The sequence below is a fragment of the Nycticebus coucang genome, chromosome 13, assembly GCF_027406575.1.
Source record: "Nycticebus coucang isolate mNycCou1 chromosome 13, mNycCou1.pri, whole genome shotgun sequence".
Classification (NCBI taxonomy): Eukaryota; Metazoa; Chordata; class Mammalia; order Primates; family Lorisidae; genus Nycticebus; species Nycticebus coucang.
The window spans coordinates 102395434-102662274 of NC_069792.1; the positions used below are offsets into that span (position 1 = coordinate 102395434).

At 53.7% G+C, this 266841-nt stretch overlaps 17 protein-coding genes, 1 long non-coding RNA gene, 1 other non-coding gene and 2 pseudogenes across 64 annotated transcripts; 13 read left to right on the plus strand and 8 right to left on the minus strand.

The window, feature by feature from the left end:
* Positions 1-9907: 9907 nt before the first annotated feature.
* LOC128563179 (cyclin-dependent kinase 2-associated protein 1-like) lies at positions 9908-11701 on the minus strand. The gene has a single exon (XM_053558358.1). The coding sequence runs from the start codon at positions 11209-11211 to the stop codon at positions 10894-10896; it is 318 nt and encodes a 105-aa protein (XP_053414333.1). The 5' UTR covers positions 11212-11701; the 3' UTR covers positions 9908-10893.
* A 4803-nt stretch (positions 11702-16504) lies between these two features.
* Positions 16505-18424, plus strand: EXOSC4 (exosome component 4). The gene is made up of 3 exons (XM_053558356.1): positions 16505-16769; positions 17710-17916; positions 18015-18424. Exons 1-3 carry the CDS (start codon positions 16599-16601, stop codon positions 18372-18374), a joined length of 738 nt encoding a protein of 245 aa, XP_053414331.1. The 5' UTR covers positions 16505-16598; the 3' UTR covers positions 18375-18424.
* On the minus strand, positions 17895-19808 carry LOC128563180 (uncharacterized). Its single transcript, XR_008373755.1, has 3 exons — positions 19483-19808; positions 18772-18841; positions 17895-17940 (listed from the first exon to the last, which is right to left on the minus strand). It is a non-coding gene; the product is annotated as an uncharacterized LOC128563180 (long non-coding RNA).
* On the plus strand, positions 19785-29086 carry GPAA1 (glycosylphosphatidylinositol anchor attachment 1). 3 transcript variants are annotated; one of them, XM_053558316.1, is made up of 13 exons: positions 19785-19962; positions 20276-20455; positions 20541-20652; positions 20880-21027; positions 21108-21209; positions 21309-21505; positions 21577-21773; positions 21885-22038; positions 22190-22282; positions 22427-22617; positions 22706-22876; positions 23027-23314; positions 28517-29086. In XM_053558316.1, exons 1-12 carry the CDS (start codon positions 19889-19891, stop codon positions 23268-23270), a joined length of 1863 nt encoding a protein of 620 aa, XP_053414291.1. In that variant the 5' UTR covers positions 19785-19888; the 3' UTR covers positions 23271-23314; positions 28517-29086. The 3 variants fall into 3 exon arrangements, with proteins under 3 accessions (XP_053414291.1, XP_053414290.1, XP_053414289.1); XM_053558315.1 differs by lacking the exon at positions 28517-29086 and adding an exon at positions 25106-25262; XM_053558314.1 differs by lacking the exon at positions 28517-29086 and having other exon boundaries at positions 23027-23365.
* A 690-nt stretch (positions 29087-29776) lies between these two features.
* Positions 29777-32212, plus strand: LOC128563174 (cytochrome c1, heme protein, mitochondrial). Of its 2 annotated transcripts, none has more exons than XM_053558349.1 (7): positions 29777-30044; positions 30650-30846; positions 30928-31054; positions 31131-31288; positions 31379-31539; positions 31725-31825; positions 31919-32212. In XM_053558349.1, the coding sequence occupies exons 1-7, from the start codon at positions 29916-29918 to the stop codon at positions 32021-32023; spliced, it is 978 nt and encodes a 325-aa protein (XP_053414324.1). In that variant the 5' UTR covers positions 29777-29915; the 3' UTR covers positions 32024-32212. The 2 variants fall into 2 exon arrangements, with proteins under 2 accessions (XP_053414324.1, XP_053414325.1); XM_053558350.1 differs by having other exon boundaries at positions 29907-30044; positions 30231-30846.
* Positions 32213-33214: 1002 nt separating this feature from the next.
* On the minus strand, positions 33215-38266 carry SHARPIN (SHANK associated RH domain interactor). 5 transcript variants are annotated; one of them, XM_053558344.1, is made up of 9 exons: positions 37691-37888; positions 36964-37138; positions 34653-34790; positions 34433-34574; positions 34249-34357; positions 34016-34169; positions 33825-33940; positions 33601-33729; positions 33353-33501 (listed from the first exon to the last, which is right to left on the minus strand). In XM_053558344.1, exons 1-8 carry the CDS (start codon positions 37886-37888, stop codon positions 33640-33642), a joined length of 1122 nt encoding a protein of 373 aa, XP_053414319.1. In that variant the 3' UTR covers positions 33353-33501; positions 33601-33639. The 5 variants fall into 5 exon arrangements, 3 of the variants coding, with proteins under 3 accessions (XP_053414320.1, XP_053414321.1, XP_053414319.1); XM_053558345.1 differs by lacking the exon at positions 33825-33940 and having other exon boundaries at positions 33215-33501; positions 34249-34350; positions 37691-38266; XM_053558346.1 differs by lacking the exon at positions 33825-33940 and having other exon boundaries at positions 33218-33501; positions 34016-34141; positions 37691-38266.
* Positions 38267-38542: 276 nt separating this feature from the next.
* MAF1 (MAF1 homolog, negative regulator of RNA polymerase III) lies at positions 38543-41617 on the plus strand. 4 transcript variants are annotated; one of them, XM_053558353.1, is made up of 8 exons: positions 38543-38893; positions 39635-39761; positions 39868-39996; positions 40066-40231; positions 40372-40493; positions 40577-40696; positions 40855-40977; positions 41100-41617. In XM_053558353.1, exons 2-8 carry the CDS (start codon positions 39679-39681, stop codon positions 41119-41121), a joined length of 765 nt encoding a protein of 254 aa, XP_053414328.1. In that variant the 5' UTR covers positions 38543-38893; positions 39635-39678; the 3' UTR covers positions 41122-41617. The 4 variants fall into 4 exon arrangements, with proteins under 4 accessions (XP_053414328.1, XP_053414329.1, XP_053414327.1 ...); XM_053558354.1 differs by lacking the exon at positions 38543-38893 and adding an exon at positions 39358-39486; XM_053558352.1 differs by lacking the exon at positions 38543-38893 and having other exon boundaries at positions 39477-39761.
* A 114-nt stretch (positions 41618-41731) lies between these two features.
* WDR97 (WD repeat domain 97) lies at positions 41732-50089 on the plus strand. The gene is given in 22 exon segments (XM_053558700.1): positions 41732-41866; positions 42060-42196; positions 42283-42908; positions 43014-43135; positions 43258-43951; positions 44030-44172; positions 44254-44490; positions 44560-44650; positions 44810-44942; positions 45034-45374; positions 45426-45627; positions 45716-45973; positions 46076-46201; positions 46298-46381; positions 47173-47589; positions 47678-47845; positions 47931-48128; positions 48204-48325; positions 48399-48564; positions 48566-49344; positions 49429-49493; positions 49589-50089. Coding segments are annotated over 22 exon segments (5436 nt in total). The 5' UTR covers positions 41732-41742; the 3' UTR covers positions 49792-50089.
* Positions 50090-50889: 800 nt separating this feature from the next.
* LOC128563447 (sororin-like) lies at positions 50890-53023 on the plus strand (annotated as a pseudogene).
* Positions 53024-67229: 14206 nt separating this feature from the next.
* HGH1 (HGH1 homolog) lies at positions 67230-73184 on the plus strand. Of its 2 annotated transcripts, XM_053558341.1 has the most exons (7): positions 67230-67920; positions 68003-68103; positions 68204-68302; positions 68435-68526; positions 68613-68735; positions 68812-68962; positions 72991-73184. In XM_053558341.1, exons 1-7 carry the CDS (start codon positions 67295-67297, stop codon positions 73074-73076), a joined length of 1278 nt encoding a protein of 425 aa, XP_053414316.1. In that variant the 5' UTR covers positions 67230-67294; the 3' UTR covers positions 73077-73184. The 2 variants fall into 2 exon arrangements, with proteins under 2 accessions (XP_053414316.1, XP_053414318.1); XM_053558343.1 differs by lacking the exon at positions 72991-73184 and having other exon boundaries at positions 67233-67920; positions 68812-69896.
* A 362-nt stretch (positions 73185-73546) lies between these two features.
* Positions 73547-146452, plus strand: MROH1 (maestro heat like repeat family member 1). 20 transcript variants are annotated; one of them, XM_053558285.1, is made up of 46 exons: positions 74045-74685; positions 81502-81630; positions 84335-84474; positions 85417-85516; positions 86271-86349; positions 88268-88413; positions 90947-91078; positions 91582-91744; positions 91891-91989; positions 102177-102328; positions 102795-102935; positions 103285-103380; positions 107888-107966; positions 108812-108925; positions 112002-112075; positions 114075-114197; positions 122079-122186; positions 122461-122605; positions 122721-122761; positions 122997-123138; positions 123448-123500; positions 123942-124049; positions 124334-124453; positions 126444-126566; positions 127310-127456; positions 127549-127575; positions 128446-128565; positions 128782-128861; positions 129027-129141; positions 129249-129344; positions 129904-130008; positions 130227-130362; positions 130464-130576; positions 131612-131764; positions 135367-135518; positions 140334-140499; positions 140894-141090; positions 143614-143751; positions 143959-144073; positions 144426-144572; positions 144666-144854; positions 145055-145210; positions 145279-145413; positions 145499-145601; positions 145688-145753; positions 146140-146452. In XM_053558285.1, exons 5-46 carry the CDS (start codon positions 86328-86330, stop codon positions 146223-146225), a joined length of 4923 nt encoding a protein of 1640 aa, XP_053414260.1. In that variant the 5' UTR covers positions 74045-74685; positions 81502-81630; positions 84335-84474; positions 85417-85516; positions 86271-86327; the 3' UTR covers positions 146226-146452. The 20 variants fall into 20 exon arrangements, with proteins under 20 accessions (XP_053414268.1, XP_053414277.1, XP_053414260.1 ...); XM_053558287.1 differs by having other exon boundaries at positions 84368-84474; XM_053558286.1 differs by lacking the exon at positions 81502-81630 and adding an exon at positions 85974-86151.
* Positions 146453-146605: 153 nt separating this feature from the next.
* BOP1 (BOP1 ribosomal biogenesis factor) lies at positions 146606-172874 on the minus strand. 3 transcript variants are annotated; one of them, XM_053558311.1, is made up of 16 exons: positions 172737-172874; positions 171125-171295; positions 159730-159810; positions 149366-149520; positions 149174-149291; positions 148996-149097; positions 148716-148928; positions 148487-148648; positions 148272-148352; positions 148132-148201; positions 147921-148053; positions 147662-147842; positions 147295-147583; positions 147128-147212; positions 146930-147037; positions 146606-146853 (listed from the first exon to the last, which is right to left on the minus strand). In XM_053558311.1, exons 1-16 carry the CDS (start codon positions 172827-172829, stop codon positions 146700-146702), a joined length of 2196 nt encoding a protein of 731 aa, XP_053414286.1. In that variant the 5' UTR covers positions 172830-172874; the 3' UTR covers positions 146606-146699. The 3 variants fall into 3 exon arrangements, with proteins under 3 accessions (XP_053414286.1, XP_053414287.1, XP_053414288.1); XM_053558312.1 differs by lacking the exon at positions 171125-171295 and having other exon boundaries at positions 172737-172871; XM_053558313.1 differs by lacking the exons at positions 171125-171295; positions 172737-172874 and adding an exon at positions 160272-160387.
* On the plus strand, positions 149754-153361 carry SCX (scleraxis bHLH transcription factor). The gene is made up of 2 exons (XM_053558357.1): positions 149754-151751; positions 152570-153361. Exons 1-2 carry the CDS (start codon positions 151188-151190, stop codon positions 152606-152608), a joined length of 603 nt encoding a protein of 200 aa, XP_053414332.1. The 5' UTR covers positions 149754-151187; the 3' UTR covers positions 152609-153361.
* On the plus strand, positions 164060-164215 carry LOC128564205 (uncharacterized; annotated as a pseudogene).
* Positions 172875-173005: 131 nt separating the features above from the next.
* HSF1 (heat shock transcription factor 1) lies at positions 173006-205946 on the plus strand. Of its 5 annotated transcripts, XM_053558327.1 has the most exons (15): positions 173164-173302; positions 190859-191010; positions 200469-200577; positions 200829-200965; positions 201170-201294; positions 202509-202584; positions 202654-202715; positions 202840-202936; positions 203032-203168; positions 203300-203587; positions 204098-204184; positions 204871-204976; positions 205060-205125; positions 205230-205299; positions 205382-205946. In XM_053558327.1, the coding sequence occupies exons 2-15, from the start codon at positions 190981-190983 to the stop codon at positions 205585-205587; spliced, it is 1596 nt and encodes a 531-aa protein (XP_053414302.1). In that variant the 5' UTR covers positions 173164-173302; positions 190859-190980; the 3' UTR covers positions 205588-205946. The 5 variants fall into 5 exon arrangements, with proteins under 5 accessions (XP_053414300.1, XP_053414299.1, XP_053414303.1 ...); XM_053558324.1 differs by lacking the exon at positions 190859-191010 and having other exon boundaries at positions 173007-173302; XM_053558325.1 differs by lacking the exons at positions 190859-191010; positions 205060-205125 and having other exon boundaries at positions 173006-173302.
* Positions 205947-207366: 1420 nt separating this feature from the next.
* DGAT1 (diacylglycerol O-acyltransferase 1) lies at positions 207367-217342 on the minus strand. Of its 5 annotated transcripts, none has more exons than XM_053558337.1 (17): positions 217225-217342; positions 212172-212259; positions 210015-210055; positions 209823-209908; positions 209687-209739; positions 209438-209543; positions 209247-209348; positions 209080-209154; positions 208899-209002; positions 208771-208809; positions 208648-208689; positions 208525-208569; positions 208332-208444; positions 208184-208249; positions 208014-208101; positions 207861-207923; positions 207367-207754 (listed from the first exon to the last, which is right to left on the minus strand). In XM_053558337.1, the coding sequence occupies exons 2-17, from the start codon at positions 212175-212177 to the stop codon at positions 207599-207601; spliced, it is 1185 nt and encodes a 394-aa protein (XP_053414312.1). In that variant the 5' UTR covers positions 212178-212259; positions 217225-217342; the 3' UTR covers positions 207367-207598. The 5 variants fall into 5 exon arrangements, with proteins under 5 accessions (XP_053414312.1, XP_053414310.1, XP_053414313.1 ...); XM_053558335.1 differs by having other exon boundaries at positions 216823-217234; XM_053558338.1 differs by lacking the exon at positions 217225-217342 and adding an exon at positions 216536-216795.
* A 3552-nt stretch (positions 217343-220894) lies between these two features.
* On the minus strand, positions 220895-227135 carry SCRT1 (scratch family transcriptional repressor 1). Of its 2 annotated transcripts, none has more exons than XM_053558347.1 (2): positions 226339-227135; positions 220895-224427 (listed from the first exon to the last, which is right to left on the minus strand). In XM_053558347.1, exons 1-2 carry the CDS (start codon positions 226451-226453, stop codon positions 223502-223504), a joined length of 1041 nt encoding a protein of 346 aa, XP_053414322.1. In that variant the 5' UTR covers positions 226454-227135; the 3' UTR covers positions 220895-223501. The 2 variants fall into 2 exon arrangements, with proteins under 2 accessions (XP_053414322.1, XP_053414323.1); XM_053558348.1 differs by lacking the exon at positions 226339-227135 and adding an exon at positions 225483-226323.
* Positions 227136-237834: 10699 nt separating this feature from the next.
* LOC128564075 (U6 spliceosomal RNA) lies at positions 237835-237941 on the plus strand. Its single transcript, XR_008373963.1, has one exon. It is a non-coding gene; the product is annotated as a U6 spliceosomal RNA (small nuclear RNA).
* Positions 237942-242269: 4328 nt separating this feature from the next.
* TMEM249 (transmembrane protein 249) lies at positions 242270-243860 on the minus strand (the record flags this gene model as incomplete). The annotated part of the gene is made up of 5 exons (XM_053558701.1): positions 242270-242581; positions 242810-242895; positions 243028-243223; positions 243367-243461; positions 243692-243860. Coding segments are annotated over 5 exons (735 nt in total), but the record flags the coding sequence as incomplete, so codon positions are not given.
* Positions 242473-247621, minus strand: FBXL6 (F-box and leucine rich repeat protein 6). 4 transcript variants are annotated; one of them, XM_053558331.1, is made up of 10 exons: positions 247092-247621; positions 246621-246779; positions 246382-246445; positions 245965-246096; positions 245784-245891; positions 245584-245697; positions 245285-245516; positions 244951-245197; positions 243916-244012; positions 243706-243842 (listed from the first exon to the last, which is right to left on the minus strand). In XM_053558331.1, the coding sequence occupies exons 1-9, from the start codon at positions 247514-247516 to the stop codon at positions 243946-243948; spliced, it is 1548 nt and encodes a 515-aa protein (XP_053414306.1). In that variant the 5' UTR covers positions 247517-247621; the 3' UTR covers positions 243706-243842; positions 243916-243945. The 4 variants fall into 4 exon arrangements, with proteins under 4 accessions (XP_053414305.1, XP_053414306.1, XP_053414304.1 ...); XM_053558330.1 differs by having other exon boundaries at positions 242473-244012; XM_053558329.1 differs by lacking the exons at positions 243706-243842; positions 243916-244012 and adding an exon at positions 244425-244670.
* SLC52A2 (solute carrier family 52 member 2) lies at positions 247562-250223 on the plus strand. 2 transcript variants are annotated; one of them, XM_053558340.1, is made up of 5 exons: positions 247562-247698; positions 248273-248496; positions 249102-249483; positions 249577-249700; positions 249789-250223. In XM_053558340.1, exons 2-5 carry the CDS (start codon positions 248367-248369, stop codon positions 249999-250001), a joined length of 849 nt encoding a protein of 282 aa, XP_053414315.1. In that variant the 5' UTR covers positions 247562-247698; positions 248273-248366; the 3' UTR covers positions 250002-250223. The 2 variants fall into 2 exon arrangements, with proteins under 2 accessions (XP_053414315.1, XP_053414314.1); XM_053558339.1 differs by having other exon boundaries at positions 247564-247698; positions 248610-249483.
* The last annotated feature ends 16618 nt before the right edge of the window (positions 250224-266841 follow it).

Genomic DNA, 266841 nt, shown 5'->3' on the forward strand with positions numbered 1-266841 from the left:
GTGGCTCAGTCGGTAAGGCGCCGCCCCGTATACCGAGGGTGGTTGGGTTCAAACCCGGCCCCAGCCAAACTGCAACCAAAAAAATAGCCGGGCGTTGTGGCAGGCACCTGTAGTCCCAGCTATTCAGGAGGCTGAGGCAAGAGAATCGCTTAAGCCCAGGAGTTGGAGGTTGCTGCGAGCTGTGTGAGGCCACGGCACTCTACCAAGGGCCATAAAGTGAGACTGTGTCTCTACAAAAAAAAAAAAAAAACTCTAAGTTTGGTCTTTTTAAAATATTAAGACAACTGAAAGTCTAAGAAAGACGTATTAAACTTACTTAATGTGTTAAAACTATATAAGAATTTTGTTTGTTTGTTTGTTTAGCAGGCCGAGGCCGGTTTAACACCCACCAGCCCCAGAGCTTGTGGCTGGTGCCCCAACCACTGAACTATGGGCACCCAGCTGAGAAATATTGTCAAATATTAAATGGTGGTTAATTTTCTGTGAATTATATTTATATATGTACATATGTTCCAATATAATGAAATATTAATATGTCTTAGTATATATTACAGTAATAATTTTACTAATTTATTTATTTATTTATTTTGAGACAGAGTCTCACTATGTCGCACTCAGTAGAGTTCTGTGGCATCACAACTCATAGCAACCTCCAACTCTTAGGTGATTCTCTTGCCTCAGCCTTATATATATAAAAACATTTATTTTTCTCTCTCCTTGATTTCTCCAGAATTTGAAAACCATTTGTAAGTATTCTTAATTCCTGATAATATAGTTATTTGCATAAGTTCAATAAGAACCTGTTTTCTTCTATAAAACACAATAAAGGACACTGGTAATTTTTCCAAGGCTTTGACTAAAATGACATATTTTCAGAGGTGTCCAGACTGCATTAAGAAATTAAGGTTGGGCGACGCCTGAAGCTCAGTGAGTAGGGCGCTGGCCCCATATGCCAAGGGTGGCGGGTTCAAACCCAGTCCTGGCCAAACTGCAACAAAAAATAGCCGGGCACTGTGGCGGGCGCCTGTAGTCCCAGCTGCTTGGGAGGCTGAGGCAAGAGAATCGCGTAAGCCCAAGAGTTAGAGGTTGCTGTGAGCCGTGTGATGCCACGGCACTCTACCCGAGGGCGGTACAGTGAGACTCTGTCTCTACAAAAAAAAAAAAAAAAAAAAAGAAATTAAGGTTGACTTTATAAAGTCAAAATAAAGCCCATTAAAAAAACTGGCCAGGGGCGGCGCCTGTGGCTCAGTGAGCAGGGCATCGGCCCCATATACCGAGGGTGGCGGGTTCAAACCCAGCCCCGGCCAAACTGCAACCAAAAAATAGCCGGGCATTGTGGCGGGTGCCTGTAGTCCCAGCTGCTCGGGAGGCTGAGGCAAGAGAATCGCGTAAGCCCAAGAGTTAGAGGTTGCTGTGAGCCGTGTGATGCCACGGCACTCTACCCGAGGGCGGTACAGTGAGACTCTGTCTCTACAAAAAAAAAAAAAAAAAAACTGGCCAGATACCTGATCAATAACATTTCTTGATCTGTGGTAAGTAAAACATGTCACTTTCTGACAGATCCAAGAACTCCAAGTTACTTTGGGACCTCAAAAAAAGAGAAATTAGATACCAATACATACAGGTATCTAATGACACAGATAAAACCTTGACTTTCAAAAGGCTTTCAAGTCTAACCTTACAAAAAGGTTATTCTTATAGGGTGGCACCTGTGGCTCAAAGAGATAGGGTGCTGGCCCCATATGCCAGAGGTGGTGGGTTCAAACCTAGCCCCGGCCAAAAAAACTGCAAAAAAAAAAAAGTTATTCTTATAAAAATTTCTAGTAAACCCACTTTTAAAAGAAAAAAAGCCTAGATGGCTAATAATTATTCTTTTTGCACTTTAGGCAAATAATCAGATGCAATATATTGAGAGTACAGTTTATTTTGGCAGATAAATTGAACCTGCTGTGATTTGTCTTTAATAAAATGGGAAAATAGGAGCAAAACATGGCTCAAAAGTAAAAAAGAAAACTATAGCCCACCTATATTAGATGCCAACTTTGTCTACAATGCCAGCTCATAACATTACACATAGCTATTTAACCAAACTGATCTGTTCACAGGACGAAAAGCCAAAAAATATACAATTATATACAGTGGTCATGTTTACTCCAATTTGTTTTTTCTTTTTACTTCTTAGCCCTCAGATAACATATCAAGTTTTATGGGAAAAAAACTAAAATTAAAAATATTTAAAATGCTTGTCCCAAACTATAGACTATGTGTCAAGGAACATAATTAAAATTTTGTCTCTAAGACTGATGAAAAAAACTACAAAAGCCTTAAGGCTCAACAAAGATCACTCAACTCACTAGCCTCGGTGACTGCTAAACGGCTTCACAGCCCTGACTTTGTCCGTATCAGCTTAGAGAAGCCGTATTAGGCCTCTGTTTACTTCTTTACCCTGGAGTACTTTTTGAAATGTTTTCCAGGTTCTACATTCTATAACAGACCTACTCAGACCAAGGAACTTATTTATGCCTGGCCTCCTCCTAATCTACACTATGTTCCAGCCAATAACCAAATCTCAAGATTTGGAGAGAAAGACCTGACAACCAACTCAAGGGAAAATTGACTGGCCTCTGAGATGTCCTGCCCAAGTTGTCTAGATTACATCATTCCCACATCTAGCCTCATCCCCCAGAGAAAAAAACAGCCAACTCAAGCCAGACTAGTGGACCACGTAACTGTTGTCCTGAGTAGAGTCCCATGGTGTTGTAGCTCACAGCAACCTCAAACTCCTGGGCTTAAGCAATTCTCTTGCCTCAACCTCCCAAGTAGCTGGGACTATAGGTACCCACCATAATGCCTGGTTATCTTTAGAGATGGGGGTCTTGCTCCTGCTCAGGCTGGTTTCGAACTCATGAGCTCAGGTGATCTACCCACCTCAGCCTCCCAGAGGGCTAGGATTTTAGAAATGAGCCACATTGCCCACCAAGAGATTAACTTTTAAATTAAAATATTATAATAGGTCACTGAGTTATACTGATCATTATTTAAATTGAGAGTTAATGTGGTCTTTACTTTAAACTTTCATGTATAAAACTGTAATTTTAGGTCAGGCTCAGGGGGAGGCTCCCAGCTACTTGGGAGGCTGAGGCAAGAGAATCGCTTGAGCCCTTAAAGTTTGAGGTTGCTATGAGCTATGATGCCCCAGCACTCTACTGAGGACAACAAAGTGAAACTCTGTCTCAAAAAAAAAAAAAGAATCTGTAATTTTAGAAATGGAAAAATAGAAAAGTCTTGGAGAGGCTACTCTCACTTTTCTCCAGAATCCTGCCCTTCTGACAAAGTTTGGTGGACCTATCCCCATCTCTACATATTGGCTGACAATGACAGGTGGCCGGACCCTCTTTGTCCAGTAACACCACCCCTGCCAGCTCCTTGCTTTCATCTCTGTCCCTCAATAACAGCATCCTAGCTGTTCAGTACATACTCCCTGGGATAATGTCTATCTCTCAGCAGGGAGCAGGCCTGCAGGACCCACCCACCTCCTGTTTCTCCCTGCATGGCCAGACACTTGCCCAAGCAATGCACTCATTCCCTTCAGGCCCCTTCCAGGGCAAGTCCCCCTCCACTGCTCTGGCCAAACCCTCTGAGCTGCCCTGGAGTCCCTCTCACACTCAATGCCAATCTAACTCAAGTTCTGTTTCTTTCACTTTCAAAATATATGTATCTCTTTATATCAAGATGTGATTTAAAAAAAAAAAAGACAAAATGGGCTCAGCGCCTGTAGCTCAGCAGCTAGGGCGCCAGCCACATACACCAGAGCTGGTGGGTTCCAATTCAGCCCAGGCCTGCCAAACAACAATGACAACTACAACCAAAAAATAGCCGGGCATTGTGGTGGGTGCCTGTTGTCCCAGCTACTTGGGAGGCTGAGGCAAGAGAATCGCTTAAGCCCAGGAATTTGAGGTTGCTGTGAGCTGTGATGTCACAGCACTCTACCCAGGGTGACATAGTTAGACTCTGTCTCAAAAAAAAAAAAAAAAAAAGACAAAATACTGCATATATCCAGAGCCCAATATTTTTCCCACCTCCACCCTGGCCAAGCTTCTGTCTCTTCTGTCCAGGATGAGCTGCCTCCCCCCCACCAGTCCAGGGAGCCCAGACAGCAGAGGGCCAGGGGACAGTCTTTCCTCAGGCTCCTTCTGACTGTGAGGCACTCCTGGCCCCCTTCTGCCCTTTGCTGCAGCAGCACTGGCCTCATCACTGTGCCTCAGGCACACCCAACTTGCCACCACCTCAGGGCTTTTGCACAGACTTCCCTTGGCCTGCAAAGCTTCACTGCAGCGGCATGGCTCCCTCACTTGGCTCCAGCTCTAGTAGATGTCATCTTTTCCCTGTTGTGCTTCCTGAGAGAGCACCATGTTGCCCCCTGCCCTCTGCTCTGCTCAGTGACCCTGGACAGCATTAGTCAGCCCCAGGCATCACCGCTCCAGGGGGCAGTGCTTCTGCCTTCCCCCACCCCCACTGATTGGCACAGGCTAAACAAATGTAGCTGTGTGGGCCGCTGAGAAGAGCTCCCAGACCCTGCCACTGCTCACCTCTTTCAGCATCCTTGAATTTGATTGTTCTTCTCCTGGCCGGCCGGGGACTAGCAGCCACCTCAGACAAGGACCCGGAGCAGTAGAGGCCCAGGCTGCTGCCCCGATTCCTGAGCACTGACTTCAGCTCTTGGTTCTCCTGGATGAGCTGCACCAGCCGCCGCAGCTCTTCGTTCTCCTGTGCCAGCCGCTGGATCTCCTGCCGCAGGCCCTCATAGCTGCTAAGGAGGGACATGGCCAGCGGCTGGCGGGCTGGCCATGGACAGCAGACCCCGCCATTATGACGTCGGTGGCTGTCCCTGCCCCCAAGCCATGGCCACATTCCGAGGCTTCAGCATCAGTGCCCAGCTGTTCTGACTAGTCGTAGTGGGGCTCGCCTAACCTCTGACCTCTGGCTCTCTAATGACCAACTGACAAGTACTGGTCTGTGACTTGTTGGGAACCGGGCCACAGAACATCACCACCCCGTCTGAGCTCTGCCTCCTGTCCCATTTATCCCAACCCCCATGTGAAGAAATTATCTTCCATGAAGCCAATCTCTCTGATGTCAAAAAGATTGGGGACCACTGGAAAAAAACTTTCTTCTTTTATCCAATTTATCTTTAATGGGATACTTCTCTGCAGTCACTTGGATTTTGTAGCCTTTTTTACACTGTGATTATTTTGCATACTTTCTTTTTGCTTGTTGATGGGTGTGGTTTCCATTTAATTTGTAGACTCTCCTTGGAGTGTCATGTTCTCTTTCCAGGCTTTAGTGGGCCGCTGTGCCCCCCTGGAGAGAGCCCTAACCTGTGTTACCAGGGGGCTGGCACCCTGAGACCAGTGCCAGAGTAGGTGGCAACTACACCGAATCTCGATGTAGTTCATGACAATTTTAATAATGCCTATATTTAGAAAATATTCCCAAGTCTAAGGATTATGGAGTAGAGGCTTTCTGACAGTTTGTTCCCCAAAAGAAGAAGAGGCGCAGTCAGTCACCTTCTTGGTCAGATGTGCTCTGGAAGCAGAGGTGAACTGTGACAGGCAGACTTCTAAGAAGGCCCCAGGATTTCCTGTCGAAAACATCCCGTATAATCCTCAGGGTTATGTGAATAGGCCAGATTTCCCCATGATTAGATTATGTTATTGTTATTTGGCACCGCTGAGGAATAAAGGGAGATGGGTTGGGCTAAACCTGAATCAGGTAGATAACAAACAGAAAAAAAACAAGAAGAAAAGAAACCTGAATCAGGTAAACCCGTCAAAGGACCAGCCTCTTCCCCTGGAAGAGATTAGAAGCTGAGAGAACGTCTATGCAAGGGGGGTGGCAAGGAATGCGGATGGCCTCCAGGGGGCTGACCCATCAAAGTCAAAACTTGGAAAGGCAAAGATAAAGAGCAGCCTTTGAAAGTAACAAGAGAAAAAAATGATTCATCACATGTAAAGGAACACAATAAGAGAACACCTGACTTCTCAGCAGAAACAGTGGAGGCAGCAGAGAGTAGGAGGGTCCACTGGAAGTCAAAAGAAGTGCCAAGCCAGGAGCCCACCTCCAATAAACTGTCTTTCGGAAATGAAGGTGAAATAACATCAGTCCAAGATGAATAGTTTTTGTTGCAAGCAGACCCATCTTATAGAAGATACTAAAGAAAAGTTCTCTGGGTCGAAAGGAAGTAACATTAGACAAAACCAGTTCCCTCAGGGCAGCCACCCTGTGCCCAGACCTCTGATCTATAGAGGTGGGTTAATAAAAGGATAATGATTTTAAGCCACTAAGCCACTATGCTTGTGGAAACTTGTTCACAGCAGCAGAGCACCCAGCGCACCTCCCTCCCTGAAGGACACTCCAGACCTCACTGTAAAGGCCATGGGGCTGCAGAGGAAGGGCCTGGAGACCTGGGGTGGGAACTTCGGGTGGAGACAATGGAATCTTGTACCCCAAGCCTCCTTGCACCCTCCTTGCTGGGAGAAGCAGCCCCTCCCACCTTGCCAGAGCAGACTGGGCAGTGGCCTCATCTGGGCATAGGTGGCTATGAGCAGTACTGCCACCCTCAGACACCCAGGCTGCCCTGGCCTCAGGGGTGATTGCAGCTGTCTTTCCTTGGAATCTGGATGGGCGCATGCGAAAGAACCTTGGGCAGTAATGGCGCGTGTGCCCCAGGCTTCCCCTTAAGAATTCTAGAGGGGCAAGACACCCAAGATAGCAGAGTAACTTTCCCAAGGGCAGACAGGAAAGGGAGAAGCACTTACTTGGGAAGGTCTTACTAAGTCTTGGCCAGAACAGCAGGAATCTGTGGTGCTCGAGCCTGACCAGCTGCCCCAGTCCCGACTCCCTGTTATGAAGGCTCCAATCCCAGCAGGCAGGGGCATTGCTCTGGACAACCAGTCCCAGGCTCACCTGAGGTCCCCAGACACCACCCAGGGTGGGAGGCAGGCAGCTGCATGGCACTGCTGAATGCACAGACTGTGCTTGGAAGTCTAGGTGGAGAAAGCCAGGCCGAGGCCTTGTGGGGCCAATGGAAATCTCCAGGGCTAGTCTCTATGGAAAAGCTGACAGCTCTGTAAAAATCAACGATGAACCCGCAGGCCAGCCAGAAGTCTAACAGAGAAAACAGGGATGAAGGCAAATACAAAGGACCCTATTAGCACCACAGCCATTGCTGGGAGTCCAGAGTTTTCACCAAGCACCAGGCTGCACCCACTTGGCCACCAGGCGTTGGGTGGCCCGGCTTTCTATTGCCCTCTTGACAAGCTACCACCAACTTGGGGTCTCAGAACTCAGGAACTTACTCTCTAATAGTTCTGGAGAACAGACATCTAAGCTGAACCTTATGGGGCTAAAATCAAAGGGATTTTTTTTTGTTGTTTTTGTATTTAGTAGGAATGGCTACTGTTGGAGTTTCCAGAAGACCCTTTCCTACCTCTTCCAGTTTCTGGCAGCCATATTTCTGGCTGTCAGCTGCATCACTCAAAAACCTTCCTCAGGGGCGGCGCCTGTGGCTCAGTGGGTAGGGCGCCAGACCCATAGACCGAGGGTGGCAGGTTAGAACCCAGACTAGCCAAACTGCAACAAAAAAATAGCTGGGTGTTGTGGTGGGGGCCTGTATTCCCAGCTACTCAGGTGGCTAAGGCAAGAGAATCGCCTAAGGCCAGGAGTTGGAGGTTGCTGTGAGCTGTAATGCCATGGAACTCTAGCCATGGAATTCTACAGAGGGTAATAAAGTGAGACTCTGTCTCTAAAAAAAAAACAAAACACCTTCCTCAGCTTCACAAGGGTGCTTGGGACTACCTCCAGGGATCACCTGAATGATATCCCCATCCCAAGACCCTTTGACTTAATCACATGACTCCTTTTTGCCAATTAAGGTACATTCATGGGCTTTAGTATTCGGCTCTAAGTGCTGTTGGAAGTCATTATTCAGCCCATCACATTGGCTGACTGCGGGTGGGCACAAACACATGCCAACCATATGCCCATCACCAGCAAAGGATGGGGCTACTTTATCCCGGGATTTACAGCTGAAGGTGCCCCCAAAACAGCAACAGAAGTGTTCCTACAAACTTTCAGAGGTGGGACTGTTTGGGGTTTTTTTTGAGGCAGAGTCTCACTTTGTTGCCCTTAGTAAAGTGCTGTGGCATCACAACTCACAGCAACCTCCAACTCCTGGGCTTAAGCGATTCTCTTGCCTCAGTCTCCCAAGTAGCTGGGACTACAGGCACCCACCACAGCGCCTGGCTATTTTGAGAGATGGAGTCTGCTCTTGCTCAGGCTGGTCTCGAACTCCTGAGCTCAGGCAATCCACCCCCCTCAGTCTCCCAGAGTGCTAGGATTACAGGGGTGAGCCACCACGCCCGGCCAAGAGGTGGGACTGTTTGAGACTCCAAAGAAAGAAGCACCAAACTCAGGCAGCTCTGTGCAAAACATACCCAGGCTGCCGTATCCTTACAATGCACAGTGAGAGAATAGGATGTTCTGCCCAGGTATGTCCATAGCCAGGGTGTAAGGGTGTGGAGTTTATATGAGGGTTTAAGGAATTTGGCTCAAGGCTGGGGCCAGTTTCTTCTGGCAAACCCAGATGCCTTTATATATAGTGTCTGGGCACGTTCAAGCCCCCAGTTTGGGTTTGAACTTGCTGGGAAAACCTGCAGCTGGCTGGGGTCACAGAGCAGACAGGCACTCAGTGGTTTTTGAACAGGACACAGAAAGAAAGTGGGGAGGGATTGAGGGAGCCTACAGGCTTGGGGGGGTGGTTAAGCACAACCCTTGACCAATTGGTGGCTGAACACTAAACTATGCTGACCCAGGTGCTACTTCTAGGAAGCCATAGTTTTTAAAAATAAGAACTAGATGGAAACTGGGCAGTGGTCAGACAGTACACACTGTAGGGCAGTGGTTCTCAACCTTCCTAATGCTGCAACCCTTTAACACAGTTCCTGTGGGTCGCAACCCACAGATTGAGAACCGTTGCTGTAGGGGAACAGACTCACGGAATGGCCCAGGCTGCTGAATGAGATATTTTGAAAACAGCAACAGCAAGAAGGCCAAGAGGGTCAACGGGTCATAACCCAGAGCTGCCATAACCAACTATCCAAAATGTCAGGGGTTCTGTTGTTTGCTTGAGACAGGGTCTCACTCTGTCACCCAGGCTAAAATACAGTGGCATCATCACTGCTCACTATAACTCCTCGACTCAAATGATCTTCTTTCCTCAGCCTCCCAAAGTGTGTGAGCCACTGTGCCCAGCCAAAAAGTCCATTTTCAACGAAAAATAATAAGACATACGAAGAAACAGGATAATGTAAATTTTTTTAAAAATTCTTTATTGAGGATGGCACCTGTGGCTCAGTGAGTAGAGCACCGGCCCCATATACCAAGGGTGGCGGGTTCAAACCCAGCCCCGGCTGAACTGCAACCAAAAAACAGCCAGGTGTTGTGGCGGGCACCTGTAGTCCCAGCTGCTCGGGAGGCTGAGGCAGGAGAATCGTGAAAACCCAAGAGCTGGAGGTTGCTGTGATTCCTGTGACGTCATGGCACTCTACCGAGGGTGGTAAAGTGAGACTCTGTCTCTACAAAAAAAAATAATAATAATTTTAAAAAATTATTTATTGATAATTTATACACATATGGGTACATATGATATTTTGTTACATGGGCAGAATGTATAATGATCAGGTCAGGGTATTCAGGTGACCTTCTTGAGCATTTATCATTTTTTTTTTTTTTTTTTGAGACAGAGCCTCAAGCTGTCGCTCTGGGTAGAGTGCTGTGGCATCATAGCTCACAGCAACCTCCAACTCCTGGGTTCAAGCGATTCTCCTGCCTCCACCTCCACAGGTGCCTGCCACAACGCCCAGCTATTTTTTGGTTGCAGCCATCATGGTTGTTTGGCGGGCCCGGGCTGGATTCGAACCTGCCAGCTCAGGTGTATGTGGCTGGCACCTTAGCTGCTTGAGCCACAGGCACAGAGCCACGTTTATCATTTTTTATGTGTTGGGAACATTTCAAGTTGGTTCCCCTAGCTATTTTTAAATATACAACACATTTGTATGCTAACTACAGTCACCCTATTCTGCTATCGACATTAGAACTTATTTTTTTTTGTTAATGAAAATAAGCTTTATTACATCAAGTAATAAATACATACAAAGATGCAAACAGTTTTAGTCATTTTCTTCCAGATGTTTTTTATCAACTTACAGTAACTGCAGAACTGAAATCTACTTACAGTCTTAGTATGAAAATTTTCGGGGGTCCTTGTTAGGTTTGGTAGGGTTGCTCTTTCTTCTGTATTTATAACTTGTGCATTTTTAAAACTGACTTCAAAGCACTAATAGTCATGCAAATGCTTAAGCAAAAAGGAAGTTACATTAAGCAGAATCTACACTGTATGGGAAACAGGGACCAGCTACTAAGGAGAGCGTGCTGTCAGTGTGCATTAAAACAATCCCTAGAGCTGCATCAGTTTATGAAAAGGAACAAAGAACAACGTGGGTAAACAGAAATATATTCAAAAGAGTAAAAGGAGACCAGGGTGACTTGGAGGCAAACTAGTTCGCTGTAAGATAACTTCACGTGCATCTTTTAAATCAATGCTTAAAAAAAAAAAAAAAATCCAAAGTGGTTCCTAACTACTTAATATGTAAATCCTAATTAACCGCAAAATATTTTCTCAATCTTTGAGACTGTTGGTTCCAAGTTAAGTGAACCATGGGAGGAAAAAACAAATGACCATTTTGAAAACAAAAGTTTCATTTGAACAGGAGAGATGAACTGCAACTTCTCATCTTGTAAAAAGATGGAAAACTGTCAAAACCAAAAAAGCGGCTAGGATCTGGTATTCCGTTCCGTTTCAGCCAAGCACTCTCGAACCAATCCTCTAACATGAATGATTCCATGCTTCAGCCGTTCCATTACACTCTTGCTCCCTGCATAGGTGGGTCTGATCTCTTTCCCCAGCTCTTCAATGATGGCCAGCAGCTCTGTGTACTTGCTTTGAGGCACCTGGCTATTCCTAGTTCCCTGGGTGTAGCCTAGGGATGGTGGCCCATAGTCACTCAGCAGCTGTCGATACTGTGAGGATGTTGCCATACTGGTAGAAGGTGAGTGGACGCTCCCAGCGCCGTTGAGGGCGGCGGCAGGCATGTGCACGGTCAAGTTCGGTTTTCAGAACTTATTCTAACTACCTGTGTATCTGTGCCTATTAACCAACCTCCCACCCTTCCCAGCTATAGTCACAATCTTCTACTCTCTAATCCATGAGATCCTCTCTTCTGGCTCCCACACACGAGTTAGGCCATGTGATATTTGTTCTCCTGTGCCTGGCTTACTTCATTTTCCATAATGACCTCCAGTTCCATCCATGTTGCTGCAAATGATGGGATTTCATTCTTTTTCAAGGCTGACTAGTACCCCACTGTGTGCATAGACTACGTTTTCTTCATCCAGTCATCTGGTGATGGACCCGTGGGCTGACTCCACATCTTTGGTACTGTGCACAGTAGTGCAGTGAACACGGGTGTCCCTATGACAATGATTTCAGGACAGGAGTGATTGCCTTGAAGGGGCTCAGATTCTGGACTTTGCAGGCAAACCTTTGCTTACACAAAGGCCTATGGACAGAGTGACCATGGTGGCCGAGATGGTGGCTTTGTGTGGCCCACTGCCATTGCTTAATGCCCAGCCTGTAATAGTAGAGACCAACAACCTCAGACCTCCTCCCCTTGGAGGGGGCGGTGATTTGTTCTTCCCAGAACCAGGATCTACTCCAGACACAACTGTGCCCTTCCTGCCTATAGTCTCTCTGCTGGCACCTGCATCCCAGCCTTCCTGAATTCCTTAGCTTCCACTGGCTAACACTGCCCACCAAGGACCCGTCCCTGGGGCCTAGGATGTATGGCAATGAGCTCATGACCTGGGACTCGCTGGTCTTCCCAAATTCCCTGTCAGCCCAATGGAAAGGTGGTGCAGTCTGTTGAAGGCCCACCTCCACTGCAGCTGGATGTCATCCTCTTCTGGGTGGGACACTCCTGGGCTGCATCTTTGTCACCCTAAGGAGTCGGGGCTCAAGGGACAGGTTTGCCATGAAGCCATGAGGATCCAGTCCACCCTCTCACCCTAGCAATAGTATTCATATATTCAGTAAAGTTTGCAAAGTTAAAATATTTTAACCACAGTTAAGACTATCTCTTCCCACTGCAACCTGCCCTCAGTCACTCCCTGCCCTACTATGGAGAGCTGGAGAGGAGATTGCGGGATCCAGCTCTGGGTAGGTAAAGTCAAGGGTACATTTAGTTTGGGTTGAGTGGGAACAGTCACATTTTGATATTTTATGCTACTGCAAGTGCTTCTGGGGTAGAAACAGCTTCCGGAAACATACTTACCTTCTCTGCCTCACATCATGGCAGCACAAGCTAACAAAAATGGCTACCAAGACTTGCGAGCTCAATGAGTAAGATTAAACAAAAGAAAACCCCAAAGACCCTAAAATTTTATAGCTTGTGTGTGAAAGAAGTTTGATAAAGGTTTCCTAAAATCTAACAACAATCCCAAAAATGTACACAGTATTACCCAAGAGAGTGGTTACCTGAAAGCAACTTATCTAAACTCTACATAATAAAAGTAATTTTGTTTTGACAAGAGAGTCTCCCCTTGTCACCCTGGATAGAGTGTCATGGCATCATAGCTCACAGCAACCTCAAACTCTTTGGCTCAAGTGATCCTTTTCCCTCAGCCTCCCAAGTAGCTGGGACTACAGGAGCTTGCCATGATGCCCAGATAGTTTTTCCTATTTTTATTACAGATGGAGTCTCGCTCTTGCTCAGGCCGGTCTCCAACTCCTGAGTTCAAGCAATCCACCCGCCTTGGCCTCCCCAAGTGCTAGGATTATAGGTGTGAGCCATTGCACTCAACCAATAAAAGTAAATTTTGATAAAACATGTTAGAGGAAAGATTGAATTATTTTCTCTCTAGCTATAGAAGATGACATCATAAAGGGTTGTAATCTAGAAAGGCCATCAGAATATGCATCCAGGCTCAGTGCTGGTGCCTCGGCACCAGCCATATGCACAAGGGCTGACAGGTTGGAACCTGGCCTGGGCCTGCCAGGCAACAATGACAACTACAAAAAAAAAAAAAAAATAGCCCAGTGTTGTGGAGGGCGCCTGTAGTCCCAGCTACTTGGGAGGCTGAGGCAAGAGAATCGCTTGAGCCCAAGAGTTTGAGGTTACTATGAGCTGTGACACCACAGCACTCTACCAGGGGTGACGTAGTGAGACTCTATCTCAAAAAAATATATATATGCATCCAAAAAATGTAGGGTAAACATGTTAGAGTTAATTATATGTCAGCCAGTTAATTAACATTATGTTGGTTTTCTGTACATTATGATGTTTGTGGTAGTTGTTAACTTTAAAAAAGTTTTTTGTTAAAGTTTTGTTATATGTTGGGATTTCTTTTCTCACTCTATTCACCTAATTTGGAATATATAATTTTTTTTTTTTGGCCGGGACCAGGTTTGAACCTGCCATCTCCAGTATATGGGGCCAGCGACCTACTCCTTTGAGCCACAGGTGCCGCCCAATTTTTTTTTTGAGACAGAGTCTCACTATGTCACCCTCAGTAGTAACCTCCAACTCTTGTGCTTAAGCGATTCTCTTGCCTCAGCCTCCCAAGTAGCTGGGACTATAGGCGCCCGCCACAACACCCGGCTATTTTTTGGTTGTACTTGTCATTGTTGTTTATCAGGCCCAGGCCAGGCTGGAACCCGCCAGCCTGAGTGTATATGGCCGGCAGCCTACTCACTGAGCTATGGATACCGAGCCTAGAATATATAATTTTATTTTCCATTTCTGTTTTTTTGGGTTTTTTGACTCTCACTATGGCACCCTGGGTAAAATGCCATAGTGTCACAGCTCACAGCAACCTCAAACTCTTGGGCTTTAGCGATTCTCTTGCCTCAGCCTCTCAAGTAGCTGGGACTACAGGCACCTGCCACAATGCCCAGCCATTTTTTGGTTGCAGCCGTCATTGTTGTTTGGCAGCCTGGGCTGGATTCAAACCCACCAACTCAGGTGTATGTGGCTGGCGCCTTAACCGCTTGAGCCACAGACCCCAAGCCTCTTCTATTTCTTAAAAAGGACCCTGGGCAAAGTAAACACAACAGGCCTAAGAAACTCCTCTTCTTCAAAAGGAAAAGAACCCCCCCAAGACTATTCATCAGAAACAAATAGAAAACATAAAAATAAAAAATAAAAAATGGCAGCTCAGCGCCTGTTGCTAAGTGGTTAGGGCACCAGCCACATACACCAGGGCTGGTGGGTTCGAACATGGCTCAGGCCTGCTAAAAACAACAATGACAACTATAACAACAAAAAAATAGCCAGGCATTGTGGTGGGTGCCTGTAGTCCCAGCTTCTTGGGAGGCTGAGGCAAGAGGTTTAAACCCGAGTTTGAGGTTGCAGTGAGCTGTTACTCCACGGCACTCTACCAAGGATGACATACTCTTTTCAGATGTTATGAAAACAGAGCCCCGGGCGGTGCCTGTCGCTCAATGAGTAGGGTATAGGCCCCATATACCGAGGTTGGTGGGTTCAAACCCAACCCCAGCCAAACTGCAACAAAAAAATAGCAGGGCATTGTGGTGGGCACCTGTAGTTCCAGCTACTGTGGGGGCTGAGGCAAGAAAATCACTTAAGCCCAAGAGCTGGAGGTTGCTGTGAGCTGTGATGCCTAAGCACTCTACCCAGGGCAACAAAATGAGACTGTTTCTGAAAAATAAAACAGAGCCCCATAGGAGTGCCTGGTCAGCAAACAAAGAGAGAGAGAGAGGCCAAATACGATCAACCTTAGCCCTTGCTGAGAATTAGATGATTTTTCTGTTACTAATATTTTTGTTATTTTAGCAAGGCCATCCTTTTGAGAGAGGATACCCAGAAAAAGTGAAGTCTAGAAGAACAAAGGATTTCTCAGAGAAGCCCAAAGACACCTCTGCAAGGTCCTCTCCATATCTGCAAGGTCCTCTCCATATCTGCAAGGTCCTCTCCATAGTAACCTAGGGTTTTGTTTGTTTCTGAGATAGAGTTTCACTTTGTCACCCTCCATGGAGTGAGCAACATAGCTCACAGTAACCTCCAACTCTTGGGCTTAGTGGATTCTCTTGTCTCAGCCTCCAGAGTAACTGGGACTACAGGCGCCCGCCACAACACCAAGCTATTTTTTAGAGACAAGGTCTCACTCTGGCTCAAGCTGTCTTAAACCTGTGAGCTCTGGGCAATCCCCCCGCCTGGCCTCCCAGAGGGCTAGGGTTACAGGCAACAGCCACCGTGCCAGGCCAGTGACCCAGCTCTTAAGAATTTGTAAAACTTAAGCTTTCTGGGTCCTTGAAACTGCTTGCTGCTTGCTTCCCCCTCTGTAAACCCTGCACGTGATTTGACACCTCCAACGAGGGGTAATACAGTAATTCCTTTTTCCATCTACTCGTGAGCCCAATAAAACTACAAGGACGGAGCTGACCAGGAGCTCCGCCATTTTGGATTCTAGTCTGCCACAGCTCCGCGGTTGAAATAAAACCTCTTCCTCTTCCATCACGGGTGTGTGGGTGACTCTTTCTCTCTGCTTTCTCACCACTGGGCCTAGATTCCTGCAACACCTTCAAAAGTTAAGACTGCTTTAAAAGAATATCATGGTGGCGCCTGTGGCTCAAGGAGTAGGGCGCCGGTCCCATATGCCAGAGGCGGCGGGTTCAAAACCAGCACCGGCCAAAAACCTAAAAAAAAAAAAAAAAAGAGAAAAGAATATCATATGTAAGTAACTATAAATCATGTCTAATCCTTTTTAGTTTTTTTTTTTTTTTTTGGTAGAGACAGAGTCTCACTGTACCGCCCTCGGGTAGAGTGCCGTGGCGTCACACGGCTCACAGCAACCCTCTAATTCTTGAGCTTACGCGATTCTCCTGCCTCGGCCTCCCGAGCAGCTGGGACCACAGGCGCCCGCCACAACGTCCGGCTATTTTTTTTTTTTTTTTTGGTTGCAGTTTGGCCGGGGCTGGGTTTGAACCCGCCACCCTCGGCATATGGGGCCGGCGCCCTACTCACTGAACCACAGGCGCCGCCCAGTTTTTAAATACTTTTAATAAATTTATTCCTATTAGATATCTTTTGTCCTGTATTTCAGACATTTTTTCAAAGGACAACTGTAAAAATGAAACGGTACGAAAACGAGAGAACAGAAAATGTGTGGCCGCTGAAGGACACAGACAAGGTCTGCACGTTCCCTCCAGCAGGACCTGCCTCGCAGCGACCCTGGGCTACACTCAGTAGACCCAAGGGGCACGAAGACCACCAGGCTTTTGGGACAAGGAATTCGACCGTGGGTACCCGGGGGCTGGAAGTGCGACGGACCTCCGGAAGTCGCGATTATTCTGCGCGCCGGAAGTGGAGACGGATCGCGGAATTCCCGATGGCTGGAAAGCCCGGGCAGCTGGTAGCTGTAGTTCTCTGTGAGGCTGGGAGCGGGGCTGACCGTAGGGCGACATGGCGGGACTGGAACTCCTGTCCGATCAGGGCTACCGAGTGGACGGGCGGCGCGCCGGGGAGCTGCGCAAGATCCAGGCGCGCATGGGAGTGTTCGCGCAGGCTGACGGCTCGGCCTACATCGAGCAGGGCAACACCAAGGCGCTGGCAGTGGTTTACGGGCCGCACGAGGCGAGTGGCCGTGCGTGAGTCTAGGGACTGGCAGGGCCGGAAGGTGGAATCGCGCAGCGGGGCTGCCGGATTGAGCTGAGGCTCGGAGGCGACGGCTCAGCGTTTACGTAGCAGCTGCTCGGTGCCACATCTCTCTCAGTGTAAACGCCACGGTCTTTACAGCGTATGGCGCTGTGGTCCCTTTTTTTATCAGTCCCTGTCCCTGCGTATGACACCTCCCCAGTCCACATTCTCTACGCAGTAAATCCTTCCTAGTATAAACACTTCCTTGCCTTTCTGTACCTGCCACTTCAAACGTCAATTTTGCTTAATCTCTTTCACCTTTGTCATCCCTATCTGCACCCCCAACATAAGCTCTCCGAGGATAAGGACTTTAAATAAAACCACCTGGTTTTACTGCTGTTTCCAGCGCCGTAACAGTGCCTGGCTGGCACAGACACTGGAAAAATGTCTGCGTAGGACATAAGCATGGGGCCCCTGTTTTTCCAAGCTGAGAGATCCAGGAAGGCGAATGCCTTAGGATCTCTCCTGAAACATGAAAGGCACTAGTAGGGAGTCAGGGAGAATTCCAAATAGGGTTTAAGATCTCTGGGGGAGGTGAGGGCTCATGTCACTGTAGATCAGGGAAAGGATCTGGGATTTTATTTCACACTTAACGGGAAGCCTTTGGAAGGTCAATAGGATGTATGTGGGCAGGTAAGAATCAGACATGAAATTTGCAAACATGGGTTGGGAGGGAATGGGCAAGAATGAGCCTAAGGAAGCCAGTTAAAATTGCATGCCATAGGTGGTCGGCAAGCGGCTCTCCCTCAGCTCTGTTTTGTAGTGTTGCTGGGACATTGGAAGTGGAGGGAGAGGAGAAATGAGTGCTGAGCCACAAAGGAGTGGGGAGTGTGAGCTGGGAGGAGTGTACCTGGCTCATGTGTCCTTCCTTCTCCAGATCCGGGGCTCCAGGGCTCGAGCCCTGCCCGACAGGGCCCTGGTGAACTGTCAGTATAGTACAGCAACCTTCAGCACGGGTGAGCGCAAGCGGCGGCCACATGGAGACCGTAAATCCTGTGAGATGGGCCTGCAGCTACGCCAGACCTTCGAGGCAGCAATCCTCACACAGTTGCACCCACGCTCCCAGATTGATATCTATGTGCAGGTGAGCCGTCTGCAGCTCTCAACCCTGGGAGGAAAGGGTATGATAGAAGGTGGGGGTGGCAGTCTGATGGACTGAAGCCCAAGTTGGGGTTCCTGCAGGTGCTGCAGGCAGATGGTGGAACCTATGCGGCTTGTGTAAATGCAGCCACGCTGGCAGTGCTGGATGCTGGGATACCCATGAGAGACTTTGTGTGCGCATGCTCAGCTGGTTTTGTGGATGGCACAGCCTTGGCAGACCTCAGCCATGTGGAAGAAGCAGCTGGCGGCCCCCAGCTAGCCCTGGCCCTGTTACCAGCCTCAGGCCAAATTGCACTGCTTGAGATGGATGCCCGGTTGCATGAGGACCACCTAGAGAGGGTGCTAGAGGCTGCTGCCCAGGCAGCCCGAGATGTGCACATCCTGTTGGACCGTGTGGTCCGGCAGCATGTGCATGAGGCCTCTATCTTGCTGGGGGACTGAGTGTCCATGCTACCATGTCCAGAATAAAGCCCTGCTTTAATGCTCATACACTTCTCAGTGTGCTTTGATCTCCCGCCAGCACTTCAAGAACAGCACAGAACCCTACAGAGACTGCTGGTGCTAACTCCTCAGGAGGACCAGGAGTCACTCCTCCCACCCCCGACATAAACAACATGCCTCTTTGTAGCCTCAGGATTCAAACTCTGAAGAGGAAGGCAGAGTAAGGGTTTGGAGTGGGGCAAGTCCCGGGCTGGAAAGAGCAGCATGTGCCAGGAAGGGCTCAAGGCCACTGAGCAGTGAGGTAGGGCCTGGCAAAAGTCAGACTGAGGAGTCTGTTATGCTCACCCCAGCACATAAAGGGGCCTGAGGGAGAACTTGGTTGGCTATTGGTACTCACCATAGAGATGTAAGCAGCCATCTTCTATAGTTTGGAGCTCCTTGGCCCTTTCTGCCACTCACCTTGGGCTCTAAAAGTATTATAGACACCTGTTTTCACTTGGAGTCTTTCCTCACCTCTGACTCTGACCCTAACCCCCTGACCCACCACTGCACCCTATTCATCCACTTCCTGCCTTCACACCTGCCTGAACCCTAACCACCATCTCCTGCAGCCCAAATCCAGGGGCTGCCTGGCTTGGACAAGGGCACTATGCTCCCCACTTTCTACTGCACACACCCCAGCTCCACTGCTGCCTGTTTTGGCCAGTATCATCAGTATCTTGCAGGAAGTCATCTTCTGGGTTTTTTTTTTTCTTTTTTGAGACAGAGTCTCACGATGTCGCCCTCGGTAGTGTCGTGGTGTCACACTCACAGCAACCTCAAACTCTTAAGCGATTCTCTTGCCTCAGCCTCCCAAGTAGCTGGGGACTACAGGTGCCCTGTTGTTTAGCTGGCTCGGGCCCTATTCCAACCCACCAGCCTCAGTGTATAAGGCCGGAGCCATAACCACCGTGCTACGGGCGCTGAGGCATCATCTTCTGATCTTGATAACCTTCATGCTAGGCTCACACAGTGACTCCACTTGGACACTCATTGTGATTTTCGGTGGATGACACCCATAATAGTGATTCTGAGCCTCTTACTTCACGGAAGGCCCTTTACTTCTCACCTGCTCATTCAGTGTCGCCTGGCATCCGCACTCCGATCACCTGCATTCACCCACATGCCCATCACCTCTGACTCTTCCAGACTCGCAGCTGGCGCTTTCTGGCTGCCCCCGAGCCTTTACTGCTCTGCTTGTCTGGCTGTGGGGTCACCTACCTACCTGCCTCCCTCTGAAACTGTACGTGGCTAGCCCGACCCCCACGGAGGTGCTCCCGGCGGACTCGTAAACCCAGTCCCCAAGCCTGTCAGGAGCTCCAGCACCGCCCACCTGCGCCACGCCCAGCCAGCGCCGCTCCGGGCGTGCGCGCCGGCGCAAGGGTCTCTGGGACCGGAAGTGCGGGCAGGCGCTGGCCCCCGGTCTGACGGGAACGTCCCGTCGCTGGCGGCGGGAGAGGGTTCCCGAGGCCGCTATGGGCCTCCTGTCGGACCCGGTGCGCCGGCGCGCGCTCGCCCGCCTGGTGCTGCGCCTCAACGCGCCGCTCTGGTGAGGCGGAGCCCGTGGGGGCGGGGCCCCGAGGGTCTCGGGCTCGAGCTGCGGCCCGGCACGCGGGTACTGCACTCGCAGGGCCGGGGCCCTCCAGCTGCCCGCGTCCGCCTGCCCCACTCCCACCGCCGGCATCGATCCAGTGCGAGCTGGGCCTGCGGCTCAGCTCCTCCATCCGGCGTCCCGCTGCTCGGACTCTGGGGTCTAAACCTGTCAGACACGCCCGGTCGACCCCTGGTGCAGGGTTGGGGCCACCGGCCGGCGACCCTCTTCCCTCTGACGCCCCGGGTGCCCTCCCTCTTTTCTCTCATAGCGTACTGAGCTACGTGGCGGGCATCGCTTGGTTCTCTGCTCTGGCTTTCCCGCCGCTGACCCAGCGCACTTACATGTCGGAGAATGCCATGGGCTCCACTATGGTGGAGGAGCAGTTTGCAGGTGGAGACCGCGCCCGAAACTTTGCTCGGGACTTCGCAGTCCACCGCAGGAAGTCGGGGTGAGCGGCGGAGCAGTGGGTATGGGGGAAGCAATAGTGGCCAAGGCCAGGGAGCTCTGCTCAGAAGCTCTCCTTGTGCCTCCAGGGCTCTGCCAGTGGCCTGGTTGGAGCGGACGATGCAGTCAGTTGGGCTGGAGGTCTACACGCAGAATTTCTCCCGGAAACTGCCTTTCCCAGATGAAACGCATGAGCGCTATGTATTGGAAGTGGGGGGTGTATTTGGGGCCAAAAAGCTCCTTGGAGGAGTGGTCTGGGTTGGAATCATGTTGGAGGGTATTGAGCCAGGAAGTTCAGTAAGGGGGATGATCTGGGGCCAGGGAACTCCCTGGTGTCGTAGTGCCAGGAAAATGGGGATGGGGGTGCGGATACCAGCCCTACATTGTAGGATTTTGCTGAGGCTCCCTCCCACCAATACTACCTGCAGATGGTGTCAGGCACCAACGTGTACGGCATCCTGCGAGCCCCCCGTGCTGCCAGCACCGAGTCCCTCGTGCTCACTGTGCCCTGTGGCTTGGACTCTGCCAACAACCAGGCTGTGGGGCTGCTGCTTGCACTGGCTGCCCACTTCCGGGGTAAGGAGGCTCAGGGGCTGCTGGCTGAGGAGGGTTTGGCCAGGATCCCAGGCCCTGCTCACTCTGCTTCTGGTCTGCAGGGCAGATTTACTGGGCCAAAGATATCATCTTCCTAGTGACAGAACATGACCTTCTGGGCACTGAGGCTTGGCTTGAAGCCTACCACGATGTCAATGTCAGTGGTAAGTGCTCATGTCCTGCCCTTGTTCCTCTCTCAGGGTCACTGTCCTCACTGTAAAGGAAGTAAAACTCCTACCATTGGTGTTTTACTTCCTTTACAGGCATGCAGTCATCTCCCCTGCAGGGCCGGGCTGGGGCTATTCAGGCTGCCATGGCCCTGGAGCTGAGCAGTGATGTGGTCACCAGCCTAGATGTGGCTGTGGAGGGTCTCAACGGGCAGTTGCCCAACCTTGACCTGCTCAACCTCTTCCAGACCTTCTGCCAAAAAGGGGGTTTGCTGTGCACGTTGCAGGGCAAGGTGGGACTGCCTGCCTGAGGGGCACGGGTCTGTATGGGTGACGTTATCTGATCCTCTCCCAACATCTAAAGCTGCAGCCCCAGGACTGGACATCGCTGGATGGGCCTCTGCAGGGCCTGCAAACACTGCTGCTCATGGTTCTGCGGCAAGCCTCTGGCCGCCCCCATGGCCCCCATGGCCTCTTCCTGCGTTACCGTGTGGAGGCTCTAACCTTGCGTGGCATAAATAGCTTCCGCCAGTACAAGTATGACCTTGTGGCCGTGGGCAAGTAAGTGGCCTCTGCTCTTCTCTTTCTATACTCATGTCAACATTCATTGCTGGGAGATTGGAATTGACCTGAGGCATCTGGTCAGCTGTGACCCCCACCCACACCCAACAGGACTTTGGAGGGCATGTTCCGGAAGCTCAACCACCTCCTGGAGCGCCTGCACCAGTCCTTCTTCCTCTACCTACTCCCTGCTCTATCCCGCTTCGTCTCCATCGGCCTCTACATGCCCGCTGCTGGCTTCTTGCTCCTGGTCCTGGGTCTGAAGATATCCTCCTTGGCTATCTACTTGTGATTAGTCTTGGGTCCCTTCTAGGTTGGGAAGAGTCCTCCATCATACTCTGAGAGTGGGGGAGTTGGGGTGATACCATCCGAGAAGATCCCATCTTACCTATTGTTGGGGTCCTTGACTGGGCCACGCTTTGGAACTGTGGATGCAACTACATGAGGCTGGAGTGGGTCTTGAGGCTGGGGGAGGGCCTGGACCTAGTGTGCCCCTCCCCCCAGGACAGGTGATAGTGGCCCTTTGTGTTGTTGGGGTGGGATTCTAGGGTCCTGAATGGTGCTTAGCCTCAGCTGGTGGGCTGGTGGTGAGGGTCCTAGAGGGGAATCCCCTGGCCCCAGGGCCTTTGTCCAAGTGTCTGTATACCCTGCAGGGTGTGGGGCTGTCTGCACTTGTGGCACCCCTGCTGGTCTCTCAGGCCATGGGACTGGCCCTCTACGTCCTGCCAGTGCTGTGCCAACACGTGGCCACCCAGCACTTCCCAGTGGCTGAGTCTGAGGCTGTGGTGCTAACACTGCTGGCAATTTACGTGGCTGGCCTGGCCCTTCCTCATAATACCCACCGGTGAGAGTCCGGGCTGGGCAAATGGGAGTAGGGATCTCCTGGACATACATGCAGCCCCTGGGTTGCCTGTGAGTCCCTTGCCTTGCAGGGTGGTGAGCACGCAGGCTCCAGACAGAGGCTGGATGGCACTGAAGCTGGTGGCCCTGATTTACCTAGCACTACAGCTGGGCTGCATCGCTCTTACCAACTTTTCACTGGGCTTCCTGCTGGCTGCCACCATGGTACCTGCTGCTGTACTCACAGAGCCTCATGGGCCCCGGTATGTGCTAGTCAGCCCCTACTTCCCCAGCACCTGTGCCCCTTACACAGAATCTGCCTCATTCGACACCCCTTCTACCTCACTTGGTGTCCATGCCTCCACCACAGAGGCTGCCCTGCTGATCCTGACTGATGTTGCTCTTCCACCCAGGCCCCTCTATGCTGCCCTGCTGGTACTGACAAGCCCAGCAGCCACACTCTTGGGCAGCCTGTTCCTGTGGCGGGAGCTGCAGGAGGTACCTGTGTCCCTGGCTGAGGGTTGGCAGCTCTTCCTGTCAGCCCTGGCCCAGGGTGTGCTGGATCATCACACCTATGGTGCCCTGCTCTTTCCACTGTTGGCCCTGGGCCTCTATCCTTGCTGGCTGCTCTTTTGGAATGTGCTCTTCTGGAAGTAAGGTCTGCCTGCTGGGGCATGCAGGTTAAAACAGTGACTCCCCAGGTACCCTATTCTGCCTCCTTCCTGGGAAATAAACAAGTAAATCTTTTCAGCTGTTGTTTGGGCTCCTGGCCCACTGTCTGTGTGGGGCCCCAGGATGTAGAGCAAGAGGCCTTTGCCTGCAGAGCTTAGCACTCTCTCATGTCTCTTCCTCGGAAGGGATTGCTCTGGTCTAATTATTGGATAGTTCCTCTGTCAGCCAGAGTATTGCTTGCTGGTAAGGGGTGGGAGCCCTGCTGCATCAGCCTGGGAGGAAAGCTTTGGGTAGACATGGAAGTGGCCCCAGACCTTGGGCTCTGTGAAGGGGCAAATGCAGACCCTACCTGGCTTTGAGCACGCATCTTAGCCCTGGAGGTGCTGCTCAAATGGCTCTGCACACTGCTGCCTGGTGCTGTGCCAGAAAGAAAAAAACACCATGGCTAGGGACTGGAGCCTGATGGGAGCTGAAGTGTTAAGAAACCACACAACACCGTCTTTACTGCTAGGGCCGAAAAGGTCAAGGGGCTAGAACCCTGAAGCCAGGTGCCGAGAGTGCAGGGCATAGAGGCCAGCCAAGGCTACAACCTTGGTGTGGGCTTGGATGGAGCAGAAAAGAGCAACTTGCCCAGCTTCCTTGAAGTTGAGCTGGTCCAGGCAAAGCGCTCGTGAGGGGCAGGGCAGAGTCTAGCTGGCAGCCATAGAAAACAAGAGCCCCGGTGGTGGTTGGTGTGGGCACCAACAGGCTGGGACAGAGAGCAGCAGGGTTTTGTGCCAAGACCCCTGAAAGAAACTGGGAAGACCTGTGTCCATTCTGGAAGAGAGAAAAAAGCAAAGGGAAGCTTTTTGGCAATAGCAGGGCCATGTGAGAGACAGTGCCACAGCTGAAGACAGGTGCCTCATTGTCAGAAAGGGAGTCAGAACTGCTCTGCCTGGATAAACCAAGGAATGTTACTAGAATCATCTCAGAGAACCTGTTCCTTTCAGTCAGTACAGTGTTCCTGAATAGTTTGTGCTCTGAGAAGTCCTGAGGAGGGTGCCCTCCCCCATGCCCCACCCCTTTGGCTTTACTGCCTCTGTAGTGGGGCTTATCTTTCAGTGGGAGCTCTGGCAGCAGGGTGGCTTGTTGACTATCCCCAGGGTTAGCACCTAGAGCAATCTGCGGGTCAACCTGTGGGTGGCAATCTGGCAATTAGAAGGTTGAGAAGCGCTGACCTAGAGGATTTCCCTCTGGGGCCTCTCTAAGGGAAGCACAACTTTGGCGGGTGGGGGTGGAATATGTTCCCTGTGGCCGGTATTGTCAGGGCTTAGTGAGAAAAGGAGGATCTGGGGACCCCACTGTGACAAACAGCCTTGTCATTAACTTGCCTGTCTTCAGCCCACTTATCCCCAGGGTTGGAACCTCTGGTCACTTTCTCTGAGGCTGGGCAGAGACCTTCAGCCCTCACTTCTTAGAGCTCCTAGGTGTCCTTCCCAAGTGGGCATTGTGCAGGGCTCTCCCTGGTGAAGTCAGGCAGGGGAGACTTGTTTGTGGCCCCTCCCAGGGCTGCTCTGCTGCTTCCAGGCCACAGCTATCTCCTTGGTGCCCCCTCAGCAGTCACAGAGCTCTGTAACGGGCTGAGTGCTAGACTCCAGAGGCTTCCCGATCCACCCAGAATAAAGTCAAACACCTTCCCTTGGTCTCCAAGGCTGGTATGGCCAACTCCTGAACATTTTTGTTGCCCCCAGAAGAAATCCTGTGCCTGTTGTCAGTGTCCTCATTCCTCTCCCTTCCCATCCCTTGTCACTATTGATCTCTTATGCTTGCTGCCTTTGTAGGTTTACCTACTTTGGACTTCCGTATGGATAGAATCAAACATGTGTTCCTTGGTGCCTGGCTGCTTCCACTTAGCATGGTGTTTTCAAGGTTCATCCATGCTGTAACCTGAGTCAGAGCTTTTTCTTTTTATGGCTGAATAATATTCCATCATGTGGATTCACTGCATTTTGTCTATCCATCAATTGAAGAACATTAGGGTTTCCTTTTTGGCTACTATGAATAATGCTGCTATAAATGTGCACAAGTTTTTTTGTTTTTGTTTTTGTTTTTTTTAGAAACAGTCTCATTCTGTCACCTCCAGTAGAGTGCTGTGATGTCACAGCTCACAGCAACCTCCAACTCCTGGGCTTAGGTGATTCTCTTGCCTCAGCCTCCAGACTAGTTGGGACTACAGGCACCCACCACAACACCCGGCTATTTTTTGTTCCAGTTTGGCCGGGGCCAGGTTCAAACCCACCACCCTCGGTATATAGGGCCAGTGCCCTACCCACTGAGCCAGAGGTGCCGCCCTGTGCACAGGTTTTTGTGTGGACGTGTTTTCATTTCTCATGTGTATACCTAGGGATGAATTACTGGGTCAGTTGGTAACTCTGTGTTTAACACTGTGAAAGCCCAGGTACAGTGGTTCACACCTATAATCTTATCACTTTGAAAGGCCAAAGCAGGAAGATCACTTGGAGTTAGGAGTTTAAGACAAAACTGGGCAACATATTGAGACCCTCATCTCTACAGAAAGTTGAAAAATTAGCCAGGTGTGGTACTACTCACCTGTAGTCCCAGCTACCTGGGAGGCTGAGCCAAGAGGATCTCTTTGCCCATGGGTTTGAGGCTGCAGTGAGCATTGATGATGCCACTGCACTCCAGCCTGGGAGACAAAGTGAAACCCTGTCTCAAAACAAAACAAAAATTCTGAAGGACTACCAAACTATTTTGCAAAGCAGCTGCACCATTTGACATTCTCACAAGGAATGCAGTGGGGTTCCAATTACTCCACATTCTCTTCAATGCTTGTTATTGTGCGTCTTGTAGATTTTAGCCACCCTAGTGGATGTACAGTCGTTATCTCAGTTTTGTTTTACAGTTTACTAATGACTAATGAACATTTTTTCATGTGATTGTTGGCAATTGGTGTATAGTTTAGAGAACTGTTATTTGGGGGCTATTTATGTCGAGTTGTAAGAGTTTTTTATTCTGGATATTAGATGCTTTTAAGACATGGTTTGCAAATACTTTACTAAGAATGTTTTGAGTTCTTTTTGCGTTTTTTTGTTTTTTTTTTTTTTGTAGAGACAGTCTCACTGTACCGCCCTCGGGTAGAGTGCTGTGGCATCACAGCTCACAGCAACCTCTAACTCTTGGGCTTACGCGATTCTCTTGCCTCAGCCTCCCGAGCAGCTGGGACTACAGGCGCCCACCACAACGCCCAGCTATTTTTTTGTTGCAGTTTGGCCGGGGCTGGGTTTGAACCCGCCACCCTCGGCATATGGGGCTGGCGCCCTATTCACTGAGCCACAGGCACCGCCCTCTTTTTGCGTTTTTGATAATGTACTTTGATGCACAAAAGTTCTTATTGTTGAGCAATTCCAGTTTTTTTGTCGTTGTTGTTGGTTTGAGACAGAGCCTCACTGTTGCCATTGGTAGAGTGCTGTGGTGTCACAGCTCACAGCAACCTCCAACTCCTGCGCTTAAGCGATTCTCTTGCCTCAGCCTCCCAAGTAGTTGGGATCACAGGCACCCGCCACAATGCCCGGCTATTTTTTGGTTGCAATTTTTCATTGTTGTTTGGTGGGCCTGGGCTGGATTCGAACCTGCCAGCTCAGGTGTATGTGGCTGGTGCCTTAGCCGCTTGAGCCACAGGCTCCGAGCCTGAAAACTGTATATTTTAAGTATAACTTTGTTTCTTTGGCTGAACTCATAGCTGGAATGATCCCAAAAGCCGTGTCAGGGAAGTTCCTTTAAGGAAGTGCCCCAAACCATCCCAAGATGTGGCCAGTTGAATGCCAAAGAAGCACTAAACACCAGAGTGCTCAGTCCAACATACTAGGGGGACTTAACATACAGAGAGCTACAGAGTAGCTTAAGATAGAGAAAAGGGGTATTCTATCTAGGATGTCATGATGTAGGAGTCAAGGGAAGGGATCTATATGAGGGTGGGTCTAACTTCTATATGCTTACAAAAAGGGTTAACTTAGTGTTTTTGAGCAACAACCTAAACAGCACAATCGGTGCCTGGGAATGTTCAAGGTCTGGCTTGGGTTCAGTCCTACAGGGGAAAGCGTGCAGCTGACTGAGACACAGAAGGGTCAGACTCTCTCAGTCAGGAAAGAAGTGGGGGAAACTGGTGTAACTGAGTCCAGACTCCTATCACTTACCACAGGACAGCCAGTAAGTTGAGACACGTGTTGGGGCAAGGAAAGCCTGCAAACAGAAGATAGTGGACTAACATCCTGAAGAAGCATCTTAAGTTAAGGTGAACTTCAGGATTCTTCTTATGTTAAGGAAAGGGGAAACAGGGAGTCATTGCAAGAGGTAACCAAGGACCACATATCTGAGCATCATTGAGGGTCTGAGGAGGATGTAAAACTTACTCTTTTATGAGGGCTAGGTCAGGTCACAGTGTTACAATAAATCTTTAACATAGCATTGTTACTAGTATACATACTTTATCTCCTCTGGAGTACTTGTGAGAAAGTGATGGTTATCACTTCTAGAGTTTAAACTAAATTTTTCTTATAATTAGCTGGTCTTCTTGCAGAGCTAAGCAGAGGCTTTTAACCTAAAGGATATTACCACAGGAAGTCAGAAGCAGTATGTTAACCCTCCTTCCACTGGTATACTGGGGGCCCTACAAACATAATGTGGAAATTCTGGAACTCAGATCCTTCTCCACTCTGCTAGTTTTGTTGTTGCTACTGCTTATGGTGGTTGCATTTGCTTAGTGATTTTTCTGAATCAATGTAGTCAAATCTGTTTTCTTTGCCACATGTGGCCACTGAAATCTCCACTGATTACCTTACTGTTCAGCTAACAAGGCCAAGAGTTCTTCAGAGTCCTGGAACCAATAAAGCTCAGTCTTTGCAAGTGGCTCTGTGCATGTGGACGTGGTGGAGCACCCTCACCCCAAAACGGGGAGTGTGCTGCTCCGCGTTAGCCTTATGAGTCCTTTTGCATTAGGGTCAGCCAGAGATGACAGCATAAGGATTTTTAAGTCTCCTGAGTATACCCACAGCCTTTTTTTTTTTTTTGAGACAGAATCTTCATCACCCTTGGTAGACATGGCATCATAACTCACAACAACCTTAAACTCGTAGGCTCAAGTGATCCTTTTGTGTCTTCCTCCCAATTAGTTGGGACTACAGGAACCAGCCACTATGCTTGGCTAATTTTTTTTTTTTTTTTTTTTTTTGTAGAAACAGAGTCTCACTTTACCGCCCTCGGTAGAGTGCCATGACGTCACACGGCTCACAGCAACCTCCAGCTCTTGGGCTTACGCGATTCTCTCGTCTCAGCCTCCCAAGCAGCTGGGACTACAAGCGCCCGCCACAATGCCCGGCTATTTTTTGGTTGCAGTTTGGCCGAGGCCGGCTTTGAACCTGCCTCCCTCGGTATATGGGGCCGGCGCCCTACTCACTGAGCCACAAGCGCCACCCAGCTAATTTATTTTTTTTTGAGACAGAGGTCTCAAACTCCTAAGCTCAGACAATTCATCCATCTGGGCCTCCCAGAGTGCTAGGATCACAGGCCTGAGCCAGCACCCCAGCCTTACCTACAACCCTTCTTATGTCTGTGATCTATATTCCCAGAATTATGTTGGGTTTTCAAAGTCCCGGTGAACATTTCATTGCCTTAATGTTCCTTTTAAGCTTTTTGTTTAGTGTATTGTTTGCCCCAACTGTTGCCTATCATCTCAGGCAGCTGTGAAGTTGTGACCCTTGCCTGCAGTTGCCTTTCTCAAACAGCCTCAAGGAAAAAGAGATTGGCAGTGGGTCAGCTCTGAGTGGGTCTTGTAGGTGAGATCTTCCAGAGATGCCAGACTAGTTATATGGAGGCGGGTATTCTGCTGCTGTCAGCGCCAGGAACCTAAGCTGTTATTTCCAAGATTCCCGCTGAGCTGGGGAGCAAAGTTGGACCAGGGAAAGTTAAAACACCACAAACGTCACTGTTCTGATATTCATCAGTTTTCTTAGACACTCCTGGGGATGCTGAGAGCCTTTGATTAATTTCTGTAGTTCCCAGAGAGTTGACTCTTGACAATTTTTGCTGGGTTGGAGGCTCACGGTTTTCAGAGGCCTCTTTTTGCTGATGACCAACAGTAGTTTCTTGAACTTTGGCTATCCCGCTCGTGGCTTCTCCACCTGTGTCTGAGCATAATCTGTGCTTAACAAGTCCTTGTTCAATAGATGACGTTGAGCGCAGGGCCCAAACCCAGCGCAGCAGGCTCCCCGCCTGCCCACATAGCCCGCCCCGCCCGGAGCCGGGCCCTGCCTGTGGCCTGGCAGCGGCCACAAGACCCCCGCGAGCTCCCCTCCGGGCTGTCCGGAGAGTCGCCCTTTCGTTCCGCAGGTCTGTAGGCCGTCGCAGTAGCTGGGAGGGAAACCGGTGGTCACGGAAACAGGGAGACGCGATGGGGCCCCGCCCAACCATCAGTTTCCGCTACTTCGGAACTCGTGCAGTGAGGCGGGGCCCGGGACCTGACTGACAGGGCCCGGCAGGCCCACTTCTCCCCGCTTTCTCTGCTTGTCGCGAGGCTTGAGTTCGCGTGGAGCCCCAGGGGCCGACGGGAGCGGCGCCGCGCCGAAGAGGGCCAAGATGGCGGCGGCAGCGGCTTCGTTCGGCAGGGCGGTGCTGGGCCCGCGGGGCTCGGGGCCCCCGGGCGCGTGTGCCCGGGGTCTGCTGTGCGGCGCGCGGCCCGGGCAGCTCCCGCTGCGGACTCCTCAGGTGAGTGCTGGCCCGGGCTACGGCCTCCGCGCAGCCCCGCGGCCCCGTGAAGGTCATGGCGGGGAGGCTCCGGGCATGGGACTGGGCAGCGGGGACGCGGTCTCGGCCACCCGGCGCTCGTCCCCGCTGCCTGCTGACCTTGGACCCTGGGGAGCTGAACCAGGGGTCCATTCCTCCGAACCGCAGGACGCCTTGTCCACTGCGTGGGAGACGGTGGGGTGGTTTTGCTGCTGTGTCGGGGCTGCGGGCTTTTCCCGGAGAACGCGCCCAGGACGGCTTTGGCCGCCGGTTGTCCAGACTGGCCCGCGTCCTGAAGTGACCCCAACCTGACCTCAGCCAGCTGCTGTGACCTTGACCTCCCGCACCTTTTGGCCAATTCGGCCTGACCCCGACGTAGAATCCAAGAACACTCCTCACTCCCTTCTCAGAGCCGAATCACGGTCTAGGGGTCTACAGCGAGAGGGCTGGGGTGGATAGTAGGGCAGCTGTGCTTTGGGCATTCTGCAGGAGATGGTTGGTGCTGGGTGGAGAGATGGGCGCTGAAAGGCAGATCCCCAGGTAGGGCTGGGTGGTATCCTGGCAGGCGCTGAGCAGAGATCTTGCAGGCAGTATCCTTGTCGTCGAGGTCTGGCCTTTCCCGCGGTCGGAAGGTGATGCTGTCAGCGCTGGGCATGCTGGCGGCAGGGGGTGCGGGGCTGGCCATGGCTCTGCATTCTGCTGTGAATGCCAGTGACTTGGAGCTGCACCCCCCCAGCTATCCCTGGTCCCACCGTGGCCTCCTGTCTTCCTTGGACCACACCAGGTATGCACTAGGTGGAGGAATTTCGGAGTGGAGTGGGTGGAGTGGCTTTTTGGATGCCCCTAACTCTTTCTCTCTCTTTAGCATCCGGAGGGGTTTCCAGGTATACAAGCAGGTGTGCTCCTCTTGCCACAGCATGGACTACGTGGCTTACCGCCACCTGGTGGGCGTGTGCTACACGGAGGAGGAAGCTAAGGCGCTGGCTGAGGAGGTGTGGGGCCTGGGGTGTGGAGGACTCAGGGTTAGGGGCTCCTGCTGCAGAGGTGTGATGAGCCTATTGGTGGCAGGTGGAGGTTCAGGACGGCCCCAATGAGGATGGAGAGATGTTCATGCGTCCAGGGAAGCTGTCTGACTACTTTCCCAAACCGTACCCCAACCCTGAGGCTGCCCGAGCTGCTAACAATGGAGCATTGCCCCCTGACCTCAGCTACATTGTTAGAGCTAGGTACATGGGCTGCCCACAGGGTGGTGCTGGAAAACAGGGAAAGGTCTGACTTGTGCCAGGGGCTGACTTCTGCCATGGATCTGGTCTTAGGCATGGTGGTGAGGACTATGTCTTCTCCCTACTTACGGGCTACTGTGAGCCACCTACCGGGGTGTCACTACGAGAAGGTCTCTATTTTAACCCCTACTTCCCTGGACAGGCCATTGGTATGGCCCCTCCCATCTACACTGATGTCTTGGAGTTTGATGATGGTGAGAGGCTCTTCTCTGGGATGCTTCCCCTTTGTTCCTGGGCCCAAGAAGCCCCACCCCCTTCTTGCCTAGGGTGTTATCTGCACTTCTGAGGTTTTGGGGCTCTTTCACAGTCCTGTTTGGGGGGTGGGTAGGGAGAAGCCTTGGCAGGGGCCAGTCTTTACTCCTACTCCTTGTTGTGCCAGGTACCCCAGCTACCATGTCCCAGGTAGCCAAAGATGTGTGCACCTTCCTGCGCTGGGCATCTGAGCCAGAACATGACCATCGCAAACGCATGGGGCTCAAGGTGAAAGGGTTGGGCAGGGGCCAAAGTGCGTGTTAAGAGAAGTGCTAGAAGGGTCCCTCCTGCCTCCCATCTCTAAGCCTGACTTATCCCCAGATGTTGATGATGATGGGCTTGCTGCTGCCCCTGGTCTACGCCATGAAGCGGCATAAGTGGTCAGTACTGAAGAGTCGGAAGCTGGCATATCGACCACCCAAGTGACCCTGTCCAATGTCTGCTTGTCATCCTGCCTGAACAGGCCCTCAAGCATCCTGGGCCAGTTCAGGCCTCAGCTGGCCACTCAGCTGAGGCCCTCTTCATCTGAGACAAGAGGGGAAGGGGCAGGAGGCCGGGCTCTAAGTCCAGATCCTCCTTCCCCACCATGGGAATAAATTAAAGTTTCTCAACATACACATGTGAAAAGAGTACGGATTTGTAGGGAACTCTAGTCCCAAGACCCTTGTCCTCAGAGCTCCCAGGATGCTCGTGCACTAACTGGTACAGGGACAGAGAGCAGAGAAGAGGATGTTAGAGGAGGAGGCAGCACTCAACAGGGTGGGGCGTCTGGGCACAGGTGAAAAGGGCCTCCCCTGGCTGGACGTGCTCCAGGGACCCTCTGGGATTAGCAGCCATGTGTTAATATTGAGCCACTCAGCCATCCTGGTAGCAGTAAGGAGCCTCAGTAGCACTTCAACAAAAGAAAGGTCTGGTCTTTGAGCAAAAGCTGTTTTGGGCTCAGAAGAGAGGGTGGCTCCCAGGCACTTTAAGGATTAGGGACACAGAGAGTACCTGGAATGTCCCCCTGGTGTGTTAGCTGGACAGCTGGAGGTGCTGTCCATTAAAGAGGGGCACGTGATGGGGGAAATGTCAGGTAGGGTATTCGTGATAGAATGGCACCTCCTTGCATTTACAGGACAGCTGGGTGGTAGGTCCAGGCTAGATAGCTGGCAGTAACTACGCTTACAGCAGGTGAGGGGAGGGTAACACTGACAGCAGGATCATGGAGACATGACCTCAGCAGTAACACTAGGCCCTATTATAGGAGTCCTAGCCCCGAACATGCCTTGTATCTAAGGGAAGGAAAATAGCGTTTCCATTGTCATCCTGGCTAGAAGAATAGAAGGAGATACGGGGCAGAGTCTAGAACTGAGAGAAAGGCAGTGGCAACAGAGCTGAAGGCAGTGGAAGGATGCGGGCCTACAGGACCAGAGTGGAGGGTAGCAGGAAATGAGGGTAGCACTGAGGGCTCAAAGGATTGGCTCAATGTATAGAATAACAGTTTCAGGAGCCAGTGGTCAACAGTCGGGGAGGCCTCTATAGGCCTCTGGGAAGAGATCCCAGTGCCATGTTCCTCTGACCAGTGGGACCCGGAGCTAAAGTCCATTCTTTTTTTTTTTCCTGAGACAGAGTCTCATTTCATCACCTTTGGTAGAGTACCATCCCGTGAGCTCAGGCCACCAGCCTCAGCCCTCAAGTCCATTCTTTAGCTTTGCCTGCTCACCCATTTCTATAGCCCTTGTTGGGCTGGGGCAGGTCTGCACAGACACGGTGAAAGGGACGCTCACTGGTTCTTGGTTCTTAAGTGTCTTTTAATGATTCCAGCTGGTGGCCCTTTTCCCCAGCCTTGGTGGCTTTGTCCTCGGTAAGCAATCAGCAGAGGTTGTCCTGAGGAAGTTCAGAAGTAGGCTTAGATCTCAGGCCTGTGAAGGAAAATCAGTGCCCTCCCTGTAATCTGTTGGTAAAGACAGAGTCATTTCTGCTTGGTCTGCCTGCCCCACCCCCTCCTCTACTTCTGGTACCTTTGCTGGCTGCTAGGTGGAAGCTGCTGGAAGGAGTTCTCAAGAGCAGGGCCTTTGGGTGCTACACATCTCACAGCCAGGGCGGCTTGGGGTGTTAATGAAGGTGCACGAAGGGCAGGGCCAGCCAGGCTGAGGAAATGAGACAGTTGCTACTTTCGTGCTGTCTCATCCCTACAGCTACCCAGACCTTGCCCACCCCCTGCCCTACTCAGTCCTTTGCCCACCTGAAGGGGGCTGGGGAGGCTGGAGGTGGCTGGTTGGGGGGCTTGGGGCAGCCCCATTGATGGGGGAAACAAATGTCCTAGTTTCCTGTCCTCCTGGGGACGCTGAGGGCTGTATCCTGTAGCAAGGGGTGGAACTCAGGGCTGTGTCAGGTTGTACCCCACCTCCCTCACCCTACCCATCAAGGACTGACCTGGGGCTTCTCGAGGGGCTGAAAGTAAGTAGAGGAAAGCATGGTCCCCATCTTGCCAGACCCCATAGGAGGCAAGGCTGCGCTCAGGCACACACAGGCACTGCCCAATGATCCAGCGCTGCACGGCTGGTGGGAAACCGAACTCAGAGAACACCTGGGACCAAAGCATTACAGCAGGCAGTTTCACCCAGGGCCCCCTAACTCCAGCAGGGCTCCCTAAGTCATGTGCTCACCTGCTCCTGGAGGGCTGCAATGGTGCAGTGGGGGTAGACTTGCAGTGCAACATGGGCAGAAGACGAGGAAGATGCAGCAGACGCAGCGTCTTCAAGTGTGACCTGTAGCCTGGGGTAAAATGTGGGTGATGGGATGGGCAGGGAACCTGGGAGGGCAAGGTGAGGAAGAAGTCCCAGGCCTCACCTGATGGGACCAGGTGGGAAGCAGGCTTCCTGGAGCTGGACACTGAGGGTTGCATGATTCTGGGCCAGGATAGCTGCAGCTTGGGCTGCCCCCTTCTCATCCCCATCTGCAATGGCCTGGGCCAGGCGCCCTGCCAACTCTTCTACAGAGAAAAGGAAGGACAGCTGTTACAGCTGGGCACTGCCCACCTCCCCTAACCTTCCAACCTGTCTGCCCTTACCTTTCTCCATCAAGTCCCCAGGGGTCTGGGGAAGATCAGCCTCAGGTTGGGGGACCTTGAGTGTGGGAGTTCCAGGGGGACTGGACAGGGAAACAGGGCATGTTTCTGGGCCCAGGGCTGGGGTTGAGCTGCCACTGCCTAGAAGGGAAGATGTGAAGTGGGCTAGCAGCCTTCACCCAGGCCTCTTAGCCTTAAGGTTCCCTCCAGGACTTTTGCCTTCTCCCTCAACTGGGTCCTCACCAAGGCCCTGCCTTAGACCATACTTCAAGCCACACCTTCCCCTCCCAGCCTCAGCCCTTGCAAACCCCTCAGAAGATCCTGCCAGACTCCAGTTGGTGCTGGAGTTGCTCTTGGCTTGTCCTTAGGACTAGAGTCCTTCTGAACCTTTCTGCTGCTTGATCCCACTTGTCTTCCTCCACAGAGGCCAGGCCACCTCTGCTAACCCTTTTTGCCAACCACAAATGCCCCCTAGGACTCACAGCAGAACCAACAGCAAGCCCTTGGGCAGGGTCCTATAGTCAGGGGACCACTTCCCATCCTAGCTCCCCCATTGCTCAAAATACAATTGGACTGCCTTCCTTGGGCATCTTTATAAAACTGGGCACATTGCTGTCTTCCTTCTTACCTCCCACTTGAGGCTCTGGCCATTGAAATGGAGAGTCCCCACATAATACTGACATAGCTCCTATGATACCCCCAGGCCCTTGGTATTCTGAACTGTCCACTAAAATAAGCAGGGCCCTCCAAGCACCCAGCACCGTGCCTGGCATTGGCTCCACCAATCTCAAAATTCCCTGCCCCTGCGCACACTTGCCTCATGGATTTTGTTTGCTGGTCCCTCGGCCACATGGTTCATGCCAGAACATTAAAATTTCACTCATGGGTCCCATTCTCCATGAGGTTCTCTGTTACCCTATTTTAAATAGCAGCCCTCCCTTCATGCTTCCATTTAACAGAAATTTACTGTACTTTGTATGTTGCCCCCTCTCTAAAAATGCAAGCTTAAAGAGAAAAGGGATTTGAGGTTTTGTTGTGCTAAGAAATGTCTAGTACAGAGCAGGTGCTGAACAGACATACTCAGGGAATGAATGAAATGAGCCCCTATTTTTTTTTTTCTGAGACAAAGAGTCTCAAGCTGTCACCCTGGGTAGAGTCCTGTGGCGTCAGCTCACAGCAACCTCCAACTCTTAGGCTCCAGCAATCCCCTTGCCTCAGTTTTTCTATTTTAGTAGGGACGAAGGCTTGCTTTTGCTCAGGCTGGTCTCAAACTTGTGAGCTCAAGCAATCCACCCGCCTCAGCCTCCCAGAGTGTTAGGATTACAGACATGAGCCACTGCGCCCAGACCCTTTTCTCTTTCTAAACACTGAGCTGCCCAGGCCTCTTCTACATCACAGTCTTCCTACCCCACTGGCAGCTCTTCCCCTATCTCAGTTTGTGAGCTGTCTTTCCTCTCCCTGCTGGACCATCTTCTTGCTTCTCTAACCTGGTGACCCTGGTTGACCTCTCCTACTTCTCCAGAGCCCCACCTCCAAATCATGTGTGTGAGAACCCAACCACCCCCATCACCTCTCAAACAAGCCCTCTGTCTGGGAGCCCTGCACTATCTGGTCTCACCATCTTTCTCAGGCTTAACTTTGAACTCTTCCATTTAAACAGCTATGAGACCCAGCCAGGTGGCTCATGCCTATAATCCTAGCACTCTGGGAGGCCAAGATGGGTGGACTGCTTGAGCTCACAGGTTGAAGACCAGCCTGAGGAAGAGCAAGACCCTTGTCTCTAAAAATAGCCCGGCATTGTGGCCGCCCCTGTAGTCCCAGCTACTCTGGAGGCTGAGGCAAGAGAATCCTTGAGCCCAAGAGTTTGAAGTTGATGTGAGCTATGACACATGGCACTCTACCAAGGGCAACAAGGTGAGACTTTATCTCCAAAAAATAAAACAGCCAAGAGACCCAGCTAACACCGTCTTCTAAGGCTCTCTGGAAACATCCTTCTCTCCAGCCCTATTGGGCACCAACCTATGTGACTGCAGAAGTCTCAGTCTTCAGCAGCAAATACTCGTGTGAGGCTGTCATTCTCCCATTGGATCTGCTCCCATTGTTCTGTAGATAATCTGCCTCCACACGGGGCCTGAGGCCTGCTCACTCTGCCTCTCCAGCTTATCTGGTGTTCCAGGTTCCACCCTCTCTACCCTTCCTCCACTTTCTGCCTCCTGAGAACCTTCTTAGGCCCACAGCAGTGGGAGGGTGGGCCCAGTTTTGCCATTGGGGTGCTAGGACTACTCCAGATGAGTCTCCACTCCAGAGCACTGACCATTCTGTCCCTCCACGGTGGCACTTCGGACTAGCGCTGCCCACCGCTGAGCTTCCTGAGGGTTGAGAAAGTGCAGACTGAAGGTTCCAGGCCCTCCTGGTGGAGGCTGCAGCTCATGCTGGTTAGGGCCCCGGATGGTGTAGGAGATGGACTCCAAGGGCCACTCCAAACTGACCTGATGGGGAGAGTGCGGGTTCGGAGCCTCCCATTACACGTGATGAACAAAGGAATACAATTAGGTAGCATATATAGGCCATGTACACGGTCCTGAGCCCTTCACAACCTACTATCAAATCCTCACAATAGTCCTGTTAAGTAGTTACCGGCAATACCCCCTTTTCTTTTCTTTTCTTTTTTTTTTTTGTAGAGACAGAGTCTCACTGTACCGCCCTCGGGTAGACTGCCGTGGCGTCACACGGCTCACAGCAACCTCTAACTCTTGGGCTTACGCGATTCTCTTGCCTCAGCCTCCCGAGCAGCTGGGACTACAGGCGCCCGCCACAACGCCCGGCTACTTTTTTGTTGCAGTTTGGCCGGGGCTGGGTTTGAACCCGCCACCCTCGGCATATGGGGCCGGCGCCCTACTCACTGAGCCACAGGCGCCGCCAATACCCCCTTTTCTACAGATAAGAAAACATAAGAAAAATGAGTGCTCAAGCGCACCCAGCCGGCAAGCAGAAGAGACTGGCCTCAGGCTCCGCGCCCCGCCTGGGCCGAGCCGACTCACCGTCCCAGGGCCGGTGCCCAACAACTCCAGCCGGAAGTGCCCCGGGTGCTGTGGGTCTGCGCTCAGCTGCAGCCTCCGTAGCTGCACCTCGACGTCCGGTCCGGCGCCCAGCGGCCTCACCGCGGCGTTCACAGCCAAGAGCACTGCGGTGGAGCCCGAGACTGACACAGCCGCCGCCCCGCCCGCGGGCGGTGCCATCTCAGGTCCGACCAGGTCCCGACCCTCCGAGCCGGCTTCCGTCGGACCGGGCCTCTGAGCGGCTCCGCCAGCCGGAAACCGCAGTTGCGAGCCTCGGGTTCCGGGCACAACCAGAGCGTTAGGGCTCAGGGCAGGACCGAGCGCCGCGCACCCGCCAAGCCTGACTCGTTCGCTTTGCCCAGGAATGGGCGAGGCCAGAGGCGGGCGACGTGTAACGGGCCCGAGCAGGGCGCCGAGGAGGTCACATGTGAGCTGGACCTCCGGAGCAAAGGATCAGGGACCGAAGCACAGGCCACAGCTGGAGGACCGGCACAGCATCATCGCCCCAAGAGATTCAAGCGGGCAGAGGCTGCAGCGGTGCAGGTAACTACCCACAGCGCCCAGCGAACTCCGCCACGCCCACACCGCGAGCAGGGCCTGCCGCGCCTCCCTGGGAACCGGGCCGATCCCCCAAGGGGGTGGAGCCCGCCAAGTTGCGACCAGTGAGCGCCGGGGGAAGGCGGGCTCGTACGAAGATAAGCGTGACAGACAGGCTTCTGAGCCAGTGAGAGTGGAAGGCAGAACTGAGCGGCGGGTACCGCACCCAATGGCTACTCGACCTCCCGATCCCCGAGGCTACAGCGGGCCATTCAGAAGCGTGGGGACGGGCCGTGCGGACGCTTGTTGTTGTCCGCCGGGGGAGGCGGAGGTTGCTCGCTCGCTGGCTCGCCGGGGCGTTCTGTGGCGGTCGGCGGCAGGTCGGTCGCGAGGGCGGGCGCTGTGCAGGGGGGCGAGGCTATGTCGCGGCGGCAGCCCGGATGGGCCGGCAGGGCCGGGAGTAACGGGACGTCGCCGCGGAGCTTCTTCCCCTTGATGCCGTGCGGCCCGAGCGGAGGCCGCGGCGCCACCCTCCGGTCCTGAAGAGCCCGCACTGCGCGGAGTCCGCCTCGCCTGAGGACCGGCACCGACGCGGAGCCACCCGGCCCTGCCCAGCCTGGTGCGGCCTGGTCAGCCCAGCCCAGGAAGGTGGGTGTACGCCTGCTGCCCCGCGCTGTCTCTGGCGGCCGGAACCGCAGACCCCAGCAGGCCTCGCGCGGCGCGCTGCCTCCTGGGACTTGTAGTTCCACCGTGGTTCGGAGGGCGCCGCTACCCCAGACGCGCGGGCGCGGCCCCGGCCTCGCAGGCGCCGCAACACCCTAGTGGGGCCGCGATCCTGCGATCCGTAGTGTCCAGATAAACTAGACGCTTTTAGAGAGTAGAGCGGAGAAGCCTATGGGCTTTCTCTCCCTCTTGCCAAAGAACAGCCAGAGCAGGGAAAAGAGCCTGTCCAGGTGACCGCAGGTCTGAGAGCCCCAGGTGTCCTTGTTCCCAACCGGGATTCGGGTTCTTACCCAGGCTGAGGATCCCAGCTTGGCCTGAGGGGGGCTGCGAGAGTCATGTCCCTTCGCGGCCTCAAGACAACCCCCACGGGGGGTGGACTTTTTTTTCTGGATGTGGATGGGGAGTGTTGAGGAAGAGACTAAGCCAGCAGGAGCCCTCATGGCCTCCCGGCCTGGTCTTAGAACTCAGTGCCTTCCAGAGGGTGTGGCTGAGCTTGAGCCTGGACTTGCCACCCTCAGGTAAGGGGATCTCGTCAGCCAGCAGACCAGGAGAGGGAGGGGAGCTGCCAGGAGCCAGACCCCGTTTGTTTACAGCGGGGAGTTAGCAGGGCTGAAGGCAGAGCCCCATGGGGCCAGATACCCATGGCCTGGTCTCCTGCATCCTCAGGCAGCTTTAGCCCCTCTGGAGCACTGAGCCCCTTCCCCGAGGACATGAAGCTATTGGAGAACTCAAGCTTTGAGGCCATCAACTCTCAGCTGACTGTGGAGACTGGAGATGCCCACATCATTGGAAGGTGAGGCCAGAGGTTCTGGGGGCTGGCATTTCAGAGCTTTATTCTGCTCTAGCCCCTGAATCAAACCTGGGAGGCAATGTTCTGTGGTCCTACCTGCATCCCATAGAATTGAGAGCTATTCGTGTAAGATGGCAGGAGACGACAAACACATGTTCAAGCAGTTCTGCCAGGAGGGCCAGCCTCACGTGCTGGAGGCACTTTCTCCACCCCAGACCTCAGGCCTCAGCCCCAGCAGGTGAGCTGAGGTGGGGCCTGCCCCTGGGAAATGTAGGATGGTGGGCTGGGCTGACAATTCTCTCTACAGACTGAGCAAGAGCCAAGGTGGTGAAGATGAGGGCCCCCTCAGTGACAAGTGCAGCCGTAAGACCCTCTTCTACTTGATTGCCACACTCAATGAGTCCTTCAGGCCTGACTATGACTTCAGCACAGCCCGCAGCCATGAGTTCAGCCGGGAGCCCAGCCTCAGCTGGGTGAGGGTCAGGTGGCGGGAAGGGAGCTGCAGCCCCACAGCCATCCCACTGTCCTTCCCCAGTTTTGGTTGTCCCAGGCTCCACCCAGTTCACACCTGCTGCCCTGGGCCTTTTGTCAGCCTGACTATGACCTGTCTTAGGTGGTGAATGCAGTCAACTGCAGTCTGTTCTCAGCTGTTCGGGAGGACTTCAAGGCCCTGAAGCCACAGCTGTGGAATGCGGTGGACGAAGAGATCTGCCTGGCAGAATGTGACATCTACAGGTGGGCCAGCATCCCTGTAGGTGGGACCCCAGGTGTGTGTGGCACTTGGGGCCTCATGTCAGCTCTTACCCCACACTTACCAGCTATAACCCAGACTTAGACTCAGACCCCTTTGGGGAGGATGGCAGCCTCTGGTCCTTCAACTACTTCTTCTACAACAAGCGGCTCAAGCGAATTGTTTTCTTCAGCTGCCGCTCTATCAGGTGGGCACCATCTGCCTCCTCCCAGCTCCCTGTTGGGCTCATGCAGTTTCCTCAGCGGCCCCTACCTGTTCTTGACCTTGTTCCCTCAGACATCCTCCCGGGAGCTAGTGGCAGGCCTGAGGTAGGCCATCTAAGACTGGTTTCCCCACTTCCCCCAGTGGCTCCACTTACACACCCTCAGAGGCAGGCAACGAGCTGGACATGGAACTGGGGGAGGAGGTAGAGGAAGAAGGCGGAGGCAGCGAGGGTGGGTCCGAGGACACCAGCACCACAGAGGACAGGTGTGTGATGATGGCTGTGACCTGGGACCTTGGAATCTGGAGTGGGTATGACAGGCTGGGGGCTCTCTGTCTGGTCTCAGTGGGAGCTCCTCAAGGCCTGCTATGTGCCAACCCTTGCCCAGGGTCCCAGTGATGTGTATGTGATGAGCAGAGGCCCCAGCTTCATCCAGCTTCAACCAATGCCTGGACCTGCCCACCTGAGAGGCCCACGGCCTCCCCAGCTGCTGGCCAGACCCTGGTGCTGCCACAGTCCCAGTGCTGCCCAAGGCCACACCTGCCTGGCCCTTTGGTTCCAGCCTATGGATGTCCACTCACCCCCACAGGCTGCCGCTGCTGTGCTGTGGCTGGACTAGATGGACAGCACGGGGCCTGGTGGGAAGAGCGACTGCCTGCCCAAATGAACTGTCACAGGCAGGGAGAGCTGGACACAGAGTTTATTTTTGTATTTTGTACTGGGCCTGCACACTCTACCCCAAAGGGTCTGTAGCCTGAGGCCCGGAAAGCAGGCCCCAGTGGTCCCTGGCTCTGGTCTAAGGCCAGCCCCTGGCGCCCACCTGCACCCCACCTTGCCTGTTGACCGCGTGCACTGAATGTCACTTTGCTGCAGCTCATTTGTTTCCAATAAAAGTTTCTGTGATTTTGTGTGGACCTGGATGCAGCGCGAGGGCAGGGAGTGTGGTGGGGGCGGGGCCAACGTCTGGTATCCCAGCAACAGCGCTGAGCCTGCTGGGTACAGAAGCTGTTGAATCAGGACCGGTCACCCAGATGGAGGCACAAGTGCCGGACTCCAGCAGATCCTTTTCAGGAGATAATCCGATTCTGGACCCGGACCTGTATGACACGTACAGCTTTGATGTCCCAGACCCTGGTCTGCTCGTGGAAAAGAATGGTGAGGGGGCCTGGCCTCCTCCCCTAATGCCCCTTTATGGAGCAGGACTCAGGCTAAAGTTGACGAACCCCACCCCACCCCCAGGCAGTTCCTGACCCGAAAGGGCTCTGAGAGGTGGGCTTCCGGCTGCCCACAACTTTCAAGGTTGGGGGGCCCAAGGCCATGGTGACCGTGTCCCAACTCCTGCTCGCAGAGTTGTCTTTCACCGAGCTGCCGCAGGTCCTTCCGCTCTTCACCGGCAGCCAGCAGTGGCAAGGCAAGTCCCCGAGTGCCCGCGCCCACCAACTGTGGCTGCTCCTGCGTGGACGCCTCCACGACATCGTCGAGAAGGTACAGCTCGCCCTGGGCGTCTGCTGGGGCCTCTTTAAGGGGCTGGTCCCTCTGCGACCCTCACCTGGTGCATTGTCCCACCACAGGAGAAGACAGCCGAGCTGCATGTGGCATGCCTTACGCACGGGCTGGAGCCGCTGCGCCGCCTGGAGGTGGCGGCCGGGCTGCGCTCCGTGGCACAGGACCCAGCGGGTGGACGCTTTGTGGTGCTCGATGGCGCGGGCCATCTGCACCTGCACAGAGAAGATGGCTGGGCTCAAGAGAAGCTCCCGGCGCCTGTGGCACTTACAGGGCTGGTGGCCGTGCTGGGCCCGCTGGGCGCCCTGGGTCGCTTTGTAGGCTGGGGCCCTGTGGGGCTGGCCATCCTAGGGCCCAGCTTCAACCTGCTGTGGCTGAGCCAGCTGGGTGTGGGCGGGGCGCCAGGATGCGAACCTACCTGCTGCCTGCCGGCCCCCGACTGGGGGCTGCTGGTTGTGGCCCACGTGAGCGGCAGCCTGGCGCTCTGGAAATTCCGCTCAGGTGGTCGCCGCCTGGTGCTGCGTGGGCCACCCCTGCAACCGCCAAGCCCAGCTGGCCAGCTCAAGCGTTTGGCTCTGGGACCAGCACCTCCCTATGAGGCCCGGTGCTGCTTCGCGGCCTGTGGTTCAGCTGTGCTGACCTTCAATCTGCAGGTCTGGGCTCTCGTAGATGTGCGCAGGGACCTGCACAAAACGTGAGGGGGTCCGCAAGCGAGAGCCGGTCGTGGCAGGGGCACAGGCCACTTATGTACAAAGCTGTGCTAAGATCTTCGGCCACTGCTGTCATTCCCCATCCGCAGCACCATCTCGGACCTGGCTTACTGTGAGGAGGTAGAGGCAATGGTGACAGCTTCCCGGGACAGCACAGTGAAGGTGTGGGAGGCTGACTGGCAGATCCGGATGGTGTTCGTGGGCCACACAGGTGCGCCCATTCTTTGTCCAACTCAAGCTCTGGCCAGGCCTCTCAGCGCTGGCTGCAGGCCGAGCTCACAGCTCTCCTGCCCGCTCCCTGGTGCACTCGAGTGACCCGCGCCCCTCCCACAGGTCCAGTGACGGCGCTGGCTGTGCTCCCGAACACCACCCTGGCATTATCGGCCTCACAGGACGGGACGCTACGTACATGGGACTTGCGGGCAGCAGCACAGGTGGGCGAGGTAGGGCTATGCTACTGGGGCCAGGACGCGCGGTCAGGGCGCGTGAGACACCTGTTGGCACCTGTAGGCCCTGGCTGGCCTGTGCTCTCGGTGTGTACAAACAGCGTGGAGCTGTGGCGCGTGCGTGAGCTCTACTCGCCACTGGCCCATCTGCCCGCACCAGTGCTCCATCTGCAGGTGGCGCCCACGCTTCCGGCGCCCACGCACCCGTCGCTTCCCACGCGCCTCGTGTGCGCCTGCGCCGATGGCTCGGTCTACCTGGTGTCGGCTGCGACTGGGCGCACAGTGAGCGCGCTGCTGCTGGGACCCGAAGACTGCGCAGCTGCAGTGGCCTACTGCCTTCCATGTGAGGCGCTCTGGCTGCTGACGCAGGCCGGGCACCTGGTACGAGCCAACGCGGCCCTCAACCCCATGCTTGTGCTGCACCGGGTGCAGCCGCCGCCTCCCCAGGCGCCATGGCCCTGCTGCCTGCACCTTTACAGCCACCTCACAGACCCCGGCAGCGCGTTTGCCTCCTGGGAGCTCGTGCGCCAGAACAGGGGCGAGCCCCGCCGCAGCACTGTGGCCTGGAAGAACAAGAACCGGTGGGTGCTGGAGCTGGTGAGGACCAGCCAGGAGGACTTGGCGACAGGGCCGCACCAACAGTCCCATGCCACCCACAGGTTCTTGCCGGTGGTGGGGCACACTGATGGCACTCTGTCAGTTCTTGAGTGGTTCTCGTCCGAGACTGTCTTCCACACAAAGGCTCACAGCCCGGGTCCAGTCACCGCTATTGCATCCACCTGGAACAGTGTCGTGTCTTCCGGTCGGTTCCTCCCTGCCCAAGTGGTCATCCTGGGAGCTCCTCCACTCCCCCAAAGCCCGGCACGAGTCTTACTGTCCGCAGGCGGAGACCTGACGGTGAAGATGTGGCGAGTCTTCCCCTACGCCGAGGAGAGTCTGAACTTACTGCGCACCTTCTCCTGCTGTCACCTAGTCATGACACTCTGTGCCCTTGGCAAACGTGTCACCGTAGGCTTTGAGGACCCAGACAGTGCCACCTATGGCCTGGTACAGTTTGGCCCAGGCGACAATCAGAGATTCGATCACCGGCCCCAAGATGACCCCACGGACCACATCACTGGTGAGGAGCAGGGAGAAGGGGGAGTCTTCACTGCCAGTTGCTGGGGCCTGACCTGACACCCACCCTCAGGCCTGTGCTGCTGCCCCACGCTCAAGCTGTATGCCTGCTCCAGCCTAGACTGCACTGTCCGCATCTGGACCGCCAAGAACCGCCTGCTGCGGTGGGCTGGGGCCAAGGGTGGGGCGGGCTAGGAGGCAGCTGGCTGGGCTCTCCCACCTATGCCCCTTCCCAGACCAGTTGCTGGAGAGGCCGAGAACCTTGCCCCTGCTGTTTCCTTGTGTGGAACAGGGCATGGACTCTGACTTCGGTACCCCTCCAGGCTCCTACAGCTGAACAGTGCCCCTCAGGCCCTGACCTTCTGCAGCAACAGTGGAGACCTGGTGCTGGCACTGGGCTCCCACCTATGCCTGGTATCCCATGGGCTCTACCTGCCCACATCCTACCTGGTTAAGGTGTGCTAGAGGACAGGGTGGGCAAAGTGGGGCCACTGCAGGCAGACATGGCTACCTAGGCCAGGAATTCAGGCTCCTTTCTCCTGCCCAGAAGCTGTGCTGGAAGGCTCCTGACATGGTGGATGACCCTCCACTGCCGTTGACCAGCCAGCAGTCGCTGACTTCTGCCCAGCTGCAGAGGCTTGCCAGCCTACATGGGGCAGCCAGCCTCAGGTCTAGTGGCAGGCCCCTTGGCCATCAGGGAGACCTACCCAGCCCCAGCACCCGCTTCCCTTCCAGGCCCCATCCCAGCCTCTGCCCTGACTGGCTGGTATGCCACCCTGTGTCCTACCTGTGCCTGTCCCCATCTGCAGTGCTGCCTTGTCTTTCATCCATCGCGAGATGGTCCCTCCTCAGCAACCAGTGGAGAAGGAGGTGGGTGGGTCCTCCTTAGCCCTGTCCCCTGCCAGGCTCAGACCTGGATCCCTGTGGTTGCCTGGGCAGCATGTTGCAAAGCTCAAGGAAGACTAGGTTGACCTCTGACCCCCCACCTCAGGACTTGGAAGCTCTAGTAGCCCGGGATCAAGACCTTCAGCAGCTGAGGGTGGGGCTGGTGGTCCCGGCAGACCGGCCCCCACCCTCCTGGCAGCAACGCCAGGAAGCCTTTGACAATTACCTACACCTGATATATGGCACCAGCCTGCTGGTGGGTGTTGGTCCTCCCCCAAACCAAGGCCCTGGCCCCTTCCCTCTTCTTAGGCCTCTAACACAGCATCTGGTCCTCTCCCTCCCAGGGCGTGCGGTCTGGAAAGGAGTCCTGGCAGTGGAACACTGGGAACCTCACAGTGGAGAGAGAGATCTGGAACATGTGTGCCCTGCCCAGAGCTGCCCCCTGTCTCTGGCAGGCTGTAGTCAACACTGAAGCACAGACAGTACCAACAGCCCTGCCCCCTCAGGACCTGGGGACCCTAGGCCAGCGCTATGCCCGCCCTCCCCAAGTCACCTTGCCCATCCCACCCACCCACCGGAGGGTACATAGCAGGGCCTCCCTGGTGAGCCTCCTGCCTCTCCCCCACCCAGGCCCTGATCTCAGCCACTGCCCCACCGGTGCCCTGACCTCCCGCCCCTGTCCGGTCATTCCCTCCATGCCCTAGCTTCTGGCTCGCTCCTCCCTATGCCACGACTTGGGTCTAAGCCTGGATCTGCAGCTACAGTGGGAACAGCTCCAAGGGTGGACAACCATGGTCCAGACCCCACCATCTTCCCACCTGAGGCACAGGGTGAGGGAGCCAGGCAGGTGGGGTGCCACCTACCCAAGGGCAGAGCTGCAGGGGTTCTGGGGGCTGCTCTGCTCTGAGACCGTGTCTGCTTCCCAGGTCCCCCTGCTGCTGAAGAGACGGCCCAAGGAGCCTCTCTCTAACGTTGGGGGCTTCTTTCCTGCCACTGCGCAATCACACAAGGTTAGGCCCCCCCATCCCCTCAGGGGCAACCCACTTCAGGAGGTCACTATTCTTGTATACCCCATCTTCCCTTTGCTTACAAAGCTCTGTCCAAATCTGACCAGCGGCCATGCCCAGCTACAGCCCAGAGGGCCAGGCCACAGCCTTCCTCCACCCACCCTTGGCCCCACCAGACCCAGTTCAGGTGAGGCTGTATTTGTGGACACTGGCTCTGTACTCCTGAGCCAGGCCTAAACCAGGGCTCCCAGAGCTGCTACTGGCTGTTTGTGCCTACATAGCCCTCTCCCTGGTGGAGGTGCTGGGTGGGGTGTGTGGGTCCATGAGCTTCTCCTGGAAAACCAGAGCCCCTGTCCTTTTGGGGAACTGGCCCCTACCAGGTGCCCAGGCAGGCCTCTGCCCCTCCCCCAGCACATGCCCAACACTGTCCCTTCCCAAGTGGGCTGCTGGCCTTTCTGGTGGGCAGCACCGTCAAGCTCTCCATTGCCCTCTTCTTCTGCGATCCTTCTTACCCATCCCCTTTCTTGCTACATGTGGACACCCCACTCCAGGGCTGGGGACTGAGTCCTGTGGGGAGCACGTGGGCATGCTCAGGCTCCTGGGCCAGCTGCTTCTCACTGACCACCCTGCCATCTGGGTATGGACAGCAGAGGCTGCTGCTTAGTCTGGCGCTGGAGGCCTGGAAGAGCTGGCTGGGGGCAGGAAGGCTCTGCAAGGTCATGAGGAGACCCAGGGAAGTATCTGGGCAGGGGTAGTCTAGGTTTTCAGCACCTGCTGTGCTCCCCCTCCCCTAGTACCCGCTGCCCATCAGCTTCCCAGGCTGCGTGCCCAACTCTGTGGTGCTACAGCAAATCTGGCTGCCCAGAGAGGTCAGCTGCCCAAGCTCCCTCGCCTGGCTCACACCCCAGAAGAGACATAAGGCAAGAAGGTCAGGCTGGGTGGCAGGGCAGGGCTCAGGGAGGGCTCTGCTATCCCCAGCCCAGCAGATAACATATCTGTACTCTTCTCTGCAGCCAAGTACCAGCCAGGATGACCTATGGCTGCAACGGCACAATAGGCAGTTTCACACCCAATGGCAAAGGGAACTCACCTTGTGGTTTGGGGAGGAGGAGGGAGAGGAGGAAAATCTGGACCTGGAAGATGACTGGACCTCAGCTTTCCCGAAAGTGTCCGACCAGCAGCTGAAACCCCAACAACTGGTTCCCGGAGAGGTGTGGGTCACCCCCAGGCCATGCTGGAGGGTGGGCTGGCTCTGACATCCAGAGAGGCCATGTCTACAGCTGCTGCGGCTCCCCCTAGGGCTCTGCAGATTTAACCCTGGAGCCCTCACACTCCCCTGAAGCCGCCAGATGGAAATACTACGGGAGTGCGTCTTGGGAAGAGTACTTCGGGCATCTGCCTAGGTTCCTGCATTTTTTCGTCTGCCAGGACTGGTTCAAAAGGCTGTTCCCCAACTTCAGCCTGGAGGTTCGGGGTGTGGGAAGCACAGGGTAGGGCAGGGGCACACCAGGTGTGGAGTGGGGGTCAGGGCTGCGGCACACCAACCCCGCAGGCATATCCTGAGATGGCCAGAGTGGAGGGCCTGGTTTCAGCACTCCTGGACCTGCTGAAAGAGGCCACATGGGCAGACCGAGTGTACATCCTGCATGCGCTGCTGCGGCTGCTTCCCGACGTCAGCAGCACCCTCCACGGGCAACTACAGAGCACTGTCCTGTACTTGCTCAATCTGGACCAGCCCCCCAGCTTTCAGGTGCGCTCCTCAGCCCAACCCCCACAATCCCCTAACTGTCACACTCACCAAGCATGGTCCCCTCTCTGCACTCAGGACCAGACGCAGAAGCAGTTTGTGACGCTGGCGCTGCAGCTGCTTCTGGCCTGCTCCCTGGAGTCCCGAGATGTGGTGCTGGAGCTTATGACCTACTACCTCTACTCACCAGCCCCCTGCCGGTGAGTGTTACCCCACTGGGCCCTGCTCACCAGTTGGGAAGGTCTCGGGATAAGCCACATGCATCTATCTCAGGCCAGAGATCAAGAAGCTGCTGGATGGGCTGGGCCTATGGGACCCAGAGGGCTTCCTGTTCAAGGAGCTGCTGACCTGGGTCCAGGGCTCTAACTTCGAGTCCAAGGCTGCACTGCGTAGGCGCTGCTGCCAGAAGCTGGAGGACCTGATCCAGAAGCTGCAGGTTTGGGCTGGCAGGGGTTAGGTGGGCCACCTCTGGGAAACCTCTGGCTGTCTTGGAGGCTTTCCTGCGGTCATCAGGGGAGAGCCAAGTGAGGCTAGGTGCTCCTTGCCTTGTCCAGCTCTGGGTCCAGGATCCTCACCTCAATGCATCTTTGGCCTCTCCCCTAGGCTGGGGCTTGGGCAGTGGGGCTTTCAGTGTCCACTCGGGGGCTCCAGGAACAAGGGCACTTCTTCCCCTGCAGGTGAACACCGTGCGGGCACCATCTATAGCCCAGTTGTCTACAGTGCTATCCAGGGTTTCAAATGATACCTTGGTGGCACTTTCTGCTTCCAAGGAGACTGCAGCATTGCAGGCTTTGATGTTCTCCAGGCCACTTGCAGGCACCTCATTGACACCTTCAGCCACCTCCTGGTCACCCTCCACCATCTCTGAGAGGCTCTCACATGCCTTGGAAGTACCTGTACTGGTGTTCCCACCTGCAGAGCCAGACCCAACCACCCTGCAGAGACACACCCAGCGCAAGCTCTCGGATATGCTGCAGACCTTCCCTGCAGTGCCCCAGACCCGAGCAGGCTCCTCTGTTTCCTCGGTGCTACCTGACCAGCTGCTGCCACTGGAGAAGACGGACTGGTCACGGTCACAGATGCTGGACCTAGGCCTCATTGACATGCTCAACTTATTCTGCGCGCATCAGCGGGCTCGGCAGCAGAGTTTGGCCCAGGAGACTGCACTCCCACGCCCACCAGGGCCCAACACAGTATTGCTGCCCCCTCGGGCTCATTGGTGTGTGGGGCACGGGCATCACCTGCATAGGGTGGCTGTGTGGCGAGTGGGTGGGCCCAGCTGACCCTACTTCCTTACCCCTAGGCGCCACCCCATTCTCCGGCTTCAGGAGGTCAAGAAGGTTCCAGGCTCTAGGATGAGACTGAGGGGTGAGTGGGTACAGAGTTGGAGATGGGACCCTAGCCCCACCCCTGCCTGTAGCCTCACTGCACTCCCTGCAGCCTCACTGCACTCCCTGCCACAGGCCGGATGCTGTCCCGGCTCTGTGCTGGCCGCGCCCTTGACGGCTCCATCCGGATGTTGAAGCTGCCACTACCCCGGGTGGAACTGCAGCCTTTCCCGCCTGGCTGGCCCAGGCCTGCCCGCTCTCGGCCCCCACTGCTCCTGCAGCCCGCCCTGCAGCGCTACTTCCTGTTGGACGACACGGACCCTGACAGCTACCGCTGAGCTAGCTGGTTGACCACCTGATGCCCCCACTTTCCCTTACCCCCAGCATGACAAGTAGCACCTGCTGTCGAGCCTGTCATTGGCCTTGACTAAGGCCCAATGTGGAATAAAGTCCAGGAGCTTCAGCAAGGTTGAGGCCATTTCTTTCTCTGGAGGGCCCTGGGGTGAACAAAGTCTGGCTGACCTGCAGGCAGCTAGTCATCCGTGGAAGGCAGGAGCGGAGGACATGGCTGAGTCTGTGGTGGGTGAGCATCAGGACGTGGTCAGCATATGTTGAGCGGCACTGGTGCTTGGGGGAGGCCTGATTAGATAGAGGAAGACAGTGTGGGCAGCACGTCACCACATGCATTCAGCCAAAGCCATAGGTCAGGCTCTGTGCCTGTAGCTCAGCAGTTAGGGCACCGGCCATATACACTGGGGCTGGAGGGTTCCAATCGGGCTGGGCCTGCTAAACGACAATGACAACAACAACAGAAATATAGCCAGGCATTGTGGCAGGTACCTGTAGTCCCAGCTACTTGGGAGGCTAAGGCAAGAGAATTGCTTAAGCCCAAGAGTTTGAGATTACTGTGAGCTGTGACACCACAGCACTCTACCGAGGGCGACATAGTGAGACTGTCTCAAAAAAAAAAAAAAAATGCTATAGGTCAGTTACTGTGTGTTCAAATGGGAGACTTCTCTTAGAGAAGGTTCCTGGCCAGCCTGTGGTCAGGTATGGAGGAGAGTGGGGAAGGGTGTGGCTGACCAAAGGTATATGTGCAGTGGGGCCTGTGGTATCGATCACACAAGTACAGGTGTGAACCACCGTGCCTGGCTGTCACCTTTATTCTGGAAAGGAGGACGAAGGAACCACATCTCCCTCTGAGAAGCAGCCTCTGAACCCATCCATCCACCAGTGCTGAGAGATGGACCTTGTTCCAGAGCCTGCAGAGCACTGGCTGGACCTCCTGCAGGAGCAGCTTTGCATTACTTTTGGGAAGTTCCCCCAGCTCTTTACATTCTTTTGTTGGGTTGTCTAAGGAGTGGTTTCTTTCCTGAGAGTATTTTCAGCTTTTGATTTTAGAAGTGTCTCCTCACCTGCGCACTGGGTAATTCGAACGTTTCCTGAGGAAGGCAACCCTCCGAGTTAGTTTGCGCCCACAGGAGAAGATCAAGACTGAGACTAGATATGTCTGGGAGGCAAACACGCCATCTGGGCCCAGGGCCCTGTCTCCTAAGTCTCTGCGGAGGTCTCGGTGGAAATCAGCCTCTGATCTCCCGAGCATCCTCTCTGAAATAAGGATGAAGGGGTCCCATGCGGCTCCAGTCAAAAAGCCCATCGTTTTAAAGAAGACTGTGGCCCATGCTGTCAAGGGCTCAGCTGTCAATTCGCCTTGCAGGAGCTCTAGGATTTCTTTTCTCTTGGAGAAAGAAAACAACCCTCCTAACAAGGAGCCATGTTTCACGATATGTCCTATCCTAGCCACCCCAACCACCACTCCTGTGCAAAACCTGGAGTGACTCTGACTTCGACTCTGGAGAAGGAGACCTGGATGCCAGAGATTTGGAAATGTCTAAGAAAGTCAGACGGTCCTACAGCCAGCTTGAGACCCTGGGCTCTGCCTCCACCTCCACCCTAGGTTGCCAGTCCTGCTTTGAGAGTCTGATAGGGGCAGAAGAGTTGTCGGGAGTCTCACCGGTGGTGTGTCCAAAGTTAGTCGAGCTCCCCAGGGTCCCTGCGAAGTCTTGCGCCCCCGACACAACTCTTCCTGGAATCTGACCCCCAACAGAAGCGAAAGAAGAAGGTGCCGGAGATCCTGAAATCAGAGCTGGATGAGTGGGCCGCAGCCATGAATGCTGAGTTTGAAGCTGTTCAGCAATTTGACCTCTTGGTTGAATGAGATGCAGTGGGGGTGCACCTGGCCAGACTCTCCCCACCTCTCCTTGTATATAGCCTCCTCTCTCTGTAGAGAGGACACTTGGGATCCTCTCTCCTGGCCTTGTTACCTGTATTTGCGTTAATGCCACATGTGAGGCCTGTCTTCCACTAAGAATTTATGCAGGGCAACAGCAATCTCTATTGGAGGAAGACTCAAGCGATTGTCTTGCCTCAGCCTCCCAAATAGCTGGGACAACAGGTGCCCACCACAACGCCCAGCCATATTTTGTTGCAGATGTTATTATTTTTTTTAGCAGGCCCAGGATGGGTTTGAACCCACCAGCCTTGGTATATGTGGCTGGTACCCACTGAGCTTTTACGGGCACCACTCAGTAGAGATGGGGTCTTGCTCTTGCTCAGGCTGGTCTCAAACTCCTGAACTCAAGCAGTCCACTCACCTTAGCCTCCCAGAATGCTAGGATCACAGGCATGAGCCACTGTGCCGAGCCCCATTTCCCCTTATTGATCAAGATCTTCCTCCAAAAGCATCGCTGATCTATCATCCTGTGGATAGGTTTAATGTTCCTTACTGCTGGGATGGTCCTGTCTTAGCTGCCAGGTTTGTCCCATGTTGGGAGGAGTCACTGGTGAGTAGGAACAAATGCCAAAACCCTTTTACTGGCCAGGCACGGTGGTTCACGCCTGTAATCTCAGCACTCTGGAGGACTGAGGCAAGAGCATCGCTTGAACCCAGGAGTTTGAGGTTGCTGTGAGCTAGGCTGTGCACGCTAGCCTGTGCAACATAGTAGAACTCTGTCTCAACAAAACAAAATGAAAAACAACACTTTAACCCATATTTGAGCAACAAGGGAGGTTCAAAGGGAGTGGCTCTGAAGCTAAGTCTACCTAGAGTCCATTGTCAAGTCCAGCTACATCTCTTCTATAGTTTTTGCCATCATCTCAAAGTACTAGGCCAGCATTATTCTATTGGGAGTTACATTTCTGCAATAAGTTTAACAAACACAAAGTTTAAAAAGGGAAGATAACAAATTAAAATTAATAATAATACGATGATCCAAGTTTGCATAGTGGTTCTGAGCCATGATTGGAGGCCTAAGTGCAGCCAACTGAGTTAATCAAATGAGCACGTGGACCTAGGTGGGACCCGTCATAACCATGTGGCTCGTCTCATGTTGTATGTATGGATCTCGGATTTCCTTGAGGAATCTATCCAGGCAGGTCATGTGGTTTTGTCAATAGTTCACACATTTCCTTATTTGAGCAACACATAACCACAGAGTCTTTTCAGTTCAAGTTTGTCAAGTTACCAGCAGAAGCTATTCGTGTGAAATTTCAATTACACCATTATCCTGGCAAGTGAAGAGGTAATGTTAAAAGGGTAAGAGTTTCCTTAGGACATGGATTCTTGTTCCTATGTCTCGGGACAAACTGATGGCAGAGTAGAAACATTAACTTATTTTCTTTCTTTTTTTTTTTTTGAGACAAAGCCTCACGTTGTTGCCTAGAGACATTAAATTTTGTTTTGATTTGCAGTTTGAATGTCTCTGGTTGTGGTATCAGGTGGCTTGGCCAACTTTTTATATGGCTGATTGGGGAAAAACACAAACTGTTTTTCTCTCATTTTCATGGCAAAACAGTCATCACAGAGGTTTCTGTGGCCATATTTGAGGGCTTCTCCCCTCATCAAGCAACCATCAATGCTACAGTGGACGCCAGCCAGGCACCCTCCCACCCCATCCTGACACTGGCTGCCTGAAAGCAGCATCTAATCACACAGGGTGAGGACTCAGGTCCCAACATTGCTCCCTGTTCAAGCCCCAGTCACAAGTCTGGGCCTCTGGAACTCCTGACTGCCTAGCTTCAAGTTGGGGTTCTCATGACCCCCTCTTTGGATTTGATCAATTTGCTGGAGCAGCTCACAGAACTCTGGGTATTACAAGGGACGCAGGTGGAGAGGGGCACAGGGTGAGACGTGGAGACGGCAGCAGGGCACCCTCCAGGAGCCCCCGCCTGCTCTGCCATCTGGAAGCTCTCCAATCCTGACCTATCAGGCCTTTCATGGAGCCTTCGTTGGCTCAGTGTGATTGGAGCATGGACAACCGTGTGGAAATGTCACTGGACAAAGGCTGCATCTCACAATGACTGGCTGAGCGAGGACACACAGCTCAGATGATCCTGGCCTCGTTCTGCAGCACTCTTTCCTCCAGGTCTGGAGAGGACTCACTCTGAAATGATGGTCCTATAACCTGTTTTTTCTTTTCTTTGATTTTTTTTTTGAGACAGAGTCTCAAGCTGTTCCCTGGGTAGAGTGTCATGGTGACATAGCTCACAGCAACCTCCAAGTCTTGGGCTTATGTGATCCTCTTGTCTCAGTTTTTTTTTTTTCTATTTTTAATAGAGATGGGGGTCTCACTTTTGCTCAGGCTGGTCTCAAACTTGTAAGCTCAAGCTGTCCACCCGCCTCGGCCTCCCAGAGTGCTAGGATTACAGGTGTGAGCCACTGCACCCGGCCTAGTTTTTCTTTTTTTTTTTGGGGGGGGGGGAGGGTTTGGGTTTTTTTTTTTTTAGAGATAGAGTCTCATTTTGTCGCCCTCGGTAGAGTGCCGTGGCGTCATAACTCACAGCAACCTCCAGCTCTTGGGCTTAGGCAATTCTCTTGCCTCAGCCTCCCAAGTAGCTGGGACTACAGGCGCCCGCCACAATGCCCAGACATTTTCTTGTTGCATTTTGGCCAGGGCTGGGTTTGAACCCACCACCCTTAGTATATGGGGCCAGCGCCCTACTCACTGAGCCACAGACGCTGCCCCCCCCTTTTTTTTTTCAGTTTTGGCCGGGGCTGGGCTTGAACTCACCACCCCTGGTATATGGGGCTGGTGCCCTACTCCTTGAGTCACAGGCACCGCCCCCAGCCTAGTTTTTCTATTTGTAGTAGAGTTTGGTCTTGCTCTTTGCTCAGGCTGGTCTAGAACTCCTGAGCTTAAGCGATCCACCTGCCTCAGCTTCCCAGAGTGCTGGTATCACAGGTGTGAGCCACCATGCTCAGCTTATGACCTGTTTTATCCAGCTGAACCCATGGCTGGAATCACCCCAAAAGCAGCATCAGAGGGGCTCCCACAAGGGAGTAGCCCCGACTGTCTAGGATGGGCTGGTTGTGACACCAAAAAAGCAGCAGCACCGAGCAGTAGGATGCTCAGCACAAACTGTGTCTGAAGGGGACTTCTGGAGGGGACTGTAGCATCCTCTTGACACACAGGGAGAGGGAGAGTTGCTGTTCTCCCCTGCGTAGGGTTCCCATGAGGGCTTAAGGAATTTGGCTCATGGCCGAGGCCAGTTTCTTGCAGTGTTTTGTTTTGTTTTGTTTTTTTGTAGAGACGGAGTCTCACTTTATGGCCCTCAGTAGAGTGCCATGGCCTCACACAGCTCACAGCAACCTCCAACTCCTGGGCTCAAGCGATTCTCTTGCCTCAGCCTCCCGAGCAGCTGGGACCACAGGCGCCCACCATAACGCCCGGCTATTTTTTGGTTGCAGTTTGGCCGGGGCTGGGTTTGAACCCACCACCCTCGGCATATGGGTCCGGCGCCCTACCGAGTGAGCCACAGGCGCCGCCCTCTTGCAGTGTTTTAATCGACAATGAAGACACCTTTATCAGTGCCTGAACACTCGAGCCCAGGCTTGGATTCAAGCCTGCCAGTCACAGACTGGTCAAGGGACTCTGTAGTTTTGAGTCAGGACACAGAAAGTGGAGGTCTGGGAGACCCTACATGACCTACAATTAGACAAGGTGGGTTTAGGAGCTTTATGGGCAGTGCAGGGACAGGGAGGGGAAGGATGCTGCCCTGGAGGAGAAAGGTGCAGGAGGAGGTCGGGGAGATGCTGCTTCTGAGGCTGGAGGGCCTGGCATTGCAGCCAGGGCTGCGGAGCTGTGAGCCAGGCATGGCAGACAAAGCCTGCATCAGGCATGACTTCTTCTTCTTCTTCTTCTTCTTCTTCTTTTTTTTTTTTTTTTGAGACAGAGCCTCAAACTGTCACCCTGGTAGAGTGCTGTGGCATCACAACTCACAGCAAACTCCAGCTCCTGGTCTTAAGTGATTCTCTTGCCTCAGCCTCCCAAGTAGCTGGGACTACAGGCACCTGCCACAACACCTGGCTATTTTTATGTTGCAGTTTGGCCAGGGCTGGGTTTGAACCCACCACCCTCAGTATATGGGGCCAGCATTCTACTCACTGAGCCACAGGCGCTGCCTAGAAAGCAAAACATTTAAGTAAAGAACCAATGTTTCTTTTTCTTTTCTTTTCTTTTTTTTTTTTTTTTGAGACGGAGTCTCACTATGTCGCCCTGGGTAGAGTGCCCTAACATCACAGCTCACAGCAACCTCAGACTCTTGGGCTTAGGCAATTCTCTTGCCTCAGCCTCCCAAGTAGCTGGGACTACAGGCGCCTGCCATAATGCCCAGCTATTTTTTTGTTGTGGTTGTCATTGTTGTTTAGCTGGCGTGGGCTGGGTTCAAACCTACCAGCCTCAGTGCATGTGGCTGGCACCCTACCCACTGAGCTACCGGCGCCACCTAGAAACCAATGTTTCATTCAAACAAAAGTCAAAAAAGCATCTTCATCAGGCGGCACCTGTAGCTCAGTGGGTAGGGTGCCAGCCATATATGCTGAAGCTGATGGGTTTGAACCCAGCCCTGGCCAGCTAAAACAACAACAAAAATAGCCGGGCATTGTGGCGGGTGCCTATAGTCCCAGCTACTTGGGAGGCTGAGGCAAGAGAATCACTTAAGCTCAAGAGTTTGAGGTTGCTGTGAGCTGTGATATTACAGCACTCTACAGAGGGCAACAGCTTGAGACTTTGTCTCAAAAAAAGAAAAGCATCTTCATCAGTGACCTAATCTCAGGGAATTAACTCTTATTCTGCTTGATCTTGATTAGCAGTCTCATGAACCCATCACTTTATTAGAACTCTGAAAATTTATTTAGTTCATTATCTTAAAGTTTTTAGAAACCCACATTTAAGAGTACTTGTTAAAGTCTTTTTTTTTTTTTTTTTTAAGAGACAGAGTCTTACTTTGTCGCCCTTGGTAGAGTGCCCTGGCATCACAGCTCACAGCAACCTCCAGCTCTTGAGTTTAGGCGATTCTCTTGCCTCAGCCTCCCAAGTAGCTGGGATTACAGGCACCAGCCATAACGCCTGGCTATTTTTTGTTGCAGTTTGGCTGGGGCTGGGCTTGAACCTGCCACCCTTGGTATATGGGGCCGGTGTCTTACTCACTGAGCCACGGGCGCCACCCAAAGTCTTTTTTTTTTTTTTTGCAGTTTTTGGCTGGCGCTGGCTCTAAACCCACCACCTCCGGCCTATGGGGCTGGCGCCCTACTCCTTTGAGCCACAGGCGCTGCCCCAAAGTCTTTTTTTTTTTTAACCTACTTGTTACAAAAAAGTTTGTTTTTTTTTTTTGAGACAATGTCTTACTCTGTCACCCAGGCTAGAGTGCTGTGACCTCAGACTAGCTCACAGTAACCTCAAACTCCTGAGTTCAAGTGATCCTTCTGCCTCATGCTCCCAAGTAGCAGGGACTATAGGAGTCCACCATCATGTCCCATTAATTTTTTTCTATTTTTAGTACAGACAGGGTCTCAGTCTTGTCAGGCTAGTCTCAAACTCCTGACCTCGGCAATCCTCCTACCTTTACCTTGCAGAGTTCTAGGATTATACCCACTGTGCCTGGATACTAAAGTATTTTGTATGAGTCTTCTTATGAATGTTTTTACAGAAAAAGTCAAAATAATAACTATGGCAGAGACTGAGGCAGGTAGATCCCTTAAGCTCAGGAGTTTGAGACTAGCCTGAGCAAGAGAAAGACCTCATCTCTCCTAAAAACAGAAAAACTAGCCGGGCATTGCGGTGGGCACTTGTAGTCCCAGTTACTCAGGAGGATCACTTGAGCCCAGGAGTTGGAGGCTGCAGTGGGCTATGAGTGGGACCCTGTCTCAAAAAGCAACAACAGCAGCTAAATATGCAACTACCTGTGACTCATCAATCATACTGCTAGGTGCTTAGAGAGATGAAGGTATGTGTCCACCCAAAAACCTGTATGATGATATTTATAGTAGCTTTATTTGTAATAGCTGAAAGCAGGTGAATGATTATATGTGGAATACTTCCCAGAACAGTTTATTTGTACACACCTGGATGGATCTCCAGAAAATTATTCTGGGTGAAAAAATGCAATCTTTCAGGCCACGGTGGCTCATACTTTTAATCCTAGCACTTCACAGGAGTGAGACCTCATCTCTACTAAAAATAGAAAAACTAGCTGGGTGTTGTGTCGGTTGCCTGTAGTCCCACTTACTAGGGAGGCTGAGGCAGGAGGACCTCTTGAACCCAAGAGTTTAAAGTTGTTGTGAACTATGACACCAGGGCACTCAACGTCAGAGCAACTGAGTGAGACTATCACAAAACAAACAAACAAACAAAAAAAAAAAAACAAGACAGAGAGAGGGAGGAAGGAAGGAAGGAAAAAGGCAATCTCAAAAGGTCACATACTGAGGCCAGGTGTGGTGGCTCATGCCTGTAATCCTACCACTCTGGGAGGCCGAGGCAGGTGTATTGCCTGAGTTCAAGTGTTTGAGACCAGCCTGAACAAGAGCAAGACCCCGTCTCTAAAAAATAGCCGGGCGTCTCAAAAAAAAAAAAAAAGTCACATACTGTATGGTTCCATTTATAGAGAGGAAGAACAGATTAGTGGTTGCCAAGGGACAGGGAAGGGGAGATGTAGCACATTCGAGGTCTCTGTGGTGATGGAACTGTTCTCTACTTTGTGGTGCTAGGTGCATAACGCCCCACGTGGATAAAATGGCCTAGAACTACACACATGCCATGGTTTTGGCATTAAATAACAGCTGCATATGATGTAACCACTGAAGTCCCTAGAATAGGAAAATTCATAGAGACAAAAGGTAGATTGGGGTACCACCAGGGCTTGGGGAGGAGAGATGGGAGATTGATGCTTAATGGTAACAATTTGTCCTTGGGCTGATGAAAAAGTTTTGGAAGTAGTGCCTGTGGTCACACATCATTGTGAATGCAATTAATGCTACTAATTGTATGCTTAAAATGATTAAAATGGCAATTGTTTTTGGAGACAGGGTCTCACTCTGTCACCCAGACTAGAGTGCAGTGGTGTCATTATAACTCATTGTAACCTTAAACTCCTATACTCAAGCAATCCGCCTACCTCGGCCTCCCAGAGAGCTATGACCACAGGCAAGAACCATTGTGTCCAGCCCTGAAAATTTTATTATATGTATTTTATCAGAATTTTAAAAGATTAGTAATATACTAGAATTCATTCCATTTAAATGGGTAATTTGTGTGGTAAGTGAATTATATTTTAATAAAGTTATTAAAGAAAAGGACAACAACCTTAAACTCTTGGGTCTTTTCCTTTAATAACTTCCATTGGCCAATACCTTCCATTGGCCAAATTGAGGACAGTTTTGAGAACGACATAATCAGATTAAAGTATGATATGTCTCTGAATAAAACAGAAATGCAAGAGTCCTCACTGAGGAAAATAAATACAGAAATAGATAAAGATAAAGCCTTTTCCCACAATAAATGATGAAATTAGAAAATTGCCATTTTGCAACCATGATAGTAATAATTAATTCAGAGATTAAAAACAATATATGCAAAAACTAGTGGGAGAAAGTTGGATGACAGATATACATAGTCTTAAAATATCTTCTCATAAAATATTGATTAAATACAGGCCGGGCATAGTGGCTCATGCCTATAACTGTAGCACTTTGGAAGGCCAAAGAGGAAGGATAACTTGAGGTCAAGAGCTTGAAACCAGCATGGGCAACATAGTGAAACCTTATCACCATAGGCTCAGCGCCTGTAGCTCAGCGACTAGAGTGCCAGCCACATACACGGGAGTGGGCAGGTTTGAATCCAGCCTGGGCCTGCCAAACAACAATGACAACTACAACCAAAATAGGCATTGTGGTGGGCACCTGTAGTCCCAGCTACTTGGGAGGCTGAGGCAAGAGAATCGCTTAAGCCCAGGAGTTGGAGGTTGCTGTGAACTGTGATGCCATAGCACTCTACCAAGGGTGACATAATGAGACTCTGTTAAAAAAAGAAAAAAAAAACCTTATCACCATAAAAAAAAAAAAAACCTTAGAAAATTGTTTGGGAATGGTGGCATGCATCTGTAGTCCTAGCTACTCAGGAGGCTGAGCCCAGGAGTTTGAGGCTACAGTGATTGTGCCACTATACTCCCAGCTTAGGCAGCAGAGCCCAGACCCCAGTCTCTAAACAACAACAACAACAACAAAAAACAACAGTATTATAAACCCAGTATTAAATACAAGAGGAAAAAGAGTAACGACAGTGAAGAGCCAGGCCAACTCCAACTTATTAAGTGATCAAAACACATACCCTCCATTTGGGCCAAATTGTCCTCACATGCCACCTGACAGCACAGGGTGGAAAGAATCAGCATCACCTCCGTGAGATTTCTACCCCAAATGTGTCAGCTGAAATCAACCCTGGAGCCACCGAGCTGGGATCAGGAATGCAGTGCAGAAGCTGGGCAGCCTCTACGACTCAAGAGCATGAAAGTCATAAGCTGAAGAACTATTCCCATCTGCAGGATCCTGAAGAGACTTGGTGAACCTTTTGCTAAAAGGTCATTGTTGGGATGACTGTGCAAACTGTGAACCTGACTGAGGTGTCTGGGTCAAGGACATACAGGAATCTTCTGTACAGTTCTCTTTTACACAGCTTTGAAATTACTTCCAGGAACTTTGGATCTTCCCATCTGTTTTGAGAATATTTAAGGCTCTCCAGCTGGTCTAGACTCTGGACACTTCCGGGAAACAGTTAAAGCAGCACTATCAAAATATTCCACCAGAGGGCAGCATTTGTCTGGACGCGCCACACCGCAGATTCCAGTTCAGTCTCTACAGCTACAGGCTCTGTGGCTGATAGCCAGGAGAGGTGGGCACTTCTCTGGACTCTTTACCCTCCTCCTCAATTTCCATGAGATGAGACATTCTTGCAAGGTTAAGTCAGGATTGAGACCATGAGGTGACTTCCCACAAGTCTTTTAGTCCCAGCTCTTGGAATTTACGGTGCAGGCTCTATGCACGCTGTTCTGGGCATCATGAAGTAATGATGGCCTTCGTCCTACCTCTCAGTGTGAAGTAAAAATACTATCGGTCTATTAAGGAGTTTTCTTTGTTTTTGTTTTTTGTTTATTTTCGTGATAGGGTCTTATTATGTTGCTCAAGCTGGTCTTGAAATCCTGGACTCTCAAAATGCTAGGATTATAGGTGTGAGTCACCATGCCTGGCCTGGGTTAATAACCTATGTAAAAATAAATTATTACAGATAATTCATAAGTCAATAAATAAATGAAAAATATAAAAACCCTATTAGAAGAAAGGTCTCAAACCAAAGACTTCAGCTTCTACCTTAAGAAACTAGAAGAATTCAAACTTGTGTATTTATCAAAGGGAGAGGAGAAAGACTACAGCCATTTTCCAAACTGGCTTGACAAGTAACCTCTAAAAGTTACTTAATAAAAGTGTGTGTATATCTTGGGAAAAAAAAAAAAAGAAACTAGAAGAATTAGGGCGGTGCCTGTGGCTCAAAGGAGTAGGGCGCCGGCCCCATATACTGGAGGTGGTGGGTTCAAACCCAGCCCCGGCCAAAAACTGCAAATAAAATAAAAAAAAAAAAGAAACTAGAAGAATCACAAATTAAACCCTAAGGAATCAGAAGAAAGGAAATGGTAAGGTCAAAATGGTAATCAGTGAAATAAAAAAAGAACATAATAGAAAAAAAAAAGAATCCAAAAAGCCCAATAAAATCGACAAATTGACCGAAAAAATGGCTGGGCATGGTGGCTCATGCCTGTAATCCTAGCACTCTGGGAGGCCGAAGCAGGTGAATTGTCTTAGCTCATGAGTTTGAGACAGCCTGAGCAAGAGAGAGACCCCATTTCTAAAAACAATAATAGCTGGACACTGTGGTAGGGGCCTGTAGTCCCTGCTACTCAAGAGGCTGAGGCAAGGAGATCACTTGAGCCCAAGAGTCTGAAGTTGCTATAAGCTATGACATGACGGCATTCTACCAAGGGCGACAAAGTGAGACTCTATCTCAAAAAAAAAAAAAAAGTGACAAAGAAAAGACACAAATTACCAATATCAAGAATGAGAGGTGGCGTCTGTGGTTCAGAGGAATAGGGCGCTGGCCCCACATACCAGAGGTGGCAGGTTCAAACCCAGCCCCGGCAAAAAAAAAAAAACGAACTGCAAAAAAAAAAAAAAAAGAAGAAGAAGAATGAGAGAGGGCTTGGCATCCGTAGCTCAGTGGGTAGGGCACCAGCCACATACACCGAGGCTGGCGGGTTCAAACCCGGCCCAGGCCAGCTAAAAAAATGACAACTGCAACAAAAAAATAGTTGGGCATTGCAGTGGGCACTTGTAGTCCCAGCTACCAGGGAGGCTGAGGCAAGAGAATCGCTTAAACCCAAGAGTCTGAGGTTGCTGTGACCTGTGATGCCACAACACTCTACCCAGGGTGACAGCTTGAGACTCTGTCTCAAAAAAAGAACAAGAACATGATTGCAAGAGGGACTTTACCTAACAATTGCAATCAGTGTAACTGGCTTATTGTACCCTCAATGAATCCCCAACAATAAAAAAAAAAGAAAAAAAAAAAAAGAACAAGAGAGGCATCATTATTCCAGATGCTATGAATATAAAGATAATAGGAGATAGTATGAACAACTTTCTGACAGTGAATTTGACTATTTATTTATTTATTTGACAGAGTCTCACTCTGTTACCCTGGGTAGAGTGCCATGGCATCAGAGCTCACAGCAACCTCAAAATCCTGGGCTCAAAAGATCATCCTGCCTCAGCTTCCCGAGTAGCTGAAACTACAGGCAACCGCCACAATTTTCTATTTTTAATAGAGATGGGGTGTCGCTCTTCCTCAGGCTGGTCTCCTGAGCTCAGGTGATCCAGAATGCTGGATCAGAATGCTGGGATTCTCCCAGAATGCTGGGATTACAGGCGTGAGCCACTGTGCCCGGCCACAATCTGATTTTCGAAAGTTTTCAACATTCATAGAAGTACCCATTGTCTTAGTCTGCTTAGACCGCCATAGGAAAATACCACAGAATGCATGGCTTATATTACAGAAACATATTTTCTCACAGTCTGAAAGGTTGTGAAGCCCAAACCCAGGTGCTAACTTGGGTTTTTGGCGGCTGCTGTCCTCCCAGCTTGCAGATACTGTCTTCTTACTGTGTCCCTGAGTGGTGGGAAGCCACCCAGTGGTGCTCTGGTGTCTTTTCTTATAGAAACACTGATCCTATCCTATCAGGGTCCCACCTGTTGTGGGAAAATCCATAGCCCCCCAAAGTGAGAAGGAACAGACGGACCAAAGAATGACTCTGACAAGACCAGCTTGGTGAGTTACATGAGCTTTTTGGAGGTAACTTATGGGGCACTTGCTCCTAGGCGGCACAGGAGTTTCTCTCACTGGGTCTTCTTGCCAACAAAATCTGCATGGGCTGCCGGCCCTTTATTGCCTTAGATCTATCCCAATGAGTGATGCAAAAGGTTTTTGTTTGTTTGTTAAGACAGTCTCACTCTGTTGCCCTGGGTAGGGTGCCATGGTGTCATCATAGCTCATAGCAACCTCAAACTGTTGGGCTTGAGCAACCTTCTTGCCTCAGCCTCCCAAGTAGCTGGAACTACAGGTGCTCACCACAATACCCAGCTGTTTTTTTCTATTTTTCTTACTCAGGGTGGTCTCGAGCTCCTGAGCTCAAGCAACCTACCTGCCCCAGCCTCCCAGAGTGCCAGGATTACAGGTGTAAGCCACAGTATCTAGATGAGTAATGCAAAGCTTTTTTTTTTTTAATTGTTGCAGTTTGGCTGGGGTTGGGTTTGAACCCACCACCCTCAGTACATGGGGCCAGCACCCCACTCACTGAGCCACAGGCACCACCCAATGCAAAGCTTTTATATCCTGTCTTTGCTCACAGTGAAACACATCAGGCATGCACAGTGCCACGATTGTGCCCTGTCACACAACCCATATTATGTCAATAACATTGCAATTCTCCATCAGGTGGGGGGATTTTAGTATTGCAGTTAGCAAAGGGCACTGTAGGACACCAAAGCAGCTCTAAAGCAGGTAGGGCTGACCTGAGCTGCCATCTCATGGCAGGAAAGTGCTGATGCCCCCAGAGAGCACTGCGTGATTATTCTGGCCCGATTATCTTGGTGCCTGCTTAGTCTACTTTCTTTTTTTTTTTTTTTGTAGAGACAGAGTCTCACTTTATGGCCCTCGGTAGAGTGCCGTGGCCTCACACAGCTCACAGCAACTTCCAACTCCTGGGCTTAAGCGATTCTCTTGCCTCAGCCTCCCAAGTAGCTGGGACTACAGGCGCCCACCACAACGCCCGGCTATTTTTTGGTTGCAGTTTGGCCGGGGCCGGGTTTGAACCCGCCACTCTCAGTATATGGGGCCGGCGCCTTACCGACTGAGCCACAGGCGCCGCCCCTGCCTAGTCTACTTTCTAACAGATTTGCTGAGCACTCCAGGCCAGTACAGTCTGTCCCATACACCATGGGGAACCTACATTTCCCCCTATCTTTATGACTTCATTTAACCTTAATCATCTCCTTACTTCCCCATCCCCAAATACAGTCACATTGGGGATTAGGACATCAACATACACATTTTAGAGGGACACAGTTCAATCCCTAGCACCCACTAACATACACACCTGCTCCTTCATCTCACCATTCCTTCGCCCTTCACAATCATTAGCTTACCTTCTATCTCTATGGATTTGTCTATTTTGGAAATGGGAAATGTCTTCTATTTTGAAACACAATCTTGCTCAGTTGCCCAGCTGGAGTGCAGTGGTGTCATCACGGATCAGAGAAGCCTCAAACTCCTGAGTTCAAGCAACCCTCCTGCCTCAGCCTCCGGAATAGCTGGAACTAGAGGTGAGTGCCACCATGCCAGTTTAATTTTTTTTATAGAGATGAAATCTCACTATGCTGCCCAGGCTAGTCTCAAACTCCTGGCTTCAAGCAGTCCTCCCACCTTGGCCTCTGAAAGTGCTGGGAACATAGGTTTGAACCACTGGGCTTGTCCTGGCAATGTCTTTTAAAGGGTATCATACAATATGTGGGCTTTTGAGACTTGCTTCTTTCTTTTCTTTCTTTTTTTTTGTAGAGACAGAGTTTTACTTTATTGCCCTCGGTAGAGTGCCGTGGCGTCACACAGCTCACAGCAACCTCCAACTCCTGGGCTTAGGCGATTCTCCTGCCTCAGCCTCCCGAGTAGCTGGGACTACAGGTGCCCGCCACAATGCCCAGCTTTTTTTTTGGTTGCAGTTTGGCCGGGGCTGGGTTTGAACCCGCCACCCTTGGTATATGGGGCCGGCGCCCTGCTCACTGAGCCACAGGTGCCGCCGAAGACTTTCTTTCATTTAGCTTAAGTCTTTTTGGTTCCTCTGTGCTGGCTAGCATGTGTCAGTACTTCATTTCTTTTTTTGTAGAGACAGGGTCTCACTTTATGGCCCTTGGCAGAGTGCCATGGCCTCAGACAGCTCACAGCAACCTCCAACTCCTGGGATTAAGCAATTCTCTTGCCTCAGCCCCCCGAGTAGCTGGGGCCACAGGCGCCCGCCACAACGCCCGGCTATTTTTTGGTTGCAGTTTGGCCGGGGCCAGGTTTGAACCCATCACCCTCGGTATAGGGGGCCAGTGCCTTACCGACTGAGCCACAGGCACCACCCATTCTTTTTATAGCACAATAATAGTCTTTGTATGGATTTATCAGATTTATTCATTATTAGTTGATAGATATTTGGGTATTGTGAATAGTGCTGCTCATAAATTCATGTTTCTGTGCGGATGTTTCCAGTTTTAACTTCTTTTGAGGATATACCTAGGAGTAGAATTGCAAGATTATATGGTAACTCTGCCTTTAAGGTTTGAGGAGCAGACAAAACGTTTTCCACAGTGGCTGCACCATTTTACAGTCTCACTATCAGTGCATGGAGATTCCAGTTTCTTTACAGTCTCAAAACAGCTGTTTAATGTTTTTTTTTTTTGAGACATAGTCTCACTCTGGTGCCCCGGGTAGAGTGTCATCACAGCTCAAAGCAACCTCAAGCTCTTGAACTCAAGTGATCGTCTTGCCTCAGCTTTTTAATTTTTTTAGTAGAGAAAGGGTCTTACTCTTGCTCAGGCTGGTCTCCAACTCCTGAGCTCAAGCAATCCACCTGCCTTGGCCTCCGAGAGTGCTGGGATCACAGGCACGAGCCACCGTGCCCTGCCGATGCTGTTTAATGTGTCTTTTTGATTACAGCCATTCTACTGGTTTTGGAAGCAATGATGTCTGCTACATCCCATTTTTGCAAATTCTGCAAAACCATTATGAATGCTGGGACACTATGCTAGGTTTGCTCTCACAGCAACTTTGTAAAGGACACACATGAGAAAGAAGCCTTGAAACTTAAATTTTCTTACTATCCTCTGGCACTGTAATGATGAAGGAGGTGGAGAGAAACTGGGCAGCCACACAGTAAGAAAGGTGCCCAGCAAAGATACTCTGTCGGTCTCTTGTGCAGCTGGGGAAAAAGCGTTCTAGACAGTAGAGACAGTAAGTGGGAAGACCCTAAAGCCAGGAAGGCCCTGCCCTTCTGTGTCCTGAACAAGTCTGGTAGGTGGCAGGTGCCCAAAAAGTGCTGGAATAAGTGTCTTCCTTCCAAGACCAGGTGTTCCTGGAAATTGTTGCTCCTCCCACTGTACCTGGGCCAGAGGAAGACAATGAAGAACTGAACATCGCCCTTTCCTGGGACAAACTCCAACACTGGAAGAAACTATCCTCTGTGAGGACGGTGGGGCTGGGAGGGTCAGTGCCCTTCTCTCCCAGCTGCCTGTGGCAGGTGAGAATGACATGGAAGCAGAGGGGTAGGGCAGGCAACCGAGGCCCCAGAGAGCTCCTCCATCCGGCCACACTTGAAACCACCATCTTGAAGCTTGCGAGTTACACTGACCCATGTACCACTTTCTGTCCATGCAAGTCCGTTTGAGTTGGGTTTTTGTCACTTGGGACCGAGAGAGTCCTGGCAAATGCCCCAAACCTACCTGCTCCGCGATGCCCAGGGCCACCTAAAGCTAACCCTCGGGTCTCACTCCGGGTGGCAGCCCGGACAAGAGTAGGCCTTCAAGGAGAACCCCAGGCCACACCTTCGTACGGTCAGTCACTGACCAGGGCCCGGGCTGAGAGGCCAGGGGCCAGCTCGGGGTCCTGCGGAGACAGAACCGCGCTCGACAGACGCCGGGAAGCTCTGCTAATTGGCCGGGTACCTGGGGCTCGGTCTACGCTCCCGGCCCACAATTCTCCGCGCCGACCTGACTCCGCCCCTGCGCGCCGGTCCTGCCCCACTGTGTAGAGTTTGCAGCCTCGGATTGGTCGCTGCGCCTTTTCCCTTTCCCTGGTGGGCGGGGCCACAACCTACTGGGCCCCACCGAAGGCCAGCTCGGCTGCGGTACCGGAGGTTAGGGCGGGAGGCATGGGGGAGGCCGGGGCGGGAGGCATGGGGGAAGTCGGGGTGGGCGGGTCGGGAGGCCCAGGGCCAGGCCCGGAGATGGCAGCCGAGAAACTGCTGCCCTTCCTGGCGCCGGGAACGCGCGTGGACCTGCAGACGGCGGCGGCGCGGCACGTGCTGGCGCTGACTGGCTCCAGGCCGGGCCGAGAACTGCTGGTGGGGCAGGCGGCGCTGCTGCGGGCGCTGGCTGAGCTGGCCGTGGCCCCCGCCCCCGCCCCGGCCCCGGCCCGCGACGCGACTCGCGCGCTTGTGAACTTGGCCGCCGACCCCACCCTGCACAAGCCACTGCTGGCGGCTGACCCCGGGCTACCTGCCCGTCTGCTGGGCCGCATGTTGGACCCGCAGTGGCCCTGGGCCGAGGAGGCGGCCGCCTCGCTGACCAACCTCAGCCGCGAGCCAGCGCCGTGTGCCGCGCTGATGGTGGCGTTGGAGGCGGCGGCGGAGCCGGGGGTGTCGGGCCTAGAGCGGCTGGTGCGCGCGCTGTGCACGCCCGACTACAACGCGCGTGCGCCCTTGCACTACCTGGGGCCGCTGCTGTCCAACCTCAGCCAGCGGCCTGCGGCGCGTGCCTTCCTACTGGACCCCGACAGGTGAAGCCTTGGGGTGGCGCGCGGGTGTGCGGGGAGAGCGTGGAGGTGAGCGGGGGCAGCACTGACTGATCCCTTTAAACAGGTGTGTGGTCCAGCGGCTGCTGCCCCTTACGCAACACCCAGACTCTTCCGTGCGCAGGGGTGGGGTGGTGGGGACGCTGCGGAATTGCTGCTTTGAGCACCGTGAGTGGTGGTGGGGTGGTGGTGGTGGGGCCGATGCGGGGTGGGGACGGGACTGGCCCCTCTTGAGAATCCCCCATTCTTGGCCACTCTTGCTCCCCAGAACACCACCAGTGGTTGCTTGGACCTGAGGTAGACATTCTCCCTTTCTTGCTGCTGCCACTGGCTGGGCCTGAGGATTTTTCGGAGGAAGAGATGGAACGTGAGTGACCAACGTGGAGCCTCACAGTTGGATGGACCCCAGGCCTCTTCTGAAACCTTCCAGCAGGAAGTTGCTGAGCACAAATGGGGCCTGCACAGCCCAGGGCCCCAGTGGTTATCTCACTTGCCCTAGGACTGCCTGTTGACTTACAGTACCTGCCTTCAGACAAGCAGCGAGAACCCAATGCTGACATCCGCAAGATGCTCATTGAAGCTATCATGCTGGTGAGCAGGAGTCCTGCTACATTAATGCCACTACCTGACACATCCACATGTACACAATATCTGGTTGACCTCTTCCATCTCCCCAGCTGACAGCCACAGCACCAGGTCGGCAGCAGGTACGAGACCAGGGAGCCTACCTGATCCTCAGAGAGCTACACAGCTGGGAGCCAGAGCCTGATGTGCGAGCAGCTTGTGAGAAGCTCATCCAGGTGGGTGTAGGGTTGGAGAGGCTGGGAAGAGGTGCCTGTAGCCTGTAGGTCGCTCACCTGCTTCCCTTGCCAGCAGGTGCTTATTGGGGATGAGCCTGAGCGTGGCATGGAAAACTTGCTGGAGGTGCAGGTGCCTGAGGATGTGGAGCAGCAGCTGCAGCAGCTGGACCGCCAGGAACAGGAACAGTTGGAGCAAAAACGGCAGGAGCTGGCTCCAGAGCCATGGGGTGAGAGGGCTGCACCCACCTGAGACCTCTGTAGCTCAATGCCAGCTTCAGGCTTCTCAGACCCAAGTTCCCTACAGAGCCTCAGATAGTGCCCTGTTAAGAGGCAGAGTTACACTTAGGCTCCTACTCCATGCTAAGGGTTCTAGGGCAAATGCCTGATGAACTCTGGAGGGTTGACAGCACCTCCAACCCTGTGCCATGTTGCTGTTAGCTACAGCACAGGCCATGACTCAGCTGCCTTGATGGGAGGAAAGAGCAGGTGATGGCTAGTGGGGCCTGGGAAGCCAGCTGGAGCCCCACTCCTGAGGACACTGCAGGATCTGCATGTAGGTGGGTGCCTTCGTGCAAGCAGTGCCCTCAGCTCCCCCTTCCTTAGACCTGGCCTCAGAGGGCTGACCCAGCCATACCTGGGTCCTGGGGTCTGCATAGGACTGCCTTTTGTGTCCCTGTCTTGGCTTACATTGGTTCTTTCCTCAGCCCCTCTGGGTGAACTCCCTGGGCAGCTTCCTTGAGCCTTATACGCTCTTCTGAACCTACCTACCTGTGCACAGAGCCTCTCAAATGTACCTCCAGTCTGGCCCCTGGCCAGGCTCTGCCCAGTGAAGCCCCCTGGAGTCTGTGTGCTTCCCCCATTCTACAGCTGCAAGCCCCACGGGTGGTCATCTCCACCATACCGTGTTCTCTTTCTGATCCACCCATCAGACCTCACTGCCCCCTTTTGCATTGGGGTCCTGAGTGCTGCCCTGCTCTTGCCAACAGGCCCTTCAGAACTCAGTGAAGGGACCTTGGATTATTTTCCTGCACTCCACTCTATACCCCTGCAAATTGGAGGCCTTTTTCCACCTTGTGTTCTGTTGTGGTTGGGTGCTTCATGGGGTGCCCAGCCTCTCCCCTTATACCCTCTGACCTGCCCTATTAAAGCTCTGGTTCTCAAGGTAGATGTGACATGTGGATTGGCATTTTCTCTTGACCAGGAGCCCCCATGAGGCAGTGGTAGAGCCTCAGGCTGGCAAGGCCTCTGGAGGCCACCTGCCCTCTCCTGGCACTAAGACATTACAGTCTGGGTACTGTAAAATAAGTGCTTTATTTGGTCTTGCCCCACCACCATTCTCAGTTGACCAGAGATTGCCCAGGCATATTCCTGATGGCAGACCTGGGGTGCTCTGGGGCCCCAGCCTAACAGACCCATTTCTCTACAAATGTGGGTCTACACTGTGGGGTAGAGGTGCTTTCCTAAGGGACACCACATGGGGAAAGAGATGGGGCTGGCCCCAGTGGGCCTTGTGTACTAGGGTGGGCCAAGTAGCACCCCAACCTGTGCAAAATGCCTGTTCCGATCAGCTTCCAGAACAGCCTGTCAGCCTCCTCATCCTCTAACCCTGGGCAGCAGTGGTGTCTGGCACAGTATTGATGTGTTACAGCAGATTGCCACTAGGTAAGGGCACTGGCTGCTATGGTAAGCCTCATACAGCTGCACCTGCTGGCCCAGCCTTGTCACCCTGAGTAAGGGCCAAGGGTGTGATGGGACTGCTGGGGCCTTGGGTTGGGGTTAGGCCTCAGCCTAGGGGCCAAAGGAAGGTCTCAGGCAGGTGAGGGCTGGCCTTGGGGGATGTGGAGGGTGGGGACAGGTTGTGCTGAGGCCAGAACCCTCACCATGTTTAGTTGCTTGTAAGGAGAGAGATGTCCTGGGACAGGAACTTGCAGAACTCCATAGGGGCCTTGGCTCTGGAGCCTATCTTGAAAGCCACCTGTAAGGGTGGTGGGTGCCACTGTATAGCCTCCACCCTGTCCTGAGCACTCAAGGGGTTTGGGAACAGGACGTGCAACCAGGGAAGAAGCCCACAGGGGAGGCAGCCGGCATAGCTGGAAGGTGCCTGAGTGGGCTTAGGATGGAAAGGGCCCTGCTAGGTCTGAGCAGGGGGCGCTGGAACCCACTAGGAGGGGAAGAGGAAGCAGGTTTGCCTCACCATGGTGTGCTGCTCACCCGGCAAGTCAGAAGATAGCTTTGGGCTAGGCAGCATGTGCTCACGTAGGCCAGGTAGACCTCGGAGAAGGTCCTGGAGTAGATCTTCCTGGGGGAGAACAGGTACCCCTTGTCCTTGCGCACCTGTTCCATGAAGGTTCTGTAGTCCAACTTGCACTGACTGCTGCCCTTACAGAGGGCAGGGCACCATGAAAAGGGACCTGGCAGTCCAGCTCCACTGGTTTTGGATTGGGGGGCACAGTTGAGGCCTGACCTGTATCAGAGAGCAGAGGCTAGGGCAGGAGGTGGCCACGTAGGACCTGTACCCCCCTTGAGGTAGCAGCCAAGTTTCTGAAGACTTGCTTGGGACTGAGGTAGAAGCAGGGAAACAACTAGGCCTGAAAGCTCCGGGTGGGGGCTGATAGCTCTGGACTGGTGGGGGAGGGCAGGCTCTGGGAAAGGAGAGGCAGATTCTAGAAGGAGGTTCTAGAGCTGTACCTGCATTGTGCCTTTAAAGGGGGTGTTTTGTTATCACCCAGGGCCTATCCACTTTGAAGACATCTTTTGAAACCAGCCCTGTCCTGCATGGGGCCCACTTTCTGTTAAGACCCACTTCCAGGGCAAGAGCCAGGGTGAGGCCTCTGGACCACTCTGGATGTGGCTGGAACATAAAAGGCCTTGAATGAAAGTGTTACAGGGCAGGGGTGATGGCAGGAGGGCCAGCTTTCCAGGGCATTAGGAAGGGGAAAAGGACACAGTACATATCCGCTACCATTTCAACCCCCCTCGTCCTCTGAGACAGCACCAAGGCCTCCGCCGTAGGCTGAGCTGAAGGGCAGGCAGGGACCCTCCCACGTAGAGCTCTGTGGGCCTCTTTAGAGCAAGGCTGTGATATTCCCTTGCTCACCCATAGCTCTTGTCTAGTCACACACCCTGTGGCAAGCAAGGACCCTGGGCCTGGGCCCACCTCAGATCCTACCACTCCAAGAGACAAAAGCCAACAGCCCCCCTCCTTTCTCCAGATTCCTGGAGCCCTCGGAGAACACTGGCTGTCAGGAGTAGTGGCTGACATCTACTGAACACTGGCTGTGGGCCAGGTGCTCTTCTGAGCAGCCACACTAGCTATAGCTCCCACCAGCAGCAGTCCTGCCGCTGTTCACAGAACACACCGAGGTGCACATCCACTGTAGAACAGTTCACACCCAGGGTTCTGAGTCTGAACACAACAGATGATGAAACTCCGGCCCACTGGTGGCTGAGCCCAGGCCCAAATGTGTGGTCTCTGCTGTGAGCTGAACAGCACAGTGGGGGTGGGCCTGGAGGGTAAGTTGTTTGATGGGCAGTTGTCCTGGGGATGTCCATGAGGGCTGGGGACTTTGATTCTCCTGCCCTGAAGTCATTGGTGCTGCAGTGAGGCCTTGGAAATCTGGCTTCCACAGCTCAGTGCCTGTAGCTCAGTGATAGGGTGCCATCCACATACACTGAGGCTGGTGTGTGTAAGCCCGGCCCAGGCCTGCTAAATAACAATGACAACTGCAACCAAAAAATAGCCGGGTGTTGTGGCGGGCGCCTGTAGTTCCAGCAACTTGGGAGGCTGAGGCAAGAGAATTGCTTAAGCCTGAGTTTGAGGTTGCTGTGAGCTATGACACTACGGCACTCTACCGAGGGTGACATAATGAGACTCTGTCTCAAAAAAGTAAAAAGAAGGCTAGCTTCCACTGATGAGGCAGCTTCTCACGCCTGCTGGGCTGTGGCCCTCTTGAGAGCAAGGCTGTGATATTCCCTTGCTCACCCATAGCTCTTGTCTGGCAGCTTTCTTAGAATATAGAAATAAGAACAGTTTGTGAGTTACCTGGGGGTTAGGAAGAAAACTGCTCTAGCAGAGGGGGGTTAATTCCTCAGCATTAGAAGGTCTGGAGAGGCACAAGCCACAGGTGAAGCCCTGGGAAGGTGGGTGGCTGCAGGAGCAGTGTCTCTGCAGCTGGAAGCAGGTGACCCTGGCCACAGGAGCTACTACTACCAAGCTCAGGAGCCTGCACCCCCAGCTTTGTCTTTCCCCTCCCAGATGGAAGCCAGAGTGATAGCCTGAGCAAGGACAGCGGGATGCCAGCGATCAATGACTTTGTCCACCCTCCTTCTGCAAAGCCTTGATATTTCTTTTTGTGGCTCCTAATTCATCCACAGAGCTGCTGGGCAATGCCTTGTGCAGGGCTTTGTGCTGAGCTCTTGAGAGCAAAAGAGACTCAGGCCTTTGCCTTAAGGAGTTTTTACTGCTTTGGAAGCCAGATTGGCATTAAAAATGTAATAAAAGAAAAACGAAGTTGTGACGCTTTTGGCAACTTGTATGTTGGGGAGTGGAGAGATAGTTACTGTGTCAGGAAGTCCAGCTGAGGCCAGAGAGGGGAGAGGGCAATGGCCCAGGGGAACCACCACCTGAAGCGTCCAGGTATGAGCTTGGAAGAGGCCGCCTGCCTGCTTCCCTGGCCCAGTTGGTCCCTCCCATCTAACTGGACTGGGGACAGCTTCCTGGCGGTGCTGCTGGCTTGAAAACCAGTGCCCTCCTGCCCCGCCGCGCCGCCCCTTTGCCTCGCCTTCCTGGGCGGCCCATTGCAGCTGGGTTTCTGCACCTAAACCAAACAGTTGCAGTGGACGCAGGCTGCCCACCACTTCCTGTCGAATGCCACTTTTGGCTTCCTGAACTTTACCACTACCACCCGGTTCCATGACTCGCAGCTGGACCTTCCCAGCGCCTCCTGTGAGATAAAATGTGCTCTTCACCTGCCTTTCTCCAGATTCTGAAGTCCCGGCACTGGGTGCCCGGTCTGTCGGGCGCTCGGCGTGTGCCCAGATCGGGCGCACTTGACCTGTGCCCTGGACAGGTCTGTGTGGGCCAAAGAAAAGACGCGTCGAGCTCGCGTCCTTCGGGAGTGGGGGGCGGGTGCCTGAGTACGGGATCTCCAGGGGCGCGAGCGTCCCACGCCGCCGCAGAGCCAGGAACGGCGCCTGCGCAGTGGCCCGCCGCGCTCGCGCCCAGCAGCCCAGGCCCGCGTAGAGCAGGAGGCGGAATCTGCGCACTCCTACTCACTCTGGACCGGGCCGTGGGCGGGAGGAACCAGAGAGAGGGAAGCGCCTACGACATACAAGCGCAGAGAACACTTGGGGGCGTGACGTGACGGCCGCGTGCAGGGCGGCAGTAGGCCTGCGGACGGAGGGGGCGGGCTCGGCGTGCGCGGCTCCGCCCACTCGGGGCCGCGCCGGGCGGGAGCGCTGCGCCGGATCGGCGTGGCGGCGCCTCCTCAGGTAAACGGCGAGTGCCCTGCACGGAGGCCTGAGCGGGAGGACCCAAGGGCCGCCCCCTCGGCCGCGCCGCGCGGGAAGCCGAGTCAGGGGACGCCTCTCAAGGTCGGCGGGCGGGCGTCCGGGGAGTCGTGGGCATCGCGGGGACCGAGGCCTGCCCCGCCCCCGCCGAGGCGCCCTGCGGAGCCGGCTGCGCTGCGTCACCACCCGGAAGGGAGACCCTGGAGCTCCGCGGCTTGCGTCCCTCTTCGGCGCCTGTGCGCGGTTCCCAGACCCTGGCCTGTGTCCCGCCCCGGGAGCGTCCTGGTCCCTGCGGTGTGCGACCGCCAAGCAGCCTCTCTGGGGAAGCTGAGCTCAAACCCCGAGAATCCTAAAGCCGGCGCGCGCGGGGCCGCTGCTTCTGCGCTGTCTTTGACGTTTAGGAGGCTGTCCAGAGTCACGAGGATTACTGGTCAGAGTGCAGGTGATAAAGCCGGAAGGGCCGGGAGTCCTGGGTGCCGGGCGCGCCCGCTGCTTTGGGTTCTGGGTTTCCTTCAGCGTGAGTGCAGCTGCGGTGCAGTGTGGGGGTTGGAACGCGCTGCTCGGTGGGCGCAGGGGGCAGGGCCGTTTATGGGGAACAGGCGCTGGAGCCTGGAAGGTCAGCTGGGCGCCAGTTGGGTGGCGGCAGTCGGTGGAGGAGGACTGGCTTTGAGGGGACGGTCCTGGAGGCGGGCACCACGATTGGGTTTGTGCTGGTGGGCTGCAGGGTGTGCGGAGGGAGATGTCTATTGCTGCCTCAGACAGCCTGCGCACCAGAATATGGGAAAGAGACTGGTGCGGTGGGGGCTGGTGGCAGGTCAGGGCGGGAGATGGTGAGTTGAGTTTTAGAGCTGCTGAGTTTGAGTGGTTATGACTGTCCGAATGGAGATGCTGGGAGGCCAGGGCTGGGGACACCTGGGCAACCTGGCCTGTGGGATGTGTTATCAGCGGCATGTGCCTATGACGCGGTTGCATGTACCATCTGGGTGCCCTGTGGGCCTGGCTACCTCTGTCAGCAGGATCACGTCCTCAGGTTTGGGACTGTCCTGGCCCTTGTAAGCAGGTATCTCCATCCTCTCTGTGTCATCAGAGTGGAATGACCTGAGGTTGAGCTGCCTTCCTTGGCTTCTTCAGTTCTGCGTAGCAGTGCTGTTTTCCACTCTTCCCCTGTGTGACTGCCAATTGCTGAGGGTCCCCCGAAGCTCAGAGGTGGGGCCTGGGCATTCTGTGCTTGCTCCAGTTTCTCCTGTCCCAGGAAGCCAGTGTCTGTGCTTGGTTGTTTTTCCCAGCATCCATAGAGCCCACGCAAGAAGCCAGGTGCTGCTGTCTGTGATCAGTGTCCCTGTCTCAAAACCCCCTGTCCCAGAGCTGAGCGACTTGGGTCAGAGACAGCCTATCTCCTCAGGGTGGGAGCACCTGGAAAGGCTCTCCTGGTCCTGGTGAGCTCTTGGCCAGTGCTCAGAGGGTACTGACTGCTGGACATTATGAGAAACGTGCTTTCTTCTCTGAGCTGCAGGGGCCACCTGGCTTCAGGGGTTTTCATGTACCCAGTGACACAACTCAGCATGGCTCCTATTTAGGAGTTAGGCTCAGTGGACCATGAGGAGGGTGCTGCAGAAGTGCATTTCCCTGGGCACTAGCCCAGGTTCTTTTTTGATAAAGACTCTTCACTTTGTTGTCCCCCGGAAGAGTGCCATAGCATGGCGTCATAGCTCACAGCAACCTCAGATTCCTGGGCTCAAGGGATTCTCTTGCCTCAGCCTTCTGAGTAGCTGGGATTACAGGCGCCCACCACAACACCTGGCTATTTTTCAGCCCAGGTTCTTATTGGGGACTCTGGAAGTTGATTCTGTGGCTCCTTGTGCATGGGCAGGGCATTTCATAACTTTCTAGTCTCCCCAAACAACCCTGACCCTACAGGCTGGCTCATCACCTCTGGGTTCAGCAGATGTGCTGACATACTTCCGATGCCTCCATCTAACTCCCTTCAGACTCAGTGCTGTGGCCCTGGGTGTGGCAGCTGTAATACTTTTGTGCCTCTTTTAGTGACTGAAGGGAGGCTTAAAGTAGGGACTCTGTGGGTCTAAGGTGTTTACTAAAAGTGATGGAATGAAGAGGAAGCAGTCTTCCCTCACACAAAAATGTGCACTGTGTGGGTAGAGCAAACCCCATCAGCCCTATCTGCCGTTAGGTTTTGGTTGTTAATTTAACCAGATGCCTAATTGGCATTTGTGTTTTTCTTTTTTTTTTTTTTTGGTTTTTGGCCGGGGCTAGGTTTGAACCCGCCACCTCCGGCATATGGGACCGGCGCCCTACTCCTTGAGCCACAGGCACTGCCCGGTATTTGTGTTTTTCTAACATCTACACACGTTCTGTACCCAGCACCCAAGGCAGCCCCTGGCCTTACCGTGTCTGTTTCTGAGTGGCTGTGTGTGCACTTGTGACGCTTCTGTCCCATAACCTGTGACCAGAGGCCAAGGGTAGGTTGGTGGAATGGAGCACAGGGAGTCTCCACACTTGTGATGGCTGTGCAGAAAGTGTGCGCAGGAAAAGTTGGCCTTGTGGCCCTAGCACCAGATACTGCACCACTTTCAGGTCTAGAAAGGCAGCAGAAAGCATCAGCCAATTTTTTTTTTTTTTTTTTTTTAGAGTTAGAGTCTCACTTTATCACCCTCGGTAGAGTGCTGTGGCGTCACAGCTCACAGCAACCTCCAACTCCTGGGCTTAAGCGATTTTCTTGCCTCAGCCTCTGGAGCAGCTGGGACCATAGGCGCCCACCACAACACTCGGCTATTTATTTGTTGCAGTTTGGCCGGGCTGGGCTTGAACCCACTACCCTCGGTATATGGGGCCGGCGCCCCACTCACTGAGCCACAGGTACCGCCCGGCATCTGCCAATCTTAAGGATGGTTGGCACAGTCTCCACATGGCTGTCGCCTGTCTCTTCTAAGATGCCTACGATTGTTCTTGTTTATCTTTTTTTTTGGAAGAGAGGTGAGCCTTGGTGGCATTAACTTGTAGCAGTGTATTCAAAGATGAGAAATTCACGTTTTTCTTTTGTAGATTCTGCTTTTGGTTATCAGTCTTGAGGATTTCCTTCTATGTTCATTAGTGCTTTGGTTTTTTCAAGACGCAGTTTCACTCTGTTGCCCAGGCTGGAGTGCTGTGGCTGTTCTCAGGTATACTCAGGTATACTCACAGCTCACTGCAGCCTCGACCTCCTGGGGAACCTCTCATCTCAGCCTCCCACGTGGCTGGGACCACAGGCTGGCTTGATTTTTCAGTTTTTAGTTGTTCAGGCTTGGTATGTAGAGATACAGTTGATTTTTTGTTTTATACAATTTGGCTCTGTCATAAATCTGGACACAGATTTCTCCAGCAGGAATTTGTTATTTTGGGTTTGTTGGCCATAATGGCCTTTTCCGTAACAACAAGGGTGTCTTTAAGGTGTCCAACCTATGTTCCCCAGATGCATGCAGATTATTTGAGGCCCAGTATTTGTCAGATATTGTGAAAATTTTGTGTGGACCTTTGTTTTGCTCATAAGCTTTTTTTTTTTTTTTGAGACAGTCTCACTTTGCCCTGGGTAGAGTGCTGTGACTTCATAGTTTTGCTCATAAGCTTTTTTTTTTTTTTGAGACAGAGTCTCGCTTTGCCCTGGGTAGAGTGCTGTGACTTCATAGCTCACAGCAACCTCAAACTCTTGGGCTCAAGTGATTCTCTTGCCTCAGCCTCCCAATTAGCTGGGACTACAGGTGCCCGCCACAATAGCCGGCTATTTTTAGAGATAGGATCTCACTCTGCTCAGGCTGGTCTGGAATGTATGAGCTCAGGCAGTCCACCCCCCTCAGCCTCCCAGAGTGCTGGGGATTACAGGCGTGAGCCACTGAGCCCAGCCTGCTCATCAGCTTTTGTTACTGTTTGTGTATCTACCATGTGGCCCAAGACAACTCTTCTTTTAATGTGCAGCAGAAAAAATAAGGGGTTGGACGCCCCTGGACCACCCTTCAGACTTTCATGGTGTTCTCTCCAGAGCAGCCATTCTCAACTTGTGGGTCGTGACCCCTTTGGACTGTATTAGAAGTTCGAGGTATTTGGAAGGTTGAAAGCCAGTGCTCTAGAGGATTCTCTTCCATGGTACTGACCATCCTTTCCTTAGAGTACCATGTGTGATGAGGCTTCAAGGTCCTTGGACCCCTGATGGAGAGGCTGGATTAGAGATGTTGTGTTTGGGGGCAAGTAGCTCCTTTAATGCCTTGGGTATTGAACTCTCAGGGTTCTTGGTGGCCAGAGGCATTGTCCCACATCAAAATAGCTTTAAATGGCAGTCCCTTACTGGCAGGGTACTTCCTGACTTTAGAGATAAAGCAAGAACTACAGGTGCCCACCATATCTGGCTAGTTTTGGTAGAGACTCATTTTGAACTCCTGAGCTCAAGTGATCTTCCCACCTCGGCTTCCCACCGTGCTGGGATTATGGGCGTGAGCTGCTGTGCCAGCTTGCACCACGGTTTCTTTATCCATCACCCATAGGAGGACCCTTAGATTCATTCCATATCTTGACTCTGTGAGTAGTGCCTCAGTGAACATGGGAGTGTAGACATCTTTCTGATATACTGAATTCTCCTCCTTTGGATATATGCCTAGCAGTAGGATTGCTGAGTCATCTGATAGTTCTGTTTTCAGTTTTTTGAACCCCCCATACTGTTTTCCATGGTGGTTGTACTAATTGACATTCCCACCAACAGTGACAAGGGTTCTTTCTCCACTTCCTCACCAGCGTTCATTGTTGACTGTGGTCAAGATGATGTCTCATTGCAGTTCTGAGGTGCGTTTCCCTGATGACTGGTGATGTGAGCTTTTTCTCATGTCAGCGGTTTGTATGTCTTCTCTCAAGATGTGTCTGCTCAGATCCTTTGCCGTTGTAAACTGGATTGCTCATCGTTCCCCGTCGTGCTCTTCAACCTCCTCACCTGTTTTAGTTATTAATCCCTTTTTAGACAAGCAGTGTGCAGATATTTTCTCCCATTCTGTGAGTCTTCTCTTCACTTTGGTGACTTTCCTTTGCTGTGCAGACAGGCACTTTGGCGTGATGAGATCCCATTTGTCCAATTTTGGTGTGGTTGCCTATGCTTTTGAGGCGCTAACTCACGAAGTTCTGGATCAGACTGGTTTCCTGAAGCCTTTCCCCATTGTTTTCTTTTAGTAGTTTAATAATCTCAGGTTTTAGATTTAAGTCTTCAATCTGGTTTGACTAGATCTTTTTATATGGCGAGAAAAGGGTCTAGTTTTATTCTGCATGTGGATGTCTCGTTCTCCTGTGCTGTTTATTGAGGACACTTGGCCCCTTTGTGGAAGATGAGTTCACCATCGCAGTAGACGTGTAGGCTTATTTCTGGGTTCTCCACTCTGTCCCATTGGTCTGTGTGTCTGCTGCTATGCTGGTGCCATTCTGTTTTGGTCACTGCAGCTTTGCAGTATAACTTGAAGTCAGGTAGTGTGACTCCTCTGGTTTTGTTCTTCTTGCTCAGGATGGCTTTGGCTAGTTCCATGTACGTTTTAGGGTTATTTTTTTCCTATTCTGTGAAGAATGCTATTATGGATCCATTATCTTGAAATAACAGGCAACTGCATGTGAGGCAGCTGCAGGCCTCAGTCTGTGGCATGCACCGTGCAATTCAACTTTTCCTTTTCACATCATCACTTTTCTCTGCTTCTTGAGAAGATTTCCAAACTTGGTGGCAATTCATAAGCATCCCATGGAGTTACTCAAAGTTTACAGTGGGTTGCGCTAAATGCGATGAGAGAGATACTGGACAGCCACGAGTGATCAACTTTTACTGGGCTGCAATTTTCTAGAGAGATGAACTGTGCACCTAGAGATCAACACATAGCATTTTAAGCAGATGCTTGAAACATTTGAGCTCACTGCAGCAGCAACTACAAGTGGCTACGCAATTGTTACAGTAGCACAGGACCTGCTGTGGTTAATTTTGTGCATTATGATTTAATACTACATCTTAACGTGTGTTTACATTTCTCTTGATTGCAAATGGTGCCATTTGTGATCTGTAAGTACGTGCCTAAGTTTTGATAAATTTTAACTTTTTATAGATTTGTGAATATTTTATGGTAGTAAATGGTAAAATAGACTAGTATCTACATATATTTTGTGCTTTATGAAATACCTAACATTTTCTTAATGTTTTTTATATTTCTAGACTATCAGTTTGTCTGTGATTTATTTATTATTTTTTTTTTTTTGTAGAAACTGAGTCCCTCAGTAGAGTGCCATGGTGTCACAGCAACCTTCAGCTCTTGGGCTTAGGCGATTCTCTTGCCTCAGCCTCCCGAGTAGCTGAGATTACAGGCGCCCACCACAAAACCTGGCTATTTTTTTGCTACAGTTTGGCCAGGGCCGGATTTGAACCTACCACCCTTGGTATATGGGGCCGGCGCCCTACCCACTGAGCCACAGGCACCACCCTGTCTGTGATATTTTTAAATTGTTGCAAATCTCAAAAAAAAAATCCAATATATTTAATGAAAAACACCATGTAAGTGGACCCAGATGGTTCAGCCCATGCTGTTCAGGGGCAGCTGTGAGTGCTGACTATGTTTCCACAGATGCTTCACTGTGGAGGAGGTTCCCTTCTTTTCCTATAGTTAGGATAAATTGTCTGTGTGTTTTTTCTTTTTTTTTTAAGAATAGTATGCTTGGTTGAATTTATTATTTATTTATTTTTTGAGACAGAGTCTCACTTCATTGCTCCCGGTAGAGTAATGTGGTGTCACAGCTCACAGCAACCTCAAACTCTTGGACTTAAGTGATTCTCTTGCCTCAGCCTGCCAAGTAGCTGGGACTATAGATGCCCACCACAACGCCTGGCTCTTTTTTGGTTGTAGTTGTCATTGTTGTTTGGCAGGCCTAGGCTGGATTCGAACTCACCAGCTCTGGTGTATATGGCTGGCGCCTTAGACGCTTGAGCTACAGGCACAGAGCCATTTTTTTTTTTCTAGAAAGATGTTCTTTCTCTGGCTCAGGCTTGTCTGGAACCTGTAAGCTGAGGCAAACCACCTGCCTTGGCCTCTCAGAGTACTAGGATTACAGGCATGAGCCACTGCGCCTGGCCTGTAATTTCACTTGTGATTCCTTTTTGGACTCATGCAAGATTTCAAAGCACAGTAAGTAGTTTCTAAATACTTGGAGATGTCTCAGGTATCTTTTTCTTATTTTTATTTATTTATTTTTTTTTTGGTAGAGACAGAGTCTCACTTTATTGCCCTCGGTAGAGTGCTGTGGCATCACACAGCTCACAGCAACCTCCAACTCCTGGGTTTAGGCGATTCTCTTGCCTCAGCCTCCTGAGTAGCTGGGACTACAATACCAGGTATTATCTTTTTCTTATTGATATAGTTAAATTCTGGTTTTGTTAGAAAATATATTTTGTAGGTCGCGCCTGTAGCTCAGTGGGAAGGGTGCCGGCCCCATATACTGAGGGTGGTGGGTTCAAACCTGGCCCCAGCCAAACTGCAACAAAAAAATAGCTGGGCGTTATGGTGGGTGCCTGTAGTCCCAGCTACTCGGAAGGCTGAGGCAAGAGAATCACCTAAGCCCAGGAGCTAGAGGTTTGCTGTGATCTATGACGCCATAACACTCTACCAAGGGCAATAAAGTAAGACTCTGTCTCTACCAAAAAAAAAATAAATAAATAAAATACAATAAATAAATATATAAATAATGAGGGGGAAAAAAGAAAACATATTTTGTATGCCTTGAATTCTTTTACATTTATTGAGCCTCATTTGATTGTCTGCAGTATGATCAGTATTGGTAAACATTTTGTGTGCTTTTGGAAAAATAAATATCCTGCTGCTATAAAATGCAATGTCTTGTCAATAGTATTTGGGTCAAGTGGCTGACCATGCTGTTCATGCCCTCTGTATTCTTGCTGATTTTCTGTCTACACTTGTTTTATCAATCATAGAGATGTTAAAATCTCTGCTTTAATTTGAGTTTGTCTGTTTGTCCTTGCATTTTTATTAGTTCTGAATTTATGTATTTTGAAGCAAGCTCTGTTATTAGGTACATAAATGTTGAGTATTTTTAATGTTTCTGAAATCTTTTTTTTTTTAGAGACAGAGTCTCACTTTGTCACCCTCAGTAGAGTGCTGTGGCATCACAACTCACAGCAACCTCCCCGAAATCTTCTTTGTCTGAGATAGTTTCCCCAGCTTTCTTATAACTAATGTTAGCCTTGTTTTTCTTTTTCCATCCTTTTGTTTTTAACCCCTTTGTGTCTTATCCAGTCTTTCCTGTAGTTTCTAAAACATATCAAGTAGCTGTAGTAACTGTCTAAATGGCTGGGTATACTCTCTCATGCCTGTAATCCCAGCACTTTGGGAGGTCAATGCACAGGATAGCTTGAGGCCAGGATTTTGAGACTAGTCAGGTAACATTGTGAGAATTCTATCTCTAAGAAAATTTTTAAAAATTAGCTGAGAGTTGGCGGCGCTTCTGGCTCAGTGAGTAGGGTGCCGGCCCCATATACCGAGGGTGACAGGTTCAAGCCGAGCCCCGGCCAAACTGCAACCAAAAAATAGCTGGTGTTGTGGCGGGCGCCTGTAGTCCCAGCTGCTCCAGAGGCTGAGGCAAGAGAATCGTGTAAGCTGAAGAGCTAGAGGTTGCTGTGAGTCCTGTGACATCATGGCACTCTACGGAGGGCAGTAAAGTGAGACTCTGTCTCTACAAAAAAAAAAAAATAAATAAATAAATAAAAATTAGCCGAGAATATAGAGTCCCAGCTACTCAGGAGGCTGAGATGAGAGGACCACTTGGGCCCTGGAGTCCAAGGCTGCGATGAGCTATGATCACACCACTGCACTCCAGCCTGGAGGACAGTGAGACCTTGTCTTAGGAAAAAAAAAAAAAATCAAAAATTGTTTAAATGTTCTTGTCTGCTAATTCTTTCCTTTGTGTCATTTCCAAGTCAGTTTGTACTGATTGATTCATCCTCGTCATGGGTCGTGTTTTCTTGCTTCTTTGCTTGTCTAGTATTTTTTTTTTTTGAGACTGAGTCTCACCATGTCGCCCTGATAGAGTGCTGTACCATCACGGCTCACAGCAACCTCAAACTCTTGGGCTTAAGCGATTCTCTTGCCTCAGCCTCCCAAGTAGCTGGAACTATAGGGGCCCACTACAATGCCCGGCTATTTTTTTGTTGTTGCAGTTGTCATTGTTTTAGCTGGCGCAGGCTGGGTTCGAACCTGCCAGCCTCAGTGTATGTGGCCAGGACCCTACTCACTGAGCTACAGATGCCGCCATTTTCTAGTAATTTTTGCTTGGATGTCAGACATTATTCTTTTTATCTTATTGGTGCTGGTTCTTTTTGGATTCCTATTATTACTCTTGAGCTTTGTACTGAAATGTGGCTGCGTTCCTTTGGGAACAATTTGGTCCTTTCGGTCCTCGCTTTTAGCTTATGGGAAACCAGAACATTTAGGCTAGGCCCAATTTTTGTTTCACTATTGACAAGCAGTCTCTCTGAGCAGGCTGCCTGGAGCCCCATGAGCTACAGTGCTTTCTTTTTTTCTTTCTCTTTATCTCTCTCTCTTTTTTTTTTTGTTTTTTTTTTTTTTTTGAGACAGCCTCAAGCTGTCTCCCTGGGTTGAGTGCTGTGGCCATCATAGCCCATAGCAACCTCCAACTCTAGGGCTTAAGTGATCCTCTTCCTCAGTTTTTCTTTATTTGGGGGAGGGGGGTGTAGAGACAGGGTCTCACTTTTGCTCAGGCTGATCTGAAACTCATGAGCTCAGGCAGTCCACCTGCCTTGGCCTCCCAGTGTGCTGGAATTACGGTATGAGCCACTGCGCCGGCCTGCCCTTAGCTTCTCACACGTGGTATTTGTATTAGTTTTCTAGGGCTGCTGTAGCAAATTATTGCAAACTTAGTGGCTTAAACAACATAGATTTATTATCTTAAAGTTCTTGAAGTCAGAAGTCTGACGTGCGTCTCTCTGGGCTAAAATCCAGGTATTGGTAGGGTTGCAGTCCTTGCTGGTAGCTCTGGGCAGAGTCTTTTTTCTGCTCTTTCAGATGTTGGCAGAATCCAGCTCTTTGTATCTGTAGGACCAAAGTCCCTGTCTTCTGGCCAGCTATAAGCTAAGGGCTGCAAACTGAGCCACCCACATTCCTCATCTCAAGACCTCCTTCCTCGGTCTTCAGAGGCTGCAGTGGTGAGTTGAACCTTCTCATGCCTCAGATTTCTCCTCCTCCCTTTTCCAGTCTCTTCTCCTTAGCCCAGTGGGAATGTTCTCTGCTTTTAAGGACTTACGTGATTAGGTTAGTCTCACCTGGATAATCTTGGATAATCTCCAACCTCAAGGTCTGTGCCCTTAATCTCATCTGCTAAATTCCTCTTGCCATATGAGGGAACATAGTCTTAGTTTCTGGGTATTAGGGCACAGGCATCTTTGGGGCTATTACTCTGCCACCCTGCCAACCAAGCAGTAACTCCTGAGTTTCTGGGGACCTCTGCAGTTCTCTGGAGTTTTCTCTGGGCAACTCTTTGGTGCTTCAGACGCTGGATGCCATGGTATCTCCCAGCTCTGTGTGTTCACTGAGATGCACCACCAGGCCCAGGCCTGGACGTTCTGTCCAGGAGGTGAGCAGGGCCCTTGCTTCCTGCCACTTGGAGCTGACGGTCCTTTGTTTTCTGACATCTGTTATGCTGAGAGCTGTGGTTTCTTGTGTCTTGCCCAGGTCTTTAGTTGTCTTGGTGGGAGAGTAGGTTGGTCCCTGTTGCTATCATCTGGGCTGGGCAGCCCCTTCACCCACCATGCAGGTCACTTTTGCTGCTCCCGTGTCATTCCTGTGTGTGGAGTGGGTTTCACATTGTGTTTCCCCAGAGACAGGTTACTCCTCCTGGCTCCACCTCACAAACTCAGTACACGTGTGGGACCTGGGAGTTGGTGCTCCACATCAGGCGTGCCCTTATCTGGGAGGTGTCGTGTGGCTTTTCCTAGTATCTGCCACCAGTGCATCCTTTTCCCTGCCTGACAGCCAGGCTCTGAACCCTTTTGGCTTTGAACACTTCCATGGTGTGGGGTCTTTTGCCTTCTCCTTATAGTGCCACCAAGAAAATACATGTTTTTGTCTCTTGTTTTTCTTCCTTTCAGGTGCCTTCCAGGAAGAAGGGAAATGCTGTCTGGCACCACCATCTTTAAACCAGGCCTCTCCATCAGCGTTCTGTCTTCCCAGGAGTCCTAGACATTTTTGGTCTGTTAATTTTATCTTTTCTTATTGTTTAGTTCTCTTATGGTATTTTCTGCCATTCTTTAGGGTTTTTGTGGGATGGGTGAGTGCCCCTTGCTCATGTCCAGCCCGAAACCTTCTATACTCATAGACCTGTTCTTCTGCTGCCCCGAGTGTGCAGTGGTGAGACGTCCTGCCTGCTTGCGGGGTCTTGGTGCAGCTCCTTTATCTTCCCTAAAACACCTGAGGAGGGAGTGATGGAGGGAGGCAACCAAGGGGATGCAGGGTTTGCTGGAGCCCTCAGTGAGCCAGAGGACGCAGCTCTGGGAGGGGCCGGCGCCCAGCTGAGGGTGCGCTGACACACAACAGAGGCCAACCCAACTTGCCTATTTGTGGACATGATTCTTCGAGATGAGCTATTACACATGGTGCTTTAAGACTTCATATCTGAAAGCTGTGTGTCCAACCCCTGCTCTCACAGAGGGAAGGAAGAGGGAGATGCCCAGGTGGAGGCAGCGGCCTCACTTACCCTGAAGTTGTGGTGTGAGGAATGTGGGCCCAGGCCCCTGTGGGCCGCGAGGTGCTCAGGAGGGCCGGGAGCTGGCGAGGACGGCAGTGCATCTGCCTTCCCTGTATGGCTCGAGCAGAGCGCAGCAGAGGTATTTCCCCAGAACAAACATTTAAATTATGTGTTTTCCACAAAAAAATGATAGCAGCCCATAAAAGTAGGTATTGTGGAGGTTTATGAATTAACTCTTGTGTTTTTTTGTTGTGCCAGGTTAGAGAAGAAGCTGTCCATGTTCACACTGGTCCAGAGGAAGCTGAGACCATAGAAATGACCGAGTCCTATGTGAAGAGTGAGTGCACAGCTCTTGGGGCCGAGAGCCTCTGGCAGGGACTGGGAGGCCCTGTGGTGCGTGGAGCGGCTCTTGTGAGATTGGTCTGGTGAGGTTGGTGCAGACCTCATGCCTGCTGGTTTTGAGTCTGGGGCTCGACAAGTACATGGTGCTCAGTGCATGTGGGGCAAAGGGGGGTGGCTGAAGGAGCTTGTCCTCTCCAAGATTTCCTAAGAGAGAAGGCAGTTCTTCAGTCTGCTGTAACAAAGTACCTTTGACTGGGAATTCATGAATAGCAAATACTACTCCCAGTCGTAGAGGCTGGGAGTCCAGGGTCAAGGTGCTGGCAGGTTTGGTGTGTAGTGAGGGCTCTGCTTCATGGTGACATCTCTTGCTTGGTCCTCACACTGGGAGGGGACGAAGGGACTAGGGCTCTACCTCGTGCTTTTATAAGGCACGAGTCCCAAGGGTGAGGGCAGAGGCACAAAGCCCCGCCTCTTACCACGGTATCATCACCTTGGGGCTAAGTTCCAGCTTGTGAATTTTGGAGGGATGCCAATAGTCAGACCAGAGCTACAGGGACCCAGCATGGGGGAAGCCCTGCCCCAGTTCTCTCTGCCCTCCAGAGCTCCATCTAAGGGTGAGCCACATCATGGGGCTCCCTGAGTGCTGCTCTTGGGTGCCCTGATCTTGAGGGACACAAAGAGACTGGGAATGGCATGGGGGTGCTGGTAGGTAGAGACGGGGTGACAGACAGAGTGTGGGTATAGGCTGCTGCCCAGCAAGGGCAAGGCAAAGGAACAAAGGTGTGAGGACGGGGAGGAAAGAGCACACTGTCCACAGATGGCAAGCCCTGTCTGCACACATGGGCCCAGGCGCCAAATTCGAGGCAGAAACAGGAACAGGTGTGCTTTGAAGCAGGCCAGTTTTGACTGCTGGGTTGAACTTGGTCTTAGATACAACCACATCTTGAGACCAGCTTATTTGTTTTAGTGTTGAACCTTGAAGTCCAGCTCCTGTGCAGGAGCCGAGGCCCACACCCATCTGCAGGTGCCTCCTGGCCGTCTTGTGGGTGGCACAGTCATGCTGTTACTGCAGCAGGAGTGGACATCCCAGCTCAGACTGGAGGGTCTCGGGTGGGAGGGACAGCCAGTCAGCGCAAGTGCCCGCTGCCTGGCTGCCCTGTACCGAGCGCAGGGCCAGCAGTGCTGTGTGTGGTCATCATTTCCTTGGTTCTTATCAGGTTCTGTCAGGCTGAGTGGGGGATGGGGCGGTAGCTTTGCATCTTCATTTACATTGCGCTGCTGGTGTCCCTGGCCTTCTGCTCCATGCCGACCTGTCCAGGCATTACATGCAGGTGTCAGGGTCATGGAGAACTCCAGCCTATGCTGGAGCAGAGCATAAGCGGCGCTGCTCTGCTCATGGACCTCAGGGCACCACCCTTGGAGGCCTGGCTGGTGTGAATTGATAGCTTTGAGGAAGCGCAGGCTAAAAGGTCATGGCCGAAGCACCCCACGGTACCTGCAGGGCCTGGACTGTGCCCTCAGCGTCTCCAGCCTCAGTGGGCTCAGTGGTGTATCTCAGTCAGGCAGCTTTTCAGTGGCAGCGGCAGCCTGAGCCCCCAGAGCCCTCATACCCAACCACCAGTGCATCTGACCCTTGTGACAGCTTGGGCAGGGCGGCCAGGGTAGTGGAAGGGACACACTGAGAGAGGTGTCTACAGGTCAGTGTGGCCTTGAGGGCTGCACCCGTAGCCATTGGGATGTTGGCTGTGTCTGTGGTGGGAGGTGGACAGGCCCACCAATTCTGAGGCATCAGGCCAATGGCAATGCTGAGCCTGTGGTCCTCAGTAGCTGGCCAGTGTGTGCCCAGTTTGGCAGCCAAGGCATGATGGGGGGTGCTCAGGCCTGAGCGTGCTAACCAGGCGTGATCACCACAGGGCTGTCCTGTGCCCTGTTGGGCGCCATCACTGACAAGGACCCTGAGGTGCAGGAGCAAGTGTGCAGTGCCCTATGCTCCCTCGGGGAGGCGCAGCCAGAGGAGACGCTCCAGGCCTGTGAGGAGCACCTGCGGCAGCAGAGCAAGGTACCTCCCAAGTGATGGCAATGTCGTCATGGACACCCTTGGGCTGGCAAGATGGCCCCCATTGCAGGGCTGGGTACTTAGAACAGGTGACCTGCCTTGTCTCATCACACGTGGGGTGTGGCAGTGGCCCCTGGTGAGGGACTGGGCTGTCACCCCATGAAGAAGGCTGTTTGCCTCTCATTCTGCACAAAGCAGAGATGACGACTCTGCCAGGCTTGGTGCCCCCAGAACAGACTGCGGTCCCTGCCTGAGGGAGGAGGGCAGGTTGCTTAAGAATCTGGAACCTCGGGCGGCGCCTGTGGCTCAAAGGGGTAGGGCGCCGGCCCCATATGCCGGAGGTGGCAGGTTCAAACCCAGCTCTGGCCAAAAACTGCACACACACACACAAAAAAAGTTGCTACTGTTTGGCGGCACCTGTGGCTCAAAGGGGTAGGGCGCTGGACCCTTGTGCCGGAGGTGGTGGATTCAAACCCAGCCCCGGCCAAAAACAGCAAAAAAAAAAAAAAGAATCTGGAACCTCCAGCCAGCCCTGGCACGTGGCAGCTGAGCTGGGGAGCCTCTCAGGAACTCACTTGAGCCCTTCAAGGACTTGTCACTGACCTGAGCCCCAGAGCAGAAGTGGCTCAGAGCTGGCCTTCCATCAGGGACCCCACTCTGAGCTGGCAGCCGCTCAGCAGTCCTCTGCCACTGCTGACTGCGTGGTCCCGGTTGAATCACTGTGTACATTGTTGTCTTTCTCAGTGCCTAGTTTGGGCTGTTCCTGGAAGGAGAAGAGACTTTTGTCAACTCTAAAGACCCTTTTTTTTTTTTTTTTTTTTTTTTTTTTTGAGTCAGTGTCTTACTTTGTTGCCCTCAGTAGAGTACTGTGGCATCATAGCTCACAACAACCTCAAACTCTTTGGCTCAAGCAGTTCTTTTGCCTCAGCCTCCTGGGTAGCTGGGACTACAGACACCTGCCACAACGTCCGGCTGTTTTTAGAGATGGGGTCTTGCTCTTGCTCAGGCTGGTCTCAAACCTGTGACCTCAGGAGATCCACCCATCTTGGCCTCCCAGAGTACTGGGATTACAGGCATGAGCTGCTGCGCCCAGCTAAGACTGTTATTCTTGTTGTCAATTTAATATTTTGATATGCGAGAGTATTCCTCTCTCCTCCTGTGACCACTGTCTTCTGGGGACTATCCCAGTTATGTGCAAACATCCACTCTCTGTGCTGTGATCTTGCAGTACCTCCTGGAAAATACTTCCTCCTTTTCCCCTCTTTAGCTATCTTAGCTATTTTATTTTATTTTATTTATTTTTAGAGACAAAGTCTCACTTTGTCACCCTTGGTAGAGTGCCATGGCATCACAGCTCACAGCAACCTCCAGCTCTTGAGCTTAGGTGATTCTCTTGCCTCAGCCTCCTAAGTAACTGGGACCACAGGCGCCCGCCACAACGCCTGGCAATTTTTTTTTGTTGTCGCTGTTGTTGCAGTTTGGCTGGGGCTGGGTTTGAACCCACCACCCTCGGTATATGGGGCCGGCACCCTACTCCCTGAGCCACAGGCGCCGCCCCTATTTTATTTTTAAAACTCTGGGTTTTTTTTATTTTTTTTGTAGAGACAGAGTCTCACTTTATGGCCCTCGGTAGAGTGCCATGGCATCACACAGCTCACAGCAACCTCCAACTCCTGGGCTTAAGCGATTCTCTTGCCTCAGCCTCCCGAGTAGCTGGGACTACAGGCGCCTGCCACAACGCCCGGCTATTTTTTGGTTGCATTTCAGCTGGGGCTGGGTTTGAACCCGCCACCCTTGGTATATGGGGCCGGCGCCTTACCGACTGAGCCACAGGCGCCGCCCAAAACTCCGTTTTTATTTATCTATTTTTTAGTAGTACTTTTTATCTACTCTGTCACCCAGGCTGGAGTGTAATGTGTCATCATAGCTCACTGCAGCCTCTAACTCCTGGGCTCAAGTGATGCTCCTGCCTTAGCCTCCTGAGTAGCTACAGCCACCATCCTTGGCTAATTTTCTGTTGGTTTTTTTTTTTTTTTTTGCGACATAGTCTCACTATGTTGCCCTCGGTAGAGTGCTATGACATCACAGCTCACAGCAACCTCAAACTCTTGGGCTTAAGCAATTCTCTTGCCTCAGCCTCCCAAGTAGCTGGGACTGCAGGCACCTGCCACAACACCGGGCTATTTCTAGAGGCTGGATCTCACTCTGGCTTAGGCTGGTCCTGAACTCCTGAGCTCAGGCAATCCACCTACCTCAGCCTCCCAGAGTGCTGGGATTATAGGCAATCCACTGCACCTAGCCTTTAATTTTCTATTTTTTGTAGAGATGGGGTCTCCCTATATTGTTCAGGCTGGTCTTACACTCTTGGGCTCAAGTGAGCCTCCTGCCTTGGCCTTCTAAAGTACACCCCATCTCCTGAGTATGAAGTGGAGGGAGCTTGGCCTGGTTTAGTCCCTGTTAAGGGAGCGACAGGCATGCAGAGCACCTGGGTGCTGGGCTCACCTCCCAGGATGTCCTCAGTGGCTTCTGTCTTCAGCTGGCACATCCATACCGGGCGCTGGTCCTGCGGGCCATGGAGATGGTCCTGAGCAGACACACTGGGGAGCTGGACAAGGACACGGCTAACATCATCATCCTCCTGGCCTCCAGCGAGATGACCAAGACGAAGGTAGTAGAGCAGGCCTCTTGGCCTTGAGATGCAGTCCTAGCTTGAGTAGGAAGCTTTTTTCTTTGGCCTTTCTACTCAGGAGTATTAAGAATGTGGGTTAGTGTCTGGCTGTCAGAGGGCCCCATGGTCCTGTGGACCACCTTGCGGGGCTGGGGACCATTACCTCAAAATCTTCAGAGGCAGAAACTGAAGTAGCGAGCAAAGCACCCAAACTCTCATAGCATATGTCGGGGTGCTGGTGCCATGAGGCCTGGCGAGGGCTGTGACTCTGTGTTGGGCTTGGCCTTCCTGGGGTGCTGGACACATCCGTAAGGCTCCTGGCCCCTCTGCCTGGTGCAGTTGCCTCTTCCAAGTGTGAGAGCTTCTGGCAGAGCGCTCAGGAGGGAGCTGCATGCTGTAACCGGGGACCCTGAGCGCACAGCCAGCTGCAGTGAAGGGCAGGACATCTCAACTTTGCCTATTGGAGATTTAGGGGCCTCCTTCTCTGATTCCCTGTGGTCTAGGAGCTAGTCTGCGGCTGGCAGCAGGCTGCGAGCAGCGTCTTAGTGGCCTTGGGCAGGCAGTTCATCAATAGGGTGATGGAGGAGCTGCTGAGCAAGTTCCAGCCTGGGGTCTTGCCTCACTGCTCTGTCGTGCAGACATTTGCCAACCTCGCTGTTTCCAACGGTAGGTGACAGCCTGGCCCGCACCCTGTGTTTTCAAGTGAGTCGGAGGGACTTGGAGGACTTTGCTGGCCCCAGTTCCTCCTGTCCTGCTGCAGACCTGTGGCTGCTGGCCTGGCACAGCCCGTGTGACAGCTCCTCTCTCTGCAGCGTTCGGCATGGTTCCCTTCCTGCCATCCATCCTGAGCACCATGCTGCCCATGCTGGGCATGGCCAAACAGGACGAGATGAGGGTGACCTTCTGCTTCGGTAAGGTGGCAGCCCCTCATGCTTAAGGAGTATGGTTCAGGGCACAGGCAGATCTTTAGGCTGTGGGCAGGGGCTTGGCAGTGGGAAGGGCCGCTGGTTGAGCCTCTCCCTCTTCCAATTTCTGTCTGCTCCTAGAGTGGTCCCAACATCTCCTGTGTGTCAGCAGAGGCCTGGACATGCCTGGGTGGGAATAGACTTCCTCCAATTCTCGACTTTGCATTTCTACCTGCCCTGCTCTCCAAGAGTGCCATTCCCTGGGCATCTCAGCGCCAGGGGCCAGGGGTACTCTCTCACCTCCCTCTGCCTGTCTACTACATTGCCCACTGGGCAGGGGACCGCGAGCCTATTGCCAGTGTGGGCCTTGGTGCCTTCAGCTGCAGCTGGAGCCTCCTGGGGAATGTGGCTGTTGGCGTGGAGGGTGTGCCTGATGGAAGAGGCAGAGGGTCAGCTTAGCAGAGTTCGGAAGTCCAGAGGCACAGTCCAGAGTTGGAAGTCCTGGGGGGTACCAGGCAGCCCTTGCAGTAACCCATAGCCAGGCCCTTCAGTGTCCTTGGTCCCAGTGCCTATGACAGGAAGAAGGGCTGTGGCAGCTGGTGGGGAGGATGAGATCTTGTGCCCATGGGTTCTTGTCTCTTCAGTAAGCCCCAGCCCTCTGCGCAGTGGTCTATTCAGAGCTCTTGACCTCCTCTCTGGCAGCCAGTGTGGGAGGTGCCTGGCACAGGACGGGTGAGGGCTTTGGGCCCTCGCCGCTCTGCTCATGTTGGCTTTGGGGCCGGTCCCACAGCTCTAGGAGTCCTGCCTCCTTGGGGCTCCCGTCCCATTACCCCTTCCTCATGGCCCTGTGTCCCCATATTCCCTTGCCCTGCTTCTTTTATACTTTGCCTGTGGGGAGAGTCCTCCTGGCACACTCTTTCCTGCCTGTGGTTGAAGTGATAGAAACACTGCTTGATGCAGTTTTGGCTGAAAGTGGGATTGGTGACAGGGTCAGATGCTGCACAGAGCTGAGTGTGTAGGAGCAGGCCCTGGGTGTGGACCTCGGCCATGACGTACAGACACTGCATATGGGCAGGGCCAGAGGATGGCCTTGTCTAGGCTCACATGACTGGGGCCAGGGATGGCAGCCCGTGGTGTCCTGCTGTGTGACTTCCTTGGCACCAGGAAAATACGTGGCGTGAAGCCCTGGCGCTGCTGAGGCTCTGGGCAGAAACTGACTTGCAGTCTGACTCTCGGTCACCTTCCCCATGGTAGACTTAAAGCTCCTGCAGGCTCTGCCCTGTTGACGCTTTCTCTCTTGCATAGACCTCATGGGTTAGCCAGTAGAGACTCTTGAAAGACCCTCACATGAGGTGTGCTCCTTACCACATATGGACTGTCCTATTTGCATTGGGAGCAGGCAATGGTCCTGCCAGCTGTAATAGTTCTGGTCAGGCAGGGGAAGGCTGTGTCCACTGTGCATGAGAGCCAACAGTGGCAGGTAGGGCCTGAGGCAGCCCTGTATCTACCTCGGGGAGGGAGTGGGTCCAGCCAAGAGCAGTGGCACTGTGCCGAGAACAGCAGCAGGTGTGTGTGCACCTTTGTCCCTGTCCAAATCTCAGGACAGCACTGCTGGGCAGGAGAAGAGCCCCAGGGAAGCCCAGAGAGCCAGGTGCCTGGTTAGCCTGGCCATGCTGTCCACAGGGCAGGTGGCCAGCGAATCCTGTTGTACAAGGAATGTCTCTGAGGGAAAACAGAAGCTGAGACTTCTGGGCCAGGTGCGGTGGCTCATGCCTGTAATCCTAGCACTCTGGGAGGTCAAGGCTTGTTGGATTGCTCACAGGTTCAAAACCAGCCTGAGCCAGAGCGAGACCTCTAAAAATAGCCAGGCATTGTGGTAGGCACCTGTAGTCCCAGATGCTTGCAAGGCTGAGGCAAGAGAATCGCTTGAGCCTAGGAGTTTTTTTTTTTTTTTTTGGCTGGGGCTGGGTTTGAACCCGCCACCTCCGGCATATGGGACCGGTGCCCTACCCCTTGAGCCACAGGCGCTGCCCAAGAGCCCAGGAGTTTGAGGTTGCTGTGAGGTATGACATCACGGCACTCTACTGAGGGTGGCAAAGTGAAAGTCTGTCTCAAAAAAAAAAAAAAAATAAGCTGGGCGGTGCCTGTGGCTCAAAGGGGTTGGGCGCTGGCCCCATATGCTGGAGGTGGCAGGTTCATACCCAACCCTGGCCAAAAACTGCAAAAAAAGAAGCCAAGACCTGGAGACGCAGATGGTTCAGGGAGAAGAATACCGGTAAGAAAGAAATCTGTGGTCCTGTCTTCAGGGGAATCAACTAAAGTGGCTGGGCCCTGCAGAGCCAGAACATGTCCCTTGAGGAAGGTGTGTTCAGAGATAAGACTGAGCTCTTCAGAGCTGAAGACGTAACGTAGAAATGGAAACATAATAGAAAATTGGAAGAGAAAGTTCAGGACAACCTCCAGGAAATAGAGCCAAAGTGCAGGATTACGGAAAATGGGAGAGAGAAGCCGGAACTAGGCTTGCTGCTCAGCCAGTGGCATGGCTCAGAGAACAAGTCTTACTCCGAAGGTGTTACAGACAGGAGGGTCGGCCACAGCCCCACAACAGATGCCTTTGCAGGGGATAATTGGTCTAGGAGGACAAGAGGAAACAGGCCAGCCTCGGGCTTTTCCTGAGTGCTGGCCAGCTCAGTGGACAGCCAGAGTATCCAGCCTGGGTGTCGTTTGAATGTGAGAGTAAAATAAAGGCTGTTTTAGAGAATCAGGAGCTCCAAAGGGCACTTCCTGCTGTGGCTCCCACAGTGGCTGGAGGGATATCCTGCTGAGGCCTGTGGGCTGCAGGAGGGCGTGTAACCACCTGCTATCCTGGCACCTGTGTGTGAGGGGGCATACTGGAGAACTGAGCAAACACAGCCTGCTGGCAGTGGCTGTCTCCAAGGAGGACCCTGCTGTGCAAGATAAGAGCAGCTGGGGGCACGTGGAACAGGTGGGGGGGTGGGCAGCATTTGTAAGGGGGAGGTGCAAACGGCAGCAGCCTGGGAGCCCCAGAGATGTTGTGTGCGCATTAGCTGTAGAGAGAACGGTGGTGTTACCAAAGAGGGTCCGGCTGCCTGTCGCCGTCAGCCAATATGCAGAGACGGGGATAGGTCTACCAATCTTAGGAGAAGGCCAATGGTTCTGGAGAACAGTGAGAGTAGACTGTTCTGTCCTTCCATTTTCAAAACCACAATTTAATACATAAAAGTGAAAAGCAAGAACCATACTAATCTTTATCTTAACAGTAATTGCCATGACCCATAATAATTTACATAACCCACGACCCTTATAATAACATTCCAATTCAAAAGTTAATCTTTTAAATCAGTCACCCCCTATGACTCAGATGTACACCTTCTCTAAAGCCGAATTTACACAACAAGAATGGGAGACATGAGGTGAAGGGTCACGCAGGACCTAAACCGACCAGGCTAGCTGAGCTGTGTGGCCCTGGCCCACAACTCCATCTTATTCTCACATGTGCTGTCAGTTAACTTGCAGAGAAAGGAGAATTGAGAGAATGAGAATTGCTCTTTTAACCTGTGTGTGTATAAAACTTTGATTAAAAATCAAAACCTTGGCTCAGTGCCTGAGCTTAATGGTTATGGTGCCGGCCACATACACAGGGAGTGTGGGTTCAAACCCAGCCCAAGTCTCCCAAACAACAATGACAACTGCAACAAAAAATAGCCAGGTGTTGTGGTGGGCACCTGTAGTCCCAGCTACTTGGGAGGCTGAAGCAAGAGAATCACTTAAACCCAAGAGTTTGAGGTTGCTGTGAGCTGTGATGCCACGGCACTCTACCAAGGGCAACATAGTGAGACTCTCTTTCAAACAAATAAACAAAACAACCTAATAATAAATTGGGGGTGGGCTTCTGGTTCTGGTAATGGACCGTTCTGTTCACTTCAGAATACCCAGAAGTTGGGGCAGCGCCTATGGCTGAAAGGAGTAGAGCGCCAGCCCCATATGCCACAGGCGGTGGGTTCAAACCCAGCCCTGGCCAAAAACTGCAAAAAAAAAAAAAAAAAAAAGAATACCCAGAAGTACTGATCAGTTTGACCAATCTCCTTCTGACTGGAAGGAGAAACCCTAGGCTGATGAGGGCTGAGTGAGGGGCAAGGGGTCAGAGGTCTCTAGCTGCCCTGGGGTCACAGGATGGGTGTGAGACAAGGCAGAGCCTGTCTGGACCATACCGTCCAAGGTCCATCTGTAGCCAAAGGGTGGTGATGACCTGTGTGGGCCCTGGGAGTTGGTTCTTTTAAAATTTCTCTTAAAATTCTTTCTCCTGAGAAATCACGGTCATGATATCTCCTCATGTTGATGCAGGGTGCAGGTTTCTTTCTTTCTTTTTTTTTTTTTTTAAAGACAGAGTCTCACTTTATTGTCCTCAGTAGAGTTCTGTGGCATCACAGCTCACAGCAACCTCTAACTCCTGGGCTTAGGTCATTCTCTTGCCTCAGCCTTCCGAGTAGCTGGGACTACAGGTGCCCGCCACAATGCCTGGCTATTTTTTTGTTGCAGTTTGGCTAGGGCTGGGCTTGAACCCACCACCCTCGGTATATGGGGCCAGCGCCCTACCCGCTGAACCACAGGCACCGCCAGGGTTCAGGTTTCTTTCCACTCAACTGGGAAGCCTTCAGACTGAGACATGAGCCTTGAATGGGCCCAGGGGCCCAGCTGAGGGAGGCACCGTTTCTCAGGAGCTGGAGAATGTGGCGTGAGGCTGGGCTGGGACAGCAATGTCACTATAGTCTCGGATGTGGGGACCGCCACAGACACAAGCCAAATAGAGTGGAAGATGGCACATCACACATTGTCAGCTGTGGGATGTGGAGGAGTAGGTTGGGGAGAGAGAGAAGGGACAAATCGTGAGGAAAGGGCAAGACTCTGCGGAGATGAAGCCGGTTTGAAAAAGGACCAAACCAGATTTTTAGAAACAGGACTGTAACCCTTTTCATTGAAAAGCATGTGGGTTGGAGCTGATGGCACGTGGTTTGAAGGGCACAGTGAATGCCAGTGGGGCCTGAAGACAGCTGGGAGGCAGCAGGTGGCAGGCACGCTCACTCGTGAGTGAGGAGCTTACACTTGGTTGTGTCCCCTCAAAATGAAACACATGAAGTAGCCACCTGGAGCACCGTGCCCAGAGCCACAACCCCCTGGCCGCTGACCCCTGCCCCTTCCCCTTTACCCACCACCAGGACAGCAGGCAAGAGGCCTGTCCCCCATGGGACTGGACAGAGCACCCTGGCCTAGCACAAAGATCCCAGCATGCCCATAGGTGGGGGTGGGAGTAGATAGTGCTCTGTGCCCTTTGCCCTGTGAGGGAGGGGGTCACACTGCTGCGTAGCCGTGGGGTAGCCACCATGGATGTGAAGGTGCTCTGACCCCGGTCTGATGGTGAGCCCAGCGGGTTCCTCCTGTTGGACCAGTGGCTGTGCAGACAGCACCCCAGACTGCTGACCTGAGCCTGCCATTGGCAGCAGCCACGTGACCATGGTACACGCCGCCCTCTCTGGCCTTGTGGCTTCACGGGTGTGCAGGAGTGCCAGCTGAGCCTGGTCTCGCATGTGACGGCGCCATGACCTCTGTCACTGTGTGTCTGGCCTTTGTCCCCCTAACCAGAACTGAGCAAGGCAGGAAATACGGGAGGAAATCAGTACTTCAGAAATGTGAAAATGGCCCAAACAATTATGTGTTAGATCTAGTTCTTTAAGGAAAGTGGGTGAAATAGCTAAGTCACTACCTAATCAAGAGAAATGGAAGAAAGCTTTAAAGCGAAGCAGGAAGTGGCCGAGGAGGAGTGAGTAGGTGAGCGGCAGGGGCTCCTGAGACCCAGTGCAGCGGGTAGTTTTCTCAGGGTGCAACTTGCCTGCACCAGACTGCTCCAGCAGGGAGTTCTCCCCAGAGCAAATGCACAAAGGACCATTTCCAGATTGTTCCCATGGCCTGAGTATGGCTGCAGGAGGGACGCATGGGCTGGCACCCCCACAAGCCTACCTCCCACCAGCACCCCTGTTGCAGAGTTTGGGGTCAAAGGTGGTTTTGGAGGAGGTGGCACCCCTTGGTATGTTGACTCTCAGCTCCAAACCTAGGGAACCATGCAGGTTCCTGTCACTTGGTATCCTCCAGGGTAGCTGAACCCTACTGTCTCAGACAGTGAGTGAGCACTGGCTGTGCTAACTAGCTGGGGTCACCCCAGGGATGCTCCTTGTACTTACTGGTAGTGTGTGTAAGAAGAAAAATCATAAAAACATAGTAAATATGAATAGACGAATAGTTCTTATAAAAGAATATATTTATCTCAGCCCTAAAGGTAGCATCTTGCTCAGTGGAAGCTGGAAGCATCCCTACTGGTGTTGAAAGCAAGACAGATTCCCTGACACTTTTAAAATGTAGAATTCCACAAGGTGTGAAATAAAAGAATATTACCTGGCTCAGTTTATGACCCAGGTAACCTGTGAGCCAAACCAGGTGAGGCTAGTATGAGAGGGGACGGCTATAGAGCTCTCCAGGACACTGTCAACTCACAGCGGCATGTGCCCAGAATGGAGGGTGGGCCTGCTGCCTTCTCTTTCCACTCAGGATGAGGGACACCCTGTGAGGGTGTGTGTCCCTTCAGGATCCCACAGCTGCTGTGTGCTGGGTGGGGCTATAGTACCTGACACCTAGGGGCCCTCTTTTGGGCCAGGTGGGCAGGGAGGACTGGGTGTTGCCATCTGTCTAATGACATCTGATATTGTTCTGGGGAACTTAGGCAGCACCATGGGACCACAGTAAACCAACTAGCCGAGTAAAGAATGGCAGAAATCAAGTTTTGTGGTCTTCAGTTAGTAAAAGTGTCTGTGTACAAATGGCAACATACTCCCACCAATTTTTAGAGGTGACAGGAATTAAGCAGGGTGATACTGTAAGCTCAGCATCTGCCTGTCACCTTCCACACGCTGGTGTCAGAGGTGGTGCACAGCTCCATCCATCTGTCAGCTGCCACTGGTTCATGAGTTCACTGTGGGGTCGGCCCCTGGGGCACTGCTGGAGGGTGGGCCAGGGTTGGCGTTGGGGAGAGCTGCTCAGGGACTCTGCTGCGGACTGAGCTGAGGGAGGCTTCATGGTGACCACAGGCAGCACTGGAACCAGGTGGGGCGGGTGTGGGCCCTGCCAGGTTGGGGTCTTATCAGTGGGGTTGTCATCCTATTAAGAGAAGGGTGTTGCTAAGACAACAGGGTATGAGATGGTTGACCAAGTGTGGATGAGCTAGGGGCCAGCAAGCCTGGTAGGACCCTCAGGGACACCTCACCCATTTGAGTCTTACATGCTGGATTTAAAGTGGTTTCTTTTTTTTTTTTTTTTGTAGAGACAGAGTCTCACTTTATGGCCCTAGGTAGAGTGCCGTGGCCTCACACAGCTCACAGCGATCTCCAAGTCCTGGGCTTAAGCGATTCTCTTACCTCAGCCTCCCAAATAGCTGGGACTACAGGCGCCCGCCACAACGCCCGGCTATTTTTTGGTTGCAGTTTGGCCGGGGCCAGGCTCGAACCCGCCACCCTTGGTATATGGGGCCGGCGCCTTACCGACTGAGCCACAGGCGCCGCCCTAAAGTGATTTCTTAAGGTGCAAAAAGTACAGACCACAAAGGGGAGGATTAATAGATTTGACAATTAAAAATTAAAGAACTATCAGTGTAATCTGGCTCATTGTACCGTCTATGAATCCCCAACAATAAAAAAAAAAAAAAATTAAAGAACTTTGAGGCCAGGTGCAATGGCTCATGCCTATAAATCCCAGCACTCTGGGAAACCTAGGCAGCTGGATCGTTTGAGCTCACAAGTTCAAGACCTGCCTGAACCTGAGTGAGACCTCGTCTCTAAAAATAACTGAGTGTTCTGGCGGGCACCTATAATCCCAGCTACTGGAGGCTAAGGCAAGAGAACTGCTTAAGCCCAGGAGTTGGAGGTTGCTGTGAGCCGTGACGCTACAGCACTCTACCCAGGGTGACAGCTTGAGGATATCTCAAAAAAAAAAAAAACACCTTAAAGAAAAGAAATTAACAGGCAGCGCCTGTGGCTCAAAGGAGTAGGGCACCGGCCCCGTATGCCAGAGGTGGTAGGTTCAAACCCAGCCCTGGCCAAAAACTGCAAAAAAAAAAAAATTAAAGAACTCGGTGCATTAGGAAATACTATAAAAATAAGTTTATCTCCGCCCTGTAAGAAGCAGAAAGGCTCAACCCCTGGCCCTGAGTGCAATAGTGTGCAATGGGGCTGTGGGAACTGGTGCATATCTGACTCCAGGCGGCCCTGGGTGCAGGTGCTACCTTTTTTTTTTAATTACTTTTTTGTTGTTGTTGTTATTGCAGTTAGGCCAGGGCCAGGCTCACACCCACCACCCTTGGTATATGGGGCCGGCACCCTACTCACTGAGCTACAGGCGCTGCCCTACTTTTTCTTTTTTAAAATAATATACGTTGTTGTTTTTTTAAGGATGGGGGTCTCGCTTTTGCTCAGGCTGGTCTTGAACTCCTGAGCTCAGGCAATCCACCGCACCCGGCTCAGGCACTGCCATTACAGGCCGAGTACTCGTCCCAAGTCATGTGGCTGAGGACAGAGCCAGGCTCCCAACTGGCAGTTTGCCACGCTGGGGAGCTTCCTTTCAAAGCAGATGCAGGAGGAGCACCTACGAAATGAGAAAGGGGGGGACCTGAGCTCAGGGAAAATTGAGAGAAAAGGCCATAGCCACACAGCCTGCAGATAGCAGAAAGACCACAGCCCACCAGCGACTGGGAGGATGCGGCGAGGCTGAAGAGAGATGTCTCAATTGCCTAGTTCAGCGGTTCTCAACTTGTGGGTCGCAAGCCACAGGAAACTGTATTAAACGGTTATGGCATTAGGAAGGTTGAGAACCACTGGTCAGTTGGAGAAGATTAGACTTAAGTTAATCAAGAGATACTATAAAAACAAATGTCAAGTTTGACTGTGACTTGGAGCACTCCTCAAGGCTGTCAGGAGCAGGAGCGGGGAGGCCACTTTTGGGGGTACATGAACTCATTAGTGGAGTTGAAGACATGACAGATTCTGAGCAGCCCCAGGCAGGCCTGTGTGGCCTCCCCATGTGGTGGGCACTTCATCTCAGGCTCTGCACTTGGTCCTGGAGCGCCTAGTAAGGCCCTGGGCAGGGGGGAGGGGCTGGCCATGAGGTACTGCCCTCCTGATTTTCTAGCTCCTGTGCCCAGTCCTGAGTGGGGTTATGTGACATCGTCCTGGCTGTGGCTTCACTCCCTCTGTGCCCATTGTCCAGCCTCTCCCTGGCCCTTGCTGAGCTCCTGTCAACCTGCACCTAGTTGGGCCTGTGTCCTGGCTCCAGGCCCCACAGCCAGTGTTTCCTGGAGGTTCCACCTGGATGTCCACAGCCACACAGAGTGCAGCTTGCCACTTGCAGGCCTCTGCCTGCTCCCAGTTGCATCCCTTCTGTCATTACACAGGCCACACAAGTCACCCTTCTCAGGCACGGGTCCTGCCAGGCACAGCAGCCCTCAGAAAGCGTGTGGTGCACATCTGTCTGGGGTTGAGGGGACAGGGCACCTCCACTTTTGTGGCAGACTGCAGGGTGATGGGCGTTTTGTGGCAGACTGTGGCTGATGGGCGTTTGGGGAGGTTGGTACTTAACACTGGGCCCCTAGTATGGGGTAACAATATAGCAAGTACAAATTGGGTAACAACTCTCTCTCAGGTCAGAAGTCAGAGATGAGGAGGTTGGTATGGTCGGTTCCTTGCAGGGGCAGAGGGCGAGTACCTACCAGGCCGCTCCCGCCTGGGTCCCAATATCCCTGGCTTGTGGCTGTGTTCCTCCAACCTCCCCTCCACCACCACCCAGGCTTCCTTTTCTGTTAAGAACCCCAGTCCCCTGGGGTTTGAGGCTTGCCCTAATCTGCCATGATTGTGTCTTATTAGATCTGCAAAGGCTCTGCTTCCAAATAAGTTCTTCTCCTGGAAAGAACATGAATTGGGGGGGGGGGGGTGTGCTCTGTCCACCCTAGTGTAGCCCTGGGGCCCTGCGCCTGGCCAGTGTACCAGGGAGGCATCTTGCAGGCTGTATGGGGTTTCTAGAAGGGGCAGCCATGTAAGTGGTGTTGGGAGGCCGCTCACTGCTGGGGCTCGTTGCAGCCCTGCAGAGCTTCAGTGAGAGTGCCCTGGAGTACCTGGCCAACCTGGACCAAGCCCCAGACCCCACAGTCAGGAAGGACACCTTTGCCGCTGACATCTTCAGTGCCTATGACATTCTCTTCAACCACTGGCTGCAGAGTCGGGAAGCCAAGGTGTGTCCCTATGGCACTGCCCATCCCTCTAGGATCACAGCCCCTGGCCTTACATGGCTGCCCTCTCCCACCCCAGGCCTGGCCACCACTGTGGGGCTTCTGCTATTCTTCGCTTTGGGGGTTGCCATGGGGGGTTGCTGTTCTTCGCTTTAAACCAGGTAACCAGGGTGCTCCTCCCACAGAGGTGATTAGGAGATAGGCAGCCAGTACGAGAGGCAGTAGAAATTTCTTGGGCAGAGCCTCTCTACAGGTTGCACACAGTAACAGGCACAAGTGCATCCTGCTGTCCTTGGCGTATGTGACCCCAAGGCCCAGTGCTGCCTGGGATGGTGTGGAGTGTCTTCCATACACTGCTTTGGTCTGGCTGTGTCCCACTTGCCCTATCTGCAGTTCTGACCTCTGGTAAGGGGACATCCCTCACGCTTACCTGGGCTCATAGTGAAGGCCTCTGCCTGTCTCCCCACAGCTCCGGCTCGCTGTGATTGAAGCTCTGGGGCCCATGAGCCTCCTGCTGCCCAGTGAGAGGCTGGAGGAGCAACTCCCCAAGCTCCTGCCCGGGGTCCTCGCCCTCTACAAGAAGCATGCAGAGACCTTCTACGTGTCCAAGGTGTCTGCAGGTGGACAAGTCCACTCCCAGGCCCTGGGACCTTGCCCAGGCCTGGACCCTGAGGCGGGGAGCCCCAAGTGCTCTGTGAAGAATCGTGGTGGGTGGTGCTGGGTGGGGCATTCTGCTGAGGGAGTCCTCCATGGGGATCACTCTGCCCTGGATGGGCGCCTGGGGAGCTTGGACCTCTTGGTAAGCCACACCCCTAGCCTAGGGAGCCCCTTCTTGAGCCCTCCCCCAGATTCTAGGCGGGGAGGCAAGTCTGTGCCCTACTTCCCCGGGCTTCAGCTGGCCCCACAGTCTGTCTAGGGGCTGGAGGTGGGACTGATGGCCCTCTTCTCCCTGCCCCAAGCAGAGCCTGGGCCAGATCCTTGAGGCAGCCGTGAGTGTGGGCAGCCGCACGCTGGAGGGCCAGCTTGATGCCCTCTTGGCAGCTCTACATTCTCAGGTAGGCCCTGGGGGCAGCAGAGACAGGCAGGGGTGCTATGGGCTAGACTCTTTGGCATAAAGTTGCCTGAGGAGGGGCTCAGGGAGCTGGAGTTGGGGGGCAGTGTGGGCTGAGGAGGGTGTTCGGCATTCCCTCAACACCATGTGGTGCGGTTCTGTGGCCTGTTCTTGCCCTGCCCATCAGGGGCATGTGCAGATGACAGAGGAGCCCCTGGGATGGAGGTGGCAGGGGCGGGTGGCAAGAGGGTGGAGCATGGACCCCAGGTCTAGCCTGGCTGGAATGGCATCAGGGATGCTGGGGGGCTGGGTGAGGTAAGCAGGTTGTGAAGACTCTACTGGAAGACTGTCAGCCGGCATCCCCCCACCCTGGTCAGCTGAGCTGGGTGAGGGGCAGCGGGTTGTGAAGACTCTGCTGGAAGACTATCAGCCGGTATCCCCCCACCTCAGTCAGCTGAAGGAGCTTGGGGACAGTTGATGGATGCTGTGTGTGACTTTCTGGGTGGACAGAGGATGGGAGTGAGAAAGTGGGTCTGCTGCTCTGCCCCATTGCTTCACCCTACCCTCAGCAGGCCCCACCTTCCACCGGCCAGCCTGGACACTCCTGGCTGCACTGGGGATGCCTCTTGGTCCCAGAAGAGGGAAGTGGGGAGGGCAACAGCAGATATTAAAAATAATACAGGTATTATGAACAGTTATGTGGCAAACTTTTTAAAAAGTACATGAAATTAGATTCCTAGAAAAATTTAAAATGTCAAAATTGGTACTAGAATTGGAAAACTTAAATAAGAATAAACTAATAAAGAAATGGATAATATTCCAAGACCTTCCTTCCTTAAAACAAACCCAGGACCCAAAAGGTTTTAAGATTGAGAAACATTTGAGAAATAATCAGTTCCTGTCCTGTACAAGTTGATTTGGAAATGAGAAGAAGTTTTGAGTTGCTGTTTTGGGGAATCCTGGGGTAGTATAGAGACCTCCTACCTCCTTAACTGAGAGAGCTGGGAGACGAGGAGTGGCTAGGACAATTCCTGCGTTGTGGCGAGTTAGATGAGGTTTTTGGAGGTTACTTACTACATTTACTCGTGGGCAGCTGGAGAGCTTCTTCACTGGAGGCTCTTGTAAAATCCACATTCTGCACCACCATCACCACCCAACCCCGGGAGTGCTGCAGGTCCACAGCAAACATTTGCTTATTTCACAATGAGACAGTTCAGGCAGGCACAGTAGCATCATCATAGGCTATTGTACAACTCAGGTTTTTTGTTTCTGTTTTTAATTTGTAATTAATTTTTTATTTTTTGAGACAGAGACATAGCCCACAGCAACCTCAAACTTGGGTTCAAGAGATCCTCTTGCCTCAGCCTCCTGAGTAGCTGACTATAGGTGCCCAAAACAATGCCTGGCTAATTTCTCTATTTGTAGCAGAGACAGGGTCTCACTCTTGTTCAGGCTGGCCTTGAACTCCTGAACTCAGGCGATCCACCCACCTCAGCTTTCCAGAGTGCTGGGATTATCCACCTGTCTTGACTTTCCAGAGTGCTAGGATTACATGTGGGAGCCACTGTGCTCAGCTGTTTTCGTTTTGTTTTAGACAGGGTCTTACTCTGTTTTCTAGGTGAGAGTGCAGTGGTGTCATAGCTCACTGTGACCTCCCATTCCTGGGCTCAAGTGATGCTCCTGCCTCAGCCTCCCAAGTAGCGAGGACTATAGGCACCTACCAGGCTAATTTTTCTATTTTTAGTAGAGATGGGTCATACCCTTGCTCAGGGTGGTCTCTGAGCTCCTGTGCATGCAGCTCCATGTTATGTTAATGGTAGGATGAGTCCGACCAGGTGGGACTTCCCACTGCAGGTAACTGAAGGTACTACGGGACATCAGAGCAGCTCCTGAGCAGTCAGGGCAAATCCACGCTGCACTTCAGGGCAGGGAACTGCTGGCATCTCTCTGGGGTGTAGTTACCTTGGTACCTCCCAGTCCACTTAGTGACCATTCTACTGAGTGCCCCAGGCCGGCAGTGTGCTGCCCAGTGGTGGGAGCCACGCTTACCCCTTAGCTAATTCACTCTGGGAGGCTGCCCTTGATTACAAATCTAAGTCAGAACCACACAAGAAAAATGTAGTGTATACTTCTGAATACAGATGTGAAGATCTTGTATGAAATGACAGCTAACTGAACCCAGCACTGTACTTTTCACACCATCTCATAAAGAAGGGCTTAGCTAGAGAAATAGGCTTGCAGTAATAGCCCCAAGAAAAATATTGTCTGAGTTCACTTGATGCAGAAGAAACTTCTGATATCTTTTCTATTTAAAACTCTTTGCAAGTAGGATTGGAAAGGATCCCCCCTCCCTGGGCTGATAAAGTTTGTGCACCTAAACCCTTCGCCTACATCACCAACAGGAAGTGTTGGGTGCATTCCCCTTAAGGCCAGGATAGGAAGGGCCTCTGCCCTCACAATGGGTTTGTCCTGTGCCACTGTCTTCACTTAGCACTCAAGAGGCTGAGGCAAGAGGATCACTGAGCCTAGGTGGTGGAATCTGCATAGCTTTGCTGAGGCCCCTGCATCCCAGCCTGGGTGCCAGAGAGAGACCCTGTCTAAACACATACACACAAAAAAAACTGGTGAGTTGAGCAAGGGAGCTGTTTACAAAACCAACCTATGAATATCAATAGCATTTTTTTTTTTTACATCAGTATGACAACTAGAAAGTATGAACATGTCCCGTTTACAGCAGCCCCAGAAGCCTGCTATGCAGCATCTGGGGACAAGCTGGGAATGCCCAAGACCTTCATACAGAACAGGCTAATGGTTCTGAAACCTCACAGGGGCAGGAAAATGAGAGATGTGGCCCAGCATTACCTTTATAACACAGAGCAGCACAGATGTGTGTGAACTATAGAAACAATGAGAATGACTGTCCCTGAGGGGAACAGGCATGGAGCATGGGTTTGAAGGGGAAATGTCAGTGTACAAAGACTCAAGAAGGTGAAAAGGCAGAAAAATGTGTAAGTTCTTCTTTGGCTGTCCATTGGTGCGTTTTGTGCATTTTAGAATTTTTTTTCATCTTGATCTGTAGTCGTTCTGTAGCCTTGTATTATATACCTACAAATGCTTGTTCCTACCTTGTCCTTCATGTTTTAGTTGGGTTTTTTGCCATGTAAAATTGTTTCATTTTTACATGCTCATTTACCTCTTTTGTTACGATTCCAGTTTTGTTAAGCATAGAAAAGCCTGCTAAATTCCCTGATTATATTTCAAGTACTCTCCATTTCCCCTGTAATGTTATTATTTAATCCAACTGGAATGGATTTTAGGGAAGAAATGAGTGAGAATGCAACATAACTTTTCCAGATGTGCACCCATCTGCATTAGTTAACTACTGCTATGTAACCAGCCACCACAGGACTTAACCGCCTTGGACATTGATCTGCTCTCCCAGTCCCACTGGATCTGGAATTCAGGAGCAGCTCAGCTGAGCAGCTCTGACTCTGCCCCCAGGGAGCTGCAGTCTTATAGTGGGCTGGGGCTGTGTCATCTGCAGGCTCGAGTGGGGCTAGAGGACTCAATTCCAAGGGAGCTTATTCACATGGCTGGTGATCCGTAGCCTCAGTTCCTGCCACATGGACTCTACAGGGCTGCTTGAGTGTTCTTATGACATGGCAGCTGCAGAGTGAGTTGTCTGAGGAAACAGGCAGCGTTTTTTACTATTGGATTTGGTCTTTACAATTGAAATGACAAGGAACCACATCAGAGCCCAGGGACCAGCATCTCCATCCCACGCTGCTTCCTGGCAGTTCTCAGAACCAGGAGTCCAGGATGGGGTGGAGCCCTTGGTTCTGGAGCCTTTTCTTGGTGCTTTGGAGCCCTTTTTTAGGCCACGCTGGTGTCTTTTGCTGTGATACCAAGGAGGCACATGGTACCTGGAATGTCACGTGAGGGTCTGTGGAGACCAGAGACACATCTGCTAGCAGCCTTGGTTTTTACTTTACTTTTTACCAATACAACTTAAAAAAAATTTTTTTTTTGAGTAAATGAACTCTAGATATTTTGGTTTTTAGTACTTTATGTTATATATTCTAGAGATTAGTGATGCCCAGCCTGTGACCCAGACATGCATGCCCAGGGGCCAAGAGACTGTCTCCTTTCTCATACACAAGTGTCCCTGGGGAATGTCCTCTCCCAGCTGCTGGGAGGGTGGGTGTGGAAGGCAGCTTTTCCCTGGAGACTTGAGGGCCAGTTGATGTCTCCGTCCCTCTCCTACTGCGGAGGGATTGGGCTGGTCCCTGAAGCACCTCTGATCACCTGGGGCAAGAGTAGCCTATAGCCAGGGCCTGGCTGGCCCCATGCCGGGCTGAGAATGGGCTGGACGGTGGCCTACGCCTAGACCTCTCCTCCAAGATGCTGCTTGGGACCAGCATCTTTAGCAGACACAAGTGCTTCCTTCCACCTAGCTGGGCCCCAGGGTGGCAGTGCTATCCATAACCCCTGCCCTCTGTTCCCTGGAGCAGATCTGTGTGCCTGTGGAGTCCTTGAGCCCCCTGGTGATGAGCAACCAGAAGGAGGTGCTGCGCTGCTTCACTGTGCTGGGTGAGCCACGGAGCGGGCTGCAGGGTGTGTGGGTAGGGGCTGGGCTGAGGTGTCTCTCTGCCCACCTCTGCCTGGCCCTGCCTGGGATCTAATTTCCAGGCAGGAGTGTGTCTGCCCAGTCCACACCCTGGCAGGGCCTGCTCCCCTGCCCTGTCTGCCCTGGAGTATGGCTGTGGCCCTGCTCACCCAGTCTGGTCCTGTGTGACCCTGCCAGTAGGGGCCGTGGCACCTGGACCATTGGGTCCTAGTCTACCGGAGCTGTCCTCATACCCTGCACTGGCCACAGTCGGCAGTCCCAAAGGGCATGAGCACGGAGGGAGGGGCCTGCACCCAGGACTCTCACACTGCTTGGGCCAGCAGCATTTGTACTGCTGGGAGCTGATCAGAAGGGGAACACTGGGGCCTCCCAGACCTGTGCAGTATCTGCCTTCACAGGTGTGAGCCACCGCGCATGGCCTTCTCCCCTAGCTTTAGACTAGCCTGGAGCCAAGAGGGTCAGGAGGACCTCCTGTGGTCCCTACATGCCTGAGGAGCTGGACTGAGTGCCCAGATCCAAGTGGCCAAGCATCAGTGCCTCCACCTGCCCTGTGTGATGCCCAGCCTCCTGGGTCCCTCACCTGAGGCCCCAGATAAGCCATCAGGGCCCTGCTGAGCCGTCAGGCAGCCCTGGCTTCTCACAACATACACAATGATTCTTCACTCTCCCCTGTGTGCTAGAAAGCACGTGGGCACTCCAGGTGTGAGATGGGCACGGTGGCACAACCACCTCCGGAATTGCAGGCACAGGCCTGGCGTGTGGATGGGCACCTATGCACAGAGCCTGATGGGTGTGTGTTGCTCTGCAGCCCGCAATGCGCCTAGCCGCCTCCTGGCCTTCCTGCTGCCCAGGCTGGACACCAGCAATGAGAGACTCCGCGTGGGCACCCTGCAGATTCTGAAGCACACCATCAACTCAGCTGGTGAGTGCCCCCGTGCCCGCCAGGCCAGCTGGGTCCACCTGAACCTTGTGCCTGGGAAAAGCAGTTATGGTCCATCCTTAGTAGAAAAGTAGTATCCTGGGTGGTGCCTGTGCCTCAAGGAGTAGGGCACCGGCCTCATACACCAGAGGTGGTGGGTTCAAACCCGACCTGGCCAAAAACTGCAAAAAAAAAAAAAAAAAAGTGGGCGGCGCCTGTGGCTCAAGGAGTAGGGTGCCGGTCCCATATGCTGGAGGTGGCAGGTTCAAACCTAGCCCCGGCCAAAAAAAAAAAAAAAAGTAGCATCCTGCTTTTTTTTTTTTTTTTTTTTGAGACAGAGTCTTCCTTTGTCACCCTCGGTAGAGTGCTATGCCATCACAGTTCACAGCAACCTCAAACTCTTGGGCTCAAGCACTTCTCTTGCCTCAGCCTCCCAAGTAGCTGGGACTACAGGCGCCTGCCACAACAGCCGGCTATTTTTAGAGACTGGGTCTTGCACTTGCTCAAGCTGGTCTCTAACTTGTGAGCTCAGGCAATCCACCCACCTCATCCTCCCATTGTGGCCTCCTGTAATCCTAGCACTCTGTACCCCTGTGCCCGGCCCTAGCATCCTGCTTTGAATTCTTGTAAACATTTTCTCAATTTTTTTTTTTGTAAAAATTCCAAGCTTTAAAAAAGTTTTTAATTTGTGTATATTCCTGAGGTCCAAGTATAGTTCGACTATGCCAACGGGCTGCACAGTGAGGAGTAGAGCCTCCCATGCTCCCAGACTGAGGCAGCTCACACCCCACGCCCAGCACCCTCTATGCCCCCTCTGCCACCTTCCCAGTCACCAGTGTCCATGCTGTGCTCAGTTTCCACGTGCACATTACAGACTTTATAGAAGTGAGAAGAGTAGTGCCCATTGGCTGTCACAAGAAGTTGATGGCTGTCACCTGCTTAGACAGCTGGCATGAGACAGCCCCGTGTGCCCATGAGTGCCCTCCAGGCCTGTGCTCCCCATGTGAGCACACTGCCAGGGCACTCGGAGCTGCACAGTTCTGTTGTCACAGGGTGACTGGCTGGTGGCCCCTCATGGGAGACCTTATCAGGGGTGTATTGTGGTTTAGGTTAGTTGTTTGCTAGGTTTGTTTGACCACAGAGAGTCCTTTTCTTTAAGGGATTGAAATCAGTTGTTTTGTAGAATGTCCCTTGGCTTAAAAAAAAAATAACATCTTTCCCATATGAGTTTGTGGTTTTTGGTGTCCCTGTTACGGGTCTGTTCCCAGTGGCTGTGGATGTGTGAGGCCTGCGGCCTGCGTGTGCAGCCTGTCTGCTCAGGAGGCGGCCACTCTTTCAGTGGAATCGAAGCAAACAGGCAATATGTGATAGAGACCACACGTAGCCTGCTATATAGAGGGTGCCAAAAAAAGGTATATGTGTTTTAAGAAAGGAAAAAACTTGGTTTTTTACCTGAGTATTAAAATTGTAATACTCAATATATACTGATAACAAAAGATGAACACAAGTCATGTTTGACTTCTGTAATTACAAGAGATGCTCAGAGTGGTGATAACCAGTGTCCAGACACCTCTGCGGCCAGCAGTGCTGACCAGGTGTCCACGTGCATCGCTGTGTGTGCTGCTTCAGGTTATTCCACAGGCGCCCTTGTTTTCTACACCCTGGAAGGTCCCCACAGGTAGAAGTCAAGGGGTGTTAAATCAGGAGATCGTGGAGGAAACTCAACCATTCTACCCATTGTTCTGGCAAATTGCCATCGAGGTGGCTCTCAAGTCTTGGTGCCTGTAATAATTTTGGGGTGAAAACTTCCCATTTTGGGCGGCGCCTGTGGCTCAGTGAGTAGGGCGCCGGCCCCATATGCCGAGGGTGGCGGGTTCAAACCCAGCCCCGGCCAAACTGCAACCAAAAAATAGCCGGGCGTTGTGGCGGGCGCCTGTAGTCCCAGCTGCTCGGGAGGCTGAGGCAAGAGAATCGCGTAAGCCCAAGAGTTAAGAGGTTGCTGTGAGCCGTGTGACGCCACGGCACTCTACCTGAGGGCGGTACAGTGAGACTCTGTCTCTACAAAAAAAAAAAAAAACAAAAAAAAAAAAACTTCCCATTTTGCTGTTCTGAGAATGTGCTGTGTGTTCGTCTCATGCACATTATTCGGCAAACTCACTGGTGAGCATGGGAGCCGCTCCATACCACAGAAGCAGCAGGACTAGCCTGTGCAAGGTCTCTGGGCCTCCCTGTGCATTATGCATGCCACACCAGGCATTGCACACTCAACACAGTTGCACGCAGTTGTCGGGTATTTTGGAGGCCCTGCTGCATGCTCAGACCCCCTCTGTCACTGTGCTTCCATGATGTTCTCAAATTGCAATCACTTCCAACTGTTTTTTTTTTTTTTCTTTTTTTTTTTGAGACAGAGTCTCAGTCAGTCCATCACCCTTGGTAGAGTGCCGTGGCATCACATAGCTCACAGCAACCTCCAACTCCTGGGCTTAGGAGATTCTCTTGTCTCAGCCTCCCAAGTAGCTGGAATTACAGGCGCCTGCCACAACACCCGGCTATTTTTTTGTTGCAATTTGGCCGGGGCTGGGTTTGAACCTGCCACCCTCCGTATATGGGGCCAGCGCCCTACCCACTGAGCCACAGGCACCACCCTGGTTTGTTTGTTTGTTTGTTTGTTTGTTTTTAAGAGACAAGAGTTTCACTTTGTCGCCCTCGGTAGAGTGCTGTGGTGTCACAGCTCACAGCAACCTCAGACTTCTGGGCTTAAGTGATTCTCTTGCCTCAGCCTCCCAAGTAGCTGGGACTTCAGGCAGTGCCCCCCATAACACCCAGCTAGTTTTTCTATTTTTAGTAGAGAGTGGGTCTCACTCTTGCTCAGGCTGGCTTGTTAGCTTTTCAATACAGTAAAATGATGTCATTTGGGAAAAAAGATCTTTTGTCCCTACAGGGGCATGGGTGTGTCCTGCGTGTGCCCTCCCACTTCCCAGACGGGTCTACCTGAGGCTGGGCCCAGCATGTGGCCTTGTGCTCCAGGTGCTGGGCAGCTGGCCTCAGCAGGAAGGCTGATCTCTCTCTGTTTCTGCAGCTGCTCAGATGGAAGCTCAGAAGCCTTTCATTCTCTCTTCCATGCGGCTCCCTCTCCTGGACCCCAACCCTCAGGTGAGCCAGACAGGTGCACCCTCCAGCACGAGCAGCCACGTAGTGCTGTGTACTGCTAAGTATGTGCTGCTGGCACTCTGCCCTGGCTGCTCTTGGGGTAGTTGGCCTGGTGTGCAGGTGGGGAGCGGTCCCTAAGACTCACCCAGGCCCCAGTCTCAAGTCCAGGTAGCTTCCCAGAACCGCCATTTAGAAATTCACTGAAGGACCAGTGGGGCCCATGAGAGCTGTGCACTCACAGCCGTGGCTGATTATAGGGCACAGGCGCAAAGCAAAATCAGCCCAGGTCCGCGGTGCTTGGGGTAGAGCCTCTGGGTGTTCCCCCACTGGGGCTACCAGCCCTGGTTGTGGGTATCAGCATGCACGGCGCCTGCATCTTCCCTGGGGCTCTGTCTGTGGATCTGGCCAGCCTTCCACACGGCTGAGCTGTCTCCAGCCCCTCTGGAGGTGCAGCAGAGGCCACATGGCCCAAAGCCCCCACTGAGATCACAGGGTTAGGCCACCGGGTGTGGCCCGAGGTCCCCAGGTAGACAAGGATGTTCTTATCCGGCAGAACATTCTGGGCCGTAGTGATGACCTCGCAGGTGCTGAGGGCAGAGGCTGGGCCCCTCACTGGGCAAGGGGGGTCCTTACCTCTACCGTAGGTTAGCCAGGGGCTTGCTGGCTCTTTCTGGGGCCTGTCCCAGCCTTTGTGCTGGTCCTGGGGCTTGGGGACCTTCTGTGAGAGTTTCTTGTTTATTTAGAAGCTACTGAAATGGACCCAACTTACATCTATTGCAGGGTCCTCTACACAGCCCACAAACCCCTTCTCTTATCAGGGATGTTCTCCCTGACAAGCCCAGTTGGGTCTTACAGCTCCTCCCAAGGGCCCAGCTGTGTGACAGCTGACACACCAAGCGGTTTGCCCCTCCTTCAGATCCATCTGTTCCCCCAATAGCCACTCTAGACACACATGTGTTGTTGAGAGGACATGGACAGGGTCTGGGGAGTGATGTCTGACCTGAGGTCAGCAGCAGCAGCAGTGTCACTGCAGGGGAGGAAGTTCCCAAAGAAGATGCAGCATGGGGCCAGGGGCAGGGCCAGCACCTATATGGGGGAAGGGGTGGCTGTTTTTAGTCACATTGGACTGGCCATGCTTCTTAGGGCCAGGCGGAGATACTGTGCAAGGCCATTCACATGGTACAGAGCTTCCTGGGCTGTTGGCGCAATAGGCTGTCACCTAGAGGGGCAGGCAGCCAGGGTGGCAGCACTTCCCAGGGGGGATTGGGGGCCACACAGGAGCTGGCAGGGAGTCGGGGAGAGGGAGACCGGGAGGTACAGCAGCCAGCATCAGGAGGCTGGGCACGGCGGCTTTACTGCGGGGCCTTCAGCACAGCTGCCCTCATAGAGTTGGCGTGAAGCTGGATGGAAGTGGACGAAGGAAGGGACTAGTAAATAGAGAAGGTTTCTTTCTTTCTTTTTTTTTTTTTTTAGAGACAGAATCTCACTTTATCACCCTTGGTCTCAGAGTGCCATGGCCTCACAGCTCACAGCAACCTCCAGCTCCTGGGTTTAGGCGATTCTCTTGCCTCAGCCTCCGGAGTAGCTGAGACACAGGCACCCGCCACAACACCCGGCTATTTTTTTGTTGCAGTTTGGCCGGGGCTGGGTTTGAACCTGCCAGCCTCAGTATATGGGGCTGTGGCGCCTTACTCACTGAGCCACAGGCGCTAATCGAATAGAAGAGGTTTCTAAGGGCCCAGCAGTGAGCGTTGGGGAGAGGTGGGAGGTATTAGGGTAATGGGAGGAAAATAGGCCCCTATAGACTTGAGCACACCCACAAGGTCTGTTGTCAGGAGCTAGAATAGCCCCCATGAAGCCGAGGGCCTAAGAACACAGGTGCAGATACAGGTGCAAGTGTAGGTGAAGGGTATGGGCCTAGTGGGTGGAGTTCTGCCTGCACTGGCCTGGGGTGGTGGTCTCCATCTGTGGCCTCTTTCTGACCTGTCCTTGGTTCTGGCAGGTGAAGCGGGCTGTGGTGCAGGTGATCAGTGCCATGGCGCACCACGGCTACCTGGAACAGCCCGGAGGTGAGGTGATGGTCGAGTACTTGGTGCAGCAGTGCGCACTGCCTCCTGAGCAGGAGGTAAGGGCTGCACCCCACCTGGCTCTGAGCCACATCACACTGGCTTCTGTCAGGCCCGTGTCATAGGTTCAATACGTGGGCCTACATCTGCATGTAGAGGCTGCCTGTGGCCTCTGAGAGGGTCTCTGCACCACCCCCCACAGCCACTCTGCAGCTCCCACACTTCAGCACACAGAAGCAGAGGATAGAGATTTGCCTTTCTTTGGGGATTTTTAATTTTAAAAGCTTCTAAACATATGCCAATTTCTTCTTGAAGGAGAGTGAGGTAGAACAGAGCAAGAATAAGCCACAAGGTGCTGGTGCCCCTCTGGCCCTGGGCCTGGCTTCTTCCAGTCAGTGGAGCCCACCTGTCTGCAGAGATAGCTCAGAACAGAGACATGGCTCCATGTGCTCCTGTGCTGCCCATCACTGTGCTGCCAAGTGGCATGTCTGCATTTGTCTTGCTGCAGTGGAGTGCAGAGGTCTGGGTGGGTGTGCTGTGACTCTGCCCCTCCCAAGAGTGCAGGCCCTTGGCCAGGAGGCTCTGGCTGCCCCTGTCGTATTCTCAGGAGGTCCACTTACCAGTGACATCTTCAGGGCAGCATCATGTGTCATTAAAACTGGAGAGAGCCAGGATTAGCCTGTTCTAGTCTATTGATACTAAATATTTTAGATTTAAAGATTTATTTTAATGTTAGAATTGAAAGCAGGGTCTTAAAGAGCTATTTGTACACCCATGTTAATAGCAACCCATGTCAAGCATCTCAAATGTCCAAAGAGTAATTAGTGGGTGCACAAAATGTGGTGTGTGCTATTCATCCTTGAATTGGGTAGGCATTCTGACACATGCTCCAGCATGGCAAGTGTGGAGGGCACTGTGGTGAGCAAGGTAAGCCAGTCACAAAAAGACAAATGCTGTGAGACCCCACTGTGTGAAGTCCCTAAAGTGGTGAAATTCAGAGAGAGAGAGAAGGTAGACAGGGCTGGGAGAGGAGGGAATCATGAGCTTGTGTTTAAAGGGGACAGAGTTTGTTTGGGAACATGGAAAAGTTCTGGAGACAGGCGATGGTGCCAGTTGCACGGGGTGTGAATGTGGTCAGTGCCACCATACCGCACACTTTAAAATGGCTAAAGTGGGCCAGCCACAATGGCTCAGGCCTGTAATCCCAACACTTTGGGAGGCTGAGGCAGGTGGATTGCTTGAGCTTAGGAGTTCGAGACCAGCCTGTGCAAGAGCGAGACCCTGCCTCTTAAAAATAGCCGGGCATAGGGCGGCGCCTGTGGCTCAAGGAGTAGGGCGTCGGTCCCATATGCCGGAGGTGGTGGGTTCAAACCCAGCCCTAGCCAAAAACCACAAAAAAAAAAAAAAAAAAATAGCCGGGCATTATGGCTAGCACCTGTAGTTTCAGCTACTTGGGAGGCTGAGACAGGAGAATTGCTTGAGCCCAAGAGTTTGAGGTTGCTGTGAGCTGTGATACCATGGCAATCAGCCGAGGGCAACAAAGTGAGACTCTGTCTCTTAATAAATAAATAAATAAAATGGCTAAAGTGGTAATTATATGTGTATTTTGTCACAATTAAGAAATTTAAAAAGCCAAGTCCCCAGAGGCAGGCTAGGGTTGCCCTTTCTTGCACCATCTGCCCTTTCACGTAAGGCCAGCACCACCCTGCCTGGATCACTTGTAGCTTCACAGTAAATTTTGAAATTGGGAAGTGTAAGTCCTCCAACTTTATCCTTTTCTTTTCCTTTTTTTTTTTTCTTGAGGCAGAGTCTCACTATGTCACCCTTGGTAGAGTGCTGTGGTGTCACAGCTCACAGCAACCTCAAACTCTTAGGCTTAAGCAATTCTCTTGCTTCAGCCTCCCAAGTAGCTGGGACTACAGGCGCCTGTCACATGCCTGGCTGTTTTTTCTTTTTTTTGTTCTTGTTGTTGCAGTTGTCATTGTTGTGTAGCTGGCCCAGGCCAGGTTCGAACCCACCAGCCTCGGTGCATGTGGCCTGTGCCATAACCACTCTGCTATGGGTGCCAAGCCTTCCTCCAACTTTGTTCTTTTTCAAGATTGTTTTGGCCATTCTGAGTCCCTTGAATTTCCATATGAATTTATCATAGGCTCAGTTTGTCAGTTTCTACAAAGTCAGCTGGAGTTTTGATATGAATTACATTAAATCAGCATATCCATTTGAGGAGTATTTCCATATTAATACTATTATGTCTTGCCTAATTGCCTGGCAAGAACCTCCCGTACAGTGTTGAATATTAAGGTTTTTTGCTTTTTTTTTTTTTTACAGTTTAATGTATTTTTTTAAGTTTTATTTTATTTTATTTTATTTGCAGTTTTTTGGCTGGGGTCGGGTTTGAACCCACCACCTCTGGTATATGGGTCTACGCCCTACTCCTTAAGCCCCAGGCACCTCCCGGTTTAATGTATTTTAATAGCAAACTTACAGGAACAGCACAGAAGACAGACAACATTAAAAACATATACTTGCATGTAGGACAAATCAGTTAGAAAAGTATAGTGAATGGATGGAATCTGCTGTATGATAAAAATGCTACAAACACCATTTAGTTGCTGTCAATAAGAAGTTTACTTGTTTTAAAAAAAATCCAAATGCTGGCATTGTCCAGAAAAATTTAACAGGTTTATTTATAATTGTTATAAAGTTGAACTGCTGAAACTTGTTCACTGAAACATTTTGACTTACATTAATGCTGCACATCTCTGCATTTTGTATTAAAAATTCACACACAGGGCGGCACCTGTGGCTCAAGGAGTAGGGCGCCGGTCCCATATGCCGGAGGTGGCGGGTTCAAACCCAGCCCTGGCCAAAAACCACAAAAAAAAAAAATAAAAATTCACACACAGATGAAAATGGAAAAACTGCCAATACCTGATTTCTGTCCCCTATTTTTCCAGTATCTTTTGACCCCATGGGGAAAAAAAAATCTAACGTTCAGAACTACCAATAACAGGAAGAAGAGAATTTTTTTTTTGATAATGAAATGTTTTCCCATCATAGTGGACTCTTAAGCACGTTCTCCATGTATGCGGTGCACTAGCTGGATGTCTTTTGGCATAATTGTTACATGTTTGGCATGGATAGCACACAGGTTGGTGTCTTCAAAAAGGCCAGATAGGCCTCACTTGCCTCCTGCAAATCACCAATAGCTGCACTTTGGAAACGCAGATCTGTCTTAAAGTCCTGAGCAATTTCTCACACCAGACGCTGGAAAGGAAGTTTGCGAATCAGAAGTTCAGTGGACTTCTGATAACGTCTTATTTCACGGAGTGCCACAGTACCAGGCCTGTGGCAATGAGGTTTCTTCACCCCTCCAGTAGAGGGCGCACTCTTGCGAGCGGCTTTTGTAGCCAGTTGCTTCCTGGATGCTTTACCGCCGGTGGATTTGCCGGCAGTCTGCTTTGTACCAGCCATGGTATAAAGACCTCCTTACTTACCCCTCTTCTCCTTCGGCTGGAGCTGGGCGAGCTAGAGGCGGTGCTGGCGTTAGACAGCGACGGCTGAATATTAAGGTTATTAAAGATGAAATATCTGATTTCATTAAGTACTGAGTTTGCCAGTTGATACCTCTGACATTTCACTTTGACACTTCTTGTTTTATTTTTATCATGAAGGTAACATCCAACCCACATTTTGGTTTGTGATTATCTTTCAGAATTTTTTTAGAGCAATTTTTGTGAAACCATAAAATATTTGTGTTATTTTGGAATATGAGTTCTGTTATGAAATAAATGCAGCACAGACAGCTCAAAATATCAGTGAAGTCTTTGGGAAGGATGTGGCTAATGAACACAGTGTATGTCGATGGTTTGAGAAATTTTATTCTGGTGATTTTAATCTTGAAAATCTTGACCTGAGACAAAGGTGGATAAGGATGAGCTGAAAGCTACAGTGGGAGTGAAGCCATCAACCTACGTGTGAATTAGCAGCAAGGTCTGACATTACTATCACAGCAGTATTGGACCATTTGAAACAAATAAGCAAGGTAAAGAAGCTGGATAGATGGTTTCTGCATGAATTAAATGAGTATCAGAAGAGAAAACTTGAAACTTGCCTTTCTTTGCTGTCATGACACAAAGGCAAACATTTCTGTACTATGTTGTTATGTGTGATGAAAAATGGACTATTCTTTTTTTTTCTTTTTGTTTTTTTTATTGTTAAATCATAGCTGTGTACATTAGTGCAATCGCCTGTACCCATTCTAAGATGCACCGAAAAATGCACTATTCTTAACAACTGCAGGTGTTTGGCATAATTGCTGGATAAAAATGAAGTGCCAAACACAGCATGAAATTGAACATTCATCAAAGAAAGCTCATGGTGTCTGTTTGGTGGTCCAGCTTTGCAACACCTCCCAGCAGGTTACAGTGGTGTCTGCTGCAGCAACTGGATGGCATGATGAGGACACTGGTGGTTAAGCAGCTGGGACTGGTAACAGGGATGCTGCTCCAACTGCAGAAGCTGGAAATTCTGTCTCATCCACCATCTCCACCTGTCTTGCACCAACTGACCCTTAAACTGCAGAAGTTGGAAATTTCTGTCTAATCCACTGCTTTCCCCAGACCTTGCACCAACTGACCACCACTCCTCCCAGGTTTGGGTTACTTCTTTTTTTTTTTTTTTTGCAGTTTTTGGCCGGGGCTGGATTTGAACCCCCCACCTCCCACATATAGGGCCAGCGCCCTACTTGTTTGAGCCACAGGCGCCACCCTGGGTTACTTCTTGCAGGGGAAAATATTCACCTCTTAACAAACTGTGGAAATTTGCCTTTTGCAATTTTATCACCACTCACTCTCCAGGCTTCTTGGCTGCTAACATAATAAACAAGCTACCATTAGGATGGCAAAACTGTCGATAGTTGAGGTGCAGACTTTGATTAACACTACTGCTTCTTGTTTCAGATACAATAAACTAAACTTACGATTTGAAATCGGACATTTTACATTTAATGACCTCATAAAAGTGGTGAGAACAAGCACCTTCATCTGTTCCTTTTCTAAGCGTGAGGGTAGTTAGTCTTCACTACCAAGTGTGAGGTTTGCTGTTAAGGATATTCCCTTCTGTTCCTACCTTGTTGAATATTTTTTTTTTTTTTTTGTAGAGACAGAGTCTCACTTTATGGCCCTCGGTAGAGTGCCGTGGCCTCACACAGCTCACAGCAACCTCCAACTCCTGGGCTTAAGGCGATTCTCTTGCCTCAGCCTCCCGAGTAGCTGGGACTACAGGCACCCGCCACAACGCCCAGCTATTTTTTGGTTGCAGTTTGGCCGGGGCCGGGTTTGAACCCGCCACCCTCGGTATATGGGGCCGGCGCCTTACCGACTGAGCCATAGGCGCCGCCCCCTTGTTGAATATTTTTGTCATGAAGGGGTACTAAATTTTATTTTATTTTATGTATTTATTTTATTTATTTTTTTGCAGTTTTTGGCCAGGGCTGGGTTTGAACCCGCCACCTCCGGCATATGGGGCTGGCGCCCTCCTCCATTGAGCCACAGGCGCCACCCAGGGGGGTACTAAATTTTATCATGCACTTTTTCTGTGTCTGTTAAGATGAGCACACAGTTTTTGTTATTTATTCTAGCAATAATGGTTCATTTCATGAGATGATTTTCAGATGTTAAACCAACCTTGCATTCCTGGGATAAATGGATAAGGATGGTGTATAACCATTTTTATACATTGTTGGATTCAGTCTGCTAGTAGTTTGTTGAGGATTTTCACATCCACATTATAAAATTTTAGTCCACCATCTTCCTGTCACACCTTTGGTATTCTCTGTTTTGTACATACACACGTGCATGCGTGCACATTTTTTCCCTTAACTCATCTGAGAAATCATTTGAGACATCATGTCCCTAATACTAAGTATCTTGGTGTTTATTTCCTAAGGAGGACATTATTCTGCTCAAGCATAGTCCAGTTGTCAAAATCATGAGATTTAACACTGAGGCCATGATATTGCCTGAGGTACAGTCCATATTCACATTTTACTGTCTGTCCCTACAGCTGTTTTCAGAGCCGGGTATGTGTGTGATTTTGTCTTGTACCTGCTTATCTTTGTTTGTCAACCTGGACATACCTGTGAGAGTTCAGACCAGTTATTTTACTAGATGTTTCTCATGTGGGGCTGGTGTTTCCTCATGATTTGATTCCAGTGATGCAGTTTACACTGACTCTCCTGGAAAAAGGTGTGTCACACTGCTGGTCTCCTTAGCTCTGACCACTTGTTCTGGGAGGTCTCTGCACTCACAGCTGCTGTCCTCTTGCAAATAGTAGGCAGTTTGTGGCAAGATTGGGGCTGAGCCAATATCTGCTGCTGATTTGAGTTAGTGTCAGTTGGTTTTAGCATCCGTTAATGGCTTTCTAACTCCATTAATGTTCCAATGCTTAGTTTTTTAGCTTTCTGTTGTGATAGACCTTTGCCTGACTTGTGTGCACATGCCTATTTTCAGTATGGACTCGTGGCAGCTGGTGACCAGGGTGGGGGTCTAGATGCCACCTCTGTTGTGGGTTTCAGCTCTCAGGCTGTACTGTGCTTGGCCAGGGGGCCTCTGTGAGCGGCTCTTGTGTCCCTGGGCCTTCTCCATGTGGCAGCACACCCATGCTCCCTGCTCACCCACCCCTTCCTGGCCTATGGCACTGTGGGCCCTGTTCAGATGCATCCCGTGTGCCTTTTGTCTCCTTCACTGCTTCTTGCCCTCAGTTGTCTGCTCTCTGATTCTGCTCTGCCTGTTATCTCTTGCTGGCACAGCTGCCTTTCAGGTCCTTAAGCTTTTCCTTCCTCCATTCTTTTTAAATTTCTTCATCCTTGAAGTCTTCTTCAGTCTGTTCTTCCGAATTGGTAATTTCTTCTTTAGTGATATCTGTGCATTATGAATTTCTTGAACTGAACTCTATTTCAACTATTATAATTTTTCACATCATTTTCCTGGGTTTTTTTCCTTGTTCTTGGTTCATATTATTAGTATTTTTTCCATTTTCTAGTTTGTTTTTAGGCTACCTCCTTTGCCTGTGTGTCCTACTAGTTGTGTTGCTCTGTTTGGTTTCTTTCTTTTTTTTTTTTTGGTTCCCCAGGCTACAGCATCATGCCTCACAGCAACCTCAAATTCCTGGGTTCAGGCAGTCCTCCAGCTTCAGCTTCCTTAGTAGCAGGGACTATGGGCACCCACCATGATGCCCAGCTCATTTTTCTGGTTTCCTTATAGAGATGGGATCTCCCTATTGCCAAAGATGATCTAACTCCTGACCTGAGTGATTCTTGCCCCTCGGCCTCCCAGAGTGCTGAGATTATAGGTGTGAGCCACTGCGCCTGGCCTATTTTTTATGGAGTTAAATATCTTACAGGAAATGCTAAGGGGCTTGTCGCCTGTAGCTCAGGAGATAGGGTACCCGCCACTTAACACCAGGGCTGGCAGGTTCGAGCCCAGCCCCCAGCCTGCCAAACAATAATGACAACTACAAAAAAAAAAAAAAAAAAAATGGCCGGGCGTTGTGGCGAGTACTACTACTTGGGAGGCTGAGGCAAGAGAATCACCTTAGCCCAAGAGTTTTAGGTTGCTGTGAGCTGTGATGCCACAGCACTTTACCGAGGGTAACAAAATGAGACTCTGTCTCACACACAAACACACACAAAAAGAAATGTTAGGGGTTTTGTTTATTTTTCAGATGCAACTGGGCTAGGGAGCCTGTTTTCTTGGGTAATGTTAATGCAGAGTGTCCGCTGTCTGTGGTGGGTGACAGGCATCTCCATGGGGGGCTGATGAGGCCTGCCTTGCCACCACATAGCTGTGTCTTTGTAAGCCAAGGCATGGCTGCCCAAACCTTGGTACGCAGACACAGTGCTCCGCCCATGCCTTGCCTTCTGCCCCTTTCTCTTCCAGCCTGAGAATCTGGGCCCTAACAGCGAGGACATTGTGGCTGACAGTGTGCGGGCTATGAGTATCCGCACACTGTATCTGGTTAGCACCGCCATGGATAGGATGAGCGATGTGAGTTCAGGGTACCTCTGGCCTCCCCTCCAGCCTCACCCCCATGCTCCCACTTGGCATTTTCCATGTCCCCCTCCCAACCCTGGGTCCTGGGTGATAGCTGAATTTTGCAATGGTGGCTGGGCAGTGCTCAGAGGCCGTCTTGGCCACAGGAGGGCAAAGCACAGGGTTCCCCCCAGCACTCTGAGCTCAAGTGGGGCCTGTGGCCTTTATGGCTATTGTGTGGAGCTGGGGTGCCCAGGCCCTGCTGGCACTGAGCTGCCTCTGCCTCCAGGTCCTCTGGCCATACCTGCTTGAATTCCTCGTCCCCCTGCGCTTCACCAGAGCCCTGACTCCACTCTGCAGGAGCCTCCTGCATCTGGCACAGAAGAGGCAGGAGGTGGGGGCCGACGCCTTCCTCATCCAGCAGGGTGCCCACGGTGCGCAACAGCCCCCCCACCCCCGTGACCACCAAAGCCATAGCTTTGGCCATCCCACCCCCAAGGGCAGCCAAGCTACCCTTTGAGTAACTGTTTCCTCATCTCTTGTCTCCAGTGAGGCTCCCTTCTCCCTATGCTGTAGCGACGAGACTCCTGGTGAGTGCACTGCCCCACAGGAGGTGCCTCCTGAGGTGGCAGCTGGGCCCCAGGCCCTTCAGAGGATGTAAGGAGTCTCTGTGTCCTAGAGAGGGCATAGCCTTCTCAGTGAGCACACACCAGGCCGGCACTCCTCCATCACTGCATCCCTAGCTTCGGAAGAGACAGGCACAGGTGTGGGCCTGGGCCAAGAGTTGCCTTCTCAGACCCTGCTCCCCCCTCTGTTCCCCTTCAGGTTGTGTCTTCCAGCCCCTACCTGGGGGATGGGCGTGGGGTAGCCTCGCTGCGTCTCCTGAATGCCCTGCATCGTAGCATTCACCCTTTGCTGGGTCAGCAGTGGGAGACAGCCATTCCCCTGCTGCTGGGGTACCTGGATGGTGAGGCCCTGTGGGGTTTATGGAGGGAGGACAGAACTCAGTGGGGGGCGGGGCTTACCAAATACTATTGACCACACTCTTGCCTGGGTAGCATCAGGGCTAGCCCATGTGGCCAGGGTTGGGTAAGTTGGAACAGACCATGTCCACTGTGGTCCTGAACAGCCTGGGCCTTGAAAGGCCTCTTGCTATTCCCTGAGCAGTAGTGGGGAGAGCCCCAGAAGATGAGCGTGGCCTAGCCCAGGGGAAGTATGGGCTCTGAAGACCCCTCGTGTGGCAGGGCATAGGTCCATTGGACAACTGTTGTTTCAGAATATACTGAGGAAACCCTGCCCCAAAAGGAGTGGGAAGAAAAGCTGCTGCTGGTAAGAGACATGAGAGGCTGAGGGTGTGGAGTTGGCGTCTGGGTTGGGTGGGGAGGGTGGGGTGGCAGGTGCTAGGACTGTACCCCCAAGCCTCCGATGGTTACCGCACCTGCCTCACCCTTCTGGTGTGGCTGGAGGAACAACAGGTGCGGGCAGCAGCTCTTGGGCAAGGACCTCTGCCTGTTGCAGACTGCTGGGACCAAGCGTTTAACCTCTAGCAGCCAAGGCCAAACTCCCGGCTACTGGGCCTTCTCTTCTACCCCTGCCTGGCCCAGAGCTGTTCACGCCTCAGGCCTCCCACTCAGCTGACCACACAGGCGTTGCTCTGCTGCTACTGCCCCTGGACTCCTGACAGGGGCCACCCCAAGACCTTCAGGTGGTGACAGGCCAGATCTGAGGCCCTTCTCCAGCCTGCTCCTGAGGGGTGCTCCTTCCCCACAGTTCCTGCGAGACACCCTGGCTGTTGTCTCTGACAACATGTGGGTCTGCCAGCTGAGCCTAGAGATGTGCAGGCAACTGCCCTGTTACAATGGGACGCCCCAGGAGAAGGTAGGCTGCTGGGCCATCCTGGGCCTCATGCTCCAGGTGCCTCTGCCTTCAATCTATGTCATTTGCTATCTGGGTCTGTCTTCTGTGGCTTGGTGGCAGAGGGCTGAGAGACGCGGGAGCCCACTGTCCCTGCCTCTTGCCCCCAGAAGCTGCCAGGCTCTGCCAGTGCGTGCTTGCAGGGGCTCACGCTGTAGCTCCCAACAGCCCCTCCCACATCTGGGTGGCAGTGCTGGGCGCCCCTACACAGGAGCCAGGCACAACCTCATTCTCTGGCTTCATTTCAGCACTTCCTGTACAAATGCATAGGGACCACCCTGGGCATTGCTTCCAGCAAGGACGTGGTGAGAAAACATCTTCAAGAGCTGCTGGAAACAGCCCGATACCAGGAGCAGGCAGACCGTGAGGTGTCCGTCCCTCTCCCTGTGGGCAGTTGGAGGACAGCCATCGCCTCTGTTCTTTCAGGCAGCCAGCACATGCACGAGTGTGTGTGTGGTTGTGTGTGTATGGACATGTATGTCGTGCATGGTGTGTAAACGTGCATAGGTGTATGCAAGGTGCCTCTGCATCTCTGTGTGTCTGGTGTGCACACACATGTGCAGTTGTTGGCATCTGCATGTGCAATGTGTGTACTTGTGTATAACCGTGTATGCGTGGTATACTGTTTCTGCCCACAATGTGTAGCATACATGTGGGTTCATGGTCTGCTGTCTGCATCTGTACCGTCTGCACCATGCACGGTGTGTGTGTGCCGTCTGCACTGTGCACGATGTGTGCGTGTGTGTGCCCTATGCACCATGCACGCTGTGTGTGTGCCCTCTGCACTGTGCACGGTGTGTGCATGTGTGTGCCGTCTGCACCATGCACAGTGTGTGTGTGCCGTCTGCACCTTGCACGGTGTTTGTGCCCTCTGCACTGTGCACGGTGTGTGCGTGTGTGTGCCGTCTGCACTATGCACAGTGTGTGTGTACCGTCTGCACCATGCACGGTGTGTGTGTGCCGTCTGCACTGTGCACGGTGTGTGCGTGTGTGTGCCCTCTGCACCATGCACAGTGTGTGTGTGCCCTCTGCACTGTGCACGGTGTGTGTGTGCCGTCTGCACCGTGCACGGTGTGTGTGCCGTCTGCACTGTGCGTGGTGTGTGCGTGTGTGTGCCATCTGCACCATGCACGGTGTGTGTGTGCCATCTGCACCGTGCACGCTGTGTGTGTGCCCTCTGCACTGTGCACGGTGTGTGCGTGTGTGTGCCGTCTGCACCATGCACGGTGTGTGTGTGCCCTCTGCACTGTGCACGGTGTGTGTGTGTGTGCCCTCTGCACCATGCACAGTGTGTGTGTGCCCTCTGCACTGTGCACGGTGTGTGCGTGTGTGTGCCCTCTGCACCATTCACAGTGTTTGTGTGCCGTCTGCACCGTGCATGGTGTGTGTGTGCCCTCTGCACTGTGCATGGTGTGTGCGTGTGTGTGCCGTCTGCACTGTGCACGGTGTGTGCGTGTGTGTGCCGTCTGCATTGTGCAGTGTGTGTGTGTGTGTGCCGTCTGCACCATGCACGGTGTGTGTGTGCCGCCTGCACTGTGTACAGTGTGTGCGTGTGTGTGCCGTCTGCACCGTGCACGGTGTGTAGGTACTGTCTGCACTGTGCATGGTGTGTGTGCACGCGTGTTCTGTCTGCCCTGTACATGGTGTGCGTGTGATGTCTGGACTGTGCAAGTCGTGTGCCGTCTGCACTGTGCGTGGTGTGTGTGTGAGCTGTATGCACTGTGTAGTGTGTGCGTGTGCCCTCTGCACTATGCGGCGTGTGATGTCTGCACTATGCAGCATGTGCCAGCTGTACTGTGCAGCGTGTGTGTGTGCCATCTGCACTATGCGGTGTGTGCCGTCTGCACTATGCAGTGTGTGCTGTCTGTACTGTGCAGCGTGTGCGTGTGCTGTCTGCAGTATGCAGCGTGTACCAGCTGTACTGTGCAGCGTGTGCGTGTGCCGTCTGCACTATGCAGTGTGTGCTGTCTGTACTGTGCAGGGTGTGCGTGTGCCGTCTGCACTATGCAGTGTGTGCTGTCTGTACTGTGCAGCGTGTGTGTGTGCCGTCTGCAGTATGCAGTGTGTGCCTTTTGCACTATGCAGTGTGTGCTGTCTGTACTGTGCAGCACGCGCGTGTGCCATCTGCAGTATGCAGTGTGCGTGTGTACCATCTGCACATGTGTACAGTGTGCATGTGCTGTCTGCTGTGTGTATACTGTGCATGTGTGTACATGCACTGTATGCATCTGTGCATGTGTACCTATATATGTACACACGTGGGTATTCTGTGTATGTGAGCTGTTCCCTGTACACAGCTCTAGTGTAGGGACAGATTCCTCCTTGTGCAGTGTGAGCACCCCCGTGTGTCCCCCCCAGGGCCTCGCATGTTGCTTTGGGATCTGTGCCAGCTCCCACCTGGAGGATGCCCTGGCTCAGCTGGAAGACTTTGTAAGGTCGGCTGTGTTTAGAAAACCCATCGGCATTTTCAACATTTTTAAGGTACAGAGGTCAGCCTGATGGCTAGGGTGGAGGAGGACTGTCTGGTTTTGTTTCTCAGCCCCTGCTCTATTCTTTAATGTCATGATGAGTTGGGGGGATTCTGCCCCTCTGAGGGCAGCTCTGCCTCTTCACCAGTGTGAGCTCAGGGGGTCCCCTGCGGGTGTGGTGTGGGGCACAAAGCAGACATTAGCCCTTGTATGGGCAGGGTCTGCATGTGTGGACCCCCTCCCCAGGAGAGGGGCAGAAGGCCTTCCAGAACCAAATGCAGCTGGAGCCAGTACAGGGTGACCAGAGACCTTCCTTGGTGGCCAGCGGAGGCTGCACTTTTGTCAAAGCCACTGGCAAAGCTGCCACAGCCAGGGCTGGACCCAGGAGGGGTGGCTTCCTACTGTGGCCCCACCCAGGTGTAGAATGCAGGGCTGGACTTGGCATGGGGCCTCCCAGCCTTTTCTCGTGCACATGTGGTACAGGCCTCAGCTGGGGCGCCCCGGTCTCCCTCCTGCTCACCCACCACGCTGCCCTTTTCCTTCTGCCACTCACTCCCCATAGGGTCCGGCCCTGGTCCTGGCCCTGGCCCCTCCTGCTATCCCTAACAAGGGCCCTGCTCAGGTGGGGCTGTCCGCCAGCTGGGTCACACAGCTGATGACCAGCTCTGGACCTTCCTAAAGGACTTCAGCGAGCCTGAGTTTCCCAGGCTCCGTCTAGTGCATCAGTTGTAATTGCTACTTCCTCTGGCCCCTCAGGATCGAAGTGAGAATGAGGTGGAAAAAGTGAAGAGTGGGCTGATCTTGTGCTACGGGCACGTGGCGGCACGGGCGCCCCGCGAGGGGATGCTGGCCAGGGTGGAGTCAGACATCCTGCCTGGCATGTTCCGGTGCTTCAGCACCAAGGTGGGCGCCATGGCAGTCTGTGCATACAGGGGGCCTTGGGAGCTGCTGACCAGGCTCTCCCATTTTAATTTATTTCACTTTTCATTGTTCAGGTTCTGGGAATAAAGATAGAGACCAAGGTACAGTTGTAGGAACTGAGTGTGAGCTCTCTGCTTCTCTTCTCTCGGCTCTCTGGGCTGGGTTGAGCCTCAGGGGCAGGGCCAGAGGGCAGCTTGCTAGGGCTCCCGCTCCCAGCCTGTGGGAAAATATTCTAGAGCATACCCTCCCCTGTTCCCACTTCCCTTGGAGCAGCCCCTCCTCTGAGGACTGGAACAGGGTCCAGGGCTCTTGCCCTGGCTTGGGCCCTGCCTAGAGGGTGGGCAAGAGGGGAAGTTTTGGCCATCTTTTTGGAGCCAGAGACTGGGCTGAAACCCTGGCCCATGATTGTGACTCTCTGGCTCTGCTCCCTGGCCTTGGGGGCTGCAGTTCTCTACACCCTCGTACCCGCGAGGGACTGACCCATAGCCAGTAACAGTGGCAGGAGGCTCCTCACTGGCCTGTTGAGGCCTCTCACCTCCCTGATTTGCTTCCCTTCTGGCATCTCTGGCACTAACCTGACAAGATCCTGGCTGGGGACATTGGGGCCCCTTGACACTCAGACCCTCCAGCCCTCCTGGGGTTGGATGGAGGGTGGGTCTCTTCTCAGAGATGCTTTTCCCCAGCTGTAGACATGGCAGGGCTGGCCCTGTATGTCCTCAGGACACCTCCCCTCACCACTCTCTGAGCCCACAGGGAAGGTGGCCCCCTGCCTGGAGGGTGGGCCATGTGCCTGGGACAGAGACACGGTGGGACTCTGGACATCCTCTAGGTGGACTTTGACACGTAGAAGGACTGGCCAGAGAGCTTGTCTGAGACAAAGCAGCTGTCTAGCTGTGGCAAGAGGAAAGGGGTGTGTACTGGCTGAGCCCTGGGGCAGTGTCGATGGCCTCCTGTGGCTGGTGTCCCTCCAGGACCCAGCCCTGAAGCTGTGCCTAGTCCGAAGCTCGTGCATGGTCAGCCACGCCATCTGTAGTGCCCAGGCCAGCTCCTTCCACTTCTCCAAGAAAGCAGAGCTGGTGGCACAGATGATGGTGAGTGCCAATGACATGGCTGGTTCCTAGGAGACAGAGAATGGCATCATGGGTGCTGGCAGCAGTGGGTTGGGACAGGGTAGGACCAAAGGGCGAGTGTGTGAACATGGCTTAGGGATGGGGTGTGGGGCCTGTGAGGACAGACCAGAGCTTGAGAGGCTGATGGGAGGAAAGCTGGTACCTCCCCAAGGGCTGAGCCTCCGGCTGCCTTGCCAGGAGCTCATCAGGGCAGAGCCTGCCAATACCTTGAAGACACCCATCCGGAAGGAGGCCATGCTCACCTGTGCTCATCTAGTGTATCCTTCCCAGCTTATGTGGGTACTTTGCTGTGAGGGGTTGCAGCCTTGGGCTCAGAGCCAGCTGAACATGGTGGTGGCTGTGCTGTCCACATAGGCCCAGAGGTTTCTGGGTGGCTGGGCCTGCTACAGGGTCATGGCCTTGGTCCTTAACTTCCAGCTCAGCTCTCTGGAGCCAGCACTAGGGGAGCAGGCCCAGGCGGACGTGATCCAGGGCTGTCTACACAGTGTCATGGCCCTGGTGCCAGAGCCTCAGGGAGAGCACCAGGGCTGTGAGGAGGTATTGCTACATGTCCCTGCTATGTACCCACATCTGTGGGGACAACAGGAAGGCTACTGTGGGCAGGGGGGTCACTGGTGGGGCCGATGGCCTGTCTCTCCTTCCAGGTGCTGTATCTGGACACCATGCGTGCTCTCAAGGACTTGATGATGAGCCTGCTGCAGCGGGATGTGACCCCCAAGGGCCTACAGGTCATGGTCGAGGTGTGCAAGGGAGGGGCTCTGCCCAGCTGCTGCCCTCCACCCCCCCACCCCACCCCAGGGTCTCTGGGTCACCTCACCCACAGGGGTACGCAGAATGGTTTGGTGCTCTCTGCAACTGGGGGGAACTTGGTGAGCAGGTGGGTAGTACCTTCCTGCCAGCAGAGGAAGCATGTAGACACCAGAGGCCTGGACCTGGCTGGGCCTGGAGCCCTCATGGTGAGGGTATGGGGGTCCCCACAGGTGCTCTGTGGGCTCGACTAGAGGGCATCATGGGGGCAGAAGGGCAAGGCAACAGTTGTGCTGCAACTTTTCCCCAGTTACCAGCAACCCACCCACCTTCCAGGAAGTGCCCCTCTAGGCTGGGCAGCCCCCACTCCCAGCTGTACCCCCACTCCTACCTATAACTCCACCCCTACCAGCTCTGAGCCAGACTGGAGGGCGAGTGGCAGGGCTGGGACTGCAGGGGGCCCTGAGGTGGGAGCCATCCTCTGCCTGGCACATGGGCCTGCTCTCCTGGGCTGCCCCTGTAGGCACCTGTATGAAGCCCCCTCCTCCCTAGCACCTGAGCCCATGGATCAAGTCCCCACAGGGCCATGAGCGAGTGCAAGCCCTGGGCCTGAGTGGCTGCCTACTGCAGTACTTCCGGGAGCACCTGCATGTCAGCGTGAGTGCCTAGCCACCAGCCTGCTCTGGGGGCCCTTGGTGTGTGGCCCCACATCCCAGCGTACTCGACCTACCATCCCCTCCCCCTCCTCCTGTTGGTCCTGCCACCTGCACACCCATACTTGCCCTGTGTCCGCCAGGGGGACCAGGTGGACAGAGGCCACATAGGGTCAAGGGAGGAAGCTGAACATGGGCCGCCCTCCTGGCTGCCTCCCCCAGGCCCTGACGCCCTTCCACAACCTGGGCCTCCTTGTCGGCCTCTTCTCTCCACGGTGTGCGGACCCGTGGCCTGCCGCCCGCCAGGAAGCCCTGGGCTGTGTCCATGCCCTGCTCTCCCTCCAGCTGTGCTACGAGGGTGAGCCCTGCAGAGTTTGTCAGGGGCAGAGGGAAAGCACACAGCCCCTGCAGGGAACTGAGTAGGCCTCCATCCAACTTCGCACACCTCCCACCTCTCAGGCTTCTCTCGAGACTACCGTGACGACTCAGCCGAGCAGCTCCTTGCCCTCAAGGATGGCCTCGCACACCTGGACCCGGCCATCCTCTTCCACACCTGCCACAGCGTGGCCCAGGTACTTGCATAGCATTTGTTCAGGGAGGAGGGTCCTGCACTGTCCTGGGCTAAGAGGAGCTTGAAACCAGAGCCTGGGCTCTCCCAGGCTCTGCAGGCACCACCCATACCCACCCCTGGAGGGAATGAGATGCCACTGGCCTGGCTGCCTGCCACCTGCACCCTGAGCCTGTTTGCCAAAGGTGCAGGTTCTTGGGGCCATGGTCTGCAGGGTACGCTGGGCTCTGGTTGTCTAGCTGAGGGGCTGGGGTTGGTCCTGCCTTCGGCGGGTTGAGGGACCTTGTCTACTGCGTTCTAGAGAGAGGATCTGTGTCCTCTCCTGCCATAGTCTTTCATCTCTGCGTCCCGCTTGCCTTCTGATTCTATACTGCCTGGTGTCCACTCTGAGAGGCCCAGCAGGGCTTGGAGGGGTTGAGCTGCTCCCTTCCCAGTTGCTGTTCTCTGATGTGGGGCTGCCTTCTAGAAGCTTTGTCTCCTGTAGAGGAGGGAGGGGTCCCAGGGCTCTTGCTGGGTGGGGGGCTCTGGTGTAGGAAGCAAAGACACTGCCACGGCCAGGTGAGGTGGAGCAGGGGCTGTGGTCTCAGGCAGACCCCTTGGTTCTTGCATTTCTGTGCTCCTGCATGCATATTCCTCTCCCTCTGTGTCCCTCACCCTCCTCCTGCTTGTTAGCTTTAACTTCCTGCCAGTCCCTTCATGCTGAAGAGAGAAGGGGGCCTTTGGGCTCTTGCTGAGCCAGAGGGAGACCCAGTGTCTGTGCTGCTGCAGTGGGCAGGCTGTCCCTCTGACCTGGGGTGCCCAGAGTTACTGCACTGCCTGGCTGGATCCTGCTGTGCCTCGCTGGTCAGGAGGAGCCCTGGGAGGGAGCCAGGACCTCAGGGCCCACAGCTGCACTGTGAGCTCATGGAAGGGGCAGGGGCAGGCTTGGGGCAGGGACAGCTAGAAGAAGGGCAGAGCCCCTGCAGTAAGATGCCTGGAAGGGGTGCTGTGGAGGTACCAGCCTCACCCGCTTCCATTTTCTGGCACCGTCATCCCCTAGGTTATCGCCAAGCGCCTCCCTCCAGACCAGCTCATCAGCCTCTTGCTGACCATGTTTGAGGGCCTGGGAGACCCCGACAAGAACTGCTCCCAGGCCACCTTGGCCATGGTCAACTGCTTGCTGCAGGCTCGGGGCAGCACACTCCTGGAGAAGGTGAGGGCTGGTGTGGCGGGCAGGTGTGCCGGTGGCATTGCAAACATTCTCCACTCTGTAGGTTGCCTCTTCACACTGTTGGTTATTTCTTTGAGGCACAAAAGTTTTTAAGTTGGACCTGGCCCCATTTGCCTTTCTCTCTTTCTTTTCTTCTCCTCCTTCTCTTCATTTTTCTTTTTTCTTTTTTTTTTTTTTTTTGTAGAGACAGAGTCTCACTGTACCGTCCTTGGGTAGAGTGCCGTGGTGTCACACGGCTCACAGCAACCTCTAACTCTTGGGCTTATGTGATTCTCTTGCCTCAGCCTCCCGAGCAGCTGGGACTACAGGCGCCCGCCACAACGCCCGGCTATTTTTTTTTTTGTTGCAGTTTGGTCGGGGCTGGGTTTGAACCCGCCACCCTCGGCATATGGGGCCGGCGCCTACTCACTGAGCCACAGGCGCTGCCCCATTTTTTTTTTTTTCAATATGGACTCTCACTCTGTCACCCAGGCTAGAGTGCAGTGGCCTCATCACAGCTCACTGCAGCTTCAAACTCCTGAGCTCAGGTGATCCCCCCACCTCAGCCTTCCAGGTCGCTGGGACCTGCCACTGTGCCTGACCTAATTTTCTTTGTTGCGTGTGCTTTCATGTTGTGTCCACGAAATCAGTGCTAGATCCATGTCACAAAGTTTTTGCCTTGGTGCTTTCTTCCAAGAGTTTTATGGCCCCAGGTCCCCCATTCTTGGCTTCCCTGCGCAGCCTGGTCCTCAGGGTGCTGCTTTTGCACAGTGGGCTGCTGGGCCATTCCTCCCTAGCTCAGGTCCACGTACACAACACTCCTCACAGTGTGACCAGGGAGCAGGGTTACTCAGGGCCTGGCTGGGACGCGAGGCCTGCTTGCAATAGACACGGCACACATCTCAGCCCCGCCTAGGACTCTGTGCACCAGCTTCCCGTGCCTGGTGGGGTTGTGGGAACCTCTGTTGTCTTCCCTGCCCTGAGAGATGCTGCTAGGGGGACCTCACTGAGACAGACTGATGCTGTTGGACTTTGAGTTTCTCTGACGCTGAATCAAAACGTGGTTGTAGCAAGTGACATGTGACTTCCCCCAGCATGTGATCATGATGCAGCAGAGCCCAAAGGGCCAGGCAGGAGAACAACCATGTATCCCTGACTCCCTGGGGGGGCGGGGTGAAGACAGCGCACCAAGAAGGGGAGGCTCCCTGGGAACACTCGGGTGGGGGCAGAGCAGCTGTGGAAAGACAGCCTGGAAGCGCCACAGGGCACAGAGTCCCCTGTTACCCAGCACTCCCACACCTGGGCCTCCTAATAGAGCTGAAAGCCTTATGCACAAGTATTCAGAGCATTATTCATAATATCCAGAAAGGAAGGGCAGCCAAATGCCATCAGCTTGAGAACGAATAAAGAGAATGTGGCCCACTGTACAAGGGGGTGTTACCTGCCCATAGAAAGGGGTGAAGCACCCACAGCCGCTGCAACACTGATGAAGCTTGAGAACACCGCGCCCCAAAGAAGCCAGGTTCCACCTGGCACCGTGTGACTGCATGTGTGTGATGGTCCGGAGCAGGAAAGTCCACAAAGACAAAAGGCGGCATAGAGGTCAGTGGGGCCCAGGTGTAGCCATGGAGGAGACAGTCTCTATGAGACTGTGCAGTGCTGGGACCACAGCATGCTGAAACCGAGGCTGTGTGCACATGCCCAGGTCAGCTGCCAGGTGTCTGAATTGTGACTCAGTGAAGCCAGGGTGAGTGGCAGCCCAGATCCAGCATGTCAGATGGGAAAAAAACCTCCCTGAGGGCCCCTGAGGTTGAGGGGCATGGCCTGGGAGTGAGCCTGGCACCCCAGGGGGCTGGACGCAGACTCTTATCCTGGCACTAGAAGGACCTTGCCTGCCATTGGGGGCCTTCTGAGAGCTGGGGTGTGACAGTCCTCAGAAATTCTAGCTGAGAAGTTAGTGTGGAAATGGCTTCACCTCCAGGGCCTACCAAACCCAGGAGCCCAGATGCTGTTTTCAAACTTTGTGAAAAGTGTAAACTCACATGCTCACAGGTATACCAATAGGTTCTAATTGTTGAAAAACTAAGTATGCAAAAGAGAAGATAAATAAACCCACTCAGATAATTAGAAAGATAAATTTCTGCTAAGTCGAGTCATAGGAACAGGTGCAACACAGAGAAGCAAAATACAAAGAGACACAAATGATGACAAAGCACATCTGTGAGCAGCTGAGTTCCCAGACACTTGAAAATCCTTGAAACTGACAGGTTTCTGGAAAAAATAACTGCCAACATTGACGCAGGGGAGAAGGGTGAGCCCGGAAGTACCTAGGTGGTGAGGTAAGCCTCTACTGCCAGCGTCTGCTGGCCATAACCCAGACCTGTGAGTCTTCAGGGGAGTCACTGCCCCAGTGCTGAGGAGCCATGGGGCTCACAGCTTGCTCAGAACAGGTGCAACAGGCCAGCAGTGGCTCTGAGAACAGACAGTGTCACATCACCACTGGGCTGGCCTGCGTGCCCAGGGCCTTTATGCGAAATTGCCCCCCCCCGAGGGGTTAAGGAGCTGCACTTGTGCAGAGAAATCTTTGTTAGAAGTTCACCCATCCGTAGCCGGGCGTTGTGGCGGGCGCCTGTAGTCCCAGCTACTTGGGAGGCTGAGGCAAGAGAATCGCTTAAGCCCAGGAGTTGGAGGTTGCTGTGAGCTGTGTGAGGCCACGGCACTCTACCGAGGGCCATAAAGTGAGACTCTGTCTCTACAAAAAAAAAAAAAAAAAAAAGAAGTTCACCCATCCTTGTGGTCAAAACTTTCTGGAAGCCAGGGTTGCAGAGAAGGCCATCTGACATGCAGCAGGCAGCCCCCAGACCTGGACAGCCATCTTAAGGACACCACCAGGCTGGACAAGGGATGGCTGGTGGGGGCGTCGAGATGAGTCTGCTGAGCCAGGAAGGCTCCTGGCCACTTTGGGCCTCCTGGCGTAGCTGCCTTTGGTGCTGACAGCTGCCCACAATTGGGCCCCTTTTCCAGTGGCTACCCTGGGCCCACAGCTTGTTCCTGTTTCCACCTTGGACCGTGGTGTTTTCAGCTGTGCAGCCTGGCAGTGGGACCACCAGAGTTGAGGATGAGGAGACTCTGAATTCCAGCCTAGTGTCCCCTTGTGGAGGGGCTCCCATGACTAGGGAGGGCTGTGAGTGCTGTGCTCGGCCCGCCAGGGACTGGTCAGGGGCTGCAGAGCCCACTGCTGGGCATGGGGTGGGCCAGACCCTGCTGCCTGTCACTGTGCCAGTTACCGTTTTCCAGTGCAGCAGAACACGTGCAAGCTTGCACACCCTGTAAAGAGGCGCAGCCTAACTCCATGGGGGTCCTGTCTGGTGGGCAGAGGCTGGATCTCCTGGGGCTGGACAGAGCAGCTGTGATGTGCTATGCTGTGGGGTGCAAGGGGCCTCTGCCTTCAGCACCCTCCAGCAGCATACGGCACTTTGCCATGGAGTCTGGTCCTTGTCGGCTCCTGGTCCTCTTGGCTGCTCTGTGATGAGAGCCAGCACTGCCTATCCCCTGGCCCCTGGGGCCTGTGCAGGGCCTGACCAGTATGCCTCGTCTACCTGCAGGTGCCTGAGCTGGTGAGCGTGCTGCGCTCTAAGTTGCAGGCTGCCCCAGAGCACATCCTGCCAGCCGCCCAGCAGAGTGTGTACCTCCTGGCATCTCAGCACTGTGCGGCCGTGGTGTCCAGCCTCCTGGGCAGCCCCCTGCCCTTTGACAGGTACCTGGCCCAGGACTCCCTCCTGCCTATAGCACAGCTCACTCCCTAAACCTGCACCTGCCTCTGTGGTGCTGGCCACTCGATCCAGCTGGTGGTACCCATCAGCCTAGGTCTCGGTGGGCAGTGGAGGCTACATCATATGGTGTCTCTTCTGGGTTCTCAGGGCTTGTCCACACCATGAGCTGTGGGCAGACCCCAAGGGTGCCCCATGCTGTGCCCCTCTGAGAGCCTGGGGCCCCCCTCCTCATGAACATGGTGTCCCACAGACTCCCAACAACCAGCAGGGTCTGTCCCTGTATTGCCTGTTTGCTACCCAGCACCCTCTGGGGTCACCTTACCCCTCATAAGGCCTCTGAAGTGCAGGCCTGCCTTCCCACCTTTCTTTGCTGTCCCAGGTGTGGACAGAGGCTGAACCTCCTGGAGACTCACCTGGTGGTGTCTGTCCCTTCCTCCTGTCAGCTTTTGTTTTGTTCCCCAATGGCTGTGCCAGCAAGTGCACACATGTTCAAACATGGGTTTCCTCCCAGGGAAACCTTGGTGGTTGGGGGTGCTGCTTTGCCCTGCCAGTGGCACCTCTATACTTCTAGGCATCTGCCTGCTTCCATGCTGGCCTGTGCTTCTGGACTTTCTGGTTGTTTTTTGTTTTTGAGACAGTCCCACTGTATCACCCCAGGTAAGGGCTGTAGTGTCATATCTCACAGCAACCTCAAACTCCTGGGTTCAAGTGATCCTTCTTCCTCAGCCTCCCAAGTCACTGGGATTACAGGTGCCCACCACAACGCCCGGTTAATTTTTCTACTTTTATTAGAGATGGGGTCTCACTATTACTCAGGCTGGTCTCGAACTCCTGAACTCAAGCAATCCACTCTCCTCAGCCTCCCAGAGTGCTGGGATTATAGGTGTGAACCACCGCACCTGGCCTGGCCTTTCTATTTTTGTATTTTAAACACGTTCCTTTTAAATAATAAATAGCTGTGCTTTGTGACTGATATAGTGGGATTAAATCTGCTCTTATTTTTTGCCTTGTCTTTTCGTCTCATCTCTGTGTTTAAAAACCTTTCTGATCGGGCGGCGCCTGTGGCTCAGTTGGTAAGGCGCTGGCCCCATATACCGAGGGTGGCGGGTTCAAACCCAGCCCCGGCTGAACTGCAACCAAAAAATAGCCGGGCGTTGTGGCGGGCGCCTGTAGTCCCAGCTACTCGGGAGGCTGAGGCAAGAGAATTGCTTAAGCCCAGGAGTTGGAGGTTGCTGTGAGCTGGGTGAGGCCACGGCGCTCTACCGAGGGCCATAAAGTGAGACTCTGTCTCTAAAAAAAAAAAAAAACCTTTCTGATCTTTTTTAGGCTGACAGTCTATCTCATCATTTCATTTTTCCACTTGAGTAGTTTGCAAGTGCATGTTTCTTTTCTCTGAGAGTTTCCCGTCATGAGGACCCTGGGTTCATGTGGCACTGTGTCTGGTGCTGGGCCATCGCTGCCAGTGTCACACAGTCAGCATCTGGGTCAGTCTTCCTGCACACTAGCCACTTTGCTCTTGTTCAGTCTTTGTTTCATTTTTGTGGTTACACACTCACCACATGAGGCAGAGAAGGAGTCCTGGCCCAGCCTGTCCATGCCCCTCACTGCCAGCTGCCTTCCCTAGAGGCAGGTTCCACCTGAACCTGAGTGTGTGTACGTGGGTTACGTGGAATCTTGTGGCTTCCTGGCCTGGTGTGCTGTCTTTGAGGCATGCGGGGGGACCCTCTTCAGCACCATGTAAAGTGCATGTAACTGCATGGCTCCCTTACCCAGCTCCAGGTGATGGAGGTGGGTGGTTTAGGACAGCTGAGGACAGCACTGCCTTGCCTGCCCCATGTATGTTGGGGAAAACATTGGTCTCTGTGAACATGCATAATTGATGAGGTCGAGTTGGCACCCTCAGCCGGGGCCATCCATACCCTGTGGGCTGGGGGCAGGCTCTACATTTAGGATGTTGAGAGACCAGTGAATAATACTTCATGATATGGAAATGATCAGAAATTCAAATTTCAGTGTGCTGGGGGAGTGGCACCTGTGGCTCAAAGGGGAAGGGCGCCGGCCACATATGCCGGAGGTGGCGGGTTCAAACCCAGCCCTGGCCAAAAAAAAACTGCAAAAAACAAAATTTTTTTTCAGTGTGCTAGCAAAATCTCACTACACGGCTACACCCATTCCTTTCCTGGCTGCTGTCATGTTATCACAGCCACATGGTCCGTGAAACCCCAGCTACTTAGTGCCTGGCCTGTGCTGGGCATAGGTATGAGCCTCAGCAAGGCCACCACGTCCACCCCACCCCCTGTGCTTTGTGTCTAGCCGGTGTATGCACCTGTCCACATCACCATGAGCCCTGTGCTCTCCACCCTGACCTCTCTGCCTCCCCCACTTTTCTTTTCCCTGAAATGCACTATCCAGAGTTTCCTCAGTGAGTGTGAGCTGGTGACAGATTATCTAGGTATGTTTACTGAAAATGTCCATTTGGCCATCCAGGAGTATTATTTCTGCAGTTTCTCCTTCTAGTTTGCATTTTCCTTCTCTCCCTTCCCTTATTTTATTTTTTTAAAATAAAAGTCTCTGTCCCCCTGGGTAGAGTGCTATGGTGTCACAGCTCACAGCAACCTCCAAACTAACTGGGCGCAGTGGCTCAGTTAGTTTGCTTGTAATCCCAGCACTCTGGGGGCCAAGGTGCTCCAACTCTTGGGCTTCTGCAATCCTCTTGCCTCAGCCTCCCAAGTAGCTGGGACTACAGGCGCCCACCACAACACCTGGCTATTTTTTTTTTTGTTTTTTTTTTGTTTTTTTTGTTAGAGATGGGGTCTTACTTTGCTCAGGCTGGTCTCAAACAATCCTCCCACCTTGGCCCCTCAGAGTGCTGGGATTACAGGCGTGACCACGGCGTCCATTTGTTTACATTTTCTTTTTTTTTTTGTAGAGACAGAGTCTCACTGTACCGCCCTCGGGTAGAGTGCCTTGGCGTCACACGGCTCACAGCAACCTCTAACTCTTGGGCTTACGCGATTCTCTTGCCTCAGCCTCCCGAGCAGCTGGGACTACAGGGGCCCACCACAATGCCCAGCTATTTTTGTTTGCATTTTCTTTTTTTTTTATTGTTGGGGATTCATTGAGGGTACAATAAGCTAGGTTACACTGATTGCAATTGTTAGGTAAAGTCCCTCTTGCAATCATGTCTTGCCCCCATTAACCAAGGCCCCACCCCCCTCCCTCCGTCCCTCTTTCTGCTCCCCCCCCATAACCTTAATTGTCATTAATTGTCCTCATATCAAAATTGAGTACATAGGATTCATGCTTCTCCATTCTTGAGATGCTTTACTAAGAATAATGTCTTCCACTTCCATCCAGGTTAATACAAAGGATGTAAAGTCTCCATTTTTTTTTAATGGCTGAATAGTATTCCATGGTGTACATATACCACAGCTTGTTAATCCATTCCTGGGTTGGTGGGCATTTAGGCTGTTTCCACATTTTGGCGATTGTAAATTGAGCTGCAATAAACAGTCTAGTACAAGTGTCCTTATGATAAAAGGATTTTTTCCCTTCTGGGTAGATGCCCAGTAATGGGTTTACAGGATCAAATGGGAGGTCTAGCTTGAGTGCCTTGAGGTTTCTCGATACTTCCTTCCAGAAAGGTTGTACTAGTTTGCAGTCCCACCAGCAGTGTAAGTGTTCCCTTCTCTCCACATCCACGCCAGCATCTGCAGTTTTGAGATTCTGTGATGTGGGCCATTCTCACTGGGATTAGATGATATCTCAGGGTTGTTTTGATGCATTTTCTTAAGTGCATATGAGACAAGGCATCATGGCCTCCACTGTTGCTCTTAAGAAGTTGGCACAAGGCGGCACCTGTGGCTCAAGGAGTAGGGCACCGGTCCCATATGCCGGAGGTGGTGGGTTCAAACCCAGCCCCGGCCAAAAAAAAAAAAAAAGAAGTTGGCACAAGTCACTGTCCTCTTTGTGAACTTCGAGTTGGTGTTTTGCTAATCAGAAGTGGAGAGTCCTTTTTATGTATTCTGCTAGGTAACTGCTAGGCTTCTTGAATCTGTAGTTAGTATCTTTCATCAGTTCTGAAAACTCTCAGCCTTCTCCTTTTCAGATGTTCTCTCTTTCACTACTTCTGGCCCACCACTTGAACATACAGTTAGACCTTCCTGTTCAGTCCTCCCCGTCTCTGACACAGTCTTACAGATTTCCATCTTATTCTCTGTGCTGGGTTGTGAGTAATTTCTTTGATTTATCTCCAATTCACTGTTTTTCTCTTCTGCTGTATCTGGGAGGACTCCAGATATGTCTGCTGAGTGCAAGAGTATCTCATTTCTAAAAAGGTTATTTGGTTCTCTTATAAATTTGCTCTGTTCTTAGGATTTCAGTGCCCGGCAGTTACTGTGAGAAGCTGTCATTGAGCTCTGAGAGCCACGAGCGTAGCCAGTTCTGGTCCCCCAGTAGTGTGTCCAGCCTCCTTGGGAGGCTAATGCACTTTGTGTGCTGCTTCCTCAGAGAAGTTTAGTGCTGGCTTCTGGCAACTCCCTGGGGACCTCCATCTTGCTTCAGGCCCTGTGTTGGGGCCCAGATGTATTTTGCTATCCTTTTTTGCCAGCTGCTTACAGAGTCTTGGAGTCAGGGGGTGAGTTCTGGCCCAAGGTCAGAAGGCCATTTCCCACCTCAATGCAGCTGAGTCTGTTGGACTTTTCTGAGTGTGTGGAGCCAGAGGCTACCACCCAAGGGGGTAGGCATTATGCTGTGGCCAGCAGTGTAACTGTGGTGACCCTCCTCCTGCCCTGCTCCAGCCATACCTGCCTGCTGTGGCGGGCTCTAGCCGTGGAGCCCAACCTTGCTACCCAAGTCCTGCGGCTGCTCCTGGAGAGGGTGAGCAGAGACGTCCCATTCAAGGAGAACCGCACCTTCCTGCTGGGTAGCACCCCTGACCGTGTGGCCACACTGCTGCCCCTTTCGGTGAGTGGGAGCCCTAGGGGCCACCCTGACACATCGTCCCTGCCCTCAGCTGCCCGGGTGCCAGGGTGAGCCCCCACAAGGTGGCCTTTGCACTGCCCCACGGGCACCTGGCTTCTGTGCAGGGCACGGGTGCGAGTGCTGAGCCCAACCTTGTAAAGGCCTCACAGGTGTTGGACCCCAAGGGAGATCACATTTTATCCTGTAGAAAGAATATAAACCCAGCTTGGCAATGTTGAAGCAGTAAACTGGCTGAATCCCTCCTGAAGAGCTAAGAGCACAGGGTCTGAGGCCATTCTGAAGGCTGAGCTGCCCCTGCCCCAGCCTGGCCCGAGGGCCAGGACCCCTGCAGTACTCCAATACTTGGTCCTGGAGTCCCATGGTGGCTTTTCCCTAGGCCACCTGCGCGCTGCATGAGATCATGTCTGCCCCAGCGTCAGGGCCTGCGGTGCTCGAGCTTTACCCACAGCTGTTTGTGGTGCTCCTGCTGCATGTCAGCTGCACCCTGGGCGTCCAGTTGCCACGGAACCTGGAGGCCAAGGAAAGGCGGGGTACCAGCCTGGCCACAGCCATCCGGAGCCTTGAGCCTTGCAGGTAACTGGGTCCACTCCTCCCACCTGGTGCTGGCTATAGCCGCTGGTGTGCCTGATGCAGGGGTGGAGGGCTGGTCATCAGCTGCTAGGCCTGAGGGAGAGGACATGTGAGGGCCTATGGCAGATATAGTGTGGGGAATCCAGGGGTGAGTCTGCTTCCAGGGGTTGCCCTGTGCCCCAGTGGGGGGTTGGCAGTCAGTGGTAATGCCCATGGATGTGCTGTGAGCAAAGGTCTCCCCATCTGCTGGTTCCCTGGGCTCTCTCTTCTTGCCCCTTAAGGGCAGGTGGGTGAGGTGCTAACCACAGGCAGTTTCTCCTCTTGAAGGGTGAAACTGTGGAGTTTGGTTTGGGCTGACCACATGGTGGTCTTGGCATGGGCTGCAAGCCCAGAGCAGCTGAATTGTTGAGATGCTCCAGGCCTCCCCAGCCCTTCTCTCCCCACTTTCACTGGGGTCTAAGGCAGAAATCCTGGGGTGGGCAAAGCGGAGGGTATGACCCCTGCCTGCCAGGCCTGGTTTCTGGGGCCATTCCTAAGCCAGCATGTGGACCCTTGAGCTCCACACTACACCCGGGTATGGTGCAAACTGACACCGAGACAGGCCTGATGGTGCCTTTGGCCCTGTGAACCTGAGTGACAGGAGCCCCAGAGACCACCATGCCCCATTTACATGGGCATCTGAGTCTGGCCAGAGACATATGCTGGTATTACTTCGCTTTACCCTCCCCCCCCACCTCCATTGCCACCATCACAGGGCTATTTGGAGCAGCTCAAAAGCTCCAGTAGAGGCCAGGAACCAGGGCTGCACAGCTCCTTGCAGACCGGGTGGCCACCAGGCCTAGGCCTGGCATGCTGGGGACCAGCTCCTCAGTCTGGGGGCCACGGGCCACCCCAGTTGAAGCTGGTGTTTGCAGATCCTGGCTCATGCGACATCCTTCGATGTTCTAAGGAGACAGGCAAGGGAGGTACCCTCATTTCAGTTGAACACCCCTGAGCCAACCATGCCCTTCCCCTGGATCTGCCGTGTGGCTTCAGATGCTGCAGTGCAGCCTCTGGTCCACATGGCTCCCTGCAGGCTGTGAGGCCTTGAACAGGGTGTGGTGCTGGTTGGCAGAGCTGTGCTCTGGCTTTGACCATACCAGCACCCCCAACACCCCCTCACTCAGCCCTGCACCTCCTCTTGCGGGCTGTGCTATGGCTGGTGCCCAGTAACCACAGTGGCTGGCATGTCCCTTCTTCCGTTTCTAGGGGTAGAAGTCCCCTGAGCATCCATGCCACCTGGGCTTACATACCAGAACCTCCCCTAGAACCAAAGGACACCTGGGACATCGAGAGCTACCTTGTAGCGTTTTTCCTTCTCAGGAGGAAGGGGCCGTGGATGCTGGTGGAGGCCTGTCAGGCCCAGGCATCTGCTTCTTGGGGTGCCAGGACTGCTGGGCCCCCACTCTTCTGCCCTGCCCAGCACTTTTCTCCTGAGGGACTGGCTCTGCCCAGTGTCTCATGGGCCCTCAGTCACTGGATCCCACACCAGCCTAAGCCATGCTCCTGTGCCCACCATGCGATCCCATCTGCACAAGCCACACACAGCAGACCTCAGCAGCTCCCTCCTGGGCTCTGGGCCCCACTTGTGCCCCCATGGGCCCTGCATAGTGGGGTTGCACTGTGAAGGCCTCTTATGGTCCAAAGAGCCTATCTTGGGGAGAGGGTCTGTGGAGCCTGGTGTCTGGCAGGAGGTGACCACTGGGTGCAGTGGACACACTCATCGTAGCCACAGTCGGTACCTCACAGCAGGTTGGCACATGGCTTTGGGTGTCCAGACCAGAAACAGAAACACTGTGCAGGGAGGGCAGGCTGGTGGGTGTGGGGTGGGGTGGGGCTGAGGACCATCATGGGCATCTGGGGTGGCAGAGCTGCAAGGGAGGGCTCTGCTTGGGTGGGCCACAGGTTTCTGCGTGAGGGGCTCACCTGGTGCTATGGCCAGGCTCTGGTGCAGGGGCGGGCAGTACTCTCCCCCCTAGACCTTGCCTGTTGGGTACTGCAACCCCTGTACCACTGCCTGAGCCAGGAAGGGCTTCCCAGAGTAGTGGGTGGACACCGAGTCCAGCTTGGCAAGAGACTTACTTCCTGCCAGCCACTAGGCTTGCCTCTTATGAGGGAGACCAGGGAATGAGGTGCCCAGCTGGCAGGGTTCTGGAGGGGTGGGAGTCAGCTGAGGCCAACCTGGCTGGATACCTTTCTGTGGGCACAACAGCTCTCAACAAGGACATCATCATTCGACACTCAAGAGTGGGTTGGGAGCCCAGCCTGCCTTTGGACCTGAGGGCACAGACTTCCTGAGGGAATGTTCAGTGTGTCTGAGTGGGAGCAGGCCCAGTACTCAGGAGATGCAGCCTCTAGCTCTTCAGGGCAGGCCCAGCACCCAGGGTCTTCCCCAGGCATGCATGTGCACATGGGTTTGTAGGCCACAGCCCCTGCCCACTGGCCAGCGAGGTGTGGGCCAGCCCCTGAGCCTCCTGCTTCCTGCAGCTGTGCAGTGGATGCCCTGCAGGCTGTGCTGCTCCGAGGCGGCAGTGAAGGCGTGGTGCAGGGTGTGGAGCTGGAAGGTGGCTGGGAGCTGCTCAGGACCTTATCCGGGCACGAGGAGGGGACCACCCGGCTGGCCACGTGAGTGGGCCCTACCCACTGTAGTGCCAGTGTTGGCTGGACCCCTGCTGGAGCCGGAGCCAGGGCCTATTCAAGGGATTTCCAGTATAATGTGGGAAGGAGGTGGGCCACCTTGGCTGTCCCCACAGGGTGGATGTGGAGGTGCCCTTGGGTCCAGCACCTTGGGCAGGCACTTCCAGCCCCTGCAGCCTTGGTGTCCCCCAACAGTGCCATGGCTAAGTGTGCAGGTCCCCGGCTGCCCCTGGTGACAAAGGCACTCATCTGCACCCAGAACAGTCCATATGAGATCCAGAGGGTCACCTCCACGGCCTTCCTGGCTGAGGTAGGGCCTTGGGAGTGAGGCTGGGCAAATACCTTTGTCCCGTGACTGTACAGGCAAGCAGGGCATGTAGTGGAACATCCTCCCCTGTGCTCAGTGCCTGCGTGGGGACACCCTCACCATGCCCAGTGAGGCCTCAGGCTGTCAGCCCCCCCCCACCCCCGTGCTGGCCTGAAGCCCTGCAGGGCCCTCGGTGGGAATAGGCCCACAGCCAGGACCCCAAGGCTTGTGGGTAGCAGCTGCCTTGGCCCCAGGGGTTGATGTGCTGAGAGCCCCCCGGGGTTGTGTGGCCAGAACTAGGCAGGAGTGGGGAGTGAGGCCAGTGGGAGCCATGGTCTCGTACCTCTTCCTCCAGCTGCTCAGCAGCAACGTGGTCAATGACCTCATGCTTCTGGAATCGTTGCTAGACAGCCTGGTGGCCCGGCAGAAGGACCCCTGCACCAGTGTCCGGCGCCTGGTGCTCCGAGGTCTAGCCAATCTGGCTTCAGGATCCCCTGACAAGGTGGGGCTGGCTGCCTGGCCCCTGGGACCCAGCAGACCTGGTGTGAGCAGTGCCAGTGGCTCTGGAGCCCAGGCTGAGTGCTGGTCTCCCTAGGTGCGGGCCCGTGGCCCCCAGCTCCTGACAGCCATGATTGGGGGACTAGATGATGGGGACGACCCGCACAGCCTGGTGGCCCTGGAAGCCATGGCAGGCCTTGTGCGGCTGCTGCCACTGGTGGAGCCCCAGGACCTGCGCCCTGTGCTCCTACACATCACCATCCGAGTGCGGCCCTTCTTTGACAGTGTAGGTGGGGCTGTGGGTGGGGATGTCTTCACCCTGGGTCTGCACAGTGGACTTGAGCTACTTGGCCTAGCAGCCCCCACCCCAGGGGTCCTCTCTTGCCAGCCTTTCTGTCCCTGGCCCATCCTGACATGAGCATCAGCATCTATGGCATGAGGTAGGTGTGGGGGTGGGTATAGCCTAGGTGATGCCTGCCTCCCCAGGAGAAGACAGAGGTCCGCACAGCATCCATTTGCCTTTTTGGGCACCTGAATGAGGCATGCCATGGTGACTGTGAGGATGTCTTCCTGGAGCAGGTGGTCAGTGGGCTGGTGCCCCTACTGCTGCACCTGCAGGACCCCCAAGCCCCTGTGGCCAGCGTGAGTAGCCAGTAGGGTTGGGGTTGGGGTGGCCCTGTCCGGCTGGGTCTCACCTCTATGTTCCCCAGGCCTGCAAGTTTGCCCTGTGCATGAGCAGTGCCAACCTGGAGTGTGAGGAGCTGTCAGGTATCTTTCAGAGGCATCTGCAGGAGGGGCGGGGCCTGCACTACGGAGAGTTCCTCAATGCCACCTGCAAACACCTGGTGAGGGGGGTGGGGTGGAGGGCAGGTGTGGGGGGAGAGGGCAGGTGTCGGGGCACAGGGCAGGGCTGATGCTGGCTGCCCACAGATGCTGCACTTCCCAGACCTGCTAGGGCGCCTGGTAAGGGACAGCCTGTTCTACTTCAAGAGCGGTTGGGAAGATATCCGTGCCGCAGCCCCCTTGTTCACAGGTGAGTGCTGTCCCCCACCCTTTACCCTACCGGCCTCTGCCCCTCCATCCTCCTCACTCCTTACCCCAACCCCCTCTGCCCTGCAGGGTTCCTGGTGCTGCATGCAGAGTCCAGACACTGGCCCCAGGTGGACCTGGAGCAGCTCCTTGTGGGTGAGCCTTCCCTGTCCCCCCCACCACCACCATGGGCCCCTACCCCACTGGGCCCCACTGACTCTGTGGGTACCCACAGGGACTAAGTGATTTTCCTGGATTTCAGGATTTCTTTCCCTGTCACTGGTGACCTCATCGTCTCTAGTAATTCACGGAAACTTCTTAACTGTTCCAAAAGAGCTTAAAAAACACTAAAAAAGGAAAAACTATCTTTCCGTCGGCTCCTGAGCCCTCCCAGCAGAGGCCTGTCTTAGGAGAGCATGGCCCATGCACAGCTGGGGGGTATGCAGAGAGGTCATGGCCTCCCAGGCACAATGTTCACGAAGGGTGGTGGGAGCTCGTCAGTGCCCTGGCAGCCACACCCTAACCCTAGCTCTCTGCCTCAGCTCTCCAGCTGTTGCTGAGAGACCCAGCGCCCCTGGTGCGGGTGAAGGCCGCTGAGGCCCTGGGCCGCCTGGTCAAGTTCGCTTGAAGTTCCAGCCAATACCCCGTACAAGCAATACCACTTTCCTGGGGCCTGGTCAGACGGGGCCGCCCAAGGACCTCCTGCCTGGATGTGGGCCAGGACCAGGCTTGGCACTGCCACAGATCAAACCTGAGCCTGAGCCCTCAGTAAGAAAGGTGCTGGGGGCCAAGCAGGGAAATGTTCCGTGTGACCCCACCTGTTTCCCAATAAAGCCATCTGTCCTCAGCAAGTGAGGGGGACAGTGATGTGGCCTTGGCTGCTGAAAACAGGCCAGGAGAATGCCCTTTCCTGGGTGGTTGCCCCCACCCCAGTTTTGGAAAATCAAATGAGGTGAAGGCCCAGCACTGGGGTGGGAGCAGCATAATTCAAGAGGCAGGAGCGCCAGGCATGTGAGCAAAGCCTCTATTAAGGACCCTGAGCATAAGTACCATGCTCCCCAGAACCCCCAACCGCCTGGCCATGGAGAGGCAGGGCAGGCCATTAGCTGAAGAGACGGATGGTCCCGTCGGCCCCTGAGGAGAAGACCCATGGCTGGGAGGGGTGGAAGGCGACGTCCAGCACGCCCAGGTCCCGGGTCAGCACGTGCCCCTTCAGCACCTTGACAGGCACCAGCAGTGGATTCTGCAGAAGATCGCTATGGGGAAGAGGGAAGCTCAGGACACAGCCAGACACAGCTCCCTGGGGTGGGGCCAGGCAGGGTCAGCACTCACTTGTACACCATGCCGTGGCAGACAATGACACTGCCATCGTCTGAGCCAGATGCGAAGAGTGGGTACCGGGGGTGAAAAGCCACAGCCCGTAGTGCCTTCCTGTGGTATCTGGGGAGGGTGGGGGGTGGGTCTTGGCTCGAGACAAGTCGGCCAGAGAGAGGGACCTGTAGGGTCACACCCCACCCCACCTCAGCTCACCTCAGCACCTTATACGGCTTGGTAGAGAGATCCAGATCGAACCATACCAGCTTACTGTCGTAGCTCCCACAGATGATATTGTCACCTAGGCAGCCAGAGGCAGTGAGTGGGGCACCCCCACAGGCTCACCCAAAGGTGCACAACCCACAGCCCCCCCACATGCTCACCTGCAGGGTGCACAGCCAGGCTGGACACCCACTTGCAGTTGGGCATCAGCTTCTTGGTGAGCTCCTGGCGCAGCAGGTGGTAAAGGCGGACACTGCGCTGGGAGGCTACAAGCAGGAAGGGCCGGGAGGGGTGAAAGGCCACACGCTGCACCTGCCCATGGCTGCGGCGGAAGGGTGTCTGACTGCGGCGCCGGCTCAGCTGGTGGATCAGCACCTGGGTGTGGCCAGAAGTGGCCAGCACCACTGCCAAGTAGTCCCCACGCGCATGCCAAGTCACCTGTGTTACTGGCTGCAGGGGAAAGCAGCTGGCTGGTTGGCTGATGTGGCAGCCACCGCCCCAGACCACCCAACACCCCTTGTCGTTCACCTTGCCATGGCAGATGTGCAGTCGCAGGCCCCCCTGGTGCTCCTCCTCTGAGGCCTCCAGCCAGCGGGCCGGCTGCAGGGCAGGCTCCTTGGGAGGCTCATAGACACTCAGCAGCTGGTCTGTGCTGCTCACCACCAGCCGATCCCCCAAAGTGGGGTTCAGCAGCACCACTGCATCCTCCCTGTGGGCCAGGGCCAGACACAGCCTTCAACACACACCTCTGCACCACACCCCCATCCCACGGCCTGCCTCCACTTACACAGCCACAGCCACCAGGCAGATGGTGGGGTTGGGGTTCCAGGCAACACTCCTCACCACACTGCCCAGGGGCACGATCTTCACACAGCGGGCAGTGGCCACCTCCCAGAGCCGCAGGGAGCCATCATCTGAGCCTGGACACAACAGAGAAGGCTCTGGACATCTAAGCCTCCCACTGAGACCCCACTCAGGGCTACCCACCTCAAGCCCACCTGAAGCTAGCCACTGTCCCCCTGGGGAGACGCTGAGGCAACGGACAAGGTCGCTGTGGCCCTTGTAGACCTGCAGAAAGGGTGGCAGTGAGGAGATGGACACCCAGGACATGTGCCTACCCCTGCCACGCCCTACTTACCAGGGCCTGGCATGTGGGGAAGGGCTGCAGGTCCCTTGGCCGTGGCAGTCTAGGGATGAGGTCTTTGGGGTCCACGTTCACCTGAGGCAGGAGAGCAGCAGTCAGCCTTGCCCCACCCCCAGTCCCCATATCTTGCATTCTTGGGATCCACGTTCACCTGAGGCAGGAGAGCACTGGTCAGCCCTGTCACGCCCCCTCCCCCAGCCTCCACGCACCCTCATTTTGCGCTGTCGTGGGCACAGGTATAGGTCAAGGCAGCGCTCAAAGCGCTCCTGGATGAAGTGGCTGTATGCAGGCACAGCCCGCAGGCTAGAGAACTGCCGTGGCAGGAAGCTGGGCTTCCTCTCGCCTGGCTCCTTCTGCTCCCATGCCAAGCGCTGTGGAGAGAGTGGTGAGACAGGAGCACAGGGCTGGGGCCCAGACCCCCACCCGGCACAGGCCCACCTCTTCTTCGCTGAGCAGGAATTCGGGAGGTGGATTATAGGACTCAGCGTGGCCAGGCAGGGCCAGCTTGGGGGCTGGCACGTGCATCTTGTGGCGCCCAAGCACAGCATTGGGGTCCTCCTGGGCCCACAGGTCGTAGAAGCTGGGTGTGGAGTCCCGAGGCCGGCGGGGCTGGATCCAGCCCATCTTGATGGCATGTACCATGCGGGATACCTGCGCAGATGCCCCGGTCAGGGTGGGCAGCACGAGGCTCAGGCCCTGGGGACAGGGGTGCTCCTACCTTCTCTTTCTCCACCAGGGAGGGGATGAAGCTACGCTTGTCGGCCGGGCGGTTGGTCACTGGGTGGATCATGATGTCCCCAGTGAAGAAGTCCATGGCTGGCTGGGGGGACAGGCATGGGCATGTGGGCCAGGGCCCCTCTGGAACCTCAAGACCCCTGGGACAGCACACTGCCTACCTCATATGGATTGAAGCTCTTGTCCCCAAACTGGCCCCTCTGTAGCCGCCGCACCAGAGCCACCTGCTGGTCAGTCAGCCTCAGGTCATACCCTGTCAGCCGGTCCTGCACAGTACGCCTGGGGACAGGCCAGTCAGAACCTGGCCCCAGCCCCACAGCCCCACCACTGTCGGCCTGCCCACAGGCCCTCACCAGTAGTTGGGGTCATCCATCTTGTCCAGGAACTGGTCCAGCTCGTCCCGAGTCCGCAGGGGCTTATAGATGCGCCTGCCGTCCAGGTCATAGCCCACGTGGGGGTAGTCCTCGTACCACTCCAGGGGCACATTGCCCACCGTGTTCCGGATATCCTGCAGCCACGGCCACCACATCAGCATTCAGCCCTACCATGCACATCCCTCTGGGCCACCCAAGAGGCGCAGAGGAGAGGACAGGCAGGAGAATAGGCACCAGCCTTGAGCACCCTGAGGCCAGCTGACCTCTACACATGCCCTTTCTCTGGCCCTGGGGTCTGACGTGGCACAGTGGCCAGCACTGCCCCCCCACCCCCACCCTCTGAGGCGCCCGAGCTGCACCTTCACATTTTCCACTGAAGCGGTGCCAACCCCGGGCCCCCCCCTTGTTGGATTCCTTGGCTGGGGCTCTGGGCAGCCACAGACAGCAATGACCTCATCGCCCACTGGGCTCCCTCCCCTGGCAGGGGCCTGAGGCAGAGGTGGGCAGGGGCAAGGGGAAGACCCTATCAGACCCACCCTACAGGAGGCAGAAGTCACTACTCTCTGCCACATGACTGGCCAAGGACTCCCCACCCCCAGATAGGCAGAGCAGCCACATTCCTGGACACACATTCCTGGTTGCAGCCCCTGCCAGCCACCCTCGCTCCTTCCAGCCTGGGGACTGCTGCCCAGGCACTGCTTCCTGCAACAGTAGCCACAGGGGAGGGGCAGACAGGACAAGCACAGCTGGGAGCCCCCAGTGGGACAGGACTGACCCCTTGGGCTCTGCCCCACTGCACCTGCCCACTCATGCCCCTCCCAGCAGGTCCATCCCAGGCTCCCACAGTGTCCTATCCACTGCTGAGAATATCCTTTTCTTCTCCATGGAGAAGGAAAACCTCTAGGACCCCAAGACGACATGGCCATCCCCCTACTACATGGACAGGAGTGTGTATTTCCTGAGGAATCTGGGGGCTCTAAGGAGGAACCAGGTCTTAAACATGCCTGGTCCCCAGCCAGGGTTAAGGAGGTCTACAGGATGCACACAGCAGGCAACAGGGCATGGTGGTAGGTTCTCTGAAGCAAGAGGGCAGGAATGAGTAGAGTAGGAGAGGACCTAGCAGAAGGCACGGCCTATGCCAGGCCTAGAAGGGCAGGTGCAAGACAGACGGGAGAGGCTGGCTCACACCAGCGCCGGGGCTGAGGCACCCGGCCTGGCAGACGGGCCCAAGTGCACACGGGAGGACGAGACAGGGCGCGGCCAGGCTCCTGGGCCAGGGTGACTGGGTTAGCACGCTTTTATGCCAGGGAAGCAAGCAGGGCCATGGGTCCTGCTGGAGCCCCTTCTCACCTGCTAAGGAGTGAGCCACTGCAGTCGTGGAGACCTGACTTGCCACCCAGAAGGGGCTCCCACTTGTCCTGCATTCCCCAAGAAAGAGAGAGGCTCCGAAGACCTGACCCGAACGTGGCGGTGGGAAGGCAGGGGTCTGGGGGTGTGAAGCAAGGGCTCAGGGAGGAGGAAGCCAGCGAAGGCAGAAGCTCACAGCTCTGTGGAGCCTCCGGCGAGAAGGGGCGGGGCGGGGGAGGAGCCGGACACCCTATAAAGGCGCGGCCCGCTGCCTCCCTCCAGCCCGGTCGCACATGTGCGCGCGGCGCCCAGCAGCCGCCACCGCGGGGCGCAGCCAAGACCCGGCGCCTCGCCCCGGCCCCGGGCGGCCCGCGAGGCCCACGAGGCCCGCGGCGGCCGCAGGAGGCGGCATGAGCAGCGCGCGGCGGAGCTGACGCCGCGCCCCCGCAGTTCCATGTCTTTCGCCATGCTGCGCTCGGCGCCGCCGGGCCGCTACCTGTACCCCGAGGTGAGCCCGCTGTCGGAGGACGAGGACCGTGGTAGCGAGAGCTCGGGCTCCGACGAGAAACCCTGCCGCATGCACTCTGCGCGCTGCGGCCTTCAGGGCGTCCGGCGGAGGGCCGGGGGCCGGCGGGCCGGGGCCGGCGGGCCAGGGGCGGGGGCCCGGCCGGGCCGCGAGCCCCGGCAGCGGCACACGGCGAACGCACGCGAGCGGGACCGCACAAACAGCGTGAACACGGCCTTCACCGCGCTGCGTACGCTCATCCCCACCGAGCCAGCCGACCGCAAGCTCTCCAAGATCGAGACGCTACGCCTGGCCTCCAGCTACATCTCACACCTGGGCAACGTGCTGCTCGTGGGCGAGGCCTGTGGCGACGGACAACCGTGCCACTCAGGGCCCAACTTCTTCCACGCGGCCCGCTCGGGCAGCCCCACGCCACCGCCCCCGGCCCGCGATGGCGAGAACGCTCAGCCCAAGCAGATCTGCACCTTCTGTCTCAGCAACCAGAGAAAGCTGGTGAGAACAGCGCCGTCAAGGGCGGGTGACCGAGGGCAGGACGTAGGGCAGGCAACACCTGTAACCCAAGCCTCCCCAGTAGTCCCCAGGACACAGGCTCCCCAGGTCACAGGGACCCGCAAGTGCAGGGCAGGGGCGGCAGATGGGATCTGGGGCAAGGCAGGGCAGAAGCCAACCTGGGGAAGGGAAACCTGGCACAGAGCAGCTCAGGCTTCACTTTTCAGCCAGTTGAATCCAGGAAGTGGGATGCTGGTTCACACTCACTCGCCCTACCCTCATGGGAAGGGGCCTGGGGGCACAATGAGGCAGGAAAGGAGGGATGCCTGGGTCTGTGTGCCCCTCACAGCGCACCACTGGCCTAAGACTGACTGGCACCTGCTGTGCCCCAGGCTGTGGGCACAAGGGCAGAGGCTGGCAGGAGGGGTGCGCGGTGCTGCAGGGGTGAAGGCCACGCTGCAGGAGATGCCGGCCAGCTGTGATTTACAGCCCCTGCTGTGCTTGGTGGCACCGGAAAAGCAGGGTGAGCAGGGAGAAAATACAGCACGGCTTTTCCCAATCCCCATTTCCTCTCCAGACAGCACGCACGAGCTCCTGGGGCCTGAACATCTGGGAAATTTAATTTTACAATTTCGGCTGTGCAACACTGTACTCCCCTCCCCAAAATGCACGGGGAAGCTGGGGCAAGGTGGGAAGGGGGTGCCTCAGCCCGGCCACCAGAGGCAGCACCTGGTGGGGAAGCCAGAGACTCAGGCAGTGTGGGGTGGCACCCCGTCTGAGGGTGTCTGCCCACCCCTCACACTCCTTCCTCTCCTCTGCAGAGCAAGGACCGCGACAGAAAGACGGCAATTCGAAGTTAGGAGTGGGCCCATGGCCGCCAGGAGGCAGCTGCAGGGGAAGGTGGATGCCCCCGGTGAGCCACAGAGAGCCCCACCTTGGACCCAACTCGGGCAACAGCCTTCTATGAGCCTGCCCACGGGGCAGCCCCACCAGGCTGTGAGCAGGGCCCGTGGAAGACACACGGACAGGCAGCATCAGGACTCTGAGCTAGCCCCAGCACCTGCCCAGGCCCACTGGAACTTTCCATGCTGGCTTCCCGCCTGGGTTTTCTTCTGGTCGCCGTGTTGGCATCTTGTGCCTTTTATATGATAATATAAAGTCTGGAAATTTTGTAAAATTAAAAACAAAACAGTATCTTCCAAATAGAGAGGCAGACTGTCCTCCTGGAAGGTTTGGAATTCACCCCTACCCTACGCCTACCCTCCCTGGGCTGAGTGCCCCCCAGGGCTCGGCCAACCCTCACTGGTGCAAGGCAGTGTGAGGCTCCTGGGAGGCTTCAGGGGCAGGCTGGGGTAGGGAAGTGAAGGACAGACAAAGCCCCTGCTCCACAGAAGGAGATGGGTGGGCAGCAACAGAGCCACCCTTTCCCACCTGTGGGCCAACCAGGCACCCAGTGGCTCTTGAAAGGGCAAGAAGGAAAAGCTGGCCGCAGGGCTCAGGCCTCTCCCCAGCAGGCAGACGGCACCACAGCTTTGTCCACAGAGCCCAGAAAGGAGTATGAGGCCCGCTGTGTGCCAAGGTCACCCCACTCCCCTGCCCCCACCTCCACACAGCCTCTGGAATAAGTGCCCATGCTGGAAGGACACCTGACCATCCTTCCCCAGCTGCACCCCACCCAACCCCCAAAACCCCACCTGCTCTGAAGAGGTGACGTAGGCCAAGCTCCCTACACAGCTGGCTAGCCATTAAATCTTGCAGGTGACAATTATAGTTTAGTGGTGTGAGCTTGGTGGGCACAGCAGAGAAGAAAGGCAGGGCAGCTCTGTGGGGCCACCTCCCCCACCAGCAGCTTGACTTCCGGCAGGGAGGAGACTGGCCAAGGGTACCAGGTGCAGGCAGCGGGGCGGCCCCAGGCTCCTCCTCAGACCCTAGCTCCAAGCATTATGGCCCTGAGCACCCCACCCCCAGGGGATCCAGGTGCTGAGGCCCACAGGGGGCACCTGCATGGGGCAGGGCTAGAGCTGCCTCCTGCCTGCACCACAGGCTCCAGGGGCTGCAGGCCAGGAAATGCTGGTGTAATTCTGAAGGAAATTCTCAAAGTCAGAGCCATTAAGGGCCAGAAGGGGGCTGTGTCCAATCTGATAGAAACATAACAGGATAAAAAGTCAGCGGCAGGTTTCGTTCAGAGAGAAACCCAACCCCAAATTTCCTCTCCTTAATCCTGCAGGAGCCTACAGCTGGCCAGAAGGTGGGGAGGACAAGCCTGGCCACCACAGAAATCCCCTTCCATCCAGGATCCCAGGCCCTGGATGGCATATCGGGGTGTACCTAAAGGCTGAGGTGGCCCCTTCCCCTCTTCAGGGTGCTTTCCTCACAGCCCTGCCCAGCCACCCTCCCAGGCAATGAGGCCGCCATGAGAAGCTGGGTGGGCCCCAGGAGCACTGCCTGGACAATCTGGGGCCCTCACTTCCTGGTACCAGGTGCAGTTTTACAGAGAGGGTCCAGGGCCCACCTGCCCCCATCCACAGGTCTCATAAGAGGATGGGTGAGACCAGGTGGGCACCCACCTCAAGGGTTGGAGTAGTCTGGCTAGTGTCAGGGATGAATCAAAGGGATGTACCCTTTGCAATCAGACAGTGAAAGTTCCTAAAGGCACCCCTCGATGGGGTGGAGGCTGTTGGCCTGAGCAGGCAGATGTCAGGGACATGGAGGGGGACCAAGGGGCACACATGGCCAGGGACTCACTGTGGAAGGGAGGCAGAGGCTAGAGCAGGTGGGTGGGCACAGGGTTGGCAGTGGGGGGTTCTGGGCAGGGCCCAGGGGATGCAGGCGAGAACACAAGCCCACTGGACTGGGGCCCAAGTCTGGGGTGTTGAACAGAGCCAAATGAAAAGGGCCTTGGAGCCAGGAGGGTCCCCAGGGCTCAGTCGGTTGGGGTGCAGCACGTGCTGGCCAAGCCCTCTACTGCAAGGGCCTGACTCCGACCGCGGCTGCAGCTTGGCCCAGCCTCAGGCCTGGGCAGCCGGCCTGGCTGGTCCCTGAGCTGCACCAGTAGCAGAGGCCCAAGACCTGGCTCGCCAACTAGCAGGAGGGGATGCAGGGGAGCACTCTGTCAGCCTCCACTGCTCTAGAAATTCAAACCAGACCAGGGGTGGCGCAGGCTAAACCACAGCCCTGTGCCCCACGCGAGTCCACCACACAGTTACAGCCAAGGGTGGCAGGTGCTCCCTGCCCATCACAGCCCCTGGCTGCCATCCAGAGTGCTGGTCTCAAGCCTCCCTCATGCCAGGACCCATGGGGTAGACCCAGGGTTCTCCTCACGTGCCCCACAGAAGCATCTGGGAAAGAGGGGCCCACCCGCACCTTGGGCAGCAGCCCCTGTGAGCTGAGAAGGGCTGGAAATGCTCCGCTCAGCCTCAGCTGTCAGCTCCCTGTCCCCAGCCCAGGAATGGGCACATGATTCATCACCAGGCCGCCTGCGCCCAGGCCAGCCGCCCTGCCCTGCTCAGCACCTGTGGGCTGCCAGGAAACACGTGTGACCCTCCAGGTCAGGCATTGTACTCTGGGAGCCCAGGCCGGCTGGCCAAGGGCACATGCAGACCCAGGGTCAGTGCTTTCCTGGGGGCCCCCACCCTCAGACTGCCCCGGACACAGGCATCAGAGGCTGATGTGCTGGCTGGGGTTTTTCCGCCCTCGATGAGCCCCCTCCCCCTCCCCAAAGTGGCTGCAGCTGTCAGGACCACAGATTGGAACTGCAGGTACAGGGCTGGCCGGCTGCCCGCCGCCCTCCCGTGTCTGTCTGAAAGAGAGGAAGCCGGCCCACCTCTGGAATCCTTCACTCTCTCCTCGTTCCGCCTCTCCCACCTGTCCCCTGGGAGCATGGGGTCAGCCGCCCTCGCTCAGGCTCTCTCTTCCCCGGGCCCCTCTCCGATTACAATGCGGGTAGTGTTCAGCACCACTCCACTCCCCCTGTACACAACAGCAATGGCCTGACACACAGCCTTCCTGTGCCGACTCCTCCTCTTCTGTCTGCTGCTCAGGGAGACGGGGCCAGTGGATTATGCCAGGCTCACCTGCTGCATCCGACCCCCCAGGAGGCTCCAGCAGGAGGCTGAGCCCTGGAGCTGGAGCAAGAGTCCTTGGCAGATGGGGAGGTGGGTCCTACTCCTTCTGCATCTCCCTGCTCCAGCCCCTTACCTCCCACTACCCACGTCTCTCCCTCAAGAAGATGGCCTAGAATGAAGCTGCCAGTAGACAGCGCACCCTTTACCCAGGGGCACCCAGACTCCCATGGGAGCCCTGGGGAGGGGGCGTTCAGAGAGGGCTGCAGCTTCAAGCTGGAGGGGGCTGGAGGGCCACCTGCTCAGCCCCAAGCACTGCACACAAGCATCTGGGACTCCTGTCCCCAGCAGGACAGCCTGGCCTTGAGACACATGCATAGCCTAGCCCCTGCAGCTAGACTACTCCAAGGGCCCCTACCAGGACCCTACCATGGCCAGCAGTCCCTGCTTGCCAGGTCCCATAGAACCTGCTCCCAAGATAATCTCTGGTCAGCTCCTATAGGCTGGCTCTGCCAGCTCAAGGCGGACCTCCCTTCAGAGCCCCTGTCCTCGCACCCTCACACTGACACCCCCATACCTACCTGGGTTCCCACTGCTAAGAAAACTGACCCAAACTGGACACCAGAGCAGTCTTGGGCCCCCCACCCCACAACCCAGAAAGAAAGAAAAGCCCACCTCCACCTGCCAGCCACAGGCCTTGAAAAACCCCTCCCAGGGGACAGCTGACTTCCACCACGGACCCTCCTCCTGGACCCATCTCCACCCTCTCCAAGAAGAATCTTCTCTCCAAACTGGGACAACTGAATGCAAAGGGTGGCTCTTGGGCAGAGGTGGTGATGGGTGGAGCCAGGATTTCCCTAGCCAAGGGGCACAAGACAGGGCCACAGCACACGCCCACCATGCCCAAGGCCTCTGGAGAGAACTTGGGGTCATCAGAGCACATTGGTGCCCCTCCCTGGCAAGACTGGCCAAGGCACACAGCAGAAAGGAGAGCAGGGAGGGCCATCTGGGCCCCTTTGGAGGCCGGCACATGGGCTGGCCGCACAGCAGATGGCCACTGGGGGCTGAGGCAGGCTGCAGGCCTGGGGTGCCCTCCACAAACCAAATGGGGAGGGCCGGCAGCTCACTCACTCACTGGGAAACCTGAGCCGAGAGGTGCTGGCTGCCAACAGCGACGCAAGACTTAGTGTGCAGAGCCAGGATGCGGGCGGGCGGGGCCGGCCCCAGAGGAGCAGGAGGCCGCCAGCACTGGAGGCAGCTGCTGGTTCAGTAGCTGGGAGAAGCCATTAACGGCATTTGGCAAGAGAGCAGAGGGGATGGCGGCTCTGGATGCAGATGGACCCATCCCAGGGGGCAGCCACCATTGCGGCCCCCCACCCCCAGCTCCAGACCCACAGGGGTCTCAGGAGATAGGCCCAGGCCCAACACCCCCAGGGATAGGGCAAGGACAGGCAGGGAGCCCCTGAATCCTGGCCACACTTCCTAGACAAACATGCCACAGGCCAGTTGGGTGGGTGAGGAGGAGGGCAGGTGGGCAGCTCCTCCCCTGGGCAGTACCCCAGTCTCAGTTTCTCCCAGCTGCTTGACACAAAGAGGGGAGCTCCTTTCGCAAAGGCCCCACGGCCCCGTTGCACCGCCCCAACCCCTCCACCCAGCCCCCTCCCTGGGGGTCCAGGCGGCTAGATGAGATCACGTCTGTGAAGCTCCAGGCACAGTGGGAGCGCGGTGAGGTGGCCATGTGGGGGCGGGGCAGCCACAGCTCAGCCAGCTCCCAGGAGCACTCCCACTCCATGACAGACAGGACCCCACCAGGCCCAACAGCTCGATCAAGGGGCTCCACCCCATCTTCCTCAGCCTCATCCCAGAGGGAAGGAAACGACCACCCGTATGGAAGCAGCTCTCCCACAAAGCACAGGCCAGTTACGGAAGTTAGCATCTAGGACCAGAGGACCCCAAACAGGGCCCCAGCAGAGGCCAGTGGTCAGGGGGCATAAAAGCCACAGAATCCCTAAACCAAGTGCCGAACCCAGACCCAGGGGTGGGCAGGGAAGAGGCCCAGGAAGGGAGGCAGGTGGGAGGCTGTCACACCTCCCCTTAGCAGGACCCTCCAGAGCCCCAACCCTTAGGCTCTGTCCATGCATCCACGGAGTAGTGCCAGTGTCAGCATCACCAGCCATCTCTAAGGACATAGATAGAAGAAGGGACTGTCCAATGGAGGCACAAGCAAAGGCTGCCCAACCAGAGAAGGCACAGCCACAGAGGGGGCAGGCCTGTGCTGGGGAGGGGCCACCATGTGCACAACCCCCAGCCCTCTTCACCCTACCCAGATCCTTGGCCTGGCACTTGCTGGGAGGCTGTGGGCTCAGCTTCTCCCACTGCTCACCTGTAGCCCCAGACCACTCCCCTCGGGCCACCTCACTTTGTCCCCAGAGTACAGAGGCCCAGATGGACATAACCTTGGGGCAGGAGAAACATGCTCTCCCCCCACCATGGACTTCTGGGGAAGGGACATCTGTCCAGACCTGGCTAGGCTCCTGAAAGCTGAGCTCTGCCACCCCCTCAAGCTGCCGGCCGGCTGTGCGGGCAGGAGCATGGCCAGGAGGGAATCTCAGCTCTTGGGCTGTCACTCAGACCACATCTGGGATAGTCATCACGGAGGAAGCAGCCCCCACGGCCCAGCCAGCTTCCTCCCAGCGCAGCAGGGGGCTGCCCACCCCGAGGCCGGCAGTGGCACGGACAGGCCCTGCGCAGAGCTCCGTGGGCAGCAGGTCAAGTCAGCCCTGCAGTCGGCCACGACAGACTGGGCCTCTCTCCCAGCCTCTGGACTCCACTTACAATCACCATCGATTTCTCAAAATACCAAATATAAAAAAGTAGCCGACAGGATGTGGCTGCCGACAGCCAGAGCCCCTGGGAGGGGGAGGGGAGACAGGCAGGGCTGTGCTGCATGGCCCCCCTTGCCGAGTGCACCGCTGCTATGGCCAGGAAACCAATTTATTTTGTTTTGTCTCTGTTCTCTGAACACGCAGCAGAGACCGGATCGGGCGGCCGGCCAAGCAGCCACTGCCAAGACAGCGCGAGCATGGGGGAGGACCTGAGTGGGGGGCACGTGTCTCTCCCAGGCTCCAGGGACAGCGCCGCCAGGGGGAGTGAGGCCCGTCCCTGCAGGCCTCACCAAAGCCTGCCTTCCCCCAGTATCCCCCAGAGCCCAGAGGAGGCCCATGCTCCCACTGGGGTGAGTGGCACCAGGGCCACACCAGAGAGCAGACAGGCAGTTGACCTCACCATCCCCTGGACACAGCCTGCCACGACTTCTAGATGTCCTGGATCCCAGAGAAACCAGGGAAACCCCCACCCAGCACCAGGCTTTGCCCTTCAGGCTGTAAACTTGAGAGGAACCACCACACTCTGCTGCCCCCTGAGTAGCTGCTCCTGGAACTCAGAGGCCTGAAGGCAATGGCCCAGCACACAATGACCTCAGCCTGGGGATGCCAGGGAAAGGCTAGAGCCAAGCAGGACCCCAAGAGAAGTCCACCCCTGCCGGTAGCTGCAACAACCCCCATAGATGGGAGCCTTAGTGTGCTTGTGACATCCCCAGGGAAACACAGTATCCCAGAGCAGGCCATGGGGACACACACAGTCCACAGGGCCACATAGCCACGCCCAGCCTCCCTTCCCTGGTGAGGGTGATGACCCACACTGCTGCAGCCATGTGTCCCAGAACCCAAAATCACTCCTCCAGGCATGGAACAGGGTCCCAAGCCAGAACGCCCACTCAGGCCTCGTCATGGCCCGACCCCCTCTGCCATGGGCAGCACAGCCCTCACGGAAAGGGCCAGCACCCCCGCTGGGTAGCTCATGGCTACCCTGTCCTGGCAGAGGGCCTCCCACTCCTCCCACTCCCACTGCACCCAGCTTACCTCCTCATCAGAGCTGTCCTCAGCATACTCATCTGCGTTCCCCATGTGTACTGCCTCTGGGCTCAGGCAAGGGGGACTGGACTGTAGGGGGGAAAGAACGGTTACTGCAAGGGCATGGGATGCCCCTGAGCAGGTCCCAAGGACCCCAGCCTCTCCTCTGGTAAAGGACTTGGGAAGAAATTCTCCCCAAGGATGAGGCCAAGGCCCACCTGATACCCCACTTGCATGTGCACCTGTGTGGCTGGTACTCACCACCACAGGCTCTGCCCAGATACTGGGCTTCTGCAAGGGCTGGACTCACCAGCCTTCCCATGGCCCCCTGCCCCATAGCAGCCAGCAGCAGGGCCCCACTGGGGTGGAGAACACCCCCCAACCACCTGGCACTCCTGCCACTGTCAGGGCTCCTGTCCCATGGACCCACAGCAGGCCCCGAATCAGCAGCAGGGGTCAGAAATGGGGTGAGAGGGGACAGCAGCTAGCAGCACCACACCTGGTGGTGATGTTGAGCGGACAGGGGGTGCACTTTGCCTAAAGGGTCTTACCCACTCTTGGTGTGGAGGAGAGGTCTGTCTAGCCCAGTACAGCAGGCCAAGGGCCTGAAGAGGCCCCCAGAACCTCCCACCCAGCATGTGCATGGCCTCAGCCCCCCAGGTCAGGGAGAGGGCTGCTGAGAATTCACAACCCAACCTGGAAAACAGATTCTCCCCCAACTGAGGAGATGGCTCCAACCGGATCGAGTTTACTGGCAGAACCGGACTGATGGGGAAAACAGACCCACCTCACCCCAGGGAGAGCAGGAACCCCGAGCACAGCCCCCACCGGAGCCCCACGCCCTCCAGCCCGGGTGGGAGCCAAAGGCCTGCCCAGCCTGCTCTTCCTTGCGCCTGTTTTTTCCCTCAATATAAACAGGGACTGCAGACTAAGTTTTTCTCCAGGCCAGGGACAGGAGAGATTCAGTTTCCACATCCTCCGCCCCCATTTCCCCTACTGCCTGCTGGAAGCGGGTCACAGTGCCTGGCAGCACGCACTAGCGGCTGAGTGATCAGGGCCAGGAGCACCCAATGCCCAGCTGCACTGAACCCCACCTGGCAGCAAAGGGCAGGCACACCCACCCTAGGCCTTAAGCCAGGCAGCCCAGAGCCAGGGCCAGTTGATATCAAGTGGCCATGGGCTGTGGTGCTGCACTCCCAGACCCCAACCTCAGGGCCAAGGCCACAGGCACAGGGTCCCAGTAGGTGATGGCAACTTGTCATCTGCGCTGTGCACCACCCCTCAGCCCCACACTGCCCTGTGGGTGCAGCGGTGCAGAGGCTGCGGAGCCAGACACAGGCAGCACCCCAGGCTCCAGGTGCGTCTACACACAGAGGTGAGGGCTGCAGGGCATATGGCTCCCAGCAGAGGGCAGCAGCAGCCACGCTACCCCCACTGCTACCTAAGAGCAAAGCCCACAGACACTAGGACAGCCACAGCCCTGGAACTGACCTAGGAAAGCCCCACCACCTCAAATATGAGTGGCAGATGCTTTGGAGTATTGAAAATATTTTTAAAATTTTGAAATTAGGAAAAAACACAAAAACCCAGACAAACAGAACATAGGCCTGTGATGCATTCCCAGAGCCCCCCACCTTGCAATGGTGTAGACACCGAGGGGGTTGGGACTGACCAGATCTATGTAGGCCCAAGGCCCCACAGCACCAAGAGGACAAGCTCAACCCTGCCCGGAGCTGCCCTGACAAGCCTGGGTGAGAGGATGCAGGCCTCAGGGCAGGAGGGGCAGCTACACTAGGTGGACAGTACAGGGTCAAGGGAAAGACATCACAGGGACAGCAAGGATGGGCAAGCCAGAGGGACCTGCTCCAGGAGGGCTGCAGGACCTACAGGAGGCAGGGGGCAGGGTGGCTGGTGTCCAGGACCAGTGCAAGGCAGGGCTCTGGGTGGAGGGTTATGCTGACCAGGATGGGAGAGGTGCTTGCACGGGAGCCAGGAGGAGGAGCCAGTGAAGAAGCCAGGGAAAGCTGACCTGACCTGAACCCTGGGCAGCCTCTGGTCCTTGGGGAGCAGACAGGTCTCTGTCCAGCCCCAGGGCCAGAATGTACTTGAGGACCCACGGTGGTCTCTGGCAGCCCAAAAAAGGTACCCAAACAAGATCAGCTCCTCACTGCCACTGAAAAATCTCCACACTGCCTGGCATCAGGCCACACCCAACTGCCACAATGTTCGTAACAGTGAGGATTGTCTCTTCCTGTGAGACAGACCCTTGTCTCAGGAGGGTGGTGAGTGAGGACAGTTGAGCCAGGACACTGCTCCTAGCACTTCCTTCCCCGTGGCTTCCGGGTCAGGCTGCCCACAAGCAGATTCTGCTGAGCCCTGGAAGGCAGGAGGGCAGCAGCCACCAGCAAGTGCACCTGAGCTCTGACACCTCCAGGTGAAGACAGGAGCACTGCTGGTGACACATGAAGGGGACTGAACGGCCCACACCCAGTCAGGACGCTGGGAGGCTCCTTGGGCACAGACGGGCTCCAGGCATGCGGCTCATTCAGCAGGATAGGCCTGTCAACAAAGCCACATGCACCACCAGCAGGGCCGGGTGCAGTGGCTCACACCTATAATCCCAGTACTGTGGGAGGCTGAGGCAAGAGAATTGCTTGAGCTCAGTAGTTTAAGACTTGTCTGAGCAGGGTGGCACCTGTGGCTCAGTCGGTAGGGCACCGGCCCCATATACTGAGGGTGGAGGGTTCAAACCCGGCCCCGGCCAAACTGCAACCAAAAAATAGCCGGGCGTTGTGGCGGGCGCCTGTAGTCCCAGCTACTCGGGAGGCTGAGGCAAGAGAATCGCTTAAGCCCAGGAGTTGGAGGTTGCTGCGAGCTGGGTGAGGCCACGGCACTCTGCAGAGGGCCATAAAGTGAGACTCTGTCTCTACAAAAAAAAAAAAGACTTGTCTGAGCAAGAGTGAGACCCTGACTCATTAAAAAAATGAAAAACCCAGCCAGGCACCACAGTGAGTACTCACTTCCAGAGACTGAAACAGCGGGATGCCCACAGCCTGAGTCTGAGGTTGCAGTCAGCTATGACGCCACTGCACTCTGCTCAGGGAATAGGGTGGGACTACCTCAACAACAACAAAAGAAACCCAAGGAAATAAAAATAAAAATAAAATAATAAAAGAAAATAAAACATATGCAGAGACTGGAGAGGCCAGACAGCAGAGTAAAAAATGCCCCTTGTTTCTCAAAGACAAGGAAGGTGAGTCGGAGAGAGTACTTAGAACAGCAGGGCCATCTCAGGGGAAGCCAGCCCCACAAAAGAAACTGGCCCTGCTCCTTGCCTGACCTCAAGAGCACCTCGGACTACAGACTGCTCCCACCACCTGCTTCCCACTGTGAAATGAAAAGTTCAGCAAGCTACCGACTGGGTGCCAACAGCCAACACTGCTCAGAGCTGTCCCTCACCAGGTGCAGGCCCTCATTTAGATGAGACCCCGGGGCTGGGTCCAGAGCTAACACAGTGACAAAGGTTCTGAGGGGTCTCTGCGGGGACAGCATTTTGCACATGGGAGGAGTGTGTGACTGTGGCCATTTTAAAATATGGCCACAAAGGTGGTGCCCATAACTCAGTGGTTAGGGTGTTGGCCACATACACCAAGGCTGGCGGGTTTGAATCCAGCCCAGGCCAGCTAAAATCAACAATGACAACTGCAATGAAAAAATAGCTGGGCAAGTAGTGGGCACCTGTAGTCACAGCTACTTGGGAGGCTGAGGCAAGAGAATCACTTAAGCCCAAGAGTTTGAGGTTGCTGTGAGCTATAAAGCTACAGCACTCTACTGAGGATGACATAGTGAGACTCTGCCTCAAAAAAATAAATAAATAAATAAATAAAACATGGCCAAGAATCTTTGCTGTTCCTCTCACGGAGAGGAAGAGTCTTTATCCCCCTGCCCCAAAGCTGGGGGGCTTTGTGGCTGCTTTGCCCACCTGAGGGAGGCAGCCCACACTGGGTCTGGGTCATCAGGGCCATGCAGTTCTGCCCAATGAGGGACCATGTGCCCTCATGACCCTATAAACCTGAATCCTGGGGCTGGGGACAGCCAGACACCCAGTGAGCACAGTCACTCATAGCAGCCCACACAGGAACCCACGCCCCACCTGCCACCCCCTAGGCTTAAGACTCAGAAGGCTGCACTGAGCTCCATGCCACAGACACCAGCCCTTCTCTCACATTCTCAAAAACAACCATTAGACTGAGCTGATGGGAACTGCAACTCGTGCAGGGAACGGTAACAAAGTAAACGTGAGAGGGTCACCTGAGCCCAGGAGTTTGCGGCTATAGTGAGCCATGATCCAGCCAGGAAACACAACGAAAACCTGTCTCAAAAAGAAAAAGCATTCCTCCCCTCAGCCAAGCCCGGAGTAGAGAGGCCAGGCATCCATCTGTGGGAGAGGCATTCAAGTAAGGGACCTCACCTGGGCTATCCAAGCCTCATACTGGAAAAAAAAAAAACTGAGTGGCACCTGCAGCTCAGTAGGTAGGGGGCCAGCCCCATATACTGAGGGTGGCAGGTTCAAAGCCGGCCTGGCCAAACTGCAATAAAAAAATAGCCAGGGATTGTGGCGGGTGCCTATAGTCCCAGCTACTCAGGAGGCTGAGGCAAGAAAATCACCTAAGCCTAAGAGCTGGAGGTTGCTGTGAGCTGTGACACCACGGCACCTTACCGAGGGCGACAAAGTGAGACTCTGTCTCTAAAAAAAAACTGATCAAAGAACAGTAAGAAAAAACCCAGACATATTAAAAGACAAAGCCAAGTACCAGCAGGAAAAAAGGATCTAAACAGGCACAAAAGGAAGAAATGGCTGATAACAGAGAAGGCACAGCCCTGACCCTGCAGAGGAGGGCACAGGCACTGAGCACAGACGGGCAGGGAGCAGATGTGCTGGGGGCCTTCACCCCCGACCTGCAGCCAAGCCTCTGTGGGCAGTCAGTGAGGAACAAAGGGGGCAGGAGCAGGCGGGATGCGCGAATGGGGCGCATGCTGGAGCTCAAAGGGCAGGGACTGACCCAGTGGACAGATTGCACCCATCAGGGTGCTGAGAACAAGGCCAAGAGGGCTGCTGGTCCGGGGCCCAGAGTGGAGGCAGAAGGTAGAAGTGACACAGGCGGGAGGTGACCGGCACTACTCAGGGAGGAAAGGACACCCACCCCACAGCCATGCACCAACACAAATCAACCAAGGCTCTGGGGTTCCACCATGAACATGCTGAGCTGCAAGACACACCCAGAGCCCGTGGGCTGGGAAGAGGGAGACCCAGAGCTGGACCCTCCTTTGCCATCCTCATCCTGCCCACTCGACATCCCCCAAACACATCATGCTCTTTGTCAGTGTAGCTCCTCCTGCCATCACCAGGTGAGGAAACTGGGCAGAGCTGCCCTGCGGCCACCCTGTCTCCCAAGTGCTGGCTGTGGCAGGCACTGGGTGAGGGCGACAGGGCCTGGTCAGGGGCTCCTGGTCCAAAGACCTCAGACCAAGTGGAGGCAGAGACAAGGTGCTCTCCGGACCCCAGTGGAGATGCATAGTGCTGGTCAGTCTTACTGAAGGAAGGAAACAGTGCTTCTGGGACTGGGGCAGCAAAGTGAGTTTTAGGGGGAGACAGGTTAAAAGGAAGTTCTAGGAAAAGATTGAAAAGAGAACTGACAGAGACATCTCCCTCCCATGAGAACCAGAATGGCACTTCCTGGGGCTCAGCCACAAGCCAGAGGGTGGGGGCAGCCAGGCTGGGCAGGGGCCCAAGACAGGAGAGCAGGTCACAGAGCCTGGACACACCTAGAACCCATGGGAGAGGACACGGTAATGAAACTGCATTCCAGACGCACAGGATTTGGCTGGAACAGTTCTCAGAAACAAAGGAAAAGATGCCGCATTCCTGATGGAGGAGGACATCAGGAATCAGCAAGATGCCAGAGTGGGGAGACGAACTTCACGATGTGGGGTCAGTGGAGAGGAGGCTCCATCTCAGTGAGGCTACTGAAGTAGCACAACCCCTAGGGGTCACCCAAATGCCTTTCACAATTAAAAATGCATTTACTGGCTTGATGCCTGTTGCACAGCGGTTATGGCGCCAGCCACATACACTGAGGCTGGCAGGTTTGAACCCAGCCCAGGCCAGCTAAACAATGGCAAATGCAATAAAAAATAGCCAGGCATTGTGGCGGGTGCCTGTAGTCCCAGCTACTTGGGAGGCTGAGGCAAGAGATTCTCTTAAGCCCAAGAGTTGGAGGTTGCTGTGAGCTGTGACGCCACAGCACTCTACCAAGGGGCAACAAAGTGAGACTCTGTCTAAAAAAAAAAAATGCATTTACCCTTTGACCTAGAAATTGTTCCCAAAACTTATGGCAATAATTGCTCATGTATGTGAGGAACAGCACCAACAGTGTCACTGTCTCAGTGCCATTTATAACAGCAAAGGACCGCAGCCACCCACAGGGCTGGTCACGTCGGCCACAGCCCAGCTATGCCCTGAGCTGCCCACGTTTCCAAGAGCAGCAGACTCAAAAGCAGAGGACAGACCTCCAGATGGTGTGAGGCGCACTCCCCTTTCCTTTCTTTCTTTTTTTTTGAGACAGACTCTCACTTTGTCATCCTTGATAAGAGTGCCGTGGCGTCACAAGTCACACCAACCTCAAACTCTCGGGCTTAGGCGATTCTCTTGCCTCAGCCTTTCAAGTACAGCCTTTCAAGTAGCTGGGACTACAGGTGCCCACCACAATGCACAGCTATTTTTCTGTTGCAGTTGTCATTATTGTTTAGCTGGCCCAGGCCAGGTTTGAACCCGCCAGCCTTGGTGTACGTGGCTGGCATCCCACCTACTGAGTTAGGGGTGCCGCCCCGTACTCCCCTTTCTTTTTGTGAAGAAAACAGCCATTCGAAAACTCTGTACCTGCACAAAGTTTGGGGTGCCAAGAATGTTGTAGAGGCTTGGCGCCCATAGCTCAGTGGTCAAGGCACTGGCCTGGTTAGGGCACTGGCCACATCCAGTGGGGCTGGCAGTTTAAACCTATCTCAGGCCTGCTAAACAACAATGACAACTACAACAACAACAAAATAGCCAGACATTATGGTGGGCACCTGTAGTCCCAGCTACTTGGGAGGCTGAGGCAAGAGAATCACTTAAGCCCAAGAGTTGGAGGTTGCTGTGAGCTGTGATGCCACGGCACTCTACCCAGGGCGACAGCTTGAGACCCAGTCGCAAAAGAAAAAAGAAGAAACCAGGGGTGGGATGGGAGGAAGGGAGACTCAACCTCCCAGAGCTCCCACAAGTCCTCCACTGTCCCCATGACTTGGCTCAAACATGTTCAACACCATTCCACCCATCCCTTACAATGAAAGCGGCACACATGCAGAAATACAAAAAGCCCAAGGGAAGGGAGAGGGAAAGCCAAGTGCATTCCTACTACGGCAGGCATGTCTGCCCAGAGCAGCCCTGAGCCCTGAGTCTAGGAAACCTCCTGCTCCCTGTGGGAAAGGGAGGGGCAGCCTGGGCAGCCTCTTGCCGGTGCACTTGACTCTCTGCTCCAGAGTGCACATGGTTTCAGCCCCTGCTCTGTTGGGGGCAACTCGGGGCAAACACCAAGAACCTAGATTTATAGGACAAGGCTCCCTAAGTGCCCCACCAGCCCTTAGCACCATAACAGCAGGGAGAGGGCGCTGGCCCAATATACCAACGGTGGTGGGTTTGAACCCATCCCCGGCAAAACTGCAAAAAAAAAAAAAAATAGCTGGGTGTTGTGGCGGGCACCTGTAGTCCCAGCCAGCTACTCAGGAGGCTGAGGCAAGAGAATCACCTAAGCTGAGGAGTTGCAGGTTGCTGTGAGCTGTGACGCCACGGCACTCTACCAAAGGCGATAAAGTGAGACTCTGTCTCTAAAATAAATAAATAAATAAAATAACAGCAGGAGAAACAAAAGCCTAGATCCCTGCAAGCACCATAGCTGTTTCCTCACTGCACTGCCAGTGCCAGGTGCAACTGTACAGCAGAGCCGTCTGGGGAGCACATGGCCAGCCTGCTGCCACCCGCCATTCTGTCATTACTCCAGTCTTGCCTGGTACAGAGGCCAGAAGAGAGGTGGCTGCCTCTCACCCTTCATAGGAAGCGCCCTTGGTAGGGAGCCTGTACACAGTGCACGGGAGGCCTGTGTTTCCGACAGAACACGAGGAAATAACAACAGGCGACGGTCAAGCACGCAGGCAGAGACATGTGGTTGAAGAAGACATGTAGCTGAAGAAAGCCGCACTGCTCAGTCATCCCCAGCACCCAGCAAAGCGCCCAGCCCCCAGGAAATGGGACAGCAGGCCCTCTCGTTCTCCAGGGGTTCCCCAGGCAGATGGTACTGTCATTTATACAGCAGCTCACTATGCCCCGACTGGGTACAAGACCACAGGGCACATGCTGCAGTAGGTGCCACAGAAGCCCAAGCTTCCCAGGGAAGAGTGGGGCCACCTAGCAGAGATGGGCCCAAGCTGCTGAGTCATTGCAAGCTTGAGTTCCTACCCCTAATGGGGGCTAGTGCTAGAAGCTGCTTGGTGGAGAACCCACACCAGTGGCAGGAACGTCTGGGGCAGAGACCTCCAGGTGGTGTGACACATGACACCATCAGCTGGGGGTGAGTATAGCTGGCAGGGCCTGGCCCAGTGGCCCCACAGGGTTGGAAGGTGCCAGGGATACAGGTGTAACAAGCCCTGGACTCATTTCAGGGTGACAGAGAAACGTGCCTAATGTGGCAGGGCTGCCGTAGTGTGCCCTCACTCACAGAAGCCAAGAGAACACTCAGGAAGCAGTGACTGGCCTACCAACAGGGTCATATGACAGCAAAGGACTCAACCCGTCCCACTAAAGGCACAGGAGGGAGACAAGAGGTCGTGCCCAGCTCAGCCAGGTGTCTGGATGGCTTCTGAAGAAGGGGCAAGAAAAGGGGGTGGTACGGGGACCTTCCTAAGGAGCTGATGACACCCCCACCTCTTCAATTCACACTCCTGACCTGTAAGAATTTAAATCCAGTAATGAGCTCTACACTTTAAAAGTGAAAATACTAGGCTGGGCGCAGTGGCTCACACCTGTAATCCCAGCACTCTAGGAGGCCATGGTGGGTGGACTGCCTGAACTCACAAGTTCGAGACCAGTCTAAGCAAGAGCGAGACCCCTCTCTAAAAGAAAGCTGAGCATCAAGGCGGGCGCCTATAGTCCCAGCTACTCAGGAGGCCAAGGCAAGATAATTGCTTGAGCCCAAGAGTTTGAGGTTGCTGTGAATAAGTAATACCATGGCACTCTACCAAGGGCGGCAAAGTGACCATCTCAAAAAAAAAAAAAGAGGGCGGTGCCTGTGGCTCAGTCCGTGGGGCGCCGGCCCCATATACCGAGAGTGGCGGATTCAAACCCGACCCCGGCCAAACTGCAACCAAAAAAATAGCCGGACGTTGTGGCGGACGCCTGTAGTCCCAGCTACTCGGGAGGCTGAGGCAAGAGAATCGCTTAAGCCCAGGAGTTGGGAAGTTGCTGTGAGCTGGGTGAGGCCACGGCACTCTGCCGAGGGCCATAAAGTGAGACTCGGTCTCTACAAAAAAAAAAAAAAAAAGAAGTGAAAATACTCCCACAACAAAATAAGTGAAAAAGCCCAAGAGTTGGAGGTTGCTGCGAGCTGTGACGCCATGGCACTCTATTAAGGATGACATAGTGAAACTCTGCCTCAAAAAAAAAAAAAAAAAGTGAAAATATTCCCACACAGCCAAACATACTCCTCAGCTACAGCACAGAACACACAGAAAGAGATGTGGATGCCAAAGCAGGGGAGGCTGGAGCTCCCCAAACCAAGCCCTGAGGGCAGTAAGGCCGTTCTGGGCTAGCAATTGTTCACTGTCTCCACTACAGCTGTAGCCTCAGGCCTTACTATGTAATGCTACAAACACACTGCAGAGCCCACACCCTGTGCTGGGTGGCCCCTTACAGAGACCTGAGCAGAGAACTGATCTGGAGCGTGTGTCCGGCAATTCAGAGCTCTGGGGCTGAAGAGATAAGCCTGGAGAAGACAGCACCCTCTGCCAGACTCAGCAGGGTAAGGGTAAGGGCCTTCACATTTTATGTATTTCAAGGAGTTCAATAAAGGGAAAACTTCAAATACATAAATGTATAAATCTTTACCTTTACTTTTTACTTATTTTTATTTTTGAAAGAGCCTTGCTCTGTCACCCAGGCTAGAACAATTTACTGCAGCCTCACACTCCTGGACTCAGCAATCCTCCTTCCTCAGCCTCCCAAGTACCTGGAACTACAGGCATGTGCCATCATACCTGGCTCTAAGTTTCTTTCTCTCCCTGCCTTCCTTCCTTTTTAAAACTCTGTTTCCGCTCATTTTTTCTTTCTTTTTTAAAGTTTTTTCAAAACAGTTGTATTTTATAATTTTAAAACATTAGGAAGGGAGAAAATATTTGCCCATAATCTTACAAACCATAGTCAACAGAGTTAGCATGCCATTTCCTCTCTGTGCACACCAATATTATAATTTAAGCCTAAATGGGTGGAAGGTTTAAAACTGATTTTAAATCTTCTCTTCTTAGCTGAGGTCAGTGGTGCACACCTGTACTCCTAGCTACTGGAAAGGCTAAAAAGGGAGGATTGTTTGAACCGGGTGTTCGAGACCAGCCTGGGAGACATGGAGAGACTCTGTCTCCATCTGTCAAGAAATCTTTTCTTTTTAGTCAACAAAGCAATCCAAAGTACGGAGCACACATCGATTGAGCGATGGCCTTGGTTTCCACCCTCGGGACAGGCTTCTAACCAAGGTTCTAACTTTCAGAACACCTAAGCCACTAGAAATATAAATCATTACAAACTATTTCCAGAAAATTTAAATAACAGATGCTATATTTTAGTTAAATGGCACTCTCCTCCACTGACCTCAGTTAAGAGTGGGATACGCTCCCCACCATCACTGCAATGGCACAACATAAAACCTCCATCTGTAGGCACTTGGGCTCCTCAGGCTCCACAGGGTCAGCTGGGCTGCCATCCAGAACCCATAGGGGTCAAATCCCCATCTAGGGCCCTACCTGGAGGAAAACCAGCCCCCAGAAAGGCTGATAACAGAACTGCCTGAGAAAAAAGGCTCAGGCACATGTTCAGAGTCCCCTTGAGTGGCACACATAGCTGGTGGTGAAAACCAGTGCTCCAGAGCCCAAATGTGCCCCAGATACAGCACAAGCCTGACCCTGGAGGCCCTGAGGGACCTGCAGGGAGTCTTTGAGTTCCTACTCAGTACAGTCCTCAGAGAACTCAGCCCCAGCAAGCTTCTTCTCCCTGGCCACCATGCCTGGAGGGGCAAGCCCACCAGGGAGACCCTCATTCACCCACCTGTGCCTGCTCTCCAGTGGTCTTCTCTGTCCCTTTGACATTGTCATGGCCATCATCCTCACTACTGTCACTGCCAGAATCGTCCAGGCCTGAGAACACACTCTCTTCGCTGTCAGAGAGGCTAGAATCCCTGCTGTCTCCATGACTGGGAGCAGAGGTGCAGAAAGAGGGCTGCAAGAAAGCACTGAGTTGGTGACTGCTGCTCCCACAGGCTTGCCCATGGGGCACCATGTCCCAGACACTGTGGGAGGCAGGTAGCATCATCCCCTCCATGCACTGACCAGCAGCTCTATGCAGCCAGCCTCCAAGGACCCACCCTCCAGTCCCAAGTCCCCACCTCCACCAAACCAACCACCCAGCCAGGGCCGTTGGAACCTTCTACCCCTCTGCAGGCAGCATAGCTACCTGCCCTTGGTGTGGACAGTCTTAATTCCTAGTATCTCACAAATAAGGGACTTTTCAAGGACAATATCTTCTTTCTAGAATTCAGTTCCACTGCATCATCAAAACTGGCTCTCCATTGCCAACTAAAATTCTCCACCACTCCATGTTGCACTCAAGGCCCCTGAGAGCTGTGAGGGCACTAACTGGGGGACGGACTGGGGGGGCTGAAGAGGATGATGCAGGGTTTTTATCACCTAAGAAGCCTACTTATCCAGAGATTGGGAAGGACCAAGAGTTAATTGGAAATTGAAAAGCCTGGCTGAGGAGTAATAAAAATGATTGTATATCACTTACAAATGAGTATAAACTCAATCACTCCTGTCTTAGAGCAGAGCCCTTATGACTAGAAACAACTCCATGACACAACACACACCAGATGGGTCCAATCACTGCCTTTTAAAAACGGAAACTAGAGAGCTAGGAGTGGTAGCTCATGCCTATAGTCCCAGTGACTTGGGAGGCCAAGGTGGGAGGCTTGCTTGAGGCCAGGAATTTGAGGTGACAATGATCAATGATTGTGCCACTGCATGCCAGCCTAGGTGTGAGGGAAAGACCCTGTCTCAAAGGGGGAAAAAAAATAATAGGAATTCAAAGACTCCTAGGAAGCAGCTAAATGTAGTAGTCTAGTTTTCGAGTCTTGCCTACTCTGCATTTACCAGCTGCGCCATAGCACTCAACAGGAGCACATTTCCCAAAGCAAAGGGACAGCTTCGACAATCCACCGGCTGTGCACGCCTTCCACTGCCCGAATTTGATGACGCCAGCAACCCAGCTCAGCCTGAGCTGAGCGACTCTGCTCAGCTACTCTGCAGCAGCAGAGCGACAGTGAGTTCTGACCCGACTGCAGCAGGCGCCGAGCTCTATTCAGATTCTCCCGTTGTCACCTCCAACCACGTGCACAGTAACGCGAGCGGCCGTGTAGGAAGAGGTTGAACACGAAGTGGGGGTGCCAACTCCAGCCCCCCCTTAAAGAACGGTAGGACGCCCGACCCAAGTGGTTCGAGAGAATGCGGTGAGGGCTGCCTTAGCCCCGCGCCCACCCTAGCACCGGCCGTCCTCGCTGCACTGGGCCCACAGCGACACCCGCTCAGCTGACTGGCCCCCGCCTCGCCACCTCCCGTGCACGTCGAGCCCTCGGCGGGCAGCGCCCCCGCCACACCGCAGTCACCTCCTCCAGCAGCGGATCCGGCTCCGGCTCCTGCTCCAGCTCCGGCCCCTGGCGCCGCTTCGTGGCGCGCCCCGCGCCCCGCGTGCCCGCCATGTCTGCCGCGCGCCGGCTCCGATCCCGACAGCCGCTTCCGGCAGCGCCGCGGGGCTTGCACCGGCAGATCCCGCCCACCCAGACCTCGATTGGTGGGCTGCAGGGGCGAGGCCAGCACGCGCAGGCGCACGGAGGGGCCGGGCTGGGGGCGGAGCATGCGGGCGCGCTCAGGAGAGGACACAGGCGGGCGGCGGCACAGGCGGGAGCGCGTCCGTCGCAAGATGGCGGCGGCCATGCTAGGCCCTGGGGCTGTGTGTGCGCAGTGGGCAGCGGCGCGGCCCGTGTGGCTGGCGCGGCGAAGTCTTTAGCTCGACACTCTGCTCCCCTTCGTGTCCGCTCTCCCTGCCTCGCCCGAGATGGATCTTTCCCTGGGCCCCGGTGGGGCGGGGCCCAGCAACGTTCCGGCCTTCCTAACCAAGCTATGGACTCTCGTCAGCGACCCGGACACCGACGCGCTCATCTGCTGGAGCCCGGTGAGCGGCGGGGTACGGGCGCGCTGGAGTGGGTCCTGCGTGGGAGCCCGGAGGGAGCCGGCCTGGGTGTCGGGCGGCGTGCACGCCCTGCTGCTTGCAGGTGTGGAGGTTGTGGGAGGGAGGCCCGGTGGGGCCGGGGCCGACCCATGTTTAATTCTTGCGCTGGAAGCCAAAGGCAGATCTGTAGAGGGCGCCTGCCCTGCCTCAAGCCCCTAGAAAACATCGCAGGTCCCTAGTCTGCCCCGCACTAGAACCCGAATTTGGAAAGGCAGTTCGGAAACCGCAGGCGTGGGTCAGTTCTGCCCAAGTTAAGTTTCACTGGGATGAGGAGGATGGAGCTTCTCAGTCTCGGTCTTTTGCTACCTGTTGGACAGTTGCGGAAGTGTATCTGCTTTTAGAACGAGCATCAGTTTGACTAGAAAACGTTGCTTCCTAAAGCCCATTTGTATCCTCTCGAGTGGCCTATTCCGGGGAGGTGGGTCGGCAGCTTTTGGGAGAAAAATCAGGACCTGGCACATGAATCAGAGGGCGTTGCTCTGGTGGAAAAGGAAAGTAGTGAAAACAGAAAGTAAAATGTCGGGAAGTTGGAGGTGATTTCAAATCCTTTCCCAGTTACTGGGGCTGGATTTCCCAAGAACAATTTTATTTTTCGTTCTTTATGGGGCATCTTGATTGTGTCCCTGTCTTCTGTTGCCTGGCAGCAGGCTTGTTTACATGGCCCAGCCCTGCAAGACCAGAGAGCTCCAGTTTGCAGAAGTAAATCAGTGATGTGTCTGGAGTTGCAGATCAGAATCTGTGTTCATATCCTGGCGTGACGTCATGTCCGGTGACGGCCAGAGCCATATCAGGGGTGGCAAGTGATGGCCTGAAAAAAGGCCACATTGATTGTTGAGAGCCTTTCGAGGGACTGGAACAAACTGTGTGCCACCAAACATGTTTGACCTACAGCAAGCCAAACACCAGAGTTCCTCAGGCTCTGCTGAATTTCTACCTGTGTACACCAGTCTTTCAGGTCTTTGGGAATAAAAAAAAGTCTGGCCTGAAACTGGAGGCCAGGTTCTCTGCCTCTCGGGTTTGTTCACTGAAGCTCTGCTCTGCTTAAAAGAATATTTGGGAGCCAAGTGTGGTGGCTCACACCTGTAATCCTAGCACTCTGGGAGGCCAAGGCAGGAAGATCACTTAAGCTTAGGAGTTTGAGACCAGTCTGAGCAAGAGCGAGACCCTGTCTCTACTAAAAATAGAGAAACCGGTCACAGTGGCAGGTGCCCGTAGTCCCAGCTACTTGGGAGGCTGAAGCAGGAGGATCACTTGTGCCAAGGAGTTTGAGGTTGCTGTGAGCTATGACGCCACCCACTTACCCAGGGCACAGAGTAAGACTGTCTCAAAAAAAAGAAAAAGGAGGGCGGCGCCTGTGGCTCAAGGAGTAGGGCACCGGTCCCATATGGCAGAGGTGCCGGGTTCAAACCTAGCCCTGGCCAAAAACCACAAAAAAAAAAAAAAAAGAAAAAGGAGTATTTGGGAATGAGGAGGAGACTACAAATCTTCACTTTTGTTAGAAACACTTCATATGGGCGGTGCCTGTGGCTCAGTGAGTAGGGTGCCAGCCCCATATACCGAGGGTGGTGGGTTCAAACCCAGCCCCAGCCAAACTGCAACAAAGAAATAGCTGGGTGTTGTGGCAGGCGCCTGTAGTCCCAGCTACTTGGGAGGCTGAGGCAAGAGAATCGCCTAAACCCAGGAGTTGGAGGTTGCTATGAGCTGTGATGCCATGGCACTCTACCGAGGGTGATGAAATGAAACTGTCTCTAAAAAAAAAGAAAAGAAACACTTCATATTTGTCCTGCTGAAATCTCCTCTCTGTGGGCTCTCCTTCCCAAGCCCCCAGAAAGGGCATTGTGCATCCCTGTGAGTGTCTTCCTTCCACCAGCTCTGCATTGTAGACATTGAACTTTCCTGACCAAAGGAAATGACCCCACATTTCTGTCTTCTTTGGTCCTTCCTTCCTCTTCTTTCTTGTTCTCTTCAACTCTCAGGAAGCACTCCTGCCCAGCTCGGGGAGGGCCCTCAGAGATTCTCTGGTATGTTCTGAGCTTAATCCTGTTAGGGTGATCTCTAATCTGCTTGCTGTTTCTGCTGAAAGGTTGTGAGGCATGTAGGTAAAGTGTCAGTATACTGTCTTCCAGGATGCACAGCATGTTCTAGGCAGGGATTTTGCATGGAAAAGATGGATCTGATCAGGCCTGTGACCAGTGTCAATTCATGATGGCTGTACCACCTGTGGGCCTTGTTGTCCCTGGGGAGGGACAGGGAGCTGACTGGAGTTAGGGTGTTTGGTTCCACTTGATTGGCATGAAGCACCCACAGTTGGTGCAGGACACAATAGTGGGGGCTGACATGACAGTGAGACAGAAACCAAGCACTGGCTTACAAGTGGAAAGAAGCTCTTTTCCAGGCTGGGCAGAGACTGCAGAGCTGCCTGGAACAAGGAGACAATGGTCCCATCCCATGGCCTCAAGGGCATTCACATGGGCCCTGAACCCTCTCTGTCAGCAAAGTCCCAACATGGGATCCTCCAGCAGATTGGGAAGGCACTAGTGTTCCTACCTCTGGTAGTTTCTCCTTTGTGCTGGAGTCTTCTCACCATTCTGCCAAGAAAGACCCTCCTCTTGACAGAAGGAAATGAGGGAGAGTCCAAGGAACAGTGACTAACCCTGAGGGCTGAACCGCCCCGGGAGACCTTCCAACCTCAGAAACTCTCACCAGTGCCTTTACTCAGCATGGCCTGGTGCGGGCCAGGGCTGGGCAACCATTACACTTCTCTCCCTGGCCTGAGGTGTGGACTCCCACCCTGCAAAAGGGGGGCAGAAAACAGGCTCCTATCCCAGAGAGTGCCTTGTGGTAGTATTCATTTCCCACCCAAACCCTGCTTCAGTGAAACATATGCCAAGTGTGTGCCTCTCCAGATAGGAGAGGCTGTTAGCAGTCCAGATGTTCCACAGACGAGTTCTGGAGGACAGCGTAGCTCCATGCCCCCTGGAGAGGAAACTTGGTGACCATGATCATACAGGAGCATGGGCACAGATGTGGGTAGCCCTCCTTTAATGGGCTCCACAACCTTGTCCCAAAGGTACAGCAGGATCCGGTACCTGGAGACACAAAGAGGGACACAGAATACCTGGATAAACAGGTAGCCCTGTAAATTGGGCCCTCCCTCACCCCATCACCGGCATTGTCTCAGCCCAGCTTCTTCTTTATACAGTAGCTACTCTGTCTACCAGCTGAGGCTCTTGTCGGGGCCTGGCAGGACCATAGGGTAACTCAGGAGAGCAGCAGCCTCTCCAGGGAGGGTCACAACCAGGGAAGCGCCCCACCATAAGTGGGAATAAAGGCTCAGAACACTAGGTGCATGGCGGGCCCAACTATTACAAAACATAATTTGGTTCACACTTTTGTATGAAAAGTTATCCTGGCTGTTCTTAGATGTTGAGATTACAGACAAGTTTTATGTGTATTTTTTTCTAATTTTTGTTTTGTTTTGTTTTTTGTTTTTTTGAGACAGATTCTCACTTTATGGCCCTCGGTAGAGTGCCATGGCAACATACTTCACAGTAACTTCAAACTTTGGGGCTCAACTGATCCTCTTGCCTTAACCTCCCGAGTAGCTGGGACTACAGGCACCCGCCACAACACCTGACTGTTTTTTAGAGATGAAGTCTCACTCTGGCTCAGGCTGGTCTCAAACTGGTGAGCTCAGGCAGTCCACCCACCTCAGCCTCCCAAAGTGCTGGAATTACACGTGTAAGCCACTGCACCTGGCCCTTTTTTTTTTTTATTTTTAAAAAGTGAACATATATTTTGCTTGTTTTCACATAAACAAGAGTAGTAAATGTTTTCAAACTTGATAGATCTTCTAAAAAGAGGCTGTCTAAACCCCAATTTCCCCTTATCACCCAGGGCCTTGTGATTGGTGCCCCAAAAGTGCGAGGGCAATTGTTGGGTGTTCAGGTGAAAAGGAGGTGCTCCTTTTAAGGCTCACCCTGTACTTGGACAGCTCTAAAAATAAGGGCCTCCTTAAATTTCAGCCAGTGGGCCCCTCTCTGGCCTGATTCTGGTCCCAGCCTGATGGTCCAGATGTTCCTTTGGCAGCAGGAATGACTCTAGAAAGTTATGCTGTGGCCCTAGGGGAATCCCTGAGACTGAGGAGGCTGGAGGTTGCCAAACCTGTGGGCCCATCCCTGGGGGGTCTGTGTTGAGTGCCACTGGTCAGGTGGCCACTGTGGAAAGGCTGATCTCTGGGTGGAGGCACAGCAGTCCCTGCAGTGACGTGGAGACAGGGCACGCCCAGGTGTTCCTTAAGAGCAGTGGCACCGTCTCACCCGAGTACTGAGACTGTGTCCAGAACTCTGTGACAGGCAGGTCACTGCTGCCCTCTTGGCTCTGAAAACTGGGCAAGCCTATTTTCAGTCAGTAGGACCCAGCAGGCCCACTGGGCCCTACCCTTGAAGATCTGGTAGCAGCCCTGAATATGGGAGGCTGTGCTGGAACAGTGGTCACATGTTGCGTGCTGGCCTCACTCAGGCCCTCTGTGTATGTGCACAGCACCCGATTGTGGTGTTCTGTTCTGTCCACAGCACTGAAGTAGACAGCATGATTTTCTGGGGGTTTTTTGTTTGTTTGTTTGTTTGTTTGTTTTGAGACAGAACCTCAAGCTGTCACCCTGGGTAGAGTGCTGTGGCATCTACAGCAACCTCCAACTCCTGGCCTCAAGTGATTCTCCTGCCTCTGCCTCCCAAATAGCTGGGACCACAGGCGCCCACCACAACTCCCGGCTATTTTTTCGTTGCAGCCATCGTTGTTTGGCAGGCCTGGGCTGGATTCGAACCCACCAGCTCTGGTGTATGTGTCTGGCGCCTTAGCCACTTGAGCCACAGGTGCTGAGCCATGATTTTCTGTTTTATAGGTGCGAAAACTCATAGAAATACTGGAAGCTTTCCAGAGAGTGAGCTAGAAAATGGCAGAACCAAACCCAAAGCTCATGTTCTTCCCCAGAGATGTCCCACCACTGCTGCCCACCGTGCCCAAGTTAGACCCTTGCTCCCCATAAAGTAAACCAGGGCTGCTGGGGGCTGGTATTTTTACAGTGCCTCAGGGCCTGCCCACCTGCTGCCTTCCCAGCCATACCTGGACTAACTCTGCAGGTTGTTCATAGTCAGAATTGTATTTTGGAGGCAGGGCACGGGGCCTCACACCTATGATCCCAGCATCCTAGGAGGCTGGGTGAATCGCTTGACCTCAGGAGTTCGAGGCCAGCCTAAACAAAGTGAGACTCTGTCTCTAATGAAAATAGAAAAAACTAGCTGGGCATTGTGGAGGACACCTGAAGTACCAGCTACTCAGGAGGCTGAGGCAAGAGTATCTCTTGAGCCCAAGAGGTTATTGTGAGCTATGACACCGCAGCACTCAACCTCAAGGTGACTGAGTGAGATCATGTCTCCAAAAAAAAAAAATTTTGTATTTACATGAGATTCCTCTTTTCCTCTTCTCCTTCCACAGAGATATACTAATATATATACACAGGTGGACAGACAGACGAGACAGACAGAGACCTTTAAACAGACAGACTTTACACTGGCCTCTTACGTGTTTCCTCCTATCCCAAGGAGCGTGTGCAGTGGGCAGGACACAGGTCACAGGAAGGCTGGGCTGAGGTGGCCTCCTTGGAGGGGGCAGGTGGCCACAGTACTTGTGTCTGCCAGTGTGTGCTCTTTAGCTCTTTGAGGGGCAGGGAGGGGCAGCCCTGGCCTGCGTGTCCCTGGTTTCTGGACCACTCAGCCTGGTGAGGGTAAACTGGAGAGGGGTCGGCAGGCCCACAGCATCCACCTTGCAGGGGCATCAACCTGTTAGAGTTCAAAGCAACTGCCTGTGGCCTCTTCTTTGAGCTCTTTGTCCAAAAACAACCAGACACCTCAAAGTGAGGTGTTTCACAAACGTGAAACAAAGTTTGCTGAGAAAGGGAAAGATGGATTTGCAGAGTGAGGTTTATGGTGAGTGAGATATGATTCGCCATAGAAAACAGTATGGCAAACTGTCTGCCAAACAGACCCCATTGGGCTAGTAGACAAAAAGGCCAGGGTTGTGGCCAGAGGTTCTGCATTGTTTGCCCGGGTTGGGCCTACTTTATGTCTGGAAGTCACCTTAGAATTAAAACCAGCATCTCACTGCTAATGCGGACCTCCTTTGAGCCTGAGAGTCCATTGGCAGGGGTGCAGCCACAGTGTAGATTTAAGCTAATGCTGACAGTTAGCCTTGAGGCTGCTCCTGGTCACCTTACGGACTGCACTGTACTTGCTGCTCGAGAGTCCTCCACATCCTTCTGCTGTGGACTGCTGAGTTCTGATTGGGTCCCTCCTCCCCAGGTGTAGCAGTCACCCTATACAGAACTAAGCTGGGTGGCCTCAAGATGGGGCCTTCCCCTCCTAACCCCAGGAGAGCGGAATTTCTAGCTATCTGACCCTAACCTAACCCAACTCATCAGCTATCACAGAATCAGGGTGGGAGCCTCCCAGGTAGGAGGCCCCAGAGCCTGCTCTGTGGGGTGTAGGATGTTCTCACATCCAGCAGCAGCAGGAGAAGAGGGAGGATGGCTTCAAGTGTCTCCCTGTGCCTGGCAGCACTGGCCTCCCTCTGACCCTATGGACCTAAGCAGAGGGTTGACCATCTGCATCCTGCTGAGTGGGCCTGAGGTGGGAGTGCAGGGAGGCCGGCAGTCAGATGAGGAAGAATGCTCTGTTCTGGTGCTTGTGTGGTGGGAGTGGAATAAGCCAGCTGCAGTGGAGATAAGAAAAATGTTCATGAGATAGGTGCACGTGGCCTCTCTCTGACATAAGGACGGCGCTGGGACCTGGGAAGAGGACTAAAGCCAGAGCCTCCTGTTGGCTTCCTGTCTGCCTATCCCCTCACCCCCACCCTGGATTTCTCTGCTGTCCTGTCCCCTACCCCCATGTGCCAGTTGCAGCTGCACACTCGCTCAGCCACTCCAAGACCTCAGCTACTGGGACCCAGAGAGTGGTCAGCCAGCCATGCCCAGGAGCCCAGAGCACATCACACAGACTGAACTCTGGATGGGTGGGGCTCGGAGGCCACAGGTGAGCTCCTGACTGCTACACTGACATGCAGGCTCTGTGCATATTCAAGCTGTTCACAGCACTGTAGAAAATAAGGCTCAGACTGAGTTTACAAGATTTGGCATTTCCTAACACCATTTAGTAGACGTGCTCAGGGTGGGAGCACATTTCTCCCTAGCCAGCAGCTATCCGTCTAGACTTCCAGTCACAGGTTTTCACGCCCAAGTAGAAGCTTCCTGTGGTCAGCAGGGGAGGGACCTGGAGCCACTGAGGCAGGGCGATGAAGCCTGGGTTCTGGCAAATTCACCACCCTCCCGAACTCATCATGACCTTTACTGAACTGTGTGTAGACCTTAGAAGACTGGTGAGGATGGAGTGAACCACAGAGCTGCCTGGACTTTCTACCATGGAACCAGTTTCCTAAGTCAAGTGCAGAAAGGGAGAATTCAACAGCCCAGACTTCAGGGAACCTGAGGCAGCGAGAATTTGCAGGGCAAGAACTGAAAAGGAGGGGGCTGTGCCGAGGAGGACCCCCAGCTAGCTGTTCATGCCCTCAGTGAGGCCATATTGCTGGAGCTGCAGGAGAAAGAATGTCCGCTAAGGAATGTAAGGCTTGCGAGACACAGAGCTCACTTGGCGCTGGGAGTTACTTGAGCTCTCACTGGCCAGAGAGGAGAAGGCATTTTGAGCATTTAGCAGAACATAGAAGAAACGGCTAGGAAGCAGCAGTATATGAGTCCCAGAGTAAATGCTACTCTGAATGTAGTGTAAACAGGCTTAAAAACAAGCCTGGAAATGGTCTAGCTGACCCACAAGAAACTTCACTGCCTACCAGCACAAAGCATGGCTTATGGAGGAAGACAGCAAAATCCAGATGCACACGGCACAACTTTTTTTTTTTTTTTGAGATGGAGTCTCACTATGTCACCCTCGGTAGAGTGCCATAGCATCACAGCTCACAGCAACCTCCAGCTCTTGGGCTTGAGCGATTCTTGCTTCAGCCTCCCAAGTAGCTGGGACTACAGGTACCCTCCACAATGCCTAGCTATTGTTGTTGTTGTTCAAACAGGCCTGAGCCAAGTTTGAACCCGCCAGCCCCTGAGCTACCGGCACTAAGCCACGGCACAGAATTTTTGCATCCAGGATACAAGCAAATGTTAATGGACAAGCTGATAGGTGGGAAAATCTGACTTGTCACAGGAGGGGATAGTAAAAAGACCATTAAAACAATTACAGAAATGTTTTGTGTACTCAAGGAAATAAAGCAAAAATATAAAGACTGAAAATGGAGGATATAAAGAGGTAAGTTGGACAGAATGTCACTACATAGAAAAATTCCAAGTTATTTATCCAGATACTTGTTCTTCAAGGAGTAACAGCACTCCCCACCTGTGAGTGTGGGCCACGCGTAGTGACACCCTTCTGAAGAGCTTGGTGTGGAGAGGGGAGGGTGATTCTGCCCAGAGACATCTGACAGCACAACCTCAGCCAGGTGACCACAGCCAGCGTGGCAGTGGGGAGCCCTGCTAAGGATATGTGCTGTGGTGTGATGAGGTGAGATAGCACTTGACCTCCCTGATCTTCTTCCTCAAATGTGTCGAACTCCAGCTAACTATGACAAAGATGTCAGACAAATCCAAATTGAGGGCGCTCTACAAAATACCTGATCAGTCCTCAAAACTGTCAAGGTCGTCAAAACCTAGGAGAGTACAAAAGGCTGTCAGAGCCGAGTCGAACTCAGGAAGCATGACCCTAAATGTCACGTCGTGTCCTGGGTGATACCCTGGAAAAAGTACACTAGAAAAAGTACACTAGGTAAAAAGTAAGGAAATCTGAACAAAAGCGGCTGTAGTTAATGATGTATCTGATGATGGCTCGGCGCCCATAGCACAGTGGTTATGATGCCAGCCACATACGCCAAGGGTGGTAGGTTCGAACCCGGCCCGGGCCAGCCGCAACAAAAAAAACTAACCAGGCATTGTGGTAGCACCTATACTCCCAGCTACTTGGGAGGCTGAGGCAAGAGAATCGCTTAAGCCCAAGTGTTTGAGGTTGCTTTTGTTAGCTGTGATGCCACGGCATTCTACCGATACCGAGGGTGACATAATGAGACTCTGTCTCAAAAAAAAAAAACCCTATAACTTGCATTGTTCTTAACTGTGAACACCTGAATGCTGTTGCCTCAAGACGAGAAAGAGACCTTAACTTCTAACAGTGCTTAATGTCCTCATCAGTGCAGCGTGGCAGACAGATTAAGACGTGGGGATTAGAAAGGAAGAAATAAAAACTCCATTCATAAACAGCATGACCATTTACTTAGAAAAACCCAAGGAATCTACAAATAAGTTATTATAACTAATAAATGAGTTTAATAATGAGTATCTTTAATAAATGAGTATCTTATCAGAAGATACACGATCAGTATACAAACATAAGCTATAATAGTATACACTAGCAGCAAACTGTTGGAAACCAAGATATTTATATGGTATCAAAAACACAAAAGATTTAGTGGTTGTATTATCTCTTGCTATATAAGTGTAACTGTTGCCTCCAAACTTAATGGCCTAAAATAACATACATTTATTACCTCAGTTTCTGCGACTCATGGATTAATTCCGCCTCAAGGTCTCTTATGAGGTTGAAATCATCTCAAGACTCAACTGCTTCCAAGTTCATTCGGGTGGTTGTCCACAGGCCACGGTTTCTCTCTGGCTGTTGGCCAGAAGCTTTAGTTTCTATCTGTGTGGCCCTCTCTGTAGAGCTGTGTAGAACATGGCAGCTTGCTTCTCCCAGAGCAGATGATCTGAGTGAGAGCCAAAAGGTAGCTTTATATAACGCATTCTCAGACGCCACCCTCCAGTGGATGTGATAGGTCACAGGGGAGACAGTGCAAGGGTGTGAGCACCACAAGGAGGAAGCTTTGGGGCCATCCCTAGGCTGTGTGACAGGGATAAATCTTGCGAAATATGCACAAAATCATTCACCAAAAACAAAATGATGCTCAAAAAAATTGAAGACTCAAATAAATGGAAAGAAATACTGTGATCATAGAACAGAATACTTAGCGATTTAAAAGGTTCATGCTGTCAAGACCTGCTATAAAGCCATACTAATCAAGACTGAATTATATTGGCATAAAAATGTGAGTAAATGGAATGGACTCCAGAGCTCAGAGGTTGGACTTACCTATCTTGTAGGATAAGGCTGGCTGGTTTGGCAGAGGTGCCACTGTAATTGAGTGGAGAAGGAAGGCTCAGTTCAGCAAATCACACTGGGATAACTGGACATGAACAAGCAAAATGTGAACCCTGGCTTTTACTTCTCACCATGTACACAGATTAACTCAGAATAAATTGTAGACTAAAATGTGAGTTAGGTAGCACCATAACTCAGTGGGTGGGGAGTCAGCCACATACACCAAGGCTGGCAGTTCGAACCCAGCACTGGCCAGCTAAACAACGACAACTGCAACAAAAAAATAGCCGGGCATTGTGGGGGACACCTATAGTCCCAGCTACCGGGGAGGCTGAGGCCAGAGAATTGCCTAAGCCCAGGAATTGGAGGTTGCTGTGAGCTGTGATGCCACAGCACTCTACCAAAAAAAAGTCAAAAATCAAGCCACACACAGTTTTTACAAAGCATATATCTGGTATCCAGAATATATAAAGAACTCAATAAGCCCTTTTGAGCATGGTGCTTGGCTCCTCCAACTTCTGCTGCTAATTCCGTTTGTGCTCTAAAGATTCTGGAAAAGAGAATCAGATCCCTGAAGGGACAGGAAGCAGTGGTTTAGGAAAAGCAGACAAAAAGAAAATACAATGAAAACCTGCTGTAATCTAATGAACTTGTCCTTTGCAACCTGATCACACAAAGGAAGAAAAAGAGTAGAACTTCTCTTACTCATCTTTGAATAATGTCTCCTGTTTACTCTAGCATTCTAGTAAATTTGCATAAATGTGTTCCCATTAGCTTTGTTGAATAGGCATTTAATTTAAAAAATGAGCCTTAGGCTCAGCGCCTGTGGCTGAGGCGCCCAGCCACATACACCTAAGCGGGCTGGTTCGAATCTAACCCAGGCCCACCAAACAACAATGATGACTGCAACCAGAAAATAGCTGGGCATTGTGGTGGGCACCTGTAGTCCCAGCTACTTGGAAGGCAGAGGCAGGAGACTCGCTTGAGCCCAGGAGTTGGAGGTTGCTGTGAGCTATGATGCCAGAGCACTCTACCCAAGGTGATAGCTTGAGGCTCTGTCTCAAAAAAAAAAAATGAGCCTTAGGCTGGGCAAGGTGGCTCACTCCAGTAATCTTAGCACTCTGGGAGGCCGAGGCAGGTGGATTGCCTGAGCTCACGGGTTGGAGACCAGCCTGAGCAAGAGCAAGACCCCATCTCTAAAAATAGCCAGGTGTTCTGGCTAGCACCTATAGTCCCAGCTACTCAGGAAGCTGAGGCAAGAGAATCACTTGAGCCCGGGAGTTCGAGGTTGCTGTGAGAGCCACGAAGTAAAACTCTGTTTTAAAAAAAAAAACAAAACCTTTGCTGGGCATGGTGGCTCACACCTATAATCCAAGCACTCTGGGAGGCCAAGACAGGTCGATACCTGAGCTCATGAGTTCGAGACCAGCTTGAGCAAGAGCCAGACCTTTTCTGTAAAAGCAACTGGGCGTTGTGGCAGATGCCTGTAGTCCCGGCTACTTGGGAGGCAAAAGTAAGAGAATCGCTTGATCCCGGGAGCTGGAGGTTGCTGTGAGCTGTGATGCCACAGCCCTCTACCCAGGGCTATAGCTTGAGGCTCTGTCTCAAAAAAAAAAAAAAAAAAAACAAGAACAAAGAACAATTTTCTTAGGATATGCCTGTTGTTCAGTATCATAAAATGTTAACCTTTGTGCTTTTAATTTTAAAGTTGGAAATCAAAACATGAAAGGCAAATCATGCCATAAAAGACCTCAATAAGGGCGGCGCCTGTGGCTCAGTGGGCAGGGCGCCAGCCCCATATACTGAGGGTGGAGGGTTCAAACCCGACCCCAGCCAAACTGCAACAGCAACAAAAACATAGCCGGGCGTTGTGGCAGGCACCTGTAGTCCCAGCTACTTGGGAGGCTGAAGCAAGGTAATCACGTAAGCCTAGGAGTTGGAGGTTGCTATGAGCTGTGTGATGCCACGGCACTCTACCGTGGGCGATAAAGTGAAACTCTGTCTCTACCAAAAAAAAAAAAGAATTCAATAAGACAACACTTTTTTTAAAAAAGCAAAAGATCTAAATAGATACTCTGCCAAAAGAAGATACACAGTCCAGACTCAGTGTAGTCCCTGCAGTTTAAGAAGCCAAGCTAGAAGGATCATCTGAGCCCAAGAATTTGAGACAAACCTAGGCAATATAGCCAGGCCCCATCTCCAGAGAAAATTTAAAAATTAGGTGAGTATGCGGGCACATGGCTTATAGACCCAGCTACTTGGGTGACTAAGGCAGGAGGATCACTTGAACCCAAGAGTCTGAGGCTCCAGCAAGCCGTGATTGGGCCATTGCACTCAAACCTAGGTGACAAAGTTTTTTTCTGGAGACAGAGTCTCACTTTATCACTCTGGGTAGAGTGTCATGGCGTCACAGCTCACAGCAACCTCTAACTCCTGGGCTTAGGCGATTCTCTTGCCTCAGCCTCCCAAGTAGCTGGACTACAGGTGCCCGCCACAGCGCCCGGCTATTTTTTTGTTGTTGTAGTTTGGCTGGCCCGCCACCCTTAGTTTATGGGGCCGGCGCCCTACCCACTGAGCCATAGGTGCTGCCCTCATAAAGTATTTTTTAAAAAAGAAGCTGGTGGGAATGCACCCTAATATGTTCCTTCTGGAAGGATGTTTGGAGAATACTTAGAGACCTAAAAATAGACCTGCCATTCCATCCTATAATTCCTTTACTAGGTTTATACCCAGAAGACCAAAAATCACAATATAACAAAGACATCTGTACCAGAATGTTTATTGCAGCCAAATTCATAATTGCTAAGTCATGGAAGAAGCCCAAGTGCCCATCGACCCACGAATGGACTAGCAAATTGTGGTACATGTACACCATGGAATATTATGCAGCCTTAAATAAGAAAGATGGAGACTTTACCTCTTCCATGTTTACAAGGATGGAGCTGGAACATATTCTTCTTAGCAAAGTATCTCAGGAATGGAAGAAAAAGTATCCAATGTACTCAGCCCTACTATGAAGCTAAATTACAGCTTTCACATGAAGGCTATAACTCAACTATAGCACAAGACTATGAGGAAAGGGCCAAGGAAGGGGAAGGGAGGGGGGAGGTTAGAGTGGAGGGAGGGTAATGGGTGGGGCCACACCTACGGTGCATCTTAGAATAGGTACAGGCGAAACTTATTAAAGGCAGAATACAAATGTCTACATACAATAACTAAGAAAATGCCATAAGGCTACGTTGAACAGTTTGATGAGAATATTTCAGATTGTATATGAAACCAGCACATTGTATCCCTTGATTGCACTAATGTACACAGCTATGAGTTAACAAAAAATAAAATAAAATAAAAAGGCTACACAAACAACAAATAAGCACTTCCAAAGATGCTCAGCATCCTTCGTTTTCAGGGAAATTTGAATTAAAACCATAGTGAGGTATCATTAGACACTTTCTACAGAGGGTAAACTTAGAGACTAACAACACCAAACACTGAGGGGGTGTGGAGCCCCTGAAACTCAAATTACCAAGAACGCAAAATGGTGTTCTACCTTGGGATATGGTTTGGTGGTTTCTTATAAAGCTAAGCATCCACCACACGGCACAGTAGTTCTACCTGTAGGTTTTCCCATAATGAAAACATATGTCCGTGTAAAAACCATATGCAAATGTTCGTAGCAATTTTATTCATTATAGCAAAAACTAGGCACACCCCAAATATTCATCAGAAGGGAAGCAGGTAACTGTAGGACATCTGTACTCAGCATTTGAAAGGAACAAACTGCTTACCCACGTGACAACATGGCTGCATCTCGCAGCGTGCAAAGTATAGATCCCAAACAGAAGGTCATGTCTGCTTGCTATGTGACTCCATCTGTGTGACCCTCTGGAGCAAGCAGAACCGTGGGAACAGGATGGAGTTCATGGGAGTGAAGGAGCGAGGATGACTACAAAGCAATACAGGGTACTTTTTTTTTTTTTTTTGGCCGGGGCTGGGTTTGAACCCGCCACCTCCAGCATATGGGACTGGCACCCTACTCCTTGAGCCACAGGCGCCGCCCCAATACAGGGTACTTTTTGAGGTGATAAAAATGTGTTTTGTCCTTTGCGTGTGGTAATGCTGAATTAACTGCACACTGAACATTGATCTGGCTATAAACTTAAAATGATGGGGTTTACTGTTTATAAATTACATCATCCTTTTTAAAAAGATAGGGGAGGGGAGTCTTTAGTGGCCAGCTGTATGGAGATTCCCAGAAAGCAGATGTGCTCAGAGCAGCCCAAACTGGGGATGGAGGCTGCAAGAGGTTTCAGTCACTGGGTGGGTGCCCCCACGAAGCACCTCCATGCATTATAAGGCATAGGGAAATGGTGGAGGCCCAGTGGACCTGGCCTTTCTTCTCCCATTTCTCCAGCTCCTACACTAAGACACAACAGCCCACCAAGCACCTACCTTGTCTCTTAAACACTCCTGTTCGCTGCACCAGCCCCAGTGTGAGCTGCCGCCACTTGCTGCTGCTCCCCACACACAGCCATGCTTCTGGAAGAGTGAGCTAGTGACCCTTTTCACTCCTCAACAAATCCTAGTTAACCTCTGATCTCCTCATGACTTCTTCATAGTCTGCTCTGGTCCCTCTTCCCACCCCTCCCGTGTGTGCCTGTCTCCAGCACGGAAGTGGAGGGTCTCTCCAGCCAGCTGTGCAGCTGAGTGTAGGACCCAGCCTTTCCTGTCTCCTTGGAGCCTTGCTCTCCTCCCTGACCTCAGCAGCTTTTGAGGACCGAATGAGCTAGTATTTACAGAGTACTTAAGATTTCTGGTTGAGCCTTATTAAATTTAGAGTTAATTTTTAAAAGTGGGAAGCATAGACTGGGCGTGGTGGCTCACACCTGCAGTCCCAGAACTTTGGGAGGCGGAGGCAAGATGATCTCTTGAGGCCTGGAGTTGAAGACCAGCCTGCACAACATAGCAAGACCCCATCTCTATGAAAAAAATGTTCCTTTCTTTTTTTTTTTTTTTTTTTATGGTTGAAAAAAATGTTTCAATTAGTCAAGCATGGTGATGCATGCCTATAGTCTCAGCTACTCGAGGAACTGAAGCAGGAGGATACTTGAGCCTAGTAATTGAAGGTTGCAGTGAGCTGTTATGATGCCTGGGAGACAAAGCAAGGGTCTATCTCAAAAAAAAAAGAGGAGCTTAATACCACAAAAACCAAGAGAACAGGAATTACAAAGAACAGTAGGAACTATTATTCTGGAGGATAAAATCTCTCAGCAGACCAGAGCAACTAAGCAAGCAGTCAGCATGGAGCACACCTCACACCAGATAGCTTATTCACCCAGCCTCCAGTCACTTAGGGGTTAGAGATGCCAGCTTCTTAAGACAGACACAGATGGGTCTGAATTTAAGGGACTTGCAAACCTGAACCTCCTCTTCCCTGGGAGTATAATGGAAGCTTTGGCCTGCTGGACTCAGGACCTGGGTATATCCAGGGCAGGCGAGGGCCAGTGTACAGGATAGAAGGGGAGGAAACTTGGTGGCTGTTCCCCATACTTGGCACTAAACAAGTGCTGACAACCAGGAGTGCACCTTTAAGCAAGGGCCATAGAGTCCACCATGGATGGAAGTTACCAGCCCCACAACAAGACTCTCAGATACAGCTGTGAACCAGCCAAGCAGATCCCTTCGTAAAGTAAATGCCCAGCCTCTTACTCTCTGATATGAATGAACAAGCAACTGTTGATGGAAAAAGACACAGATTCTGTAAAATGACTTTGGCTTTTTGGTTTTTAAAGACAGTCTCACTCTGTTGCCCTGGGTAGAGTGTCGTGACATCACAGCTCACAGCAACCTCAAACTCTTGGGCTCAAGTGACCCTCTTTTTTATTTTTTGACAGAGTCTCAAGCTGTGGCCCTGGTTAGAGTGCTATGGCGTCACAACTCACAGCAACCTCAAACTCTTGGGTTTAAGTGATCCTCTTGCCTCAGCCTCCCAAGGAGCTGGGACTACAGGTGCCCACCACAACACCCAGCTATTTTTTTGTTGTTGTTGTCATTGATGTCTCAGCCAGCCCAGGCCATGTTTGAACCCACCAGTCTCCGTGTATGTGGCCAGTGCCCTAGCCACCGAGTTATGGGCGCCACCTTCAAGTGATCCTCTTGTCTCAACCTCCTGAGTAGCTAGGACTAAGATGCCCACCATAATGCCTAGCTAGTTTTTCTATTTTTAGTAGAGACGGGGGTCTCGCTCTTGCTCAGGCTAGTCTCAAAATCCTGAGTTCAAGCAGTTCACCTGCTTTGGCCTCCCAGAGTGCTGGGATTACAAGCAGGTGCCACCATGCCCAGCCTCTTTAAAATAATTCAAACAGGTTTAATCTAAGCCAAGTGTACGTGACTAGCCTAGAATACACGGCCTCAGGAGGTCCTGAGAAAATGATTTTAGACATTCAGGGAGACCCTAAGTCACTATGTGGATGGCATATGTTGTTTTGGCCACAAAAGGCTAGACATCTCTAGAAAGGTGGGGGCATACAGGTTATAGGTATATTTAGGGGTTATTTGATTTGTAATTGGTTAAAGAAATGAAGCTTCCTCTTGTGTACCCTTAGGTCCCTTAACGATTTAGCATCACATTGTTAACAATGTAGCACACAGAGCCTCCTCCAGAAAGGGGGCACATGCAAGGCATATCTGACCTCCCTGTGGCCGGCAACTCAGCTTTAGGATTTTTCTAGAGTTTGACCAGGAGGGAGTCCATTCAGTCAGCTACAGGGCTAGAAAATGTATTAAAATAGCTAAAAGAGGGCGGCGCCTGTGGCTCAGCGGGTAGGGCACCGGTCCCATATGCCAGAGGTGGTGGGTTCAAACCCAGCCCCGGCCAAATTAAAAAAAAAAAAAAATAGCTAAAAGAAGATTGAGAAAATAACCCAGATTTTTTTTGGGGGGGGGGGGAGACAAGGAAAACAGGAGCAAATATTTAAGTTAGAGGATTGGTTCAAGAACCATTATATCTACCTAATAGATGTCTAAGAAGGAAAAGAGAACTGTAACAGAACTCTTATAAAAAAAGAAAATCAGGAAAATTCCCTAAAACTGAATGCTCTGAGTTAAGAGCCTTCCACCTCTCTAGCTCAGTAATTACAAAAGAAGACCTATCACAAAGCTCATCACTGTGAAAAGTGATATTTCAGATTCCTGGGGATAAAAGGAAAGTCATTATTTTCCTATCATTTTTCAGGGTTTGTGGGAAGGAACGATTCTCATGCAAAGAATTAGGAATCATATAACTTTGGACTTCTCAAACAGCACTGAAAGTTCAATGATTTATGACTGAAGACAGATGTCAGCAAACTTCCATCCATGAGTGCAAATCTAGCCACTGCCCATTTTGTAAGTAAAGTTTTATTAGCACACAATCACGTTTGCTCATTTAGTCACTTTTGTGCTATACGTAAGCAGAGTGGAGTACAGAGAAACAGATACCACATGGCCTATGAAGACAGAAATATTTACTATGATGTTTTACCCAAGGGAAAAAAAAAAAAAGTTTGCCAACTGCTGACCTAGAGGAGGGAAAGGGTGTGCTGGTTCCAGGTAAGATGGAATAAGTCTTCCATCTACCTCTTACTGAATGTAACTATAAAATCTTGACAGGGTACCAAAACTATTTGAGGATTCCAAAAAGTAGCATGTGGATTGGCAAAGAATACCAGGATATAAAGTGCCACCAAACTGATGGTGAGATTGCTGTTTTTTTTTTTTTTTTTTTTTTGGCCGGGGCTGGGCTTGAACACGCCACCTCCGGCATATGGGACCGGCGCCCTACACGTTGAGCCACAGGCGCCGCCCGAGATTGCTGTTTTTATTCCTTTCAGTACCCTGGCCTGGATTTAGTGCACCCTGAAGCCCACAGTGTGTCTTGGTGTGGACAGAAAGCTGTGGGGAAAGCCTTTAGCCACAGCTAGAGCGTGCTCAGAGAATGAAGTAATTCCTCCCTTTTCTCTGTCTCTTTTCTCCCCTCCATCATCTCACACCCCAGCTGCAGAGATAGCATTGATAGTGGTAGCAGTACAGGCCCACCAGCACCTAAAATTCTTGAGAGAGGGATTCCTTCCTCTGGGAAAGGAGGAGCTGTGTTTCCAAGAGGCTGAGGTGGGGATTCCTTTTGGTTTCTTTCTTTGTCATCCCCTTCCCATGAGACCCAAACACAACAGCACTCTCAGGTTCACTGCAGAGGGGACAAAATCCCAGCTCTTTGGCCAAAGAACTAAACAATGGAGCCTCAGGAGACTTGAAAGTACTGTGGAAATTGCAGAGAGGGAGTGGCTGGGGAAAGTAATCCCATGGGGCTGAGTATGAACTCCTGGGTTCCCTGTGGCTGCAGTGTGTGCACAGCAGCTGATCCCAGACAACATTCCAGTTCTTTGAACTCCAGGATGCAACACTGTCCGGAGACCAGACTGACCGCTAGGTGGAGCTTGATTGCTTGCTAAAGCAGAAACATCAACATTCTCCATAGGAATTAATCAAGACCTAGACCCTCAACCAAACACTCACAATGCCCACGTATGTTAGCTTCATGTGGCTGCCATTACAAAGTACCACAAACTGGGTAGCTGAAAACAAATTTTTGTCTCACAGGTTTGGTGCCAGAGCCATACTCCCTCTGAAGCCTGTAGGAGGCCCTTCCTTGCCTACAGCCTGTGCTGGCTGCTGTTGGTGTTTGGTGTTCCTTGCCTTACAGCCACATGGCCCAGTCTCTGCCTTTGTCAGTTGATGGTCTCCCTGTGTATCTCACATGGCTGTCTTCTTATAGGACACCAGTCACATCAGATGAGGGGCACACTCAGCTCCAGCGTACCCTCATGTTAACTGATCATGTCTGCAGCACCCCTGTTTCCAAATAGTTACATTGTGAGATACTGGGTTTCAGACTTGAACATACCTTTCTGTGTGTGGTAGGGACACACAGTTCAACCCACAAAAAAGAGATAGAATCTATTACTTAGCACATGCAAATGCCAGGAAAATCTCAGTCCACATTGGGAAATAGCAAAAAGAAGCCAGTGGCTAAAATGACAGAGATAGTGGAACTGTCTGGCAGCAACTTCAATCTATCTGTTATAAAATGGTTGCACAAGGGCCTGGTGTGGTGGCTCACACCTATAATCGTAGCTTTCTGGGAGTTTGAGGCAGATGGATTGCTTGAGCTCAGAAGTCCAAGACCAGCCTGAGCAAGACTGAGACCCCATCTCTACTAAAAGTAGAAAAACTAGCCTGACATTGTGACGGATACCTGTAGGCCCAGCTTCTTGGGAGGCTGAGGCAAGAGGATTGCTTGAGCCTAAGAGTTTGAGGTTGCTGTGAGCTATGATGTCATGACACTCTACCAAGGGCAGCAGAGGGAGACTCCATCTCCATAAAATAATACTAATGAATAAATTAAAATGTTGCACAAAGTAAGGCTAGAGACTCTCCAAATGAATAATTGACTTGCCCTCCCACACACACAACAAAAGGCTTAGAAAGGAAATGTAACTTATAAATTAAGAACTAAATTGAAACTTTAGAACTGAGAATTATAATAACCAAAATAAGGAATACTAGTCAGGGTAAATAGCAAAGTGGACATGATGGAAGAAAGTCAATGAACTTGACAACAAAAAAGTAGAAGCATCTCGGTCTGAACAGCAAAGAGAAAGAAAGTGCACAGAACCTGGGACACTAATGATGATCCCTGGAGGGCTGAGGTTTGTGTCATCAGAGTCCCAGAAGGAAAGTAGAAATGTGAGGAGAAAACATTTGAAGAAATAATGGCTGACAACTTACAAATTGTGCAGAAGACAAACTGATACATTCAAGAAGTACAAGAAACCTCTAAAAGGGTAAACTCAAAAGAAATTCACATCACAATTGAACGGCTGAAGACTTAGAACAGAATTCTGAAAGCATCCAGAGAAAAACAACAAATTACCAATGTGGGAGCAGTGGCTCATGAGACTGTTTCTCATCAGAAACCACAGAAGTCAAAAGGAAACGAAATGAATGAAAAGCACTGTTAACTCAGAATTCTGTATTCCATTCAGTCATGTGAAGGCATCCTCAAATAAGAGAAAACTAGAAAAGTCTATTGGTAGAAAACCTACTCAAAAAGAACTCCTAAAGGAAAAGGTCGATGCCACCAGATGGAAACTTAGAACATCAGAAATGAAGGAAAATCAACAGGAATAGTGACTATTTTTATAGAGTTAATTAACTCTACATAAATTGAAACTAGTCTTCTCTTCTTGAAAATGTGTGTGATAGTTAAAGTCACAGTGTATAACAGCATCGAGTGTTGGGGTTTTCAGTGTATGCAGATGTAATACACAGCACAACTACAGCATGAAGTTGGGAGGTAAAGCAAACCCATGAATTGACTGCCAGTTTGTTTCTTATGAGACAGAATCTCACTATGTCACCCTCAGTAGAGTGCTCTGGCATCACAGCTCACAGCAACTTCAAACTCTTGGGCTTAAGAGATTTCTCTTGCCTCAGCCTCCCAAGTAGCTGGGACTACAGGCGCTTGCCACAGCGCCCGGTTATTTTCTGTTGCAGTTGTCCTTGTTTAGCTGGCCCGGGCCAGGTTCAGACCTGCCACCTTTGGTGTATGTGGCTGGCACCATAACCACTATGCTACAGGCACTGAGCTTGTAAATGAAATTTTATTAAAACACAGCCACATTAGTTTATTAGCATTTTGTCTACAGCTACTTTTGTGTTAGACTTGCAGAGTTGAATAGTTGCAACAGAGACCATATGGCCTCAGACTAAAATATTTACTATCTTTAAGTAAAAAAATGCCTACTCCTTGTTTAAACACACCAACTAAAAGAATGAATTTTTATTTAATGACTCAAGTAAAGGCTGTCTCCAAGAAACTCAACTCAAATGCAACAATACAATTAGGTTAAAAATAAAAGAGTGAAAAAAATAAATAAATAAATAAAAGAGTGAAAGAAAGATATACGACCGCATGCTGCCTAACAACATTGATCAGTGACAATCCACATGTGTAATAGTGGTCCTTTAAGCTAATAATGATGCTGAAGAACGTTGATGTCCAGATGTTACAGCACAGTACATTATGGTGTCTGCAGTGACACTGGAGTAAACAAACCTGCCATGTTCTTCCAGTTCCATAGAATATGACACACATAATTATGTTACAGTACATAACGCGTGTTAATGATAAATGAAAGTATACCAATAAGGGACTATAGTAGACAGAAAGAATGGCTTTCTAAGCTGTCACCTTAATAAAGTTGGGGGATAAAAGAGCAATGTAAACCCAAAACAAACAGAAGGAAGGAAATAATAAAGGCAGAAGAAATCAATGAAATTGATTAAACAATATGATAATTCAGCCCCCAAACCTGAATTTTTTTTTTTTTTTTTGGACACACAAGAGTGTTACTTTATTGCCCTCAGTAGAGTGCCCTGGCATCACACAGCTCACAGCAACCTCCAACTCCAGGGCTTAGGCGATTCTCTTGCCTCAGCCTCCCGAGTAGCTGGGACCACAGGCGCCCTCCATAGCACGCTGCTATATTTTGTTGCAGTTTGGCCAGGGCAGAGTTCAAACCCACCACCCTCGGTATATGGGGCCTGTGCTCTACTCACTGAGCCACAGGCGCTGCCCTACAACTTATTTTATGAAGCCAATATTATCCTGAAATCAATATTAAGAAAAAAATAGTCCAAGAAAACAACAGACTAGTATCTTTCCTAACATATTCGACAAAATGTTAGCAAATCAATTCAGCATTATCTATAGTAGTAGTAATATATTTCTAAATATAGTCTTTTTTTAATATAAAAACTAGAGCCACAACAAGTAGGATTTTTCCCAAGAATACAAAGTTAGTTCAACATTTTAAAATCAACCAGTTTGGCCAGGCTTAGTGGCTCACGCCTGTAATCCAGTGCTTGGGAGGCCAACGAAGGTGGATTGCCTGAGCTCATGAGTTCAAGACCAGCCTGAGCCAGAGGGAGACCCTGTCTCTTAAAAATAGCCAGAAGTTGTGGCTGGTGCCTGTAGTCCCAGCTATTTAGAAGGCTTGAGGCACGAGAATCACTTGAGCCTAAGAGTTGGAGGTTCCTGTGAGCTGTGACACCACGGCACTATACTGAGGGTGACAAAGTGAGACTTTGTCTCTAAGTAAGTAAAATCAAATCAACCAGTTTGGGCAGTGCCTGTGGCTCAAAGGAGTAGGGCGCCGGCCCCATATGCCAGAGGTGGCAGGTTCAAACCCAGCCTCAGCCAAAAAAAATCAACCAGTTTGAGGTTGCTGTGAGCTAGGATGATCCCACCGCACTCTAGCCCCGGTGGCAGAGACAGACCCTGTCTCAAAAACAAAAACAGTTAAGTAAAAACCCAATAAAACATGCAGAAATCTGTATGTAAAAATGTAAAACAGTAATGAAAGAAATCAAAGTTGACTGAGGTAAATAAAGACATGCGCTCCATGCCAGCCACATACCACAGCAGAGCTGGCGGGTTCGAATCCAGTCCAAGCTTGCCAAACAACAATGACAACTACAACCAAAAACTAGCTGGGCGTTGTGGTGGGCACCTGTAGTCCCAGGTATTTAAGAGACTGAGTCAGGAGAATCGCTTAAGCCAAGAGTTTGTGATTGCTGTGAGCTGTGACACTACAGCACTCTACCGAGGGCAACATAGTGAGACTCTGTCTCAAAAAATAAAGACATACCATATGCATGGTTTTTAGTAAATCTGGGGAGTTTTCAGGCTTTATTTCTTCAAATATTTTTTCCGGTTCTTTGTCCTCTTCATGGTACTGCTATTACATGTATGCTGGTACAATTAAAAGTAAACTCCCCTCCCCCCTTTTTAAGATAGAATGTTGCTCTTGTCACCTGGGCTGGAGTGCAGTGGCCTCATTTAGCTCACAGCGACCTCAAACTCCTGGGCTTAAGTGATCCTCTTGTCTCAGCCTCCCAAGCAGCTGACTACAGGCACCAGCCACAACACCCAGCTGTTTTTAGAGATGATGTCTCACTGTTGCTCAGGCTGATCTCGAACCTGTGAGAAATTCTGGTAGTCTCCCATCCCATTGAGACACAGTAAGCTCTGACTGGCACCTGAAGGAGTCCTGGCCTTCTTGGCCTCACCCTCCCAGAGTGCAGTGTCCATCACTATGAGAGCGGCTCAAATACCACAGATGCTCACTCTTCTTACCAAGTTTCAGAAGGTTTCATTGAGTACATGTTTCTTCATTTCTCATGTACTTTTAGGACAGTTTCCAGAAACTTATTAAATAAGTTTCCCTGTTTTACTGGGAGGTGCTATTCCTGGGCTACGGTGCTAGCAGGTGCCCAGGAATAGCACCTCCCAGTCACAAAGCTCCTGACACTGCCATTCCAGAAAGGGAAATTGCTCTTCATTTCCATTGCATATAGAATTCTTGACTGATTTTTCTCTTAACACTTTTAATATTTCATCTCACTACCTTCATGGTTTCTGATGAGAAATCAGCTGTTAATCTTTTTTTTTTTTTTTTTTTTGTAGAGACAGAGTCTCACTTTATGGCCCTCGGTAGAGTGCCGTGGCATCACACAGCTCACAGCAACCTCCAACTCCTGGGCTTAAGCGATTCTCCTGCCTCAGCTTCCCAAGTAGCTGGGACTACAGGTGCCCGCCACAACGCCCAGCTATTTTTTGGTTGCAGTTCAGCCAGGGCCAGGTTTGAACCCGCCACCCTCGGTATATGGGGCCGGCGCCCTACCGACTGAGCCACAGGCGCCTCCCTCAGCTGTTAATCTTAAGGCTTCCTTATTCCTGCATCTTTCAAGACTCTGTCTTTTGCTTTTGCCAGTTTTTGTTTTGTTTAGTTTTCTTTTTGAGACAGTCTCACTTTGTTGCCCTCGGTATACTGCCATGGATGGCATCACAGCTCACAGCAACTTCAAACTCTTGGGCTTAAGCAATTCTCTTGCCTCAGCCTCCCAAGTAGGTGGGACGACAGGTGCCCACCACAACGCCCGGCTATTTTTTGGTTGTAGTTGTCGTTGTTTAGCAGGCCCCGGCTGAGTCTGAACCCGCCAGCCTAGGTGTTATGTGGCTGGCACTGTAAGCACTGACCTATGGGCACTGCCCTGCTTTTGCCAGTTTGACTTTATCCTACTTGTTGTTTAGCTTTCTAGATGTTTTTCATCAGATTTGTGGAGATTTAGGGCATTTGTTCTTCCTATGTTCTCCACGTCCATCCTTTCTTCTTTGCAACTCCCATTCTGTGTGTGTCCAGTGAGGTCTCACGGGTCTGTTCGTTTCTGTTCCTTCTTTCTTTCCGTTCCTCAGACTCAGTCATCTCAGTTGACCTGTCTCCGTGCTTGCTGATCCCTTCTTCCCCCTGCTCAGTCTGCATTTGAGCCCCTTTCTGAATTTTTAATCTGAGTCACTGCACTTTTCAACTCTAGAATTTCAGTTCAGTGTCTTTTTAATAATTTTTGTTTCTTTATTGATATTTTTTATTTGGTAAGTTCCTTAGGTGTGTAACTTTAGTTCTTTGAACGTACTTAAAATAGTTGACCTGAAATCTTTGTCCAGTAAGTCCAGGGCCTGGGCTTCTTCAAGGTCTTTTGGTTGCTTTTCTTTTCTGAGCATGGGCCATACCTTCTTGGCTTTTTGCATGCCTCATAATCTTTGTTGAAAACTACATTTCTAGTTAATATAATGTGGCAACTCAGGAGATCAGATTCTCTCATCATCTAGGACTTGTTGCTATGGTGGTTTGTTGCAATTATGAGTTTGTTGGCTTTTCTGGACTACTCTTTGTTCTGTTAGCTCAATTAGGTAGTGATGGGGCAGAAATGTCCTTAAATGTCTGGAGCAATTGGGTCTTCAGTCTCGGGAAGAGACTCTGTCAGCACACATCTTCAGTCCTCAGACAGATGGTAGACAGTCCTCTTGTCCTCCCCTTCCCTTACACAGAACCTGAGTGTCAGCCGGTGGTAGCAGCATCAGATTCCCTGGGTCTCCCGGAGTGTGCGTTCCGCTCTGCAGGTGCTCACAGCTCCTAGAGTCTAGGCATTCTCAGCGCCTTTGTGATACTTCGTTCTCCAGCCCTTCCTGTTCAGTTTTCTGGTTAGCCTGCTGTTTCCAGCTTCAGGCAGCCATGTCAATTAAAACTTGAGTCTAGCCATTTCAACAAGTGCTTCTCACAAACAGGCTTTTCTATACTGGGAGAGGATTCAGGTCCCATCAGAGACAGCCTTACAAGTAGGGTCTTCCAGGGAGTGGCCTAATAGCCATGTATCGACTGTTCTCTGCTCATGAGCCTTGAAGCAGCTCTAGTCTCCTCCACACCCTGTGGCTGCCAGGACACTGGTTCCCACAGTGATGGTCACTGCTATCTGTCAAGGTGTCAGGAAAAGGACAAGGTAAAATGCCACAGTCTCACTTCCCACCAAGATGCCACAATCTCCCTGTTCTCATCAAGGTACCACAGTCCTCACTCTTCTCACCGAGGTGCCACAGTCTCACTCTTCTCACCGAGGTGCCACAGTCTCACTGAGATTCATCTGCTTTTCCTGAATAAACATTCATGTACTGCTGCAGCTCTTCAGTTAGTCTTCAGTGTTTTGGAAAAGTTGACTGACATTTTTGCCAATCTTCTCCTTGCTGTTTTGGCGTCTCCCCCCACCGTTTCCACTCCCCTCACATGTTCATATCTCGCTATTCTGAAGAGAAGTATTCCAGTCCTAGGCCAGCACTACAGGGGTCTCTTGGCTCTCCCCATCCACGTCTGGAATCCCTTTCTCCAGCAGGGAGATGCCTGCTCTGTCCTTAACTAATTTATTCCCTGGGTCAGTCGCCCCCACCCTGTGCAGACGGGGCTCTGTGCTGCTGTTTTCAGTACCTTCTCTGAGCCACCAGGACTGCAGCCAGCTCCTCCTAACAGTATATGCAAATTTTTATTTTTTTCTGTTTGTTTCTCTAATTGCAGATAGTAACCTGAATGTACATGCTTTTTTTTTGTAGAGACAGAGTCTCATTTTATCACCCTTGGTAGAGTTCCATGGCATCACACAGCTCACAGCAACTTCCAACTCCTGGGCTTAGATGATTCTCTTGCCTCAGCCTCCCGAGTAGCAGGAACTACAGGCACCTGCCACAACACCCGCCTATTTTTTTTGTTGTTGCAGTTTGGCCAGGACCGGGTTTGAACCCGCCAACCTGCCACCTCTGGCATATGGGGCCAGCGCCCTACTCACTGAGCCACAGGTGCCTCCCATAACAATTTTGTTGTTGTTGTTGTTGTTGTTGTTGCAGTTTGGCCACCCTTGGTATATGGGGCCCGCGCCCTACTCATTGAGCCACAGGCGCCTCCCATTACATGCAATTTTTGATGGTCTCTATTTCTTGTCTCACAAGCCAAAAGAAGAACGAACTTTGCATTTCTGAACACAGCTGTGTGTTTTCCTTCAAAGTAACAGAAATTAGATTCCCATATCTTTGGCTGCCTCAGTTTGGGGTCTTAGCTGTTCTTAAGGAAAATTTGCTGATATACTGATGCCCTGAAGAATGGGTCAGACCACGGTGGGTGTCTCATAAATGTATATGAGTCCTCATATGGTATATGAGTCCTAGGGAGGGCTCAGCTGTGAGAAGGGTCCCTGTGTCGGGCCACCTGCCTCCCACCACCTAGTTTTGGACCTCAGTGAGGATTCAGGCCAAGGGGCAGACACTTGCCAGCCCCTCTGCCACCGTAGCCTCAGCCCCACAGGGTGGGGAGTGAGCGCTGCCTGACTTGGGGGTTGTAACCTCTCCATGTGTCTCCTGGCAGAGCGGGAACAGCTTCCATGTGCTCGACCAAGGCCAGTTTGCCAAGGAGGTGCTGCCCAAGTACTTCAAGCACAGCAACATGGCCAGCTTCGTGCGGCAGCTCAACATGTGTGAGTGCCAGCCAGGGGCGTGGTGTGGACCCCAAAAGCAGGGGGCCAGGGCAGGCACTTCTTCCTTATGGGTGAGAAGCCCCTGCCACATGCATTGTGAGGGAGCCACGTGGGGATGTGGGTCTCCCTTAGACCACCCAGCTCCTGGGCTGGCGTAGCTCTTCAGTTTACCAGTGAGGTGGCGGCCCGGCTGTTGTGGGCATCTGGGTGCCAGGACTCAGGCAGAGCCACCCCACCCCTGTTCTGTGCAGATGGCTTCCGGAAAGTGGTCCACATTGAGCAGGGCGGCCTGGTCAAGCCTGAGAGAGATGACACTGAGTTCCAGCACCCTTGTTTCCTGCGTGGCCAGGAGCAGCTCCTCGAGAACATCAAGAGGAAAGTGACCAATGTAAGTTGCCTGCCTCTGCTCAGCATCCCCTGCCCCATCAGACCTCCCTGCAGCTATCCTGGCCCCACCAAGCCCCACCACCCTGCGACCCTTCATGGCTCTTCCTGCTGTGTCCAGGCCCTACCCCCTCCTTGGCCAGCCTGTGCCATGGGAGCTGCCAAGCTCTAGGCCACTTCAGTGACTCTTATTCCCCTGGGGACCCAGGTGTCCACCCTGAAGAGCGAGGACATAAAGATCCGCCAGGACAGCATCGCCAAGCTGCTGACAGATGTGCAGCTGATGAAGGGCCGGCAGGAGTGCATGGACTCTAAGCTCCTGACCATGAAGCAGTAGGTCTTGCACCAGGGAGGGTGGGCAGCACCCTGGTCTGGGGACCCACCATGAGACTGTGTGTGCTGTAGGGTTAGAAGCCCTGGACTGGGGCTCAGGGCTCTCAGCCCTTCACCCCTCCGTGCAGAAAGAGCCTGCCCCTTCTTAGCCCTGCTCTCTGTGGCTTCTGTGGCAGCTCTTGGACCTGCCATTGTCCAGATACATTCGGGTTAGAAAGGACTCCAGCTGGCACCCATGCCTCCCTGCTGACCATCCATGTTTCCTGGGAGGCTCAGCCTCTGCCTGATCCCAGAGGCCAGGGCTGGCTCAGCCTCTGCCTGATCCAACAAAGCCTCTTGTGGCCAGACCTCCCCTCCCTCCCAGTGGCTCCTGCTGCCTGTCATCACGCTGCACAGGGCATCCCCATTCCCACCTACCTGCATTTCAGGCCTGGGGTAGGAGGCACCGACGGTCTCGAAAGCATCCTTTCTGCATCTTCTGCCCTGGCATGCATCACACAACCACCTGGCCCCTCCTCATCCAAGACCGTGGGTTCTGGGGAAACCCCTAGCAGGGCGTTTGGCATATGGATGGCCCTTGAGGAACTGAGCCAAGGCCACCCAGGAAGGAGCCCCATGCCCAAGGCCGCTGTATTCAGCTCTCCATGGCAGATGGCTGGCGACTATAAGTCATAGAGGCAGCCAGTGGGCCAGGCTCTCCCCATGGGGTCTAGCAGAAGCCCCTGCCCATCATGATTTCTGAAGACAGGCCAGGAAAGTCATTTCTGTCAGGGAGACACACAGGGTGGTTGGGCTCCCAGCAGACCCTTGGGATCCACTTGCCCTGCCATGAGCCATGCCTGGGCTGGTAGGAGTCCCCAACCATCACACAGGAAGCAGGACACCTCCATGTGTCACTCTGCAGCCTGAGGAGCTGAGCTTATCCTCCTCGGGCCTCGGTGGGGCAGTGGTGCTGGGGTGGGAAGCCCAGCTCAAGGCTCTGCCACCTGCCTAGGATCCTGCCTCTGCCCTGTCCCAGCCACCCCACTAGGTACCTTTGTGTGTCCCTGTGCAGCCAGCCTGGGAAGGGCAGTGGTGCCAATGAGCCCTCGTCTCCCCAGCCCCTCCATGCAGCAATCCTTATCCCAGGGTAGGCCATCCAGCTATGGTCACTCTCCCCTGGCCCGTCTGGGGCTTCTGGGAGCAGCCCACTGACCCAATCTGGTCTTTCGCAGCGAGAACGAGGCCTTGTGGCGGGAGGTGGCCAGCCTGCGGCAGAAGCATGCCCAGCAGCAAAAAGTTGTCAACAAGGTAGGGCAGGGCTGGCAGGCTGGGGGGGAACCCCTCGGGGCTTGATGACTATGTTCCCTCTACCCACAGCTCATTCAGTTCCTGATCTCACTGGTGCAGTCAAACCGGATCCTGGGAGTAAAGAGAAAGATGTGAGGCTCTAGGGACACCTGTACCCTTTTTACAGGGCCAGGGTAGGGGGTCCTTGTCCTTGTTGGTTGCATCCCTGGAGCCGCCAGGGCCAAGGAGGCGGCTAACCCCTACTCCTCCCCGCAGTCCACTGATGTTGAATGACAGCAGCTCGGCACATTCGGTGCCTAAGTACGCCCGCCAGTACTCCCTGGAGCATGTCCACAGCTCTGGCCCATTCACGGTGAGCAACAGGCAAGGTGGGACTGAGTGGGGACGGCAGCCAGGGATGGTGCAGCCAGAGCACCTGCAGCATGCAGCCCCTGCCTTTGATTGCAGGCTCCATCCCCGGCCTACAGCAGCTCCAGCCTCTACCCCCCAGAAACTGTTGGCAGCTCCGGACCCATAATCTCCGACATCACTGAGCTGGCCCCGGCCAGCCCTGTGGCCTCCCCAGGCGGGAGTGTAGATGAGAGGTGGGGGCTGTGTCACGTCCAGCCCTCTTGTTCCCTGACTAGGCTAGCCCTCTGGGCCCAGGGTCGAGTTGGTGGGGTGGGGGGGGCCAGTCGGGGCTCCTGCTGATAAGGACCCACTCTGCCCTGTCCAGGCCCCTACCCAGCAGCCCCCTGGTGCGTGTCAAGGAGGAGCCCCCCAGCCCACCTCGGAGCCCCCAGGTGGAGGAGGCTAGTCCTGGGCGCCCGTGTACTGTGGACACTGCTTTGTCCCCAACTGCCCTCATCGACTCTATCCTACGGGAGAGCGAGCCCACCCCCGCCTCGGCCATGGCCCTCACAGATGCCGTCACTGGGGGCCTCACAGATGCCAGGAGCCACCCCGCCTCGCCCCCACCCCCTTCCACCCCTGAGAAGTGCCTCAGCGTAGCCTGTCTGGACAAGTGAGTGCTGCCTACCCACCACTCCTGGGCTGTAGCTCAGACCATCCTGGATGGCTCAACACAGGACAGCCATCAGGCAGGAACCTCACCCTGACCCCAGGCCTTCAGGCTGAGGGGTTGCTGGAGTGAGGAGGGGCAGACCTGACCCCCAACCTTCACCTTGGGTTTTGGGGTTGGGGAAGGAGATTGTTGCACCCAGGTTACCCCACAGCCCCGAATGCCACAGGAGCCAAGGACGCATGGCAGGGCAGCCTGGTGTCACCTGCCCAGGTATTCTGGGAATACCTGCTTTCTCAGCTACCCTTGCTGTGGTTGTCACCCCTTTCTTGCAGCAGCCCACAAGGTCATTGCATCTGTCATGCTGCTCAGAGTGGGTACAGGAGATGGTGAGCAGGGGCCTGTCCTCCACCACCCTTCAGGCCCTGCCCTGGAGGCTGAACAAGCAAAGACAGGCCCAGGGCCTGCTTAGTCCCCGCCTGCAATGGGAGCTGTTGTCTTTGTATCTTGCAGTTTGGCTCGCACTCCACAGATGTCTGGGGTCGCCCGCCTCTTCCCCTGCCCCTCTTCTTCCTCTCTGCATGGCCGAGTCCAGCCAGGGTTAGCGCTGACCCCACTGGGGAGGGAGGAGGGCTCTGCCAGAGCTCGGGCCCCTCCTGCAGCCACGGAGCAGACCCTAGTCTGGGCATGCGCCCTGGACCCTGCCTAGTGGACAGCATCCCAGGCACCTCTGGGCATGGGCTAGTGGCCCAGTTCATTGACTGTGACAGGACAGGCCCTTGGCCCAGCCACTGCAGCAGGCAGGATCCAGGTTGCTGTTCTGACTGACCTACCTGTCAGGGTGAGGGTGGGAGGGGTTGTGGCATCTCCAGGAGCCTTGATCATGGCTACCACACCCTGGGTCTCACCCACAGCAGCACTAGAGGAGGTGTGGCCAGCCTATCTACTTTGTCTTCCAATGCAACAGCCAACCTCAGGCCTGAAGAACTATCCCTTCTGCATCCCATTTCTAGAGCTGAATGCCCCATGTTTCCTGCTGCTATCTTTCCATCCTCGTCCATCCTGAGTCCACACAGAGGCCTCATAGGCCCACACTTGCCTGCCATAGCAGAGCCATGCCCTTGCCCTTAACATCCCTGGAGAACACAGAGCTCACCATCATCCCTGGCGGTCCCCACATCCAGAGGGCCCCATGGGGGGTATTGTAGCCTGGGGAGCCCTTTTCTAGCAGGAGGGTGTCTGGGGGACCTTAGCAACAGCTCACCTGCCCACTCGTCCCGGACCAGGAATGAGCTCAGCGACCACTTGGATGCCATGGACTCCAATCTAGACAACCTGCAGACCATGCTGACAAGCCACAGCTTCAGTGTGGACACCAGTGCCCTGTTGGACGTGAGTCTTCCTCTGCCCTGGTCTGCCCCCATACATAAACACACACACAGGTATAGTGCTGACCTCCCACCCACCCTCCACAGCTGTTCAGCCCTTCAGTGACCATGCCTGACATGAGCCTGCCTGACCTGGACAGCAGCCTAGCCAGTGTGCGTAGGCGGGTGGGAGCTGACCTGGGGTGCCTTCAGTGTGTCCCCCCCATGTGTGTCGTGGCTGACCTGGAGGCACCCCTCACTGTACCTGCCTCCTGCAGATCCAGGAACTCCTGTCCCCTCAGGAGCCCCCCAGGCCTCTGGAGGCCGAGAATAGCAGCTCCGACTCAGGTGAGTTATCCCCCACACTCCCATGCCCATTCCTACCATCCCCCATCTGCTACCCAGCCCACACCTGACCTCCACCCTGCAGGGAAGCAGCTGGTGCACTACACAGCACAGCCCTTGTTCCTGCTGGACCCCGGCTCCATGGACACTGGGAGTGGCGACTTGCCAGTGCTCTTTGAGCTGGGCGAGGGCTCCTACTTCTCCGAGGGAGACGACTACACAGACGACCCCACCATCTCTCTGCTGCTGGGCTCTGAGCCTCCCAAAGCAAAGGACCCTACTGTGTCCTAGAGGTCCTAGGAGGGGCCAGCCATCTGTGGCCTGCCCACTCCCACCTCAGTGCAGGGCTGGTCCTGGGAGACAAGACAGGCACACTCCCTGGGCCACCACAGCCCCAGGGCAGGCACAGGGGCTTAGGCTGAAGGTGCCTATGGTTGAGAGCAGGGATCCCAGGGCCTGCCCATATGCTGCCAGCCACACCTGGACTGACCCTGCTGGTTGTTCATAGTCAGAATTGTATTTTGGATTTTTACATGAGAGCCCACTTTCCCCTTCCATAGAAATATACAGATATATACACACAGGTGGACAGACGGACGGACGGACGGACGGGCGAGTCAGGGAAGAGACCTATAAACGGACAGGCTTTACCCTGTGGCCTTTTGTGTGTTTCCTCCTATCCCAAGGGATGGGGGGAGGTGTGCAGTGGGCAGGACACAGTTTCACAGGAGGGATGGGTTGGGGTGGCCTCAAAGGGGGCAGATGGCCACAGCACCTGCCTGCTAGAGTGTGCTCTCAGCTCTTTGAGGCGTAGGGAGGAGCAGCCCAGGACAGGGGACATAGGTGCCTCTTTCGGCAAAGCCTGCCCAAGGCCCTCAGCTGGCCTCAGGGCAGAAGCCACCTCCTGTTGCTTCAGAGGCTCTGACAGTACCCTGCCTCTTTAGCCAGCTCAGCTGTCACTTACATTCGGCCGGCTCCTGGAGCTCCACTGACAGGCCAAGGGGGTATCAGAGAGGTGCTGCCTCCACTGCCATAGAGAGAGGGCAGCACCTTGGCTGTGGTCCAGTAGATGCTAGTGGGCAGGGCAGTGTAGCCCCTATAGGGGCTCATCAGATATCTCCCTTGTTGGAGCATAGTTGTGATCTGGGGACACCCCTAGCCTGGTATGGCCCTGGGGGTTATCACAGCTGACCCACAAAGTGTGGCCAGGAAATACCCCCATCTCTGCTACTAAGGTGGTTTCCTCTTTCTGGCTGGGTGGGTGGCAGAGCATGGGAATGAAGCATCCTTTTGAAGGCCACAGGTGGGCCCAGATCCCCCTACTCTCCAGGCCCTCTGTGCCAGGTGAAGGGGTGGCTTAGGCTTCAGAAGGCAGGCAGTCCATAGGCTGAGGTCCTGAAGACAGAGCACCAGACAGACTGGCTCCTGCCTAAAGCCCATCTCCAGGACAACAGCCTGTGGACAAAGCCATCATCACCTCTGCAGCCTCTTAGCCCACCAGACCCAAGTCAGCTGGGGCACAAGAGATTGTCCAGGCAAGGCCCACTTCAGCAAGCCCTGGGTGCTCTTCCCTAGCTAAGGCTGGGCATTGTGGGCCCAGTTCAGCCTGGTTTTGCCTGGTGGATGCTTGTCCTACTAGGGGCTACAGAGCACTGAGTTCCCCACCCACAGGATTAACAAGCACACGTGACCACCCAAGTGTGACCTGTACTGACTGAGCTTTTCTGAGTAGTGGGCTGGGATGGGGGTCGCACCAGGGAACTGCCTGCCTGATCATGCACTGCCCTACTGCCTATACACAGCAGAGCTTAAGCACCTCAGCCCATAGGGATACATGAGGTGGCTACCAGCTGGACTAAGGAGGTATAGAGTGGCCACTGGAACCCAACCCCTCCCGTGCCCCTCATCCCCCCACCCCCTGCCAAAAACATCAGGGCCAGGCAACCTGGGGAATATAAGGATCTTGTACAGCCTCCTGTAGTAGCTGCCTCCAAAGCCCTGGCTCTGACACACACACCCCTTGAGTATGTCCATTCCTCCCACCAGCCCCTGAAACCCTAGCAGGCTGAGGAAGGTCATAGGATAGCACTTTATTAATATCTTTGGCCCCTAGGCAGTCAGCAGACTACTGGCCAGCATCTGCCTGGTCTGCTGCCACCTCCCTAAGGGGCACAGGAGGAGCCCCACAGGGGCAGAGAGGCCTCCCAGGGCAGGAGGATGCTACTATGCAGCCAGCCTCCAGCCCCAGCACAGGAGGCCCTGGAAGGCAGGATGGCTTTGGCCATGGGCAGTGAAGAGTGGTTCAGGCTGCCACTGTTGGAGCCTCATAGTTGAGCACGTAATAGTCGTGGACATACATAAGCACAGCCACCGGCTGCCCAATGATGAGCGTCAGCCACACGGCTGCGTTGCCATAGTTGCCCCGGAAGAAGCGGCTCACGATCCATGCTAGTGGGATCTGGGGACATGTGGGACCATGGTCAGTTGGCACTGGTGACCACTGGGTCCCAGGGCTCAGGCAGGTAGAAGAGGCCAGGTGAGGCAGCCACATGTGGGTTGTTCACCTGAGACATCATGGCTGTGAAGGCCCAGAGGCGGAACATTCGCAGGGGGACGCTCACCAGGTACTGGGCAGGAGGGAGAAGGGTGTCAGCTGTCTCCCACATGGACCACACCCCTACCTAGAAATAAGGCAGGAAGACCCACAGAGCACTGACCTCATGGAAGAAGGCTGAGGCCAGGAACACCAATGTCCTGGCCATCCACTTGCTGCTGCCCCTCCGGAGCATGGGCTTGTAGAAGTGTCTGCAGAGGAAGGGGGCTGTGGGAAGAGGCTCAGGCCCACAGCTATGCCCCCCTCCCACATTCACACACACACACCACCCACCTGAGGCACCACTTGTGCACGGGTATGTTCCAGTTCTGCCAGAAGTAGATGACAGACTCTGCATTCCTGGGGGTAGAGCAACCACAGGGTGATTAGAGCATACCAATGGCCCATCCCAGCCCCTGGGGGCACATCCAAGGCCACCCACCACCAGTCTCTGTAGAACTCCCGATCTCCAAACTGCATGAGCTCTGCCACAGCGTTCAGGCAGGAGTGGAAGAGCCAGTAGAAGAAGATGAGCCAGATGAGGTGATTGGGGACCTGTGGGGGAGGGGCTTCAGGTTCCAGAACACAGCCACCTTCCCCTCATGCCCCCTCCCCCACCTGCCCACCACACTCACCGCCAGCTTCAGCAGCCGCTCCAAGATGCGAGAGTAATCCATATCCTGCGGAGACAGGCTCCCTCAAGCCAGCCATGGCTCCCGCCCGCCCACCCCAGCCACAGGGGGGCCTGGGCCACTCACCTTGAAGGGTTTCATAGAGTTCTGGATGGTAGGAACCATCCACTGCAAAGGAGGACACAGTATCAGCCCCCACCTGTACTGGGCCAACCCACCCCACCACACACCACCCACCCTGTCCCTTACCTGCTGAATGAGTCCCACCTGGAGCTGCGTGAAGAACAGCTAGGGGAGAAACCAGAACAGACAGCTGAGCCCCCTGCTAGTCCCAGAGCCCCACTACCACCCCAAATGGCCTTAGCTTCCACCCTTACCATTTCAAGGAGCCTTCGCAGCAGAAAACGCTTCCGAATACGGGGAGAGCGGGGAAAGTTGAGCTCATAACACAAAGTTGGGGCAAAGAGGAAATAGTAGAGATCTGGAATGGGAGGCAGGAGCTGGCACCAGAACAGGCCTGGCCCTACACCCCAGCCCCATCTACTGTAGAGTCCTCACCACGGTAGGTCAGGTTGTCTGGGTAGCTCACACTTCCCTGGGTAGCAGCCCCGCCAGCCCTCTTTACCTTGGAAGCTAGGAAAAGAACAGAGAAAAGGTAAGGGTGGGGCTGGTGTTGCTGCCCAGACTAGCCCCATGGGCAGCCCCAGCCCCCTGCAGCCCCTCACCAGCCTTTGCCTTGGCTCCACGACACCACAGGTTGACATCACGGTAGGAGTAGAGTTTGAGGAAGAGGATGGTGTACACTGTCAGTGCCAGCACAGAGCCCACTGCAGGAGAGGCAGGTTCAGGCCTCCACAGGTCCACGGCCAGATGCCGCACCTGTGGTTGGCCTGGCTGGGATGGGTTGGGGGCACACCTGGAGTGATGGATTCGACCAGCAAAGCCACAGCCGCCGGGAAGCAGAGAACAGTGGCCAGGTTGGTCCCATGTAGCAGCAGCCCCACCTGCTCCGTCAGGGCACCCTGGGGGTGAGCAGAGCACTCAACTAGAGCCTCCACTCCCTGGGGGAGGGCCACCTAGGAAGCAGCTCCTCCCAGGAAGACAACAGCAGGAGGAGAACTGACTGGGGCATGTCCCCCAGGGACTGTGGCAGGGCACTGCTTACCTTCGCCAGGCACTTCTCAACCTGGAACGCAGCCACAGCAAAGACATTGGCCACTGAGGACAGAAGCACCAGAGGGCAGGTTCAAGGCCAAGTACGCCTGATCCCCACCCAAGGCCCTGCTCAGAGCCCAGCTCACCAATGACCAGGCACAGGGCAGGCCAGCTGTAGGGGTCCTTCAGGAACAAAGACACCACCTGGATGGGGTCTACCAGGATGCCATACCTAGGGGTGAGGGGCAGGAGGGCCTGAGTGGGGACTGGGGGGGCCTGGGGATAGGACCTAAAGAGGCAGTGATGGGGTAAGGCTGGGACATGAAGAAGACACTCACTTGATGAGGTTCTCCAAAAATAACCGTGCATTGCTCAAGATCTACAACAGAGAGGCAAGCACAGCCCTATGAGTCCTGGCCACAGGGCATCCCTCCTGCACCTCTGGGGACAGGGGCCCCAGCCCTATCTGATCTTCATGCCAAGCTCCAGACTCACCACCCACCTTACCCCACACCAGTGCAGGGACAAGGGAAGGCCCTCCTTCCCCATCTCACCCCTAGAAGGGCTGGCATGGAGGGAACCAATCTCACTACCTGCTGCAAAGAAAGGTCACAGTGCAGGGCTTGCCCTTCCTGCTGAGCCAGCTGGTGAGGAGCCCAGGCTCATCCCACAACCAGCCACCATTGTGCTGACAGCCCCAGAGCCCAAGCAGGCCCAGTGAGGACTGTCTACAGCCAAGTCCCAAGGAACAAGTCCCTACAGGTGGCCCAGGTTGAAAGGCTGGTGCCCATCCTTACCCAGGGCAGTCCCTGCAGTCTTCAGCTTGGCAAGAGGTTGCAGCATGGAGCACAGGCACAGGTGTACAAGAGGGCTGGTCAGGCCTGAAGCCCTCCCAGGGCACATGCCCTGCCCCACCTTGGCTGCCTCCTGCAGCCCCCCAGCCCCAGGCTTTCTCCATAGCCACTCCATGGACTGAGCCCCCACCCACACTAGGCTCCTGGCTGTAGCCTAGGGCTCGGTACTCAGCCTCCCTCTGCAAAGACAAGGAGTTTCTCACCCGTTTCATAAGGACCACCAGCACCTCCAAGAGCATGGTGGTGACAAGTATTGTAAGAAAGCAATGTCAGCAAGGGAACATTGGTCCCTTGCCTCAGAGGCCAGGGAAGGCTTCATGAAGGAGGAAACTACTTCAAAGGCACAAAGCCTCCTCCTGCCCAGATACACATGGCCCCACACCACCTCCTGCATAGCACGGCTTCTACTGAGAGCCAAACGCAGGCAGGAGCCAGAGCTGCTGACAAATGGTGTCCCCACCAGGACCAGGCCACAGAGGGAACGCAGCAAAGAGCCCAGACCCCAGGACACATTTCTCCTATGGCTGGGGGTGACAGTGGAGGGGCCAGAAGAGGAGAAAGGCTTTGCAGCTGTGTGAAAGGCAGGCCCAGGGAGTTCCAGGAGAACCAACACTGCTGCCTCGTTTGCCTAAGACCCAGCCTGGGCCAGGAACAGAACACACGTCTCCCAAAGGCTGGGCTAGCACCAGGCCAGCTTCTCCTCCTCTTGCCCAGCCAGCTTCTCACCCACCAGGCCTCATGGCCCCCACAGCTGGCCAAAGCCCAAGGTCCTCTCTAGGTCAAGGATGCTGGGACCCCCAGCCACCCAGTGGGAACCTCCCAGAACTACAGGCAGAATGTGTGAGTATGTGTGGAACCCCTACCATGCAGGTTGCCACAGACACCACACTGAGCAGAGGCGGACACATCTGGGTAAGGGTTGAAGGCCTCAGGCCACATAACCCATAAGTGGCAGAGTCTGGGCCCAGAAAGGCCCTTGCCCCCGACACACCCTACAGGCTGCCCCTTTGAGCCCCAGATTCCAACTGCTTCTGGGGTGGGGCTGCCCCCACCCCCACAAAGTGCCAGGGGGAATCAGGCCCAGAGGGAGTGGGTCTTGGACATAGCACAAGGCTCTATCCAACTGCCTTCCTGGGGGACTCGTAGGACCCAGGGGTAAGGGAGCAGGGCCAGTGGCCAGGCCTGCCAGGGCTCTACATCCACAAGAGCCATACCTCATAGCACAAGGCAATTTCTCACACTCCCAGCCAGGGAGGTCTTGTGCCCACAGAGCACCCCATCCATAGCCTATAGCCCCACAACCAGGGCAAGCCTTCTTCTCCTCCCCTGCCTACCACAGCTCACAGCATATGGGTCTCAGGGGCCTCCACACCACCACCTGCAAGGCTCTCCTGGGATCCAGCAGGGACTATCCAGTGTGTGGCTACTGTAGTGAGTGCCACCATATTTCCTCCCTGGGATGCCCAGCAGCCCAGAGCTGGAACATGCTGAGGCAGTTGCAGTGTGTTCCATACCCCCCAGCACACATGGGCTCCAACCCCATCACCCTGGGCGGGACAGCCTATTGCCAGGTGAAGGTCAACCTGGGGCTGAGTCGCACCTGGCAGCAGGTAGACTTGTTCCAGCCACCACCCTACTCACCAGCATCACCACACACCAATTCAGGATGCCACGGTAGTTGCTGAAGCCACTGTCGGAGCTGAACAAAGAATCCTGCACCTGATGGCACCTGGCAGCACAGGACACAAGCATTAGGAGGGACCTGGAAAAGCTTTCATGATATTGTCTGGTGTCGGCTTTGGACAGCAGCACCCTTTCTCCATTCTTGTTTTTATCTTGAAGGAAGGCACAGATAAAGCCAGCAGGGTCTGGTGAGCAGACACCCCAGCCCCTGTGTCCAAGCCCCCACTCCAACCTTCTCTTCTGCCCATACATTCTACTCCCCATTTACAAACAAGAGAAGCAGCCAGGCAAGGCCACACCAGAGACCAGATGGCCTAAAGCAGACAAAGCTCTCAGGACCCCCCTGGAGCCTGGCCCTCCAGGCAGCAGGAAAGGGCACATCACAGGCAGAAGCCCAAATGGCATGGCTAGCCAGGCCTGCATGGACTTGCATACCCCAGGCCAGGAGCCTCGCCTTGCTCGCACAGCACCCTGGCTGTGAACTAGCACTGGGGCCACAGAAATCCACCCCAGGATCTGTGGGCCCACCTGGCACCATCAAGCACTGCTAAGACAAAGGAGTAAGCCCACCCGACTTGGCTGGGCCATCCACCACCCAGTGAGCCAGGGGGTCTCCAACATAGCCCACAGAGCCTCCTCCCCATTCCTGACCACACAGGCCCGAGTGGGCAAAGGAACCCAGGCCAAGGGGCAGCCAAGTACCCAGCCTGACAGACAGCTTCCCAGCCACAGAGCTGTGCCTTCAGGGGCCTGCGTATCCTCCCATTTGTTTATGAGAAACGACCACCTGTCCAAGTTCAACACAGGTAAGTGCTGCCTGGGCTGAGGGGCCAAGAGAAACACACTGGGGCCTCCAATAGATATAGGCACCCATCTGTGACCTACCCACACAATGTGGGGGTAGGAGGGCAAGCAGACCATGCCTGTCCTCAGGAAAAGGCAGAGGTGGAAGAGGGGACCTAGCCCAGTAGAGGGGCTGCTATGTGGCTGGGACAAGGAAAGTGGGAGCAATACCAGACCCCTCATGGCCCAGGAACCATCAATGGCTCACTAACACCAACCGCAGCCCCACCTCACCCCCAGCTGCTATGCCACCAGGAAACCACACAGAGCATTGAGCAAGACCTTGGTTTTGTAAGAGGAAAGGCCATGGCGTCCCTTCCCTTGCATGCACACACATCTCTGCCTCAGAGCCCTTGGGCAGGGAGAGTCGGCCTGGGAGGAATGGCAGGAGCCCTGTGACATAGACGCCCTCTCAGGGCTGGCCCCGCCCAGGAAGCAAGAGGCCAAGGAGGCCGAGGGGCAATGCCAATAAGCCTGACCTTTGTCCCCCACACCAAAATCTGCATAGCACTTGTCCCGTCTGCACCTACACAGCTCCTGGACCTGTCGGCACCAGACCCCCGGCACTGCCAGGCTGGTAAGAGGAAGGTCATACCCCTCCCTCTACCCATCTAGGCTGGAACATCAAAGTGGGGCATCTCTGCCCCAACCCCAACCCCTGCACTTGTCCACCTGCTTCTCACAGCCGCACGACTGAGCTTTCTGCATCTACCTTCCAGGTCCAATTTGGACCATAAAGTGAGGCTGTGATCTCCATCCAAGCTCTTTCCCCCTAAAGTCTGCACCAGCCATTCTGCCTGACCACTACCTTTGACACGCCTCCTCAGGGTGCTCCCCTACTGCCTGCCTTCGCCAGGAGGCCAGGTGCTGCATGATCCCCAGAGCCCCAGGATCATGAGGCAAACAAGGGTACGAGACACAGCTGCCCAAAGAGGATAGCCTTTCTGGATCTGTCTGCCAGACCAGGCCTCCCCACTGCCCCTTCTCCCAAGTTCAAACCCATTCGCATTCACCAGAACCATCTCAAAGCCTCCTGGTTGGCCGCCTTGTGCCATGATATGCCAACTTTTGTCTTCACATCACTACACTCTTCAGCAACAATGTGACCCCTGCCCACTTCAAGCCACCAAAGAGACCATACTGGCTTTATCTGTGCCCACCTTTAAGATGAAAACAAGAATGGAGAAAGGGTGTTGCTTTTCAAAGCTAACACCAGAAAACATCATAAAAGCTTTTCCAGGTCCCTCCTAATGGGTTCCCAAGGCCTTCCTCAACCCACCACATCCATTTTCACGTCCCTCCACAGGCCTCCTGACTGCCCCTGCCCCAGCCCTAGCCAGCACCCCTGGCTGCACAGCTTCAGCCCACACTATCCTTTCCCCAACAGATCAGGGGAGGAGGTTCCCGTCCACCAATGCCCGCAGAGCTCTAGGCTAGCCCAGCAGCAAGTGGGCTAGAGAGCAGGCCAATAGGGATCCACATAAGGAGGTAGGATCTGGACAGCCATGCCCAAAGTGCCTGTGTCACCCTCTCACCTACTACAGGGCCTACCCATGCCTCTGTGCCTTCCAGCTGTCCTAGATCCGCTCCCAGGCTGAGAGGACATAAGTAGCCCATACTCCCTCCTTCCTACAGCCCCCAGGCCCATCCTGCCAACAAGATCCTCTCACTCACTCTCACATCAGCACTAAGAGGTAGGCACCTGCCCATCCCCATGCTCCTGTGCTGAGGTGCAAAGTGCCCTACACATGGGGACCACACAGTCCAGTTCTAGGGCCAACCAGAGTGAGGAGGGTGACAGTGCCAGCTACCTCCCAGGTGCCACACTTCCCCTATGTGGATCTCTAGGCTGAGCCCTGGTGTGAGACAGTTGAGGCATCTCCCTGCTGGAGAGAGAGACAGAGAGAGGACACCCCAGGGACAAACACGCTGGGAGAAGCTGGAAAGCAAGGGAGGTGCCTGCAAACTGAGAGCCAGCAAAAGTGTTGAAAGAGCCTAGAAGGGAGGGGCCTTCTCCTTCTGCCTCACAGCCTCACTTTGCCATGGGCCGGAAGAAATGAGCTCACACCCAGAGCCCAACCTAAGGTGAGCAGGAAGTGTCAGGAAGGGTAAGAGGCCTGGAGCTCAAGGAGTGATGAGGAAGGGGGAGAGAAAAAGCTGGGCTGGGCCAAGAGCAGCAAGAAGCAGAGAGGAAGGCAGGTGGGAGGGTGACAAGGGAGTGAGCTAGAGACTGTGGACACAGGAGCAGCCCAATCAGCTGGATCACCTTCCAAGAGCACTCCACCTTGGCTATCTCAGACCTGGGCAGCAGGACAGAAACTCACCCAGCCTCTCCCACAGCCTTGTACCCAGTCCCACACCACAGAAGCACAGAGGAGTCTGGCTGGTTAGGGACAAGCAGGAAAGTGGCTTGTCTCCCCTGCCTACCCCAAGGTAGCAGCTTCCTTCACCCAGAGCTGGAACCCCCCCATCTCACAGAGAAGGACCCTGACCACTTTCCTGAGGCATGCTAGCCATTGCCTGCCTCCTGGAGAGAGGGCAGGAGGTGCCTGAACCAACCTCCCTCAGCACCACCCATGGCCCCAAGCACCCTCTCAGGAAGGCCACCTCCTCCCCCAGGCACCTTTGTCGTGGCCTCCTTGCCCGACCTTTGTCCATACTGCTCCATGCCTGCTTGGCTGGGATTATCTTATCTCCCAGATGAACTGTGAGCACCCCACTGCCATCCTCTGCCCACTCCACAGTGCCTACTGAAGAAAGCCTCTGTTCTTGTTTACTGCAAGAGCAAATCCTCACTGATGAAATGACGAGCTGCCCATTTCCTTCTGGATAACCTCCTCCTGCGCCTCTGGTGCTCCCTAAGACAAAGGCCCTGAGAGCCCCTGGGCAGGGTGAAAGCCAGAAGAGGGCTGGAGAGTAGCAAATGAATTGCTTTGGGCCAGCTTGGAGGAAGGGCCAATGTCCAACCATGCTCCCTCCTTGTCAGCATGCTTCATTCCCCCATACCTGTCCCTGGCAGTCATTCAGCTAAACAGGGCACCCACTTCAAATGCCTCCTATGGTTTTCCGGGCAGGGGCTGAAGTTACCAGTACAAAACCCAACTTTCTGTCCCCACAAAGTTGTTCTGGCACTTGTTCTGGCAAAATGAGCAAACCCCCAGGCCAGTCTAGCGCCTCGGTGTGGATGAATGAGCTATACAGCCACTCAGGAGGGCCTGCAAGCAGGAAAGCCTCTTACACCATCCCTTCCTCTGGGCAGCTGCCCATTCCAGTCCTCAAACAGACATGAACTGCTGTCCTCTGGGAGCTGACCCTACCTCCAAGGCACACCTCAGAAAAAACCTTTCATCACTCAGCCCGGATCCGATGTTACTTTTTCCAGACAAGAGGACGCTGTCCAGGGCCAGCACTGGACCTAGACTAGCCCTCCGAGGGCCCAGGCTTCCAGTTTATCCCTCGAAAAGGACCTCAGGACCCACCTGAGGATGCACAGACTCAAACGCGTCTGAAAGCACGGCAGATCCCGGCTCCTCTCTCTATGCCTGGCCGGGGAGGCCAGCTCCACTCCACACTAGTGACCTTGGCACCTGCCCCCAAGTCTCAGCTTCCCCGTAGAGCCCCAAGGGCACACCGGTCCCCACTTAGTTCCGGCCCCAGGTGTTCAGGGACCCAGAACTCGTGTTGTAGCGGCCACTCCCATAGAACTAGAAAAGCAGTGGAGTCCAGGGTCAGAAGGTCAGAGGTTAAGGGTCAGGTGCTCCGCTACCTCAGCTCCAATTGGCTGCTGCCTACATAGGCGTCTCGGTCCTTGTCCGGGGCGTCCCCCCCAGCTCCCACGTCTGGGCCAGCCGCCGCGGCCCGCACATCCTCTTCCACTGCCGCGGGCCCGCCACCACCGTGAATCGAGGGCCGCGACCCCGTCCTCCGGCGCCGGGAGCCGCTCACGCCGCCGCGGTCGCCCATGGCCTCAGCCCGCACCTGCCGCAGCCAAGTCCTGGCCCGCGGAGCTCGCAGCGCCTGAGGCCCACAGCCCCGCCTCCCGAAACTCGGCAACGGCCGCAGCCGCCGCCACCGTCACCGCCCCCAGCCGGCTGCCGTAGCCCGCGCGCCCGCCCGTCAGGCCCTCCAGGCCCGGCCACCTCAAACAAGACCCAAAGCCGCGTCGCACCGAAGCCACTAACTGGCGAGCGACCGCAGTGCGCGTCCATTTGTAGTCCGCTAGCCGGCTTGAGGCGGGGCCTAGGGCAGGAAGCCGCGCGCGCGGTGCACCCTGGGAGGCGTAGTCGCCGCGGGCTGGCCAGCGCAGAGCTCCCTGGGAGGTGTAGTCCCCGCGGGCGCAACAGCACAGACCACGCTGAAGACGTGGTCACCGTGGGCGGGCCGGAGCTGAGCGTCCCCGGAACCGCAGTAGTTCGCGTGGGCCGGGTTGCCGGGCAGTGGAACACTCAGATCGTTCCGGAGCCTCCGCGAAAAACGTCCAAGGTTCTGCGTGGCTCCGCGGGGCAGAGCGGATATCCTGAGGGCTGCGCCGTCCCTGACTTCCTGACAGCTGCGCATCTCCCCTGACCTCTCGCCTGACCCTTTCATTTTTCCTCAGCCCAGAAGAGTGGCTTAGGGACGTAGATAATTTATGAAACTTCTGGTGCGCCACTGTCCAGCTGTTCGGGGCCGGTGTCCGTGTCAGCTTGCATCACCTGCCACCCAGCATATTTTCTGCGCGTGGCATCTTGCAGGGACTGTCGCTCCTGGCTCAGTTGTGCTGTGCAAGTCCGCTTTTCTTCGACCTAGGGGACCTTCAAACAAGGACCAGGTCAGAAGATCAAGCGGGAGAAATGCCTCAAGCTCAGCGTTTCTGGGGCCCCGCGCCGGCCCCCAGGTTCTCCACCTCTCTGTCTGCAGGGCCCAGGCGCCCAGGGCGAGGATGCAGCCTCGAGGAGGCCCCGTCACAGCCTGCCCCCACTCCGGCTTCCAAATCCAGCCAATCTCGCCTAGACGTCACGAGTGGGGCGCCTGATCTCCCGAGATACAAAGGCGTCTGTGAAGTCGTATGTGCTGCGCAATCGCCTTGTCGTTAAGTGAAGCAATTGATCAACCGTAACAGCAACGCAGTGTGTCCCTGAAGACGCAGGTCTGCCTCCCACCGGCCATGGAGCGCAGGCATCATGTATCTCAGATGCCAGGGTTCACCGGGGACTCAGATCGGGTTTATACGAGCAGCACCTAGATCCTTCTGGGGTGAGAGGGGCCAAAAGAAATGGGAAATTAAGAGCATTCCAATCCTAAACATAGCAGAAGAAAAGAAATAAAATTAAATCAAATAAATGAAATTGGAAATAAAAGAATCATTCAGAAAATTAATGAATCAAAAGTTGGTTCTTTGAAAAGATAAATAAAAGATGCCTCTCTGGAAGCTGAGGACCTCAGCCTCCCGTCTGCAGACTCTCCTGTGGAGCTGTCGCAGCCTTTCCGCTGAGCTCAGCCCTCTTCCACCACCTTCACCAACGGTGCCCGCAAGGCTGCACCCTGGTGACACGTTTTTCCTGGCACTGCCATCTTGGGTGGATGCCAGCACAGCACGGGCATCAGACAAGCTGGGGCTACCAGAAAGGTGTCTTTCTTAACCTGCTGGGGGCGGTGCTTTGACAGGGCCAGAGAGCCCCTCCCTCACGCATGGGCCGGGTGAATCAGGACCAGCCCAGCCTCCCAGAAGGAGTGTCTGTTGCAGTAGCTGGCCAAGCGTGGTCTGCGGCTGGGTCTTTCTGACCCACCCCAAAAGGAGGCGGAGGGAAGAATGTCCCTTTGGGACCCTGGAGCGTAGGGGTGAGCCGTAAGGGCTCTGCAACCCCCTCCCCCACTCCTCCCAAGCAGTAAGTGAAAGCCTCCCCCCACACGCGCCCACGTGCCCCCCGCGTGTGCTCTGGCCACGCGATCCTCCAACAGGTACCCAGAGGGCCGCACAGGGCGGCACACCGATGGCAGAGAGGATGTGAAGGGTCTCGTTGGAGACGGTTGCCTGCGACCCCACCCCACTTCACACCCATCAGTCGGAAATGGCCACAGAAGCAAGGTGAACGGATGGGGGACCCCCGTCACCCCAAAGCGTCTGTTGGGAAGAGCAAGCTGCGAGCCAATAGGCAAGCACCGGCAATGAGCGCACCAATAAGGGAGAGGCTTGTGACTGACGCACGGCGGGAGCCGGGCTTGCTGCAGCGAGGCTGACAGGGGCGGCGGCCTGAGCGCTGTGCGGACTCTGGCACTGACAGCCTTCGTACCGGACCCAGGGCCAGGTGCAGCCTAGGGCTCCAGGGGAGAGGAGAAAGGTCAGGGTAAATGAGATCGGTTGAGTGGGTGCGGAAAGCATGGCACAAATCTCCTGGCTGGGGGCTGCAACAAATAGGAGGGCAGAGGCAGGGATGAGGAGCCTTGCAAGCCTAGGGGAATAAAGGGCTGGGAGGGGGTTGGGATGTAAAAGGAATCTCAAGCTCACCCAGGAGGCCTGTGAGGGGAATGGCCAGCAGGGAGGGTAAATGGACAGTGGTTGTTAGTGGCCTGTGCCACCCATTCTCTAGGGCTGAACAGTGGCCTCTGTGGATGACAGGAAAGTGGGGGGGGGTGTCAAGCTATCCCAGGTCTCAGGGAGGCCGCCTCCACCACCAACACCTGTTAGAATCCCATAGAAGCAGAAACAACCAAGCTGTGGAGTCCTTTAGAAAGGAGTGAGCAGGCCTTCCTTCTTGCCACTGCCATCTGCTGCAATGGGTAGAGTTTGGGGACAGAGCTATGTCAAAGGCAGCCCTGGGGTCCTTTACCCTTTGACATGCTATTTATCTCTCAGGGGCTCAGATTCCTCATCTCCAAGAAGGACTATGATGCCTACCCAGCCCACACAGTGAAAGTGAGGAGTGCCTCTGCAGGAGCCTCTGGCTCCTGACTCCTACCAGTGCCTATTCCAGTCATGCCGTCAACCTACCATTGTTGCTGCTGTACTCTCCAGAAGCACTCACCACCATCAGAACCCCTTCCAAGCAGCAGACCCACAGACTGTGACCCGCTGCAAAACTGGCTCCCCTCCTATCCACCCTAATGGAGTCTGAGCAGGTCTGTCCCCTGCTATTACCAGCGTGTGTGGGCAGCTGTGCTGGCCCTGGGCCTAGGGCTGACCTCGTTTGATTCTATGTGTGCCCCAAAATTTTGGGCCTCTCAGCTCTTTCCCTTCCTATCTGGTTCCCAGGGGCCCTCACCTCAACTCTATTCTTCCTGTATGGAGCCCTCCCTCTGGCTGTGGGTGGGTGCAGAAGCATCTCTGCCTTCTGGGCACCTCCTCCCTGGAACTCGTCCAGCCCAGCTGTCCATAGAGGCCTCCTCAGAGGGCCCATATCCTGGAAGCCTGGAGGTCTAAATATGGGCAGCAGGCCACAGGGAGGGGCCAGACCTCTAGACCTGCTGTCCCATTTCCTCTAACATCACCTCAAAAGATCGACTCACTTGTGGCTGTCAGGCCTGCTGAGGCAGCAAAAGCTCATACACAGAGGGTAGGTGAGTGGCAACTGAGCTCCCTGCTATCCCTACTCTAGGCATTCTAGATCAGCCTTGGGTTGGGCCTGAGTTTGGGCTGGAGACCCATAGTGCCCAATTCTTGGCACAAAGGAGATTCACCTGCTCCAGAGGAAATGCCAACTGCTTTGCTACCCCATGGAAGAAGGGCGCCTTCTTTTGAAAAGCTGCTGCAGTGACCCATACAAGCCTCCAGCCTCTGTAGTGTGACAGGACTGGGAAGATCCCCCCAGGACCCCCAGCAGCGCAGCCCAGACCAGGACACATCAGCCTGACAATCCAAATTCTATCAAGAGTGGCATTTATTCTCCTCGTGGAGGTGCGGCGCTCCGGGGAGCTGGTGCTATTGTGCTTAGGAAGGAGGTCTGTCCGTCCGTCCGTCTGTCCAGCCGGCCCGGCCCCAAACGGGGGCGGAACAGGGGCGCGGCCCGAGTAAAAATCCCGGCCAGTTCCGGGTGGAAATATATACAAGGCGGTGGGGCACAGGCGGGGGTGGGGGCGGGGCGAGCCGGCGGCCACAGCCCCCACCCGAGGGCCCCCGCACCTCGGACCCTACTTGTAGAATCAGTACAAAATAGGTGCTACCTAAACGTTCCTTCTACCTGAATTCGCTAAGTCGGTTATTGTGCTGCTTAGTTATGGGGGCAGGAGGGGGCCCATGGCTTTCCACGGCGGCGGGATGTGAGGGGAAGTGGGAGACCCTGGCGAGCCCATGGCCCTCCAGCCTTCTCCTTAGGTAGGTAGACGGGAGTGGGGTGGGGTGGGGTGGGGGCACGTGTGTGCTATGTTTGTGTGTGTGTGCAGGGCAGGTGGGCAGGGCCCAGCTTGGGAGCTGTGTGGGCACCACACCTGGTTTTGTTGGGATTTTGGACGTGGGCATTGCTATGCTGGGCCCCTGTGAGGGCAGCCAAGTCGGGTGCTGGGGACAAGGCTGGACACATCACATATTCGAGCTTGCACCTTTTTCTCTGGCCAGACACGGCAGAGCTGTGTTTGCCAGAGGATCACAAGATTGGACTCCTGTATGGGCAGCTCTGGTCGTTAGCACTGGGCCCTGGGGTCCTAGATCTGTCCCCCTCAGCTGGGCCCAAAAGGCCCAAGTCAAAGGTAGAGCCCAAGTGCGCCCCGCAAAGACCGGGCTGAGGAGAGGAGGAGGGAGTCGTCTGAGCATAGGGACCTGGTCTCTCTGCATCTGTGTCCTTCCTGAGCCACCCAAGCCTGCTGCCCCCTGTCGCGCACACGCACCTCGCCGCAGGTCACCGCATCGCTAGCGGACCTCAGCAATGGACCTGACACATAGTAGGTGCCTAATGAACGGTCGGAGAGTGATGGATGACTGAAGGAAGGGTCGTGGGTCCAGCCACCCCACCCCCGCCCCCAGAACCAATACACCCGCCGGGCTCTGCCGTGGGGGGGAGGGACGAGGAAGAAAGGGGGAGGAAGAAAGTCTGCGCGGCCGGCCCCGCGCAGCGTCCCTGATCTAGGGCCTATGGGGTGGATAGGGTGAGGGGATACCTGATTCTCAGTAACTCTAGAGGCGGCGGCAGCTTCGCATGCAGTGCGCATTATTGCTCTATAGTCGGCATCGGACTACCTAAGAGGGAGAGGGAGCCGGCAGCCCCAGGACAGGGAGGAGAGGTGGGGCTGCATGCAGTGACGTCACAAAGGCGGCGGCCAATGGGGCGGGCCCTTGGGGCGGGGTCGCCGCCGAGGCTTTGGCATAGACCTGCGAAAGTTGGCAACCGAGTGGGGCTGGGGCCTGGTCCCCAGGGAAGGGGCCGGCCTCCGAGAGGCGGGGCCTGAGGCTCCCTGGAGGCCCCCCAGCGAGGGCCAGGCCTCAGGAGCGGGGGTAGTAATCCTGGACGTCCCAAGCCCCTCGCGTCGGCGGGAAGGATGGGGGGCTCAGCGTCCCCTCCCTGACCCGAGTGCAATCCGTTCATAAATAAAACGTACAAATACAGAAAGAAACCCGACGCGTCCGCAACCCCCCAGGGGCTTTACCCGCAAATCGAATACAGAGGTGTATAGAGGGCAGTGCCCGGGCCCGCCTGGTGGGCCCCGGGAATCGTCCTCCAACACCAAATGCCCAGGGCACGAGGGAGGGAGCCCCAAGGCAGGGCGGGAAAAGGGTCTCAGGAGGTCGGTTAAGTCCATGCGATTCGATATGTGTCGTTATTATTCGTCATGGAGGACAGCGCCCGGGAAGCTGGGCTGGAAGAATTCAGATTTGGCAGAGGATGAGAGGCGAGGGTCGGAGGGCAGCTCGGACTGAGGCCCCAGAAGCAACCCGAGGAAGAGGGGCGCCACCGTCCGCTCCCCTCTCCTATCTCAACGTGTCTAACACTCCTTGGGAGTTCGGCAAAGATTGCGGGGGGGTGGGGGGGCATAAAGGCCTCAGCAGGCCCGCCCCTCTCCTGCTCCTCCCGTGGCCTGCTACCGGAAGGGACCGGCTCCCTGGACGTCTGGGCCGCAGGCCCGGCCCTTGAAGGCTTGGCAAGGGGTGGGGAAGACCTGAGTCTCTGCGGCGCGATCCAGGGGCGCAGAGGAGGGAGAAGGAGGACACTCCCTACCTCACCCCACCCCGGGCTTCAGAGACCCAACTCGGAGATGAGGTTCGGTTTGGTTCTCCTCGACCCTATTGCTGGGAGAAAGCCTGGGGCACCCTGGAGGAGAGGGGACGGGGCTTGGGGTGGGTCTCCCCTCTGGACCCTATTGCTTGAAGAGGCCGGCAAGGCCCCTGGCGGGCAGGGAGGGGTGGGACCGGACGCCCCCTCCCCCTATTGCTGTGAGGAGGGGCCCGCCCTCCGGCCCCTCCTCCTGGACGCCAGCGGAAACTTCCCTGGGGGCCTGTATTGCTAAGAGCCGACCTGGCTGACGGAGGCCCTGCCGCCCTAGGCCTGCACTGGATTGAGCTGTGGCGGCGCAGGGGCCGCGGGGCCGCCGCCGCCAGAGCTGCCCTTGAAGCAGGCCGACTCATAGTGCTTGTTGAGATAGGACTTGAGCGCGAAGCTTTTCTTGCAGCGCTTGCACTGGAAGTGCTTGAAGGCGGAGTGCGTCTGCATGTGTGCGCGCAGGTTGGAGCGGTCGGCAAAGGCCTTGCCGCAGTGCGCGCAGCCGAAGGGTTTCTCGCCGGTGTGCGAGCGCATGTGGCCCTGCAGCAGCCAGGGTCGCGAGAAGGCTTTGCCGCACACGCCGCACTTGTGTCGCAGGTCGTGCGTGAGTAGGTGCATGGCCATGGCCGGCATGGATACGTACACCTTGCCGCACGTCGGGCAACGCCGTGCCAGCTGGCTGTCCAGGCTGCGGTGCGTCTGCTTGTGGCGGCTCAGGTTCGACGACGTGGCATACGTTTTGCCGCACTCGCCGCACGCGTGCCGGCCACCAGTGCCTGCTGCCCCTAGCCCTGCTCGCGCCTCAGTGCCTGCCCCGGCACGCGTGCCGCCTCGGCCCCCGGGCCCCGAACCCGAGCTGCGTGCACCCGCCCCGCCCCCAGAGTCGCCGTCTGGAGCCGCCGCCGCGACCGCGGAGGGAGCGGCAGCAGCATTGGCAGCCTTACGGCGAGAGCGCCCGTCGGTGATGAAGAAGGCGTCGGCCGCGTAGCCCTCACTGACCGCCGCGTCGCCGTTGATGTAGCCGCCTGCAGCAGTGGCCAGCTCCGGGCGCGGGGTGGGGGGCGGCGCCGAGCCTGCGGCCGCGGGACCCAATTCTCCCCGCACCGCTGCAGCGTACATGGGCTCCGGGGACGGACCTTTAAGCAACGCTGCCTCGGCATCGCCATCGTAGACTGACGCGGGCCCCACGTAGTCACTGAGGTATCCTACGGGCCAAGATGGACAGACGGACAGCAGGAAGGGCATAGAGCGAGCGGACAAGACACATGCGGTGGGCGGGGGGGCAGCGGGAGACAGAAGACAGCGGACACGGGCCGGGAGACGCCGCGGTCCGGGAAACAGGCGAACAGCGAGAAGGACAAAGGAGAAGCGGCCGAAGGACCGCGGGGCAGAGAGGATGGAGACAACAGGGAGGGGAAGAGAGGAGAGAAGAGATGAGACCGGGCTGGGACAGGCTCCACCTTCGCCGCCCCAGCGCCCCACCCTGGGGAGGGGGCGGAGGAGAGAGGCGCATTTCAAGCGCGGCTGCCCCCCTCCCCCCCAGCCTCAAGGTCAGGGGGGAGGGGCGACGCTGCGCTTTCCCTCCTCCTCCCCCTCGGGTTCTCCCCACTTCAGCAGTTTTCCCTGATTATGCAACATGCTGCAGACCCGCCGCACACAAAGCCAGGGCCGCGACCCAGGGACCCCAATGGTCCTGCCCTTTTCAGGTCCTCCACTGGCTCTTGCCCAGGCCCCCAGAACCTGCGCTCCATTCTGAAGTCGCTCCTTGTTGGCCCCAGAGGCTCTCTGACCAGCCCTAGAGATTTCTGCCGCCTGCAGTTCTCCAGCTCTCACCAGCACCTCCCTCTCATCTCCCTGCTCCTGTCCATGTCCACTCTGGTTCTCCCTCCACTGTTTCTTGTTATCCTACAATCTTGGGTCCTACCCTGTTAAACATTGCCCTCTTCTGCCCACAGCCCCCTTTCAGGGGCCTTCCCAAGCTCCACAACAGACAACTAGGGAGAGCTGTGATGAGGACAGTACCCGGGTGACCACCAGGGGACATCTTCACAGGGACAAGCTGCAGGAGAGAAGCATCATTTATGTTGGCAACTGCAGCAGTCCCCAAGGCACAAGATGGATCTCACAACCTCAAAATCACAAATGCACACCCTTCACAATGCAGGCTCTGGTTCCTTCAGGGTTACACCAAGCCTTCCAGCCAGCATCGGCCCTCGAGTCCCTTCATAGGGTAGGCTGTATGCTGACCTCCCAAACTCACCATCTACTCATGCAGGGTCACACATGCCACCACCCTGGACACACTCTCGGTCACATGCACAGCCGACTCAGAGTCACATGGTCCCATGTAGTGGCACACAGGCAAGCACATACACACAGGGTCACACACAAGCGCACACGGTCACATGGCCACATGCAGTCACATGGATCCATACAGGCTCTCACTCCTGCAGGTCACACTTGCTCTGCCACCCCATGCTGCTAGCACTCCAGTCCCCATCTCCTGCATGCTAACAGTTGTCCTTGAACTTGGACACCCTTACACAAAGAACCTCCCCCTACCTCCAGCACCTTGGGCCTCCCTTACCCATGGCCCACCTCCTCACAGCCTTCTCCCTGACTCTGGCTCCAGGGAAGCTGCTGTCTCTGCTGGTACCTTTGCCCTGACAGGTGGGCACCCCACTGGACCTCATGCTTACTCCCCAGAGCTTTCAGTATTCCCCAGCTAGCTGTAGCAGGGGTTCTAGTGGTGTGACAGAGGAAGAAACCCTGGGTTTCTGGGTGTGGGTCTGCATGTGGCTGCATGGCAGGGTCCTGCCATGTCGGCAGGTATTCATGTGGCTATGTCTGTCCTGGCATGTATCAGGGTTTGGGTTGGTGTGTGCCTTCAGGTGCCTCCTGTTCCTGGCCCTTCAAGTGTCTCCAGCCTTGGCGAGCTCTGGCCTGCCTCTGCGGCTGGCTCCCCTTTCTCCACCCCCTGCAGTCTCTAGGCACAGACTGGTCGGTTGTGTCCCCCGGTCTATTTCCCGGGTACTGCCCCTCCACCCCACATTCTAGCTCTCTGCCCCTTCCAGCAAGGCCCTGGACCCCTCGACCCGGCTTAATCCCAGCCTCACCTTTATCGTGCAGTCGCACGCCGAGGTCGCTGCGGGCGCGCCCGTAGGAGCTCTCCAGGTCTGCCGAAGAGAATGTGTCAAGTTTGACCTTCTTGACCAAGAAGGACCTGGGCATGATTCCTGCGGGGCTCCGGCGCTGTAGGCCTATGGAGCCGAGGCTCGGGGGGACTGCGGCCACGGCGAGGCCCCGTCACCATCCGAGGAGCAGCAGAGGCAGCGCGGGTCCCCACTCCGGCCTTTGGATGCTGCCGCGCGAGCGCCGTCCTCTCTCCTCCTTGCTGCTCTGCGTCTGCTCCTCTGCCCCTCCGGATCCCTCTTCGTCTTCTTCTTCCTCCCTCCTCGCCTCTCCTCTCTCCTCTCTTCTTCCTTCCTTCTTTCCTTCCTTCTCTCTTCTGGTCCCGGCTTCCCAGCCCGCAGTGCCGCCCCTGGACAGGCGGGGGAGGAGGCTGGGGGGGGGAGAGGGGGAGCGGCTCCGTCCCGGGCCCGGAGGCTGCGAGTGGGTGCAGGGCTGGCCCGGCTCCGCGGCCCCCTTCCCCTCCCCCCCGCCGCCGCGGCGGAGCCTCAGTCAGCGGCCCCCCATGCCACCGGGGGCGGCGGCGCGCAGCATGGAGAACGCGGCGGCGGTGGGGGTAGCTTCCGCAGCTTCAGCACCGCGGCCAGCGCCGGTCTGGGCAGCACCGCGGCCAGCGCCCGGGCACGCTGAGCGGGCGAGGGCGGAGAGGGGCGGTCCGCGGGGGCTCAACCGCCGGGCGGGGGTCCTCGGCAGGGGTCTCAGGGAGGCTTGCTTTATTGTTCTGCAGCCGGAGCAAGCGGCGGCGGCGGCGGCGGGCGGGGGGCGGGGGTCTTGGGGGGAGGGGTGTGCAGGGAGGGCGGGCCGAGGGAGGGGGAGGGAGGGATAGGGGCTCCGGGGGCGGGGCTCGGCACTCGGACAGCTCCTGGGCCCGACTCCTGAGCCCGCAGCCGCCTCTGCCTGCGGCCAGGCTCAGCCTGCGGCTTTTAAAGCTCAGGAGCTGGGGGAGGGGGCTGGAGGGGAGGGAGGAGAGGCCGGCGGAAATGGCTGCGCTGGGCTGAACCCCGGCCAGGGTCTCTTGGGAGGGGTCCTGGGGATGCCTCGGCCTCCAAGTGTGGGGAATTCCCCTGCGCGGTTCGGCGAACCGCGGCGCAGCGGTCGGAGGCATTTTCGGGCGCGTGGAAGAGGTAGAAACAGGCCTGGGACTCACGCGCCCGGAACTTAGAGTCCTACGGGGAGGAACGCAGGGCGGACTCCAGCGAGTCCCGCCCGCCCCGCCGGGGGCCTGGAGACGCGGGATCTGCGGGGGCGGATGGGGGAGGTGGAGGACGAAGGAGCGAATGCTGAGGCAGCGAAAGCGCCCTGTGCCGCAATGTCTCCTGCCACTCGGTCACCCGGGCTGACCCCGTGCCCGCTGGAGGGGCCTCCCCGCCTCACGCCTCTCTCCCAGAAGGCGCATGTAGAACGCAGAGACCTGACAACGAACGGGGTGTGGAGGGAAAGGGGGCTACCATGACCCTGCTCCAGAAATTTGGCTTCATTGGTGGCTTTCCGCCCTTCCTCGCGGCTGCAGCTGACCCCCACTCTCTCCCGCCCCCAGCATTCCCGCAACCAGGCGGATAACCCTTCTCGAGGCCGCCCGCTCGGAGTTTGCAGTCCCCATGACGTCAGGCTCAGCGACCAATGCCGGGCACCGGAGCACGGGGGGCTCCCGGGCTCCGGGCTGCACAATGGCCCCGCGCGGGTACATATGTCCCCAATTAGGGCCCAGAGCCGCCATTGTCCCTCATCCGCCCTGGCGGGGTCCTTCCGGCCTCCGCTCTCCAAGCGCGCCCCCGTGCGGCCTGCTGTCTTTGGGAACCAAGGTCGATGGGCGGCTCTGGGGAATGTCCGGTGCCTCTGAGCCAGGAATGCGCACAAGGCGGAGGCGCGCGTGCTCGTTGCTGCGCGGTGACCTTGTGCGGGACAGCGCAGGGGGCAGCGCTGCGGGCCCGCGGACAGCGCGGGGAGGGCGCGGCGGGCGGGCCCAGCAGGGGATGGCCTCACGGAGCGCGAGCGCGGGGGCGCGCAGGGAACGCTGAGCTCAGCGCCCCACCCCAGCCAGTCAGCCGATCCCGGGCCTGCTGCGTTCCGGCCCCGAGTCGGGCCAGGGTGGGTGTGACCAGCCCGCCCAGCGCCCGGCGAGGCGGAGACCGCGGACCCGCTTTTTTGCCAGTAGCCTCGGCAACGGAAGGACATTTATCTTGCGTGGCAGGAGCTCCCGGGGGGCGGGGGTGGGGCGCGGCCGCCCCTTTATCGCCGAGCAGCAGCCGGCGCAGCTCGTGGTGGGGGCGGGGGTGGGGATCCCCCCTCGGTCGCGCCGGTGGTCCAAGCTCCCTCCCAGGGGGCCCGGCCGAGGCACAGCCGGAGGGGCGCGCCAATTAACATTTTGATTGCGAGACTGGGGGCCCATCTGGGCCGAGGCCTAATTACCGGGCGGACCCTCAGGGCGCTGCGGGACGCGCCAGGCAAGATCCTCTCACCCGAAGCTCTGCCCCCGCCCTCAATTGTGTTCCTAGGACTCCATCCCTGTCCCGCCCTACTGGTCCCAGTTATCCTCTCTGTCCCCATACTAAGTCTCTAGACTCCTAGCTTTCTGTCTCCTTTCCTTATCCTCCCACTCCACCCTGTCCCCCGTCTCTGTCCTCTGTTCCTCCCACTGCCTCTGTCACTCTCCCCGCTTGACAGAGGAGGCAACAGAGCAGGACACATGTGTCCAGCGACCAGGCACTCCCTAGGGAACCATTGGGCTGCTCTCAGCCCCCTTGGTGGAGCCTGCAGCCCCCAGGGCACCTGGCAGAGAGGGGCAGCTGTGTCCAGGCCTTGGACATCACTCCACCCCATCACGGGTGTGGAGCACACATGTGGCCTGGGGCACAATTACTTGGGCCTTCGCCAGGCTTCCTTGTCTAGCATCCTGACCCTGGCCCTCCCCCTTGTGCCTTGGGGGTCACTGTGGAGCTCTAGCCCCAGGGTCCAGCTAAGAAAGTCTGCTGAAGGACTGTTGACCCACCATTCTCAAGCATTTGGAAAGTTTCAACTCTTCTCCACCAGAGGCTGCCCTGAGATGCTCTCACTGACTCCTCAGGCCTTGGCAAGGCTAAATTGGCCCCCAACCCATGGAAGCACCAGGCTAATCCCCACATCCCCCAGCTGAACCTCTCTGTGGAGGAGGGAGGGGTCTCTTTCTGCTGCCCTCATTCAAGTTACAGCTCAGCCCAGCCCCTATCCCTTTGAGATTGGGGGTATGCAGTGGGTTCTATGACCCTCTGTCTCCCTCTGCTTCTGGCTGCCCCACTCCCTGCCCTGTTCAGGTCCAATGTTTTGGGAAAATCAGACTTAAGAGGAGGTATCCCACTATTGTGTTCCCAGTAAGCTCATCCTCAGCAAACCTAGAGCCACCTGGTGTGCCCACCCCATGCTCAGGTTTTCTCCCCTAATGGGGCTCTAGCCCAGGAAATCAGTGGACAGCCTGGCTTGGAGAGAGAGCCTACTCTTCCTGCTGGACAGAGAAGAGTGGTAGAGAATGGGGTGTAGAACTGAGCTGATGGAGGGGGGCAGTCTCGTGGTGATTGGCAGAGAGTATTATCGGGGCTGAGGATATTGTCTATAAGAAGTGGTCACTGGCTGTTGAAGGATTGTCTAGGAGGATGCTGAGTTCAGAAGGCGATTGGTGGGAGATGGTGCACACAGCAAGGGCTGGTGCTGGGTGGTGACATGTCCCAGCTAGGACTCTTTGGGGGCAGTAGGGAGGGGCCTGCAGGCCTGGAGAGAAGCAGGCCTCCAGAGAGGGCTGTGTGGGAGGGAGCAGTGTGGAAGGATCCCTCAGCTGGGAGACATGAAGGGGAGATTCAGGATGAGGGGTCTGTATTCCAAAACAGTTTTGTGTGCTAGGAAGATCCCCTGGAGACAAGATCATGAGGAGTTGGGCGGCGCCTGTGGCTCAGTGAGTAGGGCGCTGGCCCCATATGCTGAGGGTGGCGGGTTCAAACCCAGCCCCAGCCAAACTGCAACAAAAAAATAGCCGGGCATTGTGGCGGGCGCCTGTAGTCCCAGCTGCTCGGGAGGCTGAGGCAAGAGAATCATGTAAGCCCAAGAGTTAGAGGTTGCTGTGAGCCGTGTGACGCCACTCTACCCGAGGGCAGTAAAGTGAGACTCTGTCTCTACAAAAAAAAAACATCATGAGGAGTGGCCAAACAGGCCCAGAGGTAAGATGAAGGCCAAAGAGAAAGGTTGGAACACAACACAAATGACTACATGAAAAAGCCAAGCAAAAACAAAGAGCAACTCGGTGTGGTGTGGTGGCTCATGTCTGTAACCCCAGCACTGTGGGAGGCTGAGATGGGAGAATTGCTTGAGCTCAGGAGTTCCAGACTTGAGACTTGACTGAGCGAGAGTGAGACCCCAACTCATTAAAAATAATAAAATGAAAAACCCAGCAGCGTACTGCAGTGAGTACCTGTAATCCCAATGGCTTTTGGCTTCTGGAGGCTGAGGCAGCACAATGCCCACAGCCTGAGTCTGAGGTTGCAGTGATCTATGATGCCACTGCACTCTGCTCAGGGCACAGGGTGGGACTCTGTCTTAACAACAAAAAGCAAATAGAAAAAAAAAGGCTCAGCACCTGTAGCTCAGTGGCTAGGGTGCCAGCCACGTACAGTGGGACTGGCAGTTTTGAACCCAGCCCGGGCCTGCCAAACAATGGCAACTATAGGGCGGTGCCTTTGGCTCAGTGGGTAGGGTGCTGGCTCCACATATCCACATACAGAGGGTGGCGAGTTTAAACCCGGCCCCTGCCAAACTGCAACAAAAAATAGCTGGGCCTGGTGGTCTGTAGTCCCAACTACTTGGGAGGCTGAGGCAAGAGAATCATCTAAGTCGAAGAGCTAGAGGTTGCTGTGAACTGTGACGCCATAGCACTTTATTGAGGGCAATAAAGTGAGACTGTCTGAAAAAAAAAAACAATGGTAACAAAAAAATAGGCGTTGGCTCCCCGCCTGTAGCTCAGGGGCTAGGGCGCCAGCCACATATACCAGAACTGGCAGGGTTGGAATCCAGCCCAGGCCTGCCAAACAACGACAACTACAACCAAAATAAAAATAACCGGGCATTGTGGCAGGCACCTGAAGTCCCAGCTACATGGGAGGCTGAGGTAAGAGAATCGCTTAAGCCCAAGGGTTTGAGGTTGTTGTGAGTTGCGATGTCACAGCACTCTACTGGGGAGAGGGGGAATGACAGTGAGATTCTGTCTCAAAAAAAAACAAAATAAGAAATAAAACTTCTTTTTAAAGAATGGTAATAGGGCTGGTTGTGGTGGCTCATGCCTATAATCCCAGCACTTGGGAAGCTGAGGCAGGTGGATTGCCTGATCTCACAGGTTCAAGACCAGCCTGAGCCAGAGTGAGACCTCTTCTCTAAAAATAGCTGGGCATAGCTGGGCGTTGTGGTGGGTGCCTGTAGTCCCAGCTACTGGGGAGGCTGAGGCAAGAGAATCGCTTAAGCCCAGGAGTTGGAGGTTGCTGTGAGCTGTGTGAGGCCACGGCACTCTACCGAGGGCCATAAAGTGAGACTCTGTCTCTACAAAAAAAAAAAAAAAAATTAAAAATAGCTGGGCATTGTGGTGGCACTCTACCAAGGGCAACATAGTGAGACTCTGTCTCAAAAAAAGAAAGAAAGAAAAGAAAAAAGTAAGAATCCTTATTGGGAACCAAAGGCATTTTCAGGGTTCTTGTTTTTTCTTTTTCTTTTACTTTTTTTCTTTTTTGAGACACAGTCCCACTGTGTTGCCCTGGGTAGAGTGCTGTGGCATCACAGCTCACAGCAACCTCAAACTCTTGGGCTTAAGTGATTCTTTTGCCTCAGCCTCCCAAGTAGCTAGGACTACAGGCACCTGCCACAACACCTTTTTTTTTCTGAGACAGAGTCTCACTACCTCGCCCTCGGTAGAGTGCGGTGGCGTCACAGTTCACAGCAACCTCAAACTCTTGGGCTTAAGCGATTCTCTTGCCTCAGCCTCCCAAGTAGCTGGTACTATGGGTGCCTGCCACAACACCTGGCTATTTTTTGGTTGTAGTTGTCATTATTGTTTAGCAGGCGTGGACCAGGATGAAACTCCCCAGCCCCGGTGTATGTGGCCAGCACCCTAACCACTGAACTATGGGCACCAAGCCTTTTTTATTTATTTATTTTTATTTTTTTGCAGTTTTTGGCCCGGGGCTGGGTTTGAACCCCCCACCTCCGGCATATGGGGCTGTAGAGTTGTAAAGCCTCCCTGCCCTTACTCCTTTGAGCCACAGGCACCACCCTTTATTTTTTTTGAGACAGAGTCTCACTTTGTCACCCTCAGTAGAGTGCCATGGTGTCACAGCTCATAGCAACCTCAAATTCATGGGCTTAAGCGATTCTTTTGCCTCAGCTTCCCAAGTAGCTGGCACTACAGGTGCCGCCACAACACCTGGCTATTTTTAGGAGACTGGGTCTTGCTCTTGCTCAGGCTGGTCTCGAACTCCTGAGTTCAGGCAATCTACCTGCCTCACCCTCCCAAGTGCTGGTATTACAGGAGTGAGCCACCGTGCCCAGCACAAAATGCCTTTTTTTTTTGTAGTTTTTGGCCTGGGCTGGGTTCGAACCCGCCACCTCTGGCATATGGGCCCAGCGCCCTATCCCCCTGAGCCACAGATGCCACCCACAAAATGCTATTTTTGATGGAGGCTGAGAAGTCCTGTGAGGAGCTATTGGCAAGCTGGACACACCAGATGCAGCAAGGGGACCTGGGAGGCCAGTGGTGTGACTCTCATTCCAAGGCTGAAGGTCTGAGAGTCCAGGGGCTACTGATGTAAGTCCTGGGTAAAAGTGGGGAAGGCTTGGTCAATCACCAAGCTGCAGGGAGGATAAATGTGAGAAATTGTGGAGCAGAACATGAAGGAGCAGAGATCAGCCCCCAAGAGCCTTGGGAGTCCAGTGAGAAGGGTAGGCAGGTTAGTATATTTCTCCCTCACATCTCTGGTAGTCAGTGGGCTCCTGAGGTGCTGGAGAGCTCTTCTACCCTCCCAAGCCTGAAAACTGCTGCTGCCAGTGAACTGGGAGCTTTCTGAGAACAAAACACCAAGCTGCAAGTGCCCTTGGGATCACTTCCTGGTACGGCAGACCTGAGCCAAGATGGCAGGCACCACATTGCTTCTCCAGTCACTGTGTAACTTTATCCTCTTCAGGAGGCATGAACCCCTCACTTTTCTCCTCGCTATTCCTGCATTTCCCAAGTCATTCTCCAAGTCCAGTCCAGAGCCACAGGGGGCCATATTGGGCTGGGGGGGCAGACCCCCAAGCCTGGACATTCTAGGTGGACTACCTCCTAGAAAGAGGACCAGAGAGGGCCAGAGTGTGAGCTTCCTTCCACTCAGATTCTTTTTCTGGCCTTCTCTTGCCCCACACATGGCTGCTAAGAAACAGTTGAGCCAGGCGGTGCCTGTGACTCAGTCAGTAGGGAACCGGCCACATATACCGAGGGTGGCGGGTTCAAACCCGGCCCCGGCTGAACTGCAACCAAAAAATAGCTGGGTGTTGTGGGGGGGCGCCTGTAGTCCCAGCTACTCGGGAGGCTGAGGCAAGAGAATCGCTTAAGCCCAGGAGTTGGAGGTTGCTGTGAGCTGTGTGATGCCATGGCACTGTACTGAGGGCCATAAAGTGAGACTCTGTCTCTACAAAAAAAAAAAAGAAACAGTTGAGCCAAGGCCCTCTGTGAGTGCATCCACCACCCCAGAGCTTCCACAGAAAAGCTCAGACCTTTACTCTACAGGTCCTGCAGCAGACTGAGGGATGTCCAGACTGAGAGCTCCCTGCCCACCAGTCCTCCCTGGTGCTGCCTAGCTGGGACTCCACCAGAGCAGGGCATACTCCAATGTGGAGGGACATGACACTGCCTAGGCAACCATGGTAACTCCGGACCAGCACACTTCTCCCTGACATGATTAGGGATTGATCTTCATAGAACCAGAGACGGACACACAGCAGGATCAGGTATCCCCAAGTCTCAGTTGCGTTCCTGGGACCAAGGAGGAGGTCTAGAGAAAACCGAGACTTACATGTGGGCAGATGACAGAGAGTCCAGTGTGGCTCCCAGCAAAGACGTGCGTGTAGGACACCCATCCCCACAGGAGGACTAGGCCTGCTTCAGACCTCCAGACTGTGGGTCCCCAACTGTCACCCTTACAGCAGGCTTTCTGGATGGGTGAGGCCATGGCAGCCCCTCCCTGGTACCTTTGCTTGGAAGCTGGGAGCAGACTTTTGACCCTGCTGAGAGAGACACATGGCCAACTTTGGTGGAGCCTTAGGGCAGGGTTATCCCATCCCAGAGTGCTTGCCTTCCTGCCTGTGCTGCACAGAGAATAAGGACTCCCTGCAGTCCAGGAATCCTCCCCACCCCACAATCAAGGACTCATCCTGTGGGACAGAGCAGTCACAGGACCTCAAAGCAATACCACAGCTGTTCCTTCTGGCTGGTGCCACCTATGACCAAGAGGTAAATCTGCATACCGTGTACAGGATCTACTGACTCATTCACACAGGGTTTGGTTGAGCCTCACCCACAACTACCACCTACCATCTCAGAGATTAGACTAGACATGCTGTTATCTAAATAAAAGAAAATCCAAAAATAAGAATGTAAAGTTGCTCCAGATGAGAAGGAGACACCAAAAGATTTCCAGATATTTGAAAAGTCAGAATGAAAGGACACCGCCAGAAGAAAACAGTAACACCATACCAACCAAAATGAGAATACTGAAATGAATAATAATTTCAAAATGGATTGTAAGGAAGCTCCATGAAGTATAAGAGAAAATAGAAACCCAATACACGAAGTCCACACACACACACACACAAAAAAACGCAGGAAATGAATGAAAAATTCACTAAAGAAATCTAAGTATATTCTTCCTCCTAAGTTCCAATTCTCAGAACTCGGATGTGGCTAGACCAATCAATAGGATATTGTCTAGTTTCTCCCACTGAAGGGGGCCGGACCCCCATCACCAGCCCAGGATCCAGGGACTGCCGCTGGCCTTAGGGAATAGAGGGTGGAACTCCTCAGCCTAGCCCAGCTGGACCCTTGGTGAGGAGTCCTTCCCTCCCGTGGACAAGTTTGCTGACAAGCTGCTGAAGTGGTCCCTCCAAATCCCAGCTGAGCCTGAGTCTGGCCCTGGAGGTTGGGGCTGCACTTATTAATTGGAGGAGCCAGCTCTCTCTCCCACCTCCTTCCCGTATGGGAGGAGAGCCTGAGGCTCAAGCGCAACCCATGGGTATGAACTCCTAGCTGCTCTAGGGTGGGGGAGGTTGGTGGACCATGGAGTCCCTGGTGCTGCTCCTCAGGTGGGATCCAGGTATTCTCAGCTGCACCCTCTACCAATAGCATTTGTGTTTTTGATATTGTGTCTGTTATTACTTTTTTTAATACAAAAAGAAAAAAAAAAAAAGAAAAAGCTCACTCCTATAATCCTAGCACTCTGGGAGGCTGAAGTGGGTGGATCACCTGAGCTCTTTGGTTCAAGACCAGCTTGAGCCAGAGTGAGACCCCGTCTCTAAAAATAGCCGGGCGTTGTGGCAGTGCCTGTAGTCCTAGCTACTCAGGAGGCTGAGGCAAGAGGATCCCTTAAGCCCAAGAGTTTGAGGTTGCTGTGAGCTGTGACGCCACACCACTCTACTGAGGGTGATAGTAAAACTCTGTCTCAAAAAAAAAAAAAAAAATCAAGCTGAGCTTCTGGAAATGAAAAATTCATTCAAAATACAAAGTACTCGGGGGCTCAGTGGCTCATACCTGTGATCCTAGCACTCTGTGAGGACAAGGTGGGAGAATCCCTTGAGCTGAGGAGTTGGAGACCAGCCTGAGCAAGAGCCAGATCCTGTCTCTACTAAAAACAGAAAAATTAGCCAGGTGCTGTGGTGGGCACCTCAAGTCCCAGCTACTCAGGAGGCTGAGGCAGGAGGATCACTTGAGGAGTCTGAGGTCGCTATGAACTATGAACTACACCACAGCACTCTACCCAGGGCAAAAGAGTGAGACTCTCTCCAAAAAAAAAAAAGAAAGAAAGAAAGAAAAGAAAAGAGAAGAAATACAAAACACAGTGGAAAGCCTCAAGAATAGGATTGTGCCAGATGTGGTAGCTCATGCCTGTAATCCCAGCACTCTGTGAGGCTGAGGTGGGAGCAACGCTTGAGCTCAGGAGTTTCAGACCAGCCTGACCAAGAGTAAGACCCATCTCTACAAAAAGAGAGAAAGATAAATTAGCCAGGCATTGTGGCAGGTGCTTGTAGTCCCAGCTAGTTGGGGAGCTGAGGCAAGAGGGTTCCTTGAACCCAGAAGTTTGAGGTTGCTCTGAGTTAGGCTGATGCCACAGCACTCTACCCAGGGCAAGAGAGTGAGACTGTCAAAAATGAAAGGGCCGGGTGAGGTGGTTCATGCCTGTAATCCTAGCATTTGCCTAAGCTCATGGGTTCAAGACCAGCCTTAGCCAGAGCAAGACCAGGTATTGTGGCGGGCACTTGTAGTCCCAGCTACATGGGAGGCTAAGATGAGAGAATTGCTCCAGCCCAAGACATGGAGGTTGCTATGAGCTGTGATGCCATGGTACTCACTGAAGGCAACAAAGTGAAACTCCGTCTCAAAAAAAAAAAAGAAAAAGAAAAAAAGGCTTGATTTGTAGCTCAGCAGCTAGGGCTCCAGCCATATATACCAGACCTGGCAGCTTCGAACCCAGCCTGGGCCTGCCAAATAACAATGACAACTATAACAACAAAAAATAGCCAGGAGTTGAGGTGGGCGCCTGTAGTCCCAGCTACTTGGGAGGCTGAGGCAAGAGAATCACTTAAGCCCAAGAGTTAGAGGTTGTTGTGAGCTGTGACGCCACAGCACTCTACCAAGGGTGACATAGTGAGACTTTGTCTCAAAAAAAAAGAGAGAGGAGAGAGAGAGAAATTAAAAAGGAAATATTGACTCGGTGCCTGTAGCTCAAGTGGCTAGGGCACCAGCCACATACACCAGAGCTGGTTAGTTCAAATCCAGCCCAGGCCCGCCAAACAACAACAACTTGAGACTGTCTCAAAAAAAAAAAAAAAAAAAATTAAAAAGGAAATATTACAACTGATACCATGGGAATGCAAAATATCATCTTTGAATTTTATAAAAATCTCTATGCGGGCGGTGCCTGTGGCTCAGTGAGTAAGGCGCCGGCCCCATATTCCGAGGGTGGCGGGTTTGGACCCAGCCCCGGCCAAACTGCAACAGAAAAATAGCCGGGCATTGTGGCGCGTCCCTGTAGTCCCAGCTGCTCGGGAGGCTGAGGCAAGAGAATCGCGTAAGCCCAAGAGTTAGAGGTTGCTGTGAGCCCTGTGATGCCACGGCACTCTACCAGAGGGCGGTACAGTGAGACTCCAAAAAAAAAAACTCTATGCATGTGCTCGCTTCGGCAGCACATATACTAAAATTGGAACGATACAGAGAAGATGAGCATGGTCCCTGCGCAAGAATGACATGTAAATTCATGAAGCATTCCATATTTTTGCACTAATGTACACAGCTATGATTTAATAATAAAAAAAATTTTTCTATGCATATAACCAGGCATTGTGGCAGACACCTGTAGTTCCAGCTACTCGGCAGGCTGAGGTAAGAGAATCTCCTAAGCCCAGGAGTTGGAGGTTGCTGTGAGCTGTGTGACGCCACGGTACTCTCCCAAGGGCAATAAAGTGAGACTCTGTCTCAAAAAAAAAAACCAAACAAACAAAAAAAAAACTCTATGCATATAAACTTGAAAATGTTGAGGAAATGAATAAATTCCTGGAAACATACAACCTTTGTAGGCTCAATCACAAAGAGATAGAACTCCTGAACAGACCAATGTCAAGCAAAATTGAAATTGAAACAGCAAAAACTCCCAACAAAAAAGTCTTGGACCAAATGGTTTCACAGTCAAATTTTACCAGACCTACAAAGAGCTAGTACCTACACTACAGAAATTATTTCATAACAGAGAACGAAGAATCCTCCCCAACTCATTCCACAAAGCCAAAGCAAGGAAAGGACACAATAATAACAAAACAAGAAAATTCTCAATAAAGTCCTTGCAAATTGAATTCAGCTGCATATGGAAACAAAACAAAACCCACCACAATAAAGGGGGCTTCATCCGAGAGATGCAAGGATGATTCAACATACCAGATCTATAAATGTAATTCACCACTTAAATAGAAGCAAAAACAAAGAACACATGATCTCTTTTTTTTAATTGAGACAGAGTCTCACTTTGTCACCCTTGGTAGAGTGCCATGATGTCACAGCTCACAGCAACCTCAAACTCTTGGGCTTAAGCGATTCTTTTGCCTCAACCTCCCAAGTAGCTGGGACTATAAGCAACCACCACAACGCCTGGCTATTTTTTGGTTGCAGTTGTCATTGTTGTTTAGTAGGCCCAGGCGAGGCTTGAACCCACCAGCCTCAGTGTATGTGGCTGGCACCCTACTCACTGAGGTACGGGCACTGAGCCGATGATCTCTTGATATATGCAGGAAAAGCATTCGACAAAATTCACCACCCTTTTATGATAAGAACTCTCAACAAAATAGCCATAATAGATGGCACAAATTCAGTACTTTCTTTTTTTGAGACAGAGTCTTACTTTGTCACCCTTGGTAGTATGCCGTGGTGTCACAGCTCACTGCAACCTCAAACTCTTGAGCTTAAGTGATTCTCTGGTCTCAGCCTCCCAAGTAGCTGGGACTACAGGGGCCCACCACAACTCCCAGCTATTTTTAGAGATGGGGTCTTGCTCTTGCTCACACTGGTCTCGAACTTGTGAGCTCAGGTGATCCTCCTGCCTTGGCCTCCCAGAGTACTACCCTGTTTCCCCCAAAATAAGACAGTGTCATATTTTAAGATGTGCTCCCAAAGATGCGCTAGGTCTTATTTTCAGGGGACGTCTTATCTTTCCTGTAAGTAGGTCTTATTTTCGGAGGATGTCTTATTTTGGGGAAAACAGGGTAGGATTACAGGCATTAGCCACTGCACCTGGCCCAACACATACCTCAATATTATAAAAGCCATATATGACAAATCCACAGCCAACATAATACCAAATGGAGAAAAATTGGAAGCATTCCTGCTTAGAACTAGAATGAGACAGGCTGCCCACTATCACCACTTCTGTTCAACGTAGTGCTGGAAGTCCTAGCCAGAGAAGGCAGGCAAGAGAAGGAAATCAGGGGTATCCAAATAGGGAAAGAAGTCAAACTATCACTTTTTGCTGATGATGTAATCTTATATCTCAAAAATCCCAAAGATTCTACCAAGACACTCTTAGAATTGATAAATAAATTCAGCAAAGTCTCAGGTTAAAAATCAATGTACACGGGCAGTGCCTATGGCTCAAGGGGGTAGTGCGCTGGCCCCATATGCTGGAGGTGCCGAGTTCAAACTCAGCCCCAGCCAAAAAAAAAAAAAAAAAAAAATCAATGTACACAAATCGGTAACATTCCTAGATACCAACCACAGTCAAGCTGAAAAACAAATCAAAGTCGCAATACCTTTCACAATAGCAACAAAGGAGATAAAATATCTAGGAATATATTTAACTAAGGAGATAAAAGATCTCTACAGGGAGAACTATGAAAGACTGAGGAAAGAAATCACAGAGGATGTAAACAAATGGAAAAAAAATAGTATGCTCATGGGTCAGCAGGACCAATATTGTCAGAATTTCTAGACTGCCCAACGGGATTTACAGATTCAATGCAATCCCCATTAAAATACCAATATCATTTTTTTCTTTTTTTTTTTTTTTTTAGAGACAGTCTTATTCTGTTGCCCTCAGTAGAGTGCCATAGTGTCACAGGTCATAGCAACCTCTAGCTCTTGGGCTTAGGCGATTCTCTTGCCTCAGCCTCCCAAGTAGCTGGGACTACAGGCACCCGCCACAATGCCCGTATACTTTTTGTTTCAGTTTGTCTAGGGACGGGTTCGAAGCCTCCACCCTCAGATTTATGGGGCCAGCGACCTGCTCACTGAGCCATAGGTGCCACCCGCCAACATCATTTTTTATTTTATTTTTTTGGAGACAGAGCCTCAAGCTGTCACCCTGGGTAGAGCATCACAGCTCACAGCAACCTCCAGCTCTTGGGCTTAAGTGATTCTCTTGCCTCTGCCTTCCAAGTAGCTGGGACTACAGGCGCCCACCACAATGCCTGGCTATTTTTTGGTTGTAGTAGTCATTGTTGTTTGGCAGGCCCAGGCTGGATTTGAACCCCCCAACACCGGTGTACAAGGTTGGCGCTTTACCACTTCAGCTACAGGTGCCGAGCCGCCAACATTATTTTTTAAAGATCTAGAAAACATCATTTTATGCTTCTCATGGAGCCAGAAAGACCCCAAATAGCCAAAGCAACATTAAGCAAAAAGAGCAAATCAGGAGGCATCGCTTTAGCAGACTTCAAGCTATACTACAAGGCTATAACAACCAAAACAGCATGGTATGAGCACAAGTATAGGGACACACCAATGGATAAGAACAGATAACCCAAATATAAAACCATCTTCATGTTGCCATCTGATCTTTGACAAAGCAAACAAAAATATACAATGGGGAAGGAATCCCTATTTAATAAATGGTGCTGGGGGAATTGTCCAACCACATAGATAAGACTATAATAGGGTCCACACCTCTCACTATTCACAAAAATTAACTCACAATGAATAATAGACTTAAACCTAAGTCATTAAACTACAAGAATTCTAGAAGAAAAGGTTGGAAAAACTCACAGATATGAGTCTAAATAATTTATGAAGACCACCACTGGGTTTGGCCAGCTTTGAGGTTACAGGTTGACCATGACTCTGAGTCATGGTTCCAGTCAGGGCTGGCTTAATGGGCATATGGCTTGGGTAGTGACACAGGACACCCAGCTCAGAAGGGCCTCATGGTTGGTTTAAAGGTCTGCTGCCAACATCTTGAAATTCTTCATAATTGTATTTTTAGTTTTTATTTTTTATAGACAGAATATCTCATAATCTGTCTAGGTTGGCCTCAAATGATCCTCCAGCTTCAGCCTCCTGAGTAGCTGGGACTACAGGTTCATGATGCTGTCTTCAGCTTCTTAATAACCTTGTAAAAAGGGCTCTGAATTTTTATTTGTCATAGACCCCTGAATATTATGTAGCCACTCCTGGCTCTAGGGGCACTTAGCTGACACAATGCCTGAAGCATGCTGGCCAGGAGAGCCAGATGGACAGTGCCAGGCACTGCTCCTCCCAGAACCCCCAGCCTTCACACCCTCAGAGCCCAGGCAGCCTTAGGTGTTGCAGACAGAAGGTTGGGGGTGTGTGTCTGCTGCACAAGGGAATATGGGACTGGGCCCCAGCAGGCATATAGAGCAAAGTGATGCCATGGTCACCACAGTGTACCCTCCCTGGAGGCCTTGGGCCCTGGCCTGGGAGGTATGCAGCAGCAACTCTGGAAGAGCATTTACTCTGAGATACACCCCAGACACAGGGCTTGTTCTCTGGCTCCCTCCCACCCCACTGCTAGTTAGACTAGGAATAGGCACCTGACCCAGACCAGTCCCATCAAGTTTGGACTCCTGAACTCCACTCATTGGCCAGCACCTCTGAGGTCATGTAGGACTAGTTAATTGCTGCTGGCCAGGAAGGGAGCAAGTCCTGAGCCCACGTAGTAATAGGTCCTCCCTCTCATCACCCTGCCTATACACCATCCTGCTCCACTCCTGTCTGGAGTCTGCTCATTTGGCTGGAGGAAATAGGCTCTCTGAGGCCCCAGGCAGTGCACGGTAGCCCAAAGCCCTTGGATCCAGAGTGTCTTTGCTCCCCCCAAGGACCAGGTCTGGAAGCTGAGACAGCTTTATTGAGGGGAAGGCCAGAGGGTAGGCCTCACATTCCCTGCACCCTAATGCACCAAAGAACACAGTCCTAGAGGCGGGGAAGAGGTGGAGCAGAGGGCCTCAGAGTCACACCTCCAGGTCGGAATCAGAGAGGCTGGGCCTGCTGTAGGCCTGGGTCTTGCGCTTGACGAGGCCTGGGCTAAAGGCGGCCCCGAGTGGCCAGTGGCGGACCACATGTCGGTAGGACATGGCCAAATAATCGAAGTAGTTAATGTTGAGTTTCCGAGCGATGTGACGGCCCAGGTATTCCATTTGCTATGGGAGCCAGAGTGGGTCAGCTCCAGCCTGGACACGGGCTCTCCCCTTACTAGCCGCCTGTATGCCCAGCAGGTAGTCCAGTGGGCGTCCTCTCTGCTGGCTCCCAGCACAGAGGACCGCCTCCTGTTTACACTTTTCATGCAGAAAAAGCCCCCTCCAAAGAAATTAAACAGTGATTATCATCATTTTGTCCTGAGGAAGGGCAGTGCCTGTGGCAGGACTCACCTCGTAGTGCTCCGACAGCTGCACCAGCACCAGCGGCTCCAGTTTGTGGCCACCAAGGACCAGTTGGAAAAAGCATCTTCCGTAGGCTGGTGAGGGGCAGTGGACTCAGCTGAGGGCCTCCAGGGCTCGGACAGCGGCCCTGTCCACCCCTCCCCGCACCCCACCAGCCTTCCTCTCCTTTGCACACCCTCCCCCAGCCCGCCTGTCCCCGGGGTCACCGTCGGAGCTGAGCGCCAGGCGCACGTAGACCAGGTGCATGGGGCCCTGACACACGGTCCGGCCCTGGATGGAGAAGTGGTACACGCCGCGCGTGTGGTTCAGCACCAGGCGGCGCCGCGGCAGCGACGACAGGATGAGCCACAGGCCCACGCCCACACCGTACACAAGAAAGCCCCAAGTCTCCTGCTTCTGCACCTGCGGGTGCCACGGGACCGTCTGAGCAGCTCCAGCCGGGGGCGGGGTGCTCGGGGCAGGCAAGAGGTGCTTCAGAAGCGGAACCAAGCGTCAGTCCCTCCCTCGGGGAGGAAGGCAGTGGGGTAGGGCTCAGGACCTCCAACCTGTCTTAGGGAGCTGAAGCTGACCAGGACCACGCAAACCACGAAGAGCAGAGCCCCTTTCCACAGCGTGTCCAGGTAGTACTCGAGGACGAAGACTGGGGGTGGCACGCAGCGGCGTGAGCTCTGCTGGCCCTGCCCGTAGCCGGGGTGGCGGTGCCAGGGCTCCGCCGGGAAGAGTCCGCCGGCTTAGGGCTCTGGGCAGCGGTGACATTCCGCCCACGACATCTGAGCCGGCCCAGTGCCCTGCCCACCTGGCCCCGCCCCATTCGGGCCTCCGGGACACCTCCTCGAGTCCCGCCCAAACCCCGCCCCGCCCAACGCGCACCGTCCGGCTGCTGCTGTGTGAACGGGTAGAAGCTGTTGCTCCTGAGGCGCTGGGCTAGGTGGCGCTCGGTGCAGAAGAGTCCCAGGGCCCAGAGCTGGAAACGCTTGCCGCCGAAGGCTGTGGGCAGGCCGCTGGCCCGGCCCTTAGGGACCTGGGCAGGCAGACGCCATCAACCCTGCGGCTGTCCCGGGACTACCACTCACTGTCCCCAGTCGCCCTCCTACCTGGGAGACCAGATTCTCCAGGGCTGCGGTTCAGGAAGGAATAAGAGGTCGCAGACAATAGGCAGGGCAGTGGTCCAGGTTGCGCCGCGCACGGGTTCTAGAAGTTCCGGGCGGCAGATTCTAGAAGGGGCTGCTCTGTTGACCGTCTCTTTGGGGAGTCCCAGGGGCAGGACCGGCGGTGGACGGGTGCTTCCTCTGGGCCAAATTCTGCCCCACTGGAGACCCCCTGCATAGCCTCGTTTAGTCTTCACCTGAAGGTGAATGGCGGGGCACCCTAGGTCTACCTAAATTAGTCTCAGTGTACTGTGGGTGGGACACACTCCCGCAGCCCAAGATTCAAGCCCAGGAGTGAGCAAGCCAAAGGCAGCCAGAGCAGGCTCATGAGCCCGCTGGGGGCCACCCTACCGCCACAACACACAGGCTCTGGACCAGCTGCAGCCCCCAAGTAGCTCCCTCATCAGCTATGACCTCTGTTCCTCAACCCTAGCCCAGTGACCACACGGAGTTCCAAAAACGTTTTATTGTAACAAAATGCTCAAATATTAAAACAGGAGAAGCATACAGGGTGGGGCTGGCTGGCTGGCTGGCTGGGGCCTCTAGCTGCCTACTGCGGGGAAGAAGGGGTGGTGAGCAGCTGCTCCAGACACCACTGGACTTCCTCCAGGCCCCGGTACGCCCGCTTCAGGCCCCTGGGAAGGCAGCGGCAGGACTCCAGGTTGAGGTACAGCAGGCCTGGGCAGCTGCTGACCACAGAGCTGTGGGGACAGAGCAGGCCAGGGAGCTGATCTGTTGCCCAGAAGACCCAGGCCCCAGAAAGGGCTGACCAGGCTAAGGCTCTACACCTGGCTCTGCTACCCACAGCCATCAAGGCCAAACTGATACCCTCAGGGTCCCCAAGGCCAAGGCCAAAGAGGGTATGCACACCTCTCTCAGACCCCAAGGAAGCCACAGCCAGGCAGGACAGCGCTTTTGGGGCCCAGCTGGACAGGGAGGCAAGTATACTGGTGCTAAGGAACCGGGGAGGAGAATGCTAACCTGATGGTGCTGGGTGTAACCCGGGTACCCCTGAGGTTAAGGGAGCAAAGAGCCGGGTGTGAGCCCCCAGGGGTGCCTGAGAAGGCAGCGAGGGCCTGCTCCAGGTCCTTCTCGCTGAATCCCTGGCCACTCAAGTCCAGTTCCCGCAGGGTGTGGTACCACTTCTGGGTCAGCAGGGGACTGCCCTCCTTGGCTAGAGTCAGCCGGTCTGACACGCTATACAAGCCCAGGTGAAGCTGCTCCAGCTCTGAGGTGAGAGGAGGGGGCATGAAGAGCAGCGCAGTCAACAGGCCCCACATCTCACCTGCCCAGCCAATGCCCAGGCACAGCTGACCCTGACAAGGGAGATTATGCAGGCCAGCAGGTGTGATGCGTGCACAGCCTCGAAGATCCAGCAGTCGCAGCTTGGGGGAGCCGTGGAGCAGGCGGCCCAGGACCTCGTTGCTCACAAAGTTGCAGGCAAAGCTGGCCAGGCAGAGCTCCTCAAGGCTGGGGAAGCCTGGTCCACGAGCCACTCCTCTCCCAGAAGGCTTGGGCAGCCACACGAGGTTCAACAGCCGCAGCACCTGGGGAAGAGGGCCAGACTGCAGACAGGAAGAGGGAGTGCAGGTGGAGGGGTGGGGCATCAGATACCTGCAGCTGTGGGCAGCCTCTCTGCAAAGCCTCCACAGGTAGCTGGAGGGGAGTGCTATTACGGTTGATGCCAGTGCTCACTTCCAGGACCTGGAGCTGAGGGCAGCAACTGCTCTGCAGAGGTGGGGAGAACACAGGGTCAGGGTCTTCCTACATCTCAGCTCAGCATTTGCCTCTGCCTCCCACCATCACCAGCTTACCAGCAGTGCACCCAAGATGGCCGTGGTCTGGGAGCTGTAGGTTAGCCACAGCTTGCGCATTCGGGGCCCTGCCTCTTCCAAAAAGCTCACAACAGCTGTGGACTCCACCTGAGAACCCAGCACAAGAAACCTGTCACCTCAACCCAAAGTTTTTCAGGGCCCCTTAGGACACACAGCTCACCATGGAATGCTGCAGGTCCAGGCTGTGGAGCTGATGGCAGGCTTTGGCTAGCATGACCAGTGCGTCAGTGGTCACACCGTGGCAGTCTGAAAGCTTGAGGAAAGTGAGCCGAGGACAGGACTCACCTACCAGCTTGGGAAGACAGAGGGCCAACCAGAGTTGGGGTCCACAAGGAAACTGGTAGCTAGGGCCACCTCACTCCACTGCCTCAGCTATGACCTCCATTCTGCCCACACCAGGCCTACCTGGGTGCCCCTACCTCTGGCACACCCTTCCTGGAGCAGACAACAAGAAAGGCAGGCAGGCAGGCATCCCCAAGGGATAGCATTGGGCCCCCGAGGTGCCTGACCTACTTCTTAGAGTACTAGACAACCCCAAAAGGTCATGGCTGTGTGCAGGGCAGCCTGGAGCTCTCACCTTCAACACACGGTGTATCTGAGACTTCCAGTGGATAAGGGTCAGCCTCTGAAGCTGTGAGAACCTGGCCGACAGCACAGGCAGAGCTGCACTAGTATCTTCTGCTTCTAGAAGTCTGCCCCTCCTGCTGGAGTCCTCCCCACCCAACACCTTGGTGCAGGAAGACAGAAGGGGGCCTAGGGCTTGACATACACCATACAGGTGGAGCCAGGGGATAAAGAAAAAAGGGAACCCCTCACCGATTGGGTATAAGCCACTCCAGGGAAGCAAGGAGCTTCTTCTCCGCCTTGACCCCACCCTTGGCAGGGCGGCCAGCCAGCGGGGGCGACAGGGTCATGGTGTGCCAGAGCGCAGGGTGGGAGGCGGCCTCCTGCCAGCGGCGGCACACGCGCGCAGCCCTGGGAGGACAGCTCTGCTGACGGCCCCGGGCCTTCCCTGGGTGATGCCCCTACCAACTACCACTACGTGGTCCCTAAGGGTAGGTACCTGCCCCTCAACTCACAGCGCGGTGGACACCTCAGCTCAAAGCCCGGCTCTCGGGGCTCCAGCTGGATCCCCCTAAGAGGCTCTGTTCTCGGACGGTCATCTAAGCACCCCAAGTATGCGTGCTCAGACTCACTACCCTCTGCCCTCACCCCAGCCACAAGCTCAGACCACTTGTGGTCCAAGCCGCTGGCTAGACAGGCCCATGGCTGAGGGTGCAGTTATACCTGCCCAGGAACGGCACGGGTCCTTCGGCCGCCACCAGCAACCCGAAAATCTGCACCAGGATTTCCAAGGGAACGCGGTTTCCCCAGCCAGCGTCCGGCTCCTGCTGGGGCGCCGACGCCGGTTCAGGCCGGGGCGTGGCCTTGGGCTTTGCTGCCGCAGCACTGGGGCCCACGGGCCGCTGTCGCTGAGTTCCGCGGAGGGCGCGCCTCTGCGCGCGGAAGCCGGCGCGGAGGCGGACGCGGGCGCGGGCGGGCCCTGGGCCGGGCAGCACCAGCAGCATGCTGTCCGCCTGCAGCAGGTGGTACCCAGAGCCGCTCGGCGCCAGCCGATCCCACCACCAGTCCTCCGCTGACCGAACCTGCGCCCCGGCCAGCGGCGTGACCCGGGCCCTGCGCCGGGTATGCCGGGTGGCCCGGGCAGCCATAGCAGCCTAGCCTGCACCACGGACCTCCTGATGACGGAAGAGGCGGGTAGGACAACCCACTCCCCGCCCCTCGGGGCCGCTCGGCGCCCAGGGTGCCAGCACCCGCCTTCCGGGGCGGAGTTTCCGGTCTGAGCCACGTGGGGGGCGGGCCCCCGGGCCGCAACCCGGAGGAGGTGCAGAGGGTGAGTTGGGGGTCCGAACCTGCGGGCTCTAGGCCGGAGAGGTTCCCTCGCGGAGCGGGAAGCCCAGGTGCCCGGTCAGAGAGCCCGCCGGATGCGGGGCCCCGTCCCAAGTCCGACTCGGCTTTGCAGCCCAGGCTGCCGCAGAAGCCCTAGCTTGCGCGGCACCCGAGTGGCGCACTGTCCCGGGGTCCGTTTTGGGGTGACGGTGGTGGGTTTTGTTTTGTCTTGTTTTTTTGTTTTTTGCAGTTTTTGGCCGGGGCTAAGTTTGAACCCGCCACCTCCGGCATATGGGGCCGGCGCCCTACTTCGTTGAGCCACAGGCGCCGCCCGAGGGTGGTGGTTTTGGCAACTCTGAATCCTGGTTTTCTGTGGAGGGGGATCAGCTCCCTCCCCGGTGTCCGCAGCGGCTTGGGCAGGCTTCCTGCCGCTGGTGCCGCGTCTTGGTCCGGACTCTGGTGACGCGCGCTGCTCTGTGGTTTCAGCCGCGTCCTGCCCCAGCCCCTCCCCGCCAGCGCTCCCCCTGGTCCCCTGGTCTTGGCAGTCTGACTGTTTTCCACTCCCATCCATTCTGCAGGCCTGACCGGTTCCCGTAAACTAGAAGAGCCAAAGTGTCTCTGGACTTAGGTGTGGAAAGAGCTGGCTGTGATCTCTGCCCCTTCCTGGGCTGAATGGCAGCCCCCAGCTTGAGCCGTTTGGCGCTTACCCACACGCTGGTGGCCCTCTTTGGCATGGGCTCCTGGGCTGCTGTCAACGGGATCTGGGTAGAGCTGCCTGTGGTGGTAAAAGACCTTCCGGAAGGTGAGTGAGAGGAGGCGCAGGGCAGCTGGGCAGGTGCGCCCAGGAAAGTGGGCTGCACCTGCTCTTTGTCTCCTACAGATCGCATCCCTGACCAGCCTCCTCCTTCCCTGCAGGTTGGAGCCTACCGGCGTACCTCTCTGTGTGTGTGGCGCTGGGGAACCTGGGTCTGCTGGTGGTTACTCTGTGGAGGCGGCTGGCCCTGAGCAAGGGCGAGCGGGTCCCCATCCAGGTGGTGCAGGTGCTGAGTGTGGTGGCCACAGCCCTGCTGGCTCCTCTGTGGTGCCACATGGCCCCAGTGGCAGGGCAGCTCCACTCTGTGGCCTTCCTAGCCCTGGCCTTAGTGTTGGCGCTGGCCTGCTGCGCCTCTAATGTCACTTTCCTGCCCTTCCTGAGCCACCTGCCACCTCCTTTCTTACGCTCTTTCTTCCTGGGTCAGGGCCTCAGCGCCCTGCTGCCCTGTATGCTGGCCCTTGTGCAGGGTGTAGGCCGCCTCGAGTGCCCAGCAGCCCCCACCAATGGCACTCCTGGTCCCCCCCTCAATGTCCCTGAGCATTTTTCTGCCAGCACCTTCTTCTGGGCACTTACTGCCCTTCTGGTTACTTCAGCTGCCGCTTTCCAGGGTCTCCTGCTGCTGTTGCCATCACCAACATCTGTACCCACAGGAGGCCCAAGGCCTGGCCTGCAGGTGGGAGCCTCAGGCGTGGAGGAAGAAGAAGAGAAAGAAGCCTCATTGTTGCAGGAGTCACCAAGCCAGGTGGCTAACGCCACCTCCAGCCCAGACCCTGAGGCCTGTCGGCTGCTCTCGGCCCATAGTGCCTACCTGCTGGGCCTACTGGCCATCACCAATGCACTGACCAATGGCGTGCTGCCTGCGATCCAGAGCTTTTCCTCTTTGCCCTATGGGCGCCTGGCTTACCACCTGGCTGTGGTTCTGGGCAGTGCCTCCAACCCCCTTGCCTGCTTCCTAGCCATGGGTGTGCTATGCAGGTATGCAAGGGGTTCCAAACTCCTTGGTGGGTGGAACTCGGGTGGGGACGAAGTCCTGGCATAGCTAGCCTTGAGCCTGCTCACCTATGGCAGGTCTCTGGCTGGGCTGAGCAGTCTCTCTCTGCTGGGTATACTGTTTGGAGCCTACCTGATGGCGCTGGCAATCCTGAGCCCCTGCCCGCCCCTGGTGGGCACCTCTGCAGGGGTGATCCTTGTGGTGAGCACAGCTGGAATGTGAAGTCGGGGTGGGTTTGCCCTGGAGCAGGGGCATCTCACACTCAATCTGCTGCTGTGTCTCCTCACAGGTGCTGTCATGGGTACTGTGTCTGGGCACGTTCTCCTATGTGAAGGTGGCAGTCAGCTCTCTGCTGCACAGTGGGGGCCAGCCAGCATTGCTGGCAGCTGGTGTGGCCATCCAGGTGGGCTCCCTGTTCGGCGCTGTTGCCATGTTCCCTCCTACCAGCATCTACCACGTGTTCCGCAGTGGAAAGGACTGTGAGGACCCCTGTGGCCCCTGAACCTGGGCAGGAGGGACCCTCACTCCACTTCTGTCTTCACCTCGAGGCTGCCACAGACCTGAGTGACTGTGCCCAGGGTAGCCCCACCTGGCACCCTCAAGGACACCTGCATGCACACTCCTCAGGAGACCCTGCAAGGAACAGGCTGGAGCCTGGGTTGGGCTGGGGCTGGGGTTAAGCTCCGGGCTGGGATTTACACAGTAAAAAACTCTTACTCAATGAGCAAGAGTTGTTAGTTTGTGATCACCTTTTGGGTAAATCCTTGGCAGGCTGGTCTCACGGATTGTGGGGTCATGCCTTCTCAGCCCAGACCTCCCCCCGACCCTGGTGCTGCCTGGAACTGCCTTCAGTGTGGGTACAGGCCAGCTTCCAGCCCCCATGTGTTATGGCTATGCTGGTCAAAAGCAGTGTGGTTGCCGGCAAGCAGCAGGGCTTCTTCCCGAAAGGTCGCCTGTCCCACAGCATCACAAGGGCATGAGGGCCAGGTAGGAGGGCTGTGACACTGAGGTCCCCCATCCACCCTTGGGATCTGGAGTGACTGCCATCCCTAGCTTTCTGGGAGCATCTGCAGGGGATTTACAGCAGGGGGTTCGGTGCAAGCTCCAGGCACAAAAGGGCCTCAGCAAGAGGGACTTAGGGGGGATAGGGTATGAGGTTTTAGCCCATCTTGGAACCCTTTAGCCTGTGAGCGTGCCCCCAACCCAGCCACCTGCGTCTAGGTTTAGCTCCTGCAGCCCCAACCCCAGACACCCCAGGCCCACTGTTCAGGCAGACTCATTTGCAACTGCCCCCCCCTGGGCTGACAGGTGGCCTCTGTCTGAGCAGTCTGGGTCCATACTTGCTGGCATCTGCAGGGAGCAAGGCCTTGGCACTGACAACAGCCTGCCCTGGACTGGGTGATCCTTAGGTTACACAGGGGATGGAGCTGTGTGGAAAAGAATGAGAGATGAGAAAGAGCACCTGAGCCCTGCAGGAGTGGCAAGTGTCAAGGGAGGGCGCTGAGGGGACTGTGCCCAGGCCAGGGCACGTGGGACCGAGAGGTCCCTGGGGACTCAGCCTCCCCAGGCTGACAGGACACTGAGTTGTGGTCAGGTGGCTTTTCTGGCGTCATGGCCCCATCCTCACAGACATGGGCCCCTCTGCACGGGGGTCCTTTGGAGTGGCTGCTAGGTCTGCTGCCCAGCCTGGGCCTCCCGACACTCTGCTCTCCGGATGCCCTTCCTAAACTTCAGAAGCTTCCCATCCTTGACGTGGCTGTATGTGGGCCTTTGAAAGGCCTGGTCTTCCTCCCCTCAACCCTGCTTCCTGTTTGGCAAGCGACCTGAACATGAGGGCCATGGTAGGAAGGCCTGGAGGTAGGGGAGTGTGTGAGGCCCTTTAGGAAGCAGGGGCACTGGACAAGGCTGCTCCCCTTTCAGGCAGTCAGGCCTGAAGGGCTCTAGGGATGGGGACTGACAGGTGAGATGCAGGCTCCAGTGTTGCTAGGTGAGTGGGAAGATTGAGAGGGTGGCTGAGGTGTCACAGTTGGCAGCTGGTCTAGGTCTCAGCCTTGTCTTTGAGCCCTGGGAAAAGCTCAAGGGCCTGCCCTTCCCTGTCCATTCCATGCTCAGGGCTGGTGGAGTCACTCCTGTTTCCTTCCTGTCTTCCCTCCCAACTACTGGGCAGTGGTCAGAGGCGTTCCTGGAGCTCTACTGTGCCTATGGGTACATGCAGGGTATGCCAGTCCCAAGGGCCACGCAAGAGGTCAGCTTTGTCTGACCCTGTGGACACACATGACCATGTGAAGAGAAGGGGGCAGCTGGCCGTCAGGCTAGAGGCGAGCTGGAGGTGGGCAGTCTTAGGAAACCACTGCCCTTTGAAGTCTCATTGGGCTTCCTGCCACTGCCTCTTAGGAAATGGATGGGGTCAGAATAACAGGAGGGAGGTACTGCCTACTGAGTCCTTGAGAGTCGCTCATTTGTGGTTCCCTGTGGCTGAGCCCCAGTGTCCCTCCAGAGGCAGGACAGCTCTCTGTACTGGCTTGCCCCAGCCAGGGCACCCTCCACCTCCATCCAGCCTGTGGTCAGAGACTCCTAGACTTGCAACCCTGCTCGGGGGTTCCTGCAGAGCTAGAGGGGTGGTAGAGGCAGGACTAGGCACCTGTTTTCCCCTGAGCAGGAGCAAAGTCTGAGCCACAAGGCTCACTATTCCTTGTCCCACAAAAAAGTCGCTTTGGTTCCTTGAAACCAGAGAAGGGCCAGCCAAAGCATGGCTGCCACATGCCGCCACCTTCCCCTGTATGCAGTCATCAAGGCTGAGACTGACCCCCGAGTGCTGGGATGAGGCTTAGCTGGCTTTGGATGACCGAAGGTAGAACTGCCACCTTCTTTCAGTCCTGCGGTTCTTAGGGAAGTCCCTAGACAGGTCTGGGTTCTGATGCAGCTGAAGTGACACCTGGGTGAAGGGACAGTCATGTCCCTTGATTTAGGTCTGCTCAGAGACCATATTGCCTGCTGTGGGACAATGGTCTTTTAAGGGCCTCTGGCCACCACACCCTTTCTGGGGAACGTGGTTAGCACCCTCATGTGCAACTTTAAGGTAAGAACTGGCCTGACCTGTGCTGCACCCCCTGCCCAGTCCTGGCTGTCCTGGGGCTGGGCGCATGGCCAATCCTCCAGCCATAGTGCTAGTCCTCCCACCCAGCCTGTGCAATACATAAATTAGAGGACACCATGACATTTGTCCTAGAGGCGTGAATGGTCTCGAGGGCTGTAAAGACTACTAAAGTATTCAGGGAGCCCACCTGAGAACGAAGGCACCCAGGTGAGCAGAGCTGAGGTGGAGAGGCAGGGTCCTAAAAGTATCCTGGGGTCACCCCTCCCCTGTGAACTTGCAGCCCCAGGACCCCTAGTCCTCCCAATCTGCCCAGCCTGCTTTCTCAGTTACCCGGTGTCTCAGTCCCAGATAATCCCCAGGCCCTGAGTTTCTTACTTGCAATTATGCTGGTACCTAGCCACTAGCCCAGGCCTTGACTCCTCCAGTCTCCTGAATTTTCCAGCCTTCAGAGGACCTACTCAAGTCCCAGCAGTTTGCTTTAGTAACTCTCAAGAACTGAAGACCAGGCCCTGTGGTTCCAGTATATTGCCAAGATTCTGATGGCTGACTTTGGTTGCCTGCTGGCTTAGTGGGCAGGGTGGGGAAGAAGACAGTGGCTTTTAATTCAGAAAAAAAAAAAGAAATGTGCTGTCCATGCTGAGGGTCCTGCAGCCAGGACCCATGATAGCACCTGGCCCATGATAACACCTTGGGCAGGAAGCCACCTGCTCGGAAGGGTGGGCTTGGCCAGAGGAGTGTCCACACTCAGCACGGTGATCCTCAAGCCTGGTGGAGGCCAAGCTGGCAAGTGTGCCCTTGACTTCCCTCGAGAGCCCACCCTAAGGGCTTCATTCGGTGGCACAGCTATGGAAGGTGCTACTGTTGCCACTTCCCTCTTGGCAGGGCTCCAGGTGCTCAGCCAGGGTTAGGTGCCCTGAGAACAGGTCAGGGAAGAACCCTGCTAAGCAGCTGGACAGGAGGGCCAGGAGAGGGATGGGCCATGGGGTAGGAATGGGGAGCTGCTGAGGGAATAGTTAACTCTCCCCTCGGTGAGGAAAGATGAACCAGTGGGGCACGTCCAGGGGCTGAGCTATCCCCAGTGTGTCAAGGAGAGGACAAGAGAGGGCCTGGGTCTCACCACCTTGGGCTGTCACAGAAAGAGCCCAACTTGCATCTGCTAAAATAAGCAAGGAATGGGGTGAGCCAGTGTAGCTGGGAAGTCCAAGGAAACGGGGGTACTGGGGGTGGACTGGGATATGAAAAACATTTAAATCTTTAAATAAATTAAGCAGGTTCGGTGCCTGTAGAACAGTGGTTACAGGGCCAGCCACGTACACCCAGGCTGGTAGGTTCAAACCCAGCCCGGGCCAGTTAAACAATAATGACAACTGCAACAAAAAAAATAGCCGGGCATGGGTGGCACCTGTGGCTCAGCGGAGTAAGGTGCCAGCCCCATATGCTGGAGGTGGTGGGTTCAAACCCAGCCCCAGCCAAAAACTGCAAAAAAAAAAAAAAAAAATAGCTGGGCATTGTGGTGGGGACCAGTAATCCAGCTACTCGGGAGGCTGAGGCAAGCGAATCACCTAAGCCTAAGAGCTGGAGGTTGCTATAACACCATGGCACTCTACTAAGGACGACAAAGTGAGACTCTTGTCTCAAAAAAAAAAAAAAATGCAAATAATTATTTGCTGTAGCCCTAAAATTAAATTCTGTCCCCTAGAGGTTCAGTTGATTTCACTCCGCCAGTGCTGGGAAAAGCCAGTTTTATTAATTAAAATTGAATTAATTTTAGTCCACTGGGACTTTAATGTCAATATTCATTTATTCCAAATAGATTCGTGATTCTCTGACTTTTCATTAGTTTTTTGTTTGTGTGTTTTTATTTATTTATTTATTTGCAGTTTTTGGCTGGGGCTGGGTTCGAACCCGCCACCTCTGGCATATGGGGCCAGTGCCCTACTCCTTGAGCCACAGGTGCCGCCCATTTGTGTGTTTGTTTTGAGACAGAGTGTCACCTTGTCACCCTCGGTAGAGTGCTAAGGTGTCATAGCTCACAACAACCTCAAACTCTTGGGTTCAAGCGATCCTTCTTCCTCAGCCTCCCAAGTAGCTGGGACTACAGGTGCCCATCACTATACCTGCTTGCTTTTCTATTTTTATTTTGATTTTTATTTCTATTTTTGAGCCACAGGCACCATCCCTTCTATTTTTATTTTTATTTATTCATTTATTTATTTTTGACACAGGGTCTCATTATGTAGCCCTCGGTAGAGTGCTGTGGCATCACAGCTCACAGCAACCTCAAACTCTTGGGCTTAAGCAATTCTCTTGCTTCAGCTTCCCAAGTAGCTGGGACTACAGGCACCTACCACAATGCCCGACTATTTTTTTGTTGCAGTTGTCACTGTTTAGCAGACCCAGGCCAGGTTCAAGCCTGCCAGCCTTGGTGTATTTGGCTGCCAGCCCCCTCACCCCTGAGCTACCAGTGCCGAGCCATTATTTTTCCATTTTTAGTAGAGATGGGGTCTCCCTTTTGCTCAGGCTGGTCTTGAACTCCTGAGCTCAAGGGATCCTCCTGCCTCCATCTCCAAAGAGTGCTGGGATTACAGGTGTAAGCCCAGCACCTAAAGATGGGATCTTGCTATGCTGTCCGGGCTAGTCTCAAACTCCTGGCCTCAAAAGATCCTCCTGCCTCTGCCTCCCAAAGTTCTGGCATTACAGGGGCAAAACACTGCATCTGAGGGAAAAGATAAAAATAATCAACTAACCTTTAGTTTCACTGATGAAGGAAAAAGCGAAAGGATTGAAATTACTAAACTTAGGAGTAAAAGAAGAGACATCACTACTGACCTCATAGAAAGCAGCAGACTTTCTAGGAATTTAATATCAACATTAATTTATTGTAATTGAAATATTGTAAACAATTGTATGCCAGGCTGGGCACAGTGGCTCATGCCTGTAATCCCAGCACTCTGGGAGACTGAGGTGGGTGGACTACTTGAACTCAAGAGTTTGAGACCAACCTGAGCAAGAGCAAGACCTTGTTTCTACTGAAAATAGAAAAAACTACTCGGGTGATATGGTAGGTTGCACTACTAGGCTGAGGCAAGAGGATTGTTCAAGCCTAGGAGATTGCTGTGAGCTATGATGCCACAGCACTCTACCCAGGACACACAGTAAGACTATGTCTCAAAAAAAAGTTGTATGCCAAAAAATTGGATAACTTCCAATAAATAAACAACTTCCAAGAACAACAAAAACTGCTAGAACTGACTCAAGAAGAAATAGGAAATGGGCGGTGCCTGTGGCTCAAGGAGTAGGGCGCCAGCCCCATATACCGGAGGTGGTGAGTTCAAACCTGGCCCTGGACAAAAACTGCATCCAAAAAAATAAAATAAAATAAAATAATATAAATAGGGCGGCACCTGTGGCTCAATGAGTAGGGCGTCGGCCCCATATACCAAAGGTGGTGGTTTCAAACCCAACCCTGGCTAAAAACTGCAAAAAAAACCCAAACAAACCAACAAAATAAATAAATAAAGAAGTAATAGGAAATATGAATAAATCTATAACAAGTGAAGAAATTGAGTTAGTAAATTTAAAACTTCCCACAAAGAATAAAAGCTTTCATGACATCACTGGTAAATTCTTTACTGGTAAATCAAATATTTAAAAAAGAATTAAGCCATCCTTCATAAACTCTTCCAAAAAGTAGAGTAGAGAACACTTTCCAATGCATTCTGTGAGGCCATATTACCCTCTTATCAAAACCACATAAAGACGTCACAGGACCTGAAAACTGCAAACCTATATCCCTTGCAAATAAAAATGTAAGGTTTTCTTTTTCTTTTTGCCCTCAGTGGAGTGTTGTGGCATCATAGTTCACAGTAACCTCAAACTCTTGGGCTCAAGTGATTCTCTTGCCTCAGCCTCCAATTAACTGGGACCACAGGCGCCCCCCACAGCACCTGGCTATTTGTAGAGGATCTCAGTCTGGCTCAGGCTGGTCTCAAACCGTTGAGCTCAAGCAGTCCAGTCACCTCAACATCCCAGAATGCTAGGATTCATTACAGGCGTGAGCCACCATGCTTGGCCCATTATTAGCATTTTGTTGAAAATACTTACCTCTCCACACCCAGAAAAAAAAAAGAAAAAGAAAATACTTACCTCTCTTGGGCGGCGCCTGTGGCTCAGTGAGCAGGGCGCCAGCCCCATATACCTATGGTGGTGAGTTCAAACCCGGCCCCAGCCAAACTGCAACAACAAAAAAAATAGCTGGGCGTTGTGGCAGGCGCCTGTAGTCCCAGCTACTGGGGAGGCTGAGGCAAGAGAATCACTTAAACCCAGGAGTTGGAGGTTGCTATGAGCTGTGATGTCATGGCACTCTACCAAGGGTGATAAAGTGAGACTCTGTCTCTAAAAAAAAAAAAAGAAAAGAAAATACTTACCTCTCAAGGTGCGGTGGCTCACACCTGTAATCCTAGCACTCTGAGAGGCTGAGGCAGGTGGATTGCTTGAGCTCACCAGTTGGAGACCAGCCTGAGCAAAAGCGAGACCCTGTCTTTACTAAAATAGAAAAACTGAGAGGCAGGAGGATCACATGAGCCTGAGTTTGAGGTTGCTGTGAACTATGACGCCATAGCACTCTACCCAGGACATTAGCCTGAGACTCTGTCTCCAAAAAAAAAAAAGGCCAGGTGCCCATAGATCAGTGGGTAAGGCACTGGCCACATACACTGAAGGTGGCAGGTTGCAGGTGGCCCAGGCCTGCTAAACAATGACAACTACAACCAAAAAATAGCCAGGTGTTGTGGCGGGTACCTGTAGTCACAGCTACTTGGGAGGCTGAGGCCAGAGAATTGCTTAAGCCCAAGAGTTTGAGGTTGCTGTGAGCTGTGACATTAAAGCAATCTACAGAGTGCAACAAAGGGAGACTCTGTCTTAAAAAAAAAAAGTGCAGGGTGCAGTGGCTCACAACTGTAATCCCAGTAATCTTAGAGGCCGAGCGGATTGCCTGAGCTCAGGAGTGAGAGACCAGACTGAACCAGTGCGAGACCTCGTCTCTTAAAATAGCCAGACACTGTGGTGAGCACCTGTAGTTCCAGATACTTGGGAGGTTGAGGCGAGAGAATCACTTGAGCCCAAGAGTTTGAGGTTGGTGTGCACTATGACACCACAGCACTCTACCAAGGGTGACAAGGTGAGACTGTCTCCAAAAGAAAAAAAAGCTAACAAATTTAAAGCAAATTTAAATTTAAATTTAAAGCAAATTTAAAAAAGAGTATATATTCTGAACAAATAGAATTTATCTCAGAAATGCGATTAGTTTAAGATATAAAAATCAATAATGCAATACACTATATTAATAAAGGACAAAAACTCAATGGACTCAGAAAAAGAATTTCCTGAAATCTAACTCACTTTCATGAAAACAAATTCAACAAACTAGGATTAGAAGAGAACTTCCTTAACATGAGAAAGGGCATCCAAAAGAAATCCACAGCTAATATCATATATTTTTTTTTTGAGATGGAGTCTTACTTTATCACCCTTGGTAGAGTGCCGTGGTGTCACACCTCACAGCAACCTCCAGCTCTTGGGCTTAGGCAATTCTCTTGCCTTAACCTCCCAAGTAGCTGGGACTACAGGTGCCTGCCACAATGCCTGACTGTTTTTTGTTGCAGTTTGGCCGGGGCCAGGTTCAAACCCGCCACCCTCAGTATATGGGGCCGGCACCCTACTCACTGAGCCATGGCGCCGCCCACTAACATCATACTTAATGGCATAACAGAAATTATTATCTTAAGATCAGGATCAGGCTGGGCATAGTGGCTCACATCTATTATCCTACCTATCTGGGAGGCCAGGGCAGGAGGATCACTTGAGTTCTGGAGTTTGATACCAGCCTAAACTAGAGTGAAACCCTGTCTCTACTGAAAAAAAAAATGTAGCCAGGCATGGTAAGCACCAGCGGAGGCAGGAGAATCGCTTGAGTCCAGGAGTTGGAGGTTGCTGTGAACTATGATTTCATAGCACTCTACCCAGGGCGACAGCTTGAGGCTCTGTAGCAATATAAATAAATAAATAAATAAAAATAGCCAGGTGTTACATTGGTGCCTGTAGTCCCAGCTACTTGAGAGGTTGAGACAAGAGGATTGCTTGAACACAGGAGTTTGAGGTTGCTGTGAGCTGTGACGCCATAGCACTCTATTGAAGGAGACCAAGAGAGACTCTGTCTCAAAAAAACAAAAATGGGCAGCACCTGTGGCTCAAAGGAGTGGGGCGCTGGCCCCATATGCTGGAAGTGGTGGGTTCAGACCCAGCCCCGGCCAAAAACTGCAAGAAAAAAAAAAAAAGAAAGAAAAACCTTACATTTGTAGTTAATTACATTTTGACAAGGCACCAAGGCATTCTGATGTTGAAAGAATTTTTAGACAAGGCGGCGCCTGTGGCTCAGTGAGTAGGGCGCCGGCCCCATGTGCTGAGGGTGGCTGGTTCAAACCCAGCCCCGGCCAAACTGCAACAAAAAAATAGCCGGGCATTGTGGCGGGCGCCTGTAGTCCCAGCTACTCGGGAGGCTGAGGCAGGAGAATCGCCTAAGCCCAGGAGTTGGAGGTTGCTGTGAGCCATGTGACGCCACGGCACTCTACCGAGGGCAATAAAGTGAAACTCTGTCTCTACGAAAAAAAAAAAAAAGAATTTTTAGACAACTGTGTATCCATATGCAAAAGAATGAAGTTGGATTCCTACATCATGCCATATACAAAAATTTATTCCAAATGAATTGTAGACCTAAATTTAAGAGTTAAAACTATAAAACTGCTGGAGAAAAATGTAGGAGTAAATCTTCACAGTCTTGAATTAGGCAATGATTTCTTGGATATAACACAAAAAGCATAAGCAACATAAGAAAAATATACATAGGGTGGTGCCTGTGTCTCAGTGAGTAGGGTGCTGGCCCCATATACCGAGGGTGGCAGGTTCAAAGCCGGCCCCAGCCAAACTGCAACAAAAAAAATAGCTGGGTGTTGTGGCAGGCACCTGTAGTCCCAGCTACTCAGGAGGCTGAAGCAAGAGAATCGCCTAAACCCAAGAGCTGGAGGTTGCTGTGAGCTGTGACGTCACAGCACTCTACCGAGGGCACCAAAGCGAGACTCTGTCTCTAAAAAAAAAAAAAAATGAAAGAGGACAGTGCCTGTGGCTCAGTGAGTAGGGCACCGACCCCACATACCGAGGGCGGTGGGTTCAAACCCAGCCCTAGCCAAACTGCAACAAAAAAATAGCTGGCCATTGTGGCAGGCATCTGTAATCTCAGCTACTTGGGAGGCTGAGGCAAGAGAATCACCTAAGCCCAAGAGCTGGAGGTTGTGAGCTGTGATGCCATAGCACTCTACCAAGGGCGACAAAGTGGGACTCTTGTCTTTTAAAAAAAAGAAAAAATATATAGATAAATTTGACTTCACAAGCATAAAAACTTTCTGCTTCAAAAGACATTATTGTAGGCTGGGTGGGGTGGCTCAAACCTGTAATCCTAGCACTCTGGGAGGCTATGGCAGGTGGATAGCCTGAGCTCACATGTTTGAGACCAGCCTGAGCAAGATTGAGACCCCTGTCTCTAAAAATAGCCAGGTAGGGTATTGTGGTGGGTGCCAGTAGTCCCAGGTACCCTGGAGGCTGAGACAAGAAAATCGCGTTGGCCTAAGAGTTTGAGGTTGCTGTGAGTTATGATGTCACAGCACTCTATGAAGGACAAAAAAGTGAGACTTTGTCTCAAAAAAGAGATTAGGGTTCTGGCCCATATGCCAAGGTAGGCGGGTTCAAACCCTGCCCAGGCCAGCCAAACAACAATGACAACTACAACAAAACAGCTGGGTGTTGTGGCAGGCACCTGTAGTCCCAGCTACTTGGGAGGCTGAGGCAAGAAAAATGCTTAAGCCCAAGAGTTTGAGGTTGCTGTGAGCTGTGATGCCATAGCACTCTACCAAGGGTAATAGAGTGAGACTCTGTCTCAAAAAAAAAAAAAATGAAATCAAGGCTTCAGCTGGGCAAAACATAAAAAATAAATAAATAAATACAGACAGATAGACACTATCAAGAAAGTGAAAGCACTATCCATGGCATGAGATAAAATATTTTCAAGTCATTTGATCAGAGCTTATATCTAGAATATATAATGAACTCTTACAACTCTAGAATAAAAAGACAAATAACCCAATTAAAAATTGGGCTGAAGAGGCCAGTCCCAGTGGCTCAGGCCTGTGATCCTAGCACTCTGGGATACCAACCTGCAAGAGCAAAACCCCATCGCAATTAAAAGTGGAAAAATTGGGCGGCGCCTGTGGCTCAGTGAGTAGGGCGCCGGCCCCATATGCCGAGGGTGGCGGGTTCGGACCCACCCTCAGTAGAGTGCCATAGTGTCTCAGCTTATAGCAACCTCGAACTCTTGGACTTAAGCGATTCTCTTGCTTCAGCCTCCTGAGTAGCTGGGACTACAGGTACCCGCCACAATACCCGGCTATTTTTTGGCTGCAGTTGTCATTGTTGTTTGGCAGGCCCGGGCCGGGTTCGAACCCGCCCGCTCCCATGTATGTGGCTGGCACCCTAGCCGCTGAGCTACAGGCGCCCAATTTTTAATTGGGTTATTTGTCTTTTTATTGTAGAGTTGTAAGAATTCATTATATATTCTAGATACAAGCTCTGATCAGATGATTTGTAAATATTTCCTCTCCTTCCATGGATAGTGCTTTCACTTGCTTGATAGTGTCTGATTGAAAGATTGAGTAGACATTTCTCCAAAAAAGATACACAAATGGCAAATAAATATAAGAAAAGATGCTCAGGGCGGTGCCTGTGGGTCAGTGAGCAGGGCGCCGGCCCTATATACCAAGGGTGGCGGGTTCAAACCCAGCCCCAGCCAAACTGCAATAACAACAACAAAAAAATAGCCGGGCGTTGTGGCGGGCGCCTGTAGTCCCAGCTACTCGGGAGGCTGAGGCAGGAGAATCACCTAAGCCCAGGAGTTGGAGGTTGCTGTGAGCTGTGTGACGCCATGGCACTCTACCGAGGGCAATAAAAAAGTGAAACTCTGTCTCTACAAAAAAAAAAAAAAAAAAGAAAAGATGCTCAGCTTCATTAACTAGAAAACAATCTGGCAGCCCCTCAGAATGTTACACATAGAGCTACCATTTGACCCAGCAATTCCATACCCAGGTACAACTCACTGGTTTTTATTTATTTATTTATTTTTTTTTTGGTAGAGACAGAGTTTCATTTTATGGCCCTTGGTAGAGTGCCATGGCATCATACAGGCCACAGCAACCTCCAACTCCTGGGCTTAAGCGATTCTCTTGCCTCAGCCTCCCGAGTAGCTGGGACTACAGGCGCCTGCCACAACGCCCGGCTATTTTTTGGTTGCAGTTCAGCTGGGGCCGGGTTTGAACCCGCCACCCTTGGTATATGGGGCTGGTGCCTTACCGACTGAGCCACAGGTGCCGCCCTATTTATTTATTTTTTTGTAGAGACAGAGTCTCACTTTACCGCCCTGGGTAGAGTACCATGACGTCACAGGACTCACAGCAACCTCCAGCTCTTGGGCTTCCACGATTCTCCTGCCTCAGCCTTCCAAGCAGCTGGGACTACAGGCGCCCGCCACAGTGCCTGGCTATTTTTTTTGTTGCAGTTCGGCAGGGGCTGGGTTTGAACCCGCCACCCTCAGTATATGGGGCTGGCGCTCTACTCACTGAGCCACAGGCACCATCTAACTCACTGATTTTTAGTATATCAGAAGATCATGCAATCTCACTACCATCTAAGTTTTTTTTTTTTTTTTAAAGCCTCAGTAATTTATTTTATCTATTTATTTATTTATTATTTTTTGGCCAGGGCTGGGTTTGAACCCGCCACCTCTGGCATATGGGACCAGTGCCCTAACCTTTGGAGCCACAGGCACTGCCCGACCACAGGCACTGCCATACCATCTAAGTTTTAAGACACACACCTGTTAGCAGATCCCCCATTACCTTCCTATTGTCCCTGGCCCCAGGAAACTGCTATTCTATCTCCTGTTGCTATGCTCTTGTCCACTGCAAACATATAATATGAATGGAATCAGACATGATCTTTTGTGACTGGCTTCTTCCATTTAACATAATGTTTCCAGGCTCGACACCCCTGATTATGTCGCCAGCCACATACACCAAGAGTGGCGGGTTCGATCGTGGCCCAGGCCAGCTAAACGACAATGACAACTGCAGCAACACCAAAATAAGCTGGGCGTTGTGGCAGGCACTTGTAGTCCCAGCTACTTGGGAGGCTGAGGCAAGAGAATTGCTTAAGCCCAAGAGTTTGAGGTTGCTGTGAGCTGTGACGCTACAGCATTCAAGGGCAACATAGTGGGACTCTGTCTCTAAAAAAACATAATGCTTCCAATGTCTTCTGTGCTATCTAAGTGTCAGTACTTCATTCCTTTTTGATGTTGGGTAACATTTTACTGCATGGATTTATCACATTTATTTAGTCATTTATTAATTGATAGACATTTTGGTGGTTTCCACTGTTTGGCTACTATGAATAATGCTGCTATGAACATTCATGTACAAATTTTTGTGTGGATGTGTGTTTTCATTTCACCCAGGACTGGAATTGCTGTACCATATGATAACTGTATATTTAACATTTTGAGGAACTGCCAAACTGTTTTTCAAAGTGGTTGTGTCTTATTTTTGTTTTTGTTTTAGAGACAAAGTCTCACTCTGTCACACAGGTTGGAGTGCAATGGAGAAATCACAGCTCACTGTGGCCTAAGACTCCCACATCCAGCCCGGGTGACAGAGCAAAGCCCTATCCCAAAAAGAAAAAGCATAGATGGGGAGTCTGTAATAAAACTTTAAACTTTGGAATAACCAAGAAAGACATATGGCTGGCATTTCCGGTGGAAATATACCCATTGTTAGAGCACAGCTTCCCAGGTCCTGTGATTCTGACTGTATCAAGTACCCGCCTCTCACTGTCTTAGAGCTGTTTTACAGTTATGTAAATTACAGATAACTTATGACATTGCAAACAATTCCTTTTTATAGACATGAAAATAATTTTAGGCCCAGTGGAGATTCCCTTGTTTGTCTGTTTGCTTTTCTTTTTTTTTATGTAGAGACAGAGTCTCACTGTACAGCCCTCGGTAGAGTGCCGTGGCGTCACACGGCTCACAGCAACCTCTAACTCTTGGGCTTACGCGATTCTCTTGCCTCAGCCTCCCGAGCAGCTGGGACTACAGGCACCCACCACAATGCCCGGCTATTTTTTGGTTGCAGTTTGGCCGGGGCTGGGTTTGAATCCGCCACCCTCGGTATATGGGGCTGGCGCCCTGCTCACTGAGCCACAGGCGCCGCCGGTTGTCTGTTTGTTTTTTAGAGACAGAGTCTCACTTTGTTGCCCTTGGTAGAGTGCTGTGACATCACAGCTCACAGCAACCTCCAGCTCTTGAGCTTAGGTGATTCTTTTGCCTCAGCCTCCTGACTAGCTGGGACTACAGGTGCCCACCACAAAGCCTGGCTATTTTTTTGTTGCAGCTTGGCTGGGGGTGAGTTTGAACCCTCCACCCTCGGTATATGGGGCCGGCACCATACTCACTGAGCCACAGGTGCTGCCCAAGTTTCCATTGTTTTTCCTGCAGAAAATGTTGGTCTTGACTTGGTGCCTATAGCACAGTGGTTATAGAGCCAGCCACGTACACCGAGGCTGGCATGTTCCAACTCAGCCCAGGCCACTAAACAACAATGATAACTGCAGGCTGGTGCCTGTAATCCCAGCTACTTGGGAGGCTGAGGCAAGAGAATCGCCTAAGCCCAAGAGCTGGAGGTTGCTGGGAGCTGTGATGCCACAGTACTCTACCGAGGGTGACAAAGTGGGACTCTGTCTCTAAAAAAAAAAAAAAAAAGGAAATGTTGGTCTTGCCTGTTTTTTCTTTTTTTGTGGGGGAGGGACTGAGTCTCAAGCTGTCGCCCTTAGAATGTCATGGCATCACAGCTCACAGCAACCTCCAGCTCCTGGGCTTAAGCGATTCTATTGCCTCAGCCTACCAAGTAGCTGGGACTACAGGTGCCTGCCACAACGCCCGGCTATTTTTTGGCTGCAGTTGTCATTGTTAGGCAGGCCCCAGCTGGATTAGAACCCACCAGCCTCAGTGTATGTGGCTGGCACCCTAGCTGCTTGAGCTACAGGCGCCGAGCCAAGTCTTGCATATTTTTTAATTTAATTGTATCCTACTTTATTTTATTTTATTTGTACTTTGAGACAGTCTCACTTTGTTGCCCTCAGTAGAGTGCTGTGGCATCACACAGCTCACAGCAACCTCCAATAGCTTAGTAATTCCTGGGCTTAGGTGATTCTCTTGCCTCAGCCTCTCGAGTAGCTGGGACTACAGGCACCCACCACAACACCCAGCTATTTTTTTATTTTTATTATTTTAGAGACAGAGTCTCACTTTATCACCCTTGGTAGAGTGCCGTGGCATCAGAGCTCACAGCAACTTCCAACACCTGGGTTTAGGTGATTCTCTTGCCTCAGCCTCCCAAGTAGCTGGCACCTGCCACAACGCCTGGCTATTTTTTTGTTGCAGTTTGGCCGGAGCTGGGTTTGAACCCACCACCCTTGGTATATGGGGCCAGCGCCCTACTCACTGAGCCACAGGTGCCACCCTCAGAACCGATTTTTTCATTAGTTAACAATTTAAATAACCCTTTGACGTGCTGTCCTTCCTGTCAAAGTACTGCCAGAACAAATTACTACAAATTTGGTAGCTTTACCATCAGAAATTTATTCTCTCACAATTTTAGAAACCATAAGGCTGAAATAAGGGTGTCAACAGGGCTGGTTCTGCCTGTAGCTCTGGTGCCCCACCAGGTTCCTTGGGTAGTTGCTCCAGGGCCACCCGACCTTGCTTTCCACACACATGCCCTCCTCTCTTTCCTCTGCAGGGACTCTAGTCATTGGCTCTAGGGCCCACTTCACATACTGAGACTTCTTTATTTATTGAGCAGCTGCCAGTGCCAGGATGCTGCTTTTTTTTTTTTTTTTTTTTTTTTGCAGTTTTTGGCCAGGGCTGGGTTTGAACCCGCCACCTCTGGCATATGGGGCCGGCACCCTACTCCTTTGAGCCACGGGTGCTTACTTGATCATGTCTGTGAAGGTTCTATTTCCAAATAACGTCTTAATGCCAGCTCTGGGACCAGGACTTGGATGGTATCCTGGGAGGGGCACTCTTCAACCCATTACACACACACTCCTTTTACATCTGTGTGAAAGTCACACTTCTTCATACCTATTTAAACTCTCTTCTCTCAGTAGTTTTACAGCCCAAAGGTACTGGGAACATGGGATTTGGGGGACATGGGGGCTTCTGGGAGATGGGGGAGATGAGCCAGGAGTGGGTCCTGGGACCTGAAGTGGGAAGTCTTTCTGAGGCAAGCTTACTTAGGCCAGGGAAGGCTTTTCTAGGTGCCCCCTGGGCCCAGCAGCCCCAGTTTTAAAATGCTGACTCCCCACAACAGCACAGGGCACAGTACTCACACTTAGCCCATCCAGAATAAAGCCTGCAGCCCAGGACAAGAGCCTAGCCAGGATTTGGGTCCCTTGAGGTAGAAGTTCCCCCCAGGGTGGGGCACGCCCTGCCTTGTTCCCAGGAGGCCACAGCCTGCCCCTCCCTGCCTGCTGGCTCCCAGCGAGTCTGGGCCTGAGCGGCAGGTCTCACTGGCTGGCCCAGCGGATCCCACTACACAGCTCACTTCTTTCTTACATTATCACATCACAGATGCCTGGTGTCTTCCTGTGCCAGCCCACATAAGCGTGCTGGACCTGTCCCATTAATCAGAGTAGGGTGCTGTGGGAGGTCAACCATGTGCAGCTGAGAACACTCCAGAAAGCCTGGCCTTGGGCGGGGCTTCGGGTCCACATGGCCAAGCCCAGTCTGGACTTTAGTGATGAGGCAGCAAAGACTGGACCAAGGAGGACAAAGGACCACTGAGGACAACTGCCTGTGTTCGCCCAGCATGGGGAGCCCAGAGTGCATTAGCTTGGGGATGATGGGTACTTCGCATAAGAGGCAAAACAGAGCAGCCACTGGTGTGAGAGAGGGGCTGAAGTGTGGGCTTAGCCAGGGCCAGGGACTACCCAATGGAAAAGATGCCCCGCTGAGTTGAGTTAATAAGAGATGTAGGAAATGCATGGGAGGGGGTGGTGTGGGGAGAAGGTGGGGAGAACTAGGGTGGCC

Bases quoted from the DNA above. Each gene is read 5' to 3' on its own strand.
- LOC128563179 (XM_053558358.1), bottom strand. From the start codon at position 11,211: ATGCCTGCCGCCGCCCTCAACGGCGCTGGGAGCGTCCACTCACCTTCT.
- EXOSC4 (XM_053558356.1), top strand. From the start codon at position 16,599: ATGGCGGGACTGGAACTCCTGTCCGATCAGGGCTACCGAGTGGACGGG. The intron at 16,770-17,709 runs GCGAGTGGCCGT...TTCCTTCTCCAG, and splicing joins TGGTTTACGGGCCGCACGAG to ATCCGGGGCTCCAGGGCTCG. The intron at 17,917-18,014 runs GTGAGCCGTCTG...GGGTTCCTGCAG, and splicing joins AGATTGATATCTATGTGCAG to GTGCTGCAGGCAGATGGTGG.
- GPAA1 (XM_053558316.1), top strand. From the start codon at position 19,889: ATGGGCCTCCTGTCGGACCCGGTGCGCCGGCGCGCGCTCGCCCGCCTG. The intron at 21,028-21,107 runs GTAAGGAGGCTC...TCTGGTCTGCAG, and splicing joins ACTGGCTGCCCACTTCCGGG to GGCAGATTTACTGGGCCAAA. The intron at 21,210-21,308 runs GTAAGTGCTCAT...CTTCCTTTACAG, and splicing joins CCACGATGTCAATGTCAGTG to GCATGCAGTCATCTCCCCTG.
- LOC128563174 (XM_053558349.1), top strand. From the start codon at position 29,916: ATGGCGGCGGCAGCGGCTTCGTTCGGCAGGGCGGTGCTGGGCCCGCGG. The intron at 31,055-31,130 runs GTGTGGGGCCTG...TATTGGTGGCAG, and splicing joins CTAAGGCGCTGGCTGAGGAG to GTGGAGGTTCAGGACGGCCC. The intron at 31,289-31,378 runs GTACATGGGCTG...ATCTGGTCTTAG, and splicing joins AGCTACATTGTTAGAGCTAG to GCATGGTGGTGAGGACTATG.
- SHARPIN (XM_053558344.1), bottom strand. From the start codon at position 37,888: ATGGCACCGCCCGCGGGCGGGGCGGCGGCTGTGTCAGTCTCGGGCTCC. The intron at 34,791-36,963 runs GTCAGTGCTCTG...CTTCCCTTCTAG, and splicing joins CACCGTGGAGGGACAGAATG to GCAGTGGCAGCTCAACCCCA. The intron at 34,358-34,432 runs GTGAGGCCTGGG...ATTTTACCCCAG, and splicing joins TTCCCACCTGGTCCCATCAG to GCTACAGGTCACACTTGAAG.
- MAF1 (XM_053558352.1), top strand. From the start codon at position 39,610: ATGGCCTGGTCTCCTGCATCCTCAGGCAGCTTTAGCCCCTCTGGAGCA. The intron at 39,997-40,065 runs GTGAGCTGAGGT...TTCTCTCTACAG, and splicing joins TCAGGCCTCAGCCCCAGCAG to ACTGAGCAAGAGCCAAGGTG. The intron at 40,697-40,854 runs GTGGGCACCATC...CACTTCCCCCAG, and splicing joins TTCAGCTGCCGCTCTATCAG to TGGCTCCACTTACACACCCT.
- HGH1 (XM_053558341.1), top strand. From the start codon at position 67,295: ATGGGGGAGGCCGGGGCGGGAGGCATGGGGGAAGTCGGGGTGGGCGGG. The intron at 67,921-68,002 runs GTGAAGCCTTGG...CCCTTTAAACAG, and splicing joins TTCCTACTGGACCCCGACAG to GTGTGTGGTCCAGCGGCTGC. The intron at 68,303-68,434 runs GTGAGTGACCAA...CACTTGCCCTAG, and splicing joins TTCGGAGGAAGAGATGGAAC to GACTGCCTGTTGACTTACAG.
- MROH1 (XM_053558293.1), top strand. From the start codon at position 86,328: ATGACCGAGTCCTATGTGAAGA. The intron at 124,050-124,333 runs GTAGGCTGCTGG...GCTTCATTTCAG, and splicing joins ATGGGACGCCCCAGGAGAAG to CACTTCCTGTACAAATGCAT. The intron at 126,567-127,309 runs GTACAGAGGTCA...CTGGCCCCTCAG, and splicing joins GCATTTTCAACATTTTTAAG to GATCGAAGTGAGAATGAGGT.
- SCX (XM_053558357.1), top strand. From the start codon at position 151,188: ATGTCTTTCGCCATGCTGCGCTCGGCGCCGCCGGGCCGCTACCTGTAC. The intron at 151,752-152,569 runs GTGAGAACAGCG...TCTCCTCTGCAG, and splicing joins TCAGCAACCAGAGAAAGCTG to AGCAAGGACCGCGACAGAAA.
- BOP1 (XM_053558311.1), bottom strand. From the start codon at position 172,829: ATGGCGGGCACGCGGGGCGCGGGGCGCGCCACGAAGCGGCGCCAGGGG. The intron at 149,521-159,729 runs GTAAGCTGGGTG...CCGTGGCTGCAG, and splicing joins AGGACAGCTCTGATGAGGAG to GATATCCGGAACACGGTGGG. The intron at 148,353-148,486 runs GTGCGTGGAGGC...CTCCTGCCTCAG, and splicing joins CACGACAGCGCAAAATGAGG to GTGAACGTGGACCCCAAAGA.
- HSF1 (XM_053558324.1), top strand. From the start codon at position 173,186: ATGGATCTTTCCCTGGGCCCCGGTGGGGCGGGGCCCAGCAACGTTCCG. The intron at 202,585-202,653 runs GTAGGGCAGGGC...CTCTACCCACAG, and splicing joins AGCAAAAAGTTGTCAACAAG to CTCATTCAGTTCCTGATCTC. The intron at 205,300-205,381 runs GTGAGTTATCCC...TCCACCCTGCAG, and splicing joins GAATAGCAGCTCCGACTCAG to GGAAGCAGCTGGTGCACTAC.
- DGAT1 (XM_053558334.1), bottom strand. From the start codon at position 216,026: ATGGTTGGACATTGGCCCTTCCTCCAAGCTGGCCCAAAGCAATTCATT. The intron at 208,690-208,770 runs GTAAGGGACAGG...CCTCCTTTGCAG, and splicing joins AGGTGGGACTCATTCAGCAG to TGGATGGTTCCTACCATCCA. The intron at 208,102-208,183 runs GTGGGTGGTGTG...CTTCCTCTGCAG, and splicing joins GTGCACAAGTGGTGCCTCAG to ACACTTCTACAAGCCCATGC.
- SCRT1 (XM_053558347.1), bottom strand. From the start codon at position 226,453: ATGCCCAGGTCCTTCTTGGTCAAGAAGGTCAAACTTGACACATTCTCT. The intron at 224,428-226,338 runs GTGAGGCTGGGA...CTTGGCCCGTAG, and splicing joins CGTGCGACTGCACGATAAAG to GATACCTCAGTGACTACGTG.
- FBXL6 (XM_053558329.1), bottom strand. From the start codon at position 247,516: ATGGCTGCCCGGGCCACCCGGCATACCCGGCGCAGGGCCCGGGTCACG. The intron at 246,780-247,091 runs GTATAACTGCAC...CTGTCCTCCCAG, and splicing joins CCCGTGCCGTTCCTGGGCAG to GGCTGCGCGCGTGTGCCGCC. The intron at 245,892-245,964 runs GTGAGCTGTGTG...CTGGGTTCTCAG, and splicing joins TGGACCTGCAGCATTCCATG to GTGGAGTCCACAGCTGTTGT.
- SLC52A2 (XM_053558339.1), top strand. From the start codon at position 248,367: ATGGCAGCCCCCAGCTTGAGCCGTTTGGCGCTTACCCACACGCTGGTG. The intron at 248,497-248,609 runs GTGAGTGAGAGG...CCTTCCCTGCAG, and splicing joins GGTAAAAGACCTTCCGGAAG to GTTGGAGCCTACCGGCGTAC. The intron at 249,484-249,576 runs GTATGCAAGGGG...CACCTATGGCAG, and splicing joins GCCATGGGTGTGCTATGCAG to GTCTCTGGCTGGGCTGAGCA.